Below are 237,051 nucleotides of genomic sequence, written 5' to 3' on the forward strand. Positions count from 1 at the left end.
CTCACACCTGGCCACTTGTGGAGTAGCACCCCTGAAGGCCACCAGAGACTCCTGGATGACAACAGCTACCCCTTCCCCCCCTGCCCTGGGGTCTCGGCTGGTGCCATACCATAAACCCGGCCGGGCATATTTCCAAAAGGGGCACCCCCCCTTCAGGGCCCAGCCAGGTCTCGGTATTGCTTGCCAGGTCTGCCCCCTCCTTAGTGATCAAATCAGGTATGAGGGGGGCTTTGTTGTTGACTGACCTGGTGTTGAGAAGCAGCAGTCAGTGACCAGGGCTCCTACGAATCTGCTGTCCAGGGCCTGGGTCTGAGCACAGAGGGCCAGAACACGCCACCGATAACTGGTAACTCACCGGTTATGAGTTGCCACTGATAACAAATAATTATAACTGTGCTTTCCTCATTTCATTCCCCTCTGACTTTACTGTTTATTTACTTATTTTACAATTTTTGCAGTCAGTGCTCCCAGCCATGGGTATATACCGCATATCCTTGTAATATTATTTATTTAGAATATTTATATGATGCCTACTTTCTTAACTGCTCTGAATGGCTTGTAAGTAAATCATAAAATGCAAATTGTAAATCATAAAGGCAACATGAATGGTGGGTGTTTGAGCAGCAGCATCTGGAGGGGGGGCTCAAAAAAGTCAAGCTGTGGCAGTGTGACTGAAGTCCCACCCCTCTGATTGTGTGTGTGACATTGATGCATATGCAAAAGGTGTAGGTCTTCAATCATGCTGCTAAGACTGCCTTCCTGACCGTCTTCCCCCAGTGCTGCTGAATGTGAATCCAACTGCACTGACTTTTCAGCCCCTCATGACCTATTGTCCACAAGGAGTAGATTGAGAATTAAGAATTTACTCTGCCTCCCCTCTTTGTATATCATTTTCCTGCTCTTTGCTTTCTAAGATTGCTAATCTGATATTACTTCTGTCTGGTCTTTCTTCCCAGGCATACACACAGAGCACATGCTTTTTTACTGTCCTCCTAAGATGTAGTCTGCTAAGTGCTGGGTTTGGCTGTCCCTATAATTTTTTTCCTATAAATAAATACCAGTTCTGTTATAGCTATAACCAATAACTATCGTTGCTCAGGTCAGACTCCCACTCTCAAGAATACTCATGCATTCACATGCATGCACAGAAGCTTCAACCTCGAACAAATAAAACATAACAGATATGAAAAGCTAAAGCAGTAGCAACACCATTAAAAACCCTGAAAAATAAATGTGCATTGAGCCACCTTCTAAAATTGCTTCAGCTCCAGAGACCATTTATTCCTTAATATGGACCTCATGCATCTAATGACATATGCCTTTATATTTCCCAAAAACCTATGCTACAATAAATGTGTTGTCTTTGAAATGCTACCAATCTCTTTGTTGTTTTTGTTGAAACAAACTAACACTCAGTGGCATCAGCAGAAAACCACGACGATGATGCAAAATGACATGCACAGTGACATCAAGCAAATACTGTGCATACATGCTTGTGTCCTGATGCAACTAGGTAAACAATGGCATTTGCGTGGTGTAGTCAGTTACCCCCACAGCCCCCATTGCAAATGCAAATGCTAATTCTGCTACCCCTTGGGATGCAAGGCATACAAATGAAAGATCATATTTATTGAATTTATTTTGTGATTTCAAATCTGTTTAATACAAGATACATTATATACTATATATTATATGCCTTTATATAGTAGCAACATGAAATGAAAGAAGATATAAGGTATTGTAGAAAAACCACAATCACTATCATCTGGTTTTTTGACCAGGAAGAAAGTGTAGAAATCATCATTTCTTGCCCAGTTTTGCCATTTTATCATTTAATATATCTTTACATATACATATTATTGATACAGCAGAGTGCCCCTGTACCTTTAAGAGGTGGTAGGAGAAATTGTTCTGAGAAACAGCTGATTCATCTGATCTAGTCATATTCCTAGGAATCCTAGATCAGTTGTAAGTGGTTAAGGATCACAACATGTGGGTGGTCTACTTTCTCCCTCAGACCAAGTCAGACCAGTCTTGTGGGGAATAGTTCAACTCCATTACACAACAAGATTAGTTATCATACTGTGTTCAGTAGTCATTAGGAATTATCCTTCTCTAAGACATTTTATAATAGGCAGGTTTCTATTGTGGCTCTCCCTCTGTGGAATAGAAAGAGACAATTTTCTTTGTCAGTTTGATATGTTTAGATTGTTTTAGAAAGGAAGAAATGAAGTGGGTTGGATCTTATATTCCTGCCTGATGTTTACTGTGTCCTCAATTAAGTAAATCCCTCCCTGTATTCATCCCCCTTTCAATGAAAATTCAGGAACAATTCCTTTATTTCTAATCCGTATAGTTTCCATTTTTGAAGTCTAACAGATTTGAATATACTGTTTTCATTGTAAAACTTGTCTTGCATTCCTATCTACTGAACTTCTGTTCATGAGTGCCACCATTCCTCATCCACCCAAACTTGTAATCCTTGAAAAAGTTTCTGCAGTCCCTCTGACCTATTATATTCTTCCTATCTAAAAGTTTCTTTTGCTAGGTATGCTGCTCCAATTTGCATTAGAATGAAAGAACCAGAATCCAGGATTGGGGATGCAAAATTCCCTGCAAGTTTAGCAGAGATTCATTGTGTCCTAGTCTCAACAACTACTGCCACAGATCATGTATCTCATACATCATTTGCTGGTCCAACGTTTACAACTATGTTCTTTATTGGTGATTGAAAATGTGTCTTAAAGTTCTGGAGACTTGAAAGTGAAACTGGCTAAATCATTCAACCTCATAGTGATCAACACACTATGTTAAAACAAAATGAATTTTAATATGTCCATCCATGTCCATGTGTTTGTTTTACACAACTATGTAATAGATGTAAATTAATCTATCATTTGTTTTAGGGGCATGCAAATCCTTCAGAGAAGTGCTTTAGAATGCACATATACTAAACACTTCTTTGAGTTGTTGGAACAGCCACATCTCTTTTTGGGGGGCGGTCTTTTGCAGCTGATTGGAAGCTGCTTCCAGCTTCTCTGCATGTGTGTACTGCAGAACCTCTTTGCTTCGGTGGGAAATGGAAAAAGACGCAGCTGCTTTCACAGTTAGCAGAGATGCTCTTTTTTTATATGACCTTGCTCATTCCAAAGTACCAATTTCCAAGGAATCACTTAATCAATACCTTAGGCTAATCCAGTAATCAGCACTTCAGTATTCTATTAATGTTAAGAGAAACTTTCATTTTTATTTTTTATAAAATAACCTGTTCCTCATTTGGTCCCATATGCCAGCTACATAAACATTTATCCATACTGTACCTCTTTGATATTGCATAATACATGTTTAGCTATATTAGTAGCTTTGAAATTAGCACTATATCGTTCAACATCGATTAAACTATTCTGCCATTGTATTTATTGCCTCTCTTGAACTGCTATAAATCAGGTATGAAAGTATTAGAAGTCACCATAGAAAATGCTGGAGCTATAAAGTGTGTGACACTACACTTTGATGGTAGATTTCCAAAATATAATTGCTGCACAGTAATCACATATAACACAGTGTATTTGTTATATGCTGATACTATAATGTCAGCATGAGGGCATAGACGTCTTAAGTAAGGGAGGAGGAGATAAAATGCTTTTGGGTTTTGTGACCAATAATGTACTTACAGTTTTAGATGTTGTCTTGTATGCTGGCTTTATTTTTCATCCAGGTTTTTATATATAAGTCTGAACAGCTTGAACCATAATTCCTTCATTCCTATGCATTTCATGCAGATTGGGGGTTTTTTGGGGGGGTGTCACCTCTTAATGACTATATAATCTGTCTCCCACCAGGTCCTCCAATTGCCACTGTAATAGAGTCCATCTACCTTACTGCTGGTTGTCCTCTTCTTCTTTTTCTTTCCACCTTTCCCAGCATTACAGACTTGTCTGGAGAGCAAGATCTTTGCATGACATATCCGAATTTGAGCCTGGTCATTTGAGTGAGAATTTTGGGTTGATGATACATCTGTTTTCTTGTCTATCTATGGTATTTTCAGGAGTCTTCTCCAATACCAAAGCTCAAAAGCATCAATAATCTTTCTATTCTGCTTCTTCAAATTTTTGCTTCCATAGAGTATCACAGGGAAAACCTGATCTTTGTAGGTATAGACACATCCTGGCCCATGAGTAGTCATGCTCTAATTAATTTCAGATATAGATTTGATACTCAATCTTAATTCTTTATAATGTGTGTCCATCTCTTCAAGTAAATTTTACAATGTTTATAAGGCATCATGATAAACCTAGAAAGAACAGGACTGAAAGGAAAGAAAAGAGGCTACTTTCAAACCATAGTTACAGTCTAAGGATGAAATGAGGAAGGCAATGTCAGTATCAGTAAGATGCTTCCTTGTAAGCCACAAGATCTGTAGTATTGATGCAGGATGCTGGGCAAACTCAACCTTTGTGGCTTATATCTGTTAGCAGATTGCTAGGAAAGCCTTTGGCCCAGGAGAAATCAGAGAAGTCACACACCAGGCATTTCTATAAAAATAATTTTATTTACAGAAAACAAACATATTTAAAGGCTGTTTGCTGAGAGGAGAGATTTCTCTCAGCTGCATATTCTCTGCAAGCCTACATAGAAGGGAAACAAACTAAAACAAGTTCAGGCAAGTTCCTCCTTTAGGCAATGCAACCATTAACACGTGAAAAAAATTCAACCTCTTCACCTGGCCAAAATGATTAGTTACCATAGTAACCTTAATCTGTAGTAGACAACATATTAACAATATCTTGGTGCATTATGTGAACCCAGCCAGTTACAAGTTATCCAGGAATCCAGGATTAAGACTATGGCTTAGAATAGTGTACGAACTTAGTCACTCAGAATGGACTTTATTAGTGGCTGAAATAACTGCTGGTTGCAGTCAGTCTCTTTCCCAAGGGCAGCTGGGAAATAAAGAAACACATGAGCAAACCCAAAACAGTCATCCTGTTTTTCTCTGTCAGCCCCTGAAGGGAAGAAGAATGTCTCTCAAAGTCTATACAACCTTTAATGATAAGGAGCTTCTCAACCTATCTGACCAGTCCACATGGCATGGAAGCCAATAACCACAAAATGCCATCTTCTCTTGAAGCCTGCTTGAAATGGCAATGTGGCCTTCCTCTGAGATAAGTTTGAATTACTGGCTTTGATGGCAGCAAGTGAGGACCAGGACTCAATGTACCATTTGAAACCTCTTATGCTGAACCTGTGTGGTGCAGGTTTGCAGATTTGTCAAATGCTTTTTGGAAAATGGTGAGGTTGCATGGGATAAAAAAGGGGTGAAAGAAGTGTCAACCATTGCACTACAAATGGATAATGGGTAAATGCCAGCTGAATGTTCATAGCTACTGCACAACAATCTGTACATATTCACAGTGAACATGCTGTCTCAGAAAAAGGGCTTTACCTTTCTGGGCATAGGCAGTGAACATCATTCAGGACTTCGGGGCCAGTTATACTTAACGTTAGTTGAATACATAATAAGTGGTTGGTTCACAAACATGCTGAACCTAAAACACAAATAGCTGGTTCATACAACAGAGTAAGCCAGACCAAGCGTTATGGCTTAGTCTGAGCCCAACAACTGAGAAGAGCAGAGGAGCAACTGAACTAGCAGCTCCGGCACTGAGTGATTGGCTGATGTAATTGATGTAGAAGTGGCACGACCAAACAGCTCTAGATGGCAGAAGAAATAACTCTAGTCCGGAATGAATTATGAGAGGAGAGGGTGAGCCTCATTTCAGTAGGCAGTGCCAAACAAAAAACTACTCAGCAGTCCTCTGAGGAACGATAAGGCTTTGCTCTAAAACTCAAGTGCTTTGGGGCCATAGCTTCCTTTGAAAGTATGGTGAGACCTATGGATTCCTTCTCAGAAAAAAATGTGTTTAAATACATAAAATAAAATACATAGGCTACGAAGCAGACGAATCCTGATTAGCAGCTACAGCCCCCAGGTTCAGAAGCCCTGAATAGCACTCACCTGCATGCCTAGAGGTACATCCAACAGCTGCTTTGTTTGGGAGATGCTTCCTCAACATGCTATGCTTTGCTTAATACAGCTTCCTTAATAAACCACAGCTGTCTGGGTTCAGCACAGCAGAAGTCAGTGTTACAGCCTATATTGGATGAATTCATAGAAGCTAAGTCTAAACCAAAGAAACCACATTGTGGCTTAGCCCGTTAAAGGAGCCGTTCTCAGTTTGAATGGGGCAGCGCTGTATACCTAGGAACCGGCTCGTACGTACAAAACAGCTTTCAACCCTGATCGTCGCAGCTTCCCGGCGCCTCCTTAAGGGGCGGGTGGATTCTTTCCAGCTCCTCCTCCTCCTGGCTAATTCAGTTGCCTTACAAGGCTACAGCAAGAAGGTCTTTTCCCTCGGAGGGAATTAAGCGGGTGGTGGTATCTCTGAAGCTTCGTGGAGGCAGAAGGAACAACGGCTCGAAGCTTCCTGGAAGAACCAGGCGTTTCTGTGGGATTTCAACAACCAAAAATCCTTGGGATCTCTGTCCAGCCTGGTCCCAGCGGGGAGAATCAAGGAACTCTCCCCAACTAAAGCAGAGCACGTACGGAATCCTCTGCGCTGCAAATCGCTGCGGAGTGGAAATGTCTTGGAAAGGTACATGGCTGGAAACTTTATGGATGGACCTTGCTATTGTCTTTTTATTGATTTAGAACAGATTAAGACTAACAGTGCCCTGTCAGAAGCTATGTTTGTAAAACAGCCGTATCTGTAGTACATTTAACTATGGTTTTATCAGTTAATTTGATTTTCTAGGTTTGCATGGCACGGTGGATCACAGATAACCTCTCATGGTTCTGGGTTTGCAGAACAGGCTAGGCTAAAATATGGTTGGTTAATCTGAGTTTCTGTGTGATGTGTGAATACTGCTACAGTGTCTAGGGTTTCTCAACCTTAGCAACTTGAATTCCCAGAAGTCCCCAGCCAGCTTGCTGGGAGTTGAAGTCCACACATCATAAAGTTGCTAAGGTTGAGAAACTGGTCTAATCTCTCAGTAGGTTTCTAACTCTCGGTGTCATGTTCCAAGGGGAAAGTTAGTATTATAGCCACATGTAGTCCCTGCAGAAATCAGTTTAGGGTGGCATTTGATGCTGTTATGCTACTTATGACTCTCAGTTTAGGTGCATGTGTTTGAGGACATTCCTTATATATTCAGGGTTGTAGTCTTTGCCTTAATATCAATTAAAAATAATTTTATCTATGACTGATTAGCTGAAAAGGTCAGGTTTTTGCTACATGTGCAAAATTCCATGTTTTCTGTGCCCCATGAGAAACCTCTATAGTATCTCTTGGTCCCTGCATTAAATTTTCAAGTCAGGCCATTAACAAGATTATCTTCTGACTATGAGAAGTATTCGGGGTGTATTAAAACACAAAGTCAGTAGAGATGGAAGTTGAGGAAACTTACATCCTTGTAGAATTGAGCGACGGTGTTGTGTAGCCATGTTATTTTAGATGGAGAGCAAGAATTGGGCAAAAAGGCTTGGGTGTTTTCTGTCCCCTTAAAGATGAAATTGACAGAAACAAATACTCTTGGGTGAAGAAACTCTCACTGTTTTCCTAAATTTTTTGCTTCAGTGAGTGATCTAATATGGCATGCCTCTTTCTTTTGATGTCATTTCCACTGAACATTGGTGTTTGCCTGTCTGTATGTTGTCCTGCTTTGCAGAGAACAAGATGTTTTCAAATGTTGTTTCCAGATTCCATTAATTTGTTTTTATAACTGCTGATTTTTAAGAGGGTGGGTGAGGCTGCTTCCAGACTCATGTGCCTTATTCTGTTACTCAAAAGGCACTGTGCAGCTTTTCCGTCTTGAAAGATTTGTTTCTGGATTTTCTTTAAACAAAAGGCAACTGAAATGGGAAAACATAGGTAACAAAATGAAGATACTGTTTTTTGGGACCTCCTGTAAAAATTCCATCTTGAAGGCAAGTGACGCGTAATAAAAGCCTTGTCTGAAAACACCCTTCAGGAAATTAAGTTTCTAAAAATGGGTGTTTGCATCTCCCATTGTTTTTACAGAGATCCTGATGTCCACAGTGTGATATGTGTTCAAAAGTGTTTACTTTCATATTTCAAGTGCTGGTAAAACTGCCACCATGAGCACATTAATCTGTATGTAAGCTCCACTGGAAAACAATTTAATTTGAATCAGCCTTCCTTGATGTGGTTTCTTCCTAATGCTGGCTTGGAATTCTGGGAGTTACAATGCCAATGCATCTGGAAGGCATCAAGGTAAGGAAAGCTACTTTGAACAACCAGGCACCAGATAATGCTGCACAATGGTTCCAGCATAAAATAGCCTTAACCAGGAAGCTAACATGAACAGCTGCTGATTAGATGGATAATTTCTTCCTGTTCGTTTGTCAATCAGGCACCTCCAACAATCATCTTTGCTGAAAATTGCAGTGAAGCAGGATCCCACGAACACATTCTCTGGGTGTAGGTTCCATTCTAAGGGTCCTACTAAGGAAATCCTGAGGATGACTCCACCCATCATGTTTGGAGATCAGTGATGAGGATGGAAGTGCTCCGTCGTTCTTCTGTCTTTGCTGCAGAGGTGATGGAAGTATTTGACCGGACTCCCACTGACAAGGAGCTTGTATCTCAAGCCAAGGTGCTCTGCAGAGACTATATTCACTCCAGGCTCATTCGGGCTGGAATTGGCTGGGATAAGCCTGAGCACAGTTCACCTGGTCCAGTTGGCAAGTTAGCAGAGGTGTCCAGCATACTTTTAAGGTTGGGTAAGTGCAAAAATGGAAAAAAAAATGTCTGGCTAATTATTTTAGGATGGGGTGGAGGTCCCCGTGCTTGTGACAGCCTTGTTCTATTCACCAAAATTACCTGTAGTCTTATTCTTGCCCTGTGCCAAGATCATCTAGCAATTTGTGGCCTCTCTCTTTTTTTATCTTTGACACAAAAGCGCTCTGTTCTTCTGAGGGTCCAAAATGTGCACCTCATGGCAAAATCTATCCCACTCTCCACTGTTTTCAATGAAAAGAGGAATAAAGCCAGGGTTTCTGAAAGACTTTCAATTTGCTGGCCATTAGAAATGTACACGGTTTGTTAATAAACCTAAGTGCCTGTATTTTAGGCCCCTTTACTATCTTCTCACCATGGAAAACATGTCTAACCAATTTGCAGTGCTAGCTGGTCAGGGGCTGTGTTTCTTGCTCCTTTATCCATCAGGCCTATATGCCGAGGAAATTGACGGAAGGGCTATCCAATCATATAGCCATCTTCACCTCTGTTCAGAGCATAAGTAAAATGCACAACATTTAAGGAAGCACAAAGAAATATTCAAATAAGTACTTAAAAACAGGCTGCTCTTGAATTATGGAAGAGGGAGAAAAGTGCCAGTCAGTATGCTCTTTGGAATTTGGCATGTATGTCTGCTTGAGGAGCAAAGATGTAACATTAACAAATATATACAGTAAATAAAGCAGGCTTTTGTCATGCTTCAAAAATTATTTGACTAAAGGCAACATCAGGGCTATGAATGTTATATATATAAATATATATATACACACACACACTCTTACATTCCTAATTAAGATATCCTACCTTGTATGTTCTTTAAAAATGATTGTTACTGGTTTCAATGCATATATAATATGAAGTTCTTCCTGGCTGGAATTCTCATGAGACATACCTAATAACCATCTGTGGCATGCAGAGGTTTTCCTTGTAAGATAGAGCTGCAACCTTACTTATTTTTAATACTGCAATTTGTATGCTGCTCAGGTCTGAAAAGGCTCTTGTGAGATCAGCTAAGCTGCAAAACAGCCTTTCTACATTGACTTGAGAATGATATAAATATTGAATAGAAATACACATTTTGATACCATTGCCATATCAGAGGTGTCTCTCACTGGCTAAGTTTTCTAAACTTCCCTATAATAGATTAGACTTGCATCTGTTCTTACCAGCAGCAAACTAGCTTCCAGTTCTCCTTAACTAGGATGTGATAAGCACCACATGTGCTGATGGCAGTAAACAACCGATGCATCTCATGCTGCGTACAGGCTATCTGCTTTCATTTGCTTTGAGTTTGTGAAGTCATTCTGTTGAGCGCAGCAGCTGCCTTCCTACACCTTTTTTTTTTTTTTTTACAATTTATTAAAAACAAAGTTTCAGAAGATATAGCATCAGTAAGTGGAGAAAGTGGACACGTTTCTATCGCTTCCTCACACTCTCAGACTGGCTTGGGCTGTGCCAGGACTAGCCCTAAAGCCAGGAGTAAGAGATGACTTCTGGGGTTTCAGGTGTCATGCCAGAGCAGTAAATTGTTATTTTCCTAATGACTGTTTCTATGGCTGAAGAGGGAGGGGTATGCACTGGATTTTCTGCATTGAGTTCCAAAAGAGCTTTGATTGGCCGCCTTTATTCTCAGACTAAGATGGTTGCCGCAATGTACACAGGTTAGTCAGAATTCATAACAAGACATTAATTTGGTTAGAGCTGCTTTGGGCCTTATTTAGTGAGCTGAGTTTGGAATCTGCTGTCTCGTGACTTTTGTCAGTTACAACAGCACAATAAAGGTGAATATAGGATTAAAGCAACATATAATTCAAATTGCAAAAACAAAAACGAAGTGGGAGAGAAAATAAGAATGACAAGAGACACAGGTGATACTACTGACATACATTGTTGTTTATTCGTTTAGTCGCTTCCGACTCTTCGTGACTTCATGGACCAGCCCACGCCAGAGCTTCCTGTCGGTCGTCAACACCCCCAGCTCCCCCAGGGACGAGTCGTCACCTCTAGAATATCATCCATCCACCTTGCCCTTGGTCGGCCCCTCTTCCTTTTGCCCTCCACTCTCCCTAGCATCAGCATCTTCTCCAGGGTGTCCTGTCTTCTCATTATGTGGCCAAAGTGTTTCAGTTTGGCCTTTAATATCATTCCCGCAAGTGAGCAGTCTGGTTTTATTTCCTGGAGTATGGACCGGTTTGATCTTCTTGCAGTCCAAGGCACTCTCAGAATTTTCCTCCAACACCACAGTTCAAAAGCATCGATCTTCCTTCTCTCAGCCTTCCTTATGGTCCAGCTCTCGCAGCCATATGTTACTACGGGGAACACCATTGCTTTAACTATGTGGACCTTTGTTGTCAGTGTGATGCCTCTGCTCTTAACTATTTTATTGAGATTTGTCATTGCTCTTCTCCCAAGGATTAAGCGTCTTCTGATTTCCTGACTGCAGTCAGCATCTGCAGTAATCTTTGCACCTAGAAATACAAAGTCTTTCACTGCCTCTATGTTTTCTCCCTCTATTTGCCAGTTATCAATCAAGCTGGTTGCCATAATCTTGGTTTTTGTGAGGTTTAGCTGCAAGCCAGCTTTTGCACTTCCTTCTTTCACCTTCCTCATAAGGCTCCTCAGTTCCTCTTCACTTTCAGCCATCAAAGTGGTATCATCTGCATATCTGAGATTGTTAATGTTTCTTCCAGCGATTTTAACTCCAGCCTTGGATTCCTCAAGCCCAGCATGTCGCATGATGTGTTCTGCATACAAGTTGAATAGGTAGGGTGAGAGTATACAGCCCTGCCATACTCCTTTCCCAATCTTAAACCAGACTGTTGTTCCGTGGTCTGTTCTTACTGTTGCTACTTGGTTGTTATACAGATTCTTCAGGAGGCATACAAGATGACTTGTATCCCCATACCACTAAGAACTTGCCACAATTTGTTATGGTCCACACAGTCAAAGGCTTTAGAATAGTCAATAAAACAGAAATAGATGTTTTTCTGAAACTCCCTGGCTTTTTCCATTATCCAGAGGATATTGGCAATTTGGTCCCTAGTTCCTCTGCCTTTTCTAAACCCAGCTTGTGCATCTGGCAATTCTCGCTCCATGAATTGCTGAAGTCTACCTTGCAGGATCTTGAGCATTACCTTACTGGCATGTGAGATGAGTGCCACTGTTCGATAGTTTGAACATTCTTTAGTGTTTCCCTTTTTTGGTATGGGGATATAAGTTGATTTTTTCCAATCTGATGGCCATTCTTGTGTTTTCCAAATTTGCTGGCATATAGCATGCATTACCTTGACAGCATCATCTCGCAAGATTTTGAACAGTTCAGCTGGGATACTGTCGTCTCCTGCTGCCTTGTTGTTAGCAATGCTTCTTAAGGCCCACTCAACCTCACTCTTCAGGATGTCTGGCTCTAGCTCCCTGACCACACCGTCAAAGCTATCCCTGATACTGTTATCCTTCCTATACAGACCTTCTGTATATTCTTGCCACCTTTTCTTGATCTCTTCTTCTTCTCTTAGGTCCTTGCCATCTTTGTTTTTGATCATGTCCATTTTTGCCTGGAATTTACCTCCGATGTTTCTAATTTTCTGGAAGAGGTCTCTTGTCCTTCCTGTTCTATTGTCTTCTTCCACTTCCGCGCATTGCTTGTTTAAAAGTAATTCCTTATCTCTTCTGGCTAACCTCTGGAATTTTGCATTTAATTGGGCATATCTCCCCCTATCACTGTTGCCTTTTGCTTTCCTTCTTTCTTGGGCTACTTCTAGTGTCTCAGCAGACAGCCATTTTGCCTTCTTGGTTTTCTCTTTCTTTGGGATGTATTTTGTTGCCGCCTCCTGAACAATGTTGCAAACTTCTGTCCAGAGTTCTTCCGGGACCCTATCTACTAAGTCCAGTCCCTTAAATCTATTCTTCACCTCCACTGCATATTCCTTAGGAATATTAGTGAGCTCATATCTAGCTGATCTGTGGGTCTTCCCTAATCTCTTTAGTCTGATCCTAAATTGTGCAAGAAGAAGTTCGTGATCTGAACTACAGTCAGCTCCAGGTCTTGTTTTTACCGACTGTATAGATGTCCGCCACCTTTGGCTGCAAAGGATGTAGTCAATCTGACTTCGGTGTTGTCCATCTGGTGAAGTCCATGTATAAAGCCGTCTCTTAGGTTGTTGGAAAAGAGTGTTTGTTATGCAGAGTGAGTTGTCTTGGCAAAATTCTATCAGCCTATGTCCTGCTTCATTTTGTTCTCCCAGGCCATGCTTACCTGTAATTCCAGGTGTCATTTGACTGCCCACCTTAGCATTCCAGTCTCCTGTGATGAAAATAACATCTCTTTTAGGCGTGTCGTCCAGTAGGTGCTGCAGATCCTCATAGAACTGCTCTACTTCAGCTTCTTCAGCATCTGTGGTTGGGGCGTATATTTGGATCACTGTGATGTTAGATGGCTTGCCCTGAATTCGAATTGAGATCATTCTATCGTTTTTTGGATTGTATCCAAGCACTGCTTTAGCCACTTTACTATTAATTATGAAGGCTACTTCATTTCTTCTGTGGTCCTCTTGTCCACAGTAGTAGATCTAGTGGTCTTTGATGTGAAGTGGCCCATTCCAGTCCATTTCAGTTCACTGATGCCCAAAATGTCTATCTTTAATCTTGACATCTCACCAATAACCACATCCAATTTGCCCTGGCTCATAGATCTTACATTCCAGGTTCCAATGGTGTGTTGATCCTTAGAACATTGGATTTGCCGTTCACCACCAGCACCGTCGGCCGCTAGCTGTCCTTTTGGCTTTGAGCTAGTTGTGTCATCACGTCTGGGGCTAGTTGAACTCATCCTCTGTTCCTCCCCAGTAGCATTTTGACCATCTTCCGACCTGGGGGTCTCATCTTCCAATGGTATACCGACATATCTCTGGTTGTACTGATCCATTTAGTTTTCATGGCAAGAATACTGGGGTGGGTTGCCATTACCTTCCCCAGGGATCGCATTTAGTCTGACCTCTCTGTCATGACCTTCCCGTCTTGGGTGGCCCTTCACAGTTTAGCTCATGGCATCATTGAGGTGCTCAAGCTCCAGCACCACGACAAGGTAACGATCCTTTGCTGAAGGCAAAATACATTATATTTGTTATATATGAGTTCCGTGAATTGGTCCAACCCTTTTTTGAAGCTAGCCAAGCTGGTAGCCAGCATCATATCTTGTGGTACCAAATTCCAAAATTTAATTAATGATATCCTCAAAGTAAGTTTGGGACATCAATTTTGAGAGCTTAGTGTGCATTACATCTTTGTGTAGTTGATTATCATCCTCCACTACTTTTAAATTCTATCCTCCAGGATGAGAGTTATATTGTTAAGGGCCAGAGAGCTTGATGTGTCATTTAGTAGAGGTGCTACTAGCAATTTTAATTCTATCTGCAATGTCCTTTCCAGTAGAATTTGTATTCTTTGGGAGAGAATGAATTGTATTTCCTTATTGCTGTTGCCCTTTCCATTTCTTTTCTTAGTCTGATTGTCCTGTTATTTTTCTTGGATTCTTCACCCCTCCATTTAATTTCTGCACAGAAGTGAGAACAATGTGTTGAGCTTGCCTTCCATTGATTATGTTGATGTTAAATATTTAAATGAGTGGGAAATGTTGGTACAAAACTTGAAGTATCTACTTGATAATCATCTTGACTATTAAATCATCCTGACTATTAAATTCCAGTCAGGACTGGAATGAAATGTACAATAAATTGAGTTAGGATTAGGATTAAATTAAATCAAATTAAGTCACACTGAAATACATAGACTGTACTACCCCACCACCCCAAGTTCAGTAAGTCAGACCTGTTCTAGCTTTAATGCAGTGTTTCTTAACCTTGACAACTATAAGATGGGTGGACTTCAACTTCCAGAATTCTGGAAATTGAAGTCCACCCATCTTAAATCTGCCAAGTTTGAGAAACACTGCTTTAATGAAAATAACTGGGAATTACATTGTGGGACAGTGCCAGGAAAAAAGTATGATTATTGCCATTTTCCCTACTACAATTACCTCGGTAGACTTGGTGCAAAATTAATATTTTTGAAAGTATTGTTAGTTATCAGACAATTATTTAGAAACATTTCAGTACTAAAACATTGATAGATACTGTACATAATATAGATGAGAGTAGGTCAAATCTTTTCTCCTGCGTGAACTTGTGATAAATAAGCTATGCTTGCATGACATACTCATAGTTACATTAAACATAGTTTATGGGAAAAAATCAGTCTTCTGGGTTCTCCAGTTTGTGATTCAACACATCGTGCAAAGCCAGTCATAGAAATGTTCCAGTACAGATTGTTGTTTCAGGAGAAAAGCTCAATCTATCTTGAAGTAAAAATCTCAGCGCCTGTTAGATATTTCTTCAGCCTATACTCCCCACTCATGTGGCCACTACTGCTTCTCAGATCAGATAACCACCATGACTACTAGTAATTTATAGTCTTTTAAAACTATCTCGGTGGTCATTATTATAATAAATTACAGTGAAGTAATTACAGGGTTGGCTTTGGGTTTCCCAAAGTACTTCCTTGATCTATCCAGAATGTCTTACTATTCAGCTTCACTGGAGGACTTATATATCTCTTCCTTTTTTTTAAACTAAAAAGCCGGAAACACTAACTTTTCCTTATGAGGGCACTGATCAAGTTCCCTCATTGATTCAGTTGCCCTTTTTCGAGGTGTGTCAACCAAAATAGTATTCTTAATAATTCCACTTAATATTCCAGATTTGGCTGCATCACAGTTTTGCTGAAGGATTACAGTATTTTTCTTTGCTTTCCTACTAATTCCTAACATGGAATTCTCCCTCACCTGGTCTCTTCCTTCTGAATTTATCGTTGAATGTATGATGTTGGGTCCCCAACATGGTCCAGCAAGACAATCAGTGTGCCTACTGACACATTCTTTGGCACCCATAAAACCCTCTGTTGTCCCTAATTTGTCTTTTTTTTTTTTATTAAAACAATGCATTGGAACCTAGCATGCCACAAAGCAAAATGTAGCCTCAGGTATAAACTGCATTTTCAATAATGCCTGTAAGACACAAATAGATCCTAGAGGTATTCTTAGAAATTTAACTAGGAGGAGGCTGCAAGACAGTGCTTTATTTTTTGTTTTTGTTTTTCTATGTGTGGATGTTTTGTAATTGTCACAGTGGGTATCACTAATCATTTTGTGAGAGTTGCTGTAGCACACTTTTAGTATTCCAGGTGTGCCCAAATTGGCTTGGGATGCCTGATCTATCCATAATGACCTCAGAATCTCTTTTCTGGTTAGTCACCAGCTGCCAACAAAGACTCCATCAGTGAATGAATGAGTGTATTTAGGGGGGAAAATATGCAATTATTCTATACGTGCTTTGCACAGCACTTACTGTTTTGTTCACCCACCCTTTTTGGAACTCTCTGCGTTCTCTTTTTGTAGTTGTTTCCATTCTAAAATTATATGGGAAAGGAACCACCAGAAAGAGATTGGTGCTAAGATGTATTCATATTCTTGAAAAAATGAGTGGTACAGATAATTTTTTTAAATCTTTAGGTAGTGACAAGGCACTCTGCCATAATATTGTAAAAAGGCCTTCTTCCAAGCAAAATAATCAATTTATATTACAGCAAATAGCTTTCCCTTAGGAGTTTCAGCTATATGTCATACAAATGTGTTTTTTCTTCTCAGAAGCCTCTATCCTTGATTTCCTGCCTTTTTTGCTTTATCTCACAAAGGAGTTCTGCACACTCTGGGCAGAAAGTTCCTTCTCTCAAAAATGGCTAAGGTTCCTTATCAGGCCTGTGCATGTATATGCCATGTTTCCTTTCTCTTTTTTGATCAGATTACATGGAACAATTTAGCCCTTCAGAGGGTCAAATGTTGCAGCTTTCTGCCAAATATTTCCTAAGTTGGTTTAAATGAGATTTCCAAACAATTGTATAAGTAACACATAAACCAAAAGAGAGGAATAAATGCCTGCTTTCACGTATGGAGGTATTTATTTTACTATTAAAAAAAAAATTAAGCCACCCTTCAAATATAAGAAATCCCAGGATGCTATTCATTATATAAGATAAATAAAATATAATAATAATTTTTCTTAAGAGAAAGTATAAGACTCTTCAACCAGCAATTTTATTTGTTCAATATGTATACCATCTTTCTCTTTAACTGAGAAGTCAAAGCAGCTAACAACAATGAAAATATGAAATACAGAATATTAAAAACTAGAAAAACCAATGCTAAAAATAATTAGCAATGAAAGGTCTGGTGAAAGAAATGCATTTTGGCTTCTCTGCAAAAGATAGTGATGGCCAAGCACAGTTCCTGAAGGAGTACATTCCAGATGTAGTTAAGATTTAAAAATCATTGGAATTGAATTTGATTCTTGGTGACTACATAGCCATGTTGATATAATGTTTTTGGTAGCATACAGAATGGTTGGCCATTGCTTTCTTCCAATTTCCATATAGAAGCCAATCTATTAAAATTAGTGAACTGAAATTGCCTGTCAGAGGGAAGGAGTTCACATTGATTTCATGCTGAAAAGAAAATATAGATAAATCTTCCTATTAAGGCAATGATGCACAAACATATATGAAAGAAGAAACAAATGCATATTTACCGTATTTTCCTAATTATGTCAGTGGCAGAGCTGGCTAGTGGCAGTTGAAATTAGTGGTGGAGATGTAGAGTCCAAGAGAGAGAAATGAGTGGATAGAAAGTAGCAACAGTTATGAGTGTTCGTACAATGGGAACAGGTGGGCGTGGAACATGATAGGTTCTCATCCAGCAAGTCCAACCACTGGTCCATCTAGGTGTATTTTAGAGTCTATAGTAGTGGCTCTTGAGGGTCGTTAACTAGATTATTTTCTGGTTGTACTACAGTAATAGCTGTTAGGACTTGAGCCTTTGACCGTTCACATGCAAAACAAGAGCTCTATGTCTACTGAGAGTGTATTTGCAAAATGTCTGGAAATGTTTCTAGAATTCATGGAGCTGGAGATTTGTCCCCAACAATTCTCCTATTACAAATAAAACAAACATCCCTGGCTACTTTCCAGCCTCCATGTGCTCACTCCAATTCTTTAAAGTATTTGATAATGTTGGGAAAGTTGTTGGATATGGCCTTTACTGGGTGAGATATCTTTCTCCAACGCTTCTGTGGGAGGGGGTATTGAGGACCAAAGAGAGGCTGCCAAGCTAGGGAGGAACCTGAGAAATAAATAAGGGTTCTGATTTTAGCATATCATGTCTGCATTAGTGTGAAATAACTGGTGACACATTAGTCTGCCTGATGAATGTTGCGCAGCTTCAGGCAAGCCATAACCTTTTGTTCAGATTCCAACCCATGGAAATCTTTTTTGTTTTGTTTTGTTTGATATGAGATTGACAGATTGCTTTAATGGGATACACCCTTTTTCAACAATGAGAAGTTAATTCTCATCTTGTCTGGGTCTGATGGGGAAAATTATCAAATTTCTCTAACCATATCAGAGGCAAAACAATAGCACACTTCTAAAGATACTCTGAAGTTGCTGGGGGCAAGTTTGAACAAAATATTTTAAACATTTTCAGTCCAGAATGGCTTCCAAGATGATTAAAAACAAAAATATAAGTAAGGAAACCTGGTAAATAGTAACCATACAACTGAATAGTAGAAAATATACCAGACTAGCATAATATAAGGCTAATGTACCCTCCCCCCATCCGGCTGCTTTTAATCCTTCTTCTAAATAGCATCTACTGAATCACATGAAATCAGGATTAGGATAAAGATTATATTGTCTCTTGCTATCCATGCTAGACATAAGAGCAGAAGGGCACTTTGCCATTTTTCCAATAGGGGAAAAATTCATGCCAGTTGAATTTAAAGCAGCAGCCTCATCTAAAGGAATAGTTTCGTTGCCTTTTTCAGCTTGATATCTCTTGTGTTGGGAGTATAAACACCAGAATTCCGGGCATGGTAGCCAGTGGTAGGAAAGGCTGCCCTGATCTTTTAGAAAATTGTCAGCAGCCCTGTCTATTCTTCTCTTGTTCTTACTGTCTGTTCTTAGTTCTCACAGGTACATGCACATACATCATGAAAAGCAGAATAATATAATTTAATCATACATTTTAATACATGACTAGATTTCCCTTTCTGTGCATGTTTGTAGTTGCCTGCCTATTTTTAGATGCAAATTCCACATTAGGGCAATACCTCTACAGGTCAACTCGAAGTCACATAATAATTCTCTCAAGGACCAGAGGGATGAAGAAATAAACAGGGGCTGACTTTCAAGTCCTTGACCTGGTAAGATTTGTAGGAACTTTTTTAGAGCTTTTTTTCCTAGTTTATTTACAAACTGTATTAGAGGAGTATGCATTGAATGTGCATCTTATGAATGAATATATGAATATGTGATTTCAAAAGAAGAAATTGTCTGCCTGAATATTATCTCTCATAAACATCTGATAATATTATCACAGTTTCCTAGTTCAACATACTTTAGTATGTTAAACACATCTTAATCAGAGAAACATGCTGTTCTTCACACTGGATCTATTGGTATGGATAGAGGAAACAGATGGTATCTGACTCCACAACAGGGAGTAGATACTTATGAAGCACAGGCTAAGGAGGTCACCCCAGAGTAGGAAACAAATGCACTGACTGCCAAAAGGCATTGTACAACTGATTGAATTGAGAACATTTTCAACTATTTTAATTTGGGTACTAATGTTAGGTAGCCACTGATGAATTTGCATCCCTTCTAGGTTGGCTGTAGGCATACCATACTATGGCTCATCTCATGACAAAAGTCAAATCATGAAAATGGCCCCCAGATATCTTAGCTGACTTCTGAATCTTCTTTTATAGCATGGATGTTACTGGGGGTGTATTGATCTCCAGAGGATGTTTTGCATTTCTGAAGCACAGATTATTGGCCTCCTCTCTGCTCTTTTTCTTTGAAATTCTCATTAAATGCTTAATCTCCAGGCTGCCAAGGGAAATCCATCTGGTAATAATGAGAGGTGTGGTCTTTCTACTAGGGGCACCCTGTGGAACACCCTTCCTAGTGCTAATTGGGAATGGTCCTGTCTCTGCTGAAACTTAACTAGCACTGATGATGTTACCTAGTTGGGTAACGAAACATCTGCAAGCAAACAACCAAGCTCAGAGAGCACCAAGGACTTCACTTAGATACCTGTTGCTTTTTAAAAAATATATAATTAAGCTGTTAATGAACAGTACATATTTATTTAAATGATCTGCACGGCTGCCCATTTTAGAACCACAACTTTGGGCAGCTCGCAATAATTATATAAAACCAACATCATACAAAAAATACAAAACGGTAAAAATTAAAACGAAACCTGGTGCCACAACCAAACTCCTTTTGATAGAGCCAACAGCACTGTCTTCCCCCTCCGACTTCACTCTATCCCAGTGTTTCTGGTTGTGTTTTCAGCTACTCTGTGAAAACATGTTATTAACTTTATGATTTCATCCTATAGTACATTGATTTTTGTGGATTTTTTAAATTATAATTTTAAGCCAGTTTGAATGCCTTAAGTGAAAGTGGGATTCAGATATTTGAAGAAGTATGTTCTGTGTGTGTATAAAAGGCTTTTTTGTGTGTGTTTCTTTTTTTAGGGGATGAGCTGGAGTATATCAGGCCCAATCTTTATCGGAACATAGCACGGCAGCTCAACATCTCTCTACACTCGGAAACCGTGGTGACGGATGCTTTCTTGGCTGTGGCCACTCAAATCTTTTCTTCAGGTGCTGTATTAAATGCGAAATAAGGGTAAACGAAAGAGAAATGGGAGAAACCAGGATGTGTAGGGCATAGCACGCTGCAGGTCAGCCTGGTGAGCGGAGCCCACTTGGCAAAGGATGCTGGCTTTAAGCAAATTAGTGATGAATGTTGCACTAATGATTCAGTGTAAGCCAATGTACATTTTTCTTATGCCTCATTGGGTAAGGAAATATTTTAGCCTCTCCCTGTTTTCTGTCTTCCAGAAAGGGAGCCTCTTTAACGTCAAGTGTTGTATTTTTATGCATTCTTGGCAACTGCTGTGTTTGCTACAGAGAGATCTGTTTTTCTCCTCTTTTTGGCTTGTGAGATTACACATGCTCTTGGCTGCAGAATAAGCTTCATTTTACTCTGTCTGTTTCTCACGGCGCAGAAAGCAGTAAAAAAAAGTCCATATGGAAAATCAAGGAATATCATCATTTGAGAGTCTTCATTCCAGACATTCGTGTTGGCATTTGGGGTTTTGCCCCTCCCTTTTTTTATCCATATCCCAACTCTGTGAAATAAGCTAGGTTTTGTGTCACTTTGGAACCAGTTCCAGACCTGATTGTATGACATTGGGTGGTTTTTAAGAGTGGGATTGATTTTTTTCCCTAGCTCTGCACCAATTTATTTGAAATCAGAACAAAGCCAGTCTTGAAATGCTACAGTAGCCTTGCAGAGTTAGTGTACTGTCTATTTCTCACTGGCAGGAAATCATGGATTTAATCAGCCTCCCAATTCCTGGGCATGCTGTTCTCTGCCATAAAAATTTGGTGTTGGCTTCCTGAGGTCTGTCTGCAATGTTGAGAGTTTATCTCCCCCACATGCACACTAGTGGTTGCAAAATGGCTGATAAGTTGTTCTTTCACCTTCAGAGCAATTTCAAAGACTAACAGAAGGAAATACTTTTTCGCGAGAACATGGTTACTGTGAAATTTACTGTCAGTGTTATGGTAGCCAGCTGGGTGGTTTTAGAACAAGACTGGACAATTTCATGGAGAACCAGGCTTATCAGTGGCTACTAATGTTGATTCTTGTTTACTACCTCCTGAATTACAGGCAGCATGTCTTAAACTTTTGTTACTGGAAGCAACAGTCAAGGGGACAATCACTCTCCAGTCTAGTCTTGGGAACTTACCAATACATCCAGCTGGCCATTCTGTGACAGAGAGTGCTATAGTACCTGGGCATATGACCTGATCCAGCAAGGTTGTTGTTATTTTCATGCATTTTTCAATGCAGCAGAGGCAAGTTACCGTATATACTGTATAATTCCTTTAAAAAATACAGTGAACCTTCCCTTGCATTGTTTCCATATTAGGTATGCACATGAGAAGTGGTAGAGATTCAGTGTCATTCTTAGCACTTTTCTGTGGCTCTTCTGGGGGGAATAGTGATTGGCTCAAGGTGATCCCTGTATATTTTCAGCATTTTGAGGACTGCAGAAGTAAAAAATGACCATTGGTTGATTTCAAACGTCTTTATGAGAAGTAAAAAATGGTGTGCTGTGGTGTGCTGTGCCCATAAAGGCTTCATCCATATAACATATTAAAAAGCATGGCTGTGTGTTCAACATGGTTAAGCAAACCTCAGACAAACTGAAGTTCCCATGGTTTGCTATACCCACTCCTTATGGGCCCAGTAATTTGTGTTGACTATCACTTTCTGATTTTAGTTTTTTGTAAACAACAACAAAAACCTGCAGTTATCTCGTCCAGAATGAAGCCACTACATACAGTATGGAGTTCATCTGGGGGAAGCTAGTATCACACCAATCCCCTTATTTTCAAAATCTTAATGGTTATACATCCACAGGACTTTCAGTACTTTGTACCTAACTATAGTACAAACATGCTGGCATTTTTTCCTACTGAGTTGTTGGCCACAAATCGCGGTTTGTCCATTTGCCCAGCAAAATAAGCCAATCACCACGCAGAGCCGGAGAATCAAACTCATCTATTTAGACATCTATATAAAGGAGGACTTCCTCTCCTCAACAGAAGAGAGAAGCCCTGAACACGAGACAAGCGGCGGCTTTTATACAAGTTTCAAGAGTCATTAAAGTGGTTACCTCATGCCGTACATCCTCCATTTGCTTAGCATGAACAACCCCTGATTATGGATAGCACTTATTTGATTAAGGTATACACCTGCTTAACGTAAACTCCGAACTCCTGTGGTTTCCTGGGGGCTTCCTGTCCAGCTGGCAAACAGCATCCCTCTTATCTGGCAGGCACCCTCTTCTATTTTTCTAATAAACATCCTTATCTATTCTAACCTACTTTCCCAATTGACATCCTAATCTATTCTGCTCTCTAGCCTGGCAAAGTTCAGGTCATACATTGGTCAATCACATACGTCCTGCTCCACACATGCCACCTTGCTTTCTACACATACATTGATACACGGATTCTGAGTCAGATGACTCATCCCCGTGTCCCTCCATATCCCTTGCCCATATATCCAATTTCTTGTCTCTCAGTATCTTCATCATATAAATTCTCATTTCATCCCGAGCTCAGGAGTGAGATGGGTTTAAGTCTTTTGCTGTACTGATACTTTCAAGTAGAATTTTCTCCCTTAAGCTGACCACATCCAATGACAGCTGTAATGTATGGTGTGTGAAATCTGTTATGCTTCATGTCAGGCTCTGCCTGCTACCCAGTAAAAACACAGACGCTAGAGTAGACTTAGGTTCTGGTTTTATTTGAGTATAGAATGCATGCCCTTAGAAAAGCTGAGAGTGAGTGGAGCGTGCCGGAACGGGATTTAAATAGCCCGCGCCGGTCAGCGCTCCACCCCTTCTTACTCCGGGTGCGCCCCGAGCCCCGTTGGTTCCGTTGCCGGTAGGTGAGGGGTCGTGGAGCCCCTCCTGTGCCTCGGGCGTTTCCTTGACTGTTTTCCCGGCCGGTGATGGTTCATTGCCGGGCGATCAGGTTTGTAATCTTTTTGACAGCTCGGGCACGCCTTGTGGTCTGGTCTTGTCAATTACCTTCTTTGCAACATTGTATCTCTCTGTTCCACGCCTCTGGCTAGAGTCGATACTTTGTTGCCAGCACCTGTTGCTCTCTTTTGTTAGCTAGTTGCCTTTTCCCTTAATCCGCCCAGTACCCATTTCCCTGTATTGTTATGAGAGCCGTTGCGATGTCACAAGCATCGCAACGGTGATCATGACATACTGCCCCCCTTCGGGAAGGTTAAGCCACAGGTTTGGAGGGGTAGGCGGTGTGGAAGGTGCGGATCAGGTCGGGAGCCTGGACATCACGGGCAGCGACCCACTCAGGGTGTGGAAAGTGTTTCCACTTTACGAGGTATTGAAGGGAGCCCCGCCGCTTGCGGGAGTCAAACACCTCCTTTACTTCGAAGTGTTGCTGCCTGTCTATCATCACTGGTGGGGGGGGGCGTGCGTGGGTGCCACCGGGAGGGATCACTTGCCGGCTTGAGTAAGCTGCAGTGAAATATCGAGTGCAGTCTCTTTAGATTATGGGGCAGGTCCAAGCGAACCGTGACTGGGTTCACTATTTGTGTCACCTGGAATGGTCCAATAAACTTGGGGACCAGCTTCTTCGACGGTTGCGGCAATTTTATGAATCTGGTGGATAGATAGACCATGTCTCCCACCTGAAATGTTGGTTGCTGGCGCTGGTGTTTGTCCGCTTGTGATTTGTACGCTGTTTGTGCTTCTTTAAGCGCGTCCTTGATGACTGGCCAGGAATCTGCGATTTTCTCACCCCAATCACAGGCGGCCACTGTTGGGGACGGAGGCTGAGGTAGTTCAGGGATGGGGACAAACTCCCAACCCAACACCACCCCAAAGGGTTTTTTTCCGGTGCTTTGGTGTATCGCGTTGTTGTATGCGACCTCTGCAAATGGGAGGAGGTCTACCCAGTCATCTTGGTGATAGTTTATGTAGGAGTGGAGGAATTGCTCCAGTGTGGCATTAAGGATCTCTGTGGATCCGTCCGTCTGGGGATGCCAGGAGGTTGACAGGGCTTGCTGGGTACCTATCAGCTTCAAAAAAGCCCGCCAAAACCTTGAGGTAAATTGTGTGCCCCTATCGGTCACCAAGCGGGAGGGGCATCTGTGTAGGCGGTACACGTGAACTAGGAACAGTTTCGCCAGCTGTTCGGCTGACGGGATTGAGGCGCAGGGGATGAAATGTGCTTGTTTTGAAAAGTAGTCTTTTACCACCCAAATGACCGTTTTCTTTTGGCTGGGTGGTAAGTCGACTATGAAGTCCATTGAGATTTCATCCCAAGGGCGGGAGGGTTCAGCTACGAGTTGCAGCAGCCCCTGGGGTTTGCCAGCCAGTCGCTTGGCCCTAGCGCACACTGAGCAGGACGCCACATACGTCTTGACGTCCTTGCTCAGCGAGGGCCACCAAAACTGTCTCCGAGTCAGGTGTAGGGTTTTCAAAACCCGAAGTGACCAGCCTGTTTGCTGTCATGCGATCTGTTGAGGATCGCCTGCTGTTGTGAGTCGGGTACGTATAACCTTCCCTCCGCCCATGCAAGGTCCTGGTCCATGGTGACCTTGTTGGGGTTGGCGAGGAGCCAGGGGTCAGATTTCAATGCCGTTATGAAATCTGCCCGTAGCCCACCTGGTATTTGAGGTTGCCTGTGTCTAGGGGCGGGTTGCGTCGTCGTTGTTTGTGAGGGGGGGCAGGCTGTCCCCGAGCACGACCCCAGGTGACCGCCGCCATACCCAGCTGGGAATCGGAAAGCACCATCCCTACAATGTCAGAGATAGGCTCTGCATCCTGGGGCAGTTGAGAGAGTGCGTCTGCCAAGAAGCTCTTTTTGCCTGGTATGAACTTCAGCTGGAAGTTGAACCGACTGAAGAACTGAGCCCATCGTATTTGCTTGGGACTGAGGCACCGGGGCGTACGGAGCGCCTTGAGGTTGCGGTGGTCTGTCCAGTCCTCAAACGGGCAAGTCGTCCCTTCCAAAAGGTGACGCCAAGCCTCCAGCGCTGCTTTAACCGCAAATGCTTCCTTTTCCCATACGTGCCAGTGCCTCTCTGTCTCCGAGAATTTCCTCGAGAGGTAGGCGCATGGCTTCAGGATTCCCGCGGAATCCTTTTGCAGCAGGATGGCGCCTATTGAGAAGTCAGAGGCGTCCACCTGCACCACAAAAAGTTGTTCGGGGTCCGGGTGAGCTAGGATTGGCTCCGCTGTGAACAGCACTTTTAGCCTGTCAAACACGGTTTGACAGGCAGGAGTCCAATTAAGTACAGCCCCCGGGTTTTTTACCTTGCGCGTCTCCCCAATGCCCTTGGTCTTGAGCAAATTGGTTAAGGGTAGGGCTATTTCCGCGAACCCCCTCGCGAAGGACCTATAGAAATTTGCGAACTCGAAGCTTTGAAGCTGGTGCCTGGTGCGTGGGCATTCCCAGCTCAAAACTGCCTGGACCTTCACAGGGTCCATTTCTACGCCTTTGTCAGAGATTCTGTACCCTAGGTAGTCCAAGCGTGATTTGTGGAATTCGCACTTGGACAGCTTAGCGTAGAGTTTGGCTTTCTGTAGCTTAGTGAGGACTTGCCTCACCAACCTCTCGGGTTCCCTCTGCGTCCTCGTGTATATGAGGACATCATCCAGGTAAACCAGTACGCCCTTGAATAGGTGTTCGTGCAGTACCTCGTTGATGAGTTGCATGAAGACCCCCGGGGCCCCCGCAAGACCGAATGGCAGTACCTTGTATTGGAAGGAGCCCAAGGGACAGTTGAATGCCGTTTTCCACTCGTCCCCCTCCCTGATGCAGATTCTGTAATATGCCTCGTGGAGGTCGAGTTTGGAAAACACCCTTCCCTTTGACAGGTGTGCTAGCATGTCCTTTACGAGGGGTAGGGGGCATTTGTTGGATAGGGAAGCGGAATTTAATCCACGGTAATCGGTGCATAGTCTCAGGGTGCCGTCCTTCTTTTCCCGAAATAGGACGGGTGCTCCAACACCCGTCCTATTTGCTTGTTCTATGTTTGCTTGTTCTATGAAGCCCCTGGAGAGGTTTTTATCCAAGAATTCCTGCAGCGCTGCTAATTCTCTCTGGGTCATGGGGTAGATCTTGGGCTTGGGTAATGGGACGTCTGGGAGCAGTTCAATTGTGCAGTCCGTCTTGTGGTGGGGGGGTAATTGGTCCGCCTCCTCTTCTCCAAAGACATCTGCAAAGTCTGCATATTGCTCCAGCAGTCCTTCTGGGGGGGGGGGGGTCGTGGGTGTGGTCAACGACTTCTGCCCTCCCCACCGTCAGAGCAGATGGTTTGTCCGGTGTCGGTGCCTGGTAGACCCCGTCTTTGAACTTGATGGAGCGTGTCCTCCAGTCTATGTGTGGGTTGTTGCGTGCTAGCCAGGGGATCCCCAGCACTATTATGGGTTTCCCTATCTGGGTCACCACAAAGTTTGATTCCTTGTGGGTGCCCATTGTCAGGGTGACCATTCCGGTCCTCTGGGTGGCCGGTCTCCCCCCCGCTGTAGAACCGTCTAGTTGATGGAACGCCAGCGGTTTAGGGAGGGGGAAACGGCAGTTTTAGTGCGGCGACAATGTCTGGGTGGATCAGATTTCTGGAGCACCCAGAATCCACCATAGCTTTGGCCGCAATGGCTCTAGGGCCGTAAGAGAGTTCAATTGTCCCTGCCAGGATGGAGCAATCATCACTCACCCTGGGGTTGTTGCACCCCTTCTTCACCACCTGCCCAGCGGCGCTGCTTAAAGCAGGTGGGGAGCGTTTTCCGCCGGCTGTTCTTGGGCGTCGATCGCGTCCCCTGCGAGGTAGGCGTCTGCGTCCTCGTCCGGGGTTGCTAACGCTCCTGTCAGCCATCTGGGGGGGTTGGATGGCTTGTGCGGCGTCTTCGCTGTGGGTCTGGGCGGGCGATCCGTTCTGTTTGTGAAACAGTCCGCCGCTCGGTGGCCCGTTTTCCCGCACCTGGTACACTGCCTGCGGGCAAGCCTCCGTTGTTGGTCTGCGTGCCAGATTGGGCCCGACTGTGGGACAGGTTCTCTTGTGTTGGGCGGGATTTTGTCATCTGCGGTTGCGAGCAGGAACGTGTGCTGAGCGTGCTCCGCTTTTCCAGCTAGGCAAATCCACCCGTGAAGGGAGGCTGGGTCGTCCCTGTAGAGTGCCCATTGAAGCACCTCCCAGTTGAGGCCACGCTTGAACATGTCGATCAGGGTGGCCTCAGACCATTCCGTGATTTTGCCTGCGAGGACCTTGAACTCGAGGGCGTAGTCGGCCACCGTTTTTCTTCCCTGGTGCAGCGCTTGAAGTGTGCACTTGGCCCTTTCCTTCGCCAGGGGGTCCTCAAAGTAATGCTTCAACTCGGTGAGGAAGTGGAAATCGGCCAAGGCTGGGGCTCCGGACTCGGACATCTGCACGTACCAGTCCGCAGCCCTGTCATGGAGCTTGGTGGCCACCGCCGAGATTTTAGCGGCTTCTGTGTTGAAGCAATGGCCGTATTGGGCCATGTAGTCCCTCGCATTTGTTAGAAAGAAGGACAGTTTCGTAGGGTTCCCGTCAAATTGTACGGGGAAGTCTTTGGCAAACCTCCCAATTTGCGGGTCCCTGACCTGTGGGTGGTGAGGGATGGCTCTCACTGGCCTGGGGCCGCAAATCCCTGTGACAGAGTCTCGTGCTTGGCCCCTTCCGCTCGGGTTTGTTGGTGGGGTGGGTATGTTGCCCCGATCCCCTCTTGCCTCCTGTGCCGCCTCAGTCTTGGAGCGCTCGCTGACGATTGTTGCTAGGGACTGGAGCATATGTTCCAGGTCTCGTACCTTGGCTTTCAGGGTTGTGTCCTCGTCTGCCGATGTCGGGGACAGGAGCAGGTGCTCAAGGTATCGTACCCTGGCTTCCAGGGCCGTGACCCTGTCTGGCGTGCCCTGGTCGTCCGACGTCGGTGCTGCCAGATGCTGTCCGGTACGTAGTCTTGCGCCTTCCTGCTCGGGCGTTTGGGGGTAGCGGAGCCTCCAGGTGGAGTAGGGTGTTCCTGTCCAGGGTCCTGCTCTGCCGGCCCAAGCGAGGAGTTGCTGGTCCCCAACTTCGTCTTCTGTAGGGGTTCTCCCATCTGGGTTGGAACTCCAGGTCTGGAACTGGGGTGCAGTGCGGGCAGGGAGGGTGTCCGTGTCCCCTTTCGGGTGCGCTGCCTCCAGCCGCTGTCGGGTCGCCTCTGCTTCTTGCAGGCCGTCCTTCACGCCTCTGGTGCGAAGTGCTGGCTCCATCGCTGTCCCTGGTTCCATTTTTCGCCAGTTGGTCTCTCCCGCGGAAAATTTTTCGTCCGGTTGAGCTTGGTGATTTTGGTTTGGTGACTCTCAGCTTTATGTCAGGCTCTGCCTGCTACCCAGTAAAAACACAGATGCTAGTGTAGGCTTAGGTTCTGGTTTTATTTGGGTATAGAATGCATGCCCTTAGAAAAGCTGAGAGTGAGTGGAGCGTGCCGGAACGGGATTTAAATAGCCCGTGCCGGTCAGCGCTCCACCCCTTCTTACTCCGGGTGCGCCCCGAGCCCCGTTGGTTCCGTTGCCGGTAGGTGAGGGGTCGTGGAGCCCTTCCTGTGCCTTGGGCGTTTCCTTGATTGCTTCCCTGGCCGGTGATGGTTCATTGCTGGGCGATCAGGTTCGTAATCTCTTTGACAGCTCGGGCGCGCCTCGTGGTCTGGTCTTGTCAGTTACCTTCTTTGCAACACTGTGCCTCCGGCTAGAGTCGATACTTTGTTGCCAGCACCTGTTGCTCTCTTTTGTTAGCTAGTTGCCTTTTCCCTTAATCCGCCCGGTACCCATTTCCCTGTATTGTTACGCGAGCCGTTGCGATGTCACAAGCATCGCAACGGTGATCATGACACTTCATCACTCATTATGTTGGTGTAGAGAGTAAGGAAGATGACCTTGACCAAGATATGCAGAAACTGTTACCTAGGCAAAAGAGGCTGATTTCCTGGTCTGGTCTATCTAGTGGAGCAGACAGGGAGAAAATTAGGTGACCAGTAGCAGGTGAGAGTGGAAATGTGTTTATTGGCTGTTTCAGATTGATGTAGGCATGCCTCTCCCTCGGGATCCCTTTCCAGCCTCCTCTGTTGCCATTTTGCTGTTGTCTACCTAGGAGGCTGGATACAGTGGTGTGAAGAAAAGTGATATAACAGGTTAAAATGGTTTAACACTGAAATGAGGGGACCAACTCTATCTCCATTGCCTCCAAAAAGTGCATGGAGGGATCTGGAAGCAGGGACTATTGATTTTGTAAAAAAAGAAAAGGAAGAGAGGAAAAGTATAAGTGAAAGTGCTATTCCCTTTGTGACTTGACCCAGTTTTTTTTCTAAAAAACCCTTTATTCAGAATGGGGTGTAGAAAAGTCAAAGGAAGAAACTTAGAGGTGGGGAACAGAGTCCTGCAGCCACCTCACTGCTGTTGCGACATCATGATCAATGGATGTTTTTCCTGTTAGCTGGTGGAATCAACCAATCACTTTGATTCTTATACTCTGTATACCAAAATCAGGTCAACACTGTTGGGCAGAACAGAGGCAATAAAGCCAAGGTAGGAATCAACAACAGAGACAGCAAATATTATGCCAGTATAGTTTTATGCTGACTCACGCTTGGGTGGATAGCAATTTAACTCAACAGTAAGTGTGAAAACAAAAAATGGAAGAGGAGTCTACATTTTGCTGCCACACCTGCATGTTATGTTGTTTTTCTAGAGAAAGGGATGCTGTGGCGCTGTGGGTTAGACCGCTGAGCTGCTGAGCTTGCCGATCAGAAGGTTGGTGGTTTGAATCCGCGTGACGGGGTGAGCTCCCATCGCTAGTCCTAGCTCCTGCCAGCCTAGCAGTTTGAAAACATGCAGATGCGAGTAGATTAATAGGTACCTCTTCGGCAGGCAGATAACGGTGTTCCGTTTAGTCATGCCGGCCACATGACCACAGAAGTGTCTACGGACAAACGCCGGCCCTTCGGCTTTGAAACGGAGATGAGCACCGCCCCCTAGAGTCGGACATGACTGGACTTAACATCAAGGGAAACCTTTACCTTTACTAGTGGCTGTTTAACCATAAGCTAACCCGTAGCCTGAGTTTGGACAATTTAGCTGGTGCTGCTTAAAAGCAACAACATAATTATCCATTGTGATTAATGGCATCTCATTTAACCACAAAGTTTGTTTGTTTGTTTGTTTTATTTTATTTTTTTTATTTATCAAATTTGTCACCGCCCATCTCCTCCCACTGGAGGGACTCTGTTAAGTTAACCACAAAGTTAAAACCACAAAGTTTCCATGTTAGAACAAAATAGTAAACCAAAGTACCATATGGCTTAGCATGTTGCATGAATGCCAGCAGTGATAGCTCAACATCTCCCATGAGCTTTGTATCTGATGAATTTGAATCTGGGCTTCCACAATCCTAATCGAACACCATCTAAACCACAACACCACTTGACCATATTGATTTAACATTGACCATTCTTTTCTTACAAAAGTTCTTCAGGCTTTCTTGAATCTTTGAATGCACACTTATATGATTTAGAAACTTATCAAAATGTATGTTTATCAAAACAGTTGTTTTGTTCACATAGGCCACGTCTTTTTAAAAAAACCAAGGAACACTTTATAAAAATTGTTAATTTTTTTAGTGCCTCTTTGAAAACAGAGGGATCATTTTTATATCTCACTTGTCAGAACGGTTGCATTGCATAAGAGGCAAAGGAGGATAAAATATTATCGAGAAAGTGGGAGGTGGTACTTCTGAAAAAAGATTAAAGCTGAAACCCTATGTGTGTTTTAGCGGGTTTAGCCTTGTTGAACAGAGTGTGATTTATTCCATTTCTCTAGGATTATGTGACAGTGTGACAAGGCAGTGGCTCTGTTAAGAAATGAAAAGCTTGGGTATCAGTGGAGAAGCAAAACACCTCATATTTCCTAAACAGTGAGCTTAGCGTGATAGAGTAATCTCCCAGGCACTGTGTTCATTTGTCTTCCTCTTTGTATTCAGTAAAAAGGGAGGTGGGTGGGTCTGCCTTTGGATTTTAGTGACTTGTGCTAACACAGCACATGCAGTAGACACATTCACAAGTGATGCCCTCTTTCTCTCTCTCTCTCTCTCTCTCTCTCTCTCTCTCTCTCACACACACACACACACACACTTTGTTCTTTCACTGTAGTCTAGGACTTACTGTGTTGTTCACACTGTAAGTGGTCATTCTCTTGGGTCTTTGAAAATAGATGAGCCAATCTATGTAATAAATATAAATATAAATGAGGATGTAGTTATGCCAATTAAACCCCAGTTCAACACATAAAGTTGCCTAGCTAATATGCTGCATATGTTTTTTTAAATTAATATTGCAATCTACTAAAAGGGCTGAAATACTAACTTTTTTTATAAACCTAATTTCCACACTCAATTGAAGATCATCCTCCATGATGGATAATATATTTTCTCATTTGCCTAACTAATCTTTTCTCTGTGGGCATGACAGTGGTAGAAAACAAATATATTTCCTTAGTAAATCACAATACAAAACCATCATTTAATAATGTATTGCTTAATTGTCACAAAAAACAGGTTTATCTAAATCCAGAGGTTAAACTATCAGTGATATTCTTTAATGTCACTTTAATAGTTTATATTACACACAGACAAAAGTGGCCTGCAACACAGCTTAAGACTGGGAGTAGACATTTTATGGCTGGATTTATGCAACTTGCAGAGTTCATATAACATGAAGCGGCAAGGTGTCTGCCAGGATATGGTCAAAAACCATACCCTGCAGACATTCCAGTGAAGAGGCAAAACCAAACAAGCCATGTTTAGTCTAAGGTAAATTCAAGAACCCAGAACTATCAAGTCAGGGAATGCAACTTTCATATGGCCGTTCATTTGAGGTGTCAACCTCAATTACTTCAAGAGGCAGTTGGAAGAAGTGGAAAGGAACTGCATTCTGTTATAAGCAAGAGATTGTATAAATGTGTGGAGCTTATTTTAAATTGAAAGTACATATAAGCTTCAATCTGTCTGCTACTGCCCTTCTCTGTCAAATGAGGAGCAAGGAATTGATTCCAGGCCCCCTGATTATCTGGTTGGCAGGATGGAGGTAATGCTCCACATTCTCTTTCTATCTGCTAATCCATTTTGATATTCCCTACTGCTGTGAGCACAGATGAAAGATAACAGTAATAATTCCAAACTAAGACTGATTGAGCCTTATTTTCCATCTTCTTGAACCCAACCTGCTAACCCCAAAATGACTAGCATTTGCCATCACATTTATTGCTAGCTGAATGATTCATGTGGGACTTTCAAGATGTACCAGATACAAATAAGGCAAGGGTTTCTACGCTGTTAAAAAGGTTTACTGAAAATAAAGCATTGACTATTGATCTCCATGTAAATTATATGTTAATCAGGACCTTTCTGAGACTCAGAGTCATGGAACAGAATGTTCATTATCGGCCTCTCCTTGCTGTTTTCTTCTCATTGTGCCAGAATGTGATTTTTCTCTGTTTAAAAATACTGCTAAAGGTTTATATAATTGTAAAACTATCATCTATATTGACATTAGAATTAATGAAAAAGTGTGTTAAACCTGTATGCCTTAAAATGGAACAAAAAAGATAATAGTACTATTTTTACTTGCAAAGTGTAGAACTCCTGCAAACTGTCATATGTTTCATGTTTTATGAACTACTATAAACAACACTTACACATAATGACAGTGTATTTTTTACTGACTTATCATCACTGAATACAGATAGAAGTTATTTTACTTTGAGCCTAAATTCTATTACCTTCTATCTCTCATTTTAATATACATTTCAAGAAGAGTTCTGTAGAACAATACCACTGGAAAGCTTGCAAATTGTTAGGTCCACTGAATCCATTGTCTCAATTTTGTTTTATTTGCTTATTGTTAAAAAAGCAAGATAAGAGCTAGCTTTTACTCTAAGAAGTAAGAGTGAGGCTGGAGTTGAATGCTACCATGACCCTGATTGCTGTTGCCCCTTGCTTTCCATTCCAGGAAACGCTTGTCCATTGCCTTCCTTTCAGGGGCAGAATTTAATGCATGTAGATGCCTTTATATGTATCTGCACATACAGATACAAAAATAAAAATATGTGTATGAATCAGATGGGCTATTTGGGAGCTGGAAGTGAAACCCTTTATGTCTGGCAAAACTATGAAACAGTGCACTAGTGGATTTATTATTTTTTCAAACCCCAATGGAAAAGTGATAGCTCAGGAAAAGGAAAATAGTAATAAACAATATATCCTGCTGGGTTTCAAAGCAGCAATATTCTAGACAAGTGCTATAACCACTGCGCAATTAGAGGACTACTGTACTGGTAAGGGTAGCTCCAGAAGACATTGTAGACCATGGAAACTATTGACTTAGTTGAGGAGGTACTCCTGCCTCTACACAGTCACCAAACAAAGTGAAGGGGTTGCCTAGAACAAAGCAGGCAATTCTTGAGTTGGAACAAGCTCAAATCTCACTTTCAAGAAAACATGGGCAGAAGTTACATTCATGGTAGGTTGGAGGTGAATAGAAGATTACAATATCTGTTCTAGTCCTTTAGAGCTATGGGTGGCCCATACTCACTATAGGCAGTTGGCTATGCAGATAGGCTCTCTGTCAACTGATACTAAATTGAGCAAGTTCTGAATTCAAACGTTAGTTGGATTCACAGAACATGCTAAGTTAAAATACGGTTGACTTGTTTGTGGCTTATTGTCTTGAGTAAGCCCAGGCAGTTGGGCTAATTCAATAAAACATGGTTTGGTTATCCAGGGATTAGTACAGTATGTTATACTGACTACTACCATCTGCAAGTGTTGAGAAGGTGGCAGCATTGGAGAGGAACATATGCTAGTTCAGTTTTCTCTCCCTACCCCCTTCTTGTAACACAGCCCATCACAAGTTTGTTTTGGGCTGGAATAGAAAGCTGTGCACTTTGATCATCAAGTGGGTAGGTTTATTTGTTCAGCAAAAGGAAGTGTGGTTTTGTGAGCTCAGAAACTGACCAGATGCTTATCCCACATGGTTTCCTGGAGATTTTCCAGCATCTAGGAGACTAACACAGGGTACCAGTTCTCATTTATTTTCTCTGTTTTGGTCCATTTGGTATTTACATACCTCAACTCAACAGCTGGCTTCCATCTGTCTGCTCTTAAAAGATCAACAGAATGAGGGGTTTTTTGGCTCTTATATAGCTTTGCAGTAGAGGTTGGTTTTAAAAGCCAGTTCCTTAGAGTGATTTGCAGCAAGAGCCCCTTCCCTAAACTGATTCCTTTTTTGCAGCTATTAGAATGACAGCTTTTGCCCAGCTGGAAACTGAACTGGTGGCATTTTTATTATATGCAGTTTGCGGCTGCTCCCACCGCCTGCTGTATGTGGGTGGGCAAAGGGAAGGCAAAGTAGCCAGCAAAGTATGCCTGCTCTGGTTGAGCTCTGACATTCCTGGCCAGACACTGGCTCCAAATCTCCAGCATGTCAAAAGACAAAGAAAAGGTGCTAATTGCATGATTAGAGGAATAAGCAGAATGGAAACTTGTGTCTGTAAGCCTGGTTCTATTCCTAGGAACTGCATCTTAAGCAACTGACAAAAAGTCCTGGGAAAGAAACAGTAAGAGTGAGAAAGATAGTCTAAGCCAGTGCTTCTCGACCTCAGCACCTTTAAGATGATTGGAGTTCAACTCCTAGAACTCCCCAGCCACCATGGGGGAATTGGTCTAAACCCACCCACTAGGAGACAGGGGGGAAACAGTGATTTATAGCAGGGTCAGTGGGAAGGAGGGGGTTCTCTCTCTTTCCAGCAACGTTAAGAAGAATCTATATGTGCGTGTGTGTAGTTCCCAGCCGGACAACTGATGTCACCCCTGGGATCAGAAATTTTGTATATGCTTCCACTAACAGATACATTTTTTAAAACTATTAAGGCACTTTTAGATGTTTGATGGCAAATGGTGAACTTCCAGTATAATCATTAGAATCGGATGCTAATTTTATCTCTAGAAATAACTCTCTGGGGATACATAGCCCCTACATTTTTTTTCTGGCCTCCAATTTTTTTTTTATTACTCATATTGCAGCTTAATATAATGTATACATTTTCAGAACAAGAAGTTGGGGCAAAGTTGTGCTGGGATATTAACCACTGCTTCAACATACTCCTTTAAAAAGATATATAGATTTTTAACATCTCACAACAACAACAAAAGTAAACAATAACCACTGCAGAGATGATAATACAGAAAAAAATGAAATAAACCAGAAAATAAGTCAAATGTGGCAAAAAAAGAAGAAAAAAATAATAATTAAATATCAAACCTGTTCATATAGATGATACTCAAGTCTTAAGCAACAAATTAAACCCTTACCATGTGGAATCATATTGATCAAATTACCATGTAATTGACAGTCATGCATGAATAATGTAGATATGGATAATAAGTCACTTATCACTGAATCTTCCACTGAAGTAAAACAGTCTTCTTAGTTTTTGCCCTGAGACATCAAACCCAAATTCTTCATACTTCAATAGGTTCCAAATTTTCAGAATCTAGAAAGCTGAAACACATTTCTGTTACATGTTTCTTTCTTTAAAAAATCACATTATCCATTTCTTGGTTCTATTCTCTTGTGAGGTACTGATGATAGCTGCTTTCTGAATTTGTGGGGAAATAAGATTGAACGCTGCGTGTTACTCTTAATGTCTATTAGGTTAAAAAAAAAGACTATCTGAATAATTAAAATGACAAAATATGTTATTTTGGCAATCCTCACCCATGCCTGAAATTGTTTACATTGGGCTTACATTAACTAGAAGGCTCTTGTGTCTTGCACTTTGCCGGTTTAGCTCTTTCGTATGTCAAAGTTAAAAATCTGTACTTTACATTTGTTAAGAGAATGAATATTAATTGGTGCTATTACATAAACTAACAGTATTGTAAAAGCCAAATCAGGTGTTATCCCAATTATGTAATGAGCAATTTTGTGAATAAAGGTTTAAAGGCAAATTGAGATGGTGAAGGGTAAGAATGGGGACTGGGTTGGTTGAGATTCTCACCAGGACCAACCTGATGACTTTAACTCTTCTCTGTATCTGTATCTGTATCTGTATCTATCTTCTCTCTATCTATCTCTATCAGAGTGGGGCCCAGTAATTGCATGGGCCCAGACTTCTTATTGGAGCAAGCAGGTAAGGGGAGGAAGAGGGCAATCCAGACCTGACCCAAAGCAGGAGACACAGATTTATGTACATTTATGCATACTTTTATAAGGTTGTTCCCATAATTGTATAAATGGCATCTCATCTAACTGGGACCTTTGAAGGATTGTTCTTGAGCTTGCCCAACTGTTGCTATTCAGTCAGCGCCTGTCCCTGGGGAGTGACTGCAAAGTAGGCAGTGCTAATGTACCAGCTGGGCACGTGCCACTGAATATCATCCAACAGCTGCTCCGTAGTGAATAATGTTATACTGTCTACAGCCTGGGTCAGACTATGTGACAATAAATTATGTGTACACATAATTTGGTACAGATGGGCGTCTGCATGCCTATCCATGCTCAGCTGTCTGGTGCATGATGATAGTGGGATGAGGGGAGAGAACAATTCCAAATGCAGAAATGCCTGCCTGAAGAGGTTACCTAAACACACAGAATATAGCTACCCAACTTACCTTTTTCCCACCACCTTTGGGCTAACTATGTTTGATTTCTTCCCCACTTCCTGTAGGAATAACATGGGGTAAGATTGCATCTCTCTATGCCGTGGCAGCGGGCCTGGCTGTGGACTGTGTGAGACATGCCCAGCCAGCCATGGTCCATACCATTGTAGACTGTTTGGGAGAGTTTGTACGCAAGACCTTGGTGACATGGATGAAGAGGAGAGGAGGCTGGGTAAGTGCGCCTGTAGAGTTACGTCTTCCTTAAAAGTATGAGGGGGCAAGCTCTGGAACTGTTACTGGCAGGAATCAAAGTAGGTGGGTATTTCACAGGAGGGCAAAGTTTTCCTTTAATAAAGCTTTGCCCAGTCAGCCCTTCTTGACATCCTTGGCCTTCAAGGATTCTGACTGAATTAACTTCTCCAGGTAGCTTTGGGTCTGACCCATTGGGCCTGCGGCTGCCTTTCCCCTCAAGTTTTCAGCCTCATTCGACTTGCTTAATTTGCTGCTGCTGATTTGCTGCATCTTTTATATGAATCTAGCCTTCATGCTTTCAAGAGAGACAAGTAATGATGCAATGGGAAACCTTGGCCACTCATTACTCACCTGATGTGTGTATATACGTATCAGGGGCACCTTTCTACATTGGGCAGATACTTTGTAGCAGCTTGGGGAGACACCCCCACCTCCTTTTTTCTAACAGCTGTTTTCAGTGGCTAGGAGGCCACGTAATAGTGTAATGCTGCACAAGAAGGTAGTGCGAAGTGTTATAGAGGTACAAGTAGCCCTCATGTTGCGACCATTTGTTCAGCGACCGTTCAAAGTTCTGATGGCACTGAACGAGGGGGATTTACGACCAGTCCTCTGAGTTTGGGCTGTCACAGTGTCCCTGCCGTCACCTGATCTGGGCACTTGGGTGCCCACTTGTGATTGCGATGTCACAGCGAGCTGTGGTCATGTGATCACAATTTCTGATGTGACCTGCTGGCTTCCCACAAGCAAAGTCAATGGAAAGCCAGCAGGAAGTCAGAAGTTGCTCCCGCTCCTGCTACTTTTTTGCCCATCAGCGCTCCCTAGCACCTACCCACAGCAACCCCCCCCCAAAAATTTAAATCTCTGAGTAGTATTCAGAAGTGGGATTGTAGGGGAAATGCTCTTGGGCATGCATGGACAATTTTGGGGGGGGACAAGAATCCTTTTGCTTTAGGAAGAATGTATAGGAAGCCAAGTGTTCCTTCTGATAGATGGGTGGCTATATACATTTGTTTAATAAATAAATGAATAGCTGATGGTGGTGGGGCCATCCACTCTTTGGTGTCCTGACCCTCTTTTCATGTAGTAGGCTAAGACTGTGTTAGGCAGAGATCAGAATCAATGGCTTGCAGAGGTATTTTGAGAAAAGTTCAAGGTTTCCAACTGGAGCTTTACTCAGGTTTCCCAAAGCCCAGCTCTACTGAAATGTTTTCAGGATTTTGACAGGGAGATGAATCCTTCACCAACAATCTGGCAGGCATGATACAGAGCTCTGTTCGTACTCAGGATGTGACATATGCAAAACTACTAATTCTCTTTTTCTTTTTCCTACCACAGACAGACATAACAAAATGTGTAGTGAATGCTGATCCTAACCTTCGTTCCCATTGGCTTGTGGCTGCCATTTGCAGTTTTGGCCACTTCTTGAAGGCCATCTTCTTTGTGCTCTTGCCAGAAAGATGATATCCAGTTATCAAATGAAGTTCCATCTTCTTCTCAGTGACACAACAGACACAGAGAAGGAGTAATGAGATGACTTTCCTCCACATTTTTCCAGCAATGGGAAGCCTTTTTTCAGTTCATGTCTTGCACCAAGCCTCTTTTGTATTTTCAGATTTGCATAGAACTGTTCACAAGGCTGAGCAATGGAAGAACTTGCCACTCAGTTTGTTGTTTTTAAATTGTGTCACATTTTTAATGCATTAAAAAGAAGGAAGCTGATTTGGAGCTGTTGTCAAGAGAAAAACTGTGCCCTGAATTTGTAATGTAAACTACTTTTGTGTTTTCCAGTTATGATTTTCACAGTGTTCTTCACACTTTGGATCCTAAATTCTTGGTTAATGATTGTTAAATAAAGAAGGGGGGGGGGTTCTCCAATATACTGAAATTTAGTTTAAATGCCACCTTCTGTCTAAGAGGAAACTAAACTGGGATTGTATAGCATAGATTGCTATATACCCATCTTTACATTTTTGCACCTGAGGCACCAAAATATAAGATCATGATTTTTCTTTTTAAAAAACTACTCTTATGTTGAATAAAAGGATCCAGAAACATCAAACTGCAGGAACATTAAGTATATGTCAGCAAAAAGATGTCCTAATTGGAGCATATGGAAGTTTAACGTGAGGTGCAATTGGCAAATGTGATTTTTTTTTAATCCTACCATACCCTATAAGGTAAAGGTAAAGGTTTCCCTTGATATTAAGTCCAGTTGTGTCCGACTCTAGGGGGCGGTGCTCATCTCTGTTTCAAAGCCGAAGAGCCAGCATTTGTCCGTAGACACTTCTGTGGTCATGACTAAACGGAACACCGTTACCTGCCCGCCGAAGCAGTACCTATTAATCTACTCACATTTGCATGTTTTTGAACTGCTAGGTTGGCAGGAGCTGGGACTAGCAACGGGAGCTCACCCCGTCACTCGGATTCGAACTGCCGACCTTCCAATCGGCAAGCTCAGCAGTTTAACCCGCAGCGCCACCACGTCCCTATACTGTATATAATACAGTATACACCGCTACCCTATACTGTATATAATAACAAGCATGATCAGGATAGGAGGAAATCTAAACCTGCTTTGATGCCTAAGTGCAAATAAAGAAAGGTGTACACACAATGAAGTATATAAACATCTAAAAGATACTCTAACCCATTGTTTTTCTTTCTACATTGTAGCCAACAGTGTGCAAATGCTGGTAAATGGGAGTGGGATTAGCAATCCTCGAAATTTGTGAGAACAGGAAGGTTCGGGCTGCTTGTGTTAGACCACTGAAACAGAATCTGAATTCTTGTATATAATGAGATGAGGGCTTGAAGAGGTTGATTCGTTGTGACTAAATAAAACACAGTAGGGAGAGCATGAACATAATTTCTGGAACTCTTTCTAATCAATTGATAATAGCTCTGCTCTGGGTCAGTTGGTCGGGGGGGGGGAGCTTAGATCTGTGTCATCAGCAATATTCTAAGCCACTACCTAACTGCCTTTCCAAAAAAGATACATTTGGGTATTTTTCAGGATTTTTTTCTCTGAAGACTCCATCTGGATCTGGCCCGTTTTCTTACTCAATCTTCCTTCTGCCAGCTTTACCCAACATCAAATTTAGTTCCATTCTGATGAATAGAAAACCAAACGGTGACTTGACTTCCTTTATACAACTTCTTTCCAACATTATATGGGTTAAAAATAATTTTTGCCTATGCTGGTACATTTGTTGAAGGAGAGTCCTTATAAAACCAAAATCATGCAAGGATGACTAGTGGGCTTGAAAGGTCCATTACTAACTATATATATGGTGAGAAAAGGGGGGGGACCCCTCATACTATATTCAGTGTACTCTGAAAATACATAATGTTTTTGGTGGAGGAAAATGGAATCTTTCAGCTCCTCAACAGAAGCAGTATTCACTGCTACATTTTGTGAGATCTCAATTGCCATAGATAGTATCTATAGCTTCAAATAAAATGTACATAAAGGAAGATTTAGAAAAACCCAAGATTTACAGAAGAAATATCCCAAGAAAACATGTGCATTAAGTATTCTTAAATATTGTATATCTAGCCACTCAGCACCGTAAGATCTATAATAATAATCCTCTGAGTTAATGAACAAATGGACAAATATAACAAGGCAGTTCTGCCAGATTAGATAAAGAGAAGCTGGGTTTGTACAATATGCCTAGTAAAAGAGCAAGCAAGTTACCATTGTTAACCTCTTGCAAGTGGCTTTTTTACAGAGGTTTCAGACTTTATAGTTCAAACCCTAAATGTATGTTATCTTATTAAATATATCCAAACTGGTGGTGGTTTAGAGTTTGACTGATGTAAGTCTGAAAATACTGCATGGGGAGGGGAAGAAAAGTGCCCCATGCTTTCTGAAGTTTCATACAAACGTATCATGTGAGTATGGCAAATGAAATTAATACTAATCCAGATTAGCCATGATTAAAGAGGTACATTCCCACCAGGGAAGATTCTAATAATGGTTGAGTTCCGTGAGATACACTTATTTCAATGTATGCACTGCCCTACCACCTCATGCTGCTCAAGGTGTCTTTCAATGATAGACACAAAATGGCATGAGGATTTCCAACATTCGAACAGTAACATATTAAAAATGTAAACCTTGTAAAAACGTTTTAAACCAACTTCAGTGGGGCCATTCAAGTTTCAGAAAATGCCAGGGTAATCATAAATGTAGCTGTTTTTCAAAGTCCAAAGTAAGGAGGCCTGCCTCAGGGTTGTTGGAAGCTTATTCCAAAGCTCTTGAGCTGCTATGGAAAAGGTCTGCCAACAGACACACCTCTTCTACAGATGGGACTGTCAGCAATCCCTTTTTAGCAGATCTGATTGTGGAGTGGATAGTATTAGGTGAAATGTGTACTCTCAGGTATTCTGGTTCAGAACGAGGTGTATAGATAGATGCCAGCACCTTAAATAAGGGCTGGCAGCTAGTATAGTGCTTGCAGAGTAGAAGTAACATGCTCATTTTCTGAGCTGACATCTGCTTCTAGCCGTAATGTTCTGCGCCAGCTGTAATCTCTGGACTTTTGTAACGTGCTACTGAGGTTGGACTGTTTTCACCGGCAAAGACAGAGTTGTCAACTAAAGCTGTGCGTAAACGCTTCTATCACTGAGCTCATATGCATCTCCAGTGATAATCTGGCTTCTAAGAGCTCCCCAGACTTGGTCCTAGAGGGGAATGCCATCCTTCCAGCATGAGGAAAAGCCAATCCCTGGACTGGCAACCTGCCTAACCAGTGATTTTTTAACTTCCTGGGTCTTCCTGTTTGCCCTCATCCAGTTTGTCACCATTTGTAAACACGGATCCAATACCAGCTGCCTTTTCAAAACCATTTAAAAAGTACTTTGGTGTTTGAAGAATTCAGAAAAAGAAAATTGACTCAACCAAACACTCAAAACTATGAATTCTTAAAAATAGGGAAGTAGATGTAGGAAAGAAATGATTCAGCTGTTCACTCTTAAATAAGGGTTCCAGCATCTCCCATTTCATTTATGGTCAGTGTCTTCTGTGTGGGTTGAGTTTTGGGAAATGGGGGCTTTCATATGGGCTTCAAGGTATAGATGCAAAGGACTCACAGGATGCATTTGGACATGAACTACAGATTCATCACTGGTCATTTAGCATTAAGCAGGTAGTGGTCTTTATACTATACTACTATTATAAACTTATTAATAGATTCAAACTTTGGACTGCATTGGAGTAGTCATCTACAATCTGTTCCTTTGCATACAATATTTTATCTGCAAACCACTAATGGTACCCAAAGAAAACTCCAAGACTGAAATCCCTTTAATTTTCATTATTTCATAAAGAATACATTTTGGAAGCTTTAATACATGCCTTTAGAAGCATTTCTAAAACAACAGAATGCCACTCCAAATCACATCTTTAAAAATAAAAGCTTTTTTATTGGCTTTAGATTTGTTTCGTTTTGTAAGACTACCATTACAGAAACTTCAGAATAAACTCCTTCAGCAATCGCAGTTTCTACTCTTGGTTATGAATTGGGTTGTGAAAATGCAAAGGCATTATATTTTACTTCCCAGCTACTTCTGTTTCCTCCATGCAATGTCTTTTTCTTGGCCACCATGTGTTTTGGTGAAACAAATCCTCCTTTTTAAGGAATCACTTTCTTGTATGTAATGTGAAGGTGCTGAGTCATTGGTTGCGTAGTAGTTGACATGGAGACTGTCTGCTCTAGCTTTCCCTCAGAATTGAGCCTGAATTTCCTAGTAATCTAAAAATAAAATAGAAAGGACATTATGTATTATTGGATTTTGTTTAGAATTCAAGAAAACAGCAAAGCAAATTAATATGAAAGGACATAAACAAATAAGGATGTTCCCCAAGTACTAGTATGCATGCCTGAAATTCTTGCAAAATTCCAAGCAGAATAATTGAGGCTTATTTCAATTTTTATCTTTTTAATATATAGAGTTATTGTGGAGGAACAGAAATATTTGGCAGTTTTTGCAATAAGGAGGGTTTTTCAGAAGACTTCTGAACATAAAGCAGAATTCTGGTGTGTAATACAAAAAGCACAGATTAATGTGCACCCTTAGAATAAGATACAACTCAGACTTAGAAAAAACCCCATATATCAAATGGTAAAAGGACACAAATCTGCCAATAAATCATGGTTATCTCTTTGCTTAGCATATGCCTTGTCTGAAACCTACATTTGCTTCTAATTTGTCAAGTCACAATTAAACAAAAAATCCAAGTAATGAAGAAAAAACTAACAGAGAGAAATTCTTAGAGGTAGCAAAGAATAGTTTACAATTAAGTAGCTTTGGAGTTCACAGGACATTATGTCAAAGAGTTCATTATCGCATAGCAAACCCAAACACTAGTGTACCACCTGGCACTAGCCCACTGCAAAGTTCTTCACATTTTTTCTAAAAAAGAATTTTGTTCTTCATCTAGGCTTTGAATCTGTTAGCTAGTGCCCTTTATCCTTTTGCCATAGTTACCTTCAGAATGGAAATGAAATATCTGGGGTTGCAAAAACCCTGCCCAAGAAATTCTGCCAAAAATTGTTCTCTTGAGGCAAGTGTTCAAAACAACTTTAAAACAATTTGCCTGGTACAAATCAAAACAGAAAGACTGCACAGCATTAACGTTTAACAGACCAACGTCTTCGCACTGAAGATGTTGCCTAGTTGGGCAATGGAACATCTGCAAGAAAACAGCAAGGCTCAGAGAGCTCCAAGGACTCCACAGACCAATGTCTGTTATGGTCCATTAATGGGCCCAATATTTTGAGGGATCTATTATGAAAAAAGACAACCTACTGCAATAAAGTCTATTATCTATTCTTATTTTATTTATTTATTCAATTTATATTGCTGCCCATCTCAACCAGTGACTCTGGGCAGCTAACAGCAATAAAAACAGTCATAATATAAAAATAACAGTAACAAAAATTAAATATAAATACAGCCAAGCAATCTTAAAAGCCATGGTGTTAACCATGAAACGGGGCCCTTCTCACACTCGGGGCCCCAGGCCTGGGCACAAAGCCAGGTCTTCAAGGCCTTCTGAAAAGCCAACAGGGTCGGGGCCATCCTAATCTCAGGAGGGAGGATGTTCCAGAGGGCAGGTGCCACAGCAGAAAAGGCATGCTTCCTGGTCCCTGCCAGCCAACATTCCTTGGCTGAAGGGACCCAGAGCATGCCCATCCTGCTGGACCGGATTGGACAGGCAGAACTGACTGAAAAAAGACGGTCCCTCAGGTAACCTGGTCCCAAGCCACGAAGGGCTTTAAAGGTAACAAACAGCACTTTGAATTGCACCCGGAAACACACTGGCAACCAATGCAGCTCCCAAAGCAGAGATGTTACATGTGCTGAATAGCCGATACTATTTACAACCCGGGCAGCCTCATTTTGTACCAGTTGAAGTTTCTGAATGCTCTTCAAGGGCAGCCCCTTGTAGAGTCTGTTGCAGTAGTCTAAACGGGAGGTCACAAGGGCATGAGTGACAGTGAGTAGTGCCTCCCGGTCCAGGAATGGGCGCAACTGGCACACAACCCGAAGGTGCGCAAAGGCCCTCTTAGCCACGGCTGCCACCTGCTCTTCCAGCAGGAGCTGTGAGTCCAAAAGGACCCTCAAATTGTGCACCAGGTCTGTCTGGGGCAGTGCCACCCCATCCAGGACCAAAGATGGAAAATCCTTGGTACCAGGAGGCCCAAACACCCAAAACCACTCAGTCTTGCTTGGGTTGAGCTGGAACCCACTGTGTCCCATCCAGGCACCTACAGCCTCCAGGCACTGAGATAGGACATCCATTATTCTTATCCCAAATCAATCAACTGCAAGATGAAGGCCTCTTCAGTGAAGCTTATGGACTATAATCTACCAGGCTGGCCCAGTGCAGGTTGGTAGATATTTTTTGACTTCCCAGTCTAGAGCTGAGAGAGACTGACTGGCCCAAAGTCACCCAGCCAACTTCCATGCCTAAGGGAAGACTAGAACTTGGGGATCTGGCTCCTAGTCCAGTACCTTAATCATTACACCACATCGGCTCTCCATTTCTAATTTCCATATGGATATTTTTTGGATGAAATTCACTCTTGTTATATAATTCCCAGAAATAGTATAGTAAATATCAAAGCAGAGTTCTTCATTTAAGACATAAATATCAAAGGTATAGGAAGAGGGATATGTGATTCAGAGTAATAGCTATGAAAATGATTTGGACTAGCAGGTTATTCAGAAGTATAAGACTATTAATGTGACTGCAAAAAATGGGAAATTCAGTTTTAGGCTGCATGAGCAGTACTTTTATATCGTACTCACAAGAAGTAACTGCTTCAGAATAAAGTCAAATTTGATCTTGAGTATTTTGTCCAGTTCTGGGCACCTCACTTAAGGAGAGTTCACACTATTTGGAACTGGTCCTGAGAAGGTAGCAAGAATGATCAGGAGGCTATAAACTAAGTTCTATGAAGGGAGATTGAGGGAATTGGGACAGTTTGACTGAAGATATTGGCTAAAAACTAACAGCTGCTAGAAATCTCTTTGCTCTTCTTCAACTATAAAAATCCTTCAATCATTAGCTAAGGAGAAAAAGGATGCTGTGATGCCACCCAAAGAAGAATAAGATAAATTTTAAGTAAGCTTTTTAACTTAACTCTGCAAGCCACCCAAAATTTGGGGGATAGTCAAGGAAATAATGTGAACAACTTATCAGTATGAATAAGTTTGCATTAACGAATGTTCTGGATTTATCAGCATTTTCAGAATAAACCTTTTATACTTATATTTTGCAGATAAATGTATTTTTGTTATTGGTTTGTTTTAAAGGATCTGGCAGATTAGCATATACTCAATCTCAAAGTTTCTCATACTTTAACTTGGATCTGTATTACATAACATACCATAAGGATTTATAAACAAAAACAATTTTGAATGGCAGTATCCATTTTTATCCACAGCAATCCCAATTTACCATTAGTCTTTAATCCTGCATTCTTTCTGACTCCAAATATTGTAGTCCTTTGACCTGGATATTTATTTATTTATTTAAAAAGAAAAGAGAGGAAAAAAGAAAGATGCATACAAATTACAGGAAAAAGTTGAAGAATAAAATGAGATAATATTAAAGTACAAATATTCCATTGCAAGAGGCATCTCACTTTTATCCTTATCTAGAAACTTAAATTAAAACAAATATAAAAATAGTTTCATAGGTAGGTTAAGTTGGTTTTATAGAAAATTGGAATTGTCTTGTGCTGCTCCCAAGAATAGCATTCTTATTTATAAATTATTACAAACATATAGAACTGAGTTGACCAGAAATATAAGAGTTCTTGGGGAACGTACTAGCAGAGGTATATTGTTTGGGTTGGCAATAGTATGCTGAGTACATATTCATCAACTAAATTAAAATTAAGCATACTCACTTGTTCTACATGGGGTTTCTTGGCAAAAGAGATCCTTGCTACTGAGTGGGAAGCTATAGAAAGCTCCTGCCCATTTACCTCTCCCTCTTCTACCTCTACCAAACCTACATAAAAAAAACAAAACATTAATATCCATATAGTTAAAAAAAACTGTAACAACTACAGCTCCAAACTAATCATTTATGAAAACAAAAACATAGACAGCAGAATATTTTCTAAGTGGTTTCAGGGAAATCAAGTTCAAAACTGGGATTAAAAACAAAAATAAGATTAATACCTGTGTTCTGAGCACTAATGAAGGCCACCTTGTTAGTGTCAGGTTGGATGCGGATAAATCCACATTCTCGATGCATTGGTTTCTTGGTGTCTGGATGGAAGGCATTGAAACTGTTGAGATAAAAGAAACAGTACTATCTGCATGCTTCTGTTAACAAATCCACATAAATCAGAATTCATCCAGCCATTTCTCCCCAATATCATTTGCATGGAAGGAATGTGAGTGGCATTCTCATATATTCTCTTTAAGTAGAAAACCTGAAGTACTATTTAAGCAGTACAAAAATTTAAAGAAATGTATTTGCCATAAGATTATTGTCTCAAGATAACTGAAGCAAGATGGAGATACTTCTCCCTGCTAGAATTTTGGACCTTTTTTTTATAAACTTCTTTCAGCAAATCATTTGCCAATGTCATTAGATAACTGTCAGAATATCTGACATGTAACATTACAGAAATTCAGAGATAGATAATTGAAAGTAGTGGGATGCTACTTTTTTCCAACTTTTTCTGCAGTGTTTCAAACATAATAATAATAATAATAATAATAATATCCACTGTACAATATTCCTAAACTTTTTTTTTTTTTTTTTTTTTTACAAAACCCAAAATACAATTCTATTTCAAAATTTCCTTTTCTGTTGTACATGTTTCCCTTAAAAGTTCCCATGTCTAAAGACCTGGAAAATTACTGATATTTCATAAAATTATTAAAAGACCGAGAAAGAAGTGAATCATGCTTTTGATCTTACTGATTCTTATTTGGTTCTGAAAAAAGAAGACTTCTACCAGATGCCTGGAAACCCAGGTTTCAGTATTCTGCACAATAATTCTTGGTAGATACCTGGAAGCTTATTTTGCCTCCAATGATCTTCAAAGTATTTAAGTAGATAAGCTTAACTGAACTGCTAACAAGGAGAACTAAAGGAGTCAAGGTCTATGTGGCAGTGGTTTTAGGGCTGAGGAAAAAAGCTATAGTTTAGAATGGGGTTTTCTTCTAAAATTTAGTGCACCAATATTCTATTTAGCTAATATTTTCCCTATACCTCATTGATATTTAGGAAGTCAATACAGCAATAGATTATTCACCAGAGATTGTTTTAGGGGTTTTCTTCTCAAAGGACATGAAAAAAAAGAAAACTCACGAGAAATTCAGCATGGGTTGACCAACATGAGAGATGTGCACTTCTTCAAGGTATTGAAAGGGCTTCATTGAAGGGAAGGTACCATCTCCTGGTGGGTCTGACAGCCAAGTGCCCAGCATCCAGGAGAGCGGTTCAATCATAGGATTCAACTGCACAGTTTCTAAAGAAATAAAGAATCTGAGAATATCAAACTGCGCCAGATTTTTTTGAAAGTGTGGAATAAGCAAGATATGCTTAGTTAATATGTTGTACAAAATTCCAGAAAAAATGATAATAGGTAATCATCCTTATAATATCAACTTTCAATTGCAAAATAAGATTAAATGGCAATTTCATTGCTTATAATAATGTATTCTAAAAGGTTTATTAAAAATGTATACTTTTAAATTTGGAGAAAACACAAAGGAAATCAATGGAGTGTTTGAAAAAAAAAAATCTTTTCAAGTTAATTTTATTCCACAGGTATCATTTGTTGTACGGGAAACTACTAGACAATAATTTTTGGACATGACACCATTAATTGGCAAGAAAATGAATTCAAATAACAAAACTTGAAAATGAAGGGAGACTAAACAAATGTTTTTATTACCATCTAGTGGGTTAGGTCATATTACAGCAACTCAAAATAAACATATACACCACACTATTTCTTTTCAGATTAAGCAACATTATGCAAAATGTAAAAAAAAAAAGTTAGCAAAAGAAAATTGAATCAAAGATAAGAGAAAATCCAAATATCAACTTCCTTAAGAGGCTACAGAGCCTGTCTGTCTGTCTGTCTGTCTATCGCCTTAAAAAATACAGATTCAAATCTTTCCATGTTCATGAAACTAAAGCCATAGTTATATATACTTATGGAACTGAAGCCAGAATTGTGCCATCTATGCAGTTAAATACAAGCTCTGTAGGCATTACACTCTCTCATACACTCTTTCTCACACACACCTACATGTAAACAAAAATACACAAACTTTGGAAATGAAGAGGGCAACTAATTCACTAATAGCTCTATGGCTTTAGAAGTTTAGGGACAAAACGAAAAAGAAGTGAGAACATTGTGGGAAGAGGAATAGAATGGATTAGTGGCTATTAAAAAAATGCAGAAAAGGATGTAGGAGAGAAAAGGATGGATTGAACTGTTATTGTCTGAGTAAGCAATCTGCAATCACACTTAAAACTATTTTTAAACATCCCCAAGGATGTAATGTCACCACAGACATTAATGGAAAAATCAGATATTTTAATGGAGCTGAGTACTGATGCGGAAGTACACAACCACCTCTGCGTATTCCCCCCCCCCCTTTTTGTGGGTGGAACAATTCAAGGAACTGAAAACTTGATAAATATGTTTGCATGCAGTAGAATTTTTATATCATAATTCATATAATTTAAATATAAAAATTGGATCTAAAAACAAAAAGATGCATTTTTATTAGATTTGTTCTAAACCATTTTGATCAGAGACAACTTGACCTATTCTCCTATATTATAATGCAACTAATTTTCTAACCTGATCATGCAAAGAGCTTTATTTTTATTTTCTGTTTGAATTATTATGCCCATTTAAAACAGAATGTGAGATATAAATACCTTCACTAACTTAGATGATAGCTGGTCAGAAACAAAATATTACAGATTATTCATCAGTAATCTTCTCCAAAAGCACAGAAACAGTGCCTAAACCAGTTCTCCTTGCTCATTCTCATCCCCCTTTTAGTATATGCTAAATGCTGTTTTGTGCAACTCAAAGCTCCCAGTTTACACTGCGAATGCTACAAAAGTAGTGCCTAACTGAACAGTTTCCAGAAACATATAATTTCACTGAATTTGTATTGTGTTCCAATAAGCAAATTTGGCTACCTGATTTTAAAATTTTTGATACCCATTCTCCTACAATTTTATGATTATTTGATGAATGTATACATTTTGAAAAGTGGAAACTTGCAGAACTACATTTATTGATATAGTTAAAAATTAACAAACATTGCAAATGTTTCAGTTGACCTATCAACTTCACAATGCCCTTCTGAGCAATTCATTTAATAGTTATTATGCTGTGCTTAATAGTACATACCATAAAAAAAAAAGTTTAAAAGCTTACAGATGTATTATTTTAGCGGGCCTTAATTACTAAGAAATGATCAGTCACAGAGAGAAATATTCTATAAATGCTTTTTAAAAGGTGTGTATATATCTTGAATAGCACAGCACAACTTTGTTTGCACTTGTGCCCTGGAAATTGAGCTGAATGTCAGCCAAATTCTTGCCACCACAAACAAAAGTTGGCACAATTGAATTTAAAAATATGTAGGAACTTCCTGGTCACTTGTTAGCATTAACTCTTGGTAAGGAAAGCAGGAGAAAGAAAGTGTAACTCTGGGATTTATGTTTGGTACAATCACAGGTTAAGAAACAATCAACAATCAGCCCCAAACTGATAATAGAATTTAGTGTCTGTGCAGCAGTCCCTGCTGAAAAGTTGTTCCACATGCAAAGGAAAAAGAACAGCAATCAGCAGTATAATTTAATAGACATAAAACAGAACCCAAATCTCCATATTCAAAAAGCATTAGTACTTCCAATTGTAAAAAGTAACTATTTTAGACAGTACCTGTTTGAATTTCATTGCTGGCCATATCTTGCAATATTATTTATAGCTTGCTCACTTAAGATCACTAACCTTTCCCTAGCCTCCATGAAACACTGCAACAATCAGGAAACAATCTTGGGACTCTACAGAGGTTACCGCAGTGTTTTCTGGGATTTGTAGTCTAATTTAAGAAAGTTAATGCAGAACTGATGAAAAACTTTGGCATAGATTGTGACTCATAATTCTTTTTGGCTCCTTCTGCTCTTTCAAAAAGATAACGTACATACTGGCAACACATAAAACAAAGACAAGCATTCAGCTTGTAAAACAAGGTAGAAGCAAAGGAGGAGGAAGTTAAAATCCAGATTGAGAAACGTAAACTTGAATAAATAAATAATTCTTTTGCTAGTGAAATCCAATTTTCCAGTTTTTGCCAATTTTTTTATAAGCTACAGTGAGCAAGGGATAGAAATGGTTGCAGCTTATACACATTTGCAAATGAAAATATACCTCAACAATATTACAGATCATTATCAGGGATATATGAAGATAAATGTATGTTAAAACCTCTCTCCTATTGCTGTAAACAGCTAAACTAAATTGGGAATATTAAAAAGGGAATGTGGCCCGGTGGGTACTTTTGACAAAGTTTAAACTGTAGCATCAGACTATCGTAGGGGGTACGCTACCAAAGTAGTCCCTGGATTTCTTGTTTGGAAAATGCAGCATGGCTCAAGTACTGAATCCTTCTCCAAACCCAGGGGTGTTACCTAAATTAGGCAGCAATATGTTCCAATTATCATCTGCAACTCTCAGAGCTGAGAGAGTGGGGTTGGGTGCAGGCTAGAGTTGACCTGACAGGCAGAAATCTTACCCAGCTTCCCCTGTTAAACCCCTTGGGAGGCTGTGGGGCTAGGCTGGTTTGGTGAGTCCCTGCCTGCCACACAGGCTTCCAGCCATTACTGCTCTCACCTGTAATCAATGAAGATGAGGCCCCAGCTGAACAACCAGCCTGGGATCTCTCTCCCATCAGCCTGGTGGCAGGCTAATCCACAGAGACTAGCAGCCCAAACAGTAAGAGTGACAGGGCCACCACTGTCATTGAAGGGTAAATAGGCAACAGGCACCATATTGTGTATCTCACTTCAGTTTGTCATTTTAACAACCAGTTCTCACAAAGTGAACTGAACACCTGTGCACAAGGCCCTCCAATGGTAGCACATGAGGGCCGGAGCCAAAACCATAGATATGATGCATCTCCTAGCAAAGGCATCAGGACCATTGTGAAGCAAATTTAACTGCCTGCCCCATATTTCCCCCCCACCCACCCACCCAAGGAGAAATGTATACAGAGGGCAAAACAGAGCAACTGGCCCTTGAAGATATTCTATGCTAGGAAACTTCTTTAATTATCTGACTTTGTCCACATTTTTCTCAGAAGGAAAAATCTGATGCAGCAGAGTTCTGCCCTGCATCCTATGCTATTTAACATAAATATGAAACCACATGGGCACCCAAAACCATTAATACACCAATATAATTTAATTCTGCCCATGAGCCAAGACCAAAAAAAGATGAGAAGTCAGTACAGATGTTATAAGTAAGTAATGTCTAGCACTAACTCCTTTAACACTTTGATCCAGTTTGCTTCTGACACTTAGTTCCTTAAAATGCCTTGTTTGATTTTAAATGTTATCCATGTTTTCTTCTTTTAAATATTTTGCCTTAGGTTTTTTTTTCTAGAGTCTGTCAGGATTGGGGCAGGATATAAATTTTGTTAAATAAATGGAGAGCTCCCCCTCATCAAATTGTACCACGTTTAAAAAATAAATGGCTTAGGTAAGAAATTAGGACATCCAGAATAAACAGTATATACAAATCTGAAAGCAGGCAACAACTGTTATCCAACACAAAAGAAATGAGCACATAATTTCCCCTACAGAATACCAAAAACACAACTCTTTGTGTCTTCTAGTCTCATGAGACAAATAATAAGCAACAGTAATCACACATCAGAAGTATGAACTCTGTTCTTCTGTATATCACATACAACACAACTAAAGCTATAGTTTAGTAAATCATTAAAAGAGTATACCAATAAGGATAATTTTATTGTAATGCTCAAATCATTATAATACTGTAATCAATAACTCTTTGGCGGTTTACTCATTTTATGTAAGAATTCTAAATGCTTTCACCACAATCTGGCCAAAGTTGTTAAATTCAAATGTGTTCCTTGTTCTTTTATTTATTTATTTGTTTAATTTTCTATCCTGCCTTTATTAATTTTATAAATAACTCAAGGCGGTGAACATACCTAATACTCCTTTCTCCTCCTCTTTTTCCTACAACTACCACCCTGTGAGGTGAGTTGGGCTGAGAGAGAGTGACTGGCCCAAGGCCACCCAGCCGGCTTTAGAGTGCAATGTCTTCCAGTGATTTCTTGGGGATAACAGCTATAATTGGTGATATAATTGAAATTGGGACAAAGAATACCTACCACAGACCTCAGTAGGGGGTCTTGGAGTGGAGCCAAGGAAAGTGCTCTGACCTCATTTCAAACATCCTTTACCTTTGGCCCACGTTCATCAAGGGGAACTGCTATTTTAAGTCACTATCAGGAAAAAAACTTGTCCTCTGTGTTTACTACCTCAATATTAGGTGTGAAAAGCAGGCTTCGCCTCTTCCCAACTGGAAGGTTATGGGCCCACATTCACGTAGCCTTGTTTGTAGGCTTTAGCAAATTTGCGTTACTAAATATGCAGTGTACCTGCAGAAAACATAGGGAACGGACTTGAAGGAGAGGAGGAAGAGCCACTATCAAGGCAACAGTCAGATAAGTGGGGATTGAGCCCAGGCCAAGAAACTAATTTGAGAAAATGTCTCAGACAATCCCCTCTCTAATTCACATCAAGATAAAGTGAAGGAGGAGGAAGCACATTCAGACTCGCAAGATTCTGTAACTACAGTTGTTACAACAAAAGTAGTCCTGACTTATATAGCATTGCTTCTTAGTCTGGTCTACCTTGTAGGGCTGACAGTACCTGTCATTTGTTCTGTGGACCTAAAAAATGACAGAGTTTACACCACTTAAGATATTATTTTTCCCCCTACATTATTATTTTGGGTGCAATTCATGTTTGAAACTTCATTCAAATGCTGGTTGAGTTATATTTTTGGCATAACCTACTGTATATTTACATTCCACAACTTGACAACCAAGCCTCCAGTTCAAACAGAATTAATTTTATCTCTTGGGAAATAATATATCAATCAAGTAATATTAATTTCTGGAATTCAAACATGAGAAAATATTAGTAAGATCATACTGCGGTGGTGGTACTTGTGAAGAAGCATGAAGTGGAAGGAAATTAAGGTTGGTGGCAGTGAGCTGGTGAATTATGGATGCATGAGAACATGGAAGCTTTAGTATGTTATCTTGTTGGAGAGGGAAGAACTTGGTTGAAGATAAAATGGAAGGGAAGAAGAAGGAATTGAGTATATGTGCAGCAAAGCAAAATCTAGGTGGGAACTTTGGTTAAGTTTGAGATTGCTGTGTTGGAGACGACCATGTGGTAGACATTGATGGCATGCAAGGAGTGAGAAGAACAGTGAAAGTGGAATGCAAGTAAGAAAGCTGGTGAAGATGGTATAGATGGCCCAGGTATTGGTGTTCTGCAGCAGACCATTATAGGCAGCAGAAGCAGGGTCCACCCTTTTGGACAGTGTTGTTACTTGCTCAAGCCATGTGACTGACTTGGCTGGGTATACCCATCAGAACTGTTCTGTTAGGTCATCTTATTGCCTGCCACCTTTGAACGAGGAGGAGACAGCTAGGAAATGACCATGACCTGAACTATTCCATGAGGATCATTGGCTGGTGACAAAGGACTGGTTTTGGAAAGGTGGTGAGGAGTACACTTGGGCCTGTAGGTAGAATCTGTCTCATGGAAGGTTATTTAGAAAAACAATCCATTTGAGGTGAGGACAGAGGAAAAGAAGGGGAGAGTTGACAACAATGGAACTATATGGTTTGGATGTATTGATAAGGAAAGGATGTATGCCCCTCTCCAGTTGCGAGACAGAGAATCATCAGAGTGGGGTTTTGGGAGTGAGAAGGCTGGTATTCCCCACCAATTCTAGATGAATATGGAGTCTACTTGGGGAGACTGGAAATATAATTGACCTTGGTTGAGATTAGGGTAATTAGTGAACTTTTAGATGGGACTGCTGGAACTAGTAGTGGCTGCTGAGTGACTCAGGTAAGGGCTGCCAAATGGTGGGGAAAGGACATGGAGCTGTTGATGGGTGAGAAGTGTAGAGAGTTAGAAGTTGTGAGTGTTATAATGGATGTTAAGACTGAGAGAGTGGTGGGTGAGAATCCCCTCTAGGCAGGCAGGACCAGGGCTTGAGAACTATAGAACTGGAGGAGGATATAGAGGAAGGAATGAAGATCATGATTGTGCTGGGCAGAATGAGATATGGCAAGAGGCAGGTATGGGTCTTTCTTGAAAGAAAGAAAGAAAGAAAGAAACAGCATATTGTAAGCTAGATACCTGCATATTTTGCCATCAATTTTTCTCAGCTGTGAAAGTGCAGAGAATACTAACCACAGTCCTGGGACAACAGGTTGCTCAAGAATGGGAAATTGATCCTCTTCAGCTCATCCAGCTTTTCCTTCAGCTTTCTAACCTGGCTGTCAGAGCGGCTGATCTTTTGTCTGAGCTGCTTCAGCTCTCCATTCTTCTTCTCTACTTGTTCTCTCAAACAACACACTTGACTTTTACTTTGCCTAGAGGAGAAACAGTATGAATGAAGGGAATCAATGAGCTTGCATGCTCCTGAAGCAGACATAATGACCTCATTGATTGACATGGGGTTTGCATCAGTCTCTCCCTTCTGACCTACTACAGCTTCTGTGGCTGGTTTAGGGGTCAGATCTGCAGGGGATGCAGACATGCTTTGGGAAGATTTCTGGGGGATAGCAGTAAGAGAAGAAGTAGAGGAGGTTTCTCTAAACCTAGTGTCCTGCTCCACAAGGTTGTTACTACAGCTTGGTTCCACACTTCTCCTTAACCTTTTTCTTTCTAGTTGTTCCTTTGGAAATGATGATTTCTCTCTACTGTGTTTGGAGAAAAAGCTGTAAGAATGAAGGGATCCAATAAATTTACATGCACCTGACACTGGAGGTTTGAAGTCATCCTCTGATATACCATTTTTATCAATTTTGAAACTTCCTGGATGGATAACCATTTCAGAATGGTCCTCAACAGAATGCTTTTCTGGCTTATTCTGAGTAACTTTTGTAACTAAGTTATCTGCTAACATCCTTCTGAGAGAGCCTTCAAGTTGGACCTGGAAACTCTCCCCCTGCTCAGACATTGACTCAATTTCAGCTTGAAGAGTCACATGCTCCATTTCATTAGTTCCTTCCACTAACAAGTCTTGGTCAGATGATAAGATTCCCTCCACTACCTCCCCACTTCCTTCATTTGATTGATTGCCATTTCTTTGTAGAGTCTGTGTTATTATTTTTCTCTTTCTTTTGACATAATCCCTGCTGTTGCCCCTGGTTTCAGAAATCTGGAATATAGTTGGGATGGCTGTGGGTTTGAGCAACCGATGCTGGTCTTCCAGCCGTTTTGAAAAGCTATCTTTAGTGAAGTGTTCACTGCAGAGAAAGGAATATTTGGTGGGAATCCAATTATCCCGTTGTACTGCTTTCAACCACTGGATTAGTCGCTTTGAATCCTTTAATGGAAACCTTCAAAAAAGTATAAAAGGAAATAAGTTACTATATATATTTCTTTTCTTCTTTCCTGGAATCATGAAAATTTACAAATGGGGTTAAGCTTAAGAAACTTTAATTTTCTGAAAAAGTTTAATATACAGATATAAATAGCATTCATTACGTTTTTAGAAACAGTATTTTGTAAATATGCTGAGCTTTTTTTTTTTGATCTATTCAAAGCTTCTTTACTTATCATGAAAATACATATAAGTGATTATAGGATAGTTACCAGGGCACTACAAGCTATATCGTACAAAGAAAGATCGAAACAATTGGGTCAGTTTAGTTTCAAAAAGAAAAGACTAAGACAGGATATGATAGCACTATTCAAGTACCTAAAAGGATGTCACTTCAAGGTCAAACCTGTTCTCTAACATTCCAAAGTTTTACAGTTTAGTTTAATACACTAAATAATGTATTAAAGTCAAAGGAAAGTATGTTCCAATTGAATTTTTATCCTAGCAATAACAATTTGATAGCGGCACCAATTTCCAAGATAAACTGTATGTTCCCCTTCACTGAATAGGCTGAAGTAGAGGCTAGACTTCCATCTGTTGGGGATCCCATGGGGAGCCTGTGTGATGGTTGTATTGTGTTTAGATGGATGTTCTTCTGAAATCTTGTTTTTACTTATTTTTCGAAGTGTTTTTAACAGTTGTGACATTGTTTTAATTGTTGGTTGTACGCTGCCCAGAGTCATGTTCAGTGAGATGGGCAGCCATATAAATGTGTTTAATAATTAAATTAAATTTTCCTTTTCACCCATTTCTAGTTTAGTGTGTCAAAAACAATAACCAAGTAAAAGCTAAATATTTCAATGACTCAATTTACATGTTACATCAAATCTTGGTTAGAGGACACCATGCAATCCTATGCATGTTTAGAAATCAGTTTTAATACTTTTAATGGAACTTACTCTAAGGAAGTGTGTATAGACCTACTGTTATAGAAATTATGTATTCCTATATGTTTTTTCTGTTTGTTACATTTTATTTTTACTACTATAAGAAAAAAAAACTCTTCTCATTTTCCATTAATGGCCATTTGGGGTTTTGAAAAAGGATAAGCCTACTTCTACATTTTCTTCCTCTCCCTGCTTTTCAACTGTTCTTGCATCACTGGATCTTTCTCCTGCCACTGAAGAGATTAAGTCTCTCAAATGGAGTTCAACTAAGACTGATTTTTACCTGGCTACAAACATACACTGTTTGAAATTCTTCCTGATTATACTCTTTGAGCCTTTTTAATACTTAATACTTATAATTCAATAAGTAATCTTGTGTCTAGCATTGTTCTTAATTGCTGTTAATAGTGCAACGTCTGACCACTAAAAGCCCCTCAAGATGTTCCCTCTGCCATTGTTTCCATAATTTCTTTTGTTTATGCTTTCCTACTGATTTTAAGCCATACCTATGCAATTCTGGAATTTAAAAATAAAAGTGCCATTGCTTTTGATTCTGCCTGAAATTCCTGCTAATTTTCTAAACACTATGCTACCATGGTTTGGCCTGATATAGGGCTACCAGATCTTAGCTGCAAAAACCATGACAAGCACTAGATGACAGCAAGAAGATACAGAAAATGCTAACATTTTGCTGCCATCTAGTAGTTTTTTGGATTTTTGTAATCCAGATCTATAGTTCTAGCTCATATCTGAAAGAATGAATTATCAATCTATTATCTCTCTAAGGAGAAAATGTTAGTAGTACCCCATTTCGGGGAAGTGAGGGGGGATCAACTCAAAGGTTTTATTTTTTTCTTTTAGATTTGTCTTTTATTGTATGAAGAAAGCTTTAATAAAAATTATTTTAAATATATATTTAGAAAATAATATATGAGTTAAAATAACCAGTTTGACAATATAGTAATCCTAATGGGAAAAGAGCTGTATTAAAACACACACAATTGCTGAACTGCTAGAGTGCATCAATACTTATGAAATCATTCCCAGTACCAGATTAGGATGAAAAGAAATTTTATTTTGGGGGAAAAGGCATAGGCCTCTCCTCCAAAGTGCACTCCAAAACAAGGGACAAAACATGCACTGAGCGGCAAAAAAGTTCTCCAATAAAGCAGTTTTTTTTAAAAAAATGCATGGAATCCAGCAATAGCATCAGAAGTTTAGATGGGAGAGCGATGCAAGATTCAGTTGACAGCAAAGAGGCAGGAGAAAGAGACCAATGAAAAGACTTTTTGAAGAAGTTATCCTTGCACAATCAGCCCGTCCCATCTTGATCCCAGAAAATAAACATCTGACACAATCAAATACTGTAAACCATCTTTAAAAATGGAGACAAGCAAAACTAATTATAGTGTGGATTAAATAATTATACATGAAACTCCCCACAGACTTCCTCAGTTCATTAGAAACCAATGGGCTATTCCTAATCAACTTATATTTTAAAATAATACACATTTAAAATACTTTTCAGAAATATAAATTCATTTCACATGCATAAAAATATAGAACTCAAGATAATTACAGAAGAAAAATCTGGGACCCAAGGAATACTTACTGCCCATAATAGCTGAACCAGACTCCTATATAAAAGAGAATATAAGTTTTGAGTGGCAAAATAGGGCCCAGACAGTGTCCTTGTGTTCTACTTGGGAATTTCTAGATGAATCTCATTCGATACTCCTTAAGCAGAATCACTATCCAGCAGGGAAGTTTCCAAGCCTTATCTTAATTTCATACATATTTCTTCAGTTGAATGAGTGAATCTTATATATTTTCACCTTTGGACTACTTTCATGTTTTAAACTGCATGGGTATTTTTTTAAAAATTAATCTTAGACAGGAAATAATGGCTGCTGTTGAATGTTTGAACTGTTAAAAGTTTTAGATTTAATACCAATATCAAAAACCTTATAAACCATCCACTGTAACAATAAACATATATTTGGTTTTCTGCTGTATGCAAAACAGGAAGAATAAAACGAGAATGCCTTTGTAATTGTTTGAGTATATAGAGATGACATCTCACTTGTTTTACATTAACAGAATATTATACTGTCACATTTTTGCTTATTTTCTCATAGCTGTAATGTGTTCCTTTTCTAGTCTAAATATGGATTTGCACACAACCATACATATTGGATAATGAAAAATTAACCATGATTCAGTAGATACTTCTAAAATACAATTTATCCCTTGTAAGGATTGGCAAGAATGCCACATCTCAGAGCAAATCAGAGATTAGATTATGTTCCTTGACAGGAAAAGCAACTCTTAGCTTTCTCCCTAAGAAAGCAGTCACTCCACAAGCCACCTACTGACAGATTTGCTACTGAATAAAGTTGCTTTTCCCAGTGGGTGTATATTTCCAAAACTCAGACAAGACAGGACAGGTAAACTTGTGAACAACAGTAATAATGCTTACTCATGCATCAGTGCCCCACATATGAAATCAGGGCTTAGGCTTGAGCCATAATCTTAACCCTGGTATCTGGGTATCTGTTCTTCAGTCAATACTTCAACTATAAATCCCATGGAGAGCGGGGGTGGAGGATTAGGGCTGATGTCACTATAACCAAGCAGATAGAGTGCCTGCCTTCCTCTCCCAAAGAAAAAATGAAGTCTTAGCCCAAAAGATGTACAGTAATTTTCACAGGAGTTGCAGCCCTCTCACTATTTTGTCTTAAACTGTGGAGAGATGACAAGAAGAAGTGGGTGAAAGGATGAGATGGCAACAAAAGGGTTTTGTGCGTGCCTGGGTGTGTGGGGATGAAGTTGGTCCCCCTATTGTCGAGGGGATGCTCATTTGGCCTCTCTGGGAGGGACGGGCAATGAGTGATGCGGGTCGGTGGAAGAGAAAGAACAGTTCAACTGCCCAGAAACGAGTGTAAAAGGTATGTGAAGAGGGCAGCCAGGCTGGCTCGGGGGGCATCAGCCTGTCACAGAACTGCGAGCGGAAGAGAAACGGGAAGCTCTGCGTCCGTCTACCCGACCGAGAAGGTGCGCCTCGAGAAGCCCCGTGTCGAGGCACGAAACAGGAGACGGGCAGGTGCGAGAGCTCCTTTCCCTCCCCCTGGTTACCTGTGGAAAGAGACGGCCGCTCGGCCCCGGGGAGCTTTGCCCTGCCGGTTGGAGCAATTCAGAGCCGCGCAACAGATCACCATCGCTGGAGGCCGCACGGGCGGCCCTGCCTCACCCCCCTCTCCGCCCCCCCTTCAGCCGTACAACAAGATGGCGAAGACAGGCAAGTCACCACAGCTGTCTCGCCACACCCTGCAGAGTAACTTCCGTACGGAAGGAGCTGTCATTCAATACACCCCATATACCTTCGGCGGTACAGTATATGAGCGAAGCGGCACTTACAACCACCAGCAACGCTCCTTAATTCTCCTCCTCCCCCGTTGTATCTCACCGATTGACTCGCTGTTAGGCAAACCAGAAGCAGCGAAAAACAGCTGCTCTCTGGTTGGGCAGATGCGGTTAAAATAACGCTCCGATGCGAACTACGTGAGAGCGCCATATTGGGTCAAGTGGGTGGTGTTTAATGCTCCGTACAGGAACATGGCGGCTTCCTTCCACTTTCTACACCTGTAATACTATATGTCAGTTGTACTATTCCGAGGGATAGAAGACAGTAAATGGTAATTAGGAATTTTTTTTCCTGCTTCAGAAGGAAAGCAAGGCCGATCTAAGTAACCTTGCGTGAGCACGACTCTCTCCGTACAACAAAATGGCACCTGCCATGTAGCGGGAGAAACCATTGCAACTGAAACTAACCAATTGTCGCTTAGATGAGTGGTGAACAACTCCGCGATTGGGCGACAGCAGCGCTATGGGATGAGAAGTATAAACTGCGCCGCTTTGGTGATCTGTGTCAGTCAGGAGATAGCTGTGGGCGCCCCGAGCTTGAGAGGGCGGGGGAAGGATGGACGCTGGTGAGTGGGGAAATGTTTGGTGGGGGTCAACTGGGAAAGCTGCGTGGGTCGACATGCAACTCTCTCTATTTGGGCAGCGGGCAATGGGTGTGGAAAGGGAGGAGGTCGGTTTGTTTTTCAGCAGAGAGCTAAATCGCAGGCTGGGCTAGTCGCTGGAACTGGGAGCATGGATTGCCTAAAAGGGAGAGGTTAATGAAGGGTCAGTTAGGTTGCCTTGGGAACTGTGTCTTGCTTAGAGTTTTTTCTGTTAAATGATTGCGATTAATAAAAGTTGCCAAAGCAATTTGGCAAATATGGTACTTTGCCTTGCACTCTTCTTTTCAAATACAGTAGAGGCAACTATACTACAACAAATATCAACAACAATCGTCCAGAGTCCCTCTTTTGGGGGAGATGGGCGGCAACAAAATTTGAATAATAAATAAATAAATAAATAAATAAGCCTGTCAGTTTTAAGATTTGCTGCCCAGACTACTGTAGCTTGCCATGTTTTTGCTAACGTTAGCTGGTTGCATAGTTTATACAGCTCAGTGCTGGTCCTTCAGTGCCATTTGGTGCTTTGATATATGGAAATAACCTTAAAGTTTTATAAAGTTTATAAGAACCCAAGGTTCTTATTTAAGACTCTGTTGTTAAAAGTCAATGTATTGATTCCTTACATAACTAATGTAGTGACAGGAGATGCGGTGGAAGAAAAATCATTTTAATATTGCCTACCAAAATGCCAGAGCCAAAATGGGAAAAACTGTAAGACTCTGATGGCAAATGGATAATACTCTCCTTTTCATCCATTTCTTGACTTTCTCCAGACAGTTGAAAAACAAATGACATTTTAAGGAAAGATTTATAGTTGGTTTGTTTTACTGTCTGAACAAGATAATGAAGAGGAATGCAGTGTTCTTTAGTAGTTCTATACCAAACTAAATTCTTATTGAAACACTGCAAATACATCTCAGATAAGTGATAGTTAAGATTTTTTTTTGGTGCCTTTGAGTCAGTCTTGACTCCTGGTGACTGTCTGGACTAGTCCTTGCAGTTTTCTTGGCAAGGTTTTTCTGAAATGGTTTGCCATTGCCAGCTTCCTAGGGCTGAGAGAGAGTGACTGGCCCAAGGTCACCTAGCTGGCTGTGGACCTAAGGCAGGACTAGAGCTCATGGTCTGCTGTTTTCTAGCCTGGTGCCTTAACCACTACACCAAACTGGCTCTCTAGTTAAGGAATAGATTTTTAAAATTCTCTTTTATTTAGTGATATTTCATAAACAGTTGATAATGGATTCTAAGATATATAAAATACACACCTTTTTCTCCACAATATATCTATAGTATCCCCATCTATTACAATTTTACTGCAATCCTATATGTTGTACTGTACTTGAGTAATAAGGCCCAGGTAATGCAGTGGAATGTACTTATGAGTAAATATGTCTAGGATATTTAAATAAATTTATGTCCAGCTTGGTTCCTATAACAATTGCTGTGCCATTAGTCATTTTGCTTTTTGGTCGTTAGCAGAATACAACTTTATAAACTTTGTTTTCTCCATCTTTATTTGATCGTATGTTAGTCTTATATAAGGATATCTTGCTGAGTTAAATAAATAAATTTAATCCATTCAATCATGTCTGATTCTCAGAGACTGCCTGGACAAGTCCCTGCAGTTTTCTTGGCAAGGTTTTTCAGAAGTGGTTTGCCATTGCCTCCTTCCTAGGGCTGAGAGAAAGTGACTGACCCAAGGTCACCCAGCTGGCTTAGTGCCCAAGGCAGGACTAGAACTTATGGTCTCCCAGTTTCTAGCCTGATGCCTTAACCACTACACCAGACTGCTCTCTTGAATAATATTAACTTGCTTTTTGAGCTCAGTCCTGATTTCGTCCTAATCTTACTCTGAAACATTCATGATTTAGGGTATATGTCCAGTTCATTGAAACTAACCTATACTTTACATAGGTTCATGTAAGTAGTATTATGACCAGCAAAGATCAGCTGCTCACGAAGCTGCTGCTGAAATCATAATCTGATGGCTAATTGAAGTGACTTTCTTTGAAGTAACTGGCATTAGATGAACTCTAATTAGATATCTTAATATAGCCAAAGGTTAGACAAATATATGATCCAAATGTTCATACAGTTCTTTCTAGGTGTAGAAATTTCATAACAGAATAAAAACTTATGGATTTATGTGTATTGCTTTATTGATAGTTCATATACTATATCTAAACCAGTCTTTCTATATCTTTCAGAGCTGGATATCTGAGAATTTTCAGTGCATCTTGAGAGTATAAGATTAGAAAAGCTGATCTAGAATGACATACCATTTTTAGTAACATGATAACAATTCAATATCCATGGATAAAATTAAACCAGTGATCTTGAACTTCAAACTTCTGCAACTGTCTGTGTTTCCTCAGGTCATTATTCTGTTCACTAACCACATGTCTGTGATTCCTGAGGTGGTCATTCTGCTCACTAGTTACCATACTACTTCTTTGACAGCAATATTTCTAACATTCAGTTGGAATCTGCTTTCCTGTAGCTTAACTCTGTGAAAGAGAACAAGTCCATGATACAGAATAGGGCAAGACCTTCTCTGTGTTCAGATACTTAAAGAATAGTATCTCCCCTTATATTCTTTTCTCAAGGCTAAAAATCCAAATTCCTTCAATTTTCTTCAGAGGTCTTAGTTTATAGTCCTCAGCAGATTATCCTTGCTGCTTGAACAGAGAGAGGAGAGTGTCGAACAAATGAACTCAAACAGGAACATCATGTATGTTTTCATGTGGAATTCAGCACGTTGATATATTTTTCTTAGGTCTCGAAATCATTTGGCATTTCTTTTTTTCTTTTTTTTACTTCCCAGTCTAGTTCCCCATGTTAATTCTGATATTTGATAATGTAAATTTTGGAGTATATGTATTGATAAAGTTTTAACTTCATGTAAACAATATATGGAATGTAACAAGCTTGAGGCTTCACAACAAGTGCAAAAGGAACCATGTCTGTTATGTATTTATGACTAGACTGAGGGAAAAGGCTTAGCAGTCTTTTCTTGGAACCTCTCACATTAAATACCATTCTGAATCACATGGCATATGGGACATGATGTTCTCTAAGGCAAGGTTGCAGACCATATGAAATTTGAACTGAATGGGTTATCTGGACAGTAATGTTTGGATTTAACAACTATGAAGAAAATGGAAAGATGTGATGTAGGTTTACTCCTGAGCTCACTGCACTGATTCTTAGTCCTTTTTTTAAGTAGAACAAACTTGATTCTCTGAAAGCAGAGAAGCAGATAGATGCCAACAGTCAACTCAGGCCAAAAGCTGAATGGAGTGTAATGGTTGCAAAATGAAATGAAATGAGGTTGCAAAATGAAAGGATGGAAGGAGCCAAACATAACAAGAGGAGAAACATGTTCTGAAGCATGGGTGCTATTATTAAGAAGGTCTCCCATTTAGTTCGTGCCCTTTATGCATGAACATTTCCACATGTTCATACTAGACTTGATTTTGGCAAGGCAGTGCCTGATGTTTAAAGGACTTGAGAAAAATATTGAATCTGGAGCCTAAGCAGAAGCTTAGGGTTCCATCTGATGCTTCTTGCTAGTAATCGGTTCCATTACTGTTATCATAACTTGCAGGTGGGCAAGGAACCAAATGTAGCTTTAGTAAAGTAAATATGTGATTCGTTGTCATAGTACTAAACTCCTGCTGTACAGACTGATGCTTTTTAGCAGTAAGTGTATTCATGTGATCATTGTATGCTCTGAATAAAAGGTGAGTAAGGCTATTATTTGAGTTCCTTCAAAACATGAAGAAAATAGTTATTGCTGGAAATTTTGAAACGGAGTTGGATCAATAACCTCAGCACCCACCCCCCCCATGAAAGACACTTTAAAAACTTCTGTAGGAAGGAAAACATTGTTTTAAGTTTAATTCTGTAATAATATTTTCTGCCTCTGTAGATTGATGTTAGAACCTGGAACATAATTGCTACTTTTTCGTGATCTAAAACAGTTTGTTACATTGTTGAAATTCTCTGAAGGAAACTTTTTTTATATTGTGAATGGCAGATCCTGAAAAGTGTTTGAGACTACTGTGTTTGTTTTGAGCAGCTACTCTCACCTATGATACTCTCAGGTTTGAGTATGAAGACTTCCCAGAAACCAAAGAGCCTGTTTGGATCCTGGGAAGAAAATACAGTGCGCTAACAGGTATTTCTTCTGCAAATATTTCAGGAGCTATATGATTCAGTACAATAACTTGAATTCTGCTGCAGCTTAATAGCATTGACATACTGTAGAATGCATGTAGGTTTTCCTGATCTTATTCTGGAACAGCTCTGCCATCCTAACAAACTCCTTGTTTTCTGCTGAACCTTTTAGAGAAAGCATATATTTTTCAGATAATAGAGGTTAAATAGTGTCCTCCTTCCTTATTGATATATGAGAGAGAAGTCCAAAAGATACTAAACTGTTCCCCCCCAAGCCCCCCCCCATGCACTGTTGTAATATTTTATCTGTGCCTTTCTATTCTTAAGTCTAAATGTTGAATAGGTCTAATTAAAAATAAATATATTTCAGTAACAGTATCACTGAATCCATACAGTCTAATTTCTGAAAGTGTATTGAAACACATTATTTTCATCCCTTTAGAGAAAGAGGAGATTTTATTGGATGTTACTTCTCGTCTTTGGTTCACATATAGAAAAGGCTTTCCAGCCATTGGTAAGTACCAGTTTTCATTTTCCATTTCATTTTCATTTATGGAAATGGTACATGTTTATTTCTAAAAATCAGTTTTCTTTACAACCCAATGAAGCCAACTGGAATCTTGGTTTGGCATATTCTATTTAGTGTCTGTTAAACACTAAACACTAAAGACAAAAATGCTTTCTTTTTTTCAAACAGGACTGTATATCATTTAGATCAACTGATTTTTTTCTTTGTATATTTGCATAAAGATTAAAAAGCAAATGTTAAAAATAGAAAAGTTTCAAATTATTTAAATAAGAATTTGTTGTCTGCCTTCATCAAGAAGTTGTGATATTTCTAAAAAGCACTGAGAGCCAGTGATAATTCTAAGAATATTAAATTTTTGGCTTTCTTAAAATTCTCAGGTGGTTGTTGCTTCTGCATATAAATGTGGAAGCTGAAAAAATTTAAATATATATGTAAAATTCATGTATTTTAAGTATCCATAGTGCATTAGGATATTCAATCTATATATCTAAAAACTCATTTCTTTCTAATACTTGGGATTTAATTATTCATCTGTGAATATTAATGATATCTGGGAAGAGGTTGTTCATATTTTTTTAAGTGATTAGGAAACCAAAATTCTCATAACCATATAGATATGGATTTGTATCTGTTAACAAATTTTCTAAAATGTGTATTTATATTTCATTTTTCTCTCCAATTTACTCAGCTGCAGAGTATACTGTACCACAGCACTAGAGAAGAAAGCAAAGTATTAGCCAGACTTAGTAGGATATAACACTATATATGTAGTTGCATGTGTCATTATATTCAGAGGGGCATAATCTCAGATCAGCATTTACAACTATATTTTGACTTCTGGCCCTCCCTTCTCCTGTTCAGGTACATCATAAAACTCTAAATGCTTCAAATTATTAGTGATTACTTGTCAAAAGGTTGGTTTGTGTGATCTCTCTGTGGCTGCAGGCGGAACAGGTCCGACATCCGACACCGGTTGGGGTTGCATGCTAAGATGTGGCCAGATGATTTTTGCCCAGGCCTTGGTTGGCAGGCACTTAGGGAGAGGTAAGTCACATTCCTGTGATGATTATAATGCAAAAACATGATACTCTGTGTATTCAGGTAATATAAGGTCCTTCATAAAGATGTTTTTCATTGTAAAGAACTATATAACAAAGAAGGCCTATTTAAATATATTCCAGTTTCCCTTGGTAGCATCACTTCCTTCAAAATGTACAATTCTTATCATGATTAAAAGGGTCATGGAAATCAATTATGTTTGATGATAGATCGGTTTACTTGGTTCTTGTAGTGTAAAGTATATTTTGAACATGAGTTTTTTCCATAGAAATTAAATATCGGTGGTGTTGATGGTGAGATATAAAAAAAATTGAAGCAGAAAAAATGTTTAAGTGTCATTCACCATGCAGATTGTATTTGAAGTTATCTCTTCAAGTAGTTTGAAGCTGTATTCATCAACTTTTTGCATTTAGAAAGGATTCGTTTAAAGCAAGCTGATAATCTTATCAATATAATCTGGTGGTATGAATACCTTGAAAATGTAAGGGTGGCATTTGGAACTTCTTTTTTAGCATTACCTTTTGTTTTTTAGATTGGAGGTGGATGAAAGGGAAGAAACAGACAGACAACTATTACAATGTTCGCAATGCTTTCATTGATAAAAAAGACAGTTACTACTCAATCCACCAAATAGGTAAGATGATTACCAGTACTATGGGCAATCAAGTGCTTCAATCTATACCTTCCTCTTTAATAGCAGTAGAAAGGTTCTGAGCTTATTATGCAAGGGAGCCTGCTTAAAATACATGTTTCTATATGAGAATATGTATGTTTGTAAACATAATATAAATTAATGTCTGTCTTATTGTTGGAAATTGAGTTAGGGAAATAGTAATGTAGAAGCTAGATCCAGCCTTCCAGTTTCCTCTATTATGGAACCAGGTTATCTAGGGACAGGCCATTTCAGAATAAAAGTTAATTCTGTAAAAGCCAGCCACTATACAAATTTAGAAATAAACTCCATTGAGCTTAATAGTACTTGCCCTCAGGTGTGAGCGTGGTTATATTTTTTTCCCTTACAACCTATATTAACAATGCATAGGGCTACTTTTATTCTTTAATGGTGTTTCTACATTTGTGTCAGAGAAGAAATCTATCCTAAAGAAATTTTGTTCTGTGGAAAGTAATATGTAATAAGCTAACACTTAGTTTGCCTCCAGCTATATGCAGTGTATACCATGTATACATGCACCTACTTTAGTCCCTTTCAGGATAAGCAATGCTATGCAAAGTGAAACAAGGGAGTCAGAAATAGTAAGCCAAAGAAATTAAAGGCATGAGCTAAGGAAAGGAAATATAATGTCTATTTTATACCAATACAATTTACTATACCTTTCCATCTCATCTTACAAAACTTCTGTTCTGCTTATGGCAACTGAAAGTACTTCTTCCCCAAGCACAAATTCAGAGGTCTCTCTAGAAAATTTTCTTAAGATAAAATAGTACAAGAATTGCTGCATGTGAGCTAGTTTTCTGTATAGAATAAATACTGTATATCTCAGTGTACATTAAGACAGAGATTTTCTGTGTTTCTTTCTCACAGCCTTATGATGTACCAGAGGGTTGGCAGTTTTTGTCACTGTTAACTGGGAACTCTGAAAGTGGTTACAGAGTTTACATATTACTTGTTGAACTTTACATAACAGTTGCCTGAATCTTTATCAGTCTGAGAAACAACTCTTAAACCACCTTTGCTTCCACCACATCCAAACATGGCTTCATGCATTTTATTCTTTAAAGTTCTCACCTCTTTTTGAGAATCCTATTAGCTCCATCCAACCAGTCTTGCTCTTCACCCCTGCTTCTTCCATTGACACCATTCACTGGAGGGTAAAACATGCAACTGTTACTAACCTAGGGATTCAAAAGCTGCAGCTGGTCCAGAATGCAGCAGCACAGGCAGTGGTGGGTGCACTGTGCTACACCCATATAACACCATTGCTGTGTGAGCTGTACTGGCTCCCAGCAGGCTTCTGGGTGCAATTCAAGGTGCTGGGTATCACCTTTAAATCCCTACATTACATGGGGCCAGGTTACTTGTGGGACCACCTATCCCTGATGGTTTCTGTCCATCCCATTAGATATGGCAGAGTGGGCATGCTCTGGGTTCCATTGGTGAAATAGGGTTACCTTCTCTGTCATGGCACTTGCCTTATGAAACAGCCTCCCCCCAGAGATACGGATAACCCCCACCCTGTTGGCTTTTAGAAAAGCAGTGAGGACGTGGCTTTTCCCCCAGGCATTGGGGCCAGGATGTTGCTTGAGCTGGCATGGTGTGGTTGATTAATGGTGTGAGATTTATTGGGGCCGCAACATTGTTTTTTGTTTTAAATGGGTTTTTTTTTCTCTCATGGTATTGTGTGTGTGTGCTTTTTAGTTTGATACCACAGTACCTTCTGGTAGATGGGTGGCCAAATAAGTTTGTTTAATAAAGAAATAATGAATAAATACTTTCATATGCACCCACAACAACACAGAAGTCACCAGTTCATTCTTTCTGTCCATTCATAGCTAAATCTTTGCCCTCTCTTCCCTGCATGTACTGCATTATCATTTCCCCTGTACAATATCAGACCACCTTCATTCAGAACCGTTACATCTTTCCCATTTCTCTTAGTTCCTCAGGACATGCAACCTCCTTCCTTCTCTCCCTCCCTGCTCCACTTTTGTTGGATGCTTAGTTCTAGATGAGAAACTCTTTGAAAAAGGTTCAGCAGGCATTGTGGTTAAGATTCTTTTTAAACTGGCAATTGTTTCAAAATAATTAATATTTTTGCTAAACTGACTTCTATTATGTAAGGCTTTTTTGTCTCCTTTTTGTCTCTTTTTTTCTCTCTATGGAAAGTAATGTCTTGCTGTGAGAATCATTTTTTTTAAAATCTATCTCTTGAGAGGTAAGTTTTAGATACTGTATGTTTTTAACTGATGCAGCATTCTCAACTTCACTAGGAATCACAAAGAAATGTAAGTGACTGAAGGACTTAAGGATCCATAATGAGAAAAGTTGGTATTCTATCTTTAAGGAATTAATAGAGAATGCAAACAACAACAACAACATATGTTTGGGTACTAAAAACGGAGGTTGCATTTCTGTTCAGTGGGAATAGTGCATTCTTGGCATCTCTCAGAACGGGCTGCTGCCCTGCACCAGGATGAGCCATTCATATGATCTTAAGTGTATAGACTTCAGACTGTACCAGAAATGGCAAAACAAAGTATTACTGCTGCTTAATTTTTGCTTCTTAAAGGTTGGAAATAGATGTTATGTCTTTGCAAGGCTTCAGCTATATATTTCCAGCCATTAAACTTCTTAAATATCTTAACAAATGAAAAAGGCCAACCGTTTGCAGCCATATTTTCCCACCAAGGTCACCACACTGTGAGACATCCTGCTTGAAGCCTCAGAGATCAGCTTTTAAAATGGCCCCAGCTGAGAAAGGTTGCCTGTCCTACATGAGCATAATGGTTTTATGGCAGCAAGGGATGGCAAGAGTTTAATATGCCTGGAACTCTTTGTTCCTGTCTTGAAGCCTAAGGGAACCCCTAATTCCTGACAAGGTAGAAAGATTTTCCCTGATGAATTTTTATGTGTGACCCTCCAAAAAAGATTAGTACATTTCTCCAGTGTTCATGAATATACTTCTCTGCTGGGTAGATGTGTGCTTATTTGAAATATTTCACATTTTTAATAAGGCTTTAATTCAGTACTCTTCAGAAATCTAAATACTTGCCCAATTAAGTATCTGTAGTGATTCAGAAGTAGCCTTGAATGATACTATGGAGCAATTATAATGTGTTTGTTGCAGCCCAGATGGGAGTTGGAGAAGGCAAATCCATAGGCCAGTGGTATGGACCAAATACAGTTGCACAAGTACTCAAGTAAGTATTCAGTAACTCCAACAGTCATAGTCTTTGGGTACAAAATAAAGCAGTTAAATAATTACTTATCCTGAAGAAATTAAAAAAAACCGATTCTCTACTGAACATATCTTCAAAGCTCTGTGTCTAGTCCTGAAATATTAAATTCCATGGGAGATTTATTGAGTTCGTGGGTAGAACCAGACTTGCAGTTGTTCCAGCTTGTGCCCTGAAATCACCTGAGCAGTTTGTATAATTCTTTGCAGCTACAGTTGCTCAGTTTTGTGCTAGGCTTGATGTCATTTAGTTTCCTTAGGTACAGCCCTACCCTATCTCACTATCTATTAATATCTGTCTGAATTAGTTTTATTGCTTGTTTTCTGAGGAAGTGGCTATAGGTTTTCATTCTGTTAGCATTACTACTTGCCTGGTGGAATGTTTCTCAGCCTCAAACAGTTCTGTCCTGCCAATGGTCCTTCAGAACAGTAATACTCCTTTTGCATGCTGAATTGTCTGTACGCTGACAGGCAAAATAGGTGAGACTATTGCTTTAAAGCCATAATTGGACTTAATCGATTTTAATAAGCTTCGACAGTATCTGATATTCTATATTAAGACAAACTGGAAGAGAAGACAGTGACATTGCAGCTCCAGGAGCATTTTGATGACACAGTTTTTCTTGATTCTTTCCTCTCTGGGTTTACATGTGGAGATGGTCTTGATCACTCTTTTGGATACTCTGTTGTATCTTTCTGTGAATGTTGATACTATTGACCACAGTAACTTGCTGGAGTGCTTATGATAGCTGGGGGTTGGAGTTGCCATCTGGTAGGTATGGGTGAAATAAACTTCTCTGGGTGAAAATAAAAAGTGATATTGCAAGGCTTTTCCTTGGGAATGGGCCTGGGGTGCCTCACAAGGTTCAACTTTGTCTTCTATATTAATTAGTGACAACATGAAGACTGCTGGAAAGATCATTCACAGTTTGAAGCTAGTTGTCATCAATATACTGAGATACCCAACTGTATTTCTCCTTTCTTGTAGACTCTGAATTGGATATCACCAGAGTCTCTGTATGTCTTATGTTGTTCATCTATTCTGTCTTCATGCCACAGGGAATTTATGCCAAATATTATGCTAATTAGCATGTGCTTATGTTCAACTCTCCCTTGCTGTTTATATGATGCTTTGAAACATAGTTGTCTGGGCAATTTTTAAAGCTCCAGAATGAATAACATTTTAAAAAACTACTGATACATATATTATATATTGTTCACTATTTCCATGAAGACTAGACAAGCCACTGAGACTCAATATCGTACTGAAACTTTAAAATTAAGTTCATGTAACTGATATAACACTGAATTGTTTCTTACTTCGGCCTCCATTTCTCACCCCTTGCTCTGTGCCCTGCTGGATCAGGCCGAACACTTACCTGATTCAGCATTCTGATCCCATAGGGGCCAACCAGATACATATGAGAAGCCCATAAGCAGGATATGAGTTCTTGTCTAATGTAGCAAACAATACTTTTAGGTCAAAAGACCCTTGAAATAGTATACTTATTCTATTTTTTAAAAAACTTTACATACATCAATTGCACTATATAAATAAGTAATGATTTAGTTACAACAGAATCAGTTTGGTGTAATAGTTAAAGGTGCTGGATTAGGAGTGGGGAGACCTGGGTTCTGGAGGAAAAAGGTACTGAGAAGCCACTTCCAAAATGCTGCCAAGATAACTGCATGTCATCAGGAGTCAAGACTGCCTTGAATGACCATAACAACAATATAGTTACTATAGGTTGGAAATATTTCTTCTCTGTAAGCCTTTCTTCTGTGTTGGTCAAAATTGTAAAATTGTAAGTATTAGGAAACTGAATGGAAAAGAGGAATACAGATGGTCTGTGATATATATATATATATATATATATATATATATATATATATATATATATATATATATATATTCTCTTTACACTTCGGGAGTCACTTTGTGTAATTCTCACTTCAAAAAGCACTTTATTCAAACATATGACAGATTAAACTTGGGATGTTGTGTTTGTTCATTGATACTGACCTGGATGATGTGATAGCAACTTTCTAGATCTCTCAGTGTGCAGCTTATCCACTTTAATGTCTTTGTTTTTAACTTTTATCCTTAGAAAACTTGCCACATTTGATACATGGAGTTCTTTGGCAGTGCACATAGCTATGGACAATACTGTTGTGATAGAGGAAATAAGTAAGTATCATTGTACTGTTTATAGAAGTATGTGCCTATTGATGGAGATGGTTTTTAACATAATTAAATTGAGGAGTTTAAGGGTCAGAAGACATTCCTTAGGTTTACAGAATCCAAGTGCAGCTAATTCTTAATTATGTAGTGAGAATAATCAAGTAAGGATGCCTGCTCCATTATATCAAATCTCTGTTAGATTGATCTGAGTGAGTTTTTATTGGTACTGTTGTTAGATGTGAGTTTCTGAAATAGTGCAATTTTTATATTTTAGTGTTTACCTGTATGTCTGGAGAAAACTGGATGGTTGAGCTCAAAGCTAGCATTTTCAGATCTTTTCTGCATGTGAAAAAGAAAGTTGTACCTCTGCAGCTTTATAGTAGAATAGCAATAGAAAGTGTGGAAGGCATCCTTACTTGATTATTCTCATGTACATAATTAAGAATTAGCTGCACTTGGATGCCTTGAAGTATGTAAGAAGAAAGTGCACAATTTTTTGTGCCTTGGGACTGCATTTCTAAATGTTGATCTTCGAAAGCCAGATGTGGTAAATCTGATGATATCACATTTCAGCCTCCCTTTCGTTTGGTAGTTGAGTTTTGAGTTGGTTTTGATGAGCACGAATAATACTCCTTGACTCCGTCCTACCAGAACAGGAAATATCAGCTTGATGGGGGCAGGGGGCAGGAAGCTATTGAGTTTTTAGGAGTGGGAATGGCTGCTTTAACCACTGCATGCTGTATGGCATTGGTTTTGACCATTAAAACCCATTGCAACCTCCACAAGAGCATCAAATATTTTGGTCCCACCCACTGAAGCTATTCTGGGGGCTGTGAAAGGACTGGTGGGGAGGCTGTACGTGGGCTTGGATTGTTCAACCCTATTGTGCAGAGAATATATGAACATGGAGGGCAGGGAGGCAATCCATCTCCTGCAAGCAGTCCCTAAATAACTTTTTATGGCCCTCAGAGCCCCCCCCCAAATAATACCACCTAAATTAAACAGCAAACTCACTTTTATGACAAAAGTGTTTTTCTGCTGTTTTTCAGAGGCAGACAAAACAAAAGCAAGTAAAAACTGTTGCATAGCTTTAACATGCCTAAAAAAGTAAAATAAAACCACCTTCTTGTATACAGTAAAGTTACTCTATCATGCCTCACCCTTAGTTCCCAGAAATATATATTTAAAAAAAAAACGGTGGTCCCTGACTACCAGGAGGTTGCTCATCTTTAATACAGTCCAGGGCAATATTTATTACGGGCCCTTGCAGGATCTTCTTGAGAAGGGAGTCCTTTAGATAGCTATATGGATGTAACCAGGGCTGTTTCTGCTCATTTTTTTAATCTTTTGGTAGGAAGGTTATGTAAGCCCAACTGTCCATGTCCTGGAGCCTCAGCATTCCCTTCTGCAGAATCAGACTTACTTTCCAATGGTTATCCAGATGGGGATGAATCTACAAACAGTTTATTGCTTTGGAAACCACTAGTACTGCTGATACCTCTTCGCCTTGGGCTCACAGACATCAATGAAGCCTATATTGAAACACTGAAGGTATCAAATAATTTTAACTACCTGGATATCTGAAACAATCTGTTTCAGTGTAGGCATTTCTAATGTTCATGTTCATGTTCTGGTTCATATTCATACTTAACCATATTTAGCATAGGTTAGCTATTAACGCAAACATAAACACAATACCATGCCAAGACTAAATTCATTATAAGGTTCAGAATGTCTGAAATACATTGTCTAGATGTGGTTGTTCAACTGTGCTATCCAGAGCTATCATAGATTTAGAGATTATTAGAGCAGCTCAGTCTGAATGGATAAAATTGTTTTACTATTTGTTGCAGTGATTTATATATACAGGTGCATAAGGCATATTTGCGATCACTCTACTTCTATTTAATAGTTCAAGTGCATACATTTTTCTCTGAGCTAATTTTGAATAATTGCATCTTCACTGACTAATTAACAAAATGATTAAGGCTACAAACATGTATATTCATTTTCCTGAGAATAGGGCTTAGTTTTGAGTAAGTATGCAAAGAATTGTGCTGGTGAATTTTGTGAGTAGGGAGCCAATCATCATTTCATGCTACCATTTGTGAGGCACCCTTTTGTTAGAGTTTGTTAATTATATAAAGTAGTTTTTACATTGTGATTTCTTGAAAACTGTAAATGGCTTCTCCCTGTTGTTCTTGTCTTAAAAATGGCCAGTGCTGAATGTTTCTTGTTTGAATGTTCAGTGGATAAAAGTATAAAAACTATTCTGAATAGCTGTGTAATGCTCTTTACTGTGATGGTTTTCTGTTTTCCATTGTGATTAATTGTGCATCTGTTGCTTTCCAGCATTGTTTCATGATGCCTCAGTCCTTAGGAGTGATTGGAGGAAAACCCAATAGTGCTCATTATTTCATTGGATATGTTGGTGAGTTTAAGGTTTATGTATGCTAAATATATATTAGTGAGCAAGTGTGTGCAAGATATTTCAAACCATTTTCTCAGGTGCAAAACAGCTGCTGTGAGTGCAAGATAGGCTGAATGAGGCTTACTGCTATTTATTGACGTATGTTGAGGCATTCTGCTTAAGAGGACGCACAATGGGGAGTGTTAAGCTTACATTTATACTACGTAGGAAACATCTGTTTTTGTTCAAAAATAGTCATCCTTAAGATCTATATTTCGTCAAACTATCTTTGATCTGTAAAAAGGTAACAAGGTTCTTTATTCTTAAACAATCATGCAAAAATATATTGAATTTTATTCTTCTCAGCCTGTACTATGATAAGGTGGTTTAACAGTCTTTTACCTGTATCTGTGGAGACTGTTAAGGTTATATAACAAGTTGCATAGTAACACATAATTACACATAGATACATAGTTACACTGATAACATTACATAGTGCATTCTATTCAGCTATCATGTTGAAACAAGATGATTTTTCATTACAAAATGGTTCCTGTTGAAATACAGCACTCCTACATGTATGATCGAGAATTCAAAGGAACAGAACTTTTTGAGAAAGAAAGAAAGAAAGGAAAGAAAGAAAGAAAGATACTCTTTAGCCTTAAAGAAAAATATTTTATTAAAGAACAAATCTGTTTTCTTAGTTTAGATGCAGGGTGAATTGAGTAAAATATTTTTGGATGATTTCCTGATGGACTATTGCCTTGTGCAATTTTTCAGGATGATGTTTTTGTGTCTAATACAAACTTTTTCAGGCTGAGCCCATCGTTAGATTTTGAATGGCATGCCAGGGCTGTAAAAGTGGATATGACTAGGACAAAAACTAAACTTGATTTAATTAAAAATTAACTATATTTAATGTAATCTCTTCCATGTATTTAATATTTTTATTAAAAATTATGTCCTGGTAGCAGGTTTAGGGGGGATTCATCTCAGGGTCAATGTCAGAAAGCAGGAATTGCACATGTTGGTTAGTAAATTCTGTTACGTTATTCAAAAGTGGAGTAATTAGGGCACTGCAAGGTTCCACATAGAAATGGAAATATAGGAAAACATACTCAAAAGCTTCAACCTGTCCTGAATCCAGGGGCATACCCATAGATCTTCTTACACCTTTCTTCTAGGAGGTTGTTAATTCAGGTTGTTAAGCCAGTCTACCACACCATTTATATAAAATTTGAATAAAAGGAGTACTGATAGGCAGTTCTGTTTTACCCCCTTGGCAGCTGGAATGGGTACTGTCAGACGTCCTTGGAGATTACATATTACCCTGAGTGATGTTTTCTCATGTAGTGCATGGATGAGAAATAGCAATCAGTGATCAGTGGTGGTATTGTACAGCTTGTCCCATAGTTTGGTCTGAGAGATGGAATCAAGGTCAATAAAGGCTGCATAGAGGGAGACAGTACTTGCGGGGGGGGGGATATTTCTCAATAAGTTGTTCAAGTATGAGGCACTAGTCAATTGTAGAGTGACCTTCCCCAAAGCTAGCTTGTTCCTCTGCACGTAATCTTTTTAAGTTTCCAATTAAGATGAGTCACATAGAGTTTACTGATAATATTAAGGAACTTATAGATCAACTATCTTTTCATTGATCTTTGTTTAGGGGATGAACTAATCTATCTTGACCCACATACTACTCAGCCTGCAGTGGATCCCATAGACAGTTTCCACATCTCTGATGAAAGCTTTCATTGCCAGCATCCACCCTGCAGAATGAGCATTGCAGAGCTTGATCCTTCTATTGCAGTAGTAAGTATGCATACCTGAAGTTCACTTTCATATCAAGTGAAAGCTATGATCTCAGACAATCCTCTAGTTAGCTACTGATTCCTCTCTTTATGAAGGTACTACTGTTGCGCTCTCCCTTTTCACTATCCGGATTAGGTATATTCCTGTTCTAAAGCATGGGAAAAAATTATTTCCAGATTACAACAATTGAGGCTGTTTAGGTTGGAATGGATAAGGGAAGAGAGACAGATATGGTAGACAAGTCTTTGTACATGTTGTATATTGAATGGGCAGATGCCATCTTGTTTATTTACATTATATTATAATATATATTGTAAATAAAAACACAATATAATATAAAAACAATGATATTGTGAACTGCCCATTGACATAGGTAAGGTGTTTTTCTCTGTTTAACACAATGTTAGAAGTAAAGATCATCCATTGAAATTAAATAGAGGGAGATTCAGGAATGACATGATGGAATATTGTTTCATTCAGCATCTAACTAAACTATGGAATTTGCTCCCTGTAGTTATAATGGCAGTCAATTTGGATGGTTTTAAAAGGAAACTGGTCAGGCTGATGGAGAATCAGGCTATCAGAGCCTACTAATATGGATGGGCATTTATTACTTCCTGAATCACAGGCAACATGCCTTAAATACTGGTTACTGGGAATTCACACAGCCCTCCAGTCCAGACTTGTGAGCTTTCCAAATCTACCTATTGGCCACTCTGTAAAATGAATGCTGGACTAGAAGGGTCCATGACCTGATCTAGCAGGGGTCTTCTTAATTTTAATGTGTTTTAGGCTAATAAAAATGTTGCCTTCTCTTTACAGGGATTCTTCTGCAACAGAGAAGACGACTTCAGTGACTGGTGCCAGCAAATCAAGAAGGTTTGTAGGTAGCTTGTTTTTTTCCTAGAAAAGCAATTAAGAACTTATGGCTAGGGCAACATCTGACTTTTTTTAAAATATAAAAATGAATGGATTTTTGAAGGGTGTTAATTTTTTAAAAGGTATAGCAATCATGTCAAGATTTCTGTTGCCAGTATCATCTTGTGTTAGATTTGTTATACATCTTTCTTAGAGATTAGAGCTTTTCTTGATTGCTCAATTATTAGCATTTTACTGTAATAGGATAAATGAATCTATGGGCTGTAATTGATATTGAAAAATGTTTTATCTCCTTCATTGTTTTCTCCTTCTGAGGTATCCATTGGAATATTTGTTTTTTAAAAGTGATAAAATATGGAGAATTTACAAATAAAAGTACTTTTGTTATCTTGAAGCAGCTGGCAAACAATCTGTGGCTTATTTATGCTTATCATGGAATTATTTAATTGTTGACATAAGAAATCAGTGCTGGTTTTGTCCCATGCCCAGGCCTGCAAAGGATCCAGATAATCATCCTCTTGGAGGGTGCTGTGTAATTGCCCTCTGATAATCTTTCCATTTTAGAGTCAGAGTGAAAGTTGTCAAAAATTGTTGGATCCAGGGAGGGCTTATTAAGGAGGGGACACAGCACAGTTTTTTTCAAGTGCCTCTTGAAATGAGGTGGAAATAACCTCCCAGATCCAATCAGTCACTCCCCCTTATTGCCACAGTGTAGGCTCAGATATGAGCTCATATTTTCCTCCACTAGCCCTTCAAACATTACTTTTGCCTCTTCACTTACTAGGAGCTCCTCAGTACACTAGGGAGTTATCTGAGATCTGCCAACAGAGAGAGGCTGCTCAAGAATAGTGTCATCAAGTGCCTGCATCATCCCCTGTTGCCACTGAGCATTAGGTACTCAACAGAACTTCCCACATGATCACTGGAGAATTCTCCCAAGTTCCTGCTTGAAACCATGTGATTCATAAGGCACCTGAAGCATCTCAACTCTGTAACACTAAATAAAACGTGAAAAAACCAGAGCCCAATTAGTCATACCGCAAGTTTCATTAAAATTAATAGGGCCTCAGTTAGTCACAATTATGGGTCCTATTTGCTTGGGACTGAAGCACAAGCTTTCTCTGCATTTGGGTCATTTGAAGGCCTAGGTACATAAAACTCATCAAACTGGGACCTAGGCAAGGAACTTTGGGAACATAGTTTTCAGTTGGGGGATTTGCAGAATGCACATCAACATGCTAAGTAGTGGTGATGATCCATTAAGAGAGCCACCTAACAGTTGAAGTATTGTGAAACCTTCAGTAGAACCAACAAAAACTTTTTGACTGTGCTATATAGTTCAACAATGGCTACTTTCAAGGCAGATACATCATTTTCTAGTACACTGGAAGCTCTGCCATTGTTGAAGGCATTTCGGAATCTGGTAAGGAAATATCTCTGAAACAATGACCCAATGAGTCACTGGTTGTCTAGTAAACTATTAATAATTGTAAGAATAGATGTGGAATGTACGGCAAAGGGCTGGGTGTTATGATGGAAATCCTGCTGTTCTGCAGCCTATATTCATCTAATGATAGCATGCTAGAAACAGTATTTCCATGCCAGCTGTATTCAGCACAAAATAGATGCACTAAATCTATTGGATAGAAAGTCCAACAATGGAATATAAAGTTGCTGAAACAGTGAAATAATATTGATTACTAGCCTAAAACCTGAGCGCTAGCTAGTTCCAGCATTGTAGCACTTCTTGCATTTTTAAAAAGCTAGCGTTCTTTGGTATTTAGAGAAGATGGAACTAGAAAATATTGACACAGTAACAAAGCCTGAATGACCTCATTCTCCAAAAGACATGCAGAGTTGATTTGAGATAGTGTGATGAAGTAGCCACTTCTCTTCTTCTGTATTTTAAATGAATATAGGAAAAAAGGAAGGGGGAACTTAAAAGGAAGAGAATTGTAAATTACAGAGATGGGAAAAAAATTAAACTTATCCAATAAACCCTTACAAAATGTACATAAAAAGCAGAATTGTTCGTTTTCCAGCATCTGCACTCTTCCTAATTTTGTGAGGCAATTAGCAATACAACAATACACACATTAAGGAAAATTGCATATGCAACTATGCATAATAGGAGAAATGCACACAAAAATATATATTCAAACTTGTATGCTAACATAGAAGCAGGATAGAGTTAATGTAATGAAAATCAAACTGTATAAATTTGACCCTCCCTAGCAAATTAAAGAGTTGAAATGTCATTTGAATGGAATCAAGGCAGCTGTTTTGCTGGCTGTCATTAATTTGTGTTCCTTAAATGGGATTGTATATACTTTATTCTTAAATACAATATACTATTTTTCTGTACTTTTATTATTTTCTTCTTTATTGTTGACAGCTGAAAGGAATTATGCAGAATATGTAAAACCACTATAAATATTTTTCAGCAGGACATTTAACTTTTTTCAGTATTGCTATATGCTGTGCATTCACACATTTTAAGCATATCTTTACAATCGTAGAGACTGGAAATTAATGTGTACTGTAAGTGCTGTACTGTGATATACCACTGAAGGTGTGACATATCAAATACGAGACACCCCTGGAATTGGCAAAGGGATATAACTGGTTCCAATTCCTTTCTAACAGTTGTCACTGATTAGAGGAGCCCTTCCCATGTTTGAGCTAGTGGAACATCAGCCTTCACACTTCTCTAGCCCTGATGTCTTGAATCTCACTCCAGGTAATACTCATTTATTTGGCTGTGGAATGAATGCTGTCTGAATAAAGGAGTGTTTTAGTATTTGGGGATTTTTTAATTATTGCAGATACATAATTATGATAGCATTTGTTTCTTCTTTGCCTAAGAAGTAGTACCAGTTGCTTTTCAAAATGGATATTTAATCTTTAAAAATCATTGAGATTATTGCTGATTCCAGTTGCAGTTCCATAATAAAATGTTGCAATCTGCCATCCCTATCAGGTAGACTAGACTGTGAAACAGACATTGTGCAGATCTAAAGTTACTTTTATTAGAACAGCTATAGTAACAGAATCTTGCAAGTCCTCCCTCTTTTATCTTCCTGAGAATTGCAGGGGGAGGGTGTCTGAGGTTTTTTTGCAAACTACTTACTTGGCCTGGGCTCAAGTTTTGTTTCTCTGATTGTTGCCTTGGTACTGTGTCTTTCCTCTGTCCTTCAAGGGCATCCTCTTTATTCACTCCATTATCTTATTGTTTCATAAAATGCAGTAATTTATAGAGCAATTACTTCTAAATCCTGCAAAGCAGAGCTTCTCCTGCAGGATTTTGTTGTACCACTTTTGCTTTTCATCCCTGTGAGAACTTTTGAAAATAGGTGAGGAAGGTTCAGCTACCACCCTACACATGTGCTGTGGCTGACCCAAACTGAAGTACCATAGACTTCGTTTGTTTGCTGAAAATAATAGTAGTATTGTCTGATGTTGGTTAGTGTTCTGATTGTTTGAATAGGTTCTGGCAAATCACAGCTGATGTTTAGCACAGCTTATAACTTAATTATAATTAAAGCAAAGTGTGTTGTGTGAACAGTCTAAATGTACATGTTCAAGCAAATCATTCATGTCTTGTAGATTCTTCTGATGCGGACAGATTGGAAAGATTCTTTGATTCAGAGGATGAAGATTTTGAAATTTTATCGCTCTAAAAAAGAAACTAACTGCCAAATTGGGTTGAGGGGGGAGGGAGCTCCTTGGAGAGCCTAGGGCTACCAGCTTTCATAGGTGCTTGTTGACATCCCTGCCTCCCATCTACCCCAGCATTCTGTGCAACCTTGGAGCAGAGTGGATTTTTGCTGTGGGATCAAGAAACGGGTTGTCATTTAAGGCCTTAATAGCTTTAGTTAGACTTTCTCAGTGCAAGAATATCTATGGGAAAGGGATGCAGTTTCCTAGGAGCTGGAAATTATTTTCACAGGAACAGGCACAGGCACAACGGCTTGACTATAGTAGTAAAAGCCCTTCAAAATGTTTGGTCCTTTGAAGTTCTCTCTATTATTAGGGAGTCCTATTATTCAGTTCCCCTTTTTATAGTGTGAAATGAAAACCAGCGTAACAACTGTGAGACAGGTATCTGCATTCTATCTCCCTAACCCAGCAGGCCATGTTCTGCGTTACTTGGGGCTACAAGCTCTCTCTCAATCGACTACACCAAATGTTCCAACTTGTACATCAGTTTTTCTCCAATATAGTGCTTCCATATTTTTGGTTTCAAAGTTGCAATTTATTTTAAAAATTCTAATGTATGTTCTGTCATTCTAGTAATCACAGAAGCTTATCATACAGAACATGTGTTAAAATATGATCTAAGGATGACAAGAGAACATCAGTATATAATATATGGAAGACTCTGACAAGTACTCACTTGACTCTTCTCATAGTAGTATGCATAAATGGAATGGTGTTAACTACAGCTTGCTTCATTACACCTTTTATTTGGACTTTTTTTTCTATTTTGTATTAAAAATATGATGGCTGCTATTTAATAAAATGAGGTGGAAACATCCATTAGCTCACTTGAATTAAAAGTACTTCTGATTCCTCCTTTTAATGACATCTAGAGACTGTACATGGACATGAATCTTGCTTTAGTTACAAACAGCTGTTTTAAAATCATGGTTTTAGGCCAAAGGTGTACTCTCATTTCCCCCCTTTTGAAACTGCTACACAAGACTACGCTTCTATTGTGTGTCTTCATTTGTTTCAGTTCTTAAAATGAAGTTCTAAAGAAACTTAAAGCAAATTCTGTGTCCCTTGAACGATTGCCTTACTGGCCAGGATTTCCAGCCCATTATATTCTAAAATAGCAGAAGAGCTCCTCTGTTTCAAAGAGATGGGAATAGCTGGAGAGAACCCCGTCAGTTCCAAGCATTAGCTCAATCAATGGATGTTGCAGTGGCAAATATGTTTACAAAGCATTCTTGCCTGCATTTATAAGCAGAACTGTCAAACTACAGATGGTACTATAACCATCTATAAAGTAACTGCATATAGGAGTAACTCTACTGTGATAGTAGGTCCAGTTGCCTATTTAGCTACTAGAAATCAGATTTGAACCATGATGCTTGTTATTGTTATACCTTGCTATGCTTCTCCTCCTTTTGGAAGAAGAGCATAAGTCAGACTGTGTTTCATTCATCAACTGCTTTCAATTTGTATCTGAATAAAACAAGTTTAAAAAGGGGTTTGTATTCCTGGTGCTTTTTTCTGGATTGAAAGCAAAACAGGGTAAAAAGAGGATCATAGAGTTTCTTTTTAGTAAAAGTTCTATTGTGTATAAAAGAAATGATACATATTCTGAATATTCTAATACAGCCTTTCCCAGTCTAGAGAAATAACTTAGGTTTCCTCATTAAATTATGTGCAGACATAACAAACTGTTTATGTTTGAGGATTTGATGGAAGCAGCACTCACACCAGGAAGGGGCTGAGAGAGATCCCTTGTGAACCTCTGTAGTTTCACTGATGATGTAAGATTGAAGGCGGGTGGTTGTATAGGGAGGGGAGCATGGAAGCTGGAGCTACAGGGACTATTGGAGGGGAAAGATTTGTGGGCACAGACTGTGGGTAAGGCAGAGGTAAGGAGTTTAAGAAGGGACAAAGAAGAAACAGGTTTGCTATTGGTACAAGTAATAAAAGTTTTATACTTGTAGGTCTACATTAAATGTGGTTTATTTTATAGGATGCAAGATATTAAAAATAGTAGAAATTATATTTTATGAGTGATACCTGTAACCTTATTTCACTGAATCTTAAGAGGTTTGGGGAGCACAATGAAAAAGTACAATATATTTATATATTTACATTATTTCTCGCTTCAACTGTTATGCTGCAAGAAACTTACAGGACACTGTTAAAGATAAATATTTGGAAAACTCACATTCATTAAATGCTTTACCAGTTACTATTGCTTCAATCTATTCCCCAAATCAGTCTCAAGTACAATGCCTTAGGAAAGTAAGAAAAAGTAAAGTTTGGGATAGAATAATTTCATATTGGGGAAGATCTAAACACAACGCAGACACCTCTCATAGGAAAGTGAACATTGTAAAGTGCAGAATAAAGTACTTGCAATACTCATAAATGCTGACTGTTATAGCCTCAAGGACTGACTAACACATGGGAGATCATGAATCCTCAAAGGGATTTACATATTACTTGAGTAGACCTAAATCCAATCTGATCATTTAATATGCCTAATCCAACAAGCAATAATAGCACCCATTTGTAAATCTGATTACATCTTGGTGATCAAAGAATTAAAACCTAAATAATGCTTTTAAAATTTAAAACTTAATTTTTGGTGATTTGACACAATGTTATTGACCACCCATTCAATGAAAAAATGTCTTAACTAGTTTTTTTTTAAGAAAATAAACATCACTATTGATAAGATGGGAAGTGATGGAAGTAGAAATAAGGGAATGTTTTAGAAAAGCATAATTAAAAAGAAAAAAATCTTATTTATCAGGTTAGATGCAGAAGTTAATTTGTTAGCAAAATATAAAAAATAGGTTCCTCAAAGGTGTATAAACAGGTTGTTGTTGTTTATTCGTTTAGTCGCTTCCGACTCTTCGTGACTTCATGAACCAGCCCACGCCAGAGCTTCCTGTCGGTCAACACCCCCAGCTCCCCCAGGGACGAGTCCGTCACCTCTAGAATATCATCCATCCACCTTGCCCTTGGTTGGCCCCTCTTCCTTTTGCCTTCCACTCTCCCTAGCATCAGCATCTTCTCCAGGGTGTCCTGTCTTCTCATTATGTGGCCAAAGTATTTCAGTTTGGCCTTTAATATCACTCCCTCAAGGGAGCAGTCTGGTTTTATTTCCTGGAGGATGGACTGGTTTGATCTTCTTGCAGTCCAAGGCACTCTCAGAATTTTCCTCCAACACCACAGTTCCAAAGCATCGATCTTCCTTCTCTCAGCCTTCCTTATGGTCCAGCTCTCGCAGCCATGTTACTACAGGGAACACCATTGCTTTAACTATGCGGACCTTTGTTGTCAGTGTGATGCCTCTGCTCTTAACTATTTTATTGAGATTTGTCATTGCTCTTCTCCCAAGGATTAAGCGTCTTCTGATTTCCTGACTGTAGTCAGCATCTGCAGTAATCTTTGCACCTAGAAATACAAAGTTTTTCACTGCTTCTACATTTTCTCCCTCCATTTGCCGGTTATCAATCAAACTGGTTGCCATAATCTTGGTTTTTGTGAGGTTTAGCTGCAAGCCAGCTTTTGCACTTCCTTCTTTCACCTTCATCATAAGGCTCCTCAGTTCCTCTTCGCTTTCAGCCATCAAAGTGGTATCATCTGCATATCTGAGATTGTTAATGTTCCTTCCAGCGATTTAACTCCAGCCTTGGATTCCGCAAGCCCAGCACGTTGCATGATGTGTTCTGCATACAAGTTGAATAGGTAGGGTGAGAGTATACACCCCTGCCATACTCCTTTCCCAATCTTAAACCAGTCCGTTGTTCCGTGGTCTGTTCTTACTGTTGCTACTTGGTCGTTATACAGATTCTTCAGGAGGCGTACAAGACGACTTGGTATCCCCATACTGCTAAGAACTTGCCACAATTTGTTATGGTCCACACAGTCAAAGGCTTTAGAATAATCAATAAAGCAGAAATAGATGTTTTTCTGAAACTCCCTGGCTTTTTCCATTATCCAGCGGATATTGGCAATTTGGTCCCTAGTTCCTCTGCCTTTTCTAAACCCAGCTTGTACATCTGGCAATTCTTGCTCCATGAATTGCTGAAGTCTACCTTGCAGGATCTTGAGCATTACCTTACTGGCATGTGAAATGAGTGCCACTGTTCGATAGTTTGAACATCCTTTAGTGTTTCCCTTTTTTGGTATGGGGATATAAGTTGATTTTTTCCAAATTTGATCTGATGGCCATTCTTGTGTTTTCCAAATTTGCTGGCATATAGCATGCATTACCTTGACAGCATCATCTTGCAAGATGTTGAACAGTTCAGCTGGGATGCTGTCGTCTCCTGTTGCCTTGTTATTAGCAATGCTTCTTAAGGCCCACTCAACCTCACTCTTCAGGATGTCTGGCTCTAGCTCACCGACCACACTGTCAAAGCTATCCCCGATATTGTTATCCTTCCTATACAGGTCTTCTGTATATTCTTGCCACCTTTTCTTGATCTCTTCTTCTTCTGTTAGGTCCTTGCCATCTTTGTTTTTGATCATACCCATTTTTGCCTGGAATTTACCTCTGATGTTTCTAATTTTCTGGAAGAGGTCTCTTGTCCTTCCTATTCTATTGTCTTCTTCCACTTCCGCGCATTGCTTGCTTAAAAATAATAAACAGGTAGAATTGAAAAAGAATGTGATATTTTATGATTTAGTAAAATTTCAACACAGCTTCTATATTCAAGGGAAAAAAAAGTATAGCAAGAATTCTAAATTATTAGCAAATAAGTTTTTAAAAGCCAGGGATAAATGATTCATAAAATCAATACAAGACTCTAAAGATCAATTACTATGGAATATATCTAACCCTATCAGAAATTTATTACAGTATGCATCTTTCATTTTTGTAAATGAAATTCAGCTCCTTTATTCTCTTGATATATGGAAGCTTTCAATTGCATGGAAGGACTATTTATAAAAAAAAGACTTACAGAAATTTAAATTTTATTCTGAATTCCAAAATATGAGAGAAAACAGCCTACAAGAGCACAAGTAAGAACCAACAAGACTCAAAGTAATTTATTGTAACGAGGCACCAAGCGGGAATGTCTGCTTTCCCCTTTATTAATTTGGTTATTGAAATGTTAGTGGTTGCATTATGTGTGCATGATCAACTCCAGGTAATTAAAATAGAAGGGTTATTGATTGAATTTATTTGCTTTTTCTTTTCCAAATAATGTTATTAATTAAAGATTACAAATAGAAAGAATAAAAACTAATTCAGACTACAAAAAAAGTAAAAAAGTATTAAAAAGAAAAAGGAAAAAAATAACTTCCCCCTTCATCATGACAAGTATAAACAATTTTAGTAACTTATTACCATCTCTTAAAGTAAAACATATACTCTCTCCACTACATATCTCATCTCTTAAAAAAAAAACAAAATCCAAAAGCCTCGTCATTCTTTCCTTATCAGAAAACCAGTAATGGTTACCAGATATAACTATTTATTTTAACCTTGCTGAAATAAGCCAACCCTGTATTCCTTCCCTGTACTTTTAACCATCTTTTTTAACCCCTTACTGTCCTAAAGCTTGATTTTTCAGCTTTTTTGTCCCTTCTCAAAGAATCTTTCAAAACTTTAACAGACTTCATTTGTACATCCAGTAAAAGTTTGTCCTTTTTTTTGTTCGCTTCTTAAAAAATCCTTTGTGACTTTAACAGTCTTTTGTATATCCAGTTAAGTTATCCAAATTGCCTTTCTGATTTAGCAGTTATCTCCTTTAAGCAATGAAACATCAACCAGTTTTGTTTGTATGTCCAGTACCTTTTTCCATAGCCTTCTCATTACTTGTCACATTTAAATCCACAAATTAATTTCAGACTTATCCAGTGTAACTTGTACTTCTGTAACTTCATTGACACATGATCTATCATACCAGATAATTTTGAAGACCATTGTTAAAATACCCATCAAAAATTCCACTGTTATTTTGCTCCATTCTTTATTAAAAAGTCGAATGTAAGTTTCCTTCCCCTTTAACTGAACTCTTTATTCTATCAATCAATCTTTATTTTACAACCAATAGGCCCCAAAATGAACTCTTTATTATTTTCTAACTCCCTTGAGTGTCCAAGTAGGGACGCAGTGGCGCTGCGGGTTAAACCGCTGAGCTGCTGATCGGAAGGTCGGCGGTTCGAAACCGCGCGGCGGGGTGAGCTCCCGTTGCTTGTCCCAGCTCCTGCTCACCAAGCAGTTCGAAAACATGCAAATGTGAGTAGATGAATTGGTACCGCTTCGGCGGGAAGGTAACGGCGTTCCGAGTCGTCATGCTGGCCACATGACCCGGAAGTGTCCCTAGGGACAACGCCGGCTCCAAGGCTTAGAAACGGAGATGAGCACCGCCCCCTAGAGTCGGATTCGACTGGACTTTACGTCAAGGGAAACCTTTACCTTTACCTTGAGTGTCCAACCTTCATGTTTTCTCTTAAACCCAAACAGTCAGTTTCCCATGGGAAGGATTCTTCTAATTAATTTAAAATTATAGTTCCAAGTCCATCTGGACCCTTAATCTATTAACTTCCCAAAATCAATACTCTAAGCACCCTTTTGATGTTTAATCCAGAAAGTAATATTTTCTAAAACCTTTAAAATCATATTTAAAAATTCTTTCTCTAAGGAGAAGGCAACTCACCCAGTGAATACCCTGTAACTCGCTGCTCTGAAGGGTCTTAATATTTCCAAGGCAATAAAAAAGCAAATCCAAAGTGATTAAGAAATGAGGTTGTCGAGCTTTATGTCCTTAAAAAAGGCTGCATTCATGACTGTGAGCACAGATGCTTTCTCCCTTGACTCCCAGCCACTCAACTCATAAGTCAACCACAAAACATTGATTCCTGTGGTCTACTCACGAGCAGTGAGTAGTGCAGGTGGGCTACATCAAGCTTTCCCCTTTCTCTGGGGAGATTTCAGTGGCCAGGATCCTGCATCCAGCTGCCGATCTACATTGTAAACACTGTCCCACTGCAGGAGGGACGTCTAGTTTACCATGGCGCTCTCACCACAAGTCTTGAATTTATTTGCTGATGATTACACTCCTCTCTAATGCAACAGATTCTTTCCAGTTTATTAAAAAAGAACTTCAAGAATTTGCTTGAGTCTAACAGACAATTTTTAAAACTCTACAATAGTTTGCCTTCATACCCAGCCTTATAAGCAAAAATTATATCCAGTATTTTAGAAATTCCCCTTGAACATAAAATCATTAAATACCTAGTAATTAATATAGTAAAGAATTTAAATAAGCTATTCAATAACAATTACAGCTTTGCTTGGGATAAAATAAGCAAGTATATAAAAAATGGAACAAAAATATCTTAGAATTTTAGGCCACATTATCAGCAATTAAGATGTTACTCCCAAAACTGATCTATCTATTTCAAATTCTTCCAATAGATATTCCTGACAAAACTCTTATCAATTGGCACAAAAAACACTTATTATTTTGCTTTAATTCAATATACAATAGACTAAAATGTTAGTCTGAAAAGGTGCTGTCAGACTCCTCCTGATTTTTGACTACCAAATACTAACATGGTTGTCCTCCTACAATGATAAAAGTCTCCATGTCAGCTTAGGGGATTATTATCAGCATCTATACAGGAAGTATATTTTAAGTTACGTCAATGGCATCAAACTTCCTTCAGAATCTCATATATATCTTGTTAATTCCTCAGCCTATTAAGTATCATTAGCCAAACATGCCCACTGCATGCTTGAAAATATTTTGATAAACTTACTCTGCATATTACAAATGGAATATTTTACTACACACACACACAAAACCATATTTTAGTGAAAGTGAAAGTGAATGTACTCACACGCACACTTTTACTCTAAATATTTATAGTAAAAGTATACTGCTGAACAAATCAAGTATCTCTAAATGGACTAAAGAAGATATTACTCCAATTCATTCATGCATTTCAGCTCTAGGTATGAATCCTAGCAGAACTGCTTTCTAAGGAAAGGACAGGCTTCACTCTTCTAAAATTCCACACTCTATAGAGGAATGGAGTTGATAAATAGTAAAGATTAACAAAAAAACTGCTTGGTCTCACAAAACAGATACACACACATGCATCAGATACACACTGAGGATGTGAATGCAAATAGTGCAGTTTGATTAAATAAGACTTGATTGAAGGAGTTAAGTCAATTTCATTTCCACAGTTCTCCTAGAGATTTGTGCTGAGCTTCTTGAATAGCCTCTTCTGCAAAGGATTTAATTTCTTTGTGCAAATCTTCTACATTCTTCGAAGCATCAATCAACTATATTCAAAACAAAACATACACAAATGAAACATTTCTTCTCTGTATTCAACTAAAAAAAAGTGTTAATGAAGGAATCCCCTAAATTCAGCTTTTCAGCTCAACAGAAATGGCTCACTCCATCTTCTAGTCATTAAAAGTTAAAACAACTAATAGCTGGTGCAGGGAACCATGTTGCACTACTAATTTTGTTTACCTTATATCTGTCTATCTGGAATCTAGACACAATTTCATTTGTGCTAGAAGAAAAACAGCACTGTTCCATGCAGCTTGATCCTTGGAAATGAACACCAGAAAAGAATGCACATAGAAACATACAGCCATCTGAATTAGGGTATGAAAAGTTCTTGGCTTCAGGAAAACACCACTTGAGCAGGGTGCATGGTACAATTCCCAAGGCTAAGTTAAAGTATTCTCTACTTTGCTATTCTAACAGCAGTTTATACTGATTGTATATTCCCTATATTGTGATGGCAGAGTGCTTCATTGCATCTTATTTACATTTTACCATTTTTCTTCATATACTATATGCTATAATTCCATTTAAGGTTTCCTTTTTCAAGAGATATTAGAAATATCTAAGACATTTAGTTTAAGAATTCTAAATAAATTTTTATATTTAATTTCTTACCTTCCAATTTAAAGATTTATCTTTCATCAGATGGTAAAAGCACTGTAGAACTTTCTCCTGAAAAGAGGTGTCCTCATATCGTTCATTTCCAAATTCTCCCCTTTTGGCTGCTTCTGCTGTACTTAACTGAAGAAAAAGGATCAAATCTGGCTTTGGAAGCCCCACATCAGGTTGCTTGCACCATTCCAAGGAGAAGTTCTGTTCAGAGAGAAATAAGAGATGTAGTAAATAGTTAAAGGAAAACAAAGAACTGTTTGATAAGATCATGGGAAGATAAAGTATTGATCTACTTGTTCAGTATTGTCTATACTGATAAGAAGCGACGCTCAACAGACAGCCATTCTTGTTACAAAAATAATATTTGAACTTAAGATCTTTACATACAACCAGGCGTGCTACCAACTACAATCCTTCACCAAAGACCAGGGAATAGTGCACCAACATTGCAAACCTGCACATTAGCTATTAATGAAGCTAATGAGGACTTAGATATTAACATAACACTGTTAGTCCTAACAATTACCTAAATGATAGCTTTGCTACAATTCAATGATTGCACTTTCATACTGACATGAACAGTTTTAAGATACACTTGGTTGTGTATTTTAAAGTTAATAAAGTTGTCTTTTTAAAATTATGTTAATTTTTAGTTGTTATTGTTGTTGCTCTGCTTTAAGATCTCTTGGAAAATTACAGTATTTTCTTTTTTGTATACTGTATGTTCCCAGCAACTGAGGCTATAACACTATGCAGTTTTATCTGAGATTAAGCTTGACTTAACACAATGGACTAGAGCCAGTCAAAATTAGGTAAATGTTTAGATGATTTAATTTTACTTATTTCAGTGGTAAATACATGACTTAGACTAATCTGCTAAGTTCCAGTGAACTCTTCTGATCAGCAAAGATTTGAACTTGATCTCATATCTATAGTAATGTAGATAATTTGTGAATTAGCAAAAGTTTTTACAACTCACCTTTGTGCATCCTTTTCTTACTTAATATATTCTACCTTCTATTCTGCTAAAATTCCCATAATATTTATTTGATCATGTCTCTGAGCCTTTGGGAACAGTAGCCCAATACACTAGAATGCATATTGCTTTTGCAGGGAGTTTAAATAGGATTAAATATTATGCTAGGCCCTTTCAATTTTATTTATTACTGCCTTTAGCCAGCAAATAAAGCAGAAAGAAAAGAGTCAAAATTGATAAAACACAAATAAGCATATACAAGCCATTTTAAATCTTAAAATGGATCCCCTGCCAAAGCCTTAATGCTAAATAACAAAACTTTGCAACACTGTAAGTTGCGTAAAAAAACCTTATCAGCAAGCAGAAAATTGACATAAACTCTCTGATTGTCCAAGAGCCAGTTTGGTATAGCGGTTAAGGCAACGGGCTAGAAACCAGGAGACTGTGAGTTATAGTCCTGCCTTAAGCATGAAAGCTGGCTGGTGACTTTGGGCAAGTCACTGTCTTTCAGTCCTAGGAAGAAGGCAATGGGAAACCACTTCTGAAATCTTGCCAAGAAAACTGCAGGGACTAGTCCAGGCAGTGCCAAGGATTGGACACAATTGAATGGCAATTTAAAAAAAACAACAAAAAACCGATTGTCCAGGGATTGTTGCTAGAAGGGGGAAATAAGATTTTAATGCAATGCTAGGCTAATATAGTTTTTTTTTTACTCACTTCTTTTGCACCTGTGAAGGCAACTCCAGAAAAGGCGTATCTGTCCACTATTAGATTGATACCTTGGCTTAATTTCTCTTTAATAGATGGCCTGAACAAAAGAATGACATATTATTTATCACAAAAAAAAGTACACTGTAGAAGAAAGCGATGATGCAAAATGTAAGATTTTAATACTTCTCCTTTTCACAGAAATTATTTTAAGAATGCATTGTTACATAACATCTTTAATATAATGAAGATAATATATGAATCAAATTAGGCTATTTCAAAATTGTAACCAATTATAGTTAGTTTCATTAGTACATTAGACAGTTTTTGGAGGCATATATAGTCACCAGCACTTGAGCAGCTCTTTAAGGAAAGTAAAATGTTTTCAGTACCTTTAAGGAGAGTAAAATGTTTTCAGTGCCTTCACTTTCTTACTCATAGTTTAAAAAGTATGTTATATTTTTGAGAGTCAGTTTGGTGTAGAGGTTTAAGACTAGAAATCAGGAGACTGTGAGTTCTAGTCCCACCTTAGGCATGAAGCCAACTGGATGACATTGGGTCAGTGACTCTCTCTCAGCCCTAAGAAGACAGCAACAGCAGAACACTTCTGAAAAACCTTGCCAAGAAAACTGCAGGGGCTAGTCCAAGCAGTCATCAGGAGTCAACAATGTCTCAAAGGGACAGAGAGAGGGGGGGGGGGAGAATTTTGGGGTAAGTGTATATAACACTGCACTGTTGCAATGTTATGGCCTCTGGGATTGTGCTCCAGAGAATTATAACTCAAAGTTTTTTTTTCTTTCTCTGTAAAACATTTAACTGAAAGGCCTACAAAAATTATTCTACAACTTGCATTATCTTTCATTTATAAACTGAGGTTTGAGAGCCTGAATTCAATTTATTTCATGCTAGTAAGCACAGTCAGTAAGATGACTGTGCATGGAGATATAAGAAATTAATATTGTGCTCTTATCAAAAGAACACACAGGACATAAAGCTGACAATACGTATTTGCCAGAAATGAGAGCTAGACATATATAATGTTGAATAATGTAATTCTAGAATCTAGTGGAGGTGAACCGTAGAATCTCTATAGCAGGAATTCATTTTTAAAATTTTTTTGGAAGAGCTTAATTTAAATTTCTCTTGTGTTAAAGATCTTTGCACCTGCTGCATTATGTTGTTCTATAACATTTCTTCACCATACTTCTGAAATTTCTGAATCTTGACAAGAGACAATATTCTTTTCCTGTTTTTTGTCTCCTGGTTATCTCTCCCATCCCTTTCAGGAAATGTCCAGAACAATCATATCTGCACTGTTAGATAGCTTTTTTTGGACAGCTATCAAAAAGGCAGAAATAAGAAAAGAAAGGCACTGTGCTTTATCTTTCCAGAAATAATGCTTAATCCCTTGAAATAATTCTGCTCATTGAATTACACGCTAGTACATATTAACAAATTTTTGAACTAAGTAATCAAATTCCAGCCTGCCTCCTTTTACCTTTTCTGTCACTGAAAAGAATTAGTCTTGAAACTTCTAGTGAGAAGGGGTTTCATGTCTGATTTCCTTCTTCAAAGTCAGAGCTGCCTCTCTAACCTGAGAAGGGAATCTAAAAAATATTTTGGATCCTGGGACATCCTACAGAGGGTATAGGATTGCAGCCTGACACAATATTCAAGGTTCATAAATTCATAATTTCCCCAAAGTAAAAGGTGAAATCAAATTGGATTTAATGGGAAATCATTTGGGCCCCCTAGTATTAGACAAGAACGTTTTTTACACTTGCTCCCAACGATTAGCAGAAAACAATAGATGCACTGTGTGGTCCTCCAAGTCACTTTTCTTTTCCAAGTAGGAACTTATTAGCTGTCCAGTTTCTGTTGACCTTTCTGCAATAAATAGGAAAAAAATGAAATAAAACATATCTTCAGTGTCTGTAAGTCCTTTAATTCTCTTTAAAGGATGCATCACATTTGAAAGCATTACATAAAATGTAACTGTTTATCCGGAGGGAAATAACTAAAATCATAGCTTTCATTTCTCTCAAAATCCAGCTGAAAAGTATGACATGACTTCAATATGCAATTAGTGTTGATAAGTACATACAGAGATTGTGATTAACACTGCATGTTTTTGGGTGTAAGAAATTGTTAAGGCTGTATGTTCCTCTTCCCTCCTTTGTGTCATGAACATGCAAACAACGGATCCTAATCAGTTTAGTTAAATATATACCAAGTCACAAAAAAATCTGCAGTGGAAATAAAGGAAACATTACACTGTTTAAAAGCTCACTAGTATACTGAAAAGGATTAAATGTAAGCATATTCTGTATAGAACAAGCCACTGAAAATGCAAGTTCCAATCCAAGAAGAGCTTAAAGAAAAGCTTTAAAGTATAGGGCAGGATTAGCTGTGAGTATTTAATGTTAGCTATATATTAATAACAGATTATAATAAATCAGATACAACACTTTCCCTAATATTAACATCGCAAAGCCACATTAATTACTGTGTCTTTGTTCTACCAACAGTTGCTCAATAAACAGAAATTCAACAGGGTCATCTAAACCATGGCTGCATGGTTCTGAAAGGCTGCCCCCATTGAGTTTCAGCCTGTTGTATGAGATACAGGCATTCTATTGAAGCTATTTTCCTCCAAAGTAATTAGGGCGACGTCGTTCTTGTATTGTGTAGCCAGTCCGGGGTCTGCGCCCCACTTACCAGGAAACCTCAGAAGTTCGGCCCGGTGTCCTCTAGCCCACAGGGCCTCCACCAGCTTTCGACTCTGTGTGCTTTTGCCAGCTCGGTCAACCCCCTCCAAAACAATCAAAGCCCCTCGTCGGCCCGCCATTGATAAGCCCATCCACACTCTGTCCAAAACGGAAAAAAAAGCCACTGAGCTTGGACCTTCCCGCGCTTGACACAGTCATAGAAATGATTCTTCCGGCGTATAGAGTGGCCCTGCTGTCGCCATGGTAATCAAACAAGAGGTGAAACCGGAGGATTAGCTCGCGCGCGAACGCTTTCTTTACACGAGGTCCTGGAAAAGACGTTACGCTAAGAAATAAGCCTGTTTGTCCTCGAGGAAAGGAAAAACCCCGAATTTCCTCTTGAAGACCAGAACCAAGGAAAAGCGCGAGCACGAAAGCCGATCGCATAATGCTCCATCGCGGACGCCGCTTCTTCTCTAGACTCGCTAATATTAACTCTTAACCTACCATTTTTATTTACCTTCAAGTCTTTTTTAGGCTACCTTGTAGAAAATGCTGTACAGTATAACAATCGCTGATCAGTTTGAAGAGGAGGTTGGGAGAACTGCACGTGTTGCTAGATGGGTTTTAGAAATAATTTTTAAAGATACGGGATTCAACGTGATGGTAACTCAAAACAACGGGAGAAGCGATCGCCCAAGACTCTCGTATGCAGTATATTTGCTTAGTGAGAGAACGTCCCAAGGTCATTGGATATATTTCCCAGGATTTATTTTTATTCATTAGATAGATATGCCACACCTTTGCTTCCGATGCTAAAGGCTGGGGACATGGCACTCCCTCCCTCATTTATCCCCATAATGACCCTGGACGAGAACGGCTGGCTGGCTCAATAACCCAGCAAGTAATTGGATGGACTTGGCAGACTTGGACCGCGATCTTTTCAAACCATTTCTACAGGTTAACCCCGACAATATATAACACCACTCTCACGAGTTCGTTTCCCCTTTTTTATTCTTTTCATTGGAAAAGAACCTTCCAAGATAACATACATTGCTTTTGTATAACTGAACTCGCTGTGATGTGTATTTTAAAATCAAAATACTTTTTCTTCATTCCACGGGTTGACAAACTGGATAGCAGTTCGCAATCCGTTTTGAGTCCATTTTCCCTCTGTTGGTGTATCTTGGATAAAGGATACCGGCTGGAACAGGACAAGGGAGAACTCTCTTTACTTTGAAAATGTGCGAAGGAATATGCCGAAGAACCAGAAAAAAAGGACATTAGTCAAATAGACTTTAAATGAAGTGAGTAAGTAGGCGTCCAAGCTGTGTTTAAAGCTGTAAATATTAAGCAACTGGTTTTATTTCCGCCGCGGCTTTTCATCAGAGCTACAAACCGGGCGAGTCAGTGACACGCGCGCCCCTTAGAGCATCCGTGCAAACCGAGGCAACAGGCCCGCGCGGTTACTCCAACGGGAGCCCCAACGACTTCAAGGAGATACTGTTTCCCTGCAGACGCGTGTCGGGCCATCTACAAAGTTCCCAGCGCCCAGCCAACTTGTCTTCGCCCACTGGGGGAGAAGCTATGCCCGGACGGCTCCCGGCGTTCCAGTCCTCGTACCCGCCCTCTCATTGATAGGTGGCGGCGCGGCCAATCGGTGGCGGCGTCTCATGATTATGCGATGAAAGCTCGGCCGGCCATTGCGAAGGCGCTGGGCTGACAGCGCCGAGCGCGCGACGGCTGAAAGGTGGGCGTCGGCCGGCTGGTTGGCTGATTCGAGATGGCGGCAGCGGCCTTGTATCTGGAGCACTACCTGGACAGTGAGTGAGTGCGGCGGTGGGGAGGGTTGAAGCACAGCGTGGTCTTGCCAGCTGTTACATCTGCGTCGCAGCCCCGGTGGCGGGGGGATTAACCGGCGAGGTATTTTTGCTGCGTCACACTTCTAACTACGCGCCGAGAAGGACATTCAGCCGGGTCTGGGGCTGTAGTTGATGGTCTTCGCCGGTAGGCGCCGCTTCTGTGCTCTTTGCCATCTGTGCCACCTGTAAGCCTGTTACGCAAACATTCTCCCGGTCCTTTGAACTTGGAGCATTGTGGGTTTTCCCGGGTGGCCAGCCAGTTTACGACAGGGCACATTTTCCCTTTGAATAACCTCCTGGCCGTGAAAGTACTTATTTTTCATGCTTCGCTGCGGATCTGCGCAGTTATTTAAAACAGCTATTCGAAACAGATTCAAGAGCAAAAGCGAGCCTTCTTTACAGATTTTGCTCTTGAAACTAGTGAGCTGTCGCGTTTTTTTAAAGCGAAGTTTAATTCTTCCAGCTGGCTAAGAGGTCGACAGAAAGCTTTCATTCATGCTGAATTCAGGACTGCAGCGAAGAAAACTCCAAGAGGCAACTAGGAAACAACCAGTAATCAGCCTGCACCATCTATAAAGATTGAATTGAAAATCCTGTCTGCCCTCATGTTAGGTTAAGCTCACACTCTTGGATGCAGATGTCTCACATCCTTGACTGGAGGAAAGTATGTCTCTACAAATATGTACATTTATACCTCAGGGTTAACATGTAGCATCACAAGAGTTCTCTGAACTTGGCTTTGGATTGTAGATACTGCATTACTATATTAGCTTTAGAGAACTGAGAAATAGCTGCCCCCACAGTACTCTTTCTACCTCCTTATTGCAGCAAAGAAGATAACACTCCTGGCTGTATAAAAGGTATCAAGTGTTAACTTTATGTGCAGTGATTGATTAGTCAGGCTGGAAAAACAGCATTTGGAACAGGAAAGATGTTTGTCCTGCTTTTTCCCAGCCCAGAAAATGCACTCAGCTAGGGCTGACACTGAGTAGACTGTCAGCTTACTCCCCCTACCCCTTGGTCAAATTTTCTCTCTTCCCAAGGAAACAACCATTTTATTGCATGGAAACGGAGATGTGGCAGGGAGATACAGCATTGAGTAACCCGCTGAAATAATGTACATTGAATTCTCTGAAACTCCCATTTGGACAAGAAATTAAAAAGAAAGCAAAGCAGAGCCCAGGAACCAGCTGGGCAATGAGTTCAGGAGTGAAGCACTGCAAAAGTAAGCAAACAGATTGGGGATGCCCCATCACTTAATAAGCTGAAGAGATTTCCATTAGAAGCAAGCAAAACATAGCCCATTGGATTTGTCAAAGGAGCTAAAGGAAGTAAGGAACCATTCTGTCACTGGCAGCCCCTTTGTACATATATGGGAATATCAACCTCCTGGAAGAGCAGCTCCACAAGACCTATGCTTTCATTACCAGACTACAAAGAAGAAAAGAAAAGGAATAGGCTGCATCAGTGATGTTTTGTTTTCTTCAGCAGCCAGAGCAAATGGCCACAAAAAAACAAAACCCAAAAGCTGGATGGGATGGGTGATCTAGGAGCAAGCCAATCTCTCTCACTCTCCTCTTCCATGTGACATGGAATGTTCACATAGGAGGTTTTACTGCATTTTCCAGTGGGAGACACCATGCTAAATCACCGTGATCTGGCTTCAGTGTCCCTCAGCAACAGGCTGGGAACAAAATAGAAGCTCTACTGTGAGGATCTGCAATTATTTCAGAAACCCAACAGCATTGATAAATGGTCCATAGGATTAGAATGCCAAGTGTCAGAGATACTGAGTGTATAGTATAGGAAATGTTTTATCATAATGGAAAAGTCTATGTTCCATACCAAAAATATAAGCACTTGTGACAGAAGTAAGGTTGGTGAGAGAATTCTGAGCAGTGTGTTCTGCCATTACCCATCATATTGTTAGGAAACAGGGAAACTGTATGGTGACATCACTTTTAGCTTTTATGCTTTTGTTTTTTTCTGTTAATATCTTCTGATAACAGAACATTCAGAGACAGCAAGAACATTATTGAACAGAACCAATGAGGTGAGCAATGGTTGTGAGCCACAGTTATCACTTTTAATTCTCATTCAGAGATTTCAGGGAATCTTGGGCTTCAGCAATATCTGTTTTCCTTTCCAGCCTCAGGCATGGGGACCTGTGAGACCAGCCAGCATATACAACTGGGAATGAACAAGATGTGTAATGGGAAGAGATAATAATGATAGTTGCAAACTGTTGTCTGTGGTTAGAAATTTCATTTGAATAGATTTGTGGTATGAAAAGGATGCAGCCTCTCTGTCTTTGTTTTTCAGGCATTGAAAGCCTCCCGTGTGAGCTACAGAGAAACTTCCAACTTATGCGTGAACTGGATCAGAGAACAGAAAGTATGTTCAATTATACTAAGTCTCAGACCTTTTTCAGGTAGTGCAGGGGTGCAACCTGTGGTTCTAGGATCACATGTAGCCCTTGGTCTAATTTAAAAAGCACTCTGCAAGAGATCAGTTCAGAATTGTGATAAAAGATACCCATCCTCTCCTGCACTTTCTCCTTTGGAGATTGTTAAGAGAATACTAGAAGGAGAATGGGAGGAAAAAGGGGGATTAGAAAAGAAAGGCTATGTACTTTTGGTTCTAGCCCCACTCACTGCTTGGTTTAATTGTATCTCTCATGTTACCCTCCAAAACGTTGCCTCTAAGGCACTATAGCCTTTAGTAGAAAAAAGGTTTCCCATTCCTTTTTTTTTATAGTAAATTTTATTAGGTTTCAAGAGAAGAATAAAAACTACAAAACCCCCCCAAAAAACTACAAAGAAAGAAAAAAACTGAAAAAGTGCAGAAACACAAGAGAATTTTTTTTCAAATTTACGAAAAGCTGTGGCTTCTGACTTTTAACAGCAAGGATATACAAAAATTTCCATAATCAATCTCTTACTCTATATTAAACCAAAACACCACATTATTTCTATAAGTCATTCCACTTTAACACATAATAAAAATTACTAAGTACAGCTACTCCTACCCCTTATATTAAAATAAAGAGAAAAAGGTTCATATAAATCTCCTAAACATCTTTCTCCCCTCCAAAAGATAACACCTTTTTAATTATTCCCTTCCTACCACTATTCTATACATTTCTGTCTACTATAATAAGAATCAAAAAGCACATAAATTGTCTGCTTTTATACTTAATAGTACAATTTTAATAATCCCAATCTTAATAAACCCAAAAAACAAAGGCAATTCAAAACAGTAATTCCATATCTTTAAAAGGGAATACATCAATCAAATCCTTAAAGCAAACCAGGTAAACATTCTTTAACCCTAACACAACAGTTTTAATAATTTTAATCTTAATAAACCCAAAAAACAAAGACAATTCAAAACAGTAAATCCAAATATTTAAAGGCAAATAGCATCAATCAAATCCTTAAAGCAAATCAGATGAATGTTCTTCAACCCTTATCCCACTTCAAAATAAACCAAAGCAGTTACATATCCCCACAATGCACATAGAGCTTCCCTCTTGAAAGAATCAAACAGCCCAACTGCCCCCCTCAAAGATTCCAGGTTCTTTTCATGGCATTCCACCAGGAGATCGATTTTACTTATGGCTTGCAGATCACTCTCTCCCTTAGGTTTCTCCAGCTCCATTATCCAATCTTCATCCAGCATCTTGATAAAAATCCCAATCTCAGTCTTAAAAAAAAAAACCTTGCTATCACTCTTAAATTCCTCAATTTCATTCACCACATCACCAACATGATGGCACATTTTAGATCTCATATTTTCCACAGTGTCCTGGATATCTTGCATAAAAGCTTGATAGAAGTCAGAAGAAATCTGTTTAAAATCCTGGTGAAAGTCAGAAAGAATCTGTTTGAAATCCTCCCTGTCGCATGGAGTAGATTATGGTGCCCCCTAGGAGCTTAAGCAGCAAAAGTCAAAGATAGGGAAGAGTTCCAAAGTGTGTTTACATAAAGTGAGAGTGAGATGGCAGACAGTTCTCAAGGGAAAGTGAAAACAGAAACCTGATTCAGCATGTAGAAAAATGCTAGTATCTTCAAATTTAATACAAAAATAATAACAGGAAGACAATTGTTTACCCTCAATCTTTGGAATTTCCTTTGGAAGGAAAACAAAATCCAAAACTTAAAAGATTTTTTTTTTTAAAAAGTAATCCGAAAAATAACGTAAAGCACCAAGAGAACCAGCTTCTCCTCGCTGTAGAAAGCCTCTCTCGGGGTACACATACTAAAAAAAAATACAAATTGATGATTTAGAAATGGGGTGGCCGGTCTTAGTGTCCCTTTAAGGCTACAGTGTGGCTTGGAAAGTGATGAAGTCCCCGCCTCCCAGCTATGGCTCTTACCAGTCTAACGCGAAACGCTGTTTACGACCTTCTGGCTGCAAGCCGCCATCTGGAGGACAGATGGGATGTTTCCAGGTATTCTCCTTGATCCAGAGAACGTTTCTGGGCTTCAGGAAAACCTACCCAAGCCCCCCCAAAAGTTACCGTGTTGTCAGCTCCACCCGCTGAACCAGTGGGTACAGCCATTCAGTCCACCATTCCCACTGGAAGCCAAGGGTTTCCCATTCGTGATGTAATACATATTTAGCTTGTGTTAGATTTTGACAGATCTAAGAACACAAGTTTAAGGACTCATACATTTTTAAAATAAAAGTCTGAAACAATTATGATTATTTTTCTCAACTTGAATCTAATTATTTAGTGATAACCAAATTATTGAGTGTTTTACTTTTGTATATGACTGATGTTTTAAAGAACAAGCAGACATAAGTATTGGTCTAACAGTGCTGGTACTATAGTGCTATTGACTAGCAAAAAATGTGATATTAGAAGTAGTCCATTATCTTTAACTTTAACTTCAGTCTGCTTGCATATGGGAAAGACGTATTTGAATTAATGGACTATTGTTGGAAAACAACTGGTTTTTTGGAGGCAGAGTGAATTTTTCTTTTTAATTCTCTTCTAATGCTAGTGTTTGGTTAGCCTCCCAAATCACAGATCATGAGATACCCAATAACAGGCTCCATCCATCTGGTAGTATGCTTAAGGATTTTGTGGTAAAGAGATGGCTGCCAGTGAGTGAAGCAGCAAGTGAAGTAAGTTTAGCAGAGATTGAGGTACTGAAGTCTCAGAAATTGCTGTGCTAAAGACTTTAAAAGCTATAACATCTCAGGGTTGGAAATTCCATCATCCCACTTTAAAAAAACAAACAAACATATATTTGTATTGAAAATTAGAAATAGGTTTTTATTTTGTTTTGTTTTGTATGATTTCTGAATCATTTCAATTATAAAATGCAGTTAGATCCTATTGTGTTTATATGAAAATAAATCCCAATCAGATTAGAAAATCTCAATCAGATTAGTAAAACATGCCCTAGTAAATGCACTCCTAACTACAGCATCAGAACACAGTTGCTTATTTCCCTACTTGGAAAAAACCCTCATTGAATTCTCTGAGGCTTACTGAGAGGATGAGGTAAGTTTTACACTTACACTGTTTCTCATTGCCCTTCAGACAAGAAAGCAGAAATTGATAGTCTTGCTGCACAATACATTTCAACAGTGAGGAGTCTGTCATCGGAGCAACGAGTAGAAATCTTGCAGAAGATCCAGAATGCCTATACAAAATGCAAAGAGTATAGTGATGACAAAGTGCAGTTGGCCATGCAGACCTATGAGATGGTAAGATTAAGCAGAGTAATGATATTGCAGAAGACTAAGGCAGCGCCTGTGTTTCTGACATCTCTTATCTAACCTTTAGCTTGTGTTTCAGATGGCAACATTTTTAGTAACTGCTGACAAATTGAAGTTCTATGTGCTGGACTTCAGCTAACATTAATCATAAATTTTCTGATTCAGAGGATTCCTGTCATGAGTAAGGATGGCGAGCAGGGGGCTCCCACCCAGACTGTCAAGCGCATGCGTAGCACTGAGGAACTGTTCAGCCATTCAAAGAGACACAGATCGGGACCGCCTTAACCTTTGGGGTTTATATGGCTGGGTTTTCCCACGCCTTCTCAGTTTGTTAGGATTCTTGTTAAGTACTACTAATAAATATTAGAGACCAAGTCCTCGTCTCAGTGTGTTTCCTGGTAATCAGGACAATTCCTAGTTTAGATGGGGATTGTGTATAACATTGTAATATTTTCTCATTTAATCTTTATGGGAGCAATAGTAAAAATGTGAAGTATAGAGTGGGTAATACTGACAAGTAACTATATTTTTTTAGTGATACATTTATCAAAGGTATTTCTTTACCCATGTTTCTGAAGTGGATTTATTTATTGGAGTCTCATTGAGGAGTAAATTAACAGTTGTGAGACAATTGGTAACTCACACATTGTACTAAGCCATGATTTTTAACCATGGCTTATTGACAATTCATAATAACCATACTGTATAGACACATGACCATGAGCCATAACTGCTTGGTAAAAAAATCTCCATTGTTGTGATGGTGTTCCCTTGTTTCTGCACTTAAAGAAAAATGCTTCCAATGTTGTCTGGGAAAAAAGAATTGTAATTATCATGTGTGTTGCTGCTAACCATGAAGCTTCAGAAAAGCTAGCCAGCAGTCAAGTTTAATGTGGCTGCCAACTGCACTAGCAAATGAGAACATTCAAGCATATTGGAGTGGTTCATAGAAATATAGAATGTAATAATATGGTATATTTAGTTATTTAAAACTAATGAAATATTGAAAAATTTAACCTAATACTGTGATGTTTATAAATTCCGTATTCATCCATGTGGTCCTTTCTTTTTTCCTCTTTTGTGTGTGCCTTTTTTCTCTTTCTTTTTCTCTTCCTTTTCTTAAAAATGCTTAAATAAAAAATATAATTTAAAAAAGAACATAATGGTTGGAAGGGACATTGCTAATCATCTATAGCAGTTTAAGCCCCTGCAAGAATCCACTATCACAGCATCAGATGGCCATTCAGCCTATGTTTATATCCTTGCAGTGAAGGAGAGTCCCCTGCCTCTTGAGACAGTCTGTTCCATTGTTGATCAGCTCTTATGATTAGGAAATTCTTGTTTTGTCTTCTGAACATGTCTATTCAAACTTCTACTTGATAGATTATTACAGGAAAGGAGTCAAATTATTAATTAAAATACTACTTAAGAAAATATATTTTCTTCAGCTCTGTGGTATTTCTCTCTCTGATACAGGTGGACAAGCACATTCGACGGCTGGATGCTGACCTTGCCCGATTTGAAGCTGATCTGAAGGATAAATTGGAAGGCAGTGATTTTGAAAGCTCTGTGACACCAAACCTAAAAAGTATGGATGTTGTGACAAGGATGATGGAGCCTTCAGAACTTTAGGATTAATTTTTTAATAATATAATTTCCAAATTCATACTCCAATTGAAACTTTTTCTCATGCAGCATGAGAGCTTAAAAAGTGTATTTGTCAATGAGCCAAGGAGCAAAAGGAGAAATAAGTGGGGAGAGTAATACTTATTTGGATTCAAACATGCCACACTTTAGATTGTGCTTCTCTATATATTGTTATTATATTATATTGTTAATCTTCTTGATTCCAGTGGAACTCATTAAATATGTATAGGACTTCAATTTAGACTCTTCTTAAATATACATCAATAGTTTATTATTTATTTGAATGTCCTATAAGATTGCCAATATTGAACTTTGGCTCTGAGAGAGACATGGTCTTTTCTCTTTACATTGGAATATCAAATTCTCAGGAAGTCACTAAAACTATCAGCCAGCAATCCTGCTCTTTGGTATGTGTGCACATATTTGTGTATGGGGAAAATGGTAATATGAGGAAGTATGTGACTGATACACATACATGCACACTCAGATATTGGAATGGAGAAATAAACAGCTATAAAAGCAATTTGGTTATGTACCTAACCAAAAATAATTTATGAGATAAATTGTCTTCAGGAGGGAGAAACTAGAGAAAGATCCAAGGATGCAATACTACTGACAGCTCTCTGGTTTGGGCCTATTTACTTTGCACTTCAAATTTGCCCTTTCAGTTAGGCAGATTTTGTGAAGAGAAGTTGTTTGACCCAGGCATATAAATCTTTCTCTGACGGGACTGTTTATCTGCCTGGAGAATGATAGTCCCATGAAACAATTTAATAGAAACTGCCATCTAGAGATCATCAGGATTCTTGCAGAATCTACCTCTCAGGAGAAGCAAACAGTAAATAACATAAATTTTATTTATTTATTTATAAATGTATTCACCTCCCATCTCTCCCCAACAGGAGGACTCTGGGTGGCTTACGATAAAACAATAAATAAACAATAAAAATTAAAGATTGAACCCCTGGCTTTACCTACTGCACCAATTGGTGTTTGGAGTCCTACCAGTAGATAATGCTGGGTGGGAGAAGAAAGGGCAGAGAATCCACCAATCGCTGTTCTGAAGTTATTCCATGTTAAGTAGTGTGAGGGTAGCAGCACTACCTGGCTCCATTGCTGTGGTGCAGTAAAGGTAGGCTGTAGGAGAAGCATGGTCTATATCAATATACAAAAAAATAACTATTTCAGAGGGAAGAATTCCAAAGGATAAGAAAACCTCCCGTGGTCGAGGCCGGCGAACATCAGAGGAAGATGCTCCAGTGAAAAAGAAACCAAAACGAAGGTAGGAATTAGTACAGTCTGTAGGCAAGAGTTCTTGGGTTTTCAGTTTTTTCGCCCAAAGTCAACTTGCAGTAGAATCACTTTTTCTTTCCAGACTCCATGAAAGTATTCTAGGGCAAGTGGGTTTTGGATTGTAGCTTGTAGTGAGAAAGAGAAGTCCCGTTTGGAGACAAAAGATTTCAAGATCATTCAAACTGGACCTGTCAGTCTAGAGAGTGAACAGAAACCAGCAAAGCCATAGGAACCCAACCTTTGAACAACCAGTCAGGAGCAGGAAAGTTTCTTCCCAGGTAGGCCTTAAAAAGAGGAAAAGGAAACTCCATTTTGCCTTTGTTCTCTTGCCTTTTGTTCTGGGAAGACATGGCATCTCTTACCAGACTGGCTTCTAATGGGTTAAACAAAAACATCCGAACCTGGAGAAGGGTTGGAGAATGAGGAGAAAATAGCCATTGGGAATAGTAATCTCTAGATTAGATATCCTAGCTCGCAAAGAATAGTGTGAGCGTGCTTGGGATAAACTTGAACTTTGGTTGCAGTTGTGGCATACTGGGCAAAATGTGCCCAAGCTAACTGGTACTGCCTGTACCTTTAGTAGGAAATGTTGCATGTGGCACCTGTGATCAAGAGGCTCATCTAGACTTCACTCTTACCACAGCTCCAAAATGGCTTGCTTACCTTTTGTTGAGGACATTTCCTCACACTAGACCTCCATTTTGGAGCCAGCCTTCTGGTTAAGGCAAGTTGAAACCAGATCAAAGTGATCTGGAAGGAAAGTAGTATTTTCCATCAGAAAAATTTCAGTGTTGCACAGAGAAGTATCCCAAGGAAGGTCATTGATTACCTGCAGGGCTCCAGTTGGTCTGCGGGGCCACCCCTTTCCATCCAGCCACAAGGTTTTCTCCCCTCATGCCATTATCTGCTTTGACTGCCAGAGAGACCAGAACCTTCCAGGCAACCTTTTTTCTTTTTTTTGCTTAGGTGAAGGAATTATTGACTTTGTGGAATGCCTTCTACAAGGTCACTATTCCCATTAGTAACCTCCATGCAGCCTGCCTTCTGCTCTCCCTACTGACAGACACCTGGGCAAAACTGCTGCAGCTATCAGGGCAATGAAGAGCAGAAAAGGGGAACGAGATTCTTCTCCTTCTTAGCTGCCTGCTCCTTCCTAGCAAAGAGCAGATCATTCATCTGTTCCTCTCCTGTTCCCTGCAATTCCCTTTCCTTTGTGCTTGGAGGAGGTCACTGCTGCACCTAAGCCAGCTGTGGCTTCTTCCAAGAAAGGTGGTTAGCTGTAGCTTCTGTTTTTGGGTGGTGGTAGTGGTGCTTTCCAAGAAGTGTAGGGGTAAGGGAAGGTGCATTGAAGGAAGCAGAGGCAGTAAAGGGTCTGCATTGGGCTAGGAGGCAGGTAGCAGAAAAGAGAAAAATTCCCTTATTCTTCCCTGCTCCCCAACAACAGCAAGTGTAAAGTGCTACCCCTTTGTAAAGACAGTGACTTTACCTGCCTTGTACCTGAAGCATGGCAAGTGGATTGTTGTGAGGATGGGAGAAATGCACATTCTCAGGTGCTGCCTAGATAAGCCCTACAGCATGTAACCTAGTATATACCTCCTCTGTAATTCCTAAAAAACATTATGTGAAAGCCTTGTTTGACCAAAGCCATGGGCAGGAAAGGTTATTGTCTGTGGGCCAATCTGATGATGACCACAACATATGGAAGATTGCAGTTTGGAGTGTATGAGGAGTAAATGGTGAAGAGCATGAAATAAGGAATGAAATGAATGAAAGAACAGTGATAATTATGTGATAGATCTGCATGAAGGTGGTCTGATCTTGTGCAGTGGGGCTGATGGATACTACAAGGAAATGAAGTTGTACGTTGTAATTATGAATGAAACTATATAGGTATCACAAAATAAATAGCATCATCTAGGTGATTGTGGATGCACATAAAAGTAGGAGTCCATAGGTTTATGATTGCTGTGTTATGCTCCTGTAAAGATAACGGAAGAACCCAGAGATAAATTTTGAGGAAAAAAAATGAATAGATGGTCTCCAGGGAACAAGTAATTTTACTAAGTGACATGAATTTATGAGTGGGAACAAACCAAACGAGTACAGAAAAAAATGTTTAAGCTAATCAGAAACCCAGGAATAAGCAAGAATGGTGTCTTTCTGATATGTATCATCTTTGAAAAAGGTCTGTTTTTAATAATATGGTTTAAACATAAGACTCTTCATACATAAATGAGGCAAAGGCATAAATGTGAATCCTAGAATTATTTTGTGTCCTGGAATGGTAGAGAATAGATCTTGACTTTCTGTATGATATCCTTCCAAGGATTTGAAGAGTTCTGTCTTGTTTGCCCTCTGTCTTTTCTTCTAAAGAATAAACATACAAAAGTCTTTCAATCTCTTTTCATGGAATTTACTTTCCAGTCCTTTGGTCATTTTCATTGCCTTTTTGAACTGATTCCAATATCTCTAACTCTTTCTTAGAGTGTGGTGTTCAGAACTGAATGCAGTATTCAAGGTGGGGTTTCAGCAGTACAGAATAAAGTGCAATTCTAGTTCCCATGATTTGGAAACTCTGTTTCTGTTGTTGCACCCTAAAGTTACTTTTGTCTTTTTTTGCAGCCACAGTGCTGGCTCATACTCAATTTGCAATCAACTACTATCTTGAGATCTTTTTCACAAATACTCTTACCAAGCCAGATATTCCCCATCCTATACCAGTGCATTTGATTTCTGTTTTGTAACTGAAGTCCTTTGCATTTGCTGCTGTGAAATTTCTATTATTCTCAGCTAATTTCTCTTATTTATCAATATTGTTTTAAAATTTATTTCTGCTTTGAGGCATTAGTTATCCTATTTTGTCTTGTCTGCAGGCTTGTTAAGCATTTCCTCACCTCTTCTTTCAAGTCATTAATAAAAATGTTGAGAAATAGAAGGCATATTGCCCACTTAATTGTCAACCCATCCAGACCTCACTAGCTTGCTAATTAGAATATCATGGGATACTTGTCAGATGTTTTGCTGAAATCACTATATAGCATGTCCACAGCATTCTCAGTTTGTTAAGGAAGTTTTTTGATTAAAAAATGCAGTAAAGTTAGTTTGCCAAGACTTGTTCTGACTTCTGGTTTTGATTGCAAATCTATATTTATCAGCATTCTGTTCAATTCTTGGAATTGGAGAAATCATACAACATATCTGGAATGCACCTCTCCATTGATGCATTATTACTCAAAAAGCAAAAATAGTTTCTGAATGTCCTTGTGAGCTTATTGGTACAGGCACAACTACTTTTAATATTTAAATTTTTGAACCCTTACAGTTAATGAGAAAATCCAACATTCTGAATTATAGAGTCACTGACATTCACTCAGGCCTCTTGTATTTATATCATCACAGATCTGAATTAGCTGATACCATCCTGTCAGTTCACCCTTCTGATGTCTTGGATATGCCAGTGGATCCCAATGAACCCACATACTGCTTGTGCCACCAAGTATCCTATGGAGAAATGATTGGTTGTGACAACCCTGATGTGAGTATTGAAATAAACCTAAGTATGACAAATGCTATGCATTTGTGCTATGGGTTGAAATTGACTGTCTAAACCAGAAACAATTGCCAGTCCAGTATAGGATTCTTCACAAAATCACAAGCCCACCCCTGGTTCTTACAGAGTGTCAGAACATTGAGTTATTTTGTACACTTCTGGGAAATATAATTTATTTTGCAAGAATTTGTATTGCAAATATGGAAGAAGTGGCAGTGCAGTATCTATTTAACATTACCCTGATTTGTAGGCTCAAAGGAGAAAAAAAGGAAGGTGCAAAGCAAAAATCCACAGCCACAGTAACACCATAGAAGCTTTCTGCAAACTTTGTTTGTTACAAAACATTGGAAAAATTCAGTTACTGTATTTTTTATTTGAAAAGATCTGTACATTAAAATTCACTGCATGTTATTGCTCCATATTTCACACTGTGCAGCTCACACAGACACACAGAATATGTACTACTCTGAAATCATGTATATATTGCCAGCTAATATGCTCCTGTTTAAATAAATCCTGTAATTCCAGAATATAAGCATTTTGCAAGAAAGAATAATATTGTAATAAAATTAGCTATTTCTGCATTTGATACTTAAGGACCAAGCATTTGTTGATCAGCCAATCTTATGTTGCTAGTAAGACTGATAAGGAAAAAATAATGCCATTCATCTTTCTTTCAACCCCAAATAAAGTGTCCAATTGAGTGGTTTCACTTTGCTTGTGTGGATCTCACAACTAAACCCAAAGGGAAATGGTAAGTGCTATGAATTATTTGCTTTCTGTTCTCCTATTTTCTTTACAGATTATTTGCCCCAAGAAGGTTGAAAATACTGTTGCTGAGATACGTTTTGATTCAGTGCTTTTTAAATTATTGTGGAACAGCTATCCCTTGATAACTGAGTTTATAATATAAGGCAACCCTTCCTCAATTTAGCATTCCTCCGGTTGTGCTGGAAATTGTAGTCCCAACATATCTGTCAGATGCCAATTTAGGAGAAATTGACCTGATGCAATCATTATAAGCATATCTGCTGGGAAACATATCCCACTGAATTTAGGAAGGTATACCATTCAGCAAATTACTTTATGAACAAGCTACTGTTCCTTTATTTACAAATAAATTTCACTGAAATCCGTGAGACTTATAAATATGCTACGATTTATACATCTGTGAATTTGCAGAGTGACTTTTTTAATTGGCAAATTACCTTTCATCAAAGTTGGAAGGATACACATGCATACACATAACATTCGTATCTTATGTATGTTTGAAAGTTTGCATACATTCTTGTGCAATGTGACTTTAATATACAGAGGCCATGAATGTGTACTCTAAAATCATTGGTGTAAGTAAATCACCTGTAAAAATGGGTTTCTTGTATTCCACATTGACACTTACAAAATTATTCTGTGTTGTTTAGTATCATTTGCATGGAGCTGCGTATGACCTAATTTTGTATAAATCTAAATTAAATCATATTGTGAATACATTTTTAATATGTGTTAATTGTTGGACGAGAGCCAGTTTGGTGTAGTTGTTAAGGCACCAGGCTAGAAACCAGGAGTCTGTGAGTTCTAGTCCCGCCTTAGGCACGATGCCAGCTGGGTCACCTTGGGCCAGTTGCTCTCTCTCAGCCCTAGGAAGGAGGCAATGGCAAACCATTTCCAAAAACATTGCCAAGAAAACTGTAGGGACTAGTCCAGGCAGTCTCTGAGAATCGGACACAATTGAACAGATTAAAAAAAAGTTAGACATATCTTAAATGAGAATAGCAGCAAGGTAGCATATACCTTTGGGATCTTGTGCAAGAAAATTGGTGGGCATTCATCTGTTCTTTTAAAAAGTATTGATTGTTGAACTGAGAAAATTTAAAGAAGTAGCTTTTTTCTTCAAGAATGTTACTCATTCCATCTTTAGTATGCAGCTTCTATATGCCTATAAGTATTTTTTCTGGCATATATTTTCTTTCTCTTAAGTTTTATGATTTAAATTTAGAAAATGTTTACAGTTGTTATTTCCTAGCATTAATAAAGCATAGCTTAAACCTGCAAGAAAAATTGCAGATAACTTTGGAAGTATTTTTATTTTTCTGTATGTACATTCCACTGTGTTCCATCTATATGAGTGCCTTTTTTTTTTCTGTGCCTTCGAGTTAGTCTTGACTCCTGGTAACTGCCTGAACAAGTCCCTACAGTTTTTTTGGTAAGATTTCTAAAGAGGTTTGCCATTGCCTCCTTCCTAGGGCTGAGAGAAAGTGACTGGCTATCTGGGCTTTGTGCCAAAGGCAGGACTAGAACTCACAGTCTCCCGGTTTCTAGCCTGGTGCCTTAACCACTACACCAAACTGGCTTAGTGCCTTAGTACTACTCTTTTGTCTTGTTAAAGACTGTGGGTTTGGGCATATTCAGTTATATATTGTTTAGCTTAGAGATAGGCCATAGACAGTGGGGTGATGTCATCTAGTTCATCAAGGCACAAACAGTAGCCCTTCTCCTTCCCTGAATCCCTGCTCTTTGAACAAGTGATCTGATAATGAAGGAAATCTCCAAATTATTATTAATAATAATAATTATTATTCTCTGTGCATGAAAAAATAGTAGTTGCTCCCTTGTACAACAATAGAATGGGTTAATTTGTTCATGGAGAAAGAGACCATGTTATATGCCCCTAAATTCCTTTCTGTATGCAGAGAGAACCAACACACAGAGATATGTGTATGAATAATGTATGTAGGTGAATGAATGAAAAATAGGGGAAGTGAGTATGTCTGCAACTGTATTAATAGGAGACAGGTTACCTCCAAGGGTCTTCAGGGTAATCCATTCACAAACCAGCCAAATGTGAGTGGTTTTAAAGAACTGTACTGAGCTAAATATAATGCTTTTCTTTTCTTAGGTATTGTCCTCGCTGTGTGCAGGAGAAGAAGAAGAAGTAGAAATGATGTACAGTATGAAAGAAGTTTAATATATTCATATGTTGCAATATTTTGTCTTCATCACCAACCCACCTTGCTTGGCCTGATACAAAACAGAAGCCAGATGCTCTCTTTAGCCATCCTAATGATAAAAGTGGGATATAGAGGAAATTCATTAGTGATTATTAATTGGGTTACAAGTATACTTCTTTGGCACTGTAATCAATGATATGAAGTACTTAAGAGTAGGTCTGCACTGGAATTTCTGCTAATATACTGAACCCTGTTGTAAGGATTGCTTGTGGCCTTTCATGTGAAGTTTGGTTATCAAAAATGAAGTCACTTTGGGAAGCATCTAGCAGTGTCATTCTGCTGGCGGAATGGCATGTTTTCTCTTCCATTTCCCAATGCAATCTCTAAAATTAATTTAGAGATTTGGAATGAGCATTGGGAAATGGGGTCAGAGTGAAGAGAGTCCTGTTGTGTGAGGAGGATGGGATTGCATAATTTTTGATGCATCCCTTTCCTCTGCACAATATTTATGAAGTATTTTAAATCCAATATCAAAACTTTTATGATCACTGATAAGGAGTGGAATCACATAGTTCACTTTTGCAGATAGAATTTCCATTTGCACAACATTGGATTCTGCTCAGGGAGGAGGTTCTGATTTTGAACATGCAATTTTGCCCCTTTGGAAATAAGTTGGCAAAATAATATTTCAAAAAAAAGAATGGAAGTAATTCGTGTTTGATTTGGGGAGTTCACAATTAAAATTCAGGAGTTGTATGCATATTCTTATTGTTCTGTGTACTGCCACCTCTGGGTTTCATTCTGGTTTCACTGAAATTGCATGCTCATTCCTACTGATAAGCAATACCTGCTTAATAAAGACAACAGTTAACTAAGAGATGGATGTGATATCAGTATAGTATAAATCCCTCACAAAACAAATAAAATTTAATATTTTAAAATAAGTTTTGGAATATTAACAAACAAAGGACCAGGAAAACTAGTTTTCAGGGAGTAACAGTTTTAGGAAAGGAGAAATTCCTGTAACTGCACAAAAGTGTTGGATAGACTGTTATACTGAGGTTCGTCTGATGTGAAATGTTCTGAATTCACTGAGATATTTCTACTAATCAGTGTAAATATTGGCATTATTTTCTTTTCTAAGTTTCTCAGGAAGGAGATAGGCATACATCCCCCCACCCCCAGCAAAAAGGTTGAAAGTGCTTCTTGTTGCCTGTCTGTCACTATTCTCTCGGTAGTTCAGGGTTTGCATGCTTTTGTATAATTCATAAACCTGACAATTCTGTTCAGCTAGACAGAAAGATACACTTGTTCACCAACGACTCTGTCATACAATCTTCAGCTTTTAAATTGCATATTTAAAATTTTTTAAAAGTAAAAAGTGAAGGCAGTTTAAAGGGGAGGAATACCCTTTTGAAAATAGCCAGTTCCCTAGTTTGCTACAACTGGTTTTAGGTTGTAATGTAAAAATGATTGCCCATAGTGATTAAGCAACAGCCAGTATATAGCACACAAAGTTGTGCTAATTAATGAAGAAGTACAGACTTAAAAGATTTTTTACATACCGTCAAATTTTAGTAATCAATGCATTCCTTTGAACAGTTGTCACCATTGTATCTGTAGCATCAGAATGAACCCCATTTCAATATGGAAAAGCAAAACCATTGATTTAAATATATATATATATATATTTAACATTTTTAGTTTGCATTTAGAAAAAACTCTTACAAGAGTTTGGTTTGTATTATGGAAGAATGCAAATTCTTACATTTTTTTTACACACAATTTTGTAGGTAGTAATACAAAGTACAAAGTACAGTTACAGTATTTTTTTGTTTCACGTTAGGTTTCTGTAGCTGTACTTGCTTTTTAAAAGTGCAAATTGCATTGTTTTCCTAAGGAGAAAAGGAAATCACCTTGTAGTATTCATGCCATAGTGTCCTTATATGCTTCCAGAATGTTGCATTACTGTATAATGTTCTGCTGTTTTCAAGTTTAAGGATTTTTAGAAGATGGACTATTACCCCAAGTCAGATTTCTTGAGTTACTTGCAAAAGAGATGAAACAATGCAAACATAATACTTTCTACAAATGAACAGGAGTCATTGGAGCCCTGAAGTCAGAAATGGGCAGTCTGTAACCATATTAATGATATTGGATAATTCCCATCATCCCTCACATTGTTCATGCTGATTAAAGTTGACAGACATCAGGGATCAGTAGAATCTGGAGGACCATATTGCATCTATCCCTGCCCTAAGTTATGGTAAATTCATAGAAGAAAGCAAAATATAAATGTGAAATTGGGGATATACTATACTGATCCTTTATAAAATAAATCATGCCCCCATAGATAGTGATGCATCAGTTTACTACTCTTCTTTTATGGTCTGTCAGATGCCCTTGTTTCACAGTCCAAGTTATAGCATAATAAACATTATATTGAGTATTTTACCAGATTCTTGAGCAACCATACGTAGTTTTTTTAATAGCTGCTGAGTCAGTTTTTCTAGCCTCCAATAAAACATTGATAGTAGATTTGCATTCTTATTGACAGCAGTTCTTGTGAAAATTCACAAATCAGTTATTAACAAGTAGTGCTTACAGCTTTTAACCTTCCTTTCCAGACTGTAGAGGAATGTAGCATTAGTTTATACTATAATAGCAATTACTTTCAAATTAAGTTTCTCCTGTCAGTAAAGAGTACTGTCGGTTGATGGTAAAGGCTCTTTTTTTGTGATCTCAACAACTAGTGCTGCTGTGTAGCTCCTGAAGCAAATCAGATTGTTAACTTTATCATAAACAAGATTTAAGATTATGCTTCAGTCCCAAAGAATTAGGTACTTAGTATGAGTGTGTGTGTGTGTGTAAAATATGTTTCACCATCCAATTTCTGAAGAACAGTATTGAACTGAGCAACTGTCCCATGTCAACATGTTTATTTTGAAAGAAGGCATTGCATTGATAGCAACCAGTTCATTTTTGAAGTTTTAAAATCCATATTGATTTTGAACTTGTCACCTTGATTCTTGTCTTTCGAGAAAGTATTCTTCTGAATGTTGACTGTATCCTGTTTCATTATTGAAACTTGAATGTGAGGAGCGGAATACAAGTTTTAAAAAATAAAGAACAACTCCATTTTTCAAAAAGAAATCATAGATGTTATCTTTTTCCCCATCGTTTCTCATTAATAAATGTCACAGCCTAAATTTTATGGTCAGAGCTTTAGGTTTATGTTTCCTTTGTAAATGAAGATAATATAATAAATCTTTTTATTAAAATGTGAAATGTATTTTTGATCATGTTATAGATATATTAGGTATATTATGATAAATAAAGTATTTTTGAGAACAAATATATAAATTACATGTTTTGTTTGTTTCTGAGATAATGTACAAGCTAGAAGTGAATTTGTTTTGCAAACAAAATCTATACTGTATATATCTGAGTTTTAATTCATGCTTTAAACTTTTGGGGAAGAAAACTCAGTTGTGTTTTATTTCAAGTTCCATCCCAGGAGCCCTTTGAAGGATTTTGCATTTCCCTTTTATGCTTTACACCTAATCTGGAATTTAATTGTCTGATACTCCAGATGGAATTAACCCACTTTCACCACTGCTTAACATAATCTTACAGGAAACCTTGAGAGAAGAGTCAGTGATTTTGGCCAGTTCCATCCCATTCTCATTGCTCCAGATCTCTAGCTTAAAGGGTAGTTGTACATTTGAGGGCATAACCACTTTGAATTCATCCACACTTCAAGCAGATGTTCCCATCCCAATATTTAGTTCACTGGCTATTACTATAGAGTAAAATTCAGCCCTTTGCATTCTAGTGATCAGTCCCCTTGCATTGGATGATTTATCAGATCAATGCTTCCTTGGGGTCTTTTAGAGGATTTTGTAATCCTCCATTGAACCTTTATATTTCTAAATTTGGCTTTGATTTTAGTTGGAGATTTTAATGCCAAGTGAGACCCTGATGACAAATCTCTACTTTTGCATGTTAAGGTTCCAAATGTTTATGTTGATAAGCACCTTCAACTTACCTCTCATAATTTAAATTAATTTTAAAGATAACAGCATAGTGACAATAGGTTGGAATTAGCTCTTCTATCCATTAGATATGACCCATGGGTCCAGAATAGTTTGACCCTTGGAGACTTGCTAGGATAATTCATTTTCAGGAGCCTTAGCAGTGCCAGTAGCATTGACTACATACGAATACAGGTAGTCCTCACTTAACAACCCTAATTGGGACTGGAATTTCCATCGCCAACCCAGTGAAGCAGCGCCGGCTGGGGAATTCTGGGAGTTGAAGTCCACACATCTCCAAGTTGCCAAGGTTGAAAAACACACTTTCACTTTTCAACCTCTCTTCTTAGTTCCTGATGCTGGATTGGGAATGACAATTGATGTTATCTATTGACTTGCCAGTTACATTTTTAAGCGTGGCTGGGTGGCAAGTTGAACGCAATTTTCTCTCCCCCCCCCCTTCTATTGTGAGCAAAAGCCGAACGGGAGGGGCAAGGCGGATTCACTTTCAGGCTCCTTCCAGAAGCACCCGCTATTTTAACCCTCTGCAGAGGGTTAACAGTGCCGTGTCAACTTCTGTTACCAAAAATAAATTACGCTTTAACATTCGTTAATCTTTAAAATGCCCTACGATTGTTTTTCTGTCGCCTCTTTGGCAGCCCTGAGAGGCGTTAGGCTGCGACCAGATAAACTGAGAGGCTTCTGTTTTTAATTCGCGGAGTGAATAATCTGAAATTGAAAGATACTGTAGAGTTACAGCGCTGAGCGGGGGGGGGGTGAGATCAGAAGCAGAATCACCGCCAAGATCTGCGCCTGATCGCCTCAACCTAGCTCCGGCGACGAGTCTTTAAGCTGCGCCCACGTGGCGTGTCGCTGCTTTAGTCGGAAAAGATGGGGAGGAGCGAACAAGACACCGCCTCGATCTGCCCGAGAGGGAAAGGTCGGCCCTGGTCTGGTGCAAAAGTGAGTATGGGAACGGCGGCTGCCTGCGAGGGCGCACCGAGGAATCTCCCGCCTGGCGACACCCTTGGGCGCTTTCCCTACCACCTTGCTGCCCTCGGTCAGAATTCTCTTCCGGAGCCTGCAATTCCTAAACGTCCGGTATAATTTTCCCAGCAGCTCGAAAAACAAGGAGCATTGAGCTCTGCTTCTCCCTCTCGTTCTGTTCCCTTTCCTATTTGAGTCCTGTCAGCCGTAAGAAGAATCAAAAATTAGGTTGCAAGCCAGTTCAAGGTCACAAAATAGCGTGCAATTTTTGAAATTTTCCAGTTAGCAGGCAAGAGGGTTAAAAAAAAAACTGACGTTCAAGCCAAACGTTAATGTTCCAGTTCTCTGGACTCCAGCTAGCAGAATTCTCAGCAACACTGACCGGGCTAAGAGGGGAACTCTGGGAGCTGAAGTTAATATATCTGGAAATTGTCAAGACTGGGAAACACCATTTAACTACTGTCTTAAACGAAGTGATGAAATAATTTGAAGATAGGCAAAATGAGTCTTAGAAGGCTTATCTGATTTAGCCTCTTCCGTGCTTAGCTTGTACCCTAACAGCCAGACTTCCATGCCCATTTCTGGGGATATTTGCTGTTTGTGCATGCTTTGTTTGTAAAAGGAGTTTTCATATTAATTTCTTGTATACTAAACTTCATTTCAAATACTGAACTGTATTTTGGATGGGAGCCCTCCATGTATGGGATCCCAGGAAGTTATCCACATCACTTAGCTTGCAAAGTTAATGCATTTACGCTATACTGAAAATGTATTTTCTCCCACATAACAATGTAGAAATAAAGAGGACTGATGAAGTCAGTTGTGATTGATCTTTAGTTCCTGGCCCCTTAGGGCAGCTTAGCAAATTGCTGTATTATGTTATTCTACCCATTACTATGACTTCCTAAGCATTTTAAATGGCCTTCATTTTTTAAAAAATGAAAAATGTAATGTGAGCTTTTTGGAAGAAGGGAATCAATCTGGTTATTTTTGCATTTCAGGTTGATTATGGCTATTTCCAGCCTTGTCTGGCATTGTCCATTTCAATACATTTGGACCGTACCCAGGTTGGCTATCAGATGCCAGAGAAAAACCTTGAGTGTGTGGACTAGGGCTGTCGCTCAATCTAGAATCAAGAAGAAAGCCGCAGAACCATCGAAGAACCTTGTGCCCATGCCATCTCTCCAATGTAGCCTCAGCAACATAGCCAAGAGAAGTCTGCACACCAGCCAGCTTCACCTCCAGGAAGTGATGCTCACCGGAGAACGGTATGGGGTAGAGAGGCTGCCCTTTGCCCATATTTCTGACTCTGATTTAATTTTCTTTGAGCACCTTTTGCCTGGGAGGGTCATCACTGATGCAGAGGAGCTCAAGCCTTTCAATGTGGACTGGCTGAAGTCTGTCAGAGGTAAATTATTTTATCACAACTCTACATTGCTGTGGCTGCCATCCTGATAAAACAATTCTGTAAACAACATAGGACGAGTCTTCCTTTCAAAGCATTATTTTAGAGATAAATCTGGCATTTTGGGGGAGGGGGGGAATTGCAGGTTATCCATAGTGGATCTTTCAGTACTACCAGCTACAGTAAATTGCATTGTGTAGCTAGCCTGTGTTTTTTCTCCCACCCACCCCTTTTTTTTTGCTGCTAAGAAATAAGAAGTGATAGGAAAACATGGGAGAGTTAAAAATTAACAACAATAACGCTGAACTCCCCTCTCCCCCATCCACTCCCGCCCATGAATGGGTAGGGTAATTGAACTTTTTTTTTTTTTGAAAAAAAACCTCAGTAATGCTTGTAATAGAATCCTCTCATCTTATTTCCATTGCAGGCTGCAGTACAGTACTGCTAAAGCCACGGACAACAGTGGAAGTATCTCAGATTCTCAAGTAATGTAAACGTGTTTCTTTGAACATAGTGCACAGTGTTAGAAATTTTGTTGTTCAGAAGAACATGCCTTATTTCTCTATTGTTCAAACACATTTGAAGAACAGGAGTATATAATGAAGCAAAGTGGGCTACGTCCTGTTACATTTCGGAAGACTGAGTGCTTCAGGAGTTAGATTTGTAGTTTTTGAAGAAGAGTCTTCCATCTCTCTCTCGCTCTCATCCTTTTTCCTAACAGTCCTATCACTATAAGGTCTGGAGCAGGTAAAGAGCAGTTAATACTAAGGATTTAAGGTGCATTAAATAGGAGAAACTGCTCATACAAGCTTGGTCTTGGACTTCAATACTGAATAAAAGAATTGATGTTTAGGAGTATAGAAGAAAGCTTGTAATTACTACATACAGTAAGTAAAGAATTACAATATTTTTTCTCTTCTGGGTCTTCTGATAGTCTCCTCATTGATGAACAAGTAATTAGTATCATGTGGAAACACAGAACAATTCTCTATACTTTTCAGCTGACTCAATCTTACTCAAAAAAGAGAAACTGAGAAAAACACTAAGAAATCCTCAGGGCATACTCCATACCAGCCTTGTGCTTTTGAAAAGACATTAACCTTAGAAGAGGTTTAAAATGCTGTCAAAATTCAGCTTGCAGGTAGGTAGATTTTTCTACCCTAGGTTGCTTCCAGACATCACTTTTATTTGTTTAGTCACCCTCCCTTGAACAACTGATTTTTATGGAAGATTCAAATACTGTTGACTGTTCATAATCTTTCCAGATTTTCCCATCACTTCTATCTTTTTCTTATTACTGTAACCTTTCCACCAAAAGTGGGAAAACGTTGGAATAGCTGCTTGGCATCTTTTGACTGGAAGAAGGAGGAGCCTTCAGTCAGGAAGCATCTATAATCAAAGAGAGCTTTGCATGTCAGTTCTCCTAGCAAACAGATGCAAACTCTCCTAGGACATACTTGCACATCCATATGTGCAAATACATACCCATTTGAAGAAGCAGTATAAACTAAATGTGTACCAAACAGCTGACAGTCATTTCCTGAATCTTGGATAAACCCCCACCTCCGCCCATCCCCATGTTAATACAGGAATCATACTGACTTGCTGACTAGAAACCACAAAGTTTACTCTGACTTGACCTGGGGAGACCTAAAATAATCCATCCCATGGACACAGCATTTTTAAAGGCATACAATAGACAAGAATGTGTTCCTTTTCAGATACTGCAATGAGAAGAACTTGGCTGTGAATCCTCAGGGGGGCAATACTGGCCTCGTTGGTGGCAGTGTTCCTGTCTTTGATGAGATCATTCTTTCTACAGCACTTATGAACCAGATCATCAGTTTTGACAATGTTTCTGGTAAACTGTTGCTAAGGTCTGAGGGGCAAGGCTGGTAGCTTGGTGGAAATGTCCTTTCAGGGAAGAAGTTCCTAGATCTCAAAACCTGATAAAATTGTTCTCTCCCCCCTTCACCCCTATAACAACAGAAGAAAAAAGTCTAAGTATAGGAGAGGGAGAAAGCTATTTAAAAATCTGTGTCCTCTACCATGCCCTTAAAAACCAAGTGTGCTCCCTGGTCTGAGGAAGGATCCTGCACACGAGAGTCCCCTTACCACTGCAAGGAAGGCTAGTTGGAGAGACAGTAACTGATTCAAAGTGATCCAATTGAGTTCATATAATACCTTTAATTTTAATTCATTTCTTGTTTTGCACAATATATTGAGCCATAAATACCCAGACACTGGGTTTGGGCAGCATGTTAAATGACCAGCAACTGGGCCTGGTTAAAATTAATTGAGCTTAGCCAGTTGTGCAAATGCAGCTGCTAGGTCTTTGATTGTTCTGGTTAATCGTATCCAGCAAATCCAGCTAGTTTGTTTTATGACTGAATTTGGAGGAAACTGTTCCATTAAAAAAGAAAAGTACCTTTATCTGACATATTGTAACTTGATACTTATACTCCAGGAATCCTGATTTGCCAGGCTGGCTGCATTTTAGAAAACCTCAACCAATATTTGGAGCCAATAGATTTTGTCATGCCTCTTGACCTTGGAGCCAAGGGCAGTTGCCACATTGGAGGAAATGTAGCTACAAATGCAGGGGGCTTGCGCCTCCTGAGGTATGGGTCTCTTCGAGGGACAGTTCTTGGATTAGAAGTGGTAAGTTGAAATTCAAAAAGCTGCTTCCTGTTTTTTTTAAAAATTATTCTATATCGTTCCCCTTATTCTGTTTCAAAGGTAGTACTACAGTGCTGTTCCTTTTTAAAAAAAACAAGAATGCAGCTGAGCATATACTGCTTACTCAGGTCAGCCTGTGTAACCATCATAAACAAAATTTAAAATAGAACATTTTATTACTCTAGCTTGCTTTGCTTGAAATAAAGCAAATTCATTAAGGGTGGACCAAAGTTTGTCCTCTTTCAGGTGCTGGCGGATGGCTCTGTCCTGAACTGTTTGGCATCTCTGCGGAAAGACAATACTGGCTATGACTTGAAGCAGCTTTTCATTGGCTCAGAGGGGACTCTGGGGATTGTCACGGCTGTGTCCATCCTTTGTCCACGGAAACCAAATGCTGTGAATCTGGCATTTCTTGGTGGGAGTCATTCCTGTCCCCTGTTTTTAGGTGTACTATTTGTGCCTCCAAGGGTTATACAGGAAGAGTGCACCTGAGGCACCAGTTACAGTTCATCAAGGCAACTTTCTTACATTTAGCTTTTGTAACCATTTGATGTGATCACCAGGGTTAATAATGGGGGATGAGAACCGAGAAAATAATTTATACCACTAGCAGATTGCTTTTTACTGTTGGCAGGGAAGCCACATACAGATGGGATAAATCAGGGCATCACTGAAATAATAACTGAATGTGAAATAGAATTATCACAAACCTTGTCTAGTTTATAGATGTCACCTTAAAATGTCAGTGGCAAATCACAGCTTTGATGTGGAATGAAACAAACCAATTCCTCACTTGTACCTAACTATAACAAAACCACGCCTGGCTACTTCTTTTTTTCTGCTGTGCCTTTATGAGTTGCCTTCACCTTATTCCCACTCCACATCTGGGGCAGCCTTAAGTTGTTCTTAGCTACACTGGTGTTGAAGTAATGTTTTCCTCCTCCTGACATAGGTTTTACCTAGTTACTGTCTTCTGGGACCTTTCTGTTTTGGGCAATGGGTGAGTCTTTAAAACCAGGCTCTCACCCTGTACCTGACAAATCTCCAAGCCATTCCTGGTTCAGAGACCTGGATCAGCTTGAACAGCAGCTGACAAGTGGAAGGGCAGGGGCATTGCATGATGAAGCCAGAAAGAGAGAAGATCTTGCTCTGCTGCTTCACTGTGTGTCTCTTCCCACACCTGTCAGCTATTGTTTGGGAACACAGGTCTAGTACTTTTCTGGAACAGCACATATCAGCAGATAGTCATGTTGACTTTGAACACACCCTTACAAAACACTTGGGCATAAATAGAGCAAATGTCAGAATTCAGTTCCTCCTGTCTCATCATATTAAGGTGAGGGGTGGATGTTTTCCCTTCAGTTGGTAATATTTGATTGGAGGGGGGTCAAGCAAAGAATCTACCAATCTCTGTCCTTCATGTGTCCTCTAAATTAGAACAATTAAGTTTTTATTGCCTATTTTAGTTTTGTAGCAATGACTTATATGAGTTTCATTCTCTTTTGTTTATCTTGGAGTCTACACTGGATGAAGGTAGCAATTACACATTTAAAAAAAAAGAAAGAATAGATACGAAAAGTTCCAGTACTTCCCCTATCATTTTTTATTTTGTTTTTGTACTTATTTATTTTCTGTGATTTTTGCTTTTACCTTAAAGGTTGCCCAAGTTTCTCTCAGGTCCTGAGAACCTTCACAATCTGCAAGGGTATGCTGGGAGAGATTCTGTCTGCCTATGAGTTCATGGACAATGAATGCATGAAGTTGGTAGAGAGACATCTGAAACTGACCAATCCAGTAGCAGGTACCAGCTGCTCCACAAATGGATTTCCATTACTAGTTCTATTTATGCATATTTATTTCCATTGAAATAATCTGGTGGCTGACTTTAAATGGGCTAGCTTCGTTGGTGCTTCTTAGTTTGCTGCCCTGTTACCTACGTTAATTTAGGTCTTGAATACATTTTTGCTCATAGTTACATGGTGATGGATATTGTGATCTGTATATTTTTTTTAAAACCCTTATTACATCTTTTCTATGATTTTAGAAAAACTTGAATTTATCATACCATAAGTGATTTTTCTGCCATTTTCCTTAATGTATAGTTTAAGTTAATGTAGAACAGTAAGGGATTTAGGAGAGTGTTTATAATCTTTGAGGAATCATTGATGCGAATGCAGTTAAATAATACTAGATTTTGGACAAATGAATGTATTAAAAGCATCTCTCTTTAGATGCTTCCATATATTATTTTACATGATTTTAAAATGTGATGTTCCACTCTTGCTGATTTCTGGACTGTCCTCTTCATTCTGTTAACTGGGGCCAGAAATTCTCCAAATCCAAATCCTAACATGAGGATTCTATTTGTCATTGTTCATGATCTTGGCATAAAAGATACGGGTCACTGTAATCTGTGTTGGATGATCCTAAGCATTATTTTGCTAGCTTGTGAAATTAAGGATATTGTATGATAGTTTGCATACTCTGTTAAATCCTGTTTTTTTTTGGTAGTGGAATGTAGATTGACCTCTTCCAGTTGGTTGGCCACTGTGTCATTCTCCAAATTTGCTGGCATAGCTTGGTTAGAATCTTGACTGATTTTTCTTCTGTTGCTTGCCATATTTCAGTGGGTATTCCATCAGTTCCTGTAGCTTTCCGACTTGGTAATGACTGGCGTGCTGATCTAACTTCATCTTCTAGTACTAGAGGTTCTTGTTAGTAAGGAATATCTTCTAAGTTATCTTGGATGTTGACATCTCTACAGTAATGTGTAGTATTTCAGTATACTCCTTCCTTCTTCTTTCGATTTCCTTTGAATCAGTTATTATCTGTCCATTGGTATCCTTTAGCATACTGATTAAAGGTTGGAACCTCCTTCTGAGTTCAGAGATCTTTTGGACGACTTTCCTTGTTTTTCCATGTTTGTTTCCATCTTCAATGTCTTTACAGATGTTGTTGTAATACTGCTTATTTTCTAACAGCTCTTTGAAACTCTTTGTTAAGTTCTTTTCTAAGATTTTTGTCTTTCTTGGCTTTGACTTCTCTTCTTGGCAATTTCCAGTTTGTTTTGAATCCAGTTTGCTTTCTTCTCTTTCTCCATTTTTGGCAGTCTCTTTTCACATTAATACTTAACAACTTTAAGTTCATTCCATAATTCCTCTGGTTCCCTATCAATGAGGTTCAGGACGTCAAAGCAATTCCTGATGTTCTTCTTGAAAATGGTGGGTATATGTTCAAGATCATATCATGGAAACTGACTGGCTTTGTTCTTCTTGTTTAGCTTAATTTGGAGCTTGCACATGAGCAGTTTGTGATCTGTTCCACAGTCAGCACCTGGCCATGTCTTTGATGCTATAATTGAGCTCCTCCTCCACCTCCTTTTAGCAATAATGTAGTCAAATTGATTTCTATGTACTCCATATGTTGGTGTCCATGTACAGAGGCATCATTTTGGTTGTTTGAAGACAGTGTTAGCTATGAAGAAATCATTGGATGGCAGGAATTGATAAGCTGGTCTCCTGCTCCGTTTTGGTTTCCTAAGTCATACAATCCAACTATATTTTCCTCTTTCATGTTTCCAACTTTGGCATTCCAGTCACCAATCACAAGCAGCACATCTTGCTTGCATGTTCTGTCAGTTTTGAATTGAACTTGATCATAGAAGTCATCAACCTCCTCTTCTGCATCTGTGGTTGGAGCATAAACTTGAATGATTGTCATATTAAAGGGTTGTCCACGAAGTCTAATTGATATTATTCAGTCATTGATTGCATTCTAGCCAAGTACTTTTCTTGCTGTACTCTTCCTAACTATAAAAGCAACACATTTCTTCTTTGTTTTTCATGTCCTGAGTAATAAACAGCGTGATCTTCTGACTGAAAGTGTCCGATCCCAGTCCATCTCAATTCTCTGATGCCTAAGATGTCAATTTGTAGTCGTTTCATTTCATCTTTCACTGTGTTGAGATTTCCTATGTTCAAGCTTCTTACGTTCTATGTTACTACTGTAATTCTATTTTTGCAGTTTTGGATTTTCTTTGCCTGTATGGCAACATCAGGAACTAGATGTCCCGAAGGCTTTAATCTAGCCGCATCATAAACACCATTAGTACTCCAAAAGATCCTCAGCTCTTCCTCAGTAGCATGTTGAGTGCCATCTGACCTGAGAGGCCCATCATCTGGCACTATACTGTCAATCATTTTATTTTTTCTATCCATGTGGTTTTCTTGATAAAAATACAGAAGTGGTTTACCATTGCCTTCTCCTGCACAGAATGAATTGATGCCTTTGCCATTGTCACTAAAGTGATTATCTGGCTCCAGCATCTTCCTATATCACCATTGCTCAATATAGGTGCCTGCTTGCTTTAGCTGGGCAACTAGGATGACCTTCACACCTTGGGTGACCCTGCTGGGAGTATATACTCTTGGCATACATTCCTGACATTCTTTGCTCATCCTACCCAGGAATACCCCCAGCCCTGCCACGATGAGGCAGCACAGCAAGACTTTTTTTTTTGATGGGGGGGGCAACTCTTACATGATTCCATTTCCATAATCCCGGGAAATACAGCTTGATTTTTACATGTAATAACTGAGAGCTTCAGTATATGTATATCTATGATTTGAAACTGTATGACTTTCTAATTCTGCTTTTTGTAAACCTAGAAAGCCCTTTTTATGTCTTAATTGAGACTTCAGGCTCCAATTCTACTCATGATGAGGAAAAACTTAGCCACTTCCTGGAACATGTAATGGGCTCAGATTTGTTGGTAGATGGAACTCTGGCCTCAGAAGATAAAAAGATAAAGGTAATTTCCTCTTTCTTACCGATGTGTTTGGTTTGGATTCAAACACAATTTAAATCTGAAACATATATTAACTGGATGTGCAACTAACGGCCATGTAGTTTTGGTAAGTGATCAGAGTGCTAGGTTCAAAGAAAACACTAAAGCTCAGTTAGAGTAAGTGTCTCAGAGAGCAATCTGGATTATCTGAGGGACTGCTTATCTCCAAATGTTTCTGTCTGTCCAGTACAATCAAGCAGGGTAGGTGGACTCTGGGCCCATCGCTCAAAGAGTGTCATCTTATGAGACTCAGGAACGTGGCTACTCTGTTGCAGAGCTTGCCCTCTGGAATGCTCTCTCCCCAGAGGTTTGTGTGGCTCCCATTCTTACGATGTTTTGAAAACTATTAAAAACCTGGCTGTTCTTCCAGGCCTTGGGATAGAGTTGGTCAGTTCAGTTTTCTTTGGTTTAGGTTGTGTGTTTGTTCTTCTGGTTGGCCATGATCTTTTAAAATATGTATTGTTTTTCTTTTACCTGTAAGCCACCTAGTGTGGTCAAGAAGTCAGACAGCCTTGACATTAGATAAAACAAAACAAAATAAAATTAGGGATTGGTACCATGGTGTCATCTTTCTTGGCCATAGCCAATTTCCCTGCTCCTCCCATTTTTTAAAAGTTTATTTTAATTAAAAAAATGAAAACTGATCTGCTACAAAGCAAAGCATCAGCCTCTAACACAAGGCTAGACAATCTGTGGGCCATGTGGGACCACCAGTACGCATCTGCAGTCCTTGAACCCCACAGAATGGGTGAGTCTAAAATAGACATGTTTTGCATTTTGAAGACTCAGTGTCATTGGCCATCACCCCTGAAGCCCTCAGGCAAGACAGAAGATCATAGTGCAGTCTCCAGGTTTAAAGTTGCCCCAACCTTGCTTCTAGCCTAATCTTTTATACAAGAATGCCTCTGGGCCCCTTATCAGTCTCATATATACCCTTAGACAATTTTAAAAAATGGTTGGGGGGCTACATTTTAATGCTTTATTGGGAAATGTACCCACAGCTCAAAAAAAAAGACAAAGACAAAGATAACCTGAGTTGGCAGAGTGCATTCTGGGGTCTAAAGGGGATGGGAGCTATTTCATCAGATTGCCTTTTAGTAAATTAGGCTTTTGGGGCCAGGCCACATGTGGCATGGTACCCATTTTGTGAATAGGTAATTGCCTTTCTCTACAGAAGGTATGCCCCATGTTGGGAGAGTGTACAGATGATGCTATCCAATTCCAAATGTGCCTCTACCACTGGTTTATACAAGAGGCCTTTTGTGCCCAATGTCCTGCTGTGCTGATGTCCTCTGCAAGCATTGCTGCTCAATGGGCACATTTAAATGAATATAATGTGTAAGTTATTGTATGTTCTTTATAACAGTTTTTAACCTGGTTTTCATTAAAAGTCAGCTAAAGCAGGATACAGTGGAACAAACCAATAAAAATAATACAACATTCAGAAATGAAAACAACATAGGGACAAAAGTTAAACCTATAAATTTGGCCAATCATATATTCTTTAAGAATGCCAAGGTTGCATTGTTTCCTCCCAACAATATATTTGGTCAACTACAGGCATTATGGGCTTTACGGGAACGGATCACAGAAGCCCTGACATGTGATGGAGTTGTTTATAAATATGACATTTCACTTCCTGTGGAAAAACTCTATGATCTTGTGACTGACATGAGAGTACGACTGAGTACAGCTGCTAAGAATGTGGTTGGCTATGGTCATCTAGGTGAGTTCCAATATGCTGATAAAAACTTCCTTAATTGTGAATGATTTGGATTTTGAATTATTACAGCAAAATAGCTGATTGTGTTGCAGTTTTGGAAACCATTGATTCAAATCTCACTTCAGCTTTAAATTGCTAGATAATTTTAAACTAATAGTTTTCTATCTCAATCTAGTTGGTATGTCGGTGCGTGGTGAGGCATCTGCAGCACAGAAATAATATTTGCTGACCTGACAGAATTGCTCTAAGGATGCATATTTGGAGGGGAAGTGTTGTTGGCCCAGATTTATTATCCATTGCCAGGTCTTGTAATATTTGGGTGATCTTCTCTGGGAATGCTGAAATCACATGAGTTCTTTAGGCATGAAATTTCAAAAAGAGACTATTGCTCAACATGAGTATGGCCCACTGTTTCCTGACCCATGAACTAAGGTTATGGAAGGCACAGATTGGACAAAGTTGTTCTAACAGTTTATAGGAAGCATTTTTGAAAGGGAGAGAGGGCCAGGCTTTATACCATACAGTATAGGGACAGGGATCTGGCATGATCACTGAAAGAGGTCAATTATATGCACGATATGCACGAAGATTAAAACGCAGCTGTGCCCTGCTGTCAAGAAATTAGTATGCCTCTGTATTTGTCTTTAAAGAACACGATAGTTATATATTTTGGTCCTTTTTTGTTCAAAGATAAAGACATGAACCATGGAAAGCTGGTATGATTCCATATTTAAAATACACTTTTCCAATTTAGTGCCCTCAGGATGTGTTGGCTTACCACTTCTAGCATCTCCAGTTAACTGCATATATAACTGCAGTGGAGTATGGAAATTGGTGCCTTATATAGCTCCAGATTAATAAAAATACTATTGCATATTACAGCTAAGAAATGACTATGTTGTCTCCTTTCTCTTTTAAAACCAATTCTCAATTCTGGTTTGCTTTGACAGGAGATGGAAACTTGCACCTGAATGTCACAGCAGAGTCCTATAGTCATTCTCTACTGGATGCCATTGAGCCATATGTGTATGAGTGGATTTCACAATATCATGGAAGCATCAGTGCAGAGCATGGCCTTGGTTTCAAGAAAAAGCAGTATATCCACTATAGTAAGCCAAAAGAGGCAGTCCTTCTCATGCAGCAGTTCAAGGTTATGTTAGATCCTAAAGGAATTTTAAATCCTTATAAGACAATACCGTCAAAGGCTGTATGATAATACTTCTGAAGGAGATAATCTGTTTCTTGAAGTATGGTATATCAGGTCTTTTTATCTAGCTATATAAATATATTCTGAAGCCAGATCTGGAAACTGACTGACATTGGCTATTTTTCTAGAGAAGGAATGATAAAATAATTGAACTGGATACACTTTCCAGTATTATCTACCGCAGCTTTATTCTCCGATCTGAATGAAAACATTTGCAGCTTTAGGAACACTATTTTTTAGGGAACTTACAGTATCTCCAAGATTCACCTCTCTTCTTGTCCTCAAGGTTTGTTCTTGAAAACAAATCAGAGTAGGGAACTGTAACCTTCAGTTGCACCACAACTCTAACCTGCCTCAACTGTGATACAGGGAGGTCAGGGATAATGTAGTCCAATAGCATTCGGAAGGTCTGAGTCATCCACCCCTAAAGTGTAACGTGGTTTCTTACGGCATAAATGCTATACAAATTAAATAAAATTTAGCTATTGTCCACAGTGTTTGGTAACTGCACTTTGTAAGATGATCCAGTATGAATGCTCATTTGCAGGAGGACATCAGGAACATCTATGTGATAACTTCTTCCTTGTGTTGGAATAGTTTGATTCAGTACGCAAAGCTTCAGGCAGTTTTTATAAGGACTCTGTAAATAAGGCAATAGCTAACAGGAAAAACCCAGTGCCTGGTTAGTAGAATACATTAAGCATAGGCATAGAACCCAGGAGTTTATGTTAATGGAACTAGTGTATGTGTTAAACAATAAATAAAACCCTGCAAAGATGAAACATATTCCTACTTGGGGCTTGCTTATCTCTGAACCATCCAAAACAAACTTGTAACAAGGGACTCAAGTTGGAGATTTCAGTGCTGAAGATTAATCTTTTTTAGAAGTAGAGAGGCTTTTTAAGAGAATTTCCAGACAAATACTTTTCTGCACTAAACAAACGTGAAGGGATATGAATTTCTAGAGGTTAGCTTTGCCATTGATCTTCTGACATTCACACACCTATCGGGTTATCTATTTGGCATCAGAAAATGGGCCTTTCATTATTAGAGATGTCAACAGTCATATAGGCTTATACTTGTATGGGGGAAGCGTTGGGAATTCATCAGCATGTCTACAGGGTATAAACAGTCAGTAGATATATAGCCTTTTGGTTTATTGATGGAGATGTGGGACAAGCCTATAATGTGGCTCCCTTACATTTAAGACATGGGGGAGGTGTCCTTTGAACCTCCTTGTAGCTGCTGCTGCTAAAACCAATGCAAATGGTGGGTTAAATGTAGCTACTGACAGTCAGTCAATGGTGTATTTTAGGTACAAATGATGGGTAGTGTAGTGCTACTATATCTAGGCTGCATAAATCCAGATGATCATGAGGAGCTAGCAAAGAGATACTGAAAACTCTTTGCTACTATTTAGTGGTTATCTGATTTTTTTCAGCCCAGATATGGTAACCCTGTGATAGTATCAGCTGCTCTTGAAATAACTGATGATTTGTCAATGTAGATAGGCAAGCAAAGTGCATGATATTTTAAAAAGATAAGGCATAGCTGCCCTCCCTTTCTTCTAACTGCTGAAATAAGCACAAACTCTCATCTGGGTTAAGACTATCCTTCTGCATATGGTAGGACTTAATTCTCTCCCCCTCCCCCTGCCCCCATACAGGCCCATTATTTTAGAAAATCCTCATCCCCATTACCATCCCTGCACATTTTGAGGATAACTTTCAGATTGGGTCAGCACTATGAATTTGCTTGAAGGTAAAACAAATCCAAATGGAAGAGCAAAAAGACCTTTAACTGAAAATATTGTAAAATTACCTTCCTTCTGGACAGTTTCATATCATTAGACCCAAAAAAAGCTGCAACAGTGCATCTGTATTTGGGAAAGCCAGATGAATTTTATCTTTGATGATAATTGGATATAGATCCTAATGGCATAAATGTCCTTTATTTAGATTATTTTGCTTGATATAATCATAAAAGTGTTTTATTTTTCCAATAAGATTAGCATGAACATAATCAAGATTTTCTTTCATCACAAGTTTTACACCTTTCACAAAACTGGTTATCTGTAGCATTAAATTTGACCCAAAAACAATAAATTGGTATAATGTTTTCATGTTTTGAAATCAACAAAACCTGCAATCAAAATGTGCTGTTTGTAATTGGAGACTGGAATACCAAAAATGGAAATATTAAGAAAATATTTCTGTATATTTCCTAGGGTTGTGTAGCCTAGGAAACCAAGATAAGCAGAAAATATTAATTTCCACCAATCCAATTATTTCTTCATTGCTAACACAGTCTTCCAACAACCAAAATGACACCTATGTACATGGATATCACCAGATGGTGTACACAGAAATCAAATTGACTATATTATTGGTACAGGGAAGTGGAAGAACTCAGTTATGACAGCAAAGACATGGCCAGGAGCTGACTGCAGAACAGATCACAAACTGCTCATGTGCAAATTAAAGGTTAAGCTAAAATAGAAGAAAGCCAACCATTTCCATGACATAATCTTAACCATACCCACAATTTTCAAGGAGAACATTTGGAATCACTTTGAAGTCCTGAACCTCATGGATAGGGAATCAGAGAAACTGGAATTAAGTTGTTAAGCATGAATATGAAAAGGGAATGCCAAAGATCAAGAAACAGAAGAAAGCAAACTGGATATCAGAACAAACAGTAGAAATTGCCAAGAGGAGAAGAGCATCCAAAGCCAAGAAAGATAAAGATCTCAGGAAGGAACTTAATAAAGAGTTTCAGAGAGCTGTTAAGAGAGGCAAGAAGCAATATTATAACAACATCTGTAATGACATCGAAGATGGAAACAGACATGGAACAACAAGAAAATCTTCCAAAAGATCTCTGAACTCAGAAGGAGGTTCCAACTTCGAATAGGTATGCTAAAGGACACCAGTGGACATATAATAACTGATTCAAAGAAGATCGAACAAAGATGGAAGGAGTATACTGAAAACCTGAACAGTAGAGATGTCAACATCAAAGATATATTAGAAGTTATTCCCTACTCACAAGAATCTCTAGTACTGGAAGATGAAGCTAGATCAACACTCCAGTCATTACCAGGTTGGAAGAATATAGAAATTGATAGAGTATCTAAGAAACACATAAAGCAACATAAGAACATAAGAAGAATTAGTAAAGGTTCTAACCAAGCCATGCTAGCAAACAGAAGAACAACACAGTGACCCACAGATTGAAAGAGGTCAATCTACATACCAATTCCAAAGAAGGACTTAACAGAGTGTGCAAATTATTAGACAATACCCTTAATTTCACATACAGTACTTGCAAAATAATGCTTAGGAATATTAATGCTCTACATGGAGCAGGAGATGACATACCTGTATGTTCAAGCTAGCCTTCGAAAAGGCCGAGGAACAGAAAACAATGCTGATGTACACTGGATAATTGAGAAAGCCAAAGAATACCAAAAAGAAGTCACTATGTGTTTCATTGATTATAGAAAGGCCTTTGATTGTGTCAATCATGTCAAGCTGTGGAATGTGCTTAGAAAAATGGGAATCCCAGAACAACTCACTGTCCTCAGGCAAAACCTGCATACAGGTCAGGAAGCTACAGTATGGACAGAACATGGCAAAACAGACTGGTTCAGATTGGCAAAGAATGAGACAAAGCTGTATACTCTTTCCTTATTTATTCAAACTATAGGCTGAATATATATTAAGGGCAGCTGGATCGGAAGAAGATGAGCATGGTTTTAAAAGTGGAGGAAGAAACATCAATAATCTGTGCTTTGCTGATGACACTATTCTGATAGCTGAAAATACAAAGGATCTGCAAGCTCTAGTAACAAAAGTCAAGGAGCACAGTGAAAAAATGGGACTAAGAGTAAATATAAAGAAGACCAAACTAATGACAAAAGGTGCCATAACCAGCCTTAGAATTGACAATGAAAATATCAAAGTGGTAAATAACCTCTGCCTTTTAGGATTAACCATCAACAGTAGAGGAACAAGCAGCCATGAAATATGCCACTGTAATGGTTGCCTATTCTAATGTACATCAGACTCATAAGAAGGGTTTCAAAGATATCTGATTTATTGAAGAATAGTATGCAGGATCACAAAGAAAGCTGAGAATGATGAAAGCGCGGCAAATTCAAACTAAAAACCCTCAGTGCAAATGAAATCCCTCCCCCCTTAGAATCTTCTCAAGTCCACAATCCCAGGTGCTCCTAACAGTTTCTGATGATCTGCGGGAAAAATCCTTGAACAGAGAAAATAACCTAAACACATTCCATTGTCCTGATTCCACATACGGAGCTTGGTACAAGGTTTCACAGCAGCTCCCTCCCAAACAGAAACGCACGTCAGCGCCATGGCATGTGAAATGTTACGATGTTTGAAATACATTGAAACTGTCCTAACAGGAACCACGCTGAGACAAGGAATAGGTCTCTAGTGTTTTATTACTGCTACATTAGACAGAAAATCCTAACAAACTGAAGAAGTGTGGGAAAACCCAGACAGATAAACCCCAAAAGTCAAGGCGGGTCTGATCTGTGTCTCTTTGAATGGCTGCTTAACTCCTCAGTACTATGCATGCGTTTTCCCCCCTGGATAGGGGCCCCCTCCCGCTCACCATCAGTACTCATGACATCACCCTCCCCTCCAGATTCACATTCCATTTCAGACCTTCCTCCCTTCCAGAGTCTCATGAGAGTCCATCTCCCCCTCCAACCTCCCATGGGAACTGGGCAACAATGGAAATTCTTCAAAGGAAAACTCCTCCAAGGACGAATCAGTGCTGCTCTCCAGGTCTGATAACGCTTCTGGCCCAGGTGGCTGCTGCTGGAAAATAGCTAGATAATTAGAAGATTCTTCCCCCCTCCCCCTTGGGAAATGCAAGCCTGAGGTGGAGGGCTGCAGCTCTCCCTCCTCCTCTTGCTCTGGCCTCAGAGCCTCTGGCGGGGGTGGAGGTTGCCAACTTATGAACTCCTCTGCTTGGGATTCCTCTGCTTGCTCAGTCAAGTGAGGAATCTCTGGTAGAGTGCAAGGCTTGGGTTTGTGAGGGAAAAGCTGATGGAATCGTTGAACCAGCGCTGGTGCGTGCACATCTCTGGCATTTTCCCACTTGCGCTCTTCCTCAGGGTATCCTTTCCAGTGTATGAAATATTGGATGCCCCTTCCCCTCCTCCTAGAGTCCAGAATTTCCTCGACTTTGTATTCCTCCTCCCCCTCCACAATTACTGGAGGTGGGGGGGGGGAATTTGCGATTGTAAGGTACTTGGGGGAGGGTCTTTGGCTAGCAAGGCTCTGTGAAAAACTGGATGGATTTTCATGGATGCTGGCAGCTTTAAGCGATAAGCCACTGGATTTATCTGCTGTACCACAGTGAAAGGGCCCACAAACTTAGAGTCCAACTTCTTGGAGGGCCTGGTAGAGGTCAAAAACTTGGTAGAGAGCCATACTTTGTCTCCTACCGCAATCGCTGGCCCCTCTTGTCTGTGAGCATCTGCAGCTCTCTTGTAAGCACTCCTTGCCCTGTTCAGCTGCTCCTTTAACAACTCCTGTGTGGCTTGTTGCTCTTTAAGAAAATCAGCCGCGGCTGGAACAGTTCCCTGCTGGGAGGAGGTAGGCAACACCTGAGGGTTAACCTCGTAGAGTGCTTGGAAAGGAGACATCTTGGTAGAGGATTGCACAGAGTTGTTGTAAGTAAATTCTGCCATGGGGAGCAGGGCTGGCCAATTGTCTTGCTGATAAGTAGTGTAACACCTGAGATACTGCTGTCACCATTGGTTAATTTTCTCAGCTTGCCCGTTACTAGCAGGATGATGTGATGATGACAGGTGGATCTGGACCCCTAATGACTGGAAAAGGGTCCTCCGGAACCTGGAAGTGAACTGAGGGCCTCTGTCACTCACCAAGTGATTTATCATGCCTCTATACCTAAAAACATGGTCCATTAACAACTGCGCTGTGGCTTGCACAGATGGGAGGCACTTGCAAGGAATAAAATGCGCCATTTTAGTGAAAAGGTCCACCACCACTAGTATGGAAGTCAGCCCCTGGGGTAAATCAGTGATGAAATCCATGGAAATTGTATCCCAAGGCCTACTTGGGGTGGGTAGGGGTTGCAAGAGTCCTGTGGGCTTCCCTGGGAGAGGCTTGGCTCATCTACAGGTATGACAAGAAGCAACGTAACCCTTTATGTCTGCAGTCATCTTAGGCTACCAGTAGTCTCTCAGAGTTCTATGGAGGGTTTTGCAAACACCTCCGTGGCCTGCCGTTTGATGGTCATGGTAAAGTCTCAGTACTTCTTCCCTCAATGAGGGGGGAATGTATAATCGCCCACTATGCCAGAGGATTCCTGCTTCCACATTAAATGGGGAGGCAGTGTCTTGCGGGCCCCTCTGGAGGTCATCCATCCTGGCCCTGGCATATGGGTCCTGTTGCTGCTGAGCTCTGACTCTTGTAAATAGGTCCTCTAATTGTCTGCCTGCTGCTAAAATCTGTCTGGTTCCCCCACATAGACTGCTCAAAGTTGTGAGGTTGTAATATAGTAGCCTGGACCTCCTGGTGAGTAGCGGGGGTTGCCTGAATGGATCAAGACAAGGCATCTGCCAAACGGTTCTGCACCCCAGGAACATAAGAAATAACAAAATTGAAATGGGAGAAAAACTGGCTCCATCTGATTTGGCGTGGGGTGAGGGATCTGGTGTTTTGTAGAAGCTGTAAATTCTTGTGATCGGTGCAAACTTTCACAGGAAAGGTTACACCTTCTAGCCAGTGCCTCCACTCTTGAAATGCTGCTTTAATTGCCAGCAACTCCTTGTTAAAAACATCATAGTTTCTCTCTGCTGGTGAGAGCGTGCAGGAGAAAAATGCACAAGGGAGCAGTGTCTTTCCTTCTTTGTCATTATATTGCAATAAAACAGCAGCGATAGCAAAATCTGAAGCATCTGAATGCATTATGAATTGCTTTGTAGGATCAGGGTGCTTTAAAAGCGGCTGGGATGCAAAGAGTTGCTTAAATTCTTGGAAGGCTACTTGCTCTCTCTCCGCCCAAATGAATTTTGATCCTTTCTTCAAAAGCTATGTGGGGGGTTTAGCCCTGTCACTAAATTTATTTATGAATCTCCTGTAGAAATGGGAGAATCTTAGAAACCTTTGTACATCTTTCACATTTGGGGGGGGGGGGGTTGCCAAGAGAAAATTGCCTGGACCTTAGAAGGATCCATGGATATGCCTTCTGTTGATATTCTATAGCCCAGGAAATGTAATTCAGTTAAATCGAAGGCATACTTCTCTAGCTCGGCGAACAGCTTGTTCTCTCTCAGTCTTTGTAAGACATTATGTACATGGGTTACATGAGTTGTAGCATCCTCAGAGAATATTAATATGTCATCTAGATAAATGACCAGATACTTATCTAGTAAATCAGAGAAAATTTGATTCATAAATTGGGAAAATATGGCTCCTGCATTAGTCAAGCCAAAGGGCAAAACAAGGTATTCAAATTTACCAAACCTGGTATCGAAGGCAGTCAGATATTCATGCCCCTCTTTCATCCAGATCAGATTGTACGCATTCCTGAGGTCCAACCTAGTAAAAATGTGTGCTTTCTGTACGCGATCCAGCAGATCAGATATTAGGGGGAGTGGGTAATTTTCCTTGACCGTGACTTTATTGAGGGAGCTGAAATCACACACCACTCTCATGGGTGCCTCCTGGTTTGCTGGTGCCAACGGGTCAGGCTTCTTTGGTATGAAGAAGGTAGGAGCAGACACTGGGGAAGTAGATGGTCAGATGAAACCCTTTTGGAGATTAGAATCCAAGTAATCTTTTAAGGTGTCTAGTTCTTTAGGGGACATGGGATATTGTTTTCTTGCTGGAATCTTGGCTCCTGGTATCAACTCAATGGTGCAATCACAGTCCCTATGGGGGGGGGGGGTAGTGCTGCGGCCTCTTGTTTGCTGAAAACGTCTGCGAAATCTGCATACTTGGCTGGCAACTGGACCCCCCCTGCTTCCGTGACTGCGTTGGTTGCTGGAGAGAGAAGAGCGGCTTGAATCTTGTGCTGGCATTCCTTAGCTGGAATGGGAAGGAGATTGCTCCTGTAGTCCAGTTCAACAATGGGTTGTGGATCTTCAGCCAAGGTGTGCCCAGGACTATAGGCACATTAAGTGATGCAGTAACATAAAGTTGGATCCACTCAGTGTGGTCTCCCGTTGTTAGTTGCAAAGGTTCTGTGAGTCTTCTAATCAGCCCTGCCTTGAGGGGCTGGTCGTCAATAGTCTCAACTTCTATGGGACGTGGCAATTCTATGGTCGGGATGTTGAGGTCTTGTACAGTCTCCTGCTCACCATCAGTACTCATGACAGAAACAGTGAACATGACATACTGCCCCCCAGAAAAAAAAACCCATAATACATTATGCAGAAGGCTTCAATGGATAAGCAAAGTGGAAACAGTTAACTAAATCAGGAGCATTAACATGGCGAGTAGACACCCATTCAGGATGAGGAAAGTGTTTCCATCAGACCAGATACTGTAGGGTGCCCCGAAGTTTGTGAGAATCAACAATGTCCTTGATTTCGAAGTGCTGCTGCCAGTCAATCATAATAGGAGCAGGAGGAGGAGGTAACAGTGCCAACACGGCGATTGGTGTACAGGCTTAAGCAAGCTGCAATGGAAAACAGGGTGCAAGCGCTTCAAATTGTGAGGTAGTTGCAACTTAACAGTAACTGGATTGACAATATCAATAATAGGAAAAGGACCAATGAATTTGGGAGCAAGTTTTTTAGAGGGCTGAGGTGATTTAATAAATTTAGTGGATAAATAAACCTGATCCCCAACTTTAAAGTCGTGTTGTGGAGAACAATGTTTGTCAGCTTGAGACTTGTAAGCAGCCTGGGCATCAGCCAAAGCTTGCTGAATCACTGGCCAGGAATCAGACAGTTTAACAGCCCAATCAAATGCGGAGCACGTTGGGGAGGGGGGTTGTGGCAGTTCAGGAATGGGAACAAAGTCGTGACCAGAAACAACATGAAAAGGAGTTTGTCCGGTACTTTGATGTACAGCATTGTTGTAAGCAACTTCAGCAAAAGGTAACAATTCAACCCAATCATCTTGATGGTAGTTAACGTATGCTCTAAGGAACTGTTTGAGGGTGGCATTTAAAATCTCAGTAGAACTGTCTGTCTGCGGATGGGACGATGTGGAAAGCGCCTGTTTAGTGCCAATCAATTTTAAAAATGATTTCCAAAATTGGGAAGTAAACAGTGTGCCGCGGTCCGAAATTATGTGGGAGGGGCTACTGTGGAGCTGGTAGGTGTGGTGAAAAAACAGGCATGCCAATTGCGGGGCTGAAGGAATGGATGCACATGGAATAAAATGAGCTTGCTTAGAGAAAAAATCCTTTACAACCCAAATGACAGTTTTCTTCTGACTGGGTGGCAGGTCCACAATGAAATCCATGGTAATCTGGTCCCAGGGACGGGACGGACTGGCCACTGGCTGTAAAAGCCCCTGCAGTTTCCCCCCTTTACGTTTAGACATGGCACAAACAGGACAGGAAGCAACATAGTCTTTGACATCACGTCTTAAGGTCGGCCACCAAAATTGGCAAACCAAATGCAACGTTTTAACAAAACCAAAGTGTCCAGCAAGTTTATCATCATGGGAACACCGCAAAACATCAGCTCGTAAAGTTTCAGGCACATAAAGGCAGTGTTCCACCCAAGCTAGACCGTCCTCAAAAGAAACATTGTCTCTATTAGCTAGCAACCAAGTATCAGATTTCAGTGCCTGGAGAAAGTCTTTTTGTAACCAACAAGGCACTTGCACTTTCTGCTTCCCAGGGCGTGCTGGGGGCGAGAGGGCTTGTGCACGGCTTTGACTCCGAGTGATGGCAGCCAAGCCCAATTGTGGTTTAGTGAGAACAGTACCAACCACATCAGCCACCTGGTCGTGATCTTGAGGTAAACATGACAGCGCATCAGCTAGAAAGTTTTTCTTTCCAGGAATGTATTTTAACTGGAAGTTAAAGCAACTAAAAAATTGAGCCCAACAAATTTGTTTAGGGCTGAGATGTCGCAGTGTGCGAAGGGCTTCCAAATTTCTGTGATCAGTCCAAATCTCAAAAGGGCATTTAGCGCTTTCAAGGAGATGGCGCCAAGTTTCTAAAGCTGCCTTTACTGCAAAAGCCTCCTTTTCCCAAACATGCCAGTGGTGTTCTGTTTCAGAAAATTTCTTAGATAAATAAGGTTTCAGACGATTTTCCAAATCCCTTTGCAACAAAATAGCCCCAGTCGAGGAGTCAGAAGCATCGACTTGGACCACAAAGGGGCATTCAGGATCAGGGTGCTGCAGAATAGGCTCAGCAGTGAAGAGTTTTCAATTTATCAAAAGCCGCCTGGCATTCAGGTGTCCAATTCAACACCACCCCAGGGTTTTTTACTTTGCGTGTCTCCCCCAAGCCCTTTGTACGGAGTAAATCAGTGAGGGGCAGAGCAATCTCAGTGAACCCCAGGATGAATTGCCTATAGAAATTACTGAATCCTAGAAAACTTTGTAATTGCCTTCGGGTGTGGGGACACTCCCAACTCAGAATTGCCTGAATCTTGGCAGGGTCCATTTCTATACCCTGGTCAGACACTCGATAGCCCAGATAGTCAAGTTGTTTTTTGTGAAACTCACACCTGGAACGTTTGGCATAGAGTTTGGCATCTCTAAGCTTGCGTAACACCTGTCTGAGGAGACGTTCATGTTCCTCCTCGGTTTCAGTGTAAATAAGAACATCATCTAAATAAACTAGGACCCCTTTGAATAAATGATCATGTAATACTTTGTTGATCAATTGCATAAACACTCCAGGCACCCCTGCCAACCCGAAAGGGAGAACTTTGTATTGAAACGATCCTAGTGGGCAATTAAACACAGTTTTCCACTCATCCCCAGCTTTGATGCAAATGTGACAGTAGGCTTCGCGAAGATCAAGCTTGGAGAAAATTTTGCCTTTTGACAAATGAGCTAACATGTCCTTCATGAGGGGAAGAGGATATTCATTGACAATTGAGACCAAATTTAACCCTCAATAGTCTGTATAGAGCTGAAGTGTGCCATCCTTCTTTTCCCGGAATAATACAGGAGCCCCAACTGGGGAATTGGGAGGTTCAATAAATCCCCTTGACAGATTTCTGTCAATGAAGTCCTGTAGTGCTTCGAGCTCCTTCTGAGTCATTGGATAAATTTTTGGCTTGGGCAATTGAGCACTGGGGACCAACTCAATTGCACAGTCAGTTTTTTGATGAGGGGGTAACTGATCTACTTCCATCTCCCCAAATACATCCGCAAATTCTTGGTATTGAGCGGGCAAGCCTTCTAAATGTGGCAAGTTAGGGTGCAGCATGGCGATTGCCGCCCTTCCAACCCCCGCACGGGCAACCATTTCCGCGGCAGGAGCTTGGTAAAATTCATCTTTAAATGTCACAGTCCTGTGCTCCCAATTTATATAGGGACTTCGATAGGTCAACCATGGGATCCCCAAGATGACCAAGGGGTTGCCAACTGGGGCTATAACAAATTTCAAAGTCTCATGGTGGCTGCCCATTTACATTGCAATAGTTCCAGTGAAATGGGTTGCCGCTGCCTCCCCCCCCCCCCCGCTGCTGAACCATCCAGCTGTGTAAAGATCAAAGGATGCTGGAGGGGAAAACTCGGCAGTTCCAAAGCGGCAACCAAATCACAATGAATTAAACACCTGGAACACCCAGAGTCAACTAAAGCCCACATCTTGGTAGATTTTGTGCAGGAACTCAACTTCACTTTTACTGTTAAAGTGGGACAGTCATCACTCACCATAGCATCTTTGCGCCCATCCTGTCCCACCTGCCAGTTGGCGTCCATCATGGCAGGTGGCTGGCATTTCCCACCGGCTCCTTAATTTCGTCTTCAGCCTCTCCTGAAAAGTAGATTAATTCTTCAGAGTTGGCTGTCCCTTTGGCAGCTGTCATTCATCGTGAAGCAGGGGGCAATTTGGCCGGTGGCTTCCCTGCTTGATCTCTGGCTTTGGCTTTCAGGCAATCAGCTGCTTGATGGCTCTCCTTTCTGCATTGAAGACACTGACCTCTCATGTAGCGCCGATCTCTCTCCTCATCCCAGGCTCTGTGGCTTGGCCAGACAGCAGTTGTAGCACTTTGGGGTCCTCTCGTGGTAGTGTGTTTTTTTGGATTTTCTGGTTTGCAGGAAGGTATGCTTGGTGTTCTCAACCTTCCCTACCAGACAGATCCAGTCATACAATGACTCAGGGTCGTCTCAACCTAACGCCCAGTGCAGGACATCTCAGTTGAGTCCCTCTTTAAAAAGCTCTATTAGAGTCGACTCAGACCAGTCAGTGATTTTACAAGCAAGAGCTCTAAACTCTAGAGCATAATTGGCTACTGACATTTGGCCCTGGGTAAAATCCTTCAATGCCTTCTTGGCTCGTGCCTTGGCCAGAGGATCTTCAAAATGCAGTTTTAATGCCCAGATGAAATCATCAAAATAATCTAGTGCAGGGGAGTCAGCATCATGTATTGAACATACCAGTCAGCTGCTCGACCCTTCAACTTGGTGGCAATGGCATTTATCTTAGACTCTTCAGAAGGGAAGCATGCCCCAAAGTCTCTCATATAACTGTTAGCATTAGTCAAAAAGAAGAATAACTTTGTTGGATCCCCATCAAATTTGACAGAAAAGTCTCTCACTCCGCCTTGTGCTGGAGTAGACCCAGTAGGCACTTGAGTGCTTTGTCCCCAGGTTATGGTAGCTTTACCTTTACGAGGTGGGGATACTGATGGCCAGGCTCTGCGGGGTGGAGATTCGTCCCAGAACCGTCTCCGGCCCCGTTCTGCTGGTGGTCTAGATGGGAGGATGGGGGATGGTTGTGGGAGGTTGGGATCTCCTCAGTGTCTCCCCTGTCCCTCCATTGACAGAGACAAGTTTTTAAACATGTACTCTATCGATTCCATTTTGGCTTCCATCACTTGTAGCCTCTCAGGGGTCTGAGAGTCCCTTCTCCTTCGGGTGCCTGGTTTCCTCTCAGTCAACACCATAGTAGATTCTTTGTCAGGGTTTAGTGGGAACCGATACTTCCAGGACGTCCCCGAAGTCCCTGGTTGGTGGTCCCCCACTTCATCCAAGATGATCAACTCAGTGAGTGATTCGCTTGGTGCCGGTTGCTTTGGTTCTTCCCCATTACTGAATTCTTCCAAGTCAGAATCGGAATTTGATTCATCCTTCAAAAGGTCTTGGGATTCTGAAGGTTCTGTAGTGACATTTAGTTCTCCGCTTTTGACTGTCGACTTGGGCATCAAGCTACTCGGTTCCTCGAGTCCCCCGGTCATGGATTTTGACTCAGCCATTGTTAACTATATTCCCTCACAAGAAACTAATCTTGGTAGGAGCTAACTGTATAATTTTGGGATTCTCAGCTTTATGTAATGATTGCCTATTCTAACGTACATCAGACTCATAAGAAGGGTTTCAAAGATATCTGATTTATTGAAGGATAGTATGCAGGATCACAAAGAAAGCTGAGAATGATGAAAGTGTGGCAAATTTAAACTAAAAACCCTGGGTGCAAACAAAATCCCTCCCCCTTAGAATCTTCTCAAGTCCACAATCCCAGGTGCTCCTAACAGCTTCTGATGGTCTGCAGGAAAAGGTCTTGAACAGAGAAAATAACCCAAACACATTCCATTGTCCTGATTCCACATACAAAGCTTGGTACAAGGTTTCACAGCAGTTCCCTCCCAAACAGAAATGCGCGTCAGTGACATGGCATGTGAAACGTTACGATGTTTGAAATACATTGAAGCAGTGAACATGACAGCCGCAGACTGGCACTTCTCAAAGCAGCCCTGAAGAGTTTGGAAAAGATACTCAGATGCCATGACATGAACTACAAAGATCAGAATACAAGAAATGTATTCCCTGTGTCACTCTATGGAAAGTTGGACTTTGAAGAAGCGGGATAGGAAGAGCATTAGTACTTTTGAACTTTAATATTGGAGAATACTCCTGAAAATTCCATGGATAGCTAAGTAAATATATAAATGGATCATCAAAAAATCAACCCAGAGTTTTCACGCAAGACACAAATGACCAGGCTCAAATTATCATACTTTGAACACATTATGCAAAGACTGAGCTCTCTAGAGAAGTTTATTATGCTGGGAAAGATGGAAGGAAAGAGAAGAAGAAGAAGTTCTGGTTAAACTATGAGGTGACCAGAAGAATTAAAATGGAATTCTTTTGGTAATTGTATACAAGTGGTAATTGTCTCTTGAATGTGAGTTCCGTTCAATTCAAGACCAACCAGGCAATGGCAGAGTGCTAGGTAAGACAGCAAAACCAGGCCCAGTTGTAGAGCACAGTGAAGTGGCTGGACTGGGCTCGACTGGGAATCGTGGCAAGGCAGCAAGGCAGGGCTTGATTGCAAGCTGTGGCAAGGCAGCTGAACAGGAATTGACTGGAGACCATGACAAGGAGGCAAGCAGGACTTGGCAGGAACTGGCGGCAAGGTGACTGGGCTAGGTGTGACTGGAGTTCACGGCCAGGCAGCACAATGGGACTTGGCTGGCCATGGCAGCAAGGCGACTGGACAGGACTCAACTGAAGATGGCGGCAAGGCAACTGAACCAGCCTCGGCTGGAGAACAAGGTAGGACTGTGAGGCAAAACTCGGCTATGGATCACAATGAGGCAACAAGGCTAGGCTCGACTGGACTCTGTGGCAAGGTGGCAAGACTGGACTTGGTTGGACCTCGTGGTGGGGCGGCAAGACTTGTCTGGGCTTCGTGGCAAGGTGGCAAGACTCGATCTGACTGAGCTTCAGGGCAAGGCAACAGGACTCGGCTGGACTTCATGGCAGAACGGCAAGACAAGATTCAGCTGGACTTCATGGTGAGGCAACAAGGCAAGGCTTGGCTGGGGCTCACTGCAAGGTAGCAAGGTAAGGTTCAAAAGGCTGGGAAGGCTCTGGTTCCATAGCGGCACCAGGGCAGGAATCTGAAAATGATTCCAGCTTTTGTGCTCTGTTGGAAGCTGTTCGCTCAGTAGAACGTTTGTCTCTGGCAGCCCAGTCCTTGCGCTGGCTCCTTTTTATTTTGTTCCCTTTGCACCATGTTTCCTCCAGAGCCAATCAAGCTTCTTTTTGCTTGGCACGCTTTTTGGCTCGCCTTTCCCTTGCACTGATTGGTGGCTTTGAGTCCAGCTCCTGGTTTTGTCCAATCAGCTGCTCAGGACTTTCCCACTCTGCCAAGTCACTCTGAGTTTTGATTTCCCCATTTGCCTAGCATAGGTTTTGATTTCCCCTTCCTCAGCCTCAGAATCAGATTCAACCCTTACAAAAGATGACCAGCAGCAAGATAAAGGGTACACCATTGGAAGATCTGAAATACTAGGTTGGGGACAGATCCTCCTGGAGAGAATCTATTTTATGTGGTTCCTAAGAGTTGACCTTCACTTGATGACAGATAATCAATGTTTTCACATATAACTGGTCTTTTCTTCAACTTGCTTTCAAGTGCATCCATAAATGTAACAACAGACAGCACAAAGAAAGTTTTTTCTTGGGGAAAGCCTTCCATCAACATCAGATCATCACTGTAATTGACTAGGTTTTTTTCTTATGCTTTTCCTTGGATTCACACACTTGTAATCTACATAAGCTAGCTTTTCAGTTTAGTTACATCAAAGTTTTCTCAAGCTTCTTTCAAGAACTAAAGGTTATGTAAATATTTCAACGTATGTCAAGGACTATATATGGTTTTATGAAAGTATCTGACAAATGATTCCAAAGTCCTTGTAATAAACTAAGGCCTCCATTTTCATCCTAAAAATGACAGCTTCTTCCTTTTTATATTTTTCAGTCTCACAAATATGAACATGAATTTAAGAGCATCAATAATTGAATTATAATTCTCAAGAAAGACTGGAGTATTACTTAGCATTTTATTGAGGCAGAGAAGATCATAAACAGTATTTCTTGGATAACTGCACACATGTTTTTATTGCATCTATGTAGCATTCAATTCCAGTAAAGCCAACTAGATTTAGTGAGTGTCCAGCATAGGGTTGGCCTGTTTATCTATCATCTATCTATTTTCTTCTAGAAGTTGTGACTATTCTCAGCACTTCCTGAAGTAAATTTCTATAATCTTGTAAGGATTGCCTACCCTAATAGACTCAGACTTACAAGCAGGAACTTAATGATATCTGATTTATTAAAGAATAGTATGCAAATACAGAGAAAGCTGAGAATGAGCAAAAGTGCGCCAAATACAAACTAAAAACCCTCAGCTCAAACGTAATCCCTCCCCTCGCCCTGCCATTGCAAACTCCGCCCCCCCAGGTGCTGGTAACCATTTCTGCTGATGTCCTGGGAAAGGAACCTTGAACACACAAGATAACCCAAACACATTCCAATCCAGCTGCTAACATACAACAATCCCACGAGATGGAATCCTCCTCCCCTCCCAGATGAAACACACATCAGCCAAATGACATGCAAAACGTTACGATGTAACGGTAACATTGGAACGGTGAACATGACATACCGCCCCCCCCCCCAAAACACTAAGGAGCAGGTTTCAGAGGATAAGCTAGATGAAAGCGTCTAACTAAAACAGGAGAGTGAACATCATGGGCAGACACCCACTCAGGGTGGGGAAAGTGTTTCCAGCGAATGAGGTACTGCAGGGTGCCATGAAGTCGGCGAGAATCAAGGACCTCCGTCACCTCAAAATTTTGCTGTCCGCCAATCATGATCGGAGCAGGAGGTGGGGGTTGTGGATGCCAGTGATCTGAGTGGTTGACAGGTTTGAGTAAGCTGCAATGAAAAACAGGATGTAAATGCTTCAGATTGTGTGGCAAATCCAGTCTAAATGTGGCAGGGTTAATAACTCCCACAATGGGAAAAGGGCCAACAAACTTAGGAGCCAACTTCTTCGAGGGCTGAGGGGACTTAATGAACTTAGTGGAAAGATAGACCTTATCACCAACTTTAAAAGCAGGTTGAAGGGCTCATCGTTTATCGGTGTGCAGTTTATAGGCAGATTGGGCATCAGCCAATGCCAGCTGGATCACTGGCCACAAATCAGCCAGTTGAGCAGCCCAATCAGAAGCGGAGCAGGGCTGTGTGGAGGGTTGAGGCAACTCAGGAATGGGAACAAAGTCCTGGCCAAACACAGTATGGAAAGGGGTGTGCCCCGTGCTCTGATGGACAGCGTTGTTATAAGCCACCTCAGCAAAAGGTAGCAGATCAACCCAATTGTCCTGCTGATAGTTGACAAATGCCCACAAAAATTGCTTCAGGGTTGAATTAAGAGCCTCCGTAGATCCGTCAGTCTCCGGATGCGACACAGTGGACAATGCCTGCTTGGTGTCCATCAGCTTTAAAAATGCCCTCCAAAATTGGGAAGTGAACTGTGTTCCGCAGTCCGTGATCAAGCCGGAGGGGCTCCCGTGAATTCGGTAGATGTGGATTAGAAAAAGGCGGGCCAATTGCTGCGCAGACGGAATGGAAGCACATGGAATGAAATGGGCTTGCTTAGAAAAGTAGTCCTTTACCACCCAAATCACAGTCTTTCTCTGACTAGGAGGCAAATCCACAATGAAATCCATGGAAACCTCCTCCCAAGGACGGGAGGGGCTGGCCACCGGCTGCAGCAGCCCTTGCGGTTTGCCCCCCTTCCGTTTTGACATGGCACAGACAGGACAAGAAGCAACATAACTTTTTATATCACATCTCAATGTGGGCCACCAAAATTGGCGGTGTACCAGATGCAAGGTTTTGACAAACCCAAAATGACCAGCCACTTTATCATCATGAGACCTAATCAAAATTTCCCTTCGCAAACTGTCAGGGACATAGAGGCGGTTTTGCTTCAAAGCTAAGCCTCTGTCAAATGTAACATTGTCTCTATTTGCTTGCAACCAAGTGTCAGATTTCAGCTCTAGCAGAAACCGTTGTTGCAATTGCGAGGGAATTGGCGTCCTTCCCCCGGCTGGTGAAACCGAAGCTGGGGGCAGCTGTGCACGGGTCTGACTGCGTGTGACAGCTTGCAACCCCAATTGGGGTGCTGTCCACACTGTACCACGTAAGGTGCCTGGACCAAATCCTGGGGCAGGCGGGAAAGCGCATCAGCCAGGAAGTTTTTCTTGCCCGGAATGAATTTCAACTTAAAGTCAAAGCGACTGAAAAATTGAGCCCAGCAGATCTGCTTAGGACTGAGCTTACGGGGTGTGCTGAGCGCTTCCAAATTTTTATGGTCAGTCCAAACCTCAAAAGGACATTTAGCCTCCTCTAAGAGGTGGCGCCATGCCTCCAAAGCAGCCTTGACTGCAAAAGCTTCTTTCTCCCAAACATGCCACTGCCTTTCCGTCTCAGAAAATTTCTGGGACAGATACGCACATGGCTTCAGGCAGTTGTCAGCATCCGCTTGCAGCAAGAGCACTCCAATTGAGAAATCGGAAGCATCCACTTGAACCACAAAGGGTTTAGTGGGATCAGGGTGTTGAAGAATGGGTTCAGCAGTGAACAGGCTTTTGAGTTTGTCGAAAGCCAACTGGCAGTCAGGTGTCCAATTAAGCAATGCCCCTGGGTTCTTTACCTTGCGTGTGTCCCCCAACTCCTTTGTATGTAACAAGTCAGTGAGAGGCAATGCAATTTCTGCGAACCCCTGGATGAATTGGCGGTAATAGTTGGAAAAGCCAATAAAACTTTGGAGCTGCCTGCGGGTGCGCGGGCGCTCCCACCCCAAAATAGCTTGAATCTTTGCAGGATCCATCTCAATGCCCTTGTCAGAGATCCTGTACCCCAGGTAGTCAAGCTGAGTCTGATGAAATTCACACTTAGAAAGCTTAGCATAGAGCTCAGCCTTTCTCAGTTTGCTAAGCACCTGTTTTACCAAGCGCTCATGTTCCTCTTCCGTTTCAGTATAAGTCAAAACATCATCCAAATAGACCAGTACACCCTTGAACAAATGTTCATGTAACACTTCATTGATCAATTGCATGAGCACCCCTGGTGCCCCCACCAACCCAAAAGGCAAAACTTTATACTGAAAAGAATCCAGTGGACAATTGAAAGCAGTCTTCCATTCATCCCCCTCCCGTATGCGGATGTGGAAATAGGCTTCCCACAAATCCAGCTTAGAGAAGATTTTCCCCTTAGCCAGATTGGCTAACATGTCTTTTATTAACGGCAGAGGATATTTGTTTAATATCGAGACTGCATTTACTCCACGGTAATCTGTACAAAGTCTCAATGTCCCATCCTTCTTTACTCAAAACAACATGGGGGCGCCCACTGGCGAATTTGCTGGTTCAATAAAACTCCTGGCCAAGTTTTTGTCCACAAACTCCCTCAATGCTGCCAGTTCCTTTTGAGTCATGGCATAAATTTTTGGTTTGGGCAGTTGAGCGTCAGGGACCAACTCTATCGCACAGTCAGTTTTTCGATGGGGTGGGAGTTGGTCCACTTCTTTCTCACCAAACACATCCGCAAAGCCTTGGTATTGCTCTGGCAAGCCCTCCAGTGGTGTGACAGTGAAATGCGGGGTTGCTGCCACCACCCTCCCCACTGCAGCCTCCGGAGCGTTGTCCTCCCCAGGGGCTTGATAGAAACCATCCCCAAAAGTCAAAGTCCTGTGTACCCAATTTATATAGGGGTTTTGTTGGATCAACCAAGGAATCCCCAGAATGACTAAGGGATGCGCCACAGGCGCCACTACAAACGGCAGCCCCTCACGGTGGCTGCCCATTTGCAATGCCACCATGCTCATGTAATGGGTGACCGGTTTCCCCCCCCGCCGTAGAACCATCCAGCTGGGTGAAAATCATGGAACGTTGCAGTGGAAAGCTGGGTAACTCCAAAGCAGCCACCACGTCAGAGTGCATCAAGCAACGCGAACACCCCGAATCGATCAATGCCCAAACTTCAACAGTTCTTTTGCGGGAGCCTAACTTCACTTTCACGTTCAGTGTGGGATAGTTGGCACTCACCAAAACATGTTCATGCCCATCCTCCACCACCTGCCCACAGGCGCTCCTTAGAGCAGGTGGCTGGCGTTTCCCGCCGGCTGGTGTAGATCGGGCTCCCCCTCACCCCTGAAGTAAGGAACCTCCTCCACTTCAGTTTCAGCCATGGCTGCCTTCATTTTCCTGGGTAGGGTGGGAGATTTCCCCGTCGGCTTCCCCGAATGATCATCGGTCTTGCCCTTTGGGCACGCCGCCACTCAGTGACCTTCCTTTCCACATCGGAGGCACTGCCCTTTCACATAGCGGCGCTCCCTCTCCTCCTCCCAGGCACGTTGACCGGAGTTTCCAGTAGGCGCAGCAGGGCGGGAACCCTTGCTGAGCCCAGAATATCTCATCACCTTCCTGTGAGTGAAGGTTTCATGGGCATGCTCAGCCTTCCCTGCCAACTGTATCCATTCATACAGGGTATCTGGATCGTCCCTACCGAGTGACCACCTCAGGACCTCCATGTTCAAACCGTCCTTGAAAAGTTCTATTAAGGTAGATTGGGACCAATCCTCAACCTTCCCAGCCAGAGCCTTAAATTCCAGAGCATAGTCTGCTACCGATCGTGGCCCCTCGCTAAGCTCCCTCAGCGCCTGTTTTGCCCTTTCTTTAGCTAACGGGTCTTCAAAGTGTAGCTTCAACGCCCACAGGAATTCTTTGAACTCCTCCAGCTCAGGGGCATCCGATTGACATAATTGCACATACCAATCGGCAGCCCGCCCCTTGAGCTTAGTGGCAATGGCATTAATCTTGGCTCTTTCTGAACAAAAATACAGTTCCCATTCATCCATATAGCTCCTTGCATTGGTAAGGAAGAATGATAGCTTAGTTGGATCTCCATCAAATTTAACTGTAAAGTCCTTAACCCCCACTCCAGGTGGTCCCTTCGCCACAGCTGGGCGGTCGGACTTTCTTTTAGCTCCCAGGGATCTCCGCTCTCGAGGAGGGGACCTTGAAATTCTCACCCTCGGTGCCCTTGCCTCCTCTCTGCGCTGGGTCCTACTCCTTTCCTCCGAAGAAGGTGGGGGCGAAGAAGGAGATGAATGCCTATTACTAGACTCCTCTCTCCTCCTCTCCCGGGGACCCCAGTCCATTGACATTTTCTGAAACATAAATTCTAGTGACTCCAATTTGGCCTCCACCAGTCTTATATGGTCAGGGGTTTGGGAATCCTCCTTTCCCTCCTGCCTCACCACGGTTGGGGACATTGGGTATCGCTGCTGCCAAGATGTTTTGGACGTCCCTGGTAGGGGTCCCTGTGTTTCATCCCAGGTGGTCAGCTCGCCTGGCGACTCACCGGTCAGTTCAGGGGCTCTTTTACCTCCAACCTCCTCTTCTCCCAGGCTGGAGCTCGACACCTCCCGAATTTCTGAGAGCTCCTGAGTAGGGACCCTCTCTGTTCTTATCACCGTGGGGTCGGGTTCCCCCTCGCTCGATTCCTCGCTTTCCGTGGTTTGGGGATTTGGTTTGCTCATCGCTAGCACTTCTCCCTCACAAAATAAATCTGGAAAGGGGCTAACAGAATTTTTTTTGAGATTTCTCAGCTTTATGTAAGGATTGCCTACCCTAATAGACTCAGACTTACAAGCAGGAACTTAATGATATCTGATTTATTAAAGAATAGTATGCAAATACAGAGAAAGCTGAGAATGAGCAAAAGTGCGCCAAATACAAACTAAAAACTCTCGGCTCAAACGTAATCCCTCCCCTCACCCTGCCATCGCAAACTCCCCCCCCCCCCCAGGTGCTGGTGACCGTTTCTGCTGATGTCCTGGGAAAGGAATCTTGAACACACAAGATAACCCAAACACATTCCAATCCAGCTGCTAACATACAACAATCCCACGAGATGGAATCCTCCTCCCCTCCCAGACGAAACACGCATCAGCCAAATGACATGCGAAACGTTACGATGTAACGGTAACATTGGAACGGTGAACATGACAATCTTTGCATAGATAACGAAGCACCATATTGGCCATACTTTCATCACTCTGCTTTCTAATTCAAGAAAAGTTAGGAAGTATTTAGTGGGGAAACCATCTTTGAAAGATACACATACAATAACAGTTAATTGATCTTCATGTGAAAGGTTTGGTATAAAATCAACGAACAAGTATGTAGCTTTTCTCAAGTCTTCCAAAATTGATTCCTGTACTTCATTTTAGCCATAACCTGTTTCGTACTGTTTTAGGCAAGTATGAAGGCTTTTCACATCTATTGTTTTCATAATACTGATGTAATTCTGATGTCAGTACTGACACTCTGAATAAGCTTTTTGTATCCAGAATTAAATTTCTTCTTCAGGCAAGACACCTGGAATAAATATTTTATTTTGCTGCGATTTCAGGCTCAGCATATATGTAAAAGTCACATTCACATCTGTATAATCTATGCTATAATCGATGTGGAAGTCTCTGGTTGCTGTGAACCTGCCTGACTGTTCTGAGTATCAGGATTCTTCCTTTCTTCTGCAGCGAATGTCAACTTTGGTAGTATTTTCATACGCATTTCACAATGCTGTTTCTTTTTTCTCTATGGGCAATGACTTTCAAAAGGACTTCATTTCTAAGGCCTTTTGAAAATTAATCAAAATCAGTGTGGTAACCTGATAATATACACAGCAGGGATATACAGTACCCATGGTGCAAGAGAATGTATGACCTTGGGACCATGAGCCCCATCCTCCTAATTTGCTGAGAAATAGCTTGCTTTATGCTCTCCCCTCCTACCTCCCTCAGTGATAAGCAAGCTGAGTGTACAGAGTGTGATATTATTTTCATAGGACTCACTCAAGTGAGAGAAATACCAAGAATGCTTATCCCCTGTCTTTTGCAGCAAAGATTCTAAAGTGGTGTCGGGGGGGGGGGGGAGGCAAGGGACCAAGAGGGGACATCTCTACTTCTTCCCCAGGGCCCATTTCAACCTTGCTATTTCCCTCAATTTCTGCCACCACTTTCAAAAGCACATTTGGTAGGGGTAAGAGAGAGGGCCTACTCAGTGACTGCTCTCAGATTCTTATATGCCATGTCAAGGGAGGTCAGACTAACTCTGTAGGCCAGTGTTTCTCAACCTCGGCAACTTTAAGATGTGTGGACTTCAACTCCCAGAATTCCCCAGCCAGCCACTGCTGTAGGCATTTCCATCAGCTGATGCTGACACAAAAGGCACTTTCTTTAAGGCAAGTTGAATAAAATTGAATACATTCCATTTTTTTCTGATGGGTGCTTTCTAGGTAGAGTGGAAGGGGATCTTTTTGTCTTTAAAGAATCAGCAAAGGAACTCCTGCATTCCAGAATCTGAAAAACTGTTCCTAAGGTCTGGGAACCTTCTAGAAGAGAAGGATGAATTTATGAAAATTAGATGCCTTACCTGGTACGAGCATAAATGTTTTTTGATAATGCCAAAACAACACTGGATATGGCATATTGGTTTAAGAAATTAGAGAACTTGTCTTCCTTGCTGAAATCAACATTACTTATAGATGGATCACACAATTAGTTGTTAATATTTAATTAAATTTAACATTTAATTTCCATAATAAGGTTTTTTTTTCTTAGTTCTGTACCTTTAAGAGAAGCATTATTTGTTGAAAGGGTTTTCTTCTAAGGAAATTTTACTATCAGGATAAATATTACATGACAAACATTTACGTAGTTTAAAGCTACAAAGGTTACATATGAAGCAACATGCTATTGTATTTTTATGGGCTTTTACTAGGTGTAAACTCAATATTTCATAATTTTGTGGTAGATGTAGGAAGTATCAAGTCGGTGCTTTAGGCTGAAATAGCAGAAGCCATTCTCAAGTATGATTAAAGCATTTTTAACACAATTTAGTTATATTTAGAAGCAACTGTTTCTACGTCAACTCACCTCACAGGGTTGTTGTTTTGGGGAAACTAGGAGGAGGAAGGAGTATTAGGTTTGTTTGCGAGATATTTATAAAAATAATAAAGGCAGGAAACAAACAAACAAACAAATAAAAAACTGTATGCTTAGCCTTTTGCTAGCTAGATGCCCTCCAGCACGTTTGCTTTTTGCTCCACCCAGAAGACGAACACCAGAAGGATCTCTTTCACAAAGCTAATGTTTGACCAAATTGTTGTTGTTTATTCATGAAGTCACTTCCGACTCTTCGTGACTTCATGGACCAGCCCACGCCAGAGCTTCCTGTCGGTCGTCAACACCCCCAGCTCCCCCAGGGACGAGTCCGTCACCTCTAGAATATCATCTATCCATCTTGCCCTTGGTCGGCCCCTCTTCCTTTTGCCTTCCACTCTCCCTAGCATCAGCATCTTCTCCAGGGTGTCCTGTCTTCTCATTATGTGGCCAAAGTATTTCAGTTTGGCCTTTAATATCATTCCTTCAAGTGAGCAGTCTGGCTTTATTTCCTGGAGGATGGACTGGTTTGATCTTCTTGCAGTCCAAGGCACTCTCAGAATTTTCCTCCAACACCACAGTTCAAAAGCATCAATCTTCCTTCTCTCAGCCTTCCTTATGGTCCAGCTCTCGCAGCCATATGTCACTACTGGGAATACCATTGCTTTAACTATGCGGACCTTTGTTGTCAGTGTGATGCCTCTGCTCTTAACTATTTTATCGAGATTTGTCATTGCTCTTCTCCCAAGGATTAAGCGTCTTCTGATTTCCTGACTGCAGTCAGCATCTGCAGTAATCTTTGCACCTAGAAATACAAAGTCTTTCACTGCTTCTACATTTTCTCCCTCTATTTGCCAGTTATCGATCAAGCTGGTTGTCATAATCTTGGTTTTTGTGAGGTTTAGCTGCAAGCCAGCTTTTGCACTTTCTTCTTTCACCTTCATCATAAGGCTCCTCAGTTCCTCTTTGCTTTCAGCCATCAAAGTGTTATCATCTGCATATCTGAGATTGTTAATGTTTCTTCCAGCGATTTTAACTCCAGCCTTGGATTCCTCAAGCCCAGCATGTCACATGATGTGTTCTGCATACAAGTTGAATAGGTAGGGTGAGAGTATACACCCCTGCCATACTCCTTTCCCAATCTTAAACCAGTCTGTTGTTCCGTGGTCTGTTCTTAGTTTGACCAAATGTCAAATGTAATTTGTACAATCTGTACAATCAGATCTTAGGGTCATATGCAGATAAGAAAAAAGGCAAATTGAAATGCTGTTATACAAATATATACACTATATGAGGTGTCTGCATCTGGAGTACTGTGCACAGTTCTGATTGCCAAACTTAAGCCCCCCCCTGCCCAAGCTGGTCAAGGAAGGGAGGAGGAAGTGGTCAGTTGTGCACCCAACAGGAATAGATAGATAAGAGCTAGCTCATGTCTCTCCCTCAGCAACAGCAAAAGTGCCCACCTTTTGGGAGTGTTTTGTCCACCCAATTATTTGGGAATAATTATCGTTTGTACCTCTTTGTTTTAAACTTGTACAAAAGTTGTGTTGATTTGCAAGCTCGGCACACTTATGGAACTAAAGTCATAGGTGCCCTTTCTCCTTCAGAATAAAGCTATAAAAGGGATTCCTGCCTTGCATATTAATTGGCGAAGAATGCCAGGTGTTAAAGAACCCAGTGTTCCTGGGACAACAATGGCATGGAGGGGAACAACAGTGGGAGAGGGCATGTCTCCATCTTTTGCTCCCAAGACATCTGGTGAGAAACAAAATGCTGGACTAAGATAGGTCTGGTCTGAATCAGAATGGCTGCTCTTCTATTCTTATGTAACTAAAAGAGAAGGATTTACTCTGGAACAGTACAGAGCAGCAGGAGGGCCAACTTGCAGTCTGTGAGTTGCATGCAGACACCCAATTTCCAATTTGTACTCCCAAGCCCCCTGAATGTTTTTTTAGCATTTCTGATAGGTTGGCAGTGGCAGATAAGGAGCAAAAATAGGCATTGTAGAAGCTTATTTCACCCTGAAAAATCCCAAGCTCCTTTTTCAGAAAGGCACTTTAAAAGGCACATTTTTAAAAATAAAATCTGTTCAATCGTGTCCAATTCTTGGAGACTGCCTGGACAAGTCCCTGCAGTGTTCTTGACAAGGTTTTTCAGAAGTGGTTTGCCACTGCCTGCTTCCCAGGGCTGAGAGAGAGTGTCTGGCCCAAAGTCACCCAGCTGGCTTTGTGCCTAAGGAAGGACCAGAACTCACAGTCTACTGATTTCTAGACTGGTTCCTTAACTACTACACCAGACTGGCTCTCAAAGGCACTTTAGTTTTAATGTATTTTTGTAAAGATTTCCATCTCATTCTTGTGATGCATATGCATTATTTTCCCCTTTTAGGTTAATTTTTAAAAGGTAAAATCCATTTTGCCTCTTAAAGCACACCATGTCCTCAAAAATACTCCTCCCCACAAAGGTGCACAAAAAGAACAGCAACTTTGCTCTTCATTAAATCAGCCTGCTTTTAAAAATCCATGTAACTCTGAAAGCAGTAGTATGTTTGTTCAGCCTTGCCCAGACGTGGGAAAAGAAAATAATGCATAGCCAGGACACTCTGTGATAAAGTCTTGAACAGTTTCAAATAATTTTTGAAGTGCAGGTAGCCCTAATATTTAACTATATTTCTCCTTCGGTGTCATGTAACATACTGGCACTCACTTTTCTTCTTAGCTGGCAGTCACTACAGATATACTTGTACTGCAGTTTCTTGAGGATGACCTAGGCCATACCACTGCGATCAAATAGCTTCCGATTCTCAGCTGATATCATGGCTTCTATAGCATTACAGCCATATCAATCTCTCTGTTCTGTGGCAGACATAAAACAATAGAGAGAGGCTCCTTAGATATGGACATACTATTCAGAAGAAATCTGTATGTCCATTCTGGAATCTTCTCACCTCTTTCCTAACTCAGTGATAACTGGCATTCAGGGAAGGTTTTAATGGTGACTTCCCTATTCACCAGACGTTCTGAGGAGAGCGCTAGAAAAACCAAGACATCTGTAAATATTCAAATTATGCAAATAATGTTGGGAGACCATGATTTTCTTCTCATTAGTTTGCATTTTACTGTTTTTTCGCCATGTTTGGCACCATGCTTTCAGAAAAAGGATCATCAGCACACACACTCACAGAGGTAACATGATGGTAGAAAGGCATAATGCGCTTCATATGATTTAGGTTCATAACAAACTGTATAAATGATGTGTTATTAGATTGTTGATTTGCAAGGCCTCTGGGTTTATTTCTGAGCTCCATAAAGTTGTTACATGCTGAAATTGTGCTTTAGCAGATGTCTGTTAAGTAGGCTCAGCCTAAATATGTCATATCCTACTGTCAAACCATTTTTTTTAAGGTTACAGAGATAACCCATAAAAAGTCGTTAACAAAATATGGCTGTTTCTGTATAACCCAGGAATACTGTGGAAACCTCCTTAGACAGTATGTAAGTTGCAGACAGATACACTATAACAGCTGCATTCTATCTCTGAGAGTCCTCAACAGAGTGGAATCTGGATCTAATACCAGATACAAAATAACTACAACATATTTGAAGGAATGATGTGCCTCTCAGCATCAGAGCGTCAGAGACTGTACATTTTTGAACTCCTGGGGACGGAGGAGGGGCTGCAGTGAAAGCAGAGACAGGCCCAAAGATCACATGACCTCCCCGCTCCCAGGAAGGCACAGGGAGGGGGCCCCAGAGACCTTCAAAAATTACAGCCAGGTTGTAGTTTTCATACGACTGAGGGGGGAAATCTTGAAATAGATGACTGGAGAGTGATCCTATTAACTGTATCTATACTTTGAAATACAAATCAATGTAAATGAAATCAAATTTATTTTTTGTCCTGGTTCTACCCATTACTTTAGTAGTGTGGGCCCCGGCATCCCACATAGAACCAAGTGCAGCCCAAAGTAAGGCACACAGTTCTGCATAAGTCATGTTTAGCTTAATCATGATTTGTTGATTAAACCACAAGTAGCCTTGTTGCAGCTAAACCAGAACTCATGGCACATACAAAAACTAACATGCTATGGCTTAGTGTAATTGGTGGACCCAGTCTTAAAATTCAAGATGATGTATATCTGCAAAGAATGTCACAGAAGGAAACTAACTACATACCATTTTAGTAGATCTGAAGTAAATGTTTATTGGGTTAACACAGAACACGTCAGTGAATTTGCAGGCAAAGGTCAGCAAATGAGAGGAAGTGGGTTAAACCAGCAATTGCTTGTTGAAGAGCTGGAGGAAGGAATAATTAAGGTTGCAACTAGTTAAGTACTTTTACTGCCGAAGTACTACTTAAGCAGCAAAGTTTACTTCGGAATACGTGAATAGGATTATGTTGTAAATTTACTGATGTACCGATTGGAATGAGTTTTAATTATGTGTAGCTATATTTTAAAGGAGAACCAGTTTGATGTAGTATTTAAAGGCTGGAAACCAGGAGACTGTGAGTTCTAGTCTCACCTTAGGGACAGAGCCAGCTGAGTGACTTTGGGCCAGTCGCTCTCTCTCAGCCCTAGAAAGAAGGCAAAGGCAAGCCATTTCCAAAAATATTGCCTAGAAAACTACATGGATTTGTCCAGGCAGTCACCAGGAGTCAAGAATGACTCAAAGGATAGATAGATGATAGATCAAGATTTAGTTCATTTATTAGCCACCTGGCATGCCATCTATTTGTGGAAAAGTGGGGATACAGATGTGATAAATAAACAGTAAAATACTATAGCTGTGAAACAACAAAGAGAAATAATAAACATTTGTCAAGATTTAGCTCCTTATATTCCCCATCTTATTTTTATGACAGAATTCTCCTCATTGCAGCCTCAAAGCAACCCACCCCACAAAACTGTATTTCTATTATATTTCATACTTCTATAATCTGCATCTGTAAGTAACTTGTTTATAAGTCACAATGAAATGTAGTAATTCTTGACTGAAACTATTATGTGAAGCTTTATATATGAAAAGTCCTTAGACAGTACTGTATATGTAATTTGTAGTAGTAGTACTGGTAGTTTTGCTCTTTCTTTTCTTTTTCTATTTTTTTCATTTTCCCCCCTCATTTAATTAAAGGCAAAAATCTATCTTTTTAAAGTTCCAACAGATAAAAGTGTAAGTGTATGCCTGGATGAACATTTATTTATTTTAAAATATTTATATGGTCGTCCATCTTGTGAGAAACAGCTCTGGGAGGCTAACAACAGTACAGTAATAAGAAACACAACAATAAAAACAGTACAACGAACAAGAAAAACCAGGCACCCAATCTAACTACTACATCCATCCAGCTTTACAGTCCCCCAGTAGTTACCAGTGCCTGGGGGAAAAGGCAGCTCTTAACTGCTTTCTGGAAGGTTAAGAGGATGGTGGCCTACTGGATCTCAAGGGGAAGGATATTCCACTGGGCAGGGGCCAAAATCAGTTACAAATTCATAAATGTTCCTCTCCACAGAAATCTTTAGTAAAAGACAAAAGGTTTATATGATCTGAAGAGAAACTAGAGTATTGGTTTCCAGAGTATCCAAGTATTATTTACAAAAACGAATCCTGAATAAACAGCTTCTCCTATTCTAAAGATGAGATTCTTGTCACAGAATCTTTTGAGCCTTCCATGATCTTGTATAAATATTTCTGTTTGCCTTTTGTGTTTCATTCATCTTTATCTAAGTAGCACTAATGTAAATGTGCTATTCAGATGTAGGTATCTTATTGGTTCTTTGGTATTGTGCCACCCCCTTTGTCCCTGCCCATACTACTGGGTGACACAGGAACTGCACTCTGTCCAGCTGTATAACAAGAAATCCACCTTCACTGTGACAGACCCAAGGCAGAATGAAAGGCATTTGGAGGTAAGAAGCAAATGGAGGGGGTGGGGTGGGATTTACTTGCTTTACAGAAAATTTTGGTGGATAAAACTGTCTGTTTTATAACCATATATAAAATTCAAGATGACTTGGCTGAGTCTCAAACTGTGGGTCTTTAGGTTGAAAAGAAGATTTTGAGAAGATGGTTTGTGCGCTTTCCCAATAAAGGTGGACAGTACACTTTTGTTCATATTTCATGACTGTAGTAGGATAGCTTTGTTCAGAGAATTGATGGTTTGTAAATAAGTCCAGCCCTATTCTCAGCATCATTGCTGATATCCCCTCTCCCAGTTAATAACTTCTATGATGGGGAGAATTGCAATCCAGCACATTAGGGTCTTGAGGAAAGGAGGAAGTTTTTTTGCCTGACATTTGAGCTGTATTCCCGAGCGTCACCTCTTTGGCTCCTCAGCTTTCTGATTAATGATTTCTGTTTCCTTTGTTTTTCTTCTTAGTTTGGTCTTGTAGGATTACTTGCCTGAGTGCAGGAGAAATGAACTAAGGTGTCTTTGAAACATTGCTGATTGATTTATATGTATGCATACACACACTGTCTATTGATTAACTTACAACAGATATTCTGTTTAGTTCATAAGACAAAAACAAGGACAGGTATAATTACCAAATTTCTATTACAATAAGGATTCAATGAAATGCAGCAGATAAAACAAATATAAATAACTCCCACTTACTTTAGAAAGAATAAAAATTCCTGAAACAAAGGAATAAAAATTTATGGAGCTTAAGTAGTATTCCAATTCCACCTTGATTAAAAATTCTAGGGATTTCTTTTTTTAAGTCTTTGCTGAGTATTGGGAGGGTGGTGGGGAAGCCAGCTGGTAGATCTTTCTGAGAAGAGATTCATACCCAAACAAACAGGTGGGGTGGAGGCACTGTGAAAAGGCTGTTTTATGCATGATCACCTGCCATAATTGCCTCCAGAAGGGGAACCTGGAAAAGATCTCCAGATAATCTCAAAGACAAAGAAAGCAAATACATATAGGTGGAAGTAATCCTTTACTTAAAGTCATAAAAGACATTGAAACAGAATGAACCTTTTGATTTGGGATCAAAGAAGCATTTACACAATTAAAAAAATGCAAAACTGGATGACTTTGCCAGCAAAATATTACACTAAGTGATTACAATGACCAGGCAAGAGCTCTTGACATTAGTTCTTTCCTAGTATGGAGCTGACCACCCAAAACTCACTTCTTGTCTTTCTGCACTGCTTCTGGTGCTTCATTTCTGAAGGCTTTTCATAAACCAAGGAACCATTCAGGATTACCCAGTAGAGAAAGACTGCTCATCACAAGATTCTCTAACATGATACTTATACTTTATTAGAGCATAGAGTTGCTGGAATAGGTGACATACAAATGCTCTCAATCAATCAGTCAAGATGCTGATTCCAAACTTTCCACTTGCTTCCCTGAGTCTTTGCTTGCCTCTTCTTCTCCTAAGTCTATCACATTTCATGGACTTCTAAGTGTTTTATGGCTGAGCTGACAGGGATGCTTTGCTTGTCTTAACCAATGTCATTTTTTCTCCTACAAATGCCTCTGCTCCAATTTGCTACTGTGCACATGACAGGAATACCTTTCCCCTGAAGTCAATGGTGCTGCCCTTCATGGCCATTTTATCCTGAGCTGCTGGAATTCTGGAGAGACTGAGCATTTTTTAATTTTTATCAGATTCATTGGCAGACTGTTGAAAGGCTGGGCTCCTTCCCCTTCCCCTTCTCCTCCCAAATTCATTGATAGTGAAATGACAGACCTTTTCTTGTTTTCAACAGGTGAAATTGTCAAGGAATCTGTCAGTTTCCTCTTATAGCCTAAGTGATGGCAGGGCCACAACTGAGAGGGGGGGAGACAACCGGGGCATGTGCCCCGGGTGCCGTACTGGTGGGGCACCAAAATGAGCGCTGGGGGGCGCCAAAATGGGTGCGGAATCCATGTTTGCCCCGGGTGACACAGACCCTAATTGCGGGCCTGAGTGATGGGATGGAAATAATAGTACAACTGTTATTTTTCTTTCTCTTTTTAATGAATTCACTTATAAAACAGTGGTATTTCTTTCCTTCTAACCAGATGAAATTGACAGGTGTTCTGCAAGCTTCTCATTCTAGCCCAAGTGACAGGAATAATGGTCAAAGTTTTCTTTATTATTTTTTTTTCTGGTCTACTGGTGCATGTATCAGCCAGAAAGGTATCTTGTACTATATGAGGGAGAGTTATGGAGGGGGACTTACATAAAAGGTCAAACTATATGTCTTAAAAACTATGGAAAAGAAGGTGATTGATGCTTGTTTTCCAGGGATTGGTGAGAGGATTAAAGAAGCAGGGGAATTTGTCAGTTGGAGATCATCACCCTGGCAAAGTGGAAAAGGGGCTTTCTTAAGATGGTTTCATTTCTAGCCAGTTTACAAATTAAATTTTTACTCAGTAAAACCTTTTTAAAAAAAAAATTATACAGCATTTTTGGTTTTGTTCTACTTTAGCAATACTGTATGCTTGTTTCTTTCCTGGAATAAAGACAGATTTATGCACGAATCTTCAAATGTATTTTCTTTAAGTGATAAAAATCACCATGGATTACAGGAATTTGGTACTGGAAGCCAGCCTTATGAATGATAACAAATGTGGTTTTGAGAAAACTTCTGTACAAAGCTTTTACTGTATAACTGTTCTCCATCAAAAATGGATTTTAGAAGGAGATAGAATGATTCCATTATAGCCTATGATTTCCATTTATTATTATTCCATTTATTTTCACCTTCTTATGAAGGTGAAGATCCCAGTGCCTTTTGATTGGTAACAGTAGGTGTTGGCTATCCAGAAGCACCCTGATTCAGAAACTGCTTTAAAACACTTCCTTAATATACATTCCAAAACTTGCAGGACTAATTAGCAATACCCCAGCAGCATATGCCAAATCTCTTCATCACTTAAGAATGGCCTTAAACAGATTGCTCTACGAATCTGTTCTAGGTGACAGATAGGAGTGCTTTTAGGTTCTGAGATAGCTGGAAAAATCAGAAATCAATGGCACAGATAAATGCAGCATGAAGCTGTCCCTTTTGACATTTTTGAATTCACTTGCATAATGTGTAAGTGTTGTTGTTGTTTATTCGTTTAGTCGCTTCCGACTCTTCGTGACTTCATGGACCAGCCCACGCCAGAGCTTCCTGTCGGTCGTCAACACCCCCAGCTCCCCCAGGGACGAGTCCGTCACCTCTAGAATATCATCCATCCATCTTGCCCTTGGTCGGCCCCTCTTCCTTTTGCCCTCCACTCTCCCTAGCATCAGCATCTTCTCCAGGGTGTCCTGTCTTCTCATTATGTGGCCAAAGTATTTCAGTTTGGCCTTTAACATCATTCCCTCAAGTGAGCAGTCTGGCTTTATTTCCTGGAGGATGGACTGGTTGGATCTTCTTGCAGTCCAAGGCACTCTCAGAATTTTCCTCCAACACCACAGCTCAAAAGCATCTATCTTCCTTCTCTCAGCCTTCCTTATGGTCCAGCTCTCGCAGCCATATGTTACTACAGGGAACACCATTGCTTTAACTATGCGGGCCTTTGTTGTCAGTGTGATGTCTCTGCTCTTAACTATTTTATCAAGATTTGTCATTGCTCTTCTCCCAAGGATTAAGCGTCTTCTGATTTCCTGACTGCAGTCAGCATCTGCAGTAATCTTTGCACCTAGGAATACAAAGTCTTTCACTGCTTCTACATTTTCTCCCTCTATTTGCCAGTTATCAATCAAGCTGGTTGCCATAATCTTGGTTTTTTTGAGGTTTACCTGCAAACCAGCTTTTGCACTTTCTTCTTTCACCTTCATCATAAGGCTCCTCAGTTCCTCTTCACTTTCAGCCATCAAAGTGGTATCATCTGCATATCTGAGATTGTTAATGTTTCCTCCAGCGATTTTAACTCCAGCCTTGGATTCCTCAAGGCCAGCTTGTCGCATGATGTGTTCTGCATACAAGTTGAATAGGTAGGGTGAGAGGATACAGCCCTGCCGTACTCCTTTCCCAATCTTAAACCAGTCCGTTGTTCTGTGGTCTGTTCTTACTGTTGCTACTTGGTCGTTATACAGATTCTTCAGGAGGCATACAAGATGACTTGGTATCCCCATACCACTAAGACCATAACAATTTGTTATGGTCCACACAGTCAAAGGCTTTAGAATAGTCAATAAAACAGAAATAGATGTTTTTCTGAAACTCCCTGGCTTTTTCCATTATTCAGCGAATATTGGCAATTTGGTCCCTAGTTCCTCTGCCTTTTCTAAACCTAGCTTGTACATCTGGCAATTCTCGCTCCATGAATTGCTGAAGTCTACCTTGCAGGATCTTGAGCATTACCTTACTGGCATGTGAAATGAGTGCCAGTGTTTGATAGTTTGAACATTCTTTAGTGTTTCCCTTTTTTGGTATGGGGATATAAGTTGATTTTTTCCAATCTGATGGGCATTCTTGTGTTTTCCAAATTTGCTGGCATATAGCATGCATTACCATGACAGCATCATCTTGCAAGATTTTGAACAGTTCAGCTGGGATACCGTCATCTCCTGCTGCCTTGTTATTAGCAATGCTTCTTAAGGCCCACTCAACCTCACTCTTCTGGATGTCTGGCTCTAGCTCACTGACCATACCGTCAAAGCTATCCCCGATATTGTTATCCTTCCTATACAGGTCTTCTGTATATTCTTGCCACCTTTTCTTGATCTCTTCTTCTTCTGTTAGGTCCTTGCCATCTTTGTTTTTGATCATACCCATTTTGGCCTGGAATTTACCTCCAATGTTTCTAATTTTCTGGAAGAGGTCTCTTGTCCTTCCTATTCTATTGTCTTCTTCCACTTCCGCACATTGCTTGTTTAAAAATAATTCCTTATCTCTTCTGGCTAACCTCTGGAATTTTGCATTCAATTGGGCATATCTCCCCCTATCACTGTTGCCTTTTGCTTTCCTTCTTTCTTGGGCTACTTCTAGTGTCTCAGCAGACAGCCATTTTGCCTTCTTGGTTTTCTCTTTCTTTGGGATGTATTTTGTTGCCGCCTCCTGAACAATGCTGCCAACTTCTGTCCAGAGTTCTTCCGGGACCCTATCTACTAAGTCCAGTCCCTTAAATCTATTCTTCACCTCCACTGCATATTCCTTAGGAATATTAGTGAGCTCATATCTAGCTGATCTGTGGGTCTTCCCTAATCTCTTTAGTCTGATCCTAAATTGTGCAAGAAGAAGTTCGTGATCTGAACTACAGTCAGCTCCAGGCCTTGTTTTTACCGACTGTACAGATGTCCGCCACCTTTGGCTGCAAAGGATGTAATCAATCTGATTTCGGTGTTGTCCATCTGGTGAAGTCCATGTATAAAGCCGTCTCTTAGGTTGTTGGAAGAGAGTGTTTGTTGTGCAGAGTGAATTGTCTTGGCAAAATTCTATCAGCCTATGTCCTGCTTCATTTTGTTCTCCCAGGCCATACTTACCTGTAATTCCAGGTGTCATTTGACTGCCCACCTTAGCATTCCAGTCTCCTGTGATGAAAATAACATCTCTTTTAGGCGTGTTGTCCAGTAGGTGCTGCAGATCCTCATAGAACTGCTCTACTTCAGCTTCTTCAGCATTTGTGGTTGGGGCATATATTTGGATCACTGTGATGTTAGATGGCTTGCCCTGAATTCGAATTGAAATCATTCTGTCATTTTTGGGGTTGTATCCAAGCACTGCTTTAGCCACTTTACTATTAATTATGAAGGCTACTCCATTTCTTCTGTGGTCCTCTTGTCCACAGTAGTAGATCTGGTGGTCATTCGATGTGAAGTGGCCCATTCCAGTCCATTTCAGTTCACTGATGCCCAGAATGTCTATCTTTAATCTTGACATCTCACCAATAACCACATGCAATTTGCCCTGGCTCATAGATCTTACATTCCAGGTTCCAATGGTGTGTTGATCCTTAGAACATCGGATTCGCCGTTCACCACCAGCACCGTCGGCCGCTAGCCGTCCTTTCGGCTTTGAGCTAGCTGCGTCATCACGTCTGGGGCTAGTTGAGCTCATCCTCTGTTCCTCCCCAGTAGCATTTTGACCATCTTCCGACCTGGGGGTCTCATCTTCCGATGGTATACCAACATATCTCTGGTTGTACTGATCCATTTAGTTTTCACGGCAAGAATACTGGGGTGGGTTGCCATTACCTTCCCCAGGGATCGCATTTAGTCTGACCTCTCTATCATGACCTTCCCGTCTTGGGTGGCCCTTCACGGTTTAGCTCATGGCATCATTGAGGTGCTCAAGCTCCAGCACCACGACAAGGTAACGATCCTTTGCTGAAGATGTGTAAGTGAATACTATTAAAATAATGACCACATTCCTTAATACAGCAGTGGGAGTAGACATATGGAAACAGCCATATACAGCCTTTTTTAACAGTTAAATTTGAATTTGGAATTTTAAAATAACTCGGGTATGCAAGTATCATAAAATTCATGGTTCCATTTTTCTGTTAAAATAAAATAAACTGATATTTGTGGCAAAATCTCTAGTAGTAAGATTCATGCAGTTACTATGATATTGTACATAGAGAAAACTTTTCATGTTAGAAGATTATCACATTGTGTATGCCCTTTATCCCTTATTATTTGAGTACATAAGATTTTTGGTTTTTTAAAATAATTTTATTAAGAATTATGAATGAAAAGAATAAAAACAAATGCAAACTGCAAAAAATGCAAACTGCAAAAAATACAAACAGAAAAATACAAAAAAGGGGGAAAAAGTGTGAAAAAGAAAAAAATTAATTTAATTAAATTTAAAAAAGAAATAATTTCCTCCTTCATCCCAGCAAGTAAAGACAATTTTAATAGCTTAGTACATAGTACTAAATAAATAGGACTTTTGCATTGATTTGCAATTATATCCTGGTTCTCTGTACATTCATAGATAACTTCCTGTTTGTCAGGGCAGCCTTGCTCCAAATAAAACATGGACTCACTTAAAGGGTTTAAGGATTTCCGGGTTAATTGAAACAGAATGCAGACGGGAATGCGGGTGTGGTATCAGGGTCTCCCGTTTATACCCCGGTGGCGGACCTTGTTCTCCTCCACCCCCTATTGTCTCCTAAGCCAGGTCCGGATGGGTGATTAGCATTGGTATGGGTCCAACGATGGGCGATTCGGGTGATCTCCGATGTTCCCCTTTGTCTCCTTGCCTTCGTCCGGTGCAGGTGCGTCCCCCGGGGTAATGGGTGGGAGTTCTCCCGATCTGTTAATGGTTTCCAGATCCTGTCCGAGGTGCGGTTCTATTGTCCTGTTGATTTATTTATGGGTTTGGGTGCTTAAGGGATGATGTGTGTGTTTAAAGGATAATGGTTATCCCTTCCTCTTTCCTGATGTGCATGTTCCCGGTTGTGATGCACTTATGCCTTGCAACGGGGAACATGACACTGTTTCTGTCCCAACCTTCTTAAGGATACCCAGGTTAAGGAAGACTGGAGATTTTCTTCTGGAGTTATCTTCAGTTAAAAGCTGGAATATAATAAAATGAAAACAGCCATAAAATGTAAAAGAAAGGTTCCAAAAAAGAAAGCCTAGTTAGTTTGTAATGAAAAAAGTCAGTGGTAAAGAGTCTTGCACGTGTGTGTACTGAGAGGGAGTGTGTTTGAAATACTTTTAAGTAAACCTTAACTTTACAGAAGATAAGCTTGAAAGTGATAATGGATAATAATATTTTCTTTCTTTTCCTTCGTGAAATGAATGCTCATCATAAAAGAAAAAGTAATTGTCTTGAATGAAGACTAAAATCATTTAATTGCAGACAGCAACAGTATGGTTTTAATGTTGAGCTGATTTTTCTGGGTGGATGTTTTAATGGATGTATATTGTAGGCTATTTAGAGTTGTATGAGTAAGGCAGCACACAAATATTTGCAATTAATTAATAAATCAATAACATTTAGTAATATATCAGAGTTTTCTGAAGTCTGAATTTTAAACTCTATTAGAAAACCTGTGACCCGTGGGGTCATCTTTTCCAAGATATTTCCTTACCAGATTCCTCAGTGCCTTCAACAATGGCAAAGCTTCTAATGTACTGCCTTCACTGGGAAAGTTCTTAAAAATTCAGGGAGATATTCGGAGATGTATCTGGCTTGAAAATAGCACGTGTCATTCATACTGAACTGTATAGGACAGTCAAACATCAGGAGTTGACTACAGGAAATGTTTTATGGCATTTTGCATTATGTCATAAAATGTTTTATGATCATTTTTATATACCTTGGTTCCAAAATTGTTGCCCTATGATGCCCCGTTTCACCCAATTAAAGGTTGCACACAAACAGGAGAGTTTTAATAGTACTTTGATAACTGAAGAATGGTAACTTTCAAATCAGTCCCAGAGTGCTTTCGCTGGTTTTAAATCTTATTCTTTTAATGTAACTGTCTCCTTTGATTCATAATCTATATCTGGTTGTCCAAGCAGTAGCATTCTGAGGTTGGGGATTTCACCTTTTCAAACTTATATTTTAGGCAGCCAAGGGCTACAGAAGGCAGTGATAGGATGATGTTACTGGAGGGGAATGTGATTGAACTCTCTGGACTTTTTTGTTTTGGTGGGTTTGGGAAGGTTATTTTCAATACCAATAAATGTGTTAAGTCCCTTGGAATTTTAATGCATTTCCATTTATTTTTCACCTAAAATTTACAGGAAACCCCACCAGCATAATTCTACAGTTTATCAGGTTTTAGTGCTGCATTTTTGGGGAAGCTGGGATCTCGTGTATGCTTTCTACCCAGTGGCTTTGTTAGTTTATGTTGGGATAAGGAGGTGAATGAATTACATTTCTCAGGAGTCTGCAAAGACAGTTTGCAGTGTATATATGTCCTAAGAGCTATGCTAGATTATTAGAAAATAAAAATTGTTCCTTGGTTTTTTTCTAGGTATTTTCAACCATTTTCATATCTCATTCTTTGGCTGGTAGGGCTTACCTTAATAGGATTCTTTCACGACTATTCTACAAAGGACACCAAGTAAGTGCATTTTCTAAAGCAAAAACAATAGAAAGGACATCTGCCTTTAAAGAATACTGATATTGAGCTACTGAACTGCTATGATAAGAAAGTTCTAGTTTCAGCTGGCCCACTAAGCCCGCCTCCTGCCCTTTACACACTGGATTGTAGGTATACATATGTATGTGTGTAATAAAAAAAAAATCCTAGTATTACAATCCTTGATAATTAAAAACATCTATATCCTGAGTGTATTGGTATACTACATATATCTTCTAGCTGGAGAGATGTTAGTTGTTGCTCACAAGATTAGAGATCCTATCTTGCATAGAAAGTGTGAGCATGTTTGGATAAACTGAACTTTTCTTATGCTTGTGGCATACTGGCCAAAATGTGCCCAAACTGTTAGCAAGGAACGCTGCATAAAGCATTAAGTGTAATTAAGGCTAGTAATCTGCCTTATAATAGTAGTTTATCTATCTTAACAAAGGCACTATGTGAAAGCCTTGATTGATCAAAGCCGTGATAGACAGCAGAGGCCCAATAAGTTTGGGCTTATCTGGTGATGACCATGGCACATGGAAGATTGCAACTTGAAATGTAAGAATACTCTTTTTACATGAATTAATAAATTAAATGAAAGAAAAACAGGTCTGTTGTGTGAGCATAAAAGTAAGAAGAAGGACAAAGATACCATATACAGTACATATATGAATGAAGCTGGTCTTGTGTAGTAGAGTTAATGGATACATACAGAGAGTAAAGGTCTACATTTAATTATGAATGAAAGGTTAAAATGTGTCAGAAAGTATGAGTTGGTACCAATAGAGGAGAATATATATAGCTCAGAGTTGAACTGTGGAATCCTTAGAGTTCTCTGAGCTTGTTTTCTTATTTTCTTTCTTGTTTTCTTGCAGATGTTTTGTTACCTGGCTAGGTAACATCTTCAGTGCTAGAAGGGAGTAGGGTTTGCTCTTTGTTTATATACAGTAGCTTGCCCTGTCAGTGTTGGTGGGAGTGTTGTTTTCTCCTTGGTAGTTCCTTGATTAGGCTGTTGTTTACTGCTTGATTGTTTGTCTGGTGTTAATCATGGTGTTAATCCCTGCTTATCTGTGTGTTGATTGCTGGGGAGGAGGTATTCTGATCTTTTTATTTCCTTTTTAGCTTTTTATTGTCTTTTTTGAAAGGTGTGTAAATGTTGTTTATCTCTTATGTGCCTGTTGATGGCTGACTTGTCTGAATACCAAGCTTCATGTTTTTGGATTTAGCTTGGTCTAGGATGCTGACAGTTTCCCAGCTGAAACTATGGTTGAGTCTGTCCATGTGTTGTGAGATTAAGGAGTTTTCATCCTGTCTTCTAACTGCTAGTTGGTGTTCTTGGATGCGGTCTGCTAGCCTTCTCCTGTCTGTCCTACAAACCAACTAAAGCCCTCCAAAACATCTTACATAAACCAAAAGACCCAGTAGCCCAAGAAATAAAAACAGGAGTCATCTACAACATACAGTGTAAGGACTGTAACAGCCACTATGTAGGACAGGTTCATATAAAAGATTCTGAATGTGGGACAGACCAATTTTTGTCAAAGTCAGGAATGGATCTTGGGAAAAATGGAACAGAACTAAAAGAAAGAAGTGAAAGAAAAAAAGAATTGAAGTAGAATGCCTACAGAAAGTATCAGCCCTATATGAGTATTAGGACAAATTGATCTTTCAACACAATAAAAGGCAAGTGGATATAAGGAAAGATGATATGGAAGCTGCTTGGAACAGAATGAAAAAAATTCTGTTAGAGAGTGCCAAAGATGTGTATGGAGTTATCCTAATGGGAAGTAAAAAAACAACAACCCCTTTGTGAGAGGTGAAAGTGGAACAACACCAGGCAGGTGGAAGAGAACCTAGGAAAAGAAAGCCCTTGGGAGGGTGTACGTGTCTCAAACTCGTAGGAATAGGGAAGGTGTACGTGTCTCAAACTCATAGGAATAGGGAAGTGGTAGAAGCTAGCCGAAACTGCCTATAACTGGTTTCCATCTGCTGATGCTAAAATGCTTATGTGTCAAATAATAAGAGGAAGATTGTGAGCCAAGCCCTCGGAGGAGGGGGAGGACAGTTAGGGTATAAAAGAAAGTAGCCAAGTATTATTCGGGGTTCCTTCTTGTATGGGGGAACCCGCCTTTGCAAACGCGTACAAATAAACTCTTTTCCTTGAACCATCGAACCTTGAGGTGTAGTTTTTGCACCATATACCCGCTGAGACCTTGATGGAGCGATGTAATAAAGTAAATGGGGCTGCAGATGAAAAAATGCATATAAGAAAATGATTGCTGCAAAAAATGATGAGGGAAAGATCATTTAAAGACAAATGTATAAAGAGAAAAGGATAGTTGCAAAAAACAGAGTCAGAGAGCACAAGATTAAAAGAGACAGAGAAAAAGCAGAGAAATTTTGATCTAAATAAAAGCTTGTGTTGGAAGTGGGTGAAGAGGACTAAAGAAGAAGCTTCCAGAAGAAGGAATGGAATTAAAAATAAAAGTGATAAAATTATTTGGGATGAAACTGAAGTAGGGAATGCTGGAAGGAATATTTTGGAGATTTGTAAGTTAATGACAGTGATATGCCAAAGTCTAGAATTGAAACAACTACTGTAAATATTAGTGTCCAAGACAAAATTGAGAGAAAGGAAATCCTAAAAGCTGGGAGAACGTTGAAAAATGGTAAGGCTACAAGTATAGGTGATATAAAACTGTTGAACTGTTAAAATATGGATGTGGTCTGCTCGTGGATTGGCTGTGTGACTTGTTTAATGCATGTGTGAAAACTGTACTTGTGCCTGACCACCGTAGGATATGGATCTAAAAATTAATATATCAAAGACAAAGGTAGCTGTGTTTGACAGGAAAATGGGGTGAGTTATTGCAATAAATGGTGAAAAACTAGAGCAAGTAGATGAATTTATATATATTAATAGAATGTTTACCAAAGAAGGAAACATAAATGGGGAAACTTTAAGGCCCACAAAAGTAGAAAAGTAGTAGGAATCATGTGGTCCACTGGGAGGAGTGAATGTCTGTCAAAAGAAGTGAAATGTCTATGTCTAAGAGTGTGCTTCTTCTCACTTTGTCATATGGAAGTGATTGTTGGGTGTTGTTGTTTATTTGTTCAGCCGCTTCCGACTCTTCGTGACTTCATGGACCAGCCCACGCCCGAGCTTCCTGTCGGTTGTCAACACCCCCAGCTCCTCCAGGGACGAGTCCGTCACCTCTAGAATATCTTCTATCCATCTTGCCCTTGGTCGGCCCCTCTTCCTTTTGCCCTCCACTCTCCCTAGCATCAGCATCTTCTCCAGGCTGTCCTGTCTTCTCATTATGTGGCCAAAGTATTTCAGGTTGGCCTTTAATATCATTTCCTCAAGTGAGCAGTCTGGCTTTATTTCCTGGAGGATGGACTGGTTTGATCTTCTTGCAGTCCAAGGCACTCTCAGAATTTTCCTCCAACACCACAGTTCAAAAGCATCTATCTTCCTTCTCTCAGCCTTCCTTATGGTCCAGCTCTCGCAGCCATATGTTACTACAGGGAACACCATTGCTTTAACTATGTGGACCGTTGTTCTCAGTGTGAGGTCTCTGCTCTTAACTATTTTATCGAGATTTGTCATTGCTCTTCTCCCAAGGATTAAACTTTTTCTGATTTCCTGACTGCAGTCAGCATCTGCAGTAATCTTTGCACCTAGAAATACAAAGTTCTTTCACTGCCTCTACGTTTTCTCCCTCTATTTGCCAGTTATCAATCAAGCTGGTTGCCATAATCTTGGTTTTTGTCAGGTTTAGCTGCAAGCCAGCTTTTGCACTTTCTTCTTTCACCTTCATCATAAGGCTCCTCAGTTCCTCTTCGCTTTCAGCCATCAAAGTGGTATCATCTGCATATCTGAGATTGTTAATGTTCCTTCCAGCGATTTAACTCCAGCCTTGGATTCCTCAAGGCCAGCTTGTCGCATGTTGTGTTCTGCATACAAGTTGAATAGGTAGGGTGAGAGGATACAGCCCTGCTGTACTCCTTTCCCAATCTTAAACCAGTCCATTGTTCTGTGGTCTGTTCTTACTGTTGCTACTTGGTTGTTATACAGATTCTTCAGGAGGCATACAAGATGACTTGGTATCCCCATACCACTAAGAACTTGTCACAATTTGTTATGGTCCACACAGTCAAAGGCTTTAGAATAGTCAATAAAACAGAAATAGATGTTTTTCTGAAACTCCCTGGCTTTTTCCATTATCCAGCGGATATTGGCAATTTGGTCCCTAGTTCCTCTTCCTTTTCTAAACCCAGCTTGTACATCTGGCAATTCTCGCTCCATGAATTGCTGAAGTCTACCTTGCAGGATCTTGAGCATTACCTTACTGGCATGTGAAATGAGTGCCACTGTTCGATAGTTTGAACATTCTTTAGTGTTTCCCTTTTTTGGTACGGGGATATAAGTTGATTTTTTCCAATCTGATGGCCATTCTTGTGTTTTCCAAATTTGCTGGCATATAGCATGCATTACCTTGAGAGCATCATCTTGCAAGATTTTGAACAGTTCAGCTGGGATGCCGTCGTCTCCTGCTGCCTTGTTATTAGCAATGCTTCTTAAGGCCCATTCAACCTCACTCTTCAGGATGTCTGGCTCTAGCTCACTGGCCACACCGTCAAAGCTATCCCCAATATTGTTATCCTTCCTATACAGGTCTTCTGTATATTCTTGCCACCTTTTCTTGATCTCTTCTTCTTCTGTTAGGTCCTTGCCATCTTTGTTTTTGATCATACCCATTTTTGCTTGGAATTTACTTCCGATGTTTCTAATTTTCTGGAAGAGGTCTCTTGTCCTTCCTATTCTATTGTCTTCTTCCACTTCCGCGCATTGCTTGTTTAAAAATAATTCCTTATCTCTTCTGGCTAGCCTCTGGAATTTTGCATTTAGTTGGGCATATCTCCCCCTATCACTGTTGCCTTTTGCTTTCCTTCTTTCTTGGGCTACTTCTAGTGTCTCAGCAGACAGCCATTTTGCCTTCTTGGTTTTCTCTTTCTTTGGGATGTATCTTGTTGCCGCCTCCTGGGCAATGTTGCGAACTTCTGTCCATAGTTCTTTCGGGATCCTATCTACTGAGTCCAGTCCCTTAAATCTATTCTTCACCTCTACTGCATATTCCTTAGGAATATTAGTGAGCTCATATCTAGCTGATCTGTGGGTCTTCCCTAATCTCCTTAATCTGATCCTGAATTGTGCAATAAGAAGTTCGTGATCTGAACTACAGTCAGCTCTGGGTCTTGTTTTTACCGACTGTATAGATGTCTGCCACCTTTGGCTGCAAAGGATGTAGTCAATCTGATTTCGGTGTTGTCCATCTGGTGAAGTCCATGTATAAAGCTGTCTCTTCGGTTGTGGAAGAGAGTGTTTGTTATGCAGAGTGAGTTGTTGTCATGATCACCGTTGCGATGCTTGTGACATCGCAACGGCTCGCATGACAATACAGAGTAATGGGTCCCTGACGGATTAAAGCAAAAGGCAACCATGAAACAAAAGGGAGCAACAGGTGCTGGAAACAAAGTATCAACCCAGGCCAGCGGCGCAGAAGATAAGGATACAAAGTTGCAAAGAGGTAATTGACAAGACAAACGGAGAGGCGTGCCCGAGCTGTCAAAAAGATTAAGAGCCTGATCGCCTGGCAATGAACCATCACCGGTCAGGAAGGCGATCGAGGCAACGCCCGGAGCACAGGAGGGGGCTGCACGACCCCTCACCTATCGAGGACGAAACTGGTGGGGCTCGTGGGACGCACCTGGAATAAGGTGGGGTGGAGCGCTGACTGGCGCGGGCTATTTAAATCCCATTCCGGCGCGCTCCCCTCACTCTCAGCTTTTTAAAGACATGCACTCTGTTTTATCAATAAAGCCAGAACCTAAGCCCATGCTAGCTTCTGTGTCTTTACTGGTTAGCAGGCAGAGCCTGACATAAAGCTGAGAGTCAGAAAACCGAACCTCGCCAGTCTCCACCGGGGAAAATTTTTTCTGCGGGAGAAATCCACCGGCAATGACGGAACCGGGGACGGCCATGGAGTCAGCGCTTCACAGCAGAGGCACAAAGGACAGCACACAAGAGGAGGCGATGACCCGACAGCTGCTGGAGTCAGCGCACCCAATATGGGACACGGGCTCCCTCCCTGCCCACACTGCACCCCAGTTCCAGACCTGGAGCTCCAGCCTGGATGGGAGAGCCCCGACGGAAGATGAAGTCGGGGGCCAACAACTCTTCACATGGGACGGCGGAGCAGGACCCCGGACGGGGACATCCTACACCACCTGGAGACTCCACTACCCCCAAACGCCCGAGCAAGGAGTCACAGGACTGCCGATTGGGCAGCAACCGGCAGCACCGACGATGGATGACCCGGTCATGCCAGACAGGGTCAGAACCCTGGAAGCCAAGGTACGAGACCTGGAACACATGCTCCGGTCCCTGGCATCAGTAGTGAGCGAGCTCACAAAGACTGCTGCGGCACAGGGGGCAAGAGAGGATCGGGGCACCCTACCCACCCCATCAACAACCCCGAGAGGAAGGGTCCAAGCACGAGACTCTTTCATAGGTCTTCGTGGTCCCAGCCCGGTGGGGGTCATCCCTAACCACCCACAGGTAGGGTCCTGCAAATTGCGGGGTTCACTAAGGACTTCCCCGTGAAATTCGACGGAGACCCCACGAACCTGTCATTTTTCCTCACAAATGCAAGGAACTACATGGCCCAATACGGACATTGCTTCGGGACAGAAGCATCCAAAATCTCGGCAGTGGCCACAAAACCCAAAGGCAGGGCTGCGGACTGGTATGTCCAAATGTCCGACTCCGGAGCCCCAGCTCTGGCCACTTTTCACGACTTCCTGGCCGCACTGAAACTATACTTCGAGGACCCCCTGGCAAAGGAAAGGGCCAAGAGCACACTTAAAGGACTTCGCCAAGGGAAAAAAGCGGTGGCTGACTACGCCCTCGAGTTCAAGGTCCTTGCAGGCAAAATCCCGGAATGGTCTGAGGCCACCTTGATCGACATGTTCAAGGATGGCCTCAACCATGAGGTGCCACAATGGGCACTCTATAGGGATGACCCAGACTCCCTACACGGGTGGATTTGCCTAGCCGGAAAAGCAGAGCACGCTCAGCGCACGTTCATGCTCGCAACCACAAACGACAGGACCCCTCCTGACACGAGAGGACCAGTCCCACAGTCGGGCCCGACTTGGGATGCAGAGCGACAATGGAGGATTGCCTGCGGACAATGTGCCAGGTGTGGGAAGACGGGCCACCAAGCAGCGGACTGCTTCAAAGACAGGACGATGGATCGCCCGCCCAGACCAACACAGAAGGTGCCGCACAAGCCATCCAACCCTCCCAGACAGCTGACAGGAGTGCTAGCGACCCCGGACGAGGAAGCGGACGCCTACCTTGCAGGGGACGTGGTTGACGCCCAGGAGCAGCCGGCGGGAAATGCCTCCCACCTGCTCTAAGCAGCGCAGCCGGGCAGGTGGTAAAGAAGGGGCGCAACGACCCCAGGGTGAGTGACGATTGCTCCATCCTGGCAGGGACAATCAAACTCTCTTATGGCCCTAGAGCCATCACGGTCGAAGCTCTGGTGGACTCTGGGTGCTCCAGAAATCTGATCCACCCAGACATTGTCGCCGCACTAAAACTGCCCTGCTCTCCCCTCCCTAAACCGCTGGCGTTTCAACAACTCGATGGCTCTACAGTGGGGGGGGGACGACCGGCCACCCAGGGTACAAGAAAGGTCACCCTGAAAATGGGCACCCACAAGGAGTTCATAGACTTTGTGGTAACCCCGGTAGGAAAGCCCATAGTGGTGCTGGGGATTCCCTGACTAGCACGCCACAACCCCTGCATAGATTGGAGGACCCGCTCCATCACGTTCGAAGACGGGGTCTACCAAGCACCAACGATGGAAAAATCATCCGCTCTGATGGTGGGGAGGGCAGAGATCGTCGACCAAACCCATGACCCCCCCCCCCCAGAAGGACTGCTGGAGCAATACTCGGACTTTGCAGACGTCTTCGGAGAAGAGGAGGTGGACCTTTTGTGGTGCAGGTGGACGCCTCTGACTTCTCAATAGGGGCCATCCTGCTGCAAAAGGATTCCACTGGAATCCTGAAGCCATGCGCCTATCTCTCTAGGAAATTCTCAGAGACAGAGAGGCACTGGCACGTGTGGGAAAAGGAAGGCTTCGCGGTTAAAGCAGCACTGGAGGCTTGGCGTCACCTTTTGGAAGGGACGACTTGCCCATTTGAGGTCTGGACAGACCACCGCAACCTCGAGGCGCTCCGTACGCCCCGGCGCCTCAGTCCCAAACAAATACGATGGGCTCAGTTCTTCAGCCGGTTCAACTTCCAGCTGAAGTTCATCCCAGGGAAAAAGAATTTCCTGGCAGACGCACTCTCCCAACTGCCCCAGGATGCGGAGCCTATCTCCGACATCGTAGGGACGGTGCTCTCTGATTCCCAGCTGGGTCTGGCAGCTGTCACCCAGGGACGCGCTCGGGGACAGCCTGCCCCCCCCCTTACAAACAACTATGGCGCAACCCGCCCCTAGATGCAGGCAACCTCAAATGCCAGGTGGGTTACGGGCAGATTTTACAACGGCATTAAAATCTGACCCCTGGCTCCTCCCCAACCCCAACAAGGTCACTATGGAACAGGGCCTCGCATGGGCGGAGGGAAGGTTATATGTACCCAACTCACAACGGCAGGCGATCCTCAACAGATCACATGACAGCAAACAGGCTGGTCACTTCGGGTTCTTGAAAACCCTACACCTGACTCGGAGACAGTTTTGGTGGCCCTCGCTAAGGAAGGACATCAAGATGTATGTGGCATCCTGCCCAGTGTGTGCAATGGCCAAGCGACCGGCTGGCAAACCCCAGGGGCTGCTACAACCCATGGCTGAACCCTCCTGCCCTTGGGATGAAATCTCAATGGACTTCATAGTAGACTTACCGCCTAGCCAAAAGAAAATGGTCATTTGGGTAGTAAAAGACTACTTCTCAAAACAAGCCCATTTCATCCCCTGCGCCTCGATCCCATCAGCACAACAGCTGGCGAAACTGTTCCTAGTCCATGTGTACCACCTACACGGCTGCCCCTCCCGCTTGGTGACCAATAGGGGCACACAATTTACCTCGAGGTTTTGGCGGGCTTTTTTGAAACTGATAGGTACCCAGCAAGCCCTGTCAACCTCCTGGCATCCCCAGATGGACGGATCTACAGAGATCCTTAATGCCACACTGGAGCAATTCCTCCTCTCCTACATAAACTACCACCAGGACGACTGGGTGGACCTCCTCCCATTTGCAGAGGTCGCATACAACAACGCAATACACCAAAGCACGGGACAAACCCCCTTTGGGGTGGTGTCAGGTCGGGAGTTCGTCCCCATCCCTGAACTACCTCAGCCCCCGTCCCCAGCAGTGGCCACCTGTGATTGGGGTGAGAGACTCGCAGATTCCTGGCCGGTCATCAAGGACGTGCTTAAAGAGGCACAAACCGCGTACAAATTGCAAGCGGACAAACACCGGAGCCAACAACCAACATTTCGGGTGGGGGACATGGTCTATCTATCCACCAGATTCATAAAATCACCGCAACCATCTAAGAAACTGCCCCCCAAGTTTATTGGACCATTCCAGGTGACACAAATCGTGAACCCAGTCACGGTGCGCTTGGACCTGCCCCATAATTTAAAGAGGCTGCACCCAGTGTTCCACTGCAGCTTACTCAAGCCAGCAAGTGATCCCTCCCGGTGGCACCCACGCACGCCCCCCCCACCAGTGATGATAGATGGGCAGCAACACTTCGAAGTGAAGGAGGTACTTGACTCCCGCAAGCTGCGGGGCTCCCTCCAATACCTAGTAAAATGGAAACACTTCCCACACCCTGAGTGGGTCGCTGCCCGCGACATCCAGGCCCCCAACCTGATCCGCACCTTCCATAATGCCTATTCCTCCAAACCCGTGGCTTAACTTTCTAAAGGGGGGCAGTATGTCATGATCACTGTTGTGATGCTTGTGACATCGCAACGGCTCGCATGACAATACAGAGTAATGGGTCCCTGACAGATTAAGGCAAAAGGCAACCATGAAACAAAAGGGAGCAACAAGTGCTGGAAACAAAGTATCAACCCAGGCCGGCGGCACCAAAGATAAGGATACAAAGTTGCAAAGAGGTAATTGACAAGACAAATGGAGAGGCGCGCCCAAGCTGTCAAAAAGATTAAGAGCCTGATCGTCCGGCAATGAACCATCACCGGTCAGGAAGGCGATCGAGGCAACGCCCGGAGCACAGGAGGGGGCTGCATGACCCCTCACCTATCGAGGACGAAACCGGTGGGGCTCGTGGGACGCACCTGGAATAAGGTGGGGTGGAGTGCTGACCGGCGCGGGCTATTTAAATCCCGTTCTGGCGCACTCCCCACTCTCAGCTTTTTAAAGGCATGCACTCTGTTTTATCAATAAAGCCAGAACCTAAGCCCACGCTAGCGTCTGTGTCTTTACTGGTTAGCAGGCAGAGCCTGACAGTTGTCTTGGCAAAATTCTATTAGCCTATGTCCTGCTTCGTTTTGTTCTCCCAGGCCATGCTTACCTGTAATTCCAGGTGTCATTTGACTGCCCACCTTAGCATTCCAGTCTCCTGTGATGAAAATAACGTCCCTTTTAGGCATGTGTCCAGTAGGTGCTGCAGTTCCTCATAGAACAGCTCTACTTCAGCTTCTTCAGCATCTGTGATTGGGGCAAATATTTGGATCACTGTGATGTTAGATGGCTTGCCCTGAATTCCAATTGAGATCATTCTATTGTTTTTTGGATTGTGTCCAAGCACTGCTTTAGCCACTTTACTATTAATTATGAAGGCTACTCCATTTCTTCTGTGGTCCTCTTGTCCACAGTAGTAGATCTGGTGGTCATCTGATGTGAAGTGGCCCATTCCAGTCCATTTCAGTTCACTGATGCCCAAAATGTCTATCTTTAATCTTGACATCTCACCAATAACCACATGCAATTTGCCCTGGCTCATAGATCTTACATTCCAGGTTCCAATGGTGTGTTGATCCTTAGAACATCGGATTTGCCATTCACCACCAGCACCGTCGGCCGCTAGCCGTCCTTTCGGCTTTGAGCTAGCTGCGTCATCACGTCTGGGGCTAGTTGAGCTCATCCTCTGTTCCTCCCCAGTAGCATTTTGACCATCTTCCAACCTGGGAGTCTCACCTTCCGATGGTATACGACATATCTCTGGTTGTACTGATCCATTTAGTTTTCACGGCAAGAATACTGGGGTGGGTTGCCATTACCTTCCCCAGGGATCGCATTTAGTCTGACCTCTCTTCCCATCTTGGGTGGCCCTTCCCGGTTTAGCTCATGGTATTGTTGGATATGTCAGCAGAAACCAAAAAAGAAAGCCGAATGCAATGGGAATGGAGTGCTTAAGAGGTGTGTGTAGTAAAACTAAAAGAAGCCAGGTTAAGAATGACTGGGTGCTGAACGTTGATAAATAGAAGCATGAACGACCACTGTGAAAGAAATACATTGAGTTGGTTTGGTCACATAGAATAAAGATCAAACAACAAAACAATACATGAAGGAAAAGTGAGTTGGTTGAGAGGAAGGGAAAGTCTAAGCAAGTCATGGTGGGATGGAATTAATCCTCAAAAGGAATGAGAAATTTAAAGAATAAAAAGAAATGCATTAATATGTATGTTTCATGTCTTTAATGACTTTGGCTTTCTATTTCATACTCCTTTTCTGCACTCTGCACACTTTTCTACACCAAAATAGAATAGCATGATGGGTATGTATGTTTTTTATGATAAAAATATCTCATGTCAGAATAATCTGTTTGTCCAAAATGATCTAAAAATACACAAAGAAGCAATAATGAATGCTGAATTAACCAAATCCAAATGAAACATAATATTCCACAACAGATAATGAATTGTGATAAACAAATAAAAGTGAATTATTATATTGCAAAAAAAAATAAATTATGGCAGGGAGGTTAAAATCCTAAATAAATTCTTTAAAAGTATAGATAATTACTTGTAAAATATGTCTAACATCTAACAATTGAAATAAGAGAATAGTTTTATAATGGAATTTGTTAATGGCTATTTTGCTTTGTTTTTAGAAAATTATGCAAACATTAAAGTCCAGTTATTAAATTCTAAAAAAAGAATATTTCCAATAGGCAAATCAGGATTTCTGAAAAGTTGGCTTTTCACAGATAGAAGACTTTTAAAGGTAATCCTTTAAAGGGACTTTTAATTTACAATATTAATACATTTCAGTAAACTGGCTGAGCAACAACAGCTATCAATCATCATGACTTGCTAAGGTAGGTTTTTCTTTTTTGCCTTAGAAATCTATGCAACAACTGCAATTCAATTTTCCATTTACATTAGGCTTAACGTGTTTGTACCACACTAGATCTTGGGCTTCTCCAGAATATTACATTAAAAGGATAGTTAGTCATTTTTTTTTAAATAAACCCCTAACAGTTTAGAGTTATGGCAGCATTTACAAATGTCACAAGAATATAAGAAACTTCCCTATACAGCATGCATTCAGATTGGGTCATCTATTTATATTGTCTGTTTTGACTAGCAGCATCTTTCCAGCATTTATGGCAAAGCATCATTTGGTCACTTGAACTGGAGATGCTGGGTCTCAGCCTTGGATCTTCTGCACACAAATGCTTGTGTTATCATTTGGAGGTACTCCACTGTTACAAATCACTAGGGGTTTTTTTACCCCTCCCTGCAATGGATAACTTTGGTATTGATAACTTTTGTCTTTGCTGCAGTGAAACCTGAACCAACATTGAAAAGGGAACATATAATTTTGTGTAAAATATTCAAAATATTCTACTAAACATAATTTTCTTGAGTGACTTTCATTAAAAAATCCTTGTTCACATTTCTTTCTTTCAATTATATATGATATTTATCAAGGATAGTATTTATAATGTTATGCAAGTCAATATTGTATATATATGAGAACATTGAAATCTCTCTGTGTGATTGGTTTTACCTATTACTAAGTAAGTGCAATAGGCTTTATTATTCTACCCCTCTTAGCATGGATGAATAAAAGTTTATATTTTAAACTGCTCCTGTAAAGATGCCATGTAGGCAGGCATGCCTAGGATGCAGAGATTGGGTCCCTGCTGATTCCCAACTTTCTTCTCACAATCCTGCTGCACCCTGCCCACAACTCCTGGGAAGAGACTGTATGCTTTAAAGAGGATTTACCAGGACAGATGTAAGGGGGGACTCTCCCTCCCTCTATTCGATAGCCTGATTTTGGGGGAAGCATGTGTTAAAGCATGGGTGTCCAACCTTTTGGCTTCCCTGGGCCACACTGAGTGAGGAGGAATTGTCTTGGGCCACACATGAAATATATAATATAGTTAATGTATATAAGTAATAACACTTCATTTATTTTTTTATATTTTTTATTATAATTTTTTTAAAAAGAGGGCACCATAAAACTAGTGGGATATTTGACCTTGTTTTTGTGAAACTAATGCATTCGATGAAAGTGGTTGCAATTCTCTCTTTTTTATATGTAAAACTTTATTATTTTCAAGATATAATTAAGATACAAACAAAAGAGAATATAGAACAGATAGAAAACAGAACTAAAGAAAAAAGAGCAAACTATAAAAGTGTCAGTAGAAAGAAAAACAGAAAAGGAAAGTGACTTCCGACTTTCTCTGATACAGATATAGATAAATTTACAAATCTAATCTCTTACAATTAATTAACCTATCTTAACATTATTTCTATCAAAGCAAACCATTTAATCTCTAAAACCCAAAATCAAAAGATCATCTTTTTCTATTACAAGCAAGTAATCCAAAAGTGGTTGCCAAGTTGATATAAATCAGAAACAGAATGATCTCTTATTAAAGCTGTTAATTTAGCCATTTGAGCCAAGTCCATAAAGTGGTTGCAATTCTCAGTGGGTTCTCAAAGTGCTCGTCAGAAATTTTAATTCTAATTTTACTCTTCGTGTGCTTGATCCTTGAAAATAGTTGCTCACAAATGTATGTGCTGCCAAAAAGTGATGTCATGAATAAGGCGTGATTGTGAAGCAATGGATATTTTTCTCTGGGAAGATAGGTCTTATAAAAGTCCAGTAGAGAGACATGATCAAATTTTTCTTTGAGTTGAATGCCTGATTGCAACTCTATGCATTCCATTTGAAAATTCGGAGGTAATGTAGTTATGTCAACTGAAAATGGAGTTGAAAATATACCAAAATATTGATGATTTTTCTGGAAATCTTGAAACCTGTTCTCAAATTCCTGTATCAAACCAAAAAACAAGGCTGCATATTTCTCACTGTTCACAGGACTGTTTCTAGCCAACGTATTAAAATGTATAAAATTGTTTTCCATAACTTGAGCTTGCCATACTTTAAGTTTCATTTCAAACACTGTTATGGTTTGAAACATTGCAGTGATAAGTTGGTTTTCACCTTGAAGATGCACGTTTAACTCATTTAAATGAGCAGTCAAATCCACCTAAAATGCTAAATCTGTGAGCCATTTTTCATCTTCAAGTTCTGGCACAAATTTTCTTTTTGATGCCATAAATGACTTGATTTCATTTTGCAAATCATAAAATCTTTTCTGCATTTTACCCCGGCTTAGCCACCGTACTTCAGAAAAGTAAATGATGTCCCCATAATCAGCATCCATACTTTTAAGGAACTCCTGGAATTGGCGATGATTCACATGACATTATCCATTTTTAAAGCTTTTGCGCATAAATTTTCTTGATGTAGAATGCAGTGATACTTCATCAAACGTGAGTTGCCGGTGGCACTTGCATCATCTTCTGTCAATTTTGTAAGTCCCTCCCTTCTACCAACCATTGCTGGGGCGCCATCAGTAGATATACCAGATATGTTGAAAATGTCATTTTTACTGCTTCATAAAAATCAAGAGATTTAGTTGTGTCTTTTAATGGCACCAAAGAAGCCATTTCTTCAGTGACATTATATCTGTTATCAATACCTCTAATAAAAATGGCAAGTTGAGCCGTATCTGTAGCATCAGTACTTTCATCCATCGCCAAAGTATAAAATCTGAAATTAGCTGCTTTACTCTTCAAACCTCTTTCGATAGATTTTCCTGTTTCTTCATTTCACCTGGCTATAGTCTGGTGAGACAAACCAATTTTAGAAAAATCGTTTTATCACTTTCCATACATTGCTTAATAAACTCACCATCGGTAAACGGTTTTGATTTTTTTGCAGTCAGATTTGCTACCAAATAACTAGCTTTTACAATAGAGTCCTTTTGACTTGTGACTTTAAAAAAAAAATTGTTGAGACGACAGACTTTTTTTCCGTTCCACTAATGTGTCATTATGACAAATTCCTTGATATGCTTTGAATTTGGCAGCATGTTTTTCCATATAATGCCTTTTCAAATTGTAGTCTTTGAAAACTGACACATTTTCCCTACAAATTAAGCATAGTGCCTTAGTATTTGTCTCGACAAAAATGTACTCATCTGTTCATTTTTTGTTGAATACTCTTCCTTCATCTGTGATTTTTCTTTCTTTATTTTCTTTTTTGGGTTCTGTTTTCTGTTGAAATGACGTTGAAGCCATGCTGGAATAAATTTATTTAGGAATAAATATATATTTTAAAGAAATAATACAACAAGCCCATCGTAAATTGTTAGGTAGGCAAATAAAGCAAAGTTTAATAATCAAATAAGTAAACTTACATGTCCATTTAATAATAACAACAATAAATGCCTGTCATCACAGAACACATGTAGGTAGGTTGAAATATTATATAAAATGCCAAGTCGCCACAAGTTGACATGTGTAGCGGGCAGCGGCGGCGTTAGCACTGCAGTGCCTGCTCCCCTACACAGCGTTCTGTTGTTTCTACCTATGCAGTTCTGCACTCAAGCACCACGCGATCGAGTCACAAAAAAAATTGCAAAATAATGTTAAAAGTTTACGATTTTGGGGGGCCACATTACTAGCTGTTCAGGGCCGCATGCGGCCCAGAGGCCGTGGGTTGGACATGCCTGTGTTAAAGTCTGCCTCTCTTTCCCAGAATGAGCATCACAAGTTCACTAAGAAATGTAAAACTTCATTATATATGGCAAAGTCAGAGACCTAGAGGAAAGTTGAACAGAAAAAATAAAAGAAGAAAGAATGAATCATTGCTTCCTGAAGAGGTGATCTCAGTCAGCTGATCCCTCCAGCCCAGGATCTTAGACAAGCACAACTACGCAGTATTTTACACATGTCAGTCTGCAAAATAAATGTAATCTATAGTGCAACTACTTTAACTGACCCAACTGTCTATCCAAATTACTAGCTCCAGCTCTGATGCTGCTGGCTGCAGCTTTGCTGTTATTTGGCTTTCAGCCAGACTCAAAGAAGGGAGAAAGGAAATGCCAAATGCAAAGGCAAAATGGAGACTGCCCTCCATTCTTGTAAAAGCCCACATGAGAAGGGAAATTTACTCTCCTTATTAGCTCTTTGGGGTTTTGGTTTTCCTTTTCTTTAGCTTTATCCACCCATTATCTGGATTGACATATCAGCTACATTTAAAAAATTCTTTCAGTATACTAACATTTTGAAATGGATGTTTCTCACATTCACTATAGCTCTGAATAATCTATTCATATTATAATCTGTTCAATCTATTCTCACCACCCAAGATGGGAAGGTCATGACGGAGAGGTCAGACTAAATGTGATCCCTGGAGAAGGTAATGGCAACCCACCTCAGTATTCTTGCCATGAAAACTAAATGGATCAGTACAATAAGAGATATGTCGGTATACCATCGGAAGATGAGACCCCCAGGTTGGAAGATGGTCAAAATGCTACTGGGGAGGAACAGAGGATGAGCTCAACTAGCCCCAGACGTGATGACGCAGCTAGCTCAAAGCCGAAAGGACAGTTAGCGGCCGACGGTGCTGGTGGTGAACGGCAAATCCGATGTTCTAAGGATCAACACGCCATTGGAACCTGGAATGTAAGATCTATGAGCCAGGGCAAATTGCATGTGGTTATTGGTGAGATGTCAAGATTAAAGATAGACATTTTGGGCATCAGCGAACTGAAATGGACTGGAATGGGCCACTTCACATCAGATGACCACCAGATCTACTACTGTGGACAAGAGGACCACAGAAGAAATGGAGTAGCCTTCATAATTAATAGTAAAGTGGCTAAAGCAGTGCTTGGATACAACCCCAAAAATGACAGAATGATCTCAATTGGAATTCAGGGCAAGCCATCTAACATCACAGTGATCCAAATATATGCCCCAACAACAGATGCTGAAGAAGCTGAAGTAGAGCAGTTCTATGAGGATCTGCAGCACCTACTGGACAACACGCCTAAAAGAGATGTTATTTTCATCACGGGAGACTGGAATGCTAAGGTGGGCAGTCAAATGACACCTGGAATTACAGGTAAGCATGGCCTGGGAGAACAAAATGAAGCAGGACATAGGCTGATAGAATTTTGCCAAGACAACTCACTCTGCATAACGAACACTCTCTTCGAAACAACCTAAGAGACGGCTTTATACATGGACTTCACCAGATGGACAACACCAAAATCAGATTGACTACATCCTTTGCAGCCAAAGGTGGCGGTCATCTATACAGTCGGTAAAAACAAGGCCTGGAGCTGACTGTAGTTCAGATCACGAACTTCTTCTTGCACAATTTAGGATCAGACTAAAGAGATTAGGGAAGACCCACAGATCAGCTAGATATGAGCTCACTAATATCCCTCAGGAATATGCAGTGGAGGTAAAGAATCGATTTAAGGGACTGGACTTAGTAGATAGGGTCCCGGAAGTACTCTGGACAGAAGTTCGCAACATTGCTCAGGAGGCGGCAACAAAATACATCCCAAAGAAAGAGAAAACCAAGAAGGCAAAGTGGCTGTCTGCTGAGACACTAGAAGTAGCCCAAGAAAGAAGGAAAGCAAAAGGCAACAGTGATAGGGGGAGATATGCCCAATTAAATGCAAAATTCCAGAGGCTAGCCAGAAGAGATAAGGAATTATTTTTAAACAAGCAATGTGCGGAAGTGGAAGAAGACAATAGAATAGGAAGGACAAGAGACCTCTTCCAGAAAATTAGAAACATTGGAGGTAAATTCCAGGCAAAAATGGGTATGATCAAAAACAAAGATGGCAAGGACCTAACAGAAGAAGAAGAGATCAAGAAAAGGTGGCAAGAATATACGGAAGACCTGTATAGGAAGGATAACAATATCGGGGATAGCTTTGATGGTGTGGCCAGTGAGCTAGAGCCAGACATCCTGAAGAGTGAGGTTGAATGGGCCTTAAGAAGCATTGCTAATAACAAGGCAGCAGGAGACGACGGCATCCCAGCTGAACTGTTCAAAATCTTGCGAGATGATGCTCTCAAGGTAATGCATGCTATATGCCAGCAAATTTGGAAAACACAGGAATGGCCATCAGATTGGAAAAAATCAACTTACATCCCCATACCAAAAAAGGGAAACACTAAAGAATGTTCAAACTATCGAACACTGGCACTCATTTCACATGCCAGTAAGGTAATGCTCAAGGTTCTGCAAGGTAGACTTCAACAATTCATGGAGCGAGAATTGCCAGATGTACAAGCTGGGTTTAGAAAAGGCAGAGGAACTAGGGACCAAATTGCCAATATCCGCTGGATAATGGAAAAAGCCAGGGAGTTTCAGAAAAACATCTATTTCTGTTTTATTGACTACTCTAAAGCCTTTGACTGTGTGGACCATAACAAATTGTGGCAAGTTCTTAGCGGTATGGGGATACCAAGTCATCTTGTCTGCCTCCTGAAGAATCTGTATAACGACCAAGTAGCAACAGTAAGAACAGACCACGGAAAAATGGACTGGTTTAAGATTGGGAAAGGAGTACGGCAGGGCTGTATTCTCTCACCCTACCTATTCAACTTGTACACAGAACACATCATGCGACATGCTGGGCTTGAGGAATCCAAGGCTGGAGTTAAAATCGCTGGAAGAAACATTAGCAATCTCAGATATGCAGATGATACCACTTTGATGGCTGAAAGCGAAGAGGAACTGAGGAGCCTTATGATGAAGGTGAAAGAAGAAAGTGCAAAAGCTGGCTTGCAACTAAACCTCAAAAAAACCAAGATTATGGCAACCAGCTTGATCGATAACTGGCAAATAGAGGGAGAAAATGTAGAAGCAGTGAAAGACTTTGTATTCCTAGGTGCAAAGATTACTGCAGATGCTGACTGCAGTCAGGAAATCAGAAGACGCTTAATCCTTGGGAGAAGAGCAATGACAAATCTCGATAAAATAGTTAAGAGCAGAGACATCACACTGACAACAAAGGCTCGCATAGTTAAAGCAATGGTGTTCCTTGTAGTAACATATGGCTGCGAGAGCTGGACCATAAGGAAGGCTGAGAGAAGGAAGATCGATGCTTTTGAGCTGTGGTGTTGGAGGAAAATTCTGAGAGTCCCTTGGACTGCAAGAAGATCAAACCAGTCCATCCTCCAGGAAATAAAGCCAGACTGCTCACTTGAAGGAATGATATTCAAGGCAAAACTGAAATACTTTGGCCACACAATGAGAAGACAGGACACCCTGGAGAAGATGCTGATGCTAGGGAGAGTGGAAGGCAAAAGGAAGAGGGGCCGACCAAGGGCAAGGTGGATGGATGATATTCTAGAGGTGACGGACTCGTCCCTGGGGGAGCTGGTGGTGTTGACGACCGACAGGAAGCTCTGGCGTGGGCTGGTCCATGAAGTCACGAAGAGTCGGAAGCGACTGAATGAATAAACAACAAACAACATACACTGGAACCATGCAATACAGCTGCAGTTCATGGATTTGTTCTACCGTAGACCTAGCTTCCCTTTTCTTATTGGAAATTACAGAAATGTGTATATCCTAATCATGATTATGTCAAAATGATGTCACATGCCAAAAAACTCCATCATGCAAATGATGCAAATTATATACTTTTAAATAATGAATCAAAATGATACTAGTACACTGACATTGTGACACATGCAGTGTCACTTGCTCCTGTGGACTCTGCCCAGGTTTAACTCTGAATTTTTAAAATAGCAATATATAAAATCTTAGGCAAGCGGGTTATGCTGTCCAAAGGCACACATAAATCTGATCGGCTTATCAATGTCTGAAAGAATTCAGTGGGCCTTACTCCAAATAAGTAGATAGAATAGCAGCCTAAGAGTAGCATGGGATAATGCTAATGGTGCTGATGTGTCAGAGAAATAAAAACAGCTCAGGCCAAATATAGAATCACAAAGGAAAGCAGAGAAGACCATAGCAATCATAAGCAATAAATTACCAAGTGGGAGGGGTGGTTTCTAAATATGTTTCCTTCCTTATATATTGTGTATTTATCTAGGCAGAAGCATCCTTCCAAAATCTGTCAACCCATCACAAATGTCATGTTCCTCAAGACCCACAAAACAGCCAGCAGTACAATCCTCAACATCCTCTACCGCTTCTCAGAGAAACACAACCTCACTGTGGCCTTACCCTATGGGAATGAGCCCCATCTTGGCTATCCTAGATGCTTCCACTCATCGTATGTTGAGGAATTCAAAACACTGGAAAATAAGTTCAACATCATGGGCAACCATCTAAGGTTCAACTGGCAACAGGCAAGAGTACAGAAGTTACTCTGTACATTTTCCATTGTTTATTTCAGCCTTTGTCTGTTGGAGATATTGCATTCTGTAGGAGGCATTGTTGCTGTTAATCTGTATGTCGATGCTTAATTTAGAATTTGCAGGATGGATACCAAAGAATGAGAACACTAAGGGAGATGCCAGGATGGTAATAATTCTTGAGAAATGTTTATTAAGAACCTGTCCCTGAGTATACTTACAGCATCAGAAGGATAGGACCCCAAACAGCTGGGTGAGCCCAAACAGTGGGAAAGGTTTTCAGAACTTGACTCACAAGGAAGCTGGGTAAAAGGGCAAATCTTATAGCCCTTTTTCCCTACTCCCCTGCCCTTTGGAATGCTCACCCCGGTGCTGGGATAATTAGCAAGAAGGGAATTAATGTGTAATTAATTGCATAATTAATTAATGCAAGAAAGGAATGCACTGGTGCAAGCTATTTAAGCAATCTCTCCACTCTATGAGGAGGGAAGCAAAAATGGGTCAGGCACAGGACAGGCATAAAGTCCCAGCCCATTTTTGTAACCTGACATAAGCCCCATCTCCAGGATCGCACAGCCAAATTCCAGCAGCAAAATGCTAATTTTCAGTGACACAATTATCTAATAAAACTATTAAGTCTCTGGGATGATGAACAATCTTATTTTCTGCTGTTGTTGTTTTAATGAACTTCTAAAACAATTCAAATATATCCACAAAATTTAGTCTCATGGACTCTGGTGGTACCATCTTCTCCACAACCTCCACAGCCTCCAGAGACCCCCCACCCCAAAATTACAATTTTAAAAAATGTGGACTATCCAAAGAACAGCTACTTCTCCTAATATATCTGAAGGGATGCTATCTGGAAAAGCTGATTCACTTTTCCTTTGAAAATATTAGCTTCCTTAACTTCTTCCAATGGGACGCGGTGGCGCTGCGGATTAAACCGCTGAGCTGTCGATCGGAAGGTCGGCGGTTCGAAACCGCGCGGCGGGGTGAGCTCCCGTTGCTCGTCCCAGCTTCTGCACACCAAGCAGTTCGAAAACATGCAAATGTGAGTAGATTAATTGGTACCGCTTCGGTGGGAAGGTAACGGCGTTCCGTGAGTCATGCTGGCCACATGACCCGGAAGTGTCCTATGGACAACGCCGGCTCCAAGGCTTTGAAACGGAGATGAGCACCGCCCCCTAGAGTCGGACACGACTGGACTTTACGTCAAGGGAAACCTTTACCTTTACTAACTTCTTCCACCCGTCTCACCCTCAGCATTGAGCAATACTGTACTGGCGTTTTGAGTACATTTCTGCAGGAAGTTTAGGGGAATGAGACAGCATATTTGATTACACATAAACTATATTTGCTTTTGGTTAAACAGTACTGATGCCTAAACCAAACATATCAAGTGCATCACATGATCCTGCAATCTGCAATAGCCAACACCTATGATTCTAGTAATGGAGACCCCCTTTTAAATTTTCCTCTCCCTCAGATAGGCTAAGAATGAAACTGGTCTTCCTCTTAATTTGTTCCCAGTTGTGTAGTTAGAATGATATTTTAATATTTTCTCCAATGCTCTGCACTTAATGAGGAATATTGGTAAAATGTTTAGCAGCATACCTAATACTGGGCATTTCTACCAGTAGATGCTTTCAGATGAGCAGCCATTTTTCATTTAATTAAACAAGTGATATATCAAGTTTTATGCTGATTCCTCATACTGACTGTATTCAAACATGACAGATTAGATCTAGCTTCACCCAGGACTATAAGGGAAGATATTGGAAACTTTCCTTTTTTGTTTCAATTAGCCATTGTTTAAAATAACATCCAAACCTTAAGCTATGGTTAATCTAAACCATTATCACAAACTGACATTAAAATAGTTAAATAAAGCACAAATATTCTGACAATATAACCTGCTATAATTACTCAAAAATGGAAGTGAATTTTTAAAAGTACTCCTTAAAAAAGGAGAAGCATGGAAGCCCAAAGAGGGTTGTTTCTGCCATTACAGACTATGTTTACTATGGTTTATTGTGATGTCCTGATCAGTTTATATGCCTAACCAAGTATATTATCTCTCTGTAGACTTCCAAAAGCAGGTACCATTTCATATTGTACCAACTTTCCTGAAATCTTGTTAAGATCTGCAAGTGACAAATCAATTGCCTTTATTCCAGAATGCAGAATTTTTACTGATCATTCAAAAATGTTGATACTTATTTTAATCTCTCTCTCTTTTTCATTTAAAAGGTCAGAAGAATAATGCCAAATAATACCTTTTATTTTTCTATCCTGAGGCACCCAGCTTTATTGCTTGAATCCTCCTATGTCTATTACAAAACTTTTTCACCAGCATTTAGAAACTCCAAGGATGTTAATGAATTTTTGTCATCTCCTTGGTCATACTACAATCTGACAGAAAAAAAAAATATATATGCTAAGAACAACATGTGGTTTGATTTTGGCTATGACAACAATGCACAATATGATGATCGTTATATCCAGTTTGGCTTAAAGAACATAGAGCAGATTTTTCATTTGATACTGATTGCTGATTTTTTTGATGAGTCAATGATCCTTCTGAAGGATATTTTGTGTTGGGATCTGGATGATGTGATTTATTTCAAGCTGAATGTCAGGAGCCAATATAGTATTCAGACTCTGAATCCAGAGAATAAGGAAAAAGTGAAAGAGTGGTGTGCTTTAGATTGGAAACTTTACAAACATTTCAATAATTCATTTTGGATTAAAATCCGGGAAAGAATGGACCTCAAAAGACTGTACAAGGAAGTTGATCTTCTGCAGAAGAGACAAAAGGAACTGATGGAGACATGCCTCTTTGAAGAAACTGCAATTGAGCACTATCAAATTAAAGATAAAAATATGAAGCCTTTTCAAGCAGGACATGCTAGAATCTTGGGTTATAATCTCAAGCAAGATTTAGACAATAAGACCCTGAACATCTGTAAAAAGATGATCATGCCAGAGCTCCAGTATACAGCCCATATATATAATTCCCAGTTCCCATTCAAGAAGAAGAAAATATTAGTTTGATGAGTTCCTTTAACAATACAATTTTTCTATATCAGAACAAGCTAAGGAACAGTCTGTATGACATTCAAGACTTTGCTTTTTCTTTAGCCAAAATACTCCAGATTAGACTCAATGCCTTTTCATAGTCATAAATTAGATGGAAATTGCATCATTCATATTAGTAGGAACATAAAAGTAGAGGTTTAGGTAAGCCATTAATGTGAAGGTTATTGTGCTGTGGCACAAACTTAAAGAATGAAAGAATCTACTCTATTATGTTTTCTAATTATTGTAAACCACCAAGAACCCTCACTATTGTCAGGATTTATAGAGTTTTAATAAATAACCAAACATTTAATAATATCAAGCATGCATGCATACGTGCTTAGCACATTATGTTCTTTTGGGGTAAGCAACATTATACAATACAACCTTAAACCAAGTGGCAGTGGAAATCCTAGATTGGACACATATAGTGCAGATAATTTAATTTCAATGTTAGCAGCTTTCAACAGCATTTTGTTGTCTTAAGAGTCACTGTCTGTAGACACCCACCCTGATAGCTCTAATCTCCCAGTCTTAAGGGTCAACAATTAAAAAGTTAGAAAAGATCTTACAAAATCATTCTGATCAACCTCTAAATCCATTTACCATTTCAGTACCATGGAGATTCAGATTAAAGACAGATCTCTGACCACACACAGACCCAATCCCCTTCCAAACGAACAGTGGACTGGATCGTATCCACAGTTCTCAAATTTTCATAGTATCATAGAATTAGAAGGTGCATCTAAGGCCACTGAGGTATGGAGGAGCTACAGACCATTTTAACAATTGTGTCCAAACCCTTGCTCAATGCATATTAAAACATTTTTGACAAATTATAGTCTAACTTTCGCTCTTTAAATTCAGATTTAAAGAGCAAGATGGGATATAGGGCACATGTGGGTGCACATGTAGCATCTATCAGGAAACCTTAAACCAAATGTGTTATTTCCTGTGATCATGCATCTACTGCAGAGTGCAGCTGAGTGAAACCAAGAAAAGATGCAGCTTTTTAAAGGTGATCTTGACTGGTACGATATGCATGCCCACACTTATTCTAAATCATATTTTGCCATTCAGATCCAAATTCCTTCACAGCGTTAGTAATTGGTTCCACTGTTGAACTGTTCTTTTCTGAAATCAGGATATGTCTATAGCATTCCCTCAACCTACTAGTAACTCTAGTAGGGAGTAACTCAGTCAAAAACTGAGATAAGATTGGTCTGCAAAACTTGAAACTGACGAATTCATGGTAACCTCTGTAAGTCTGCAGGTCTGTGGGTTAGATGACTATTACACAGTTCTAAGCCCTCTGTAATAACAAAAAATTCTCAGCAATTACTACACTGTTATCCTTGGTTAACCTGCCCTGCGGAGAAGCAAGGTTGCAGAGTTGTAATAGGAAGGGATCTTTCTGACAACAGTTGTCCCACACAGCCTCAATCTTTGTATTGATTAGTTTAAGTATGAGTGACTGGGAAGAAAGAGAGGGGAATAGACTCTAGTTTTTTAGATGCTTTCTGAAAAATAGCTAAAGCATGCCAATGTGGCTGTATCCTCTTTCCCAATCAGCTCCTAAACCTTCACTGTGCTCTGGTCAAGTCAAACAAGCAAACAAAAACAGGTTTCCCTACAAGGATGTCCCCATCTTAGCAAGTATAGGGTCCCAAGAATCTATTGTTGTTACCTGCCCCCTGCATGCAAGGGCTAAAGACAACTTTCTTTAAAGCCTAAAGGAACCTCTGCATCTAATAGTATTTAAATGAGACATGGGAAGGAACACTGAATTATTTCCTCTTCTGCTGTAGTCCTAAGAAAATCTCCTTACTGAACCTGGTTATTTTCTTTGGGAGGAAAATTCTCATTGTTTCCAGTGATGTATTTGCTCCCCAAACAAATAGCATCTTCAAAGAAGAGATTTCCCTTAGGAAGAAAAAAAAATGGTTAAATTCCTCCTGTCTGTTACAATCACAATTTACTCACAAATTAGTCACATGCACATAATACTCTCTTAATGCTATTTGTATTTTGCAAAGGAAGTTTTGTCTTCTGTATAACTGAGATAGACTTGATTCTTCATTTTTATGACAGTGTCAACCTGAACATGTCTAAATAAGCAAGAGTGAACAATTAAAAGTAAACAATCATACCGGTCACGTGACAGGAATGATCCAACCATCCCCTTGCCCAGTTAACTGACTCACCTCTTTATGCAGCAGCAGGCTATGACCTTGGAGGACTCAATCGGTCACCTGATAGCCATGTTTTGAGTGTTCACGGCTGCTACAAAGGCAGCTGAGAAGCTGTCACTTTCCTGGTATACAAAAGAAAAGTTCTGGTAGACAAAAAACAAACAAACAAACAAACCACAGTAGCACAATCAGAGTTGACAATACATTGGAGTTCATTTTCCTCCTGTTTCTGCTGTTGTTTCATGTCCATGTGCTGCTGCAAGAGTGAATGTTGGAAACCAAAATGACCCTTTGTTAGTCAAAGTTTCTGTTTTTTAAAGAGACAATAATTATTTCCTGTTTTTTTCTCTCCCTTATGTTCTCCTCTCTTCAACATGGAGTACAGGTAGAAATGAAGCTTTTCTATCTTGTATTTTTAATACATCTTAGCTTTTTCTTCAAATTCAAAATAAATGTCTGCTATCATTGGTGGGCCATGTCCATACTGTGCATTTAAGGACATTATGTTATGAATGTTTTATATTTTTTAGGATATTTTGCTATTTAATTATCCAGTATTCTTTCACAATTCTGCTTATGTCCAGAAGCATATTGTTTAACAAGAACCATGCTGAATTTAAATCTCCAACAGGATTATGGACCCAAAATAGCTTCTAGACTGTGGGTTTCAGGATACAACAGAGTAAAACTTTACAACATTAAGTGCAGAGAGATTGCAAGACTGACAGAATAAGTGTAGAGAGGCAATATAGCCACCTAGGATTGATTGATTGATATATACAGTACACACACACACACACACCCTTTCTAGATCAGCTGGATAGTGTAGTGGTTAGAGTGTTGCCTTTGGAGCAGGAGGCTGGGATTCAATCCTGGCTGTACCTACCTTACCAGTACCTTATCTTAAAAGGCCAAGGTAAGGAAGAGTGAGAGAATGGGCACTGATAAATAGCCATTGATTTGTGGATGCTTAGTATTATTGGGCAAAGTATTTATGGGCAAAGACCGCCTAACACTTCACCTGCCTGCCTCAAACATGAGAGTGACATGAACTAAGACAGTCATGCTGGCTCGGACATCACCAGGATTAACAAGGTCTGCGTCAGATGTTGGGGAACCAGGACAATCTGACGATAAGTGGGCTACTGGAACAAACCATACATGGACGAGGCAAGAGAACCTGGAACTGATGGAATGCTACTACAACAGTAGACCTAATGAGAGGGGATATATGAAACGCATGAGGGAACTATGGATGGACAGAAGACCTGCATCCACACTAACTGAGAAACAGCTAGTTACCCAACACTTCAACATAGTGAAGAGGAAGCTGCTCTCACAACTTGAGATAGACCAACTACACATTATATGTAGGGCCACACGGTATAAGCCGCAGGGTTCGGTTCTTTCTCCACTCCTTTTCAAAATCTACATGAAACCACTGGGTGAGATCATCCGTCACCATGGGATGAGGTATCATCAATATGCTGATGATACCCAATTATACATCTCCGTCCCAGATGAGGTAAGTGATGCTGTGACTGCCCTCTCCAGGTGCCTGGGGGCTGGGGGGGGGGCGGGCTGGATGGGGAACAACGTGCTTCAACTGAACCCTGGTAAGATGGAGTGGCTGTGGGTTAATGGCTCCTTTGTATCCAGGAAATTGTCATCTTTAGTTCTGGATGGGGTTGCACTGCCCCAGGCAGATCCGGTGCGTAACTTGGTCCTTCTGGACTCACGACTCCTGCTCGAAGAGCAGGTGGCAGTCATGGCCAGGAGGGCCTTTGTACAACTTAATGTTGTACACCAGTTATGCCCTTTCCTAGATTGGGAAACCCTCCGAAAAGTCACTCATGCCCTGGTCATCTCCCATATAGACTATTGCAATGTGCTCTACATGGGGCTATCCTTGAAGAGTATCCGGAAGCTACAGCTGGTCCAGAATGCAGCAGTGTGGGTAATTCTTGGTGCCCCAAGATTGGCATATGTAACATCTTTGCTGCGCAAGCTGCACTGGGTTCCAGTTTGCTTCCGGGTCCAATTCAAGGTGTTGGTTATCACCTTTAAAGTCCTACATGGCATGGGGCCAGTTTACCTGAGGGACTGTTTCATCCCCATTACACCAACCCGTCCCACCTGTTCAGGCAGAGAGGGCAGGTTAAGGACCCCGTTGGTAAAAGAATTGTTTGGCGGGGTCCAGGAAATGGGCCTTCTCTGCAGTGCCTCCTGCCCTTTGGAACATCCTGCCACCGGAGTTAAGGCAGGCTCCATCCCTCCTGACCTTCCATAAGTCCCTGAAGTCCTGGCTCTGCCATCGTGCTTGGGGTGGGGAGGGGGGTAGCCATTCCTGGGGATGGCTGGCACCTTAGTGTGCTCCCCTCATATTTTACGATCTTTTGTAGCCATATGGATTTTTATTTTTTTTTATATTGCATTGTATTATATTTTATGCTTCATTTATGATTACAGTTTTTAATGCTTAATTGATTAACTTATTGTAAATCGCTTAGAGTCCCTCTTTGAGGGGAGATGGGCAATAGCAAAACCATTCGAGAAATAAATAAATAAATAAATAAATAAATAAATAAATAAATAACTAACCCAGACCGAGGAAGACCCAGAAGAACAACTGGAGGTGCAGCCAACACCTGAAGCTGGAATGTCACTGCCACCCCCTCCATTACAGAGCACAGCAGCTGATATGAGGCAAAATATCATGGATAAACTAGCTACAGTCAATTCCTGGGACCAACTACCAAGGCTCAGTGGAGAACTACCATCAGATAGTGTGCCAGAAGATGCCAACAGAGCCCTCACAACAATCCCTACTACCACCATAAACCAGTGAGCTAGTATACGCTACAGCCACTGTAATCCTGGAGATGCTGGGCTACATGATCAAGGAGAACAGCAGTACAGCAGAATTATTTTTTCCCTTCTCACTCCTATGGGTGGTATGTGTCTTCCTCAACCTTGGGTCCTCTACCAGAGGCCTGGGAGTTTGAGGGTTCTGCACAGTATCTTAGCTGTTCCTAGCATTGCACTCTTCTGGACAGAGAACACATATATATATTGCATAGCCACCCATCTCACAGAAAAGTGACTCTAGATAGCTTACAACAATCCAGTAAAAATAACACATAGATAAACAATCAGTATAAAAAATATAAAAGTCAGCATTAAAAGATAAATATGATAAAAACAAATATACAAACCCTAGGCAAGAGAGAATAAGGATAGCTAACTCAACAATGGAACCATCTAAGCATGTCTCCAGTTCCCTGGGAGCCCTAGGCCTGGTGATATAACCAGGTCTTGAGGGACTTCTGGAAGGCCAAAAGGGATGGAGCTAATCTAATATTGGGGGGAAAGTGTTCCACAAGGCGGGTGCGACAGCAGAGAAGGCCTGATGCCTGGGACCAGCTGATGGTGCTCTCAGCATGCCTTCTCTGCTAGATCTGAGGAGGCGGGCTGATGTAATTGGGGAGAGGCAGTCCCTCAGATAACCAGGTCCCATGCCCTGAAGGGCTTTAAAGGTTAAAACCAGCAACCTTGAATTGGACCCAGAAGCAAACTGGCAACCAATGCAGCTTGCGAAGCAGAGGTATAACATGCTGTTCTAGGAGTGCACATAACTGCCCACGCTGCTGCATTCTGTACCAGCTGAAGCTTCCGGATACTCTTCGGCAGCCCCATGTAGAGCACATTACAGTAGTCCAATCTGGAGGTGACTACGGCATAAGTGATTGTAAGCAGGGACTGCCAATCCAGGAACGGGTGCAACTGGAGCACAAGACAGCTGTGCAAAGGCCCTCCTGGCCATGACTACCACCTAATCCTCGAGCAAGGATGTGAGTCTAGGAGGACCACCAGATTGTATACTGAATCTGGGGTAAAACCACCCCATCCAGCACCAAAGATGGTATAGTCCTGGAACCAGTGGGCCCCAAAATCCAGAGCCACTCAGTCTTGCCAGGGTTCAGCTGAAGCCTGTTGTTTTCCATCCAGACCCTCACAACCTCCAGGCACCAGGATAAGACGTTCATGGCATCACTTAATTTGCCAGGGGTAGAGATATATAATTGGGTATCATCAGAATACTGATAATACCTCAGCCCATGGCGACAGATGAACTCACCCAGTGGCCTCATGTAGATGTTAAAAAGGAGAGGAGAAAGCACCAAACCCTGTGGCACTCCATAGTATGGGCCAAGGGCAGGACCTCTCCTCCCCAATCAACACCAACTGGAATCAGCCCTGAAGGAGGGAGGCAAACCAGCATATCACCATGTCACCTACCCCTAATCCGCTGAGGATCCAGAAGTATACTATGGTCGATAGTATTGAAAGCCACCAAGAGGTCAAGTAGGGCAAGGATGGAAGCACAGCCCCCATCCCATCCACACCAGAGATTATCCAAAAGTGCAACCAATGCTGTTTCCATCCCATACCCAGGTCTGAATCCTGACTGAAAAGGATCCAGATAATCCACTTCCTCCAAGGCCCTCTGAAGCTTTTGCACAGCCACATTCCCCACCACCTTCCCCAAGAAAGGGAGGTAAGATACTGGATGAAAATTGTCCAGTATGGTGGGATCGAGCAATGGCTTCCTGAGGAGAAGGCAGACCAAGGCCTTTTTAGGAGGTAAAGGAACAACCCCCTCACCCAAGGAAGACTTCACCACTGCTTGAACCCACTCACACAACATCCCCTGGGCCGCTTTAACCAGCCAGGAGGGGCATGGATCTAAGAGCAGGTGGCTGAGCTTGCAGACTTGAGGATCCTGTCCACTTCTTCAGGCCCAACAGGATCAAACCATTTTCAGATAACCAGGCAAGACTCCTCCCCAGGCAGCTCCTCTGGACTTGCAGCAAAGCCAGCATCCAACTAAGAACAAATCCAAGCAACATTATCTGACAGATGCTGCATAAATTCCTCTGCACGTCCCTCTAAGAGGTTCCCTGGGCCCCCTTTACCCAAGAGGGGTCATGTTATCTGAAACAGGGCTGTAGGGCAGCAATCTGTAGATGCAATAAGGGAAGAGAAGTACTGATGCTTCGCCACCCTTACTGCCACAAGGTAGGCCTTAATAGCGGCTCTAACCCATGCTTGGTCGAGTTCATCCTTTGTTGACCAGCGACACTCTAGACCAGGGTTTCTCAACCAGGGTTCCATGGAACCCTAGGGTTCCACAAGAAGTCACTAGGGGTTCCTTGGGAGATCACAATTTATTTTTTAAAAAATTCAAATTCAGGCAACCTACACCCCAGTGAACCTGCACCCCAGCAAACACCAATCCCATACAGAAACTGGACAACCAGGTCAAAAGAACTCTCAACAACCTCACTAAGAAAGTCAAATTACAAAAGAAGAACAGAGGCAAATGAAAAGCAGTGGACCTGTCCTCCCACGCTTCTATGGATACCCCAAGATACACAAGCGTGGCATACCACTTCAGCCAATTGTATCATTACCAGCGACTCCCACATACAACATAGCTAAAGAGCTCACAAAGAAACTTAGGCATCTCACAGAAGAGATATTCTATCAACTCCCCACTATGGTGCCTCCAGAAAATCAAAGATCTAAAAGTAGAATAAGATGAAACTTGGTGTCATTCGATGTTACAGCTCTCTTTACATCCATAGACCCAGCACTAGCAAAAGAATCCATGGCTGCAGTTCTATGCAACACACCCTACCTAGCCAAATACACCAAAATAGAAATACCCAGAATAATGGACCTCATCAACCTCTGCCTTACAACCTACGTTCAGCTTGATGAACAAATATACCAACAAATCAAAGGAACACCCATGGGATCACCTATTTCAGGACTCATAGCAGAGATTGTAATGCAGCGTCTGGAAAGGATAGCACTCCCATGCATACAACCCAAAGTATGGATCCGGTACGTGGATGACACTTTCATCATAATAAAAAAGGAACAACTGGAGGAAACATGTGAAACAATCAACAACATCTTCAGTGGAATAAAATTCATAAGGGAAGACGAAAACAACAACACACTACCTTTCTTGGACATACTCATCAGTAGAGGAAATGATGGCAAGTTAGAAACACAAGTTACAGGAGAGCTAACCACACCAACCAAGTGCTCCATTACTAAAGTAACAACCCAACCTCCCACAAGAGGAGCTGTGTAAGAACACTATTCAGACCAGCACTCATGCACTGCAGCAACCCAGAACACCAGAAGAAGGAAACAGATCATCTATTCAGCATCTTCCAGCAAAATTGATACTCCCCCAAACTATCTCAAAAAGTGCCTTACCACTCAACCCACTACAACCCAACCAACAGAAGCTATGAAAAGGATAACACTGCCATACATCAGAAACATCTCAGAAACTACCAACAGACTGTTACAACCACATGGCATCACTGTAGCACATAAACCAACTAAAACTCTTCAAAACATCTTAAGTAACCCAAAAGACCCAATAGCCCAAGAAAAAGAAAAAACAGGAGTTATTTACAACATGCAGTGCAAAGACTGTAACAGCCACTATGTAGGACAGACAGGCAGAAGACTAGCAGAGCGCATCCACGAACACCAACTAGCAGTCAGAAGACACAATGAGAACTCCTTAATCTCTCAACACATGGACAGACTTGACCATACTTTCAACTGGGAAACTGAGCATCCTAAACCAAGCCAAATCCAAAAATGCTAGAGAATTCCTGGAAGCTTGGCGCTCAGACAAAGCAGCCATCAACAGACACATAGAGGTAAACAACATTTACATACCATTCAAAAGAGACAACAGAAAAGCCAAAAGACCAGTACACTCCCTCGCCAGCAATCAACACCCAGATATGCAAAAATCAACACTACGATTAACACCAGATGAACCATCAAACATCACAATACACCCTAATCAAGGAACTATTAACTCATTCAATCAACCAAGCAGCAAACAACAGCCCAATCAAGGAACTCCCAAGAAGAGAACAACACGCCCAACAACACAAGCTGGATAGTATATAAACTGAGAGCAAGGCCCTCTCCCTCTTTGCACTAAAGATGTTGCCTAGTCTGGCAATGAAACGTCTGCAAGAAAACGAGGCTCGGAGAGCACCCAAGGACTCCTCAGGCAACTTCACATTAAAGAGGTAAATTTTATTCTTTATTTTTAGTTCAAGAACCCTGTTAATGCATATATACAGGCTTACACATGAAACAAATATTATAATTTTGTAACTTCTGGCCTATATTTGAGACTAAATGTGCAGGGGTTCCCGAGGTCCGAAAAATATTTCAAGGGTTCCTCCAGGGTCAAAAGGCTGCTCTAGACGTCTCTTCTCCAGTTTCATCTCCCTCAGTGCCTCTGTGAACCATGGGAGTGATGGGATCCCCAAAAGGGGAGAGGTCGTATTCATGAAATCGATCCAAGGCCTCACCCACCCCCTTATTCCAAGTGGCAACTAAGGCTTCAGATGGACTGTGCAGCAGACCAACAGAGACAATCCCCAGCTCCTTCTGAAACCCATCCAGGTTCAACAGTCACTGGGGGCAGACTGATCTAATGGATCGAGTCTCCCTGCAGTGGATAGTGGCGCTAGAGAATCTCATAGAAATCAGGGCGTGACCTGACCATGACACTGAAAGCTCTTCCAATTCCAGATCACATTGACACTGCTCCAACAGGAACACCAGATCCAGAATGTGACCACTGTCCCAAGCTGGACTCTAGATGTCCTGGGATAGGCCCATTTCTGTCATGGAAGCCATGAACTCCCAAGCTACCTCAGACCCCATTCCTAGGGAAGGCAGATAGAAGTCCCTCAAAACCATAAGTCTGGGGAACTCCGCTGGCAACCCTGAAATGCAGTCAAGGAGTGCAGGCAGGGAGGTTCCTATGCAGCAGGGAGGCTGGTACAACAGCAACAATCCCAGCTGATCCCTAGAGCCCAGCTTAAGGAACAGCGTCTCACATCTGGTGACTTGTGGAGCAATGTCCCTGAAAGCTATAAGAGACTCCCTGATGACAGTCACCACACCCCACTCCTGCTCTGGAGTCTTGCTGATGCCACACTTGAAACCCTACTGGGCAAATTGCAGAAAGGGCAACCCCTCCTTCCGGACCCAGCCAGGTCTCAGTAATACACAGTAATGCATGCCAGGTTGGCCCACTCATCAGTGATCAAACCATGGATGAGGGAGGCCTTCTTACAGACCAATCTGGCATTTAATAAAAGGAGCCAGAGGCCAAAGGCACTGAAGGTCTGCTGACAGAGCATCGGGGCTGAGAGAAGCTGTGTAAGAACATTGTTCAGATGAGCACTTACACACTGTAGCAACCCAGAACACCAGAAAAAGGAAACAGATCATCTGTACAGCATCTTCCAGCAAAATGGATACCCCCAAACATTATCAAAAAGTGCCTCACCACCCAACCCACTACAACCCAATAGAAGCTATGAAAAGAATAATACTGCCATACATCAGAAACATCTCAGAAACCACCAACAGACTGTTATAATCGCATGGCATCACCATAGCACATAAACCAACTAAAACTCTTCAAAACATCTTAAGTAACCCAAAAGACCCAATAGCCCAAGAAAAAGAAAAAACAGGAGTTATTTACAACATACAGTGCAAAGACTGTAACAGCCACTATGTAGGACAGACAGGCAGAAGACTAGCAGAGCGCATCCACGAACACCAACTAGCAGTCAGAAGACACAATGAGAACTCCTTAATCTCTCAACACATGGACAGACTTGACCATACTTTCAACTGGGAAACTGAGCATCCTAAACCAAGCCAAATCCAAAAATGCTAGAGAATTCCTGGAAGCTTGGCACTCAGACAAAGCAGCCATCAACAGACACATAGAGGTAAACAACATTTACATACCATTCAAAAGAGACAACAGAAAAGCCAAAAGACCAGTACACTCCCTCGCCAGCAATCAACACCCAGATATGCAAAAATCAACACTACGATTAACACCAGATGAACCATCAAACATCACAATACACCCTAATCAAGGAACTATTAACTCATTCAATCAACCAAGCAGCAAACAACAGCCAAATCAAAGAACTCCCAAGGAGAGAACAACACCCCCACCAACACAAGCAGGGCAAGCCACGGTATATAAACTGAGAGCAAGGCCCACTCCCTCTTTGCACTAAAGATGTTGCCTAGTCTGGCAATGAAACGTCTGCAAGAAAACAACAAGGCTCAGAGAGTACCAAGGATTCGGCATATATATTCCTTGGCAAGCAGCTGCAATAAGCAAAGAGCTATACAACATGCCTTAGACGTGCTTCAGTCCTTTTTTATCTCAAAAGGCCAAGAATGGGAAGGATGGGCTTATCATATGGAGATGTTCTTTTACACCCTTGAATTATGGGAAGTTTTGGAAATGCAGTGACCATGTGGAGGTGAGGAGCACAGAGCTGGGGAAACCAAAAATCAGAAAGCCTCTGCAGATATTGCTGGATATGTAACTGATAACATGTTTTTCCCCATATCAGAGAACTGAGAGATGCAAGGGGGGGTTGGAACCACTTAAAATGTTTTATTTTATTTTTAAAGATATTGTGGAAAATGAATGTTTTGTACATGGTATAGAAACATAAAAAGGAGCAGGCAAACCACCTGATGACTCTGGAGGGAGAAGAGACAGGTAATAGAAACCAAACCATTGCCTTTTCTCTGGTGCAAAAGGAGTCAGTATATAGGCACAATACAGGTCATTGTTTATGGTACATGGTGCTAGCATCGGTAAGCAGGGAGGGTATAGAGTCCCATTAGTAGAGTGGAATTAGAAGTGCTTGGGCAGCCCATAGTAAGGTCACCCCAAGGTGTTATCAGATGTTACTTTCTGTCTGTAATGGTCACAGTATGATTTACACTATGTAATATTTCTGAGGACATATAACCTGTAACTTTAGTGAAACTGGGCTCTTTTTGCATTCTCTGGCTGGGAGCCCAGTGATTGCTATAGTTCTGCATGCTAATAAAAGGTATTTTGTTGCATCGGTCTCCAAACACTTTGATTCGTTATTTAAGTGGGCATTTTTCCCATGACAACACCTAAGAATAGAAACTGAGAAAAGAAAGGAGAAAAAAGAGATTTACAAACTGTAAAACAGATGAAAATTTACAAAATTTTAAGGAAAAAACATTCCTCTATCACACTAGTAGCATTAAATCTTTTTTAAAAAATGCCTCCAAGTTGGTGTTGACTCCTGGCAACCGCCTGGACAAATCCCTGCAGTTTTCTTGGCAAGATTTTGGAATTGGTTTGCCATTGCCTCCTTCCTAGGGCTGAGAGAAAGTGACTGGCTTCAGCTGGCTTCATGCCTAAGCTGTGTCTAGAATTCACGGTCTCCTGGTTTCTAGCCTGGTGCCTTAACCACTACACCAAACTGGCTTTCATTATATCTTTATATGACTACAAAGATGATCATATATCATTATGGCACTTTGGAAACTATTATTGGGGTCAATAATGAGAATCAAGAGTCAAAATGATAAGAATTGACAATAATTTCTATCACATCTGAAACAATCCTCCTTAACTTTATGACTAGAGACAGTCAAAACACCAGACCTTATACAGTATTAAGAGAAACCCAAATGTTGGATGTGGTAGAGGTCTATGGCCTGTGTGTAAATCTTAAAATCAGAAAGCCCACCAGCTCTACTATGTGTCTGATGAAAAGAACATGGTCTTTAAGAATGCAGCATGACACAAGCATCTCAGAGCACACAAACCAAATACTTGATTGGAGAAAACTGTTTAAAAATAATGGCATAAGGTTACTTAGCAAGTGTCACTTTTTTGTGCGTGGAGGGGTCCAGTACATCTTGACATAAGCCAAATCAAAATCAAGTGGAAGGAGGGAGCTGCAACTCAGGATAGACAAGCAGAGGGTAAAATAACACTTAGCTAATTTATATGGATTAATCCAATATGTAATCTTTGAGATTTCCTTGAGAACTGGAAGGTCCCAAAGGACTGGAAGAGAGTAAGTATCAATATATTTTTTTAAAAAGGTAAGTAAAAGGACCCAGAAAGTGTGATGTCTTTACTGGATTATTAGCAGATTATTAAACAGCATGTTTGTGAGTGCTTGGAGAGGAATGCAACAATTAACAAGAGCCAGCATAGGTTTTTCACAAAAAAGTAATGTCAGACCAAATTTATCTCCATTTCTGACAGCTTAATAGATTGGGGAAATGCTGTGGATATAGTGTACCTTGACCTCAGCAAAGCATTTGACAAAGTTTCTGATAGGATCCTCATTAATTAAATGCTATGACACAGGGTATATATTACAACAGATGGATTAATAATTGGCTGAATGACTGCACTCAGAGATTACACATAAATGGCTCCACATCAGATTGGAAAATAGTAATGATTGGAGTTCACAGCAGCCTTGTCCTTTTCAACATTTTTATTAATGATCTTAATGAAGGGGAAAGGGGGATGTTTCTCAAAAGTACGTATGACACAAAACTAGGAAGAATGGCTAGAAGAGACAAGGAAGATTTAAAAAGTATAGATAGGCTTGAATGCTGAGAGAAAATTAACAGAATGAAATTTAACAGGACATCTCAGGAAAAAAAATGAAAGGTAGAAGATGAGGGAAACAAGTAAATATTGATCAGTTTGGACCTTAGCTATCAAGACAGCTGAGCAGCTAGAGCAGTGTGAACTTCAACTCCCAGAATTCCCCAGCCAGCATGCTGGTGGGGAATCCTGAGAGTTGAAGTCCACACAACTTAAAGTTGCCAAGTTTGAGAAACACTGAGCTAGAGTACAATGTACTTTGTCATTTTGCTAAGTAGGTGTTATTCATTTCCCACAGGAAAGTTTTCTGTAATGTTATTTTTAGCATAGTTAAGAAAACACAATTGAGGTTCAGAGTCGTTAGAGATATCTGCAAAAGAACATACTGCAACTGGAACATAAACTAAGTAAACAATTCTTTGTGGAGTGATGACAACCAGGATTAACACATTAAGGCTGCAGTACCTGGAGAAATTTGCAGAAAAGAAAAGACTGGTTAACCCTCTGTTAGCCCTCCTGTCTGGGTTATTTCTAGATGAGCAGCCTTTCCATCTTCCAAAACTTTGGATGCTGGTATAAAATTCACTCAAAATTTATGAAGGCTGTTTTGATTATTTACATATCTATTTTTTCCTTCAAAATTCCCTTCCTTGCAACTGTTCCTGTGCATACATTATTCCAGGCTAGGAGAGAGAAAATTATTACCTTTTTTTGTATATAATTTTTATTAAGGATTTTGATTACAATAGTAAAAACTAATATAAACTAAACTTAAAGAAAAAAGAATAGCAAGAAAGAATAAAAAGTGCAAGAAAAAAGAAGAAAGAAAAAAGAATATGATAAAGAAAAGGAAAAGAAATATATGAAGAAGTAACTTCCAACCTTCATTGCAACAAGTATAGTCAAATTTAGTAACTCTTCACCCCCTATAAGGTTACAGATATCTCTTCATCCCATATCTCACCCCTTATCTATAATCTATAAATCTATAAAACATCTACTTTTCAATCCTGATGTCAGCAAAAAGTCCATAAAGGGTTGCCAGAACTTTACAAATAAATGTCTTATTTCAATTTTGATTAAATAAACCAACTTTATATTCCTTCCTTTTACTTCTAACAGTCTTAATCTTTAGTTCACTCAAATATTGTCATAGGATTTGATGTCCCTTCAATTCTTCTTTATCCCATCACACAGACTTCTTCAAGGGTTTAACAAGTCTCTTTTGAAGATCCAATAAGAAAACATTTTCCACGTCATTCTCTTGGTTTGTCATTTGTATTTCCCCTTTACTTTCTTTTATTTCTTCAGCCAGTTTCTTTTGTTTATCCAGTAAAGCATTCTTTTCCAAATCATTCTCTGGCCTGTCATTTGTAGTTCCACTTCTGGTACTTTCTCTATCTTGGTAGACAAAATTTGCTCCTCATCTGTCATTCCCTTATTGAGATCTTTTGGACATAATCTATCCAAAGAATCCATAGACATCATTACTGACACTGTTGATATTGTAGCTACTAATTTCTGGCTCCATTCTTCAAAGATCTCCTTTAATATTTCCAGTGTTAAGACATTTTCTGTCATTTTGTAAGACCCAGTTAAATGACACCAAAGGTTGGCTTGTATTTTTTTCCCTTTTACTTAGAATTATTAGTCCCCTATAGTGTCCAGTTTCTAAAATCATAAAGTTGTTTATCTTTGTGATGAATCACAATAGCCAAAATAACTCTGGTTCCCACCAGGAACTATTTATTTTTTATAGTTAATTCCAAAATCTTATAGTAAAAGTCAATATTCCAAATTTAACTAGACCCTTAATCTGTTTGTAACTTTCTTAGATCAAAATCTTATTTAGTTTTTTGCTGTTTATTTCAAATTCTTTAAGTTCTTAAGCTTGTACTTAATTTTTCTTTTGTTCAGAGTTGAAGCTAAACTCACCTGGTGTCTTTTCAAACTTGTCATGCTGAAGGTCTCTAATAGCTTTAAGTTGGTTAATAGGCAATTTCCAAAGTGATTAGAGAGGCTTGTGAGCTTAGTGTCCTTTAAAAGGCCCCACCACAGTTGCAAGCAAGATGGCTGATCCCTTCATCTCCCGGTGCACAGACCCATGAAAGACTGCTGACCTGTGGTCTCCTTGTGAGGAGCAGCCATCTGGAGCACATATGGGTGATCTCCATCCTCTCCTTATCTGGAGGGGTTCCAGAGAACCAGTCTACTCACCAGTTCTTTTGCAGTTCTTTCACGGAGACATCTTTAGTTCACCATGCCTCCCTTGGAAGTCAGATAAAATTATTACCAATAGGCCAGCTGAAAGCTAAAATCCCTGCAAAACAAGTTTTAATTTCCCCATGGCTTGTCTTTTTTCCTTTTTTACTTGCAGGGGAGCTTACCAGGCAGTTAAATCCATTATTGTATCCCTGCCCCCTTTTCCACATGCAAAGAGCCATGCTGCTTGGGTATTTTGGTGTGTGTGTGTGATAAGTTTCAAAGAAAGCAACCGCCTTGAAATGGATCTTCTCCATCCATAGAAATAACAGGGACATGTTAAAACTTTCTGAAATAGCCAGCCCCACCATAAAGTCAATAAATTACCAGGGGCTTCTCTTGCCTCAAAACCAGGAGTGCACATCTGTCTAGAGACTCCCATAGATCAGTGTTTCTCAACGTTAGCAACTTTAAGATGTGTGGACTTCAACTCCCAGAATTCCTCAGCCAGCTGGGGAATTCTGGGAGTTGAAGTCCATTCATCTTAAAGTTGTTGAGGTTGAGAAACGTTGTCATAGATGTCTTGTTTTTCATACTTCATGTTACATATGAGTTGCCTCGATCCTGTTCCTTTTTCTGGCTGTGAAATATTGGCAGGTATGAAATAGGAGTGTCCCCACAGAACAGAATCATGGCTGTGCCAATTGCTTGTGGATTGCAAGTGTGAGGCATTCATTATACCTGAAATGCAGTCAGTCCATAAATGCAAGGAGAAAGTCCATTTATCGGTTAGGCAGAGTAGGAGCTGCTGCCCTTCAGTATCAGAATCTTTGTATTAAATATGTAAATTTTAAACATACACATCTTATGGGGATAGTTAATACTGTGTAGAATCCCAGCTATGAAGCTAGAGATTGACTTTTAATACTAACATGGACATTTTCTCAGAAGTAAATTTTATTGAGATTGATTACATTTATTCCTAAGTAAATACAGAATTGCCTAAGTGCATTTAGGAATTCAGTCAAACAGTGCAGTACGATGTACAACTGAGCCCCAGTTCCAGTAAGGTTCACTCTGGAGTATTATAAAGGAATTTAGAGATGAACTTGGTGAAGGTACCAAAGAACTGCAAGGAGGGACTTGCAGAAAAGACTCTACAGTCCAGAGATAGAAGGAAGTGTGAGAAAGAAACTCAAAATAACCTTGTCTTGATTTTGTTTGGTATAAGATGGCACACAGAAAAACTTGGATAGACTTTCAAGATTTTGTTATAGTACCCTAACAACAATAAAGTGGCACTCTGGAATTCCTGTAGTGTCTGTTTCTTGAAGGGCTGATAGGCACTTGGATATAACAATAAGCCAAATGTAATAATTTAAAGAATGAGGAAAAAAAGCTGATCAATGCAGGAGATACAAGTAAGAACACTAGGCAGGTGGAGGACACTGCAAAGGATCTGTCCAAATAACGTTTGCTAGCATAAAGGACATTGCGATTAATCTTATCTCTACCTACTAGATTCTGACATATGTAGCAAAAAGCTGAAAGCTGGAGCCAGAGTAGAAGACATACAGTCTGGAGTACTAGTGCCAAAAATACAACCATTTGTGGTATTTACAGATCAAAACTGCATTTCTATGCCTTGAGTATTTCCCCATCAGCAAGCAACAGGCTCAGTTTAGCAAAGAGGTTTTATTCTTCCACATTTGCCCTTCTATAGTAAGGTGAAGACAACAGTTTCTCAGTGTGCAGTCCAGCTGTACATTGATTTGCGTGGAGATTGGGATAAATGTGGTAGATGATCGCAAAGGTGGAATTAAGGATGTGGAAATGTTGCGCTGCTTACTGGTTGTTGAATCTGGCTAAAAAACTCATGGTAGGAATTTCAGGCCACAGAAGAGAGATTCATTTAGCAAAAGCTGTGCTGGTAGTAGTAATCACACTTCTCCCACACACTATATCCATGAGTTGGCAGTGGTATGGTATTACTGGATTTAATATACACCAGAGAAGGTGTCTTTAGGCAACCATGTTGAATGGTTTCTAATTGTGAAGCAACAATGGTCTTATGTATCTCAGGCTAGATTACTAGACCCATGTTTTATTTCTGGCAAAATAACATGATGTTTAATTACAAGTTTTGGCAAAATCCTTATACAATTCAATGTGAACTATTTTTGTTGGTATAGTCTGAATTAGTTTTCCTGCTGTTGTAATGAACATATAGCTTAAGATAACTTTAGTACGAACTACAATGGAACCCCTTTTATCTCAGAGATAATTCTGGATGTTTAATACATATTGATGTAAATATTAATTACACATAGTGATCAGTGATATACATTAATCAATACAGCATAGTATCCATTTTGTTCATAACCCCACCATTTGCTATACTACTAAAGCAGGATAGTGTAATTATGGGAAAAGTCAATGATGCTTGAAAGCTCACATGTATGTTTTATCATTTGTATTTACACACATGCCACAAACTAGTCTGTAATACTAAAAATACAGGAGAAGTAGGAGGACACTCTCCCATTAGTACATCCTGATTTTTTAAACTATTTTGATATTTTTCAACATGACAAATTATTGTTGGAAACAGTTGTTGCCTAATTTATATAACACCCCTGGGATGTGCCCAGTGTTTTTGGTGAAAAAACAGAATTATGGTATAGGAAACTGCCTAGAGACCTTAAGAAAGGAAACATGCCCATAACAGCCCTAAATAGCTAATAAGTGCCAGGCTGACACAATCTACGATGGATCACCTGACTTTGTTGCTGATGGAGAGAGCACCTAAGCACATCAGACTTCATGTAACTTACTATTGGATTATGTTGGCTCAATAGGGAAAAATAGTTAAGGACATCATCAGCATGTCTCACACATGTGTTGGGTATGTGATGAGGACAATATCCTGGGGACCCAGCAGAAAAAAAAAGTTATGCCAGGTCATATTTGTATTATAATTAGGTGGAAATGGATACATAGGGTTAGATAAGCAGATCAATTCTACTGTACAGATACTGGCAGTGTTATAATACCTAGTAGTTCAAAAAGTAGAGAGGGGAACATCTCTGTTCATAACCAGATAATCCAGAGTTCACTTCTAATTATGGAGTTTTCTACCTAATTATATTCCAATATAGCTATGTAAATATAGTCTGAAAACCAGTGTCCTAACTAGTGAGTAAGTATATAAATGAATAAACAAACAAACAAATACATACATACATAAATAGGGAAATTATGACCATTAATACCTGCTCATGGAAAATGCTGATTCTATCCTCACTGAACTTTGACAATGAAGTCTTTGTCTGCCCATTGCTGATCAAGCTACTGAATACTGCCTCCGTGTTTTCTCTGTAACATCTAGTAAGGTCACTGAATCAAAGGGAGAGGAAAAGCTGGGATGGGGGGGCTTGAGAGTTAAAACACAACAAACAAGGTGTCACAAAACAGAGGAAACTGCTGAGACTGTATTGGTTAGGAAGCAGCATTTGTACAAGAGTATACATGTAGCTCAAATGAAGACTGATCTATCTAAAGAACGGCCAGTGGATTTAGTGGTAACAGAGACAGTGCCCAGCCAGAAAAAGAACAAGGTTTGTAGTCTCATGCTCTCTTTGATCTGCCAGTTTCACTATGTCTCTTCCCTTTTTACTTTGTACCTTGTCTCTGTAGTACCCCTTAATGCATTATAATTTGCTTTCCCATTTCCAGTTTCCTTATACTAAAATTCCCCTCCTTTGAAGGGGTGGGTGGGGAGAGAATGCTATATGGAGTCCTGGTACCCATCAGATATTTTGGAATCAATTTCTCATCAGCCCTGGCCAACTTGCCCCATATTAACAGATTCTAGAAGTTCTAGTCCAAAGCATCTGAAGGGCATCATATTTCCTACACCTGGTGTACATATCCTTGTTCTGCTTCCCTCAATAAGTCCTAAAACAGTGCAAAACAGAGAACCTCTCCAAATTTCATTTCTTTGGAAAGGAGTTCATGGGAGATCTATGAAATTTTGTAGTCCTTGAATTTATTTACTGATGTACAGGTTGAGCTGAGGTGAGTAGAGAATTTAAATACTCCAAGATCAACATTCATGATCCCACCTCAGATTATTTCTACAAGAGGGATTTTCCAGAGCTTACAATACCATACCATGTTTCTGCTTTCTTTTTTCTCTTCCTCTCCAAATCTAATACTGTAGTTATTATTGTCATGTTCACTGTTTCAATGTGCAATGTACATCGTAACGTTTCCCATGCCATGGCGCTGACGCGTGTTTCTGTTTGGGAGGGAGCTGTTGTGAAACCTTGTGCCAAGCTCTGTATCTATGTATAGACATGACATTATTTGTAGTCATTACTTATAAATGAAATCTGACTAAATTAATTGGATAGGAATGTCCTATTAAGGGAGAGGTGTCAGTAAAAAGAAAATTTCTTTGCTTGAAGTCAAGCCTGCGTTTTTGCACACTGTAAATTATGTTGCTCTGTTCTCTCACTTCATGCACTCATGGATGTTTGTGAAAGATAAAGTGCCCTATATTTGCTAGTAGAATATTTATAAAATAACTATATGTCTTATAACATGTCATGTTCACTGTTTCAATGTGCACTGTACATTGTAAAGTCTCACATGCCATGGCGCTGATGCGCGTTTCTGTTTGGGAGGGAGCTGCTGTGAAACCTTGTGCCAAGCTCTGTATCTATGTTCATTTCAATGGAATGTGTTTGGGTTATGTGCTCTGCTCAAGGATTTTTCCCATGGACCATCAGAAGCCATTAGGAGCACCTGGGATTGTGAGCTTGGGAATATTCTATGGGGGGAGGGATCTCATTTGTACCAAGGGTTTTTAGTTTGCTTTTGGCGCACTTTTTTCATTCTCAGCTTTCTTTGTGAACCTGCATACTATTCTTTAATAAATCAGATATCTTTGTGAATCTGCTTATGAGTCTGATGGTGTTTTAGAGTAGGCAATCATTACATAAAGCTGAGAATCCAAAAAGTTATACCATTAGCTCCTACCAAGAAAAGTTCTTGTGAGGGAAAATAGTTAATGATGGCTGAGTCCAAGCTCACGACCGGGGGACTTGAGGAAGCGACTGGCTTGATGCCCGAGTCAACGGTTAAGAGCGGAGAACTGAGCCTCACCCCAGAACCCTCAGGTTTCCGGCAGGATTCGAGTTCCAGCCCTGAGGTGGAGGAATCCAACGATGGGAGAGAACCAGAGCAGTCAGCACCCAACAAATCGCCCACAGAGTTGATCACCTGGGATGCAGTGGGAGAATTGCTTTGGTTCCTGCTGACCCCAGACGTAGAGTTTACCACGGTGTCAACGGAGAGACAGCCTAACACGCGAGGGAGGGAGGAATCTCAAACCCCTGAAAGGCTAAGAGTGGTAGAGGCAAAAATAGAATCAATGGAGTACATGCTAAGCACCTTGTATCTATCATGGGGGGGGGGCAGCCGAGGCGCGAAGCAGATTCCAACTCCGTGCAATCATCCCCCATCCCCCCCCCAGACCGCCAGCGGAGCGGGGGCGAAGATGGCTCTGGGATGAATCTCCACCCCACAGAGTTCAACCACTAGTGCCCCCACCCCGTGGAGGGAGAAATACGGTAACCTGGGGCCCAACCACTCAAGCAGCAGCTGATTCAGCTCCAACAGGAGTGGGGGTGAAAGACTTTTCCGTTAAGTTTGATGGAGATCCAACCAAGTTATCTTTTTTCCTCACTAATGCTAAAAGTTACATGAGGCAGTTTGGACCATACTTCCCTTCTGAAGAGGCTAAAATAATGGCCATTGCCACCAAGTTGAAGGGACGAGCGGCTGACTGGTATGTTCAATTAAGTGAGGCTGACTCCCCTGAGCTTCAGCACTTTGAAGACTTCATGGGGGCGTTAAAGCTGCATTTTGAGGATCCTCTGGCCAGGGCAAGAGCTAAAAAGGCGTTGAAGGATCTTACCCAGGGGCAACTGTCTGTAGCTGATTACGCCCTGGAATTTAGGGCTTTCACTGGGAAAATCCCCAACTGGTCACAGTCAACCTTAATAGAATGGTTTAAAGAGGGGCTCAACTGGGACGTCCTGCGGTGGGCGTTGGGTAGAGACGACCCAGAGACATTGCATGAATGGATCTGTCTGGCTGGCAAGGCTGAGCATGCTCAGCAGACCTTCATGCAAACCAAACAACCTGAAAAACAACCAGCCACCATGAGGGGACCCCGAAGTGCTGCGACTGCTGCCCGGCCAGGCTATAGAAACTGGGAAGAGGAGAGAGATCGGCGCTATGCGAGGGGTCAGTGTCTCTGATGTGGAAAGGAAGGGCATCGAGCAACTGATTGCCCAAAAGCCAAGACTGCAGATCGAGCGGGCAAGCTGCCGGCCAAATCGCCACCCCCCTCGCGGAGGATGACAGCAGCAAAGGGAGCAGCCAACGCTGAGGAAGTAACCTACTTCTTGGGAGAGGCTGAAGATGACTCTAAGGAGCTGGCGGGAAATGCCAGCCACCTGCCATGAAGGGTGTCTGTGGGCAGGTGGAGGAGGATGGGCACGAGGATGCTATGGTGAGTGCTGACTGTCCCACTTTAGCAGTAAAAGTGAAACTGGGTTCCCGCAGAAAGACTACAGAAGTCTGGGCTTTGGTTGACTCTGGGTGCTCCAGGTGTCTGATTCACCCTGATCTGGTGGCTGCTTTGGACCTGCCTAGCTATCCCCTCCAGCAGCCTTTGATCTTCACACAGTTGGATGGTTCAATGGCAGGGAGGGGCCCGGCAACCCATTTCACTGGAACTGTCACGATGCAAATAGGCAGCCACCGTGAGTCTTTAAAATTTGTAGTGGCACCTGTTGGCAATCCCTTGGTAATTCTGGGGATTCCCTGGTTGACCTATTGAAGCCCATATATAAACTGGGAACACAGAACTCTGACTTTTAAGGATGGGTTTTACCAAGCCCCTACAGCGGAGAGAGCTTCACGTGTGGGGGTTGGAAGGGCTGCAATTGCCACGCCGCGCCTTAGTTTGGCACATTTAGAAGGCTTGCCCGATCGATACCAAGACTTTGCAGACATATTTGGGGAAATGGAAGCAGAACCCCCCCCCCCATCGAAAAACCAACTGTGCAATAGAGTTGGTTCCCAACGCTCAATTGCCCAAGCCGAAAATTTATCCAATGACTCAGAAAGAGCTTGAGGCATTGCAGGACTTTATTGACAAAAATCTGTCAAGGGGATTTATTGAACCTGCAAATTCCCCAGTTGTGGCCCCTGTGCTATTCCAGGAGAAGAAAGATTGCACACTGCGACTCTGTATGGACTATCACAGGTTAAATTCCGTCTCAATTTCCAACAAGTACCCTCTGCCCATCATGAAGGACATGTTAGCTCACTTGTCTAAGGGCAAGATTTTCTCCAAGCTCGATCTTCGTGAAGCCTATTTCCGCATCCGCATACAAGCTGGAGATGAGTGGAAAACCGCTTTTAATTGCCCACTGGGTTCATTTCAGTACAAAGTCCTCCCTTTTGGGTTGGCAGGGGCGCCCAGGGTTTTCATGCAATTGATTAATGAAGTATTACATGATCATTTGTTTAAAGGAGTCCTGGTTTATTTAGATGATGTTCTCATTTACACTGAAACCGAGGAGGAACATGAACGCCTCCTCACCTGGGATTGTGAGCACCTGGGATTGTGAGCTTGGGAAGATTCTATGGGGGGAGGGATCTCATTTGTACCAAGGGTTTTTAGTTTGCTTTTGGCGTGCTTTTTTCATTCTCAGCTTTCTTTGTGAACCTGCATACTATTCTTTAATAAATCAGATATCTTTGTGAATCTGCTTATGAGTCTGATGGTGTTTTAGAGTAGGCAATCATTACAATTATACTATCCTAAATTTAGAAGTGGAGAGGCATAAATTAATATTTCTTGCTAAAACAGCTTGTTTCCCTTCCAGAAGTATCTCCAGATATGTCTTTAAATAAAATATGTGCGTGACATGCTTTGTCACTATTATTAGGAGAATTTCTGAAGTCCCCCTAGCCGCATTAGCCCATCCCTGTTCAATCTTCCAATCCTTCAGCATCACTAATTGATCAAATGATTGATGTAATATGTGAATGCCATTGTTACTTACCAAACCTATTTTTAATGTGATCAATGATGAGTGAAAGAATGTCCTGCCTCCTGTATGTTTGATGAGAGTCTCTTTAGTTATTCAGAATGTATTCATAGATAGTGAGGACAATTATTAAGCCAGCTGAAGTCTGCAATATACAGTAGGTACACCCAGCATCCAAATTCTCTGCTCAGTGCTTTAGGGTGTTCTTTCTTAGTTGCAGCTACAATGGGGTCTCACCATTTCCCTGCCCGGACTGTCCTGTTTGAAAGGGAAACAAGTGGAGTGACATACCGAGTGCCAGCACTACTCTACATCCCATCTGTAGCCAAGGTCTTGGCTTTTGCAGAACAGCGGCTAAGTGTGGATGATGCTCATGCCAATTTACTGGTGCTAAGAAGGGGCACTTTCTACGAGAACTTTGTGCAGGTAAGGCAGAGCAAAAACAGCTTTCCCATAACTTGGAGGGCAGGACTAGATATTCGGGATGAAAGCAGGAAGGGGTCTCTATGAATATCTGTCTTCGAATTGCTATTTCTTGCTAGCTCTTCCCTAACCTGTTGCTGTTCAAATGTGTTGGGACTACAAGGAAGGGAAACTAGGTCATAGTCCCAACCCATATGGAGAATACCAGTTGGGAAGGACTATACCAGTTGGGAATACCAGTTGGGGAGGACTACAGTAGGCCTTAATTTAGTGTTCTCTGCTTGATAATAGAGCAAATCCACATATGCCAGTGTTTCTCAACCTTGGCAACTTTAAGATGTGTGCACTTCAACTCCCAGAATTCCCCAGCCAGCGTGGTAATAGGGAGATATTGTTAGATGGCTCCATTATGACTGACATTCTTGCTGTCTCTGTGGGGTTGGTATATTTTATAATTTTGTGATTTTATAATTTTGTGATAATATTCTTTTAATAACCATTTTATCTTTTTATAATGATTGTTTTTATTTATTCATTGCTTTTACCTCATAGCTGTACGCTGCCCAGCGTCACCTTGTGTGAGATGGGTGGCCATATAAATGTGAGCAATCAATCAATCAATCAATCACATACGAGAATACTGAACTCTTGGACAATAACACATGAAAATGCCCAAATATCATGAGACAGAAGTCATTACTTTTTTTAAAGCATTTAATTTTTTAGAGTTCTGTAAATGCTATCAAGTAATGCCAGAGGCATCTTGGTATCTACTACCCTGTGTTGCCATCCTGTGCACTAACCATCATTTGTTTCTCTGTTTTGCTGAATAAGATGCATTTATTCAGTTTATGTATTGCACAACATATAAAGAATGCATTACAAACAATATTTGCATTAGCATAACATGGTAAGCCCAAACCAACAACCCACAGCATACCTCAGCATAACATGTAAACCTAACCAACCTCCCCTCCCCTCCCCTTCCCACCTAAGGAAAAGAGATAAAATTGTAGTGCTCTGCCCTCCACTTCAGCTCATACTGGGTGTTTAATTTTGTCTGTCTCCCTGTGTGGTTACAGTGAGGGATAGCTAGCCAGCTGCCATTCCTCATTTGCACTTTAAAATTAATGGCTGGCCCTGGGGTGGGGCAAGAGTTCCCACCAATGGGGGAACTGACTACCCACCACCTCTGCAGAGCTGTAGCATTTTAAAGGAAAAGAGCAAATTTGCTGTCATGTAAGAAGAACAGGGTATCAGAATTGGTGGGAGACTCATTAACAACCTGCAATATGCAGATGATACAACTTTGCTTGCTGGAAATGAAGAAGACTTGAAGTACTTGCTTATGAAGATCAAACATTGTAGTCAGCAATACGGACTACACCTGAATGTGAAGAAGACGAAGATTCTCACAAATGGACTAATAAACAATGTCACAATAAATGGAGAAGAAACTGAAGTTGTCAACGATTTCATTCTGCTCAGATCGACAATCAATGCCAAAGGAAGGAGTAATCAAGAAATCAAACAACGTATCGCGCTGGGAAAATCTGCCATCAAAGACCTATCTAAAGTTTTCAGAAGTAAAGACATCAGTTTAAAAACAAAGGTGTGTCTGACTCGTGCCATGGTCTTCTCAATTGCCACATATGCCTGTGAAAGTTGGACATTAAAAAAGGAAGTTAGAAGGAAAAGTGATGTATTTGAATTGTGGTTTGGCAAAGTTTATTGAAAATACTGCCAAACAAATAGCGCTCAAACAAATCAGTTTTATAAGAAATACAACCAGAATGTTCCCTAGAGGTGAAGATAACTAGGCTTAGACTCTCATACTTTGGGCACATTGTCAGGAAAGACCGTTCGCTTGAAAAGGACATCATGTTTGGTAAAGTCGAAGGCCAGCAGAAAAGAGGAAGATCTTCAATGCGATGGATTGATACAATTACAGCAACAATGGATGCAAACATTGGAAGAGTCAGGCATATGGCGCAAGACCAACAGCATTTTGTTCTGTTACACATATGGTCGCCATGAGTTGTAAACAACTTGACGGCAACTAACAACAACAACAGCAACAAGATTCTAGGACTGGGCTAGGAATAAACTGACTCAGTTCCACATGGCTGATAAAAAGCAACAGGTCCAGAGCAGATTCTGAACTGCTGCAGAAATGTGTGGATGTGAATGAGGAAGTCATGCATTTAAGCAAACTGCTATTATTTCAGCCTCCTTCTCCCCATCTGTAAATTATCTACTTACTTGTTGCTGTCAGGGTTACTGAATGAATGTTTTGTTCATTCTTAAAAGAGCTTACTACCATATTCCCCTCCAGATGTGTTAACTTGAACACTGTCAGCCACTCTTTTTGTTGATAGCAGGATGAAAAAGAGGACTGTTCTAGTATGTCCCATCAGCTGTTGAGTTATTCATTGACATGGTCGCTTGATCTTTCAACATTCTTAGAAGGGCATTCAACTGGCTTTCCATTAGAAAGATGGAGGTTTCAGGCTCATAAGCAAAGGGGAATAGAATTACTGTTCTTCAAGGAGCATATTTCTGTCTAATAGGTTACTGAAAAGCATGTATATGTCCTTCTGGAAAGAGTGAGAGGAGACAAAAACCCCTTGATCCAGGAGGGTAAACATATTCTCCTGGTCACAACCAATTACATATTTATGACAGAAATATCATTCTGTTTATCACATTCTGCACATCATAAATAAATAACCTAATTATTAATATGCATAGTTATTCTTAGATGAAAAAAAGACACGTATGGGATGAATTTTAATACACATTTTGAAAACTTATCTAAAATAAATCTTATATAGGTTATCTTGAGGCTCCTTACCTTACTTTAACTCACCAACTGTGAATGTTAACTAGAAGATAGCAAACCTACATGTTAATGGGTTCCCATCTCAAAATAAGCTGCATAAAAGTTCTAGCTAAATAAGGAAAACTAAATCTGAGGTTCCTACAACCTTTGGTTCCTAAATTTCAGACTAAATCTGAAATTCCTAAATTCTTTTTTTGCCAGTGGGAAGATATGCAAGCCATTGAAACTGCAACACTGACACACCATCGATCTATGAACCCTTGCCCCATCTATGACGAATTCACTGGCATGGTTTTCCTATTTTTCATTGCTGTGTTGGGCAGGACCTCTGAAGCCTTTCAGATTGTCACAGGTCAAAATGCTGCTCGTCTCTGCTACGTGTCTAGTTCTGACCAGGGGGTCAGCTGGAGTCATGTGACTGATCTCACTGAGGAAGTCATTGGCACATCCATCCAAGGTACAGATATTTAATAATAGCTGAATGTGAGAGAAAAGGTGAGGTGGGGATGCTGTCAGAGAACAACAAAAAAAGCAAACAGTCTTGTTGCATTCACATATTTATTGATTAGACTTTATCAATATTTTAGTTGAGAGCCAGTTTGGTCTAGTGATTAAGGTTCTGGGCTAGAAACCAGGAGTCTATGAGTTCTAGTCCCACCTTAGGCATGAAAGATGGCTGGGTGACCTTGGACCAGTCACTCTCTCAGCCCAACTCAGTGCAATGTAGACTAGCCTACTTGTGGTGCACCCTGGGCAACATGACTTGTCATGGCTAAATAGTCTACACATCTGGCTGCTGGACCTCACAAGGATTTCCCAGCAAGAGAAAGCAGCATGAACACTGAACTGCTATGCCATACGTTAAAAATTATATACCACCATTTAGGCTTGCATCAAGGAAAGAGTTTCTGTCTCATTGGATTGGACAGGTGTGGATTAACCATAGCACAGTTAGGATAAGGGCATCATTGTTATGCTAATTTTGCATATTTTGCAACCCATTGGGGGAAATGGGCAGTAATATAAATTTAATTAATAATAATAATAATAATAATAATAATAATAATATTGTATAGGTAATTGTCACAGACTCTCCTTTTTATTCTTTCAAAGCCAAAAGAATGTTGGAAAGAAATTGGGTCAGAGGGCTTGAGACTGTCCACCTCTGTCCAATAGCAAGATAATTCTCTGAAAATAGAACAGCATAGGACCACATTTGGTGGTGGTGGGAAGCCATTAAAAAAAAGAGCAGGGGCCACAGATAAAAACTCCAGAAAGAATCCCCCCCCCCAAATCCTTATGGGAGAAGCAGCTGAGCAATAGTTTGGATGTTGCCAGCTCCTCCATTATAATCAGCGCTCACTCCGGAGAACATAGCCCAGAGCGGACTGTTATTAAGGGGCCAGAAAGAATTTCAAAAGCCAAGCGCTGAAGGTTTTCCTCATCTTGTATCACTGCTGTCTGATTTCTGTGTTCGCAACTCTTCTCTCCTCTCTGTGTAAATGATATATCTGCCAGCTAAAATTATCATAGATGCATATCTGTGATGTGCAACCTTTAGCCTCAGGGTCACATACTTCCCCCAAATTGCTCTTTTGAAACTCACTAGAGTTTCTAACCATGCTACCAACATTCAGTGATACTGAACTTGCCAATCTGAAGCCGGAAACAACATGCACACGAATGCAAATTCTCTTGTCAGAGCTAAAATAGCTTTAGCAAAATTTGAGAAACAAAACCCTAACCCTTATCCACATGTGCAATGCAGTCCACACATTTTGTAAAACTGCCGATACAGCTTGATGTTATTTCCCTGCCTGCTGTAGCCTTCAGATCCCCATTCCGCAAAAAAAAAAAAAAAAAGTTAAATGCAGTTCTTAGCCTCTGAAAGGTGGTTCACCTTTGGTGTGATTTATCAGGTGAACAAGGCTCTAGCTCACAAATACTTTGCCATAATCTGTAAATCCTTAAAATGTCACAAGACTCTTGACTGTACATTTTCCCAACATAGTTCTTCCTTCCTTCCTTCTTTCCTTCCAGAATGGGCTACTTTTGCACTTGGCCCTGGGCATGGCATTCAGCTCAAGTCAGGCCGTCTGCTGTTGCCTGCCTATACTTACTATATTGACTGCAAAAAATGCTTTGGGAAACTCTGCAAAACAACCCCACATGCATTTGCCTTCTACAGTGATGACCATGGACACAGCTGGTACTTTGGTGAGTTCATCCCCAATCTGCAGACCGTTGAGTGCCAGATGGTGTCGGTGGATGAGGAAGATGGAAGCCATGTGCTGTTCTGCAATGCTAGGAGTCCCCTGGGCTTCCGTGTTCAAGCACTCAGCCCAGATGATGGGGCAGCATTCCTTTCAGGGCAGCTGGTGCCACGACTTGTGGAGCCTCCTCATGGTTGCCACGGAAGTATCATTGGATTCCCAGCTCCACTTTACTGTGTGTACTGTGGCCTCCAAGGGTCCCAGAGAAAAGCATGTCCTGTTAAAGGGCCGAGCTTCCTATTGCAGTCTGGAATGCATGAGAGGCCACAGTTTTGTCCAGCACAACTTACTACATCTCTCTGCAACCAATATTTATGCCACCAACAGCTGGAAAGGTTTATATCAACTGGAACTTCTAGTGCCCACCTCAACAGTATCCTTAGCCCCACCTCCTGGAGTATGGCATGTACTGATCAAGATCACAACAATGCTGGAACTGTTTCCAAATCAGATACATACTTGGAAATCCCTACATGGGTGCTATATTCCCACCCAACAAGCTCCAGGTCCCGAGATAACCTGGGAGTTTATCTCAGCACATTTCCTAGAGATGTTGACAGCTGGTCCAAGCCCTGGATTATTTATGAAGGGCCCAGTGCTTACTCAGACCTGGCCTACATTGACCTGCCTTACTCAGAGTTCCCAGCAGCTGGGATCCCAGCCATAGTATTTGCCTGTCTATATGAGAATGGGGTGCAGTCCCCATATGAGCAAATATCTTTCAGCATGTTTACATTGCATGAAGTTCTTCAGAATATTCCTCTAGCTACTTCTTCCCTGAATCAGAAGCAGTCCTCAGAGGGTAGAAAGAGAAAGGGGACAAAGTGTGTCATCTCTTAAACTGAGGAACAACATATCCTAGACCCATTTAAACCTCATTCATCCTACAATAAACACTGGGAAATGTATTTTGACATGTGTCTGTGTACTAGAATTGCATTGCAAAATTCAGATAAATTAATGCAAGATGCAGCTAGATGCAAAGTCACATCTGCTTTGGCCTTGCTAGTGTAGACAGAGCTTCCAGTTTTCACAGAAATATTCTGACACTTTTTTAAGGATGCTAGCTTGGGTCTGCCACCTGCTGGCTAAAACACCCTACTAAATGGAGGATGGTATAAGATTATTTACAGTTCAGACTCTGTGTTTCATTTCTTTTTTTAAAAAAAACAAAAGTTGTTTTTTAAAAAAAATTCCAAACACCAAAACATAGAGCCATGCTGTCTTTCTGATATACAGAGAAATGCATCTCCCTACACTTCTGTGGCTTTAAGTCAGAGAAGGAGAATCATACCACCACCACCCCACAGAAGGAAGAATACAACTTCCAAGGTAATCTGTTAAAATGCCATGCTGGCCAAGACTGAGCAGGATTAGTCTTGCCATATTATTTCCAGGTTTTTTTTGAAAAGGTTGGGTCTTAAGGCAGCAGAGCAAACCACCCATGCTTATGTCCAGCATCTCCTTTGTATTTTCCCCCCAAGTATTAGGGCATATCCACTTCACTGAAGCATGTAAAGGGTATGAAGGGGCTTGTGACTGCATTATAATCATACAGATTGAGGTAATGTTGCAACATCATTGCCCATTCCCTGCCAACATACATAGTGGGAAACATCATGACACACACAAAAACCAGCTGGGGCTTTGATTGTACCATCGTAGCCACTGCCTTGACTTTTTTGACCACATCCTATGGACAACCCTGAAAAGCATATTCTTCTGAAGGGTCAACTGAAGCAAAACTGAGCTGTTCGACATTTTTTTGTTTGACCATTTTTTGTCTGTGTACGTGATCTTTATTAGAGGCAGAACTGACAGTGCTCCCCACTGAGTCTTCAGGAAATAGTGGGGGGAAAAAATCTAGCCACTTTCACCAGGATTTCTCCAGACTTACTGCTAGCTGAGTGGGGTGGGGTGTGTGGCTCCAGTGTATGACTGGGCTCACACATTTAAGACCTACTATTACTGGGAAATTTGTTTGTGAGCGTCCAGCTAACTCCATTAAATTAATGATGGTTAAGCAAATAATGGGGTAGCATGATAAAATGTTTAAATGCATCTATTTTGTGCAAACCTCCCACCCCAAGCCAATTTTTTTTTTGCCATGCTCATTCTAATGTATGCCAGTCGTGTCCCTTGCAGATCAATAGTATTTGTGAGCTCTCACCTGGCTCACTAATACTTGTGTATGGCGTGGTAAGCACTATCTTCCCAGCAAAGCCCTCACCTCACTGCCAGGCTTTTGCTGGGGCGAGCTGAACCTAGTCAAAGTGTGCCACCTTGAAAGCCGTTTTTCCTTCTGGGAAAACAGGACACCTCCCATGTGAGCTTTCTAGCATGTGCGGAAGAGGAACCTCTGGAGGGGGAGTATACCGGGCTCTGATTGATCCTCTGCAGAGCTGCCCCTCCCCTCCGACTGGAGGATGCTGGACCACCATGGCCAGAGAGATGAGACTCCTTTCTTGCATAGCTGGTCTTTTCTTCTTGTGTATGTTGTTTATGTCAGAAAATATTGACCTCCATGAAAGGCCACATGTGGGCCTCCCATAAGGTTGATATTCCTAGTGCTGAGTGGAAAGCTTACTGTAATATGCCGGAATTTTGCTTTTCCCTTTCAGCCCCTGCATGCTCCTTTGAGGTGGTGGATGCTCCAGCTCCAGCTCCAGCTCATGAAACCCCAAATCTGAATTATTTCTGCAGGGCAGTGGCAGGGTAGCTGTTTGGGTGATCCGAACAGGGGGGAGCAGGATTCTTCTTCCTCTGAGATTAGGTGGTTTGGAGGGGACTGGTGCTCCCTTTCTCATCATTTTCTTCCAAGCTGCTTGAAGCCGAAGAAAGAGGTGCAACCCCATCCACACCCCACCCACTCTCCCACTTCCAGAATGGCTTTAAGGGCTGCACCTTCTGCTGTTCTGGGGTGATTCCAAGGAGGGGAATTAGAGCACACACCCTACAGGGGTGAGAACAGCTGCTGCTTCCACCGGGAGCCTGCACAAGGAAACCTGCGGCAGATTTCTCCTTGAGTGATTGCAGCAGGATGGTGACCATCTCCCCACCTCTGCATGCTTTCCTTCTTGCATGGCTGTACAAGGTATATTTAGATTTATATTTCCTGCTTGCCTTCTATGTAAGGTCTGGGTGTATTTAGTTCTCCCAAACAAAGAGAGCTGTCTTGCTGTTGGTTCCCTCTACACATTCCTCCACCTGAAGTAAAGTAAGAGTGATGTTTTCAGCTCCCCCCAAAAGGATTATGTCACAATTAATGTGGACATTTTAAAAAAGAAAAGAAAAATTGCCATTTAATAATTATCCAGGCAGGAAAAGTAATGGTTTCTGGCTTCTTGAATATACAGAATGAGTGAGCAGCATTGACACTGAATAATGCAGATGCACCTGAAGAAGCTTAGATCACAGACTAACTTATGCGGGAAATTATTTTTGAAGATGTGTTTGGAAAAATAAGTATCTTTATTTGATATTTTGGCACATGAGTTTTCAGCAGTTTCCATAAATAAGACCAGCTATCATGGAAACAATCAGTAAAAACAAAGTCCAGTAATAATGTGGACGCACAAACGCCTTTTGATGCAGTTTGAAAAACATGGAGGAAGGTAAACAGTTTGTGCAGCTCAAAGTAGTGTTCTCTCTGGAAAACAACAACATTCTTCTGAATCTACTCTTCTAGGGGAAGGATTGTTTGTTTGTTTATTAGATTTATGCAGCCGCCCGTCTCATCTACATGACTCTGAGCGGCTGAAAACCAAGGCCAAACAGCGTAGGCCATCCTTGCTTCCTAGTAGCATTCCTTTTTAGCCACTGCATTGCCAGTGAATATTGTAAAGGGATGGAAAGCAGCTATGAATATAATTACACTGTCTGATAACTGTTGTACAATTTCATTAGGCTTTAAGGATAGACAGCACAGCAAGGGAGGGTGGAGGCAGAATGATGAAAGCAGTGTCATGGTATCACAATGCAAGCCAGCCCCTTTTGTGCATGTGTTGTGACACCATGCATCAGTACGAAAGGGTAAAGCTTGCAGTGTCATATCCTGATGGTGCTTCCTTGTTTTGACAAAAACAGCATGGTCCTGCTGATGTTGGAGGGGTAGCATTTCAAATACATAAAATACTGAAGGATTAAGGGAATTTGTATTGCCAAGGCACTATCTGAAGGTCCTTTCCAACTGCATTTTTAAGCATTCAAATGAAAGAAGAATCTCTGCTACTGTAGCCTCCTCTGCCAGTTTTCACTAGTTTTGCTTCCCAGGGGTCTCTAAGTTTGCTACAGAGTAGATGGGGTGAAGAGAGATAAAGGATTAGAGGAGAATCAGAGAGTGAAACCAGGACTACCCAGCCCTCTGCTTCATCAGAGTATTGACAGATGTAGTGCTTGGATTGAACTCTGGCAATTTTATTCATATGCATTGATATGGCTGGAAATAGATATCCCATATCCAAAGCACACATACACACATACATGAAGGTATTATTCATATATCAGACATGAAAGTTTAACATATTTGTGCCATCTGACCCTCTCCTTAGGGAAAAGGAAGGAGAGTTAATAGGGCATCTCTTTTCTGAGTTTTGCAGTTTAAGCCGAGGATGCCATTTAAGAGGCAGAGATATAGTTTCTTTTTGCATCATGTCTGCCTAATCCTCATTTTTTCCTGAGAAAAAAATAGTTATGTTTGGTTATAAAACGTATTTTGGACTATGTCCCTCACAATGTCTGACATTGGCTATTACAGCTTGAGTTTATGGAATTTATTACTTGAAATAGCTAGAGGGTTCCATGTTGCCCATTCCTGCTCAAAAAAATGAAACTCTTGTCCTTTTTCAGATTAATGGTCTTGGTGGCACTTCTTTCCATTTGCCAAGCCATGGTCTAGTATGGGCAAAAATGACATGAATGCAGACCAAAGTTGTTCCCCAGGTTTTGGCCTTCTAAGACTTGGGGACCACCAGTTGACCCCCAAAAGTCAGGTGATCTGATACAACCTGAATTTGGAGTGAGCATTTTCCATTCAAGCCTCCTGTCTATACTGTACCTCTGTTTATCCCAGAAAAATCACAGTACTTTCTGGCTTTGCGTCTCACTCACTCACGTAAGCAAGAGTATTCTTAGGATTAAAATATTTTAGCATAGCAAATAAGGGTTTCTTGTAAACAAAAGCAGAAATAAATATGCATACAAACATGCACCACAGTACAATATTACTAATTATAAAAGCATTATGAGCATTATATCAAAGTCAGCTTCCTAGCTCTATACCTCTGTGAGAATGTCTGTAGTGACAGCAGTTTCAGTCTCTATGCCCTGACAGTGACTGTTATAGGTTAATTCTATGGGAGACAGTGACATATACCTTCCACTGAAGGGCTGGTGATGGCTGGTTACTGTTGGGCCAGCAGCATCTCTGTTCTTCTGTGACAATGCAAGAACCAGCTACTCAGGCTGCAGTGACAAAAGATATAGTTGCAAATCAAGTTAGCACATATCTTTGTAATCTGATCAGTAAAAATGAACCAAGGGTTGAAACACTTCTGAATCCATGTTACCTATTTCTTCTGTTCACATAAGCCACAGACACATCCAAAACAGCCATTGATAATTTGGAGAGCAGCCAGGATCATTTCAACCATGCTGATGACTAGGAGGGCACAGAAGAAATACACATTCCAGCCAACAACGTTCTGTGGCTTGATGCAAACTGAATTCCAAAGGGAGGGATCGTACAAGTAATTCTGAGCCCTTAAAAGAAACAGATTTTGAGTAAGTTACAGGAAAAAATTTAAAAAGTAGAGTTATGGAGAGAGTCCTCAATAAGGGGTATTTTTTCTATATGCATTTAAAAAATATTAAATAAAGTTTCATAGATTAACTATATTAACTGGCCTATTGAATATCCAGCACCTTAACTGCTTCTATTTGTCAAGCATGGTATCTAATCTGTTCCTTCCTAATTGCATTGTCTTATAGATATCTCTGTGTATTGACTTAGTAGGCTTGGGACCATCAATTTTAACCAATCTCTTCATTTAGGGTACTTTTAAGTGCTCTTAAACCCCTTTTCCTTTGTCCATATTCCAGTCCAACTAATCCCCCACCTTAGCCTTCTCCCTGCTTGTACCTTCGAGTAGTATCATGACTACAACTTCCAGAATACCATGCTGGCTAGAATTTTTGGGAATACTAAATTCCCAAACATCAGGCTAGTGCTTGGTTGGAGTGGGCTGTTCCATGCAGATCTTCTGCTTATGTATTTGTCACTTAATTTTCAATAAAAAGCACAATCCATTTCTAATGCAAAACTCTATTTAAAGAAGAATTCCTCTGAAAACACTCATGAGTTCTTATATAGTAATTCTGTCTCTACAAGCAACTATACCCCAAAGTGACATCATATGAAGCACACTTTTACAAGGAATGGTTTTATGAACCTACCTGAAGGCAATTTATATGTTTTAATTATTTAAGCAAAACAGTGTATCTCAAAACAATATATGCTAAGCAACACTATAAGCTGGCTTATGAACTCCAGTCATCTTACCCATTGTTCAAGACATGATAGTCCATTTCAAGAAATGGATAACCCCACTGTTGCACCTTTTGCTGATTGAGGGTGGAATTATAGAGACAGAGCGGCCCCTCTGTCAAGCCTGAACCAGACAAAATGAAACAAGCAGCTGATCCCAGGAGGGACAGTCCTGATAGTAGAATGGAGAGAAACATCTGTAGGCAAAAGAGGCACAGAAATTAACTTCAAATATACAAGACCATTTAAGTGGGTACCTCTTGCAGATTCTGACTGAAAGTTAAGAAAACATTCCTAACAGCAAGAGAAGTTTAGCAGTGGAACCAATTACTGAGGATAGGCTCCCCTTGCTGGATATACTCAAGTATAGGGTGGGCAACCACCTGTTGGGGATGCTCTAGTTTAATTCTTCTGCTGAGCTGCAGATTGGACTTGATCACAAAGATGGGCCCTTCCAGTTCTGTGATTTTATTATGGATCTCAGCCTTCAGTACTTTAACAAGAGCAAATAAAAATGATATCCTCCTTTAACTTATACTGCTGAAATTAAGAAAGTTGGAAGAGAACAGTAACCAGAAGTGGCTTTTTGTGGGAAATGATGGAGAGAGAAGGGGATGAATGTATGTGGGTTATGTGTGCCCACACACCTCTCTTGTGAATAGAGATGTTGTTCACTCCTAATTTAGGATTTAATTTATGTCAAGGCTCCTAAATCATATTTTCCCTAGTGTTGAAAAAGAGAAGAGAGCATTGATGGTGATCAGGAGACTGCCTTCCTTCACTATTGAGATAACCACAGTAATTGCAGGCAGTTGGAAAAAAGAACCTAACATCAGAGGATGTGTTCTTGTGGGGTTTTGTTCAGGACTTTTTTTTCTTTTCTAGAAGTTATACTCCCCCTTCTAAGTTCTTGACCTTTAAGAAACAAGAAAAGAGCAAAACTGCATGAACAACTTCCAGTTGAGAACTACAAACTTTACATAGTACAGTAGGAAATGAAAAGTTGGCTTTAGCCCAGAAAGAGCTGAGTCTAATTTCCACTCAGGTGTAATGGATAATCCGTGACCTCCAGGCAATTGTTCTCCTTCAGCCTAATCACTCTCATAGGTAAGTTATGAAGCTAAAATGAGGCCATCTCCTTCTATATTGATCATCCCTTGATGCCTTAGAGAGCAGGCAAAATATAAATGCATAAAATCTAGCTAATATATTTACTGCAGGATATATCTGCACAGTAACATGGAATGGAACCAGATGTGCCGTATTATACATTTCAATCACACCCACAGATCTAGGATAAACAAGGCTAGGCTAAAGAAAACAAAAGAGACAATATTATTCTGAGTGTGACTAGTTTTCTAAGTGCTCTCTACCCTGTTGCTTTTCTCAGCTATGGAAATTTGAACTGTGCCTGACATAGAATGTGAAATTCCCCGGAGATCTACTCATTAAAACTGGAAACTTTTCATCTGCATAAAGAGTCATCATCTGCCTCCCTCTTACCTTACAGCAAGTTCCAGAGCTGCTGAAGTACTTCCACCTCCATCCAATACCTGTGATCTGAATTGCAGCGGGAAAAACCTGCAAGGAAGTAGTTTGGAATAAGCGGTATTCTCCAGTGCCCTACAGTAAGAGTTCATAAATAGTTTTTTTTATCTTGGGCCATTATTATTATTATTATTATATGAGACACTCTTATTTAATTACTCATGTGTTCATTTTCTTTTTCCTGGAGCCCTACACAGTAGACCTCCTTCTACTTTTATCTCAACAGAAAGAACCCTGTGAGTGTTGGAATGATCAGGGGTCAACTCAGCATTGTCTCATAAGCATAAGGGGGTTGTTCTAGCAAATCACATCTCTATTGTGCTTGTGGGATGTCACATGGCTCACCTGACTTCCACTTCCTCCTCCTTCTTGGGCTTGGGGATTAACAGTGTCCATTACCCGTGGGCAGACATGCAAGCAGGAAGACCTGCAGAATGCAGCTCTCCCCTTTTTCTACCATCCAGTGATGATTAAGTGTTTTCTACTATGAACCTACTTGTAACCAGATCTACTGAATAAAAGTAAGCCATCTCTATTTTCTTCATCTAACTACAGTGTGAAGACTGAATTTATTTCTGAACATAATTAAGCTTAATGTGCAAGTTCTCTTTTGGTTCACACTTCTACTCTGCAAGATTGCTGTTAGCTGCTTGGAGTTCTTTTATTAACCTTTAAAAACTCCATCAGTGAGTAGGATAAGCTACAAATTCGTGACTAGCTCAAAGGTAATGAATGAGCATCCAAGACTGAATGTGGTCTAACTTGGGTCACCCCAGTCTTAGTCCAACAATTTAACAACTTCCCTACCTCTTAGACCTTCATATCTTCCCTTAAGACAGGGGTGCATAACCTTTTGGTGATAGGGTGGCTACATTGAACATGTTTGGTTAGAAAAAGCATTTTAAGAATAATATTTTTGTTGCTGTTTTTATTGGCCTTGTCCATTAATAGGCTGTGATAGAAATGCTTACATTTGACACAGCCACTGAAGAAAAATTACAAAACATTCCATAATAATACAAAAAGGAGGAGAGGAGAGAAGAGGAGGGAAGATGGCTACAAGAAGATTCACAATTATAAGTCACTAGTATCTAGTGTAGGCCTACCATTTCTGAGCTGTAAAAATCCAGATGGATATCGGATGGCAGCAGACTCAAACTGTCTGCTGGCATTTTGCAGTTGCCCAGATTTTTGCAGCTCAGATAAAGTTGGCTTAATTCAGTGCAAAACATTTCTGATATAGATTTTATAAAATGGGTGTGTTGGCCAAATCCTGGAGAATTCTTGGAGTTACAGTCCCAACACAGCTGGAGGATGCCACCTTGAGGAAAGATGACTTACTTTCAGGGATGAGCAGAACTAACATTAATATACTTCAAATTAATTGTATCACTATTACTATTCCCCACATAGATTCTTGGCCAGGATACATGAAGAAATAGTCTACTTACTAACAGGCCTCCTCCCCACACTCCTGGCATTAGCATTGCCCTCTTAGAGATTTGGCCCAGGCTTAGGTAACACCATTCCCAATTGGGGAAGAGGAGGAGAATGTTAGCAACAATGGAAAGAAAGCCCAAGATGAGGAGGCATGGGCCCAGGATCCGAGTACAAGTCCCTACACACATTGCAGAAGGGAGTTCTGAAAAAACAATGAAACAGAGGAAAAAGTGATGACATTCCTTCCTTGTCTTGTCAGTTGGCTTATATTCTGAAAAGGAATACTAGGTTATCCCCAAGGGTGAGTCCCATCAGCATCCAGAGCCCTGGCCATCCTTTCCCCCCAGAGGTTTTGGATTCCAACTCACAGAGTCCTGGAGTAGTAACCATGTTGACTGAGGGTGAGGACAGTGGTAGTTCAAGTCCCTGCCTGCCTATGCTAATTTCCTGAACTAAACTGCACCTCCCAAACTGCTACAGGGTTGCTTGCTGGCAGTATTCAAGCTTCCTAACCTGATCTTCTTGCACTGATTTATACCAGAGGGGAGCAAGCTTTTCGCTTCCATGCGAAAAGCTCTTTCCATGCATCAACTCTTTCCAAGCTCCTTTGAAGCTTGCTTTGTACTGTCAGCAGCAGATCACCAGTACATGAAAATGTCAGCTAAAATGAGATGAGGGCCTTCGTAGGCTATTATTACTTGCACAGTCTTGAGTTACATGGATACATCTATGCTAGAGCTGTCAGAACCAGGCTGCAAAAATCCACCAACTGGCACCAAAGAATTGGTTTTCTGGTTTTTTTGCTGCTGTTTAGCTGTTGTGCAGAATTCTGCAGCCCAATTATGGTAGCCCTAACTCTAAAGATACATGAAGGACGCCAAGCTGGAAATGCTGCTCTAAATAATGTTTTCTTTTGGCTTGATTTAACTTTCAAAAAGTCACAAATCTGCATCAGGAAGAAGGAGTTATGTACCATTTTTCTTTATAAGATAAAGTCAAAGCTGGTTACAACATTTTCATCACAAAAAATAAAATAAAAAACACTGGTTCAAATAACAGTAAAGTGAATCTACATTACATTAAATTACATTCATATTGCTAAAATCAAATTCATACATTAAAATCAAGGACAAAATAAAGCATCTGAGGTAGAAACAAACAGATAGGACTTTAACCCACACAAAGAACTTCATGAAATAGGAAAATCTATACTCCTTGTCTAAAACTGAAATCCATTTCTGGAGCTGTTTCATAAACCAGATGACAAACTAAAAAGTTTTTTCTGAACTTTTTTCTGAAACTGCTTGGACCTATAGAAGAATCTCTAACATTTTCACTAGTGATGTGATACACTGGACATCCATCTGGGAGTTACATTAGTGTCCCTACTTGCTGCCTTTCAGCTGCATTTGAAATGATTACAAGAACTACCAGAATTCCCAGCAGCGTGGCCTTATTTATTCATTTATGAGACTTATATGGCCACCCATCATATATACAATAACCTCGGGCAGCTCATGGCATAACAATGAAACATAAAAGAACACAAGCACTGACAACAACACTACACCTCAGAGTACCCCCGTAACAACAATCATTGTCCCAATACACCCAGAGTTCATGAACTTGGAGTAATCTACATTAGGAGAGGCAGTTGGTAAGGATGTTCCTTAGCCTCTCATGCAACCACACTCGACATAGTACTAACCTCTGCAGTCAGCAATCTAGGTAGTTGCGTGTTCCTGTTAGGAGGAAAATACCCTTCCTCCCCTGGTGGTTCATTTCCAAACCAGGAAGAAATCAAAGTTGCCAGATAGTTGAAGAATTAAGGAAGTGCTTTATTTTGTTCAAGAACAACAAAGGATGTTGGATGGCGGCTTCCACAAACATTCCTCATCACCTTTCTTATAGATGTCTATTCCATAGGTTTGAGCCAATTGTTAACAATACGAACTCAGTGAATCAACCAATCATATTCCCCTCCTCCTGTTCATGTTCTTTCAGTATGAACACCTCATGCTGTTCTCATGTGCAGAAACTAGCTGGGGCAGGTGTCCTCCTTCACAATGCTTAGGAAAATATTGGTGGTTGGTCACAGCATCTAGAGAGGCAGCGTCTATAGCTAACCACAGTACATAAGCCATTGGTCTTTCCTGTACCCAACTTCTTTGGTTTTGCTCACTTTCCCTGAAATGGTGCAGCTGGTTCTTCCTTTATAAAATGGCATTAGTACTGCTTACTACAACCCCTTAGCTTGTTACCAGTCTTTTATGCTACTTTGAATATTATTTAAGGGGATAAAGAAAACATTCCAACATTCGCAGCACCAAAGTATTCCCCTATCAAAAGTGCAGTGCTTGAGAATAAAGTCTGGATCCTGCATAGCAACTTAGCACTCCAAAATTACAATATCTGAATTAGCCTGTTAAAGTCTTGAACCTCCCTCAGGAGGGAAATGACAAAGCAAACCACTCCTGACATGCAGTTTAGGTTTTCTATGCAAAGGTTCTTTGATTTCCTTTCCCCCAAACAAATTAATCAGAACCCTGAGAATTCCTTCTTCCCAGGTTTTCTACTTACTTTTGACAAACTCAGTGCCGATGAAAGGAGTTGGTAGAGCCACCTAGAACTCGTTCCCACCAATGGTTGCTGCCACTATTGCAAGAGACAATGGAGATAAGTTTTTCTAGACCAGGCAGCAACAATTGGTGACTATTTATAGCCTTCTAACTATAGGAAAGCATCAGTGCCCCCACTTTTTTTTATCCCTAGATGGTCAGGCTTGAACTTCCCAATTTTTACACATCTATCACATGCTCTATCATTATGGCAACTTAAGAATTTAGTTTTAGGAGGAAAATTTTCCTTGGACGGAAATGAGTAATAAAAGATGAAAGCTGCTTCTGTGAGGAACTGGCATATGCATAGTGAATGCACATGTAACACTCTTGCAACATACCATATACTTAAAAAATATAATTGCTAATTCTAGGGGGTAGCCACATTGCTCTGTTGCAACTAAAATATAAAGGGTCTGATGGCATTGGCTTTTATTGAGGCCTAACTTTTCATGACAGTGGCTTTCTCAAGAAAACAGAGGTTACAATCCTGTGTATGGTCACCTGGGGGTAAGACTATGAGAACTAATTAGGGATTACTCCTGAACTAAAAGGTATAAGATGTACACTGTAAATTCTTTATTTTTGTTAATAATGTATCATGAGAAACAGTAGAGCAGACTTGGAATCTCTCCTGTACCTGACTCATCCCTCCAGATGGACCAATAATGGTCTGATTCAGAAACTGTCCTTGTACAACATGCTTACCCATGGATAACTGAACCATGGTTTATTCTATGCAATTTTCTGGATTTATATAATACTAATTATAAGTCCGAGTTTGAACAATAAAACTGTAGCTAATGAAGGGTGATTATGTTTTCCACCTTATAGAGGACAGTCCTTTCTTTGAAGGTATCCTCTGTTTCAGGTGTGGGTAACTTTTTAGCCCCAGAGTCATAGATCTGGATCTGTGCAATGCTTGCACACAAACCAAATGACCTCAGTGCAGCTGATATTCCTGCAAAAGGTTCAACTCACACACACAGAGTATATATATTTCAACATTAGGAAGAGGAAGCTTGTTGTTAATATCACTGGAAAATGTTGCAATCACCTAGTGCTCCATCTGATCACTTCACCCAAGGCTGCTTCAGATCAGCTGTTTCCTTGAAAACAAAATGGCAATATATAAGCTATTAGAATCTTTGCTTACAGATACTCAATTCCACTTCATTTCATATCGGGGATAATATATATAAATACATGGGTTAGGTGGATGTAATTTGGTTTTGGGAAGAATAATGTTCTCAGTAAATAATATAGGGTCTATCAAAACAAGGAATATAATACAGATATTGTATTGTTCACAATGCACTATTTGATTAATTAATAGCCACAAATGTCAATATACTATTTAACCACTGAATTACTACTTAGGACAGTGGTTCTTAAAATGGGGGTAATTACCCCCAAGGAGGTAATTTGGGCATCTCCTCGGGTAATGGAGCAATTTGGAATTGCTTGGTTGTGAGTCAAGTTTGGGATTGCTGCTGCAAAGACCACTGTGTGAAACAAGAGAGTATTTTCTTTGTGGAGGTAATGACATTGAGACTGGGGAAAGGGGAAATCGAGTCAAACAGTTTAAGAATCATTGACTTAGGCAAACCAACTTCAATTGAGTGAAAAAGAAATTTTATATTTGGCCTGCCATACTTGGGCTGCAAAAAGCTGGATGACAATTCTTCTTCCTCCTCTTCCTCTCCTCCTTCTCAGTTTTTGACTCCTGGTGACTGCCTTGACTAGTCCCTGCAGTTTTTTTGGCAAGGCTTTTTGGAAGTGGTTTGCCATCGCCTCCTTCCTAGGGCTAAGAGAAAGTGACTGGCCCAAGGTCACCCAGCTGGCTTTGTGCCTAAGGCAGGACCAAAACTCATGGTCTCCCGGTTTCTAGCCTGATGCTTTAACCACTACACCAAACTGGCTCTTTGGATTACCATTAGATGATAGGAAAAAGAAATAGAAAACTCTTACTCTTTGTTGCCATTTCATGGCCATCTGGATTTTGGCAGCTCACATATGGTAGGCCTAAGTATAGTCTCAGGAACTTGCAGATCATCATAATATATTTCAGTGTTATTTCCAATTAAAATTAAGAGCAGAAATTATCCAAGCACTTGCATAATTCAAACACAATTGATGTTTTCATATTTGCTTTAATCAGGACTAACATACTGATAGACTTTTTATATTTGTATATTCATTTAAAATATATAAATATGTGTACATTTTTTTGTTATTTCAATTTATATCCTGCCTTTCTACCAAGGCTTGTCTAATTACATTGTTAAAGGCTTATCTAATTATATCTATTAAAATAGATTTCACAAGCAAGATTTTTACTGAGAACATATTTAAGGTTTTCTTAATATGTGGTAAAACTGATTACATATTTCTTACTAATGGTATGCTCATCTGATGTAACCAATTAAGTTTTTGTTTATTAAATTTTTAGCTTCAATTTTTGTCTGCAAAGATTAAAAAAACTTTAGTCCACTCTGCCTCATCCATGGGCTATTGTTCTTCCAACTTCCCTCAGCCAAAGACACAGTAAAAGTCTCCAACTCACCTTCCTTTGAAACAAAGAGAATAAAATTGGACAGCTGCCATTATACATATGAAAAATTCAACCATTCATTATTGCGACTCATTGGGAACGCTTGAGAGCAAAATAATGGATCTGAGCAAAAGACACAAGTGCAGCTTCACTTAGAAGCATCCTTAGTTCCAACTAGGTCCATGGTTATTCTGAACCCCTAATACAGGCATCACCACTCATTCAGCCTTTTGATGCACAAGTTTCTCCTAGTTCACCCATATGGATTGTTCAAGGCTTCCCATGCAAAAGGTGTTGGGTTCAAACCTTAGAATCTCAGAGTTAGGGGCTGGAAAAGCTCCTGCCAGATACTCAAGAGAGCTGCAGAAAGAGCTGCAGCTACTCTCTGTGATAACAATGCATGATTAACACTGATTCAAGGGTCTCTCC

General features: G+C 40.6%; 9 protein-coding genes and 1 non-coding gene across 17 annotated transcripts; 6 read left to right on the forward strand and 4 right to left on the reverse strand.

The window, feature by feature from the left end:
• The first annotated feature begins 6,400 nt into the window (after positions 1 to 6,400).
• Positions 6,401 to 39,396, forward strand: BOK (BCL2 family apoptosis regulator BOK). Its single transcript, XM_063306787.1, has 5 exons — positions 6,401 to 6,656; positions 8,434 to 8,803; positions 20,471 to 20,599; positions 37,328 to 37,491; positions 38,847 to 39,396. The coding sequence occupies exons 2-5, from the start codon at positions 8,575 to 8,577 to the stop codon at positions 38,970 to 38,972; spliced, it is 648 nt and encodes a 215-aa protein (XP_063162857.1). The 5' UTR covers positions 6,401 to 6,656; positions 8,434 to 8,574; the 3' UTR covers positions 38,973 to 39,396.
• Positions 39,397 to 42,801: 3,405 nt separating this feature from the next.
• THAP4 (THAP domain containing 4) lies at positions 42,802 to 60,910 on the reverse strand. 3 transcript variants are annotated; one of them, XM_063306761.1, is made up of 6 exons: positions 60,778 to 60,908; positions 55,558 to 56,711; positions 48,358 to 48,517; positions 47,214 to 47,323; positions 46,937 to 47,040; positions 42,802 to 43,267 (listed from the first exon to the last, which is right to left on the reverse strand). In XM_063306761.1, the coding sequence occupies exons 1-6, from the start codon at positions 60,858 to 60,860 to the stop codon at positions 43,148 to 43,150; spliced, it is 1,731 nt and encodes a 576-aa protein (XP_063162831.1). In that variant the 5' UTR covers positions 60,861 to 60,908; the 3' UTR covers positions 42,802 to 43,147. The 3 variants fall into 3 exon arrangements, with proteins under 3 accessions (XP_063162831.1, XP_063162834.1, XP_063162832.1); XM_063306764.1 differs by lacking the exons at positions 55,558 to 56,711; positions 60,778 to 60,908 and adding an exon at positions 50,969 to 51,205; XM_063306762.1 differs by lacking the exon at positions 46,937 to 47,040 and having other exon boundaries at positions 43,165 to 43,267; positions 60,778 to 60,910.
• Positions 60,911 to 61,540: 630 nt separating this feature from the next.
• Positions 61,541 to 83,842, forward strand: ATG4B (autophagy related 4B cysteine peptidase). The gene is made up of 13 exons (XM_063306765.1): positions 61,541 to 61,631; positions 65,746 to 65,844; positions 66,286 to 66,357; positions 67,318 to 67,416; positions 67,964 to 68,065; positions 71,238 to 71,310; positions 73,454 to 73,533; positions 74,882 to 75,078; positions 75,880 to 75,958; positions 77,604 to 77,749; positions 78,572 to 78,628; positions 81,275 to 81,368; positions 82,235 to 83,842. Exons 1-13 carry the CDS (start codon positions 61,622 to 61,624, stop codon positions 82,306 to 82,308), a joined length of 1,182 nt encoding a protein of 393 aa, XP_063162835.1. The 5' UTR covers positions 61,541 to 61,621; the 3' UTR covers positions 82,309 to 83,842.
• Positions 83,843 to 90,187: 6,345 nt separating this feature from the next.
• DTYMK (deoxythymidylate kinase) lies at positions 90,188 to 96,058 on the reverse strand. The gene is made up of 5 exons (XM_063306766.1): positions 95,663 to 96,058; positions 94,723 to 94,831; positions 92,954 to 93,044; positions 91,264 to 91,461; positions 90,188 to 90,632 (listed from the first exon to the last, which is right to left on the reverse strand). The coding sequence occupies exons 1-5, from the start codon at positions 95,802 to 95,804 to the stop codon at positions 90,522 to 90,524; spliced, it is 651 nt and encodes a 216-aa protein (XP_063162836.1). The 5' UTR covers positions 95,805 to 96,058; the 3' UTR covers positions 90,188 to 90,521.
• Positions 96,059 to 97,238: 1,180 nt separating this feature from the next.
• ING5 (inhibitor of growth family member 5) lies at positions 97,239 to 136,788 on the forward strand. Of its 4 annotated transcripts, none has more exons than XM_063306784.1 (9): positions 97,239 to 97,475; positions 98,558 to 98,739; positions 99,837 to 99,908; positions 103,069 to 103,235; positions 104,724 to 104,835; positions 106,083 to 106,176; positions 109,587 to 109,722; positions 110,430 to 110,491; positions 112,634 to 113,866. In XM_063306784.1, exons 2-9 carry the CDS (start codon positions 98,712 to 98,714, stop codon positions 112,671 to 112,673), a joined length of 711 nt encoding a protein of 236 aa, XP_063162854.1. In that variant the 5' UTR covers positions 97,239 to 97,475; positions 98,558 to 98,711; the 3' UTR covers positions 112,674 to 113,866. The 4 variants fall into 4 exon arrangements, 3 of the variants coding, with proteins under 3 accessions (XP_063162854.1, XP_063162853.1, XP_063162855.1); XR_010068181.1 differs by lacking the exon at positions 98,558 to 98,739 and adding an exon at positions 136,778 to 136,788 and having other exon boundaries at positions 97,240 to 97,475; positions 112,634 to 112,940; XM_063306783.1 differs by lacking the exon at positions 98,558 to 98,739 and having other exon boundaries at positions 97,240 to 97,475.
• Positions 117,587 to 130,352, forward strand: D2HGDH (D-2-hydroxyglutarate dehydrogenase). The gene is made up of 10 exons (XM_063306778.1): positions 117,587 to 117,682; positions 118,708 to 119,114; positions 119,539 to 119,596; positions 120,833 to 120,972; positions 121,579 to 121,772; positions 122,037 to 122,205; positions 123,448 to 123,591; positions 126,458 to 126,600; positions 128,197 to 128,362; positions 129,310 to 130,352. The coding sequence occupies exons 2-10, from the start codon at positions 118,715 to 118,717 to the stop codon at positions 129,570 to 129,572; spliced, it is 1,677 nt and encodes a 558-aa protein (XP_063162848.1). The 5' UTR covers positions 117,587 to 117,682; positions 118,708 to 118,714; the 3' UTR covers positions 129,573 to 130,352.
• Positions 136,789 to 158,970: 22,182 nt separating the features above from the next.
• On the reverse strand, positions 158,971 to 159,083 carry LOC134500595 (U5 spliceosomal RNA). Its single transcript, XR_010068269.1, has one exon. It is a non-coding gene; the product is annotated as a U5 spliceosomal RNA (small nuclear RNA).
• A 200-nt stretch (positions 159,084 to 159,283) lies between these two features.
• On the forward strand, positions 159,284 to 192,616 carry GAL3ST2 (galactose-3-O-sulfotransferase 2). 3 transcript variants are annotated; one of them, XM_063306782.1, is made up of 5 exons: positions 159,409 to 159,426; positions 168,381 to 168,470; positions 180,657 to 180,769; positions 188,949 to 189,213; positions 191,467 to 192,616. In XM_063306782.1, the coding sequence occupies exons 4-5, from the start codon at positions 188,992 to 188,994 to the stop codon at positions 192,268 to 192,270; spliced, it is 1,026 nt and encodes a 341-aa protein (XP_063162852.1). In that variant the 5' UTR covers positions 159,409 to 159,426; positions 168,381 to 168,470; positions 180,657 to 180,769; positions 188,949 to 188,991; the 3' UTR covers positions 192,271 to 192,616. The 3 variants fall into 3 exon arrangements, with proteins under 3 accessions (XP_063162850.1, XP_063162852.1, XP_063162851.1); XM_063306781.1 differs by lacking the exons at positions 159,409 to 159,426; positions 180,657 to 180,769 and adding exons at positions 180,817 to 180,867; positions 181,136 to 181,242; XM_063306780.1 differs by lacking the exon at positions 180,657 to 180,769 and having other exon boundaries at positions 159,284 to 159,426.
• A 23,953-nt stretch (positions 192,617 to 216,569) lies between these two features.
• NEU4 (neuraminidase 4) lies at positions 216,570 to 222,814 on the forward strand. Its single transcript, XM_063306767.1, has 3 exons — positions 216,570 to 216,806; positions 219,847 to 220,102; positions 221,686 to 222,814. Exons 1-3 carry the CDS (start codon positions 216,606 to 216,608, stop codon positions 222,756 to 222,758), a joined length of 1,530 nt encoding a protein of 509 aa, XP_063162837.1. The 5' UTR covers positions 216,570 to 216,605; the 3' UTR covers positions 222,759 to 222,814.
• Positions 222,815 to 227,440: 4,626 nt separating this feature from the next.
• TM4SF19 (transmembrane 4 L six family member 19) lies at positions 227,441 to 234,194 on the reverse strand. The gene is given in 6 exon segments (XM_063306768.1): positions 227,441 to 227,678; positions 228,478 to 228,659; positions 229,966 to 230,043; positions 231,462 to 231,652; positions 234,031 to 234,061; positions 234,063 to 234,194. Coding segments are annotated over 6 exon segments (807 nt in total). The 3' UTR covers positions 227,441 to 227,485.
• Positions 234,195 to 237,051: the final 2,857 nt, after the last annotated feature.

The sequence above is a fragment of the Candoia aspera genome, chromosome 6 (genome assembly GCF_035149785.1).
Source record: "Candoia aspera isolate rCanAsp1 chromosome 6, rCanAsp1.hap2, whole genome shotgun sequence".
Taxonomy (NCBI): domain Eukaryota; kingdom Metazoa; phylum Chordata; class Lepidosauria; order Squamata; family Boidae; genus Candoia; species Candoia aspera.

Coding starts and splice junctions, on each gene's coding strand:
- BOK (XM_063306787.1), top strand. CDS start 8,575: ATGAGGATGGAAGTGCTCCGTCGTTCTTCTGTCTTTGCTGCAGAGGTG. Junction 20,600..37,327: donor CACTCAAATCTTTTCTTCAG/GTGCTGTATTAA, acceptor CACTTCCTGTAG/GAATAACATGGGGTAAGATT. Junction 37,492..38,846: donor TGAAGAGGAGAGGAGGCTGG/GTAAGTGCGCCT, acceptor TTCCTACCACAG/ACAGACATAACAAAATGTGT.
- D2HGDH (XM_063306778.1), top strand. CDS start 118,715: ATGGCTATTTCCAGCCTTGTCTGGCATTGTCCATTTCAATACATTTGG. Junction 119,597..120,832: donor GAAGTATCTCAGATTCTCAA/GTAATGTAAACG, acceptor GTTCCTTTTCAG/ATACTGCAATGAGAAGAACT. Junction 123,592..126,457: donor ACTGACCAATCCAGTAGCAG/GTACCAGCTGCT, acceptor TTGTAAACCTAG/AAAGCCCTTTTTATGTCTTA.
- ATG4B (XM_063306765.1), top strand. Junction 71,311..73,453: donor ACAGTTGCACAAGTACTCAA/GTAAGTATTCAG, acceptor TTTTATCCTTAG/AAAACTTGCCACATTTGATA. Junction 77,750..78,571: donor TTGATCCTTCTATTGCAGTA/GTAAGTATGCAT, acceptor TTCTCTTTACAG/GGATTCTTCTGCAACAGAGA.
- ING5 (XM_063306783.1), top strand. CDS start 97,436: ATGGCGGCAGCGGCCTTGTATCTGGAGCACTACCTGGACA. Junction 97,476..99,836: donor TCTGGAGCACTACCTGGACA/GTGAGTGAGTGC, acceptor TTTGTTTTTCAG/GCATTGAAAGCCTCCCGTGT. Junction 110,492..112,633: donor ACTAAACCCAAAGGGAAATG/GTAAGTGCTATG, acceptor TTCTTTTCTTAG/GTATTGTCCTCGCTGTGTGC.
- THAP4 (XM_063306761.1), bottom strand. CDS start 60,860: ATGGTGATCTGTTGCGCGGCTCTGAATTGCTCCAACCGGCAGGGCAAA. Junction 56,712..60,777: donor GCGGCCGTCTCTTTCCACAG/GTAACCAGGGGG, acceptor ACTTTTTTGAAG/GTTTCCATTAAAGGATTCAA. Junction 43,268..46,936: donor AGAAACCCCATGTAGAACAA/GTGAGTATGCTT, acceptor TTTTATTTTTAG/ATTACTAGGAAATTCAGGCT.
- NEU4 (XM_063306767.1), top strand. CDS start 216,606: ATGGGGTCTCACCATTTCCCTGCCCGGACTGTCCTGTTTGAAAGGGAA. Junction 216,807..219,846: donor TCTACGAGAACTTTGTGCAG/GTAAGGCAGAGC, acceptor TTTTTTTGCCAG/TGGGAAGATATGCAAGCCAT. Junction 220,103..221,685: donor CATTGGCACATCCATCCAAG/GTACAGATATTT, acceptor CTTTCCTTCCAG/AATGGGCTACTTTTGCACTT.
- GAL3ST2 (XM_063306780.1), top strand. Junction 168,471..188,948: donor TATTCTACAAAGGACACCAA/GTAAGTGCATTT, acceptor GTATTTATCTAG/GCAGAAGCATCCTTCCAAAA. Junction 189,214..191,466: donor TCAACTGGCAACAGGCAAGA/GTACAGAAGTTA, acceptor TTCATTTAAAAG/GTCAGAAGAATAATGCCAAA.
- DTYMK (XM_063306766.1), bottom strand. CDS start 95,804: ATGGGCTTATCAATGGCGGGCCGACGAGGGGCTTTGATTGTTTTGGAG. Junction 94,832..95,662: donor CGAACTTCTGAGGTTTCCTG/GTAAGTGGGGCG, acceptor TATTTATTGCAG/AAAGGTCAACAGAAACTGGA. Junction 90,633..91,263: donor ATAAATCTTTAAATTGGAAG/GTAAGAAATTAA, acceptor TTTTGAATATAG/TTGATTGATGCTTCGAAGAA.